Source organism: Hyla sarda, chromosome 2 (genome assembly GCF_029499605.1).
Source record: "Hyla sarda isolate aHylSar1 chromosome 2, aHylSar1.hap1, whole genome shotgun sequence".
Classification (NCBI taxonomy): Eukaryota; Metazoa; Chordata; class Amphibia; order Anura; family Hylidae; genus Hyla; species Hyla sarda.
In genome coordinates, this window is record NC_079190.1 from 480,265,656 (window position 1) to 480,554,013 (window position 288,358).

At 45.2% G+C, this 288,358-nt stretch overlaps 1 protein-coding gene across 1 annotated transcript; it reads right to left on the bottom strand.

Annotated features, from left to right (window-relative positions):
• Positions 1-13,066: 13,066 nt before the first annotated feature.
• LTN1 (listerin E3 ubiquitin protein ligase 1) lies at positions 13,067-175,040 on the bottom strand. Its single transcript, XM_056559464.1, has 30 exons — positions 174,857-175,040; positions 171,563-171,766; positions 168,350-168,448; positions 162,022-162,252; positions 147,303-147,355; positions 144,662-144,842; positions 139,588-139,761; positions 132,145-132,335; positions 120,719-120,866; positions 112,616-113,365; positions 110,030-110,071; positions 107,542-107,734; positions 105,339-105,578; positions 103,513-103,666; positions 98,455-98,605; positions 96,342-96,540; positions 88,020-88,182; positions 87,795-87,899; positions 85,204-85,346; positions 82,738-82,873; positions 78,183-78,336; positions 71,977-72,190; positions 68,301-68,535; positions 62,811-62,876; positions 50,687-50,873; positions 50,234-50,405; positions 46,761-46,981; positions 43,931-44,125; positions 27,283-27,450; positions 13,067-14,063 (listed from the first exon to the last, which is right to left on the bottom strand). Exons 1-30 carry the CDS (start codon positions 174,896-174,898, stop codon positions 14,001-14,003), a joined length of 5,274 nt encoding a protein of 1,757 aa, XP_056415439.1. The 5' UTR covers positions 174,899-175,040; the 3' UTR covers positions 13,067-14,000.
• Between the last annotated feature and the right edge of the window lie 113,318 nt (positions 175,041-288,358).

The following is a 288,358-nucleotide window of genomic DNA, read 5'->3' on the forward strand; positions in this document are numbered from 1 at the left end:
GAGTCTCCAGTTGGACTGATGGACCTCTCTAAAGTGCCTGGCCACCGGTTTTCCCCTCATACCAGGTTGGTCCATCCAGCCATCCTCGGAGGCCTTTTTAATGTCACGAATGTGCTCCATCACACGCAGTCTCAACTCGTGGGTAGTCATGCCAATATAGGTTTTATTGCAAGGACACTGCGCATGATAGACCACACCCGTGGTCATGCAATTGATGGTATGAACAATCTGATATTTCCATGTGCAATTCCAGTTCTCAAATTCTTTACTTGTGTGCATGACCACACAGGCCCCACATCTTCCGCAAGCTCTACTACCCCAGGGGGGCCTTTAGATCCAAAAATGTATAGCTGTCTAGGGGATACATAATGGCTCCTTACTAATAAATCCCTCAAATTGGGAGATCTTTTAGACGTAACCAAGGGAGTTGACGGTAGAAGTTGTCTTAACTTATCATCTGTCATCAAAATCTGCCAGTGTTTGGACAGAACAGACCTCACTGCTGACCACTGTTTGTTGTATCAAGATATAAATCTTGTCTCTCCTCTGGTTTCATCCTGAGTACCTACTCTTTCTCGTTTGGTCCCCAATAAGGACCGTCTGTCCATTTCTCTAACTGCCCCATAATCTCTCAGAAGATCATTTTTATTGTATCCCCCTCGAATGAAATCTCTTAATCATGTCACCAGCCTGTCTGTCATATAGATCATCACTTGAGCAGATCCGTTGCACCCATATAAACTGGCCCCTTGGGATCCCTTTGATGGTATGGGGCGGATGGGACAAATCTGCTCTAAGATAACTATTGACAGAGGTGGTTTTTCTGTAAATGTCAGTGGTAACCCATCCATCATTGCTAACTGTTAGCTTGACATCCAGGAAGTCAATTTCTTGTCGTCCATACCTGCTCGTCAATTTAACATTCATGTCATTAATTTGCAAATGGTCCAGAAATCTTTGCAGTTGTTCTAGGGGACCCTGCCATACACATATGACGTCGTCAATAAAATGACGCCATAAAATGACTGACTCGTCCCATTTGTGACCACCCTCTTGAATCATCACTCGCTCCCAGAATCCCATAAAGAGATGAGCATATGGGGGTGCACAAGGCGCCCCCATAGCTGTGCCGCTTATCTGCAGATAGAACCTGTCCTGAAACACAAAATAATTGTGCCTCAGGACAAAGTCCAAAAGCTACAAAATTAGCTCTATCAAATCAGATGTTAAATTACTGGTCTCTAAAAAATAATTTACAAGCTCTTAATCCATCTTCATGGGCAATACACGTATAGAGTGACTCGACATCACTAGTTAAAATGATCATGTCATTCTCCAGCCGCATACCATCAAAGCATTTTAACACGTCCGTCGAGTCACGTAAAGTATCACCTGAATGAGTCATGCTGGATAGGCCGGGTACACTGCTCCTCACACCACCGCGGTGTGAGGAGCAGTGTACCCGGCCTATCCAGCATGACTCATTAAGGTTATAATACTTTGTGATCTATTATTTCTTAATTTACATGTTAGAATTGTGTAATTGTTATTTTCTGCTAGGATTGTTGCTGGCACTACTTCCACTTTGTTTGGGGTGCATGTATTTTAAGGGTGGGTGATTTTAATGGGTGGGAGTTTTTGTCATGATACATGGATTCAATAAAGATTGTTTTTTGATATTTGGATACAGGCATTGGTCCAGTGATTTTTTACCACATAAGTGTTGGTTGTAGGTTTAATATTCTGGAAATTGGAGCTCTCACCAGACCTCCAGATTCCTCCCCCACTACCCAACTCCTTCGCAAGCTCTGGGGCCATACGCCTAAGTTACTTGGTCTCACGAATTTCATATCAAGTACACCGCTGTGGCGTAACCCGGGCTTGCTGGTCTTCTATTCTTTTGCGGAAGCTGGTTATTGGGAGAGGAAGGGACTGTGTGAAGTGGGACAGTTAGCTGTACAGGGGGTAGTTCGATCTTTTGAGGACTTGCAGGAAGAGTTCGCTTTACCACGCTCATGATTTTATTGATACCTGCAGCTCCGTCATGTGTACGAAACTCAGAACCGGCTACGGCTGATGGAGGTACAGACTAACAGGGTCCTAGAATCTGTTGTTATGAAAGGGGAGTCTGCGGGAGTTATTTCCTGGCTCTACAGTGGGTTATTGGGTTTTTACCATGAACGTTTCCCCTTAACAGTCCGAACTAAATGGGAGAGGGACCTTGGTGGGTTGAGTGATGAGGAATGGTCTATAGTCCTGTCGCTTACCCAGTCACTGTCCTTGTCAGAGTCTAGTAGACTATCACAATTTTTCTTTTTGCACAGGGTATATAAGACCCCATTGCTCTTACATAACATTGGTGTTCAGTCCGACTCTGCCTGTCCTAGGTGCGGTGAGTTGGAGGCTCACTTGATACATATGATGTGGGCGTGCCCTGTCTTAACTGCTTATTGGACTGATGTGTTACACCTTATTACGACTGTCTATGGGATTACACTGAATAGAGAACCTAAGGTATGCTTACTTGGCCTTATTGGATGTGATCAGGAACCTTCCCTGAGAGAAGTGGGGATGTTACGTGTACTGTATCAAGCCAGAAAAAAAACTAATCGTGCCGTTCTGGATCAGACCGTCTCCTCCGGGAGTGGCTGATCTTATTAAAAGGATTCAGCAGATAGTGCGCTTGGAGAAGGGGATCTATATTAAGCGTAAAGTTGAAAGGAAGTTTGATGGTATTTGGGGACCCTGGGTACACCATTTTGACCCCCCGACGAATGCTTCATAACTGCTTGTATGCCCTTAGTCTGTACTTGATGTGATGTGATTGGCTTGCATACTGGGGATTTGCGAATGTGGTTTCACTCTTGTCTATGCCCGCCCTTTTGTCTCTATCCTTCCTCGGTGGCTATGTTGGAGTGCCTGTGGGTATCGCTTGCTGTGGTGATGTGCACAAGGAGCGAGGGAGTGTCCTCATCGGGATAACAGTTTATTTAAACCTCTGGTTGCCTACAAGTGCGTGCTTTTGTTGTTGCAAGGGGGAGAGACGGACAATTTGGTTGTTAGGTGGGTGGGGTTTATTGTATGTGCAATGTTTCTTGTAAGAAAATGTTTAAAACTTTAATAAAAAATATCTGATAAAAAAAATAAAAATAAAATAAGATCACTTCTTTCATTAGTCTCCGGCCTCTTTAAAAATAAAAGAAGCAATCTGATTGGTTGCTATGGGCAACTGCACCACTCTTCCTCTGCACAGGTTTTGATAAATCTCCCCCTGTATATATTTATATACAATATATGGGGGTATAAAGTCTGGGGCCTATAACTATATACGTATATATCACATAACCCCATTCCATTTTTTGTCTCAAGGGAATATGTTCAGCCAAATTTATCAGGCACAGCCTACTGACAATAGTAATGCTGTTTCTGGCAAACAAAACAAAACAAAAAAAAACCTTTTTCTATTTTTTATTTCTGTATCCATACAATGCCTTTAAATATCTGACAAGAATAAGAAAATCTCTTTGTAATGCCGCCGAAGCCCATCAGTCATTAATATCCCTATGTAATATATTCAGGGTCCGCGTCTCAAAGGCAATTAAGGAAAACACATAACATAACACATAACATAACACCACGACAGGCCGAACATTAAAACGTCAATACCAACTTTCCAATCGGTCGCAAAAGTGAAAATGGAATCCGAACTGGCAAAAATAAATCCGGTCCCCACCAAGGAAAACATCTCTGTGCACTGCGCTAAAGCAATGAATAGAAAACGCTGAAAACATTCACTCGGGAGATTTACAAGTTAAAAAATGAATCATAATTAGTTAAGGCTCGAAGATGTCTGAGGCGGCCAAGACTAACAGAGTATACAGCTGAGGAAGGTGAGGTCATCTCCGTGTGAGCCCAATAAGAGCGGCCACCTGTAGAGATAAAAAAACAGGCAAGAAGAATGAGTTTTCCAGCCATGGACGGAGTGTGAGATTTCCTTGGACCTGAAACGTTCAACAATTATTTCCACCGGCCTCGAAGACAATATTAGTAATCCCGTTATTTCTTGTAAACAAGCATCTCAGGGCTGTCGGCTAATTTTGGGGTAATAGGGGTTCTTTAGGAGTCAATTATATGAAAAATTGTGTTATAACAGCAAATTATGCTAAAGACAAGGTCAAAAGAAACAATGCCGGGGACACCGTTTTCTTCATTACATTACAGCAGCGCACACTTTTTTTTCCCATTCCAGCTCCCTCTCACTCCATCCCCGCTACCCTCTACCCGCGGGATGGGAACACAACTGGGACACAAGTTTTCTCATTCCCCTCTCTGGTGGCACAGGCGGGGCGCAAGTTGCCTCAGTCCCCACCATTTAGACAGACTGTATAGCGTAGCCAGAAGTGCGCTCCACAGCCTTTCTCCCATGTTAGCGGGTGGGTGGTAGATGAGCAGCATGAGTGGTGGAAGAAAGGCTGTGGAGCACACTCTTCGGGCTGCGCTCCACAGTCTGTCGGGGAGATGTGCGGAGGTGGCGGGGAGTAAGGCAACTTGTGTCACATCTATGTCCCCATCACACCGTGACAGAGAGCTTGGATGCAGAAAAGTGTGTCCCCGCCCTGCAGTGAGAGAGTGAGCAGATAGCTGGGATGGAGAAAACTGTGTCCCCGTAGCAGAGGGTGTTTGCGGGTGAGCCAATCACTGAAGGACTCACATTCGGCTACGGGGACACAGCTTACTTCATTACACCCAGCCACTGGTCTCCAGCAAATTACTTCTATTTAAACATATTAACCCTTCAAGTACTTATTAGCTGCTGTATGCTCCACAGGAAGTGCTTTTGTTTTTTTAAATTTCTTTTCTGTCTGACCACCGTGCTCTTTTCTGACACCTCTGATAATGTGAGGAACTGTCCAGAGCAGGAGAAAATCCCCATAGAAAACCTCTCCTGCTCTGGACAGTTCCAGACATGGACAGAGGTGTCAGCAGAGATCACTGGTCAGACAGAAAAGAAATTTAACCCCTTAAAGGACCAACACAAATAAATCTGTATGCCCCTGAAAGACCAGGCCTGTTTTTTCAAATCGAGGATGTCTGTCTTTATTAGAGAATAACTCTGGTAACGTTTTGCCAATCACGATAATTCTGACATAGTTTTTTTTGCCACAAGTTGTCCTTCATGTACATAGTAAAAGTAAGCCGATATCATTTGTACATTTTTTTAAAAATTACGATTTTTTGCTATTTTAACACTAATAGGTTGCATATATTTATACATTTATACATAGTTTATGAAACTTATACTTTCAGATGTCTACTTTATTTTGACAGCACTTTTTTTGTTTTTAATTAACATTTTAAATTAATTAGAAGCCTAACAATTTAACTTGAAATTTTGAAAAGTACATTTTTTTTTGTGTCCTATGCAAGGTTTGCAGACATTTTAAGGTAGTAGAACATAGGAACACCCCCCAAATTACCCAATTTTAAAAACTAGACCCCTCAAGGTATTCGCTAGGGGGTACAGTGAGTATTTTAACACCATAGTTTTTGGGCAGGAATTATTACAATGTCAGTGTTAAAAATTCGAAATTTGCCTTTTTTCACAAATGCATAATTTGTGGGGCATATTTTTCGTACATCACTTCTGATATTGCAAGAAATGCACCCTATATTTTATTGAGCTGCTCGGCCCGTGTTTGGAAATACCCCCGCTCAGGCCATATTTGGTTCCTTGGCCGCCTGGTAGGACCCAGAAGGAGAGGAGCCCCCTTTGGCTTTCAGGGCATCATTATATGAATTGTCCCCATTCATACTGCGTTTCTGCAGTATGTTTCCGTTGTCATGTCAAAAAAGGGATGCCAATGTATACTGTACCGTCTCATTCAGAAATGAATGGAGCTGCTACAGTATACGTCAGCATCACTCTTTTTGAGCGCATCCGCAGCATATTTCACACCACGGATGCCCCCGGCAGTCACAAGGGCGCGATCACTGCTGTGGCTCTGGCACGTCCTCACAGGCAATAACCGGGGCAGACCTGGGGGTCATTGTAAAGACCCCCGGCTGCCCAGGTAAGCAGCAGCACCCCGCGATCGTAGTGGGGTGCTACAGGAGAGAGACAGAGGGAGCCCCCTCCCTCTGTCAAAACTCCTTACAGCTCGCGGTCGCTTCCGACCGCGGCTGTAAGGGTTAAACTGCCGGGACCGAAGTTGTCTTCGGTCCCGGCAGTGCGGCAGGTCCCCGCCTGCCGGGGATCACACACAGCACCCTGCGATTGTGCTGCAGGGTGCTGCAGGGGTGACAGAGGGAGCTCCCTCCCTCTGTCATAACACTTACAGGCCGCGGTCACTTCCGACCGCGGCTGTAAGGGTTAAACTGCCGGGACCGAAGTTTACTTCAGTCCCGGCAGTGCGGCATGGTCCCGGCTGTGTGTTACAGCCGAGGCCCCACCGCGATCTCGTGGGTGCACTGGGCAGCACCCACGAGAACCATGGACGAGTATACACGTCCTGGTGCGGGAACGTGCATCCGCCCTGGACGTGTATACACGTCCATGGTCTTTAAGGGGTTAAAAAGAAAATATACAGCAGCTGATAATTACTGGAAGGGTTAAGATTTTTAAATAGAAGTAATTTACAAATCTGTTTAACTTTCTGGCACCAGTTGATTTAAAAAAAAATGTTTTTCACCGGAGTACCTCTTTAATTAAGAGCCTGAAGGACTGCTCCAATGCCTAATTGGCACCTCAAACATATTTGTGGGTTGTCGATCGGTTTCTATGGCAGCCAGAGGCCACTAGGCCTCCATGCCTGCCACTCTGTGATCTACTTATAGAGTCTGCCTCAGGAACTCAGTGATCAATGCTATGCAGTACATTGCATTGATCACTATAAGGCCTAGGTTTCCACAGTTTTTATTCTGGGTTTTCTTGACCAACAGATAAACTGCCACTAAAACTCTTTTTGCACAGTTTTTGTGGTGTTTCTTCTGGCGTTTTCAAACCTGTGTGGACACCCTCATTTTTAACTGTGTGTATTATACAGGAGCCCAGACTCCTGTCACTATACTGATGAAAGTCCTTTCTCCTAGTGGGACTGAGCTGTGTCCTCAGCTAAACAGCTACAGGTACAGCTAATGCTGGGCAGAAGATATATTTTGTATATCTTCTACCCAGCAAGAATATACAGTAAAGTGTTCTGTACACATGGCTGGTTTACTGTAATGCCTTGCTGGGCCCGGCGTGAAAAGAGTTAATATGTACTAAATAACTCCTATATAGATGGTTGTATACTGTATACCCTGAGCTAAGGTCCACTTACCAACTTCATACCTGGTCCAGGCCTGGTCCTGTGTAGTCCTGCACTAGTCATGATGACCGCAGCTGGACTGCCTCCTTCCTCCTACATTCTTATTTAGGCGGCAATAACGTGGAAAATCACCACCTGCACCAGTGCAGAGGTCACGTACCCTTCCCAGTGGCCATAGCCTTAAGTTATCTTCAGTATGTGTACTACACCATCAGCTGGAGCCTGCTGCCCTGGGGATCTGGGTCATTTGTCCTGGATTCCCCTGTGAGTGAGCTGATTATAATGTGGGCAGCTTGGTTCAGGTGGATTGGGGGGGATTTGGCACTGGAGATTATAACAATCTGGATATGTATTTGACAGAGAGAAGAGAAGGAAAGTGGGGGGGGGGGGGGGGCTCAACCCGATCAAATAATCAAATGGGGTGCTACTCTGTGATGAAGAAAACACAATATCAATAGTAAGAAAAAGACATCACTGAAAGATAGCAGCACACCCGGTAATACCAATAGAAATTCATTTATTAGTACACTTCAGTACAAAAAGCAGATTGCACATACAGGGTTAAACAGTTATAAACCACACACATTAAAAATTAAAAACCATTAAAAACCTGGCTAAAGGCCAGAGCACAACTAAGGGGAGGAGCCATGAACCCCCTCACCTAAATAGACACCCGTCCTCTGTGGTCAATTAAATAGCAAGTCAGAACCTAGCATATAAATGATCAATATCACTATGGAGAAACCAAGCCAGGGCAACACCTATACTTGCATATCCTGTAAGTGGTGACACAAGCTAGCGTCTCGGACCAGATAGAAGATGGAGGACGGGGTCACAGAATCTCCACGCGTTCTGTTGCCTGAAATTGGCAACTTCCTCAGGAGTCACCCTCCCCTTAGTTGTGCTCTGGCCTTTAGCCAGGTTTTTAATGTGTGTGGTTTATAATTGTTTAACCCTGTATGTGCAATCTGCTTTTTGTACTGAAATGTACTAATAAATGAATTTCCATTGGTATTACCGGGTGTGCTGCTATCTTTCAGTGATGTCTTTTTCTTACTATTGATAATGTATTTGACAGAAGCCTCATGCCACTCCTTTGGACCTTTAGCAAATCCGTCTTTAGATCAGGGGAAGTCTCAGGCTCAGAAGTTCCCAGGGAATTTTAAAATGGTATCCTGTAACATAACCATCGTAGGATGGATGCTTTAATAGAGCTCTGTGAATCCCAGTACAAGAGAGTTCCTCAGGGGTGGAGCCTTCCTGTTCCTGTTACTGAACTGAAGTTCCCCAGCTGTTACAAACCTGTGGGTGTAGGATTCCAGGAAATATGGTTTCCCAAGAGCTGCTGGTCCACAGGTTGGAAACTACTGTTTTAAAGGGAATATCTTATGTATTTTATGATAGTTTTTTAGTTAGATGTCAGTCTTTACTCTTTTTTTTTATATTGAGAGACACCTTTTCTGTATTTCTATACACAGTTTTGCATGGTTTGTTCTTTATGCAATGAAACTGCGTACAGAGTCTTATCTGTTTATAGTGTTATACTTATTAATATGTAATATCTAGTCATTTAGTTGAATTAGAAAATAAAGCTATCATTAACTCACCCACCATTGAGATGACTCTGCTCAAACTGTTCCAGTCCATACAGAAAAGCCGACATGTAATCTGCAAAAAAACAAGAAGCCTCTGCCTATTGTCTCTGCTCTAGAATAAAAACTGAAATATTTCAGAAACATTTTATACGGATAGCCACCTTAAAAAATGTTTATAATAAAAACATGATCTGTCTTTTTCTGAAAATGATACATTCCCTTCAAAGAATACAAGTGAAAGTACGGAATGAAACAATAAATATTCAACCCGTACAGGATGAAATGAAAATAGAACTTGATAACCGCTGTACCGATACAATCGCTTGCAGTGCATTATGTAATAGAGAGCACAGGCTAAATCCATCACACCTCTCCAAGCATTGTTACCAGATACGACAAGCCTGCATTTACAATAATGAGGAAAGTACAGATGTGCGCTGGACTCACCGCGAGCAGACCACTTTGGGGGAAACTAAAAAGAAAAATGAGATGTTAAAAATATCGTTTTTATTATTGTTTCAGATATTTTATTTGGCAAAATATTTTCTATTTTCAGAGTGCGGATGAGATCATTTTATTTCTTTCTAATAAATCTTAGGTTACACTTTAGTAACTCAGCACAGGTTTAGTTTTTATGTGAAATTTAAAGCGCTGATGCTATCAATTGTCTAGAGGCAAAAGAGGATACAATAACTCAGCTAACCAGGGACATAGCTATGGAGGGTAGTCATACCAAGGCACTGGTGCATGGGGACTCATAAGGAGACACCTGTATTATAAATGGCACATTGTAGATGTACTGGGTCCAGGAACCACACTATATATACTTTAGAGATTGTAAAAATATACCTAAACCCTGTATATAATTTGCATCACTAAACAGAAGGGACCATGTCTACAGAGGGTTGTTGACTCTATGGTGTATATATACCCTATCAGTAAATTTGGGCAAGGGTTAAAGCTATGGAAATTCACCTATTTAAACAGAAACATTTAGCCAAATGTGAGACAGTGACAGGAATGGTCGTCGGGCGTCACTATAATTCTCCAAGGTACCTGTTGTATGTCTCATCTAGGGAAAGATGAGTGAGAAATAAAAAAAATTAAATCTCTGGTGAGTGCTAGGGACTTAAAGCCTGTTATCAGGCCTGGATTATTGTGAAATGAAAGGCAGATTTAGTAGTGGGGCCTTTCATTTCCTTCCAGAACCATAATCAGATTTTTAGATTAGCCCAGATCAGCCCAGGTGCTGTAGACAGATCACCACTGAGCTTTAAAATGAAATGAGGCTGCAAGGAACATGCACCACTGATGAAAGTTAGAATTCAGAATTTTGCAGCTTTAAAAGGGGACATTATAACCTGTATGAGTAACACATACAGGTTGACTGTTGTTTTGGGTGGCTGGTAGTCAGCCACCTGTATAGACTAGGAAGTTTTCTGTATAGTCAGCACTGGACAAACAGGATTTATTTTGAATTTTTATGGCTGTACTAAAGGCTGTATTTTCTTTGCTGGAAAATAGAAACAGAAGAAGCCCTGTTTATACTTTACTTCCATGTCCCTGTCTCTGGCTGCTATTTTGTGGCTATTTTCCTGGTTCTACAGATTTATTCCTCTATGCTTGTTAGAAATAAAGGCAGAGAACCATGATGTAGAATATTTGTTCTTATATGTCATTTTTTTCCCATAAAATAAGCAGGATCCAGATTTTGTGACTAAGCTCAATAAAAGCTCATACAGCATTATAACTTCTATCCAAAATACATGCACCAGCACTACAATAGTAAGTCACAGGATGAAATACTCTCAGCTATTAGCTAGTACCCTGTATTTTGACATTTATACTGTAAGCATCAAAACAAAATTGGGTGTTGGGTCCCATCTTCAGTGGGAAGTAGATGGCGGTCGTCTGGGCACAGTTTTACCATTCAGTTTACCCCTATGACTTATGTGTAGTGACATTCTAATTACACAATAAGAAAATGGTGTAGCAACAACTCATGTTATGTTTGGACACAGTTTTCTGGGAGTCATTTGATGTTTAAAACTTAAAAACTTTTACTGTAAGTGTCAAAAAAATATATATTTTTTTCCATTGAAAGGCATTGAATTCAATAGAAAACTTTGGTCAGCTAACAAGTGGTTTAAAGGAGATCTCCAGTGAAAATTAACTTATCCCCTATCCAGAAGCTGATAAGAAGCTGATCACATGGGGTTCTACTGCTGGGCTTCCCCCCCGCGATCACCAGGATGAGTGAGGAAAGCGTGGTGCATTCAATGGGAGTGCTCGGGCATCATCTGCACTCCCATAGAAATGAATGAAGCACATGCCATCTACCTGTAGATGACACAAGCTCCTCACTGAGAATGCCGGGGTTCCATCCTGGACATCGCGAGGGGCCCAGCAGTTGGACCCCCCAAAATCATCTACTTATCCCCTATCCTGTGGATAGGGTATAAGTTAATTTACGCCAGAGTAGTCCTTTAACTTGACATTCTAAATTTTTTGCAGACATAAAATGAATGGGGTTATAGTAAATAGGGATACTTTCCTTGCTTCCAACACTCCACTTCAAACACTCAGCACCCTGGTGATCTTCTGTTCAGCACAGACGTGGTGCCTGCATGTACATGGCTTTAAAAACTAAGTGAGGCTGTGAGGAACCTGCATCACCGATGTGAATTTTAATCTGGTTGTTTGCAGCCTCAAAAGGGAACATCATAACCTATGTGAGTAATGCATTTGTTGACTGTTGTGTTTGGTGGCTGGTAGTAAGCCACAGAATCAGGAACAGCTCTGTACATTGTGCTATGATTATGCATGGTCAATAAACAACGGGGGGGTCATTTACTAATGTAATCCTAACTTTTTTTTCTCAGGTTTTGCACCAAAATTGTCCATAGAACCCGACAAACTCTCCATTTTACGCTGTAAACCTGAAAGGGGGCGTGGCATTCAGGGAAAGGGGCATGTCCCCAAAAAAGGGATACGTCCACTAATGTTCCCACAAAAAAAGTGGTAGATTTCAGCTCCGGAAAACCCGACAGCTCAGAGCATGTGTAAAAAAGGAGAAAAGAAAAAAGGAAAAAAAAAAACACTCCAAAACAGAAAGCTCCACTCTAAGTAAATCAGGGCCAATGTGCGGAGCTATTTGCTGTCATAGTCAGAGTGTTGTATCAGATATCAATGGCCTGGTCCAGTGATGGGCACACAGATTGTTACAAGACAGAGCTCTCATACCTATAATACACTGTGCTACCACATGTTACTGTCAAAGGACAGCAAGCAGAGATCTTGAAATCCAAGAGGAATTAATAGGCAAAGTAGGTAGGCAGGTAGGTAGGCAGGCAGACATGACGGGGGCCCGCGGGTCAGGTCCGCATCATCCCGGGAGATGTCTGCTTCTACCAGCAGCTGATATCTGCCGGCAATGACGGACATCAAAGATCACTCCGATGTCCACCATTTAACTGGTTAAATATCATGATCTATACAGATCACGGCATTTAATGGTGTCTAGTGGTCCATAGCCCACCCGTGATGGGGGGGGGGGGGGCTATGGGTTGCTAGGGAAGCCCAAGGCCTTACCGTGTCCTCGGCGCCTTCCCTGGCTCGGTTATTGCTAAGGGCTCCCTTTGGCAGCCCTTAACAATCAAGCACAGATTTCATAGATCAATGTAAAGCAATAGCATTACATTGATCTATGCAAGCCATCTGATGATGGCTTATGATAGGCACCTAGGCGGGCCAAAAAGTGTGTATAAAAAAGTAAAACAAAAATGTTTTAAAAAAGATTTAAAAAAAATCCCTTTTCCCATTTTTTAAATAACACACTGTACAAACAAAAAAAAAAAATACACATATTTGGTATCGCCACGTGCTTAATTGTCCGAACTATTAAATTATGTTTCTGATCCTGCACAGTGTATGGCGTAAATAAAAAAAATTCCAAACTCCAAAATTGCAGATTTTTGGTTCCATTACATCCAAAAATTTTTTTTATAAAAAGTGATCAAAATGCCAGAACTACACAAAAGTGGTACCGTTAAAAACTACAGCTCATGGCCCCAAAAAAACAAACCCTAACACTGCTCCATAGTGGAAAAATAAAGAAGTTTGGGGTGAGAACATGGTGATGAATAAACTTTAAGTTTTATTTTTCAAAGTTTAATTTTTTTTTAACCATAAAATGAAACAAAAATGATTCAAGTTTGGTATCATTGGAATCATACTGACTCACAGAATAAAGATGGAGTCTCAGATTTACCATATTTTGAACTCCCAAAAAATTATTGCCATACAAAATTGTTCAATTTCATATTTTTTCCAATTTTGCCCTACATATAATATATACAACTTTTTCAGTCGAAAATTAAAAAAGTTATGGTCTTAGAAGGTAAGGAAGAAAAAAACGTGTCAGAAAAAAAAAAATTAGCTGGGTCATGAAATTGTTAAATCAGTGATTCCCAACTGGTGCGCCTCCAGCTGTTGCTAAACTACAAGTTACACTGACAGCCAACACTGCATACTCTGACAGCCAATGGCATACACTGAAAGTCAACAGCTGTCTGGGCATACTGGGAGTTGTAGTTTTGCAACAGCTGGAGGCGCACCAGTTGGCATACACATTTATATGAACCAATCTCTGTTCAACATTAAAAAAAAAAAAGTTTACAACAACAATTTACCACAGTATTTTATTTAAAATAAATCTAATTTCCGAGGGAGGACAAAGCATCATTTACAGGTATCACGGCGTTTATGCCACCAGTTCTTTAAAACGCAAATGTTCTTTATTCGTTTTTCTTTTTCCGGCTTCTGACAGCGGTCTGATTTATACTTTCTGTAATACGTTACGGCAGCTTCAGTACTAAGTGTTATAGCTCAACCAGATGGTAAGAGGAGTTGTGCACAAGGTCATTTATGGATGGAGAAGAAATAGGAAAAACACCATTTCCACAGCCACTGTACGTCTATAGGGGACATTAGAAGATCGGTCGCATATAGTTGGTTGAATGTAGTAGAGGTGAAGCTGTACAAGGACCTCGCCGGATTTATGTCGGAGATTGTGAGTGTGCGTTACATCTGGGCACTCTTAGAAGAATGTCTCTCTGCACAGGGGACACGTGGACTTGTTGCTTGAGGTAAACCATTTGTACTAAAAAAAAAAATGGAAAAAAATTAAAATTTTATTATTATCCACCTCCTAAAGCAGTGATATCCAAACTGTGGACCTCCAGCTGCTGCAAAACTACAACTCCTAGCATGCCAGGAGTTGCAGTTTTGCTTGCTAGGAGTTGCAAATTTGGAGGCTCTACAGTTTGAGACCACTGTTCTAAAGCAAAGCAAGCCAGATATATGGAGAACACGTGACATACAAAAACAGGATTTCTATTCCAAAAATGTGACTTACAGCTGATAAAATCCATGAGGTCTTCTCCAGCAATGACCATGAAGCAATTATCTATGATTTATTGACTGCTCAATATATAGTAACTTTGAGAACCGCAACAGGACCAACCTTTATCCTACAGTACTCAACGGAAAGACGTCCGAACAAGGTTGTCAAGCACTTTAGCTTCATATCGGATCAGTGGGGGTCTGACTTCTGGAACCTCCACCAATGAGTTAGTCGAAGGGGCTGTGACACTTCAGTGACACCCAGTTACCTTAAATAAGAACTCCATAATTTTTGTTTGCCTATATTATGCACACTTCCCATCTCTAGTCCTACAGTATCATCTGTTTCATCCCAGCACAGCGGCATCCATGTGTTTTATTACAGTAACTGGGTTAGGTGATCACAAGTCCCACAGAAAATCAGTGTCAGAAGAAGTGGTCAGCCCTGGGTTAGCTGAATTCCTGTGAACTACATCATAGCCTACCAGATTCTCCTGGCAACTCCCAGATCCCTTCCCTTCCAGATCTACATACTGCTGCTGCTATCTCTATAGGGTTAGGATATATAGTACTTACACACCTCCCTTCCAAGCTCTATCTGTACACTGCTGCTGCAATCTCTATAGGATCAGGATACATAGTAGTTCTGCACCTCCCCCTACAGCTCTATCTGTATACTGCTGCTGCTATCTCTATGGTATCAGAATACATAGTAGTTGTACCTCTCCTCCTTGTTCGATCTGTATACTGCTACTGCTATCTCTATGGGATCAGGATATATAGTAGATATACCCCTCCCCTCAAATTCTGTCAACTGCTGCTCTCCCTATCAGGTCCGGATATATAGCAGCAAAACTACAACTCCCAAGATGCCCAGGTGTCCGGGTATGCCGGGAGTTGTAGTTTTGCAACATCAGGAGGTCCAAAGTTTGGAGACCACTGATCCAACCCCATGGCAGAAGGGACACTGTTTTGGGCAATAGCGCCTTCAGACAACTCTTTTTGATGCTCATAAAGCTCCAGAACACCTGCTAAGCACCAGGCTATTACAGGGTAAAGTAGCGTGGAATTTAAGGATTCCCTCCCTGTTAAGAAGGTCTTTTCATCTCTTGAAATATTTAACTGAATGTAAACAAATGTAGATTAATATTCAATGGTGCAGGGTAAAAAAATATGGGAGTGAGAGAAATGTCTCCTCAGCTGAAAGGTCCATTATTGTTCTGTAGTGGGGAGTATGATATGGATACAAGGGGGGAGCTGCTAAACCTCTCACTCCTAAATAGCTGCGCCATGAGATCACTCATTCTAGTACAGACATCTATGGGGGAGACAATATGTCAGGAAGACAACGGTGTACACATTACTGTACTATAATGGTCTGTGTCATAACATGGAGCGCTGGGATAAGAAATGCACCCGGCACCAATATAGCATCGTGTGTAGTGAAAATATTCACAGTATTCCCTTAGGAATTTTCTTATGGTGCTGTTTGCCAACCTTTGACATGAACACATTTGGGCAATTGTGTAGCACCTGATTTTACTGCTAGTCAGTGGAAATGCAAGAAACATTGAGGTCCTGCACTCATTTATGGTGGGTACATGTGGATTCCAATGGCTAGAGAGGAAGACACCTGCTAGTTCCTAAAGCAAAAGTATGGACCTGCTACATCCGCATGAATTCTGACCATGGTCACCCACCACCTAAACTGGCCATCAGCTTGTGGGAAACCTTGTGCATGGCAGCTGGATATTACATATACTGTGGCAAATCCTTAAAGGGGTACTCCACAGCCAGCGTTCGGAAGTAAATGTTCCCAACGCTGTTTTCGCGCAGCGGGGGTCGACCACGCCCCTCGTGTCATCACGACCACACACCCTCAATGCAAGTCTATGGGAGGGGCGTGACTACACTCTACAGAGGATGGTGCTGGATTGCTGCATATGGGCACTGAAGACATTAGGACCTACAAGAATGTATGCATACGTCTCAAAACATTAAAGGGGTATCCAACATAAAGTGACTTTAATAATTAAGTGTCATACAGTAATGAACATGCTTACCAAGGATCTGTGCTTGTGTTGGTGGTAAATGGCTGTGCCCCCCATAATGCTGCTGACTTGTTTTTGGGAACTGGCTACTTCCTGTTTCTGTGGCTTCTCTCAGACTACAATTTCCAGGACTATTTGCTTTAAGGTGGGAGGTGACCCCCCCCCCCCCCCCCATGCCATTGGAGAACAGAACAACCTGGCACACAAGCTCTGGATCTGGGATTATCCTGCCAAATAAGGTCACTGCCATTAGGGGATCCTGCTGCCATGAAGGGGGGACGTGGTCTGTACAATGTTTAGGGAGGTGATACGTGTCACAATAGCATCCACATGGTGCCAGGATTGTCCATCAAACTACCCTACACTTGTCTTCTTCCCATGCTGCATCCTGGTGCCCTGTCTTGTCTTGTCTTCTTCCCATGCTGCATCCTGGTGCCCTGTCTTGTCTTCTTCCCATGCTGCATCCTGGTGCCCTGTCTTCCACAGATGAATGATGAACATGCACCTGCAGTCCACAACATGATATATAGCACAATCCATCAGACCAGCCCGCCTTCTTCCACTGCTCCATGGTCCAGTTCTGATGATCATGTGCCCATGTTAGACACTTTTATATATGGACAGGGTTCAGCATCAGCACTCTGACTATTCTGGGGCTATGCTGCCTCATACAGTAGAAATAAAGATAATGGATAGTGCAGATCATAATTAATTATCCGAGGTGAGATTTGAATATACACCTATACCCTAGGTGTCAGAAAATAGTATAATGGAAAACAAATATATAACCAAAAACCTCAAGGATAACACCAGGGTTACTGGTGAATGATTGAAAAACTAGAGGAGACCGCGCTTCAATTATATGTGAATTTTATTAAAAGACATGAAATTCATATAAATGTAATTAGAAACATAATTATAAGTCCTGTCACAGGGCCCTTGGGGCAGGACTAGCATAAAATAATGAATGACAAAGGTAAAATGCACACTACTACAATAAAATGCTAAATATTCACTCATTGTCATATAGTAGATAGTCCAGAATCTAGAACTGCAGTCCAGAATAGAGAAGACCTATTGATGGTCTACAATTCATAGATGGCATATAGAGATCTATAGTAGCAGAGTCTCACCCGTGTAAGGTACTGGCAGGCGTCTGTTTAAGTCGTGGACACACTTTACCTGAGAGGTCAGACGCTTTAGTACATGCGCTGGTAGAACTGAGTTGTAGAAGATCCGGTGCAGGATGTTAACGAGCGCTGGCAAGTGCTGCAGTGGCTGGTCCGTAGGCACAGGACCCCATAAATACCGCAGATACCACTGAATCCCTGGCAGATGGAACTATAGCAGGAGCGCAGGCAAGCGCTGCTGGTTCGTTGGTGCCGGGCTCAGAGGGAGCGGTGATACAGCACTTGGATGAATAGATGCAGCACTTGGTTTACAGGTACATACAGCGCTTTGCGGGCAGGTGCAGAGTCCTCGTGGCTGGGCATCTGACGTCAGTGGTGCTCTCAGGATCACCAGGTACAATTCAAAAGGTGGAATGCTGGACCACTTCAGAGCTGAATTGCTAGATATATAAAAGTAGTAGTGCGCCTATAGATATACACATTAAACTAGACGCGTTTCAGGGTACTAATGTAAACCTATACGACCCTTTTTTCAGTAGATGTGATATCATCTACTGAAGAAAGGGCCGTATGTGTTTACATTAGAACTCTGAAACGCCCAGCCACGAGGACTCTGCACCTGCCAACCAAACGCTGCATCTATTCATCCAAGTGCTGTATCACTCTGCCATCTCACCACTCCCTCTGAGCCCGGCACCGCCGGACCAGCAGCGCTTGCCTGCGCTCCAGTTATAGTTCCATCTGCCAGGGATTCTGCAGTATTTATGGGGTCCTGTGCCTACGGACCAGCCACTGCAGCACTTGCCAGCGCTCGTTAACATTAACCTGCACTATCGGATCTTCTACAGCTCAGTTCTACCAGCGCATGTACTGAAGCGTCTGACCTCTCAGGTAAAGTGTGTCCACGACTTAAACAGACGCCTGTCAGTACCTTACATGGGTGAGACTCTGCTACTATATATCTCTATATGCCATCTATGAACTGTAGACCATCAAAAAGTCTTCTCTACACTGGACTGCAATTCTAGATTCTGGACTATCTACTATATGACAATTAATGAATATTTTGCATTTTACCTTTGTCATTCATTATTTTATGCTAGTCCTGCAACAAGGGCCCTGTGACAGGACTTATAATTATGTTTCTAATCACATTTAATAAAAGGATTCAGGAGCATATCCACATCATGTGAACATCTCGGGTGCCTCACGGCACTTCCGTGATGCTCTCTTAGGAGACACATCTTCTTTAACTTTTCATTGCGTAGAACTAGTACGCAAGCCCTAACGAGGTGGGGATCATGTGATCAAATTGTTACGAAATAGAGAAGTGTACTGGATACACACACTGCACACTACACAATCTTTTGGTTTAAATTGCAGGACGGATTACATTTTTCATTACTAACAAGTATGGTTTCTTATGTTTTTGATGTCTTTTCATGCTATATATTTTCTCTTTTTTCTTATTTTTTGTTTTGTTTCCTATCCATGGTACTATAGGTACTAGTTAGGTCAGGTTGCTTTATACAATTGTATTGTGTACGGGTCGATCTGACTGTGGCATGGTGAGGGTTAAGAGGAAGTTTTACCTTCTTGTCCCTCCCCTAACACTTACGGATCCCCATTTATACCTGGCTGTACCTGAGAATTTGTGCGCATTAACGAAGGGCCCTACCCGAAACGCGTCACGCTGTGTTCTCCTGCTGCTGCTTTTACTTAGGCTGTGCCGCCCACATTGCGGGTTTTTTCCGGTTCAATAAAGCTTTCATCGCTTTACCACTGGCTCTTCTATCGTTTTGCCTAATTATATTTATATGAATTTCATGTCTTTTAATAAAATTCACAAATAATTGAAGCGCGGTCTCCTCTATAGTTTTTCCATCATGCATCCTTGAGGTTTTTGGTTATATATTTGTTTTCCATTTGGCCTCATACAGTAACCTACAATATACTGTGTGATCTGACCTTTTTATTATAACAAGTAGCAATACTGTATTTTGCGTAATTTGTTCCACAGTGGCTTCTGTGGGATCAGAGCAAACAGAAAATAGTCTTTACCCCCACGAGCATTAATGGGCCTTAGGTGCCCAGAACATTTTTGACAGTTCACTGGTTGTCCTTCTATGGAGCACTTTCGGTAGGTACTATCCACTGCATATCAGGAACACCCCACAAGACATCAGGTTCTAGAGATGCCCTGATCCTGTGGTCTAGACATCACAATGTGTCCTTTTCAGAGTCCCTCAGATCCTTACACTTGCCCATTTTTCCTGCTCCCAACACATCATACTGAACAACTAACTGGTCACTTGCTGCCTAATATATCCCAATGACAGGCGCAAATGTCACCTGATAATCCACGGTATTCATTTGACCAGTTTTTGGTTTTATTATTACGGTTGATCTGTGAAAATATATATACAGTGATCCCTCAACTTACAATGGCCTCAACATACAACACTTTCAACATACAATGGTCTTTTCTGGACCATTGTAACTTGAAACCAGACTCAACATACAATGCTACGGACAGTCCAGATCTGTGATACCTGTCACAACTGGAGGAACTGACCAATCAGAATGGGCATTTTACTGGTAAATCACCTGTATTACTGAAGTGCATGCACTGACTGGCTGTCTGGTAACGCCCCCTACAGTACAGGGAGGAACTACAAGTTCTGTACTACTCCTTACCTGTGCCAGGGTTAGCTGCTCCTTTGGACACCAAGTAAGGGCGGCTCCATTTTGAACACTGTGTGTACTGTATAGGACCCTGAAGAAGCTTCTGTCCTCTACATAAACCATTGTTTCCCAAGCAGGGTGTCTCCAGCTGTTGCAAAACTACAACTCCCAGCATGCCCGGACAGCCAACGCTGTCCGGGCATGCTGGGAGTTGTCGTTTTGCAATAGCTGGAGGCACTCTGGTTAGGAAACACTGACATAGACAGTGATTTACAGCAGCTCTTTCTTACTTTTCTTTTTATATAGCTGTTTTTATTTTTGCAAGAGAAAAAAATAAAACAACATACATTATCAACAATAGATAGGACATATAGAATTGTCAAAGAGACACAGCTCTCTTCAATCAAGGTCTGTAGAAAAATCTACAAGACAGATGGGATCAAAGATAGGGATCAAAGATAGAAAAAGTATTCAATAAGATCATCCATCCAATAATAAGGCATACCGTGTTCATTTTGATACGTAAATACCGGTAGTTAGTGGTAAAAAGCCATATTCAACTGTAGCGCGAAATGCTAGCAAACCTAAATACGGGCAACAACTTAAGATAAGAAGCTCACATAGCATTTACAACTATGACTGAAAAGCATGAAATTCAGTTAAAACAGACTAGGGTCATAATGTAGAGGAGGGTAACCTTTAAGTCAGGCCTCCTTATAGGTAAAGAGCAAGACATAAAATTAAATAAGGAGAAGAAGTGAAAAAAAAAAGAAAAGAGAAGAGTAAAAAAGATAAGTAGAAAGGCAAATGAACAGAAAGAAAGGACAAAGAGCGTTGGATATCCGCAAGGTCATGGAATATTAGGTCTGAGAGGAGGAAGAGTCCATCACCTCTCAAGGATGCCATGTTTGCTGATAATTAGGCAACGTATTTTCCATGACTGCAGATAGATACTCCATGCGTTTAGTTTCTCTGATTTTATCTAGTAAAACTGGGAAGGGGGGGGGGGACCTCCGACCGTAACCACCACTGTGCTATGAGACATTTGTCCGCCGTCAGTATATGGAGAATCTATTTTTTCTGAAATTTAGTAAGACTAACCGGTAGTAGATTAAGAAGATACACGAAGAGTCCTTCGGATTATGTGGTTAACTGCCAGCCAATAGTGTTTTAATCGATGGCAGTCCCGGAAATTATGAGGTAAAGTGCCAGTTGCAGTCTTGCATCGCCAGCATGTATCAGGAATGTGGGGGTAGAATTTATGTAGGACATCTGGGGTATGGTACCACCGCAGCAGTATCTTATATTGATTTTCTCACACACGAGGCTGATCTCGCTGCGTTGGACCATACAACGCGCCATCTCTCAAAAGGAATGCTATGTTCCAAATAGTCCTCCCATTTGTGCATATATGGGTGAAGGTTCGATGAGAGATCAGTTGGCGTAGAGAGTATCGTGTATATCCGAGAGATAAGGCCTTTGGATGAGACCGTCCCTTTACATAATCCCTCAAATGAGGTTGATGGGGGAAGCGGGGTAGTAGTCTGGGAGGAGAAAAAGTGTTTAATAATTCTTCTATACAATGTTATAGATGACTCGGAGAGATTATATTTATCACGAAGATCTGCAAAGGACAGAACATTGTGTCTCAAAGGATCAATAATGTTATAGAGATAAATCAGTCCTGCCTCTTTCTAAGGGGAGATCACCTCCAAATCACTACTGAGAGGTATATTAGAGTTGGAAAGAATCAAAGTTTGCAAGTTGTTACGTGATTTCAAACTATATTCCGGGGAGCATTTGTTCCAAACTTCAAGTAAATGTCTCATAGGGCCTAATAAATTTTTGGTGGAGTAGTGAGAGGGAGGACCAAAACGGGACCATCCGTAATTGCGCAGCCAGGTAGTATTTGTGAAGATCTGGGAAAGCCAGACCTCCAAATGATTTTAGGGATGTCAAGACTGAGAAGGGTATTCTATGTCTTCCCTCTTTCCAAACGAATCTCAGCAATGGGGTATGAATTTTACGTATAGCGGTTTTAGATATAGATATAGGGAGCGTTTCAAACAAATACAAATATTTCGGTAAAACAAACATTTTAACTGCGGCTATTCTACCCAGTAATGATGAAGGTAATTGCGACCACTTTTGGAGTAAACCATTAACCTCTCGCATCAAAGGAAGGAAATTTGATCTAAATAGAAGGGAATATTTAGGGGTAAGGTTAATCCCCAAATATTTCAGACTAGAATCCTGCCAACGGAAGTTATAATTTAATCGCATGTTATGTAAGTCCGTGTCAGTGACATGAATAGGTAGTGCCTCAGTTTTTGACGAATTAATCTTGTAGCCAGAGACTTTTGAGTAGGTCCCTATGGTTGTAAGTAGATTAGGCAATGAGATGTGAAGATTAGTTAACGAGAGGAGGACTTCATCCGCAAATAGAGTAACTTTATATTCAGCTGATGCTATCGTGACCCTCGAGATATCAGGGTGATTCCTTATGTTAGCGGCCAGGGGTTCTATGCTGAGGACAAAAAGAAACGGGGATAAGGGGCATCCCTGCCTGGTTCCATTCGATATGCTAAAAGGGGGGGGGGGACATGGCATGTGGGAGTCGTACTTGTGCTGATGGAGATACATACAGGCCGGCTACAGCAGAAGCGAATTGGCCAGTAATTCCATATGTTTCTAGCACTTTCAGCAGGAAAGACCAGCTCTTTCTTACTTTTCTATGTATGGAATTGCTCTATTAGTTATCTACTTACTTTTCTTTAATCCTCACTTTTTCCTTTTTTTCGGATGACATTTTGGGGCTTCAGAACAAATTACCAGGTTTCTATAGGATTATGGTCTCAACATACAATGGTTTCAACATACAATGGTCATCCTGAGGGACCTGTGTGTGTGATATATATATATATATATATATATATATATATATATATATATATGTGCAATCAATAAAGAACAAAAGGCAATCCTGCACTCACCGCCCAGGTACACTGTATTCGGCTCCTCTCATAGACGCATCATCCGACACGAAGGTGTGTTTGCCGTGGGGTGCTCTGAGCGCCCCACGGCAAACACACCTTCGTGTCGGATGTTACGTCTGTGAGAGGAGCCGAATACAGTGTACCTGGGCAGTGAGTGCAGGATTGCCTTTTGTTCTTTATTGATAGCACACTCTTATCCTGTATTTCATTGATCCTAGCACCACCACAGGACAAGTTTTTCTGTTACCCACCGAGTGTATCCTTTACTGTTCCTTGGATAGTGGCTGTATAAATGTCCAGACTAGTGGTGGTGCCACTCAGATTTCTCTTCGCTACACTTGCTGAATATATATATATATATATATATATATATATATATATATATGCAAATCAGCTCATCACACCACCTTCACAGGTAGTTTGTCCTGCAAACAGCTCAGGCTCTAGTTAAGAAGTCTCAGAACTGATTGGGATTTATGCCAAGCCAGAACTCTCAGATGGGTCCTCTTTCCTTCTGGAGAGAGAGTTCTGGCTTGGCATGAATCCCAATCAGTTCTGAGACTTCTTAACTGGAGCCTGAGCTGTTTGCAGGACACACTACCTGTGAAGGTGGTGTGATGAGCTGATTTGCATATTTTTGTACCCAGGAGCCCGCGGAGTGCTATATGGCCTACTTAAATCTCCGTTTTACACCAGAAGTGGTGTCCTCTCCCTGAGGAAAGTACTGACCCCGTTTATATATACATATATATATATAAATATACACACATGCACTTTGTCATGAACAGTGAATCTTGACCTCAGAGTCCCGGTGAGGATGTTCTTCTTAAAATTTTGACACCAGGGCAGGGATTCGAAGTATGGCCGGAGGGTAGACACCTGGGACTGGTTTCCCGGCCTCTCACTGCCAGCTTTTTCCCTGTATGAAAGAACTGAGAGTACTGTACTGAGCTGATCTTAGGGGATTAAGTAGGATATTGCTGGTTTACCTTGGGAGAAATTACCCCCAGTAACAAAGTGATCTTTTCAGGCGGCTTCCCCCCTTATTGCTAAGAAGCACGTGGCCCGTGGAGAGGGAAGATTATCTGTAGCTAAAACTGAGGAAAGCAAAATACCATGAGATGGCAAAAAAAAGCCCAAATTTAGAAGCAGAAATATACACTCATATGAGATTTATCAAAACCTGTGCAGAGGAAGAGTGGTGCAGTTGCCAATGGCAACCAATCAGATCTCTACTTTCATTTTTAACAAGGCCTCTGCAAAATGAAAGAAGCGATCTGATTGGTTGCTATTGGCAACTTTTCCTCTGCACAGGTATTGATAAATCTCCCCCATAGTTCATCAACCAGGACTGGACAAAGGCAGCTCTGCAGCTTTTACGTCTTACAATTCTCCCTTGTTCCCTTAAAAGGGTTAAAGGGGTACTCCGGTGGAAAACTTTTAGTTTTTTTTTTAAATCAACTGGTGCCAGAAAGTTAAACAGATTTGTAAATCACTTCTGTATAAAACTCTTAATCCTTCCAGTACATTTTAGGGGCTGTATACTAAAGAGAAATCCAAAAAAGAAATGCATTTCCTCTGATGTCACGACCACAGTGTTCTCTGCTGACCTCTGCTGTCCATTTTAGGACAGAGCAGCATATGTTTGCTATGGGGATTTTCTCCTGCTCTGGAAAGTTCCTAAAATAGACAGCAGAGGTCAGCAGAGAGCACTGTGGTCGTGACATCAGAGGAAATGCATTTCTTTTTTTGGATTTCTCTTTAGTATACAGCCCCTAAAAAGTACTGGAAGGATTAAAAATTTTTAATAGAAGTGATTTACAAATCTGTTTAACTTTCTGGCACCAGTTGATTTAAACATTTATTTTTTCGACGGGAGTACCCCTTTAACTGAGACCAAGTACCACATCAGATCCTTTTCTAATCCTTTATATACAAAAAACATTCAGAAGCAGCCTTAAAGGGGAACTCCAGTACATAAGTATGTATTCCCTACCCAAAAGAATAGGGCATAAGTGTCTGATTGTTGAGGGAGGATGGGTACGACCGCTGGGACCCCCACGTGTGTTGGCCCCCTTTGTGCTGTGGGCGACAGAAATCGGAGAACAAAGAGGTCAGTTCGTGCATTGGGGTGCCGGCCATGAGATCACATGTTGTCCCAGCAGTCGGACCCCCCTCAATCAGACACATATCCCATATAAGTAGAGAGATAAGCGAGATCAATAGCTGGGAAGGGTGATATCCCTGTATATGAGTGATGACATTTGTTGTAAATATTTTGTTGCAGAGATCAGAAACACAGCTAGGTGAGGGCAAGGGCAGCGGGCAGACAACGTACATCCTTGTTCGCACCCAGATTCTAAAGCTTGGTCGATAGTTCTTTTGGTCAACAGATATCTCTCCTGATCCCACCACATATGCGAATGGTCGGCTCGGGGGAGTAGGGGTAAGCTGTTGCCAGATTCTTCTGGTAGCTGCTTATCTGAGAACAAAAGAATAGTGCAGCTGAAATCCAACATGCCTCATCCTTGACATCGATCTGCCATCAGGGAGGAGTGAGGAGGCTGCCACACAAATTACACAGTTGGAATTTCCCACTGAAATATTCATTTCAAATGTGTATAGCAGCCTTAAAGGAGTACTCCGGCGCAAAACATCTTATCCCCTATCATAGGGATAGGGAATAAGATGTTAGAATGCAGGGATCCAACCCCTGGGGACCCCCGCGATCGTCGGCGCGACACTCCGGTCATCCGTGCACGGAGCGAAATCTGCTCCATGCCGGATGACTGGCGACTACAGCAGCCGCGCCCCCTTCATTCAGGTCTATGGGAGAAGGCGTGACAGCTACATATTAGCCGTCACGCTCTGTCCCATAGACATGAATGGAGGGGGCTTGGCGTGATATCACAAACAGGGGTGCTCTACGCTTCCATGTTCCGGACACCACTGCTGCCTGCCCAGAGATCGCAGGGGTCCCCAACAGCGGGACCCACGCGATCTAACATCTTATCCCCTATCTTTTTGATAGGGGATAAGATGTTTTGCACCGGAGAACCCCTTTAAGAAAGTAGCTTACATAGAATTTTAATGAGGTCCAGTATGTTTGTCATTATAGCCACTTCCATCAACGTAACTGCAGCGATTCACATAACAACCACTTTCTTTCCATTGTTCCGATTAGACCTTAAAGGCGTCAAACATCGGTTTGTCTCCTTAGAATCCAACTCTAAGAGTGAGAGCAAAGAGCCGTGAGAATTAGTGATTTCCCCTATTTACGTGTTACATGTTACGTGTTATAGGCAAAATAGGCAGCCGCCTAGAGCGCCCTCTTGAATGGGGGGGCGCCACTCGCTGCCGCGAGAAAGTTAAAGGGATACTCCGGTGGAAAACTTTTTTTTTTTTAATCAACTGGTGCCACAAAGTTAAACAGATTTGTAAATTACTTCTATTAAAAAAAATCTTAATCCTTACAGTACTTATTAGCTGCTGAATACTACAGAGGAAATTCTTTTCTCTTTGGAACACAGAGCTCTCTGCTGACATCATGACCACAGTGCTCTCTGCTGACATCTCTGTCCATTTTAAGAACTGTCCCGAGTAGGAGAAAATCCCCATAGCAAACATATGCTGCTTTGTGACAGTTCCTAAAATGGACAGAGATGTCAGCAGAGAGAACTGTACTTGTGATGTCAGCAGAGAGCACTGTGTTCCAAAAAGAAAAGAATTTCCTCTATAGTATTCAGTAGCTATTAAGTACTGGAAGGATTATGATTTTTTTTTTATATATATAGAAGTAATTTACAAATCTGTTTAACTTTCTGGCACCAGTTAATTTAAAAAGTAAAAATAAAAAAGTTTTCCACCGGAGAACCCCTTTAAGACAACCAGCAGCCGAACCACTCGCTAAGCCAGCAGCATGAGGAGGAGGTTTGTTACAGTGTGTCACTCCAGTAGTAAGGTGGGGCTTGTCAAAGGGCGGAGTCAAGGGGCAGCAAAATTAGCATTTGCCTAGGGTGGCAAAAATCCTTGCACCAGCCCTGGAGAACACCTTTTGTGAGCAAACCCATGAAAACTCCGACGCCGTCAACTATAAAAAGCTGAGCGGTCCTTACCAGGCACTGCGAATGGAACTTCTTTTTGCAGGTTCTGCAGGCTTTTTTAGGTAAGGAATAATTGGAACCATGAATGACCGAGAAACAGATCATACAGTCTTCAACGCCTTCAAACCGCTTGTCTACATTGTTCTTCCAGAGGGCAAGGCCTTCCATTATGCTCCCGTTCTGAGGAGATGACAGCAGAAAATTATTTACACACAATAGACCAGTGTTTTCCAACCAGGGTGCCTCCAGCTGTTGCAAAACTACAACTCCCAGCATGCCCAGACAGCCTTCGGCTGTCTGGGCATGCTGGGAGTTGTAGTTTTGCAACAGCTGGAGGCACCCTGGTTGGGGAACACTGCAATAGACAGATAAGCAACCAATACATAACCATCATAAGTTATAAAGAACTGAGAATGAGCAAACACACAGCACGAATCAGTGGATCCGAATGTCAGGCAGCGGCGGCCAATTTGTTTTGTCCAGAAAAAGTACTTTCGCTTTGCAAGCGCTCCAAGGCATACCAGATTTTTCCAGGAAATTGAAATGACTTTCTCTGGACAAAATAAATGTAAGTTTGTTTGTTTTAAAATGAAGCCTAGTCAAGTTTGGGGAAAAAAACAAAAAAACAATTTTGCTGGATAACCTTTTTCAAGACAATATGGGATATTTATCAATACCTGTGCAGAGTAAAGGTTGCCCAGTTGTCCATAGCAACCAATCAGATTGCTTCTTTCATTTTTCAAAGGCCTTGTTAAAAATGAAAGAAGAAAATTTTGATCGGTTGCTATGGGCAACTGCACCACTCTTCCTCTACACTGGTTTTGATGAATCTCCCCCAATGGGAGTAATGCAAATTGCATAAAAGAACAGTCTCAGCTGTTTTGGGCTTCCTAACTACCTCCTCCTGCCATAAACGGGCTGGAGGGGACCGGGGAATCCTCGATCTAAAGAAAGATGCAGGTCCCTGAGGTGGGACAACTATTTAGCAGATATGTAAGGCATATCCTGTATATACAGGGTGGGCCATTTATATGGATACACCTTAATAAAATGGGAATGGCTGGTGATATTAACTTCCTGTTTGTGGCACATTAGTATATGTGAGGGGGGAAACTTTTCAAGATGGGTGGTGACCATGGTGGCCATTTTGAAGTCAGCCATTTTGAATTCAACTTTTGTTTTTTCAATAGGAAGAGGGTCATGTGACACATTTAACTTATTGGGAATTTCACAAGAAAAACAATGATGTGATTGGTTTCAACGTAACTTTATTCTTTCATGAGTTATTTACAAGTTTCTGACCACTTATAAAATGTGTTCAATGTGCTGCCCATTGTGTTGGATTGTCAATGTAACCCTCTTCTCCCACTCTTCACACACTGATAGCAACACCGCAGGAGAAATGCTAGCACAGGCTTCCAGTATCCGTATACACTGCTATATACTACTATATACACCGCAGGAGAAATGCTAGCACAGGCTTCCAGTATCCGTATACACTGCTATATACTACTATATACACCGCAGGAGAACTGCTAGCACAGGCTTCCAGTATCCGTATACACTGCTATATACTACTATATACACCACAGGAGAAATGCTAGCACAGGCTTCCAGTATCCGTATACACTGCTATATACTACTATATACACCGCAGGAGAAATGCTAGCACAGGCTTCCAGTATCCGTGTACACTGCTATATACTACTATATACACCGCAGGAGAAATGCTAGCACAGGCTTCCAGTATCCGTATACACTGCTATATACTACTATATACACCGCAGGAGAAATGCTAGCACAGGCTTCCAGTATCCGTATACACTGCTATATACTACTATATACACCGCAGGAGAAATGCTAACACAGGCTTCCAGTATCCGTATACACTGATATATACTACTATATACACTGCAGGAGAAATGCTAGCACAGGCTTCCAGTATCCGTATACACTGCTATATACTACTATATACACCGCAGGAGAAATGCTAGCACAGGCTTCCAGTATCCGTATACACTGATATATACTACTATATACACCGCAGGAGAAATGCTAGCACAGGCTTCCAGTATCCGTATACACTGCTATATACTACTATATACACCGCAAGAGAAATGCTAGCACAGGCTTCCAGTATCCATATACTACTATTTACACCGCAGGAGAAATACTAGCACAGGCTTCCAGTATCCGTATACACTGCTATATACTACTATATACACCGCAGGAGAAATGCTAGCACAGGCTTCCAGTATCCGTATACACTGATATATAGAGAAACAGCAATGCTTCAGCTCACCCCAGGTGCGCACGGACAGAGCGCGGACCTCGCCCAATTGAACAGCAGAAGAAAGAGGAGTCCAGCGTCCAGAAACTCGGAGGATAATATTTATTCACCAGATGGTCATAACAGGAACACAGGGTACAGTGACGCGTTTCGGCTTTACAACAAAGCCTTAGTCATACACAACTTGTACTACAAAAAGACCGGGTTTTATACATGTGGGTGGGCGGACATGACGCAGCGGCACACCTGTACTGACAGGTGGACGTGACGTCAAAGGCCACACCTACACAAGATGGTATAACCACCCACATGTAGAAACCAATGGCAACCGCCACTGCAAGACATGCAAAACATGAATTAGAAATCCAAAAAATTGTATAAGATTTATCAAATATGGACGCTTTTACATGAAAACAGTATTAAAAAATATATTATAATATATTAATATATTAACATACATAGATATAACAATTTCTTTATTACAAAAATATCTTAAATATAAAAGAGAAGAAAGATATCAACATCATTTGTAAGTTACAAAAAACTATCTCTCATAGTAATAAAAGAAAAGAAAACCGCATATCCATGAAGCATTCACACTCATGGTTTATATATATGTGAGTGTATCGCGGAATTATGCTATCGCACTACAAAATGGAACAGCTAGAACCATGATAATCGTTGAAGAATAAACAGATAAGAAAAGGGGGGAAGGGGGGTGGGAAAAGGGGGGGGGGGGGGGAAAGAAGGGAAAGAGAGAAGGGGGGGGGGGGGGGAAAGGGGAAGGGAAACAGGGGGGGAAGGGGAAGGGAAAAGGAGGGAAAGGTTTATGTGGGAAGGGGCAGTGACCCAGAGAAGAGGAAAGAAGAAGAGGGAAAAAGAAAAACTCAAAAAATACAAAAAATTCAAAAAAAAATTATATCAGTAATGTAGGATCGTATCCATTCTTTTGTTCAAACCTTGAGGATATCTAGTCCCCAGCTTCAGGATCCAAAAGATCTCACGGTCTAGGATCTTATGTCTAAGATTACCTCCTCTAGTTGGAACCGTGACCCTTTCAATCCCCTGGAGCCGGAGGCCAGAGGTATCCCCAGCATGCGCCTCCGCGCAGTGCTTGGATACCATTGAGACGTTCCTAGAAAGGAAATGTGGTACGTCGGAAATATGTTTCCGAATCCTCATTTTCAGAGAACTTGTGGTGCAGCCCACGTATTGTACCTGACAGCTAATGCATGTAAACAAGTATACGACACCAGTGGTGTTACAGTTTATATACTGCTTAATTGGAAAACTAGTATGGTTAACTGTAGACACAAATGTAGTAGAATTAGAAATATAGCTGCAACAAATGCACCTTTTAGCCCCACACTTGAATGATCCAATATATGTCAGCCAAGTGGGTTTAGTAGAGGCCTTATCCTGGAACAGGCTAGGAGAGAGACATTGGCCAATAGTGGGTGCTTTCTTAGACACACATCTATGGCCCCCTATCAAAGCCTGTTTAAAATCTGGATCACTACTTAAGATCGGCATATACTTATTGATGACCTTCTTAATTTTATGAAACTCTATGCTATACTGGGTAGAGAACACTACTGGTGAATTATTTCTGTTATCAAACTTGATGTTTCTATTATGACTATAGCTATGAATGACATTTCTATAATCACCATTATGTGTTTCACCGTGCATGTCAGAAGTAATACCCATCAAAGACTTGCGATCTTTACCATTGGCAACCGCAAGGGCTTTATCAATGGTCCACTGTGGATAATTCCTTGCTCTAAGGCGGTTGCCTATGGAAACTGCCTCCCCACTAAAATCAACCTCTCGGGTACAATTACGCCGAGCTCTGATGAGCTCACCAGTTGGGAGGTTCTCTATAACGTGTCTGGGGTGACAGGAATCGGCATGCAGGATGGAATTCACTGCAGTATGTTTCCTATAGGTAGATGTTATAACCTGGCCGACTTCTCTGTCACCCCACAGACGCAAATCCAGAAAATTGATCACCTCTGTCTCCACAGTTACAGTGAATTTTAAATTCAACTCATTCTGATTGAGGTATTCCGAAAATTCCTGTATGGCCGCTACATCGGACCTCCAAATAAAGAGGAGATCGTCAATGTAGCGGCCATACCACACCAAAGCGTGACTGTGGGGATTAATGGGGGCGAAGAGAATCCCCCTCTCCCACCAACACATGTAGATGTTGGCAAGAGAGGGGGAGAACTTCGCCCCCATCGAAGCACCGGTGGTCTGCAGGAAAAACACGCCATTGAACATTAAAAAATTATGCTTTAACAAATAATCTACTACCAATAGCATGTATTCCCGGAGACCACCGGGGTATCGAGAATAGGTTTCCAGAAACCAGGATAAGGCTAATAAGGCAAGATGATGTGGTATGACAGAGTACAGTGAGGTGACATCAGCTGTCACCCACTGATACCCCTCATGCCATTGTATAGAGTCCAACATTTCTAACACATGTTTTGTGTCTCTTATGTAACCTGGGATAGTAGGAATGAGTGGCTGTAGAAGTGAGTCAATCCACTCGCACAACCGTTCATTGAGAGAAGAAATCCCCGCCACGATAGGCCTAAGCGGAGGGGGAAATACCCCCTTGTGCACCTTGGGCAGCGAATGGAATATAGGTATAACAGGGCTATCAATAATTAAATATTTTGCAATGCTTTCTGTAATATATCCATTCACTGCACCAAGATGCACAAGGGACTCTAGGATCTTCTTAAATTTCGGAGTCGGGTCACTGGGAAGGGGTCTGTATGTATCTAGATCATTTAACATCTCCATATTTAACTTGCTATAGAGTCCCCTATCCAATATGACCACCACTCCTCCTATGTCTGCTTGTCTTATGACTATGTTGTCCATGTTTTCCAATTCTTTGAGAGCATTTCTTTGTTTGAATGATAAATTATATTTAACAGAATGGTTTTGCATGGACAGCATAGTCAAGTCTGACTCCACAGCATCTTGAAAATTATCTAGTGCTGGGGTGCGGGACATGATGGGATAAAAGTCCCTATTGGAAGTGACAAAGTCAGGGATATCAGTTGAAAAACTGGTATCACATTGATCCTGTAAATTGGACGCCAGGGCAAGTTCGGAAAAGCTAAAACTGGCCGTGGAGCTCAATGGGGATGTATGTGAGAACCCAGAGACATGAGATGAATGCAAAGAGATGTTTATATTGGACACATCCGATACAACAGCATCACTAGAATAAGTATTGGTAACATCAGATACGGTATTCTTCTCAATATTGACAAAATGTTTACGTAAAGTGATATTACGAACAAAACGGTTTAAATCAAGTTAAGTCCGGAATAAATCAAATCTACATGTGGGGGCAAAAGAAAGTCCACGGGACAAAACTTCCAGTTGTGTATAAGAAAGAATGGTGGCAGATAAATTAAATATGGGAATAGAAGTCTTTACCTCTTCTGATTGTGCTTCATTAGCCTGGTTTGAACGATGTTTTCTGCCGGCACGGCGTTTTTTGACGCCTTATTCTGAATCTTCATCCTATGCGGTGTCGGCAGAGGCGAGGAAGAAGCATTTGGGGTCACAGTCCCAGTTTGGGATCCCAGATCACTGGTGTCATCCATTCCACTTGATTCAACAGAGGAAAAGCTAACTCTCAAGTCCTTTTTATTTTGTGATTTATTTTGTTTCTTATATGAATTTTTCTTCCCTTGTTTCTTCAGGATGGACCTGGGAGTGATGTTATTCCCAGTGTTGGGCCAGATGAAAACAGAGTTGGTTTTATAGTCCTCCAAATCTCGCAGGAATTTTCTTTGTTTTACATCTGCAATTGAAGATTCCACTTTCTTTATCTGTTCTGTAATTTTAGTGTTGTATTCCACATAAATAGGGTTCTGTTCATGCTGTTCCAAGGAGGATTTAATGGTGGAGATTTTTTATCATTCACCTCTGCAAGTGCTTTTTCTTCGTACTGTATTATCAGTTTAATAAACTTCAAAGACGAATCAGCTAGCAGAAGTTCCCACTCTTGCTTAAACTGCTGGCAAAAGACGGTAGTGGGGAACTTTTTAATTCTTAGTCCCCTGGGAATTATTGTTTGATCCATATAATTTTTTAACGTGGTCATATCCCACTTGGCTGACATATATTGGATCATTCAAGTGTGGGGCTAAAAGGTGCATTTGTTGCAGCTATATTTCTAATTCTACTACATTTGTGTCTACAGTTAACCATACTAGTTTTCCAATTAAGCAGTATGTAAACTGTAACACCACTGGTGTCGTATACTTGTTTACATGCATTAGCTGTCAGGTACAATACGTAGGCTGCACCACAAGTTCTCTGAAAATGAGGATTCGGAAACATATTTCCGACGTACCACATTTCCTATCTAGGAACGTCTCAATGGTATCCAAGCACTGCGCGGAGGCGCATGCTGGGGATACCTCTGGCCTCCGGCTCCAGGGGATTGAAAGGGTCACGGTTCCAACTAGAGGAGGTAATCTTAGACATAAGATCCTAGACCGTGAGATCTTTTGGATCCTGAAGCTGGGGACTAGATATCCTCAAGGTTTGAACAAAAGAATGGATACAATCCTACATTACTGATATAAATTTTTTTTGAATTTTTTGTATTTTTTGAGTTTTTCTTTTTCCCTCTTCTTCTTTCCTCTTCTCTGGGTCACTGCCCCTTCCCACATAAACCTTTCCCTCCTTTTCCCTTCCCCTTCCCCCCCTGTTTCCCTTCCCCTTTCCCCCCCCCCCTTCTCTCTTTCCCTTCTTTCCCCCCCCCCCCTTTTCCCACCCCCCTTCCCCCCTTTTCTTATCTGTTTATTTTTCAACGATTATCATGGTTCTAGCTGTTCCATTTTGTAGTGCGATAGCATAATTCCGCGATACACTCACATATATATAAACCATGAGTGTGAATGCTTCATGGATATGTGGTTTTCTTTTCTTTTATTACTATGAGAGATAGTTTTTTTGTAACTTACAAATGATGTTGATATCTTTCTTCTCTTTTATATTTAAGATATTTTTGTAATAAAGAAATTGTTATATCTATGTATGTTAATATATTAATATATTATAATATATTTTTTAATACTGTTTTCATGTAAAAGCGTCCATATTTGATAAATCTTATACAATTTTTTGGATTTCTAATTCATGTTTTGCATGTCTTGCAGTGGCGGTTGCCATTGGTTTCTACATGTGGGTGGTTATACCATCTTGTGTAGGTGTGGCCTTTGACGTCACGTCCACCTGTCAGTACAGGTGTGCCGCTGCGTCATGTCCGCCCACCCACATGTATAAAACCCGGTCTTTTTGTAGTACAAGTTGTGTATGACTAAGGCTTTGTTGTAAAGCCGAAACGCGTCACTGTACCCTGTGTTCCTGTTATGACCATCTGGTGAATAAATATTATCCTCCGAGTTTCTGGACGCTGGACTCCTCTTTCTTCTGCTGTTCAATTGGGCGAGGTCCGCGCTCTGTCCGTGCGCACCTGGGGTGAGCTGAAGCATTGCTGTTTCTCTATCTTACCTGTGTGGACCAGCCTCGCGCTCCCCCAGCTCCCGAAGCTTGATTTACCTATCCCCCGGTGATATACGGCACTGGACTTGCATTGTTCAATATGGCCACGGGTGGAGGTGAAGCTCTTCAAAACGGGAATTTAACTCGTGAGGAACGCATGCACTGCATTTTCAATGCCACCAGTATGGACACTCAGGAAACACTTGATCTTAATATCGCACTCCGAGAATTGGAGGAAGCTATGCTGTCTGAAACCAAAATTTGGTGGGATATGACCACGTTAAAAAATTATATGGATCAAACAATGATTCCCAGGGGACTAAGAATTAAAAAGTTCCCCACTACCGTCTTTTGCCAGCAGTTTAAGCAAGAGTGGGAACTTCTGCTAGCTGATTCGTCTTTGAAGTTTATTAAACTGATAATACAGTACGAAGAAAAAGCACTTGCAGAGGTGAATGATAAAATCTCCACCATTAAATCCTCCTTGGAACAGCATGAACAGAACCCTATTTATGTGGAATACAACACTAAAATTACAGAACAGATAAAGAAAGTGGAATCTTCAATTGCAGATGTAAAACAAAGAAAATTCCTGCGAGATTTGGAGGACTATAAAACCAACTCTGTTTTCATCTGGCCCAACACTGGGAATAACATCACTCCCAGGTCCATCCTGAAGAAACAAGGGAAGAAAAATTCATATAAGAAACAAAATAAATCACAAAATAAAAAGGACTTGAGAGTTAGCTTTTCCTCTGTTGAATCAAGTGGAATGGATGACACCAGTGATCTGGGATCCCAAACTGGGACTGTGACCCCAAATGCTTCTTCCTCGCCTCTGCCGACACCGCATAGGATGAAGATTCAGAATAAGGCGTCAAAAAACGCCGTGCCGGCAGAAAACATCGTTCAAACCAGGCTAATGAAGCACAATCAGAAGAGGTAAAGACTTCTATTCCCATATTTAATTTATCTGCCACCATTCTTTCTTATACACAACTGGAAGTTTTGTCCCGTGGACTTTCTTTTGCCCCCACATGTAGATTTGATTTATTCCGGACTTTACTTGATTTAAACCGTTTTGTTCGTAATATCACTTTACGTAAACATTTTGTCAATATTGAGAAGAATACCGTATCTGATGTTACCAATACTTATTCTAGTGATGCTGTTGTATCGGATGTGTCCAATATAAACATCTCTTTGCATTCATCTCATGTCTCTGGGTTCTCACATACATCCCCATTGAGCTCCACGGCCAGTTTTAGCTTTTCCGAACTTGCCCTGGCGTCCAATTTACAGGATCAATGTGATACCAGTTTTTCAACTGATATCCCTGACTTTGTCACTTCCAATAGGGACTTTTATCCCATCATGTCCCGCACCCCAGCACTAGATAATTTTCAAGATGCTGTGGAGTCAGACTTGACTATGCTGTCCATGCAAAACCATTCTGTTAAATATAATTTATCATTCAAACAAAGAAATGCTCTCAAAGAATTGGAAAACATGGACAACATAGTCATAAGACAAGCAGACAAAGGAGGAGCGGTGGTCATATTGGATAGGGGACTCTATAGCAAGTTAAATATGTAGATGTTAAATGATCTAGATACATACAGACCCCTTCCCAGTGACCCGACTCCGAAATTTAAGAAGATCCTAGAGTCCCTTGTGCATCTTGGTGCAGTGAATGGATATATTACAGAAAGCATTGCAAAATATTTAATTATTGATAGCCCTGTTATACCTATATTCCATTCGCTGCCCAAGGTGCACAAGGGGGTATTTCCCCCTCCGCTTAGGCCTATCGTGGCGGGGATTTCTTCTCTCAATGAACGGTTGTGCGAGTGGATTGACTCACTTCTACAGCCACTCATTCCTACTATCCCAGGTTACATAAGAGACACAAAACATGTGTTAGAAATGTTGGACTCGATACAATGGCATGAGGGGTATCAGTGGGTGACAGCTGATGTCACCTCACTGTACTCTGTCATACCACATCATCTTGCCTTATTAGCCTTATCCTGGTTTCTGGAAACCTATTCTCGATACCCCGGTGGTCTCCGGGAATACATGCTATTGGTAGTAGATTATTTGTTAAAGCATAATTTTTTTATGTTCAATGGCGTGTTTTTCCTGCAGACCACCGGTGCTTCGATGGGGGCGAAGTTCTCCTCCTCTCTCGCCAACATCTACATGTGTTGGTGGGAGAGGGGGATTCTCTTCGCCCCCATTAATCCCCACAGTCACGCTTTGGTGTGGTATGGCCGCTACATTGACGATCTCCTCTTTATTTGGAGGTCCGATGTAGCGGCCATACAGGAATTTTCGGAATACCTCAATCAGAATGAGTTGAATTTAAAATTCACTGTAACTGTGGAGACAGAGGTGATCAATTTTCTGGATTTGCGTCTGTGGGGTGACAGAGAAGTCGGCCAGGTTATAACATCTACCTATAGGAAACATACTGCAGTGAATTCCATCCTGCATGCCGATTCCTGTCACCCCAGACACGTTATAGAGAACCTCCCAACTGGTGAGCTCATCAGAGCTCGGCGTAATTGTACCCGAGAGGTTGATTTTAGTGGGGAGGCAGTTTCCATAGGCAACCGCCTTAGAGCAAGGAATTATCCACAGTGGACCATTGATAAAGCCCTTGCGGTTGCCAATGGTAAAGATCGCAAGTCTTTGATGGGTATTACTTCTGACATGCACGGTGAAACACATAATGGTGATGATAGAAATGTCATTCATAGCTATAGTCATAATAGAAACATTAAGTTTGATAACAGAAATAATTCACCAGTAGTGTTCTCTACCCAGTATAGCATAGAGTTTCATAAAATTAAGAAGGTCATCAATAAGTATATGCCGATCTTAAGTAGTGATCCAGATTTTAAACAGGCTTTGATAGGGGGCCATAGATGTGTGTCTAAGAAAGCACCCACTATTGGCCAACGTCTCTCTCCTAGCCTGTTCCAGGATAAGGCCTCTACTAAACCCACTTGGCTGACATATATTGGATCATTCAAGTGTGGGGCTAAAAGGTGCATTTGTTGCAGCTATATTTCTAATTCTACTACATTTGTGTCTACAGTTAACCATACTAGTTTTCCAATTAAGCAGTATGTAAACTGTAACACCACTGGTGTCGTATACTTGTTTACATGCATTAGCTGTCAGGTACAATACGTGGGCTGCACCACAAGTTCTCTGAAAATGAGGATTCGGAAACATATTTCCGACGTACCACATTTCCTATCTAGGAACGTCTCAATGGTATCCAAGCACTGCGCGGAGGCGCATGCTGGGGATACCTCTGGCCTCCGGCTCCAGGGGATTGAAAGGGTCACGGTTCCAACTAGAGGAGGTAATCTTAGATATAAGATCCTAGACCGTGAGATCTTTTGGATCCTGAAGCTGGGGACTAGATATCATCAAGGTTTGAACAAAAGAATGGATACGATCCTACATTACTGATATAAATTTTTTTTGAATTTTTTGTATTTTTTGAGTATTTTTTGAGTTTTTCTTTTTCCCTCTTCTTCTTTCCTCTTCTCTGGGTCACTGCCCCTTCCCACATAAACCTTTCCCTCCTTTTCCCTTCCCCTTCCCCCCCCCCCTTCTCTCTTTCCCTTCTTTCCCCCCCCCTTTTCCCACCCCCCTTCCCCCCTTTTCTTATCTGTTTATTTTTCAACGATTATCATGGTTCTAGCTGTTCCATTTTGTAGTGCGATAGCATAATTCCGCGATACACTCACATATATATAAACCATGAGTGTGAATGCTTCATGGATATGTGGTTTTCTTTTCTTTTATTACTATGAGAGATAGTTTTTTGTAACTTACAAATGATGTTGATATCTTTCTTCTCTTTTATATTTAAGATATTTTTGTAATAAAGAAATTGTTATATCTATGTATGTTAATATATTAATATATTATAATATATTTTTTAATACTGTTTTCATGTAAAAGCGTCCATATTTGATAAATCTTATACAATTTTTTGGATTTCTAATTCATGTTTTGCATGTCTTGCAGTGGCGGTTGCCATTGGTTTCTACATGTGGGTGGTTATACCATCTTGTGTAGGTGTGGCCTTTGACGTCACGTCCACCTGTCAGTACAGGTGTGCCGCTGCGTCATGTCCGCCTACCCACATGTATAAAACCCGGTCTTTTTGTAGTACAAGTTGTGTATGACTAAGGCTTTGTTGTAAAGCCGAAACGCGTCACTGTACCCTGTGTTCCTGTTATGACCATCTGGTGAATAAATATTATCCTCCGAGTTTCTGGACGCTGGACTCCTCTTTCTTACACTGATATATACTACTATATACACCGCAGGAGAAATGCTAGCACAGGCTTCCAGTATCCGTATACACTGCTATATACTACTATATACACCGCAGGAGAAATGCTAGCACAGGCTTCCAGTATCCGTATACACTGCTATATACTACTATATACACCGCAGGAGAAATGCTAGCACAGGCTTCCAGTATCCGTATACACTGATATATACTACTATATACACCGCAGGAGAAATACTAGCACAGGCTTCCAGTATCCGTATACACTGCTATATACTACTATATACACCGCAGGAGAAATGCTAGTACAGGCTTCCAGTATCCATATACACTGATATATACACCGCAGGAGAAATGCTAGCACAGGCTTCCAGTATCCGTATACACTGCTATATACTACTATATACACCGCAGGAGAAATGCTAGCACAGGCTTCCAGTATCCGTATACACTGCTATATACTACTATATACACCGCAGGAGAAATGCTAGCACAGGCTTCCAGTATCCGTATACACTGCTATATACTACTATATACACCGCAGGAGAAATGCTAGCACAGGCTTCCAGTATCCGTATACACTGCTATATACTACTATATACACCGCAGGAGAAATGCTAGCATAGGCTTACAGTATCTGTAGTTTCAGGTGCTGCACATCTCGTATCTTCACAGCATATACAATTGCCTTCAGATGACCCCAAAGATAAAAGTCTAAGGGGGTCAGATCGGGAGACCTTGGGGGCCATTCAACTGGCCCACGATGACCAATCCACTTTCCAGGAAACTGTTCATCTAGGTATGTTCGGACCTGACACACATAATGTGGTGGTCACCATCTTGCTGGAAAAACTCAGGGAACGTGCCAGCTTCAGTGCATAAAGAGGGAAACACATCATCATGTAGGCCACTGGATATGCGAAATTGCTACATATTGATGTGTTTCCCTCTTTATGCACTGAAGCTGGCATGTTCCCTGAGTTTTTCCAGCAAGATGGTGACCACCACATTATGGGTGTCAGGTCCAAGCATTCCTAGATGAACAGCTTCCTGGGAAGTGGATTGGTCGTCGTGGGCCAGTTGAATGGCCCCCAAGGTCTCCTGGTCTGACCCCCTTAGACTTTTATCTTTGGGGTCATCTGAAGGCAATTGTATATGCTGTGAAGATACGAGATGTGCAGCACCTGAAATTACGGATACTGGAAGCCTGTGCTAGCATTTCTCCTGCGGTGTTGCTATCAGTGTGTGAAAAGTGGGAGAAGAGGGTTGCATTGACAATCCAACACAATGGGCAGCACATTGAACACATTTTATAAGTGGTCAGAAACTTGTAAATAACTCATGAAAGAAAAAAGTTACGTTAAAACCAAGCACACCATTGTGAAATTCCCAATAAGTTTGATGTGTCACATGACCCTCTTCCTATTGAAAAAACTAAAGTTGGATTCAAAATGGCCGCCATCCATCTTGAAAAGTTTCCCCCCTGACATATACTAATGTGCCACAAACAGGAAGTTAATATCACCAACCATTCCCATTTTATTAAGGTGTATCCATATAAATGGCCCACCCTGTACATTCAAGAAACGTACCATATACGTAAGGGCCTGTTGAGAGTACATCACGGTATACGTTGTTACACCTTTTTGGCAGCTTATGTATACAGGCATTCCTCAACTTACAATGGCCTCAGGTTAAAATATTTTTGGTCTTTTCTAGACCATTGTAACTTGAAACCAGACTCAACATACAATGCTATGGAATCTGTGAAACTTGTCAATGACTGGAAGAACCGACCAATCAGAATGGGCATTCACTGGTAAAACCCCTGTATTACTGAAGTGCATGCACTGACTGGTGTCTGATAGCACCCCCTACAGTACAGGAAGATACTACATGTTCTGTACTTCTCTTTACCTGTGCACGGGTCAGGCCCCTTTCCCACTACAGGTATCATCCTGGCTTTTTACTGCCGTTATTTTACAATAACGGATGAAAAAAAAAAAGCTAAAAAAAATTAAACAGATGCAATAACTGGTAATAACGGATGATAACTGATGACCGTTATTTTTAATGGGTTTTTTCTTTGTTCATCCGTTATCATCCGTTATTACCAGTTACATCCGTTTTTTCTTTAAATCAGTTATTTAACCTTTTTTTTGTAAAGCTGTACTTAGAATGCTCAGAACAAAAAGCGGATGTTAAAAAACCTGACAATAACTGATGATAACAGATGTTTTTTTTTTTTTTTTTTTTAACATCCGGTTCCCATAGACTTCAATGTTAAATTTTAACGTCTGGTTTTTCACCATTTTTTTTTTTTTTTTGCCGGACCAAAAATTAGTGCATGCACCGTCTTTTGTGCCGGAAAAAATAACTGACATTAGATAAACGGACATGCAAAAGGATGCCCGTTTTCAGGGCTTTCTGCCAGGAGTAATAATGGAGGTTTTTTACAGGATGATACCTGTAGTGTGAAAGGGGCCTTAGCTGCTCCTTTGGACACCAGGTGAGGGCAGCTCCATTTTACTTTTTTAGGACATTGTGTGTTCTGTACAGGACCCTGAAGATGCTCCTGTCCTCTACATAGACAGTGATTACAGATCCCAGCTGATGTTTATTACTTTTATATGTAAGGATTTGCTTTATCTGTACTAGTTCTCTATTTTTTTTATTTTTATTCTCACGTTTTCCTGTTTTCGAATGAGATTTTAGTGGCTTCAGAACCAATTACCAGGTTTCCATAGCATTATGGTCTCAACATACAGTGGTCATCCTGGAACCAATACATATTGTAACTTGATGGACCACTACGAAAAGACAGGGGTTCCAGCTCCACCCAAAAATAGTTAAAAACAGGGCTGTGGAGTCGGTAGATAAATGTTCTGACTCCGACTCCGGAGTTTTCTGTACTTCCAACTCCGACTCCTCTGTATTAATATGCAAATGTATTTTATACATTCCTTGAAGGAAAGAAAGGTAACATACCTGTCATTACCACAGGACTACTGGCTGGGAAGCCAACAGTCTACTGTATTGAACAGTTTGTGTGCTGATCTGTTGCTGAAGATAGGGCAGTGGGAGGATCAAGGAAGGGGCATTTATTATAAAACATGATTTCCCTAGTAGAATCCCATAGTCATGTTTAAAGTTTAAAGGGGTACTCCGCCCCTAGACATCTTATCCCCGGGGTCCCGCTGCTGGCGACCCCCGGGATCGCCGCTGCCGCATTGCACTTTCATTACTACACAGAGCGAGTTCGGGGGACGGATACAGAGCGATACAGTGGACGGAGCAGCGTAATGTCATAGCTCCGCCCCTCATGACATCACGGCCCGCCCCATTAATGCAAGTCTATGGCAGGGGGTGTGAAGACCGCCACGCCCCCTCCCATAGACTTGTATTGAGGGGGCTGGCCGTGACATCCCGAGGGGCAGAGCCATGACGTAACGGTGCTCCAACCCCTGTATCGCCCGTCATTACGCACAGACCGAACTCGCTCTGTGCAGTAATGATAGCACTGTGCCGCAGCGGCAATCCCGGGGGTCCCAGGCAGCGGGACCCCGGCGATCTGACATCTTATCCCCTATCCTTTGGATAGGGGATAAGTTGTCTAGGTGCGGAGTACCCCTTTAAGCTAACAATCAAGTTTACAAGTTTTTATAGCCTTAGCTGAATGGCAGCAGTTTTTCCAATGGTTTACAGCTTCAGTCTTGAACTATTGACCCTCCATTCCCTTCACTTATACAAGTGTCTCTAGTCCTGCAAAAAAACATATTTCCTTAACCCCTTATAAGTGAGAGGCTAGGTTACCCATGGGTTGCCTGTAATAGCAGAACACAACACTATGGAAAGTATAAGTATTGCCGCTCCTAATTGTGCGTTGTGTGCCATATAGTAAAGCACATGAAAAGCATGCTTCTTCACGGTCACTTAACGTGTTCGTTTTGCGGTTACGTGAGGCACTGCATGGATTGATCTTTATTCTTAAAGTAGAGAAGTCATTAATTATAACTTTTTGTGAATTGGGACATTTAAACTTGCTTTTTTAAAATTTTTTATACCAATCTAAATTTAGTAGGCGTCGGAGTGGGTGCATTGTTTGCCGACTCCGACTCCAGGTACCCAAAATTTCGTCCGACTCCTCGACTCCGACTCCACAGCCCTGGTTAAAAATAGGTAACTTTAATTCATATCATATTAAAAAAATGATGAAAGGAAAACCCACATAACAAAAAAGTGCTCTAGTGAGTTAAAAACCCACGTCCAACGACGCGTTTCGAACAAATATGTTCTTAATCATGGCATGACATGGCATTTCTTTTTCTTTATGGACCACAGTACTTCCAATAGACCCTTGAAATGCAGTGTTACCCCACCTATGGCTGCTCCTCTGCCTTCTGATTTACACACACATGACAAATGTTACTTTCAAAGTGAAAATCTTTTAAAAGACAACTAATCGAACAAAACAAGTGTTAAAACCTGCTTTATGGACTGACCTGGTGCGTAAGGTAAGTGTTGAGCTGTAACATCCAGTTGCGCCACTGCTGAACCGCTACGCCTACCCGTCGGCCGCTTTCTACGGTGATGGAGCCAAGGGGGTAGTTTTGCGGTAGCTGGATGATGAGCTCTATACAGATGTCATCTACGGAATAGGTGGCTATGACTTCCCGGGTAGTCGGACGAGCTTTGACCTAAGGACAAAGCCATTTGGGGTTAGATTCTATAAACCTAATTACACAAAAAGCAGCAATTAAAAAAAGACAAAAAGTTTTTTCGGGAACTTCGCTTCTCGGTACAGACGCCTCTACCATGATATCCGTCTTCCAGAGCTTCCAAGGAGACTTCCAATAACAATACTCCAGATCACAAAAACTCTGGAGATGGCATAGATGAGGAAGGCTTCAGCAGCAGCGGAGGAGGAAAATGAGACGCGCGACTCGTGTTGCTTTTGGCTCCAAAGAAATGGAATCTGCATTAAGTGCAAGTTCCCACTTCAAAGGTTAGAACCATTCCCATATAATCTTACACTAAGAGCTATTCTCATACCGGCCCCCCTGCATCTGTATAGCACATTGTTTCCCAACCAGGGTGTCTCCAGCTGTTTCAAAACTACAACTCCCAGCATGCCCGGCCAGCCGAAGGCTGTCCGGGCATGCTGGGAGTTGTAGTTTTGCAACAGCTAGAGGCACCCTGGTTGGGAAACACTGGCATAGCAGCATGGTAAATAGACCTTATAGGGGGAATTTATCATTTGTGCCTTGCGGTTTCTCCCAGCTGGGAGTTGTAGCTTTGCGAAACCTTGTTTGGAAAACAATGGGTTAAGACCATGGCAATTCCTTACTACAGAGAAAACAGACAAGGTTCAGCACTAAGGTTGCAGTAAAAGCAGTATCATCTTTATTGGGTATTTATTAATGCCAACGGGTTTTGGAACCCACTGGGTCCTTAGTCATGGCATAAAACTTTATGAAAAAGGACCCAGCGGGAAGCATAACACGTCAAAGTTAATGTTCCACATGTGAATTTGACCCAATAAAGATACTCCTGTTTTTACTACAACCTTCCTGCAAAACTACAACCCACAGGATGCCCGTACAGCCATAGGCTGTCTGGGCATGCTGGGAGTTGTAGCATAGCAACAGCTGGAGACACATTGTTTAGAAAACGCTGGGTTAAGACAATTGCAGCTAATTTCTACAGAGGAAGCCATAAAAGGAGGAGTATCTATATTGGATCTTTATTAATGCCGACAGGTTTCGGACCCCACTGGTCCTTAGTCAAGGCATAAAACCTTTATGTTCTGACTAAGGACCCAGTGGGGTCTGAAATGCATCTGCGTTAATGTTCCATATGTGAATTTGACCTGATAAAGATTTTCCTGCTTTTACTGCAACCTTAGTGTCTGTTTCTGGATTCTGTTATGATTAAAGATTCTGCTGGTCAAGCCTGGTTAGTGGAGGCAGGAGTGATGGACTTTGTTTGATGACTTCTACAGAGGACGTCTGCTTGCAGTTCTACTTGTCCCATAGTTAAGGTTCCCCGCCCCCCCCCCCCCCTCCATAAGAAAAGAATACAATAAACTTAATACAATACTTCCACTGGGTAATTTCGCAACTTGGAAGCTTGATGAAGCTTTTTGCACAATTTTGTCTGGTCTTTTTTATTGACTGAAATTGTGGCACTACTACAAAGTCCTGTATTACGCAACCTCCGCTGTAAGAGTGAGATGGATGAGTAGTAGTGATAGAACTGGGAATCCCGTGAGTAAACAGGATAGAATATGGGACCCATTTATGGTGAGAAAGAACCAAACACCTCTGCGAGTGTTGCAAACAAAAAATAAAATTAAAAATTCGAAAATCTGTACTATATTGGTAGGGCTGGTGAAAACAGGATACAAATAATTGCAAGGGGTCAGAGCAGGAACTGTCAGCTTAGACAGGACACTGACGGGCAGGTTCTGCTCCAAATATTTGTCTTAAAACCAAGCAGAAGAGAGGAGAAACAGATGGACTGGAGCTACAGGGGAAGCGGACTGGGATTGGAGGTAGGTAAATATTTTTTATTCTTTTTTACACCAGCCACAGCAAAATAGCTATTTTAGAACAGCAAAATATCCCTTTAAGGGATCAGTGGGTGTCCAAACCCCAGGAATGAAGAAAACTTCTTTAAATATGAAGGTTCCTTACTATTCCCTTGCAATAGTTTTGATCAATCTCTACAATGATGATAAAGCCTAGAGAAGATTTTTATTCCTGATTTTTCTCGTTTACCGCCTGAGTTTAAATGTTCTGTAGAATAAGAGTTACACACAATAATAAGAATACTATAGAAGTGAGATAAACAGATAGACAGACATAAGATAGATATGACATTTTAGATCCCCATAGATGAGACATAAATAAGTATAGATTTTAGCATTTACAACTACATCTATATACTGTATATCTTTTGTATTTTTTCTGCATGTTTTTATTGTGTATGGTTGGTACTCATACTGCTGCACAGGTGTTTCCTGTTGCTGGGCCCGTCCCCCCATACAAAAGAGACCTGTTCACGCACATTCAGTATATGACTAAGGCCTACCTGTGAGGCCGAAACGCGTCACCCGTATCTGAGCCTTCATCAGGTCCTTCTTGGCTTGTGAATAAACTTACCGTTCCTGAGTCTTCTGCGCTGGACATTCTTTCTTGTACATAAATTATATACACACACACATATATATATATATATATATATATATATGTGTAAAATAGAAAGACAGTAAGACAGTAAGAGATAAATACAAAATAGCTATGAGATAGATACTATGGGAAATGAACTTACCGCCATGCCATCAAACATCTGAGTGCTGGATTGTACGGAGGAGATTTCCTGAGAAGACAACACTCCGCTCACATACTTCATAGTAAATTTGTCAACCACACTGAAGACCCTCTTCTCGCAGCCATTCCACCACAGACGGACCATGGCCGGCAAATCCTTCAACGTGATGTGATAAACACAACATGCCAAATGGGGAATCTCATACTGCAGCGTGGTACAACCTAAAGAAAGAAACGGTTCACACTTATCTTGCCTGTATGGCTCAGTCTCCAGCCCTTATCTCTCCTCTTCTAAACTTTCATCTCAAATGATTTTCAGACAAGTCAAATCATTTAACAAAATGGGTGTAGCAATTTTTGTTTCTCATATAGGGGTTCATCAACGTCAGGTAAAAACTTGTAAATACTGTAGGAGCATATAACATTGCTAAGGCTCCTTTCACACTGCCTATTGTCACACGGCAGTGCAGCACACGTTAGAAAATCAGGGGAGAATAGCAGGAGAAAAATTACTGCAAGCTGGACCCCATTGACTATATTAGGACCCGTTGTTGCCCGTTGTGCCCTATCCAGATAACAGCCGGTAAAGGCAAAAAATAAAAAGAGCTTAACGGCCATTCTCGATGGGCGCAACGGCAGTGTGAAAGGGGCCTTGTCTGATCCAGTTCTAAAACCATCAAAATCTTTTTGTTTGGGGGGGGTCTTTAGTCCTGTACGTCCTGGTTAAAGCGCAACAGTCACGAATTTGTACCCCCATAAACTAATCACAGGGTAACAAAGTGCTTTCTAGCAGCTTTTATCAGTCTACAAAAATGCTTTATAAGACAGCCCACAACAATCGGACAGGCCGCCACGCCTATCTCCTGTATGTCATCGCTAGGACCGCTGTGTAATTGGTCCCAGCACATAGGCCCCTTCATTATCCTTATCTGTGGCGGCGAACATACAAATGTATAAGTAAAACAAGTGCCCATTTTTCTATCAGTTTACAGTGCCCATTCTACTATTAGGTTACAGTGCCGTCACAGCGGGTTAGTTTGCATAGCAAGCGGCAAAGCATTACGCTGCGCACTGGGGCCGGGAGGGAGCGCTTGCTATGAAAACTAGCCGCCCGCAGCGCCGGCGATGTGAAGAAGACTGCCTCCTGGTGCTGTGGGCCGCAAGCGCTCTCTCCTGATGGCCACAGTATGCTGTGATTATATCACCGACGCTGCGGGTGGCTAGTTTTCATAGCAAGCGCCCCCTCCCAGCTCCAGTGCGCAGCGTAATGCTCTGCCACTTGCTATGCAAACTAACCTGCTGTGAAGGCACTGTAACCTAATAGGAGAATGGGCACTTGTTCTACTTATACATTTCTTTTTTTTTTTTTTTTTTAAGTAAATGTTTTATTGAAGTTTAAACAGTATCAAGTACAGGCATAATATAGGAACAACAGAAATATAAAGTCTCCATAATCAGAGGAACAACAATGAGCAAGTAACATATCACAATGAGGTCAAGCCTCCGTATGCTTCAGGGTGGAGCAAACAGAACTGTAGAGGAGGCTTGCATAGAAGTGTTAAATCAGGGTCGAGGAGGTCTGAGAAGCCTAAAAGATTAGAGCAAAAGGGGAGAGGAAAGGAAGGTGGAGGGAGAAGCAAGAGCGGAGGGAATCATGAGGGGAAGGAAAGAGAGGAGGGAGGGAGGGATAAGAAAAGGTGCAGATTAACTACAGAGATAACTCACCGTGTGGGTCAGTCGCGTCTCTCGTGCCCCAGAGCTATAGGGAAGGCTATGTGGAGAGGGCTCGGATCGGGTCATGTAGGTTCAGAGGGAGGGGGGGAGAGGCGGAGGGTAATATTACTTATACATTTCTATGTTTGCCGCCACAGATAAGGAAAATAAAGGGGCCTATGTGCTGGGACCAATCACACACCGGTCCTAGCGATGACATACAGGAGATAGGCGTGGCAGCTGTGGGCCATAGCCATGCCTATCTGACTGACTGTCTTATAAAGCATTTTTGTAGCCTGATAAAAGCTGCTAGAAAGCAGTAAAAGGTATACCTGGAGAGTATTTCTAAAGAACTTTGTTAGGCTGCATTCACACCATGTTTTGTACATACGGGTGCTGGATCCGGCGGGGGGAGGGGCAAACCGGGCGCTCCCGTACCCCAGCCGGATCAGCCCGTGACTCTATTTACCTTAATGAGCCGACCGGAGTCAAACGGTTACTCCGGTCGGCTCAGTTTTGACCCGTATTCGGTTTTGGACCGGACCTAAAACCGTAGTATACTACGGTTTTAGGTCCGGTCAGGAAACAGCACACGGGTCAAAACTGAGCCGACCGGAGTCACCGTTTGACTCAATAAAGTAAATGGAGTCACGGCTGATCCGGCTGGGGTACGGGAGCGCCCGGTTTGCCCCTCCCCCCACCGGATCTGGCACCCGTATGTACAAAACGTGGTGTGAATGCAGCCTTACCCTGTGATTAGTTTATGGGGGTACAAATTCGTGACAGTTGCACTTTGTAGTAGTAAGCAACTACTTAATTCCCAGAATGCAATGCTTTCCCTTAGCTCATCATCACAGCCCTCCAACTTTGTCTGCTCCTCTCCCACAGCACTCCTACCAATTTCCCACCTGGAGCTGTTGCAGAACATCTAATTTCATAGCAGATTATTGCACAGTGAGGAAGCAGTACCTGCTGTTTACATTTCCTGTCTGCTCCTCTGTCACTGCTCATCACAAGGCAGCATGCTGTAACCCCACCTCATTCTTTTCTAAATGTCCCAATAAAGATATATAAAGATATATATATCTATAGTGATGTAACTGTAGGGGCTGGTCAGAGGTGATGACATCACTCAAGGTGCAGGGTTTAGCTTAAGATCCAGCCACGCCTCCTGAGACAGCAGAGAATGATACGTTGTCTTGGAAGAGAGGGAGGAGCCGGGAATCAGAAAATAACACCATACTGACAACGAGAGGACAACACAACTTCCTGTCAGGGGTGAATCATGCTAAAGCCAGTACAATTTGTGAGAACACTATTAGTAAGCAATATATCTTGCAGTGATAGTCTTCTATAAATACAATTTTATTAATATAAATCCCTTCCCTGTTCATTCTATGCTTAGGAGTGTGGTGCGTGGTCCTCATCAGTGATTGACAGACTGCCAAGTATGAGCATGCATACAAAACTAATCAGGACCACTAATCAGGACCGCCCACTGGACTCCTAAGTATAAAATGAGCAGGGATTGATATAAATAAATTATAAGTTACTATACTAATACTATATATCAATCTGCTCGGCTCCTCCTGCTCTATAACATGATGTTGGTATATCACATTGTTAGTTCAATGTAACAGATTCCCTTTTCACGTCATGCTGCTATAAAACTGTGAACAGCAGGCATTCTATTTCGAGTATGAAAGTATTTTACACAAGCGTGTATCGTGGATATGACATGGGAAGGTTTTATCAGCTCACCCTTTACAGTTAAGTTCAGCTCTTCAGTAAAGAAGGTCTTGGGTTCTTTGCAGGTCGCATCGGTAGCTTGGCCAGGGAGGATCGGTGTATGAGGCATAAGCTTAAACAAGTTGTAAAGAAGTTTATTCAAGCTCTTTGTTTTTCTTAGGTACTGAGAGTAGAGCGCCCGCAGCTGGAGTGGAGAGACAACGAATTGTTAGAAATCCGATTTTAATTGGGTAGCTGCCATTGCGTGCTTCATGCATTCTAAGTTCCAACAACTATAGAGATATCCTAACAAACACACAACTTTGGCCCTCAAAGACGACCATAAAAGATGGACGTTCATTTTAAGACAGAAACGTCAGGTCATGGTGACAACCATCAGAATATTCACATACCACGCTGTAATTTAATACGTCTAAAAGACTTTGGCCTCAGGATGGAAAGACAACAGAGATAATAAGAACATACTTGAGATGACGCAGCCTTGAAGAACGTCAGTATGAGCTTCCAAGTCAGAAGATAACCAAGAACAAAGCAGAACTCTTCTTTCAATGGCTGGATTATGGCAAATTCTCCCACTTGGACTCCTTCTAGAATAGTTTCTACTAAATCTTCTTGAAGAGCCAAGACAGACATAAGAGCGGCAGGAGGGGATCTATAGAGAATCAAAACTTGTGTATAAGATACAGGGTCCTAAAAATGAGATATCAGATTGACAGATAGTGACACACATAGGGGCCCCACAACACAGAGACATCCATTTGGTGTTTGCCATTCAGGACAGAAGTTTTTGGTGTTTGTTTCCGCTCTTACTCACCTGCCATGACCATTCAGAAATTTTGCTAAAAAGGTCATCCCTCTGTAGAAAGGAATCCTGCCTAGTAAAAGGGTTACTTCTCTCACATAACAAAAAGGACCAGGTCCCCTCTCTTAAAAGGCCTTAGGGTAGTCACATGGTCTACCTTTTTGTACATACGCTCATGTAGTCAGCTACAATATAAAGCTTGTAAATGGTGCTCCCAAAAGACAAAGTTGTTCCAGTTAAAGGGGTACACAGCCCATAGACATCTTATCCCCTATCCAAAGGATAAGATGTCTGATCGCAGGGGTCCCACCACTGGGGACCCCCGCCCTCTTGGCTGTGGCACCCCAGACATCTGGTGCACAGAGTGAACTTCGCTCCGAGCCGGATGACTGGTGATGTGGGGCGGAGGCTTGTGACGTCACGGTCACGCCCCGCTCGTTACATCACGGCCATGCCCCCTCATAGACTTGCATTGAGGGGGCGTGGCCGTGATGTCACGAGCGGGGCATGGCCGTGAGGTCACGAGCCTCTGGCGCTGTACCCAATGCTTTAAACGAACACCAAGTGCAGCAGGGAGATTGCTGGGGTTCCAGACATCTTATTCTTATCCTGGTTACAGGACGACCATTGTATGTTGAGATCATAACTCTATGGAAACCTGGTAACTGATTCTGAAGCCACCAAAATTTCATCCAAAAATAAGAAAAAGTGAGGATTAAAAATAAAATAAATAGATAACTAATACAGATAAATCAATTCCTTACATACAGTCATGGCCGTAAATGTTGCCACCCCTGAAATGTTTAAAGAAAATTAAGTATTTCTCACAGAAAAGGATTGCAGTAACACATGTTTTGCTATACACATGTTTATTCCCTTCGTGTGTATTGGAACTAAACCAAAAAAGGGAGGAAAAAAAGCAAATTGGACATAATGTCACCAAACTCCAAAATGGTCTGGACAAAATTATTGGCACCCTTAACTTAATATTTGGTTGCACACCCTTTGGGAAAAAAATAACTGAAATCAGTCGCTTCCTATAACCATCAATAAGCTTCTTACACCTCTCAGCCGGAATGTTGGACCACTCTTCCTTTGCAAACTGCTCCAGGTCTCTCTTATTGGAAGGCGCCTTTTCCCAACAGCAATTTTAAGATCTCTCCACAGGAGTTCAATGGGATTTAGATATGGACTCATTGCTGGCCACTTCAGAACTCTCAAGCACTTTGTTGTAGTGCTGGGCGGTATGGCCTAAAATTAATATCACAGTATTTTCTTTTTATTATCGCGGTATCATGGTATTACCGCCTGTCCCCACCCCCACCCCTGTGCCTACTAGCGGTGTCAAATGTGCCCACGCGAGCACGATCGCTACCATCATCGCTAGCGGGGTCCCTGTGCCCACTAGCGGTGTCACAAGAATGCCGAGCGCGGCTCTTTTCCCTGTCCCTGTCAGCTCTCAGGGTACGGGAACAGATTTAAAAGCCTCGCGCGCAGCTAACATAGCTAACGTAGTACTGCGCAAGCGCAGTACTATGCAAATAGCGTAGGGCTAACGCTAGGCTCCTAGCCTGCGCAGTACTACGTTAGCCGCGCACGAGGCTTTTAAATCTGTTTCCGTACCCTGAGAGCTGACAGGGACGGGGAACAGAGCCGCGCTCGACATTCTTGTGACACCGCTAGTGGGCACAGGGACCCCGCTAGCGGTGATGGTAGCGATCGCACTCGCGGGAGGCATTCTTGTGACACCACTAATAGGCACAAGGATCCCGCTAGCGGTGGGGATTGATCGTGCACCTGGTAGAAATTGGTGAACCTGTGCACGGACGACCAAGTGGCCACCTTACACATCTGCAAGGCCGAAGCCCTGTTGAATACCACCCAAGAGGCCCCAACAGAGTGGGTGGAGTGAGCCGTAACCCGGAAAGGAGGAGCCTTGCTCTTAGAACGATAGACCTCTGATATGGCAGACCGTATCCACCGGGATACGCGAATCAAAGCGCCTAAAGGAAGAGGTGGCCGAGAGATAAACACACAGAGCTCTGCCCATGTCCAAATTGTGGAGAGAGCACTCCTTAGGGTGAGACGGAGCTGGGCAGGAGGGAAGGACGATATCCTTGTTCAGATGAAAAGAGGAGACCCCCTTCGGCAGAAAAGAAGGTACCAGCATAAGCATAGCCTTGTCCTGGTGAAGGCCCAGAAAGGGGGGTTGGCAGGAGAGAGACGACAATTCCGACACCCGCCGGAAGTCACGGCAATGAGAAAGGACACCTTCCAAGAAAGGAAGCGGAGAGAGATCTCCCAAAGGGGTTCAAATGGGGCAACTTGCAAGGCGCTGAGAACCAAATTCAGATCCCAGGGAGGCGTAAGAACCTGTAAGGAGGAGTCTCGTGTGTCACACCCTGAAGGCAGGTGCACACATGAGGATCAGAAGCAAGGGGGGCGCTGAGAAAGAATTGAAAGCGCTGACACCTGCCCCTTGAGGGAACTAAGTTTCCAGCCCAGACTGCAGAAAGGAAAGCAGGTTCGGCAAGCAAAAACAACCGGGAGACATGGAGCGGGCCTCGCACCACCAAAAATAGGCACTCCAGGTTCTATGATAAATCCTGGCAGAGGATGGTTTACGCGCCCGAAGAATGGTGCAAATGACCCGGAGAGAGAAACCGTGAGCCTTCAGCATCGCGGTTTCAACTGCCACACCGTCAAATGCAGCGACAGTGAATTGTGGTGGCAAAGAGGACCTTGAAAGAGGAGGTCGGGCTGATCTGGGAGACACATTGGGAACTTCCGCCACGAGCCGAACCACGATTTAGGCAGGACGCAAAAAGGTCCACGTCTGTGGTCCCCCAATGTTCGCAAATTGTTGGGAATACCTCCGGGTGGAGAGACCACTCTCCGGGTCGGGCGAGGAGCGACTTAGAAAGTCCGCCTCCCAATTGTCCACTCCTGGAATGTGGATCGCCGATATGGAGGGAACCTGGTGTTCCACCCAGACAAGAATCTTTGTCACCTCCGCCATTGCAGGGAGGCAGTGAGTGCCCCCCTGGCGATTGATATAAGCCACAGCCGTTGTTCGTTTAGACCCGAACCGGACATCCCCGGAGAAATTACTCCCAGTGAAGTAGACAGAGAAAGATGTCCCGAAGATCCAGGATGTTGATGGGGAGACTAGCTTCTTGAGGAGACCAGCGGCCTTGAACCGACCAGTCCTGACAAACATCCCCCCAGCCGAGGAGACTCGCATTGGTTGTTAAGACCTGCCAACGCAGTGGGAGAAACGAGCGTTCCTCCCGAAGGAGTGGAGAGTGGAGCAACCAAAGGAGCGACCGGCGAGCCGTGGGGGCAGACGGACCCGGGACCGAGGAGACTTGTCCCACAGAGACAGGATGGCCCACTGAAGAGGGCGGCACTGGAACTGAGCAAAATTAACGGCTTCCATGGCCGCCACCATCCTGCCCAACACTTCCATGCACGAACGGATGGACTCCAGATTTGGGCAGCGCAATAAGCGGATCACGAACAGAAGAGCACTCTGCTTGTCCGGTGGAAGAAACACCCGAGCCTTCTCTGTGTCCAATCGAAGCTCCAGGAAAACCAGGGAGTGGGAGGGAGAAAGGTTGGATTTCACCCAAAACTGGTCAAGGTTTGAAGAGTGATGTGGAGACTCTCCTGATTTTGGGCCAAGGATGGCGCTTTGATCAACAGGTCATCCAGATAAAGAAGCACTGACAACCCCCGAGAGCAGAGGATGGCAACCACCGCCGCCAGGACCTTGGTAAAGACCCTGGGCAGGGCCACAAACTGAAAAAGACCTGCCGGAATGCCAAACCTATCCTGGGCGGAAGGCAAAGGGGGATTGGGACATGAAGTGGAGCAGGCAGAACAATTGGACTCAGCCGAACCACCTGGCGGTTTAGTTTTACAGCCTGTACCAGCATAGTAAGTGACTAAGACGGTGACCACCCGTCTGGTAGGGGGTTCGGAGCTGGGGTCGGACATGGAAAGGACAGATAAGTGAGCCAACCCAGAGAAAAAAGGAACAAGCTCACCCAGGTTCCTGTGTCCTGAATCAGTGGAGCGACAGTGCAGGTGGGGGTCCCTTGCAGAGGTGGAGGTTCCTAGAGAGGAAAACCCTTGTTCCAGAAACTGCGGAAAGCAGCATGCAGGAACAGCAGTAGCGTGCAGCAACAGCAGTAGCATGTAGGAACAGCAGCAGAGTTTAAACAACAGCAGCTGGTAGAGACAACTGTGTGCAGGAACAGAATCCCTGAGGAGAGCAGCTGGACAGCATCTGCAGCGCTCGGGACTGAGGAATCATGTGACCGAGAGGGAGCAGCCCCCCCCCCCCCAAAGGAGTTCACAGCCTCCCATAGGTAGAGGGACCCCGAGGGAGGAGACCTGTGACCCCTGCAGTGCGCGCTAGATCACGAGAGGCCAACACTGACCTCCCGTGTGCGTGCTAGCAGAGGATTGGAAGGCGCATGACGCGCGAAAATAGAGGACGGAGCTACCTGACGAGCCACGCGCAAGATTTACATATGCCCGCCGGCTGCTCCCAGACATACGGGCAGCCGGTAATAATACAGAGACCGGCTGTGGTCTCTGAAGTAAAATGAGCAGCGGCAGGGGCCGGAACAGGGCCGTGTGCGTATAGAATGCTGCGGCTGAATAGAGAACCGGCCCGTGCGACAGTCAGAAGACTGTCGCACCAGAAAATGACCGCTGCTGGTCAGACTCCAGAGAGGAATGCCGTCAAGTCTGAAAAAGAAGTACAAGAGAGGGGAGAATGGGATCCCAATCAGGCTCCCTTCGCCAACCAGGGTGCCTCCAGCTGTTGCAAAACTACAACTCCCAGCATGCCCGGACAGCCTTTGGATGTCCGGGCATGCTGGGAGTTGTAGTTTTGCAACGGCTTGAGGCACACTGGTTGGGAAACACTGCCTTAAGGAGTTGTTCCCATGCCTCACCAGTCCACTCAAACTCCGCCAGAGCGGGTCACTCGGAAGATTGTCATAAGTGTGGCCTGCATGCTACCACCGGTAATGCATTTAAAAAAATAAATAAAAATAAGCTGATTCGTGGAAAACAAATAGTTAATCATCACCACAAAAATTTTTTTTTTTTTTTTTAAAACACAACATGGAAATCCCAAGCATAATTTTCCCCTTTTGTTGGTGGTGAACGATCATCATAGGAACAAAAAAACGCCTGGCACCTTCCTACTATGAAGAAGAAATTCCATACAGTTCATTGGAACACAGTGGGGGTGTTACGGCGGGGAATAAACGCCTTCCACATTTACCGAATCGAACTGGATTTATTGTACTTTGGATAATGGTTTATTCTAATTTGTCGCTTTTGCGCCAGTTTTTTTTTTTTTTGTTTCCCTTCATCTGCATAGGAGTGCTACAAGGGTAACACGTTGTGCTCGCTCCGTGGCCAATAATCCCCTATGAGTCACTATTCGGTAGGGATGTTCCTCTATATATAAAATTTGCTGTTACAGAGAGGAACAAAATCATCATTTTTGGAGTAGCCAAGTTTTATTTTTAAGCATATGAGGAGCTGCGTAAGTGACCTCTTCTCACTCAGTGATCCTCCTCGTGTGACCAGGACCTCCACTTTCTCTTCTGTAAGAGGGAACCTTCACAGGGGATAGGGAGAAAGTCTATCTGACTATACATTTTACAAGGCAATTGACCTTTCATTTCAGGGGTTTATAATAAATAATAACTGTGTAATGCATGGATAGGCCTCAAGGGGGAACCTATATCTATGATATCCATATGTTCCTAACAGCGTAGAGAGAGGAGATAACAAAATGGGACAACCCCCTTCAAAAGGTATTTATCACTTTACATGTGCACACGCACAGATCCAACCCGGGAAAGCAGAGGACGCGACTGTGCAGGTAAATCACATGACCACCAAAGTACATTCCAGTATAACCAGCACTTACATGGGCAGCAAATCTGGTATCAGCTATAGGTTCAATAGTCAGTGCCAAAACACATATTATGGTCTTTAAGCACAGTGTTTCCCAACCAGGGTGCCTCTAGCTGTTGCAAAACTGCAATTCCCAGCATGCCCGGACAGCCTTCGACTGTCCAGGCATCCTAAGAGTTGTAGTTTTGCAACAGCTGGAGGCACCCTGGTTGAAAAACACTGCAATAAAGTATACTATGTAGACATTGCGGTTACATAATTGTTGATTCTTACTCAGATCATCCACCTAATGTCTCCAGGTCATGTTAGCACAGTGTATTTTCAGTCGTATTTGCAAAAATAAATAAATACAGTGACTTTTTTTATTTCAACTTTATTTCAGCTTTTTCATAGACTTTGAACAAGCACTTTTTTTGCCTCATATCATGCACACTCACCATCACTGGCCATACAGCGCTATCAGTTTCATTCCAGCATGGCTGCATCAATGATGTAACTGGGCCATGTGATCACCAGTTTGACAAAATCACAGTGCTTAAAGGGGTACTCCGCCCCTAGACATTTTATCGCCTTAGTCAAAAACGTTGGCTGCTGCACCGGAGGCTTGTAATGTCACGACCATGCCCCCTCAATGCAAGTCTATGGAGAGGGCGTGGTGGGTGTGACATCACAAGGGGGCGTGGCCATGACATCAGCGCCGCATCGCTAGTCATCATGCATGGAGCGAAGTTTGCTCTGTGCACCGGATGTCTAGGGGTGGAGTACTCCTTTAGTGTATCAAAAGGAAGTCAGTCCTGAGTCAGCTGACTTCCTGTAAACTACAGGATGACATCATTACCTACTAGATCCCTCCGAGCAGCTCACAAACCTCTTCCCTCCCATATCTGTATATTTCGGCTGCTTTCTCTATTGGATTAGGATATACAGTGACCCCCTGACCTACGATGGCCCCGACATGCGATAATTTCAACATGCAATGGCCTCTCAGAGGCCATCGCATGTTGAAGGCAGCATCAACATACAATGCTTTTTTATGTCGGGGCCATCGCATAAACGGCTATCCGGCAGCGAAGACTGCTTCAGCTGCTGCAGGATAGCCGTTTAAGTTGCCCCGTGTGGTCCGGTGGGTGTCATTCACCTGTACTGGAGCTCCAGACCATCCTCTTCGGGATCCCCTGCATCACTGGCGCTCTCCATCATCGTCATCACGTCATCGCGCATGCCGTCCCGTCATTCAATAGGAGTGGCGTGCGCAGCGACGTGATGACGGCGATGAAGAGACGCAGCAGAGATGGTCCAGGGACGTGGCGACAGCGATGAAGGGAGACATCCAAGGCAGCGGTGAGCGGCGGGGACAGGTGAGTACTGTAAAACCTCCTATACCAGTGGTCTTCAACCTGCAGACCTCCAGATGTTGCAAAACTACAACTCCCAGCATGCCCGGACAGCCGTGGTTGTCCGGGCATGCTGGGAGTTGTAGTTTTGCAACATTTGGAGGTCCGCAGGTTGGAGACCACTGTCCTATACTTTACATTGCACGGATCCCTCAACATACAATGGTTTCAACTAACGATCGTTCATTTGGAAGGAATTACCATCGTATGTTGAGGGACCACTGTATAGTCATTATACACCTCCCCTCCAGCTCTATCTATATACTGGTGCTATCTCTATGGGCGCAGGATATAAGTCGATTTTTGGACTTACCGTAAAATCTCTTTCTCGGAGCTTCTATTGAGGGACACAGGACCATGGGTATATGCTGCCTGCCACTAGGAGGCTGACACTAGGCAAAAACAAAAGAAGGTCGGCCCCTCCCGGCAGGATATACCCGCCTCCTGGCTCTGAGCAACTCAGTTTAGTCCCAACGCAGAGGAGAAGCGACCAAGACAGAACTGTCCGAACAAACCCCAGAAAAGGAAGGAAACCGACCACAAACAAAAACACCCCCGAACCATGTGGCGGAAACTGGCTGGTCACCAACAAACCAATGGGCAGGTGCTGTGTCCCCAATAGAAGCTCTGAGAAAGAGATTTTACGGTAAGTCCAAAAATCTACTTTTCTCGAGTGCTTCATTGGGGGGGACACAGGACCATGGGACGCCCCAAAGCAGTTCCTGGGGAGGGAGAGCGAAAATCCCAGCTAGAACAGAACTCAGGCGGACGACGGAACTGCCGCCTGGAGAACGCTAAATTATGTACACGGTAAAACTTGGAAAAGGTGTGCAGAGACGACCAGGTCACCGCCTTGCAAACCTGTAAGGCCGAAGGCCTGTAAGACCGCCCAAGACGCGCCCACCGCGCGGGTGGAATGAGCCTGACCCCTGCAACGGTACGTCTCCGAGATGGCAGAGCCGTCCCTCAGGAAGCACAAACAGGGAATCACACTGCCGAAAGTAGGAAGTGAACGACAAATAGGTCCGAACTGCTCAAACCAAGTATAGCTTGTGAAGCTGGCGCTCCGGAGGATGAGAAGGGGACAGGCAGAAGGAAGGCAACACAATCTCCTCGTTCAAGTGAAAGGAAGACACAACCTTGGGCTGAAAGGCGGGTACAGGCCGCAGGACTACCTTGTCTTGATGAAGCACCAGGAAAGCGGAACGGCAAGAGAGGGCGGCCAATTCTGACACCCTGCGAATGGACGTAACCGCGATAAGGAATGCTACCTTCCAGGAAAGAAAGCGAAGGGAAATCTGACCAAGAGGCTCAAACAGAGAACCCTGTATGGCATCCAGAACAAGGTTGAGGTCCCAAGGGGCAGTAAGGGACCGAAACGGGGGAACTTTGTGAGCCACGCCCTGCAAAAAGGTCCACACATGAAGATCAGACGCAAGCGAGCATTGGAAGAGGACAGACAACTACCGAAACTTGCCCTTTAATGGAACTGAGAGCAAGACGCGTCTCCAGCCCCGATTGGAGAAAGGACAAGAGGTTAGGCAAAGAGAAGGAGGGGGGAGAAAGCAAATGAGCCTCATACGAGCAGAAATAGGCCCGCCAGGTAAGGTGATAAATCCAGGCGAATGAGGGCTTCCGAGCATGGAGCATGGTCCGAATCACACGGGAAGAAAATCCTCGAGCCCTCAAAACCGCGGTCTCAACAACCACGTCGTCTAAAGTAGTGGAAGTAAATTGGGGTGGCAGAGGGGTCCTTGGGAGAGGAGGTCGGGACAATCTGAAAGGCGGAAGGGAACGTCCGCCACGGGACCGACCACGTCTGCATACCACACGCCACAGGTACCTGCATACCACACGCCACAGGTACCTGCATACCACACGCCAGTCCGGGGCAACCAGAATCGCTGAGACGCCCTCCGCCTTGAGCTTCCTGATGACCTTGGGAAGAAGTGGAAGGAAAAGGTAGGGCAGAGCTAAGGGGTCCAAGGGATCACGAGAGCAGCTACCGTTAGAGCCAGAGGGTCCCCGCTACCTGGAGACAAAGCAAGGAACCTTCCTGTTCCGGCGGGAAGGCACAGGAAGATCGCACAGTTTTCCAGGATGTTTATGGGGAGATCCGACAGGGTCCAACTGCCTTGAACCGTCTCGCCCCGGAAGACACCTCCCCAGCCGAGGAGACTCGCGTCCGTTGTCCGAACATGCCAAGTGAGAGGCAGGAAGGAGCCACCCTCCCAAAGGAGGGGGGACAGGAGCCACCAACTGAGGGAGCGGTGAACGTGGAGCGGAAGCCGGATCCCCCGGTGGAGAGACAAGGGGGATTTATCCACTGGGAAAGGATTGCCCACTGGAGGGGACGGTACCGAAATTGGGCAAATGGGACTGCTTCCATGGAGGCCACCATCTTGCCCAGGACCGACATGCAGGTATGGACCGGAATCGGACCCGGCCGTCAAAGTAAGCGAATCCCCGACAATAACTACCGAAGATTGTCCTCCAGGAGGGTATGCCACTGTGTCAGAGCGGAGTCAGAGAAAAATCAGAGATTGGGACGGGGATCGGTTGGATTTCAGTTGATGATCCAACCGAAACTGGAGAGAGTCTGCAGAGTGACGTCGAGGTCTATCCCGGCAAACGGAAGAAAACTCTATTCGGTAGCCCTGGAATACGACCTCCCGAACCCAAGCATCTTGGAATTGAGCCAGCCAGGCGCCCCGAAAGAGGAACAGGCGACCACCCACCCGAGGGGAAGGCTCGGATGGGGGCGCACCCTTAGGCGGAGGGAGGCTTGCGAGTCCCAGCCTTAGAGGAGGGGCAGGTGGAACGGAGCCTCTTATCCTGAGGGGCCGCCAGCTTGTCCTGGTGGCCCGAGAAACGAAACGGGGTGAAAGGAAGGGGGTGAAAGGAAGGGGCCTTCCGCCGCGAGACCGAACGGCGTGGACGGTTTTGGGGTAAGAGGGAACTCTTGCCTATGGTAGCCTCAGATATGATCTCATCGAGACGTTTACCAAAGAGGCGGGACCCCATGAAAGGCAGCTCAGTAAAGGAGCGCTTAGAAGGATGGAGGCTGTGGCGGAACAGGCCCAAGCCGCGGGCTAAATTTAATGCATGCCCGCGGTCCGGGTTCCCCAGGAGACCTCGGGAACGCGGCCTCCAAAGTGCTGACGCCTGCAAACAGGGAACCACAGGCAAGTTACCCCATAGCTTGCCGGAGGAGGGGTGTGTGTTAGGGGGGCAGATTAACCCTAACCTCCCCAGAAAACACACATTCCCCAGCCATAAGGAAAAGAGGGCCAGGGAAGGGAGAGAGTGGCCCAGGAAAGGGAGAGGGGGGCCTAGGAAGGGGAAAAGGGGGCCCAGGGAACAGAGGGAATTCTCACCTACAGAGCTCCAGTATACTCACCAATGAAGGCAAACAGGGGGACCCAGACCCAGGGCACTCCACCAAGCGCTGGCTGCTGGCGAGGAGGGGTTACCTCCTCACCAGCAATGCACCGTGCCCATAGCTTGCAGGTGGGGGGGGGGGGGGGATCAGGCAGCGCCATGCTCCTGTCACCCCACGCTAGATAAAACAAAAGAGAATATCTAACTAGAACCTGGAACTAGAAAAAAAAAACAAGAAGAAATAAGACCAGGTCTGGAGAGCTCCAGACCTGCGTCTGCCTCCTCTGACACGAAGCTAAAACTGAGTTGCTCAGAGCCAGGAGGCGGGTATATCCTGCCGGGAGGGGCCGACCTTCTTTTGTTTTTTTGCCTAGTGTCAGTCTTCTAGTGGCAAACAGCATATACCCATGGTCCTGTGTCCTCCAATGAAGCGCTCGAGAAATAGTAGTTATACACCTCCACTCTAGCTCTATCTACATACTGGTGCTATCTCTATGGGATCAGGATATATAGTAATTATACACCTCCCTTTTAGCTTCATCTGTATACTGCTTCTGCTATGTCTATAGGATTAGTACATATAATGGTTATACACCTCCCCTCCAAACTTTATCTGTATACTGCGGCTGCTATTACTAAGATAAGGATATATAATAGTTATTCATGTCTCCCGAGGCTCTGATCAACACCAGCAGCCAAATAGATGACCAGGTGCAATGATAAAACACCACACCTAAAGCCAATGAATTCATGGGAAATGTAGGAAACATTACAGAATTATCTTCTGAGTTTTCTGCTGACACAACAGGATTTTTAAAGCTGTTCATGGGGGATATGGGGGGCTGATTTTGAAACAAATCAGCCGGGATGCCTTGTGGAGTCATGGTGAGCATATATCTATATCGATACACATATATATATATATATATATATATATATATATATATATATATATATAACATCTTATTTAAGTTGTGCCAGATATCTCCTTTAAATACAAATAGATGGCGTAGGGGGAAGATGGTCTTTCATTGTATATATCAATGCATTTTAAAAGCAGACTTACAAAGCTGGTTCCTCTTCATCCTCAGATCCATGGTCTTCATCAAACGCTGGCAGATCCACCATGATTCTGGAAATAAAAAATAAATAAATAAAAAAACAGGTTACTATCTGCTGATTCAGTATTTCTCCAGTTGCTCCAGCTGTTGAAAAACTACTACAACTCCCAGCATGCCTAGACAGCTAGTCATTCAGGTCCTGCCTAAGTAGACAGGGGGGGGGACAAGAGCTATTCATTAGGTCATTTAGAGCCTGTGATGTGACGTCACAGCTTACAAGGAACACAGCACAAATAATATGCTGTATGAAGGTTTACGGAAAAGTGTCCGTCAGTGCGCACATAGCATGTAAACATTGCCGAAAATAGTGAAATAACCTGCATCAATACTGACAACTTTAATAAACGGCTGCATTATTTGGCAGCTACAAATACGTCCTGAGGTACACTGTGTGAATATGGGCTCAATCATAGATACAGAAAAGCTGAAGCCCTAGTAATATCTGTGAACAGCAGCTAGCACGCTTGTGACGATTTCCAGATCTATCTTTTAACTATTAAATCATAAAGCGGTACTCCGCCCCTAGACATCTTATACCCCATCCAAAGAATAGGGGACAAGAAGTCTGATCGTGGGGGTCCCACCACTGGGGACCCCCGCATTCTTAGCTGTGGCACCCCCGACATCCGGTGCACGGAGCGAACTTCGCTCCGTGCCGGATGACTGGCGATGTGGGGCTGAGGCGTGTGACATCACAGCCATGCCCCCTCAATGCAAGTTTATGGGAGGGGACGTGCATTAAGGGGGCTCTAAACGAACACCGGGTGCAGCAGGGAGATTGCAGGGGTCCCCGCGATCAGACATCTTATAGCCTATCCTTTGTATAGGAGATAAGATGTCTAGAGGCAGAGTACCCCTTTAAGTTAGGTCACAAATGCTAATAAATAAAAATGCAATAAAGATATATATATATATATATATATATATATATATATATATATATATATATATAGATATAGATATAGATATAGATATATATATATATATATACACAGTACAGACCAAAAGTGTGGACACACCTTCTCATTCAGCGTTTTCTTTATTTTCATGAATATGAAAATTGTAGATTCACACTGAAGGCATCAAAACTATGAATTAACACATGTGGAATTATATACATAACAAAAAAGGGTGAAATAACTGAAAATACGTCATATTCTAGGTTCTTCAAAGTAGCCACCTCTTGCTTTGATTACTGATTTGCACACTCTTGGCATTCTCTTGTTGAGCTTCAAGAGGTAGTCACCTGAAATGGTTTTCACTTCACAGGTGTGCTGGTGTGGAGGAGGAGGTGTGATGGTGTGGGGGTGCTTTGCTGGTGACACTGTTGGGGATTTATTCAAAATAGAAGGTATACTGAACCAGCATGGCTACCACAGCATCTTGCAGCGGCATGCTATTCCATCCGGTTTGCGTTTAGTTGAACCATCATTTATTTTTCAACAGGACAATGACCCCAAACACCTCCAGGCTGTGTAAGGGCTATTTGACCAAGGAGAGTGATGGGGTGTTGCTCCAGGTGACCTGGCCTCCATAGTCACCGGACCTGAACCCAATCGAGATGGTTTGGGGTGAGCTGGACCGCAGAGTGAAGGCAAAAGGGCCAACAAGTGCTAAGCATCTCTGGGAACTCCTTCAAGACTGTTGGAAGACCATTTCAGGTGACTACCTCTTGATGAGCTTCAAGAGTTAGAGTGCAAAGTAGTAATCAAAGCAAAAGGTGGCTACTTTGAAGAACCTAGAATATGACATATTTTCAGTTGTTTCACACTTTTTTGTTATGTATATAATTCCACATGTGTTAATTCATAGTTTTGATGCCTTCAGTGTGAATCTACAATTTTCATAGTCATGAAAATAAAGAAAACTCTGAATGAGAAGGTGTTTCCAAACTTTTGGTCTGTACTGAATATATATGCAAAAAAAAAAAAAAATAATGTAGATCTAGGATAAGGGTGCTAAAAACACGCTGTGTTTGATCACTTAGTTTTACTTCTAAAGAGTTCAGCAGGGATTTTTATGGTGACTATAGGAAATTGTAAACCCAACTCTAAATGTAAAGCTGGAGCTTTTAATTGAAACAAGGGTATCCCCCGTCTTCTCCAGTTAATGACGGCATCGTGACCGCACTACATATTAAGTGTTCCCAGATAAAACAGAAAATAATGTAAGGTAAATGTGGGCCTTTGATGTGGAGAATTCCCCGCTGGGATACCGAGTCACATCTGTTGCTGGTTTCCTGCAGCTGTTCACCATCTCCGGTATTCCTATGTTCTCTGGTCGCTGTGTATGTGATCTGAGTCTGGGAACGCTGTTACGTAATGGCAGCAACCATGTGACTATGTTTACAAAATGTATATATATATATCTATCCCATATCTATATCTATCTCATATTTATCTCATATCTATCGATCTCATATCTATCTATCGATCTCATATCTATCTATCGATCTCATATCTATCTATATCTATCTATCTATCTCATATCTGTCTATCTATCTATCTCTCATATCTATCTATCTATCTATCTATCTATCTCTCATATCTATCTATCTATCTATCTCATATCCATCTATCTATCTCATATCTATCTCATATCTCATATCTATCCATCTCATATCTCATATCTATCTATCTCATATCTCATATCTATCCATCTATCTCATATCTATCCATCTATCTCATATCTATCCATCTATCTCATATCTATCCATCTATCTCATATCTATCCATCTATCTCATATCTATCCATCTATCTCATATCTATCCATCTATCTCATATCTATCCATCTATCTATCTATCTAATATCTCTCTATATCTATGTTTCTCATATCATTCTATCTATCCATCTCATATCTATCTATCTCATATCTATCTATCTAATATCTCTCTATATCTATCTATCTATCTAGCTTGAAAATGGCCGCAACTGGCAACCGAAACATTGCACTTGTCTGATGGAATAACCCACTTACCTTTTACCGCATGCTACGGAGTGCTGCAGAATCTTTTTGTCTTTATCTACAGTGCCTGGGACCGGGCCTTTGTCTACTTGCACCCCCCTGTGTTTTCTACACTCCAGGAGTGCTGCTCCGCCACAATTTTGTATCTATCTATCTATTATCTATCCTATCTATCTATCTCATATCTATATATCTATCTATCTAACTCTCTATGGGGGAAATTTATAAATGTTGGTGTAGGTAGAAGTTTTTTGTAGATCATTTTGGTCTAAATTTACCATACTTGTGCAAGGCACTTGATAAATTTTGTGCAAAGTTCTAAATCTCCACACAGTTCTATTTGTACACCTGAGCTGCACCTCACAGGAAGAGTGGACACAGGGATTTTGTTCTATTGCTTTTAGGCTCCGGATTCCATTGAAGTTTTTTGTTCACCAGCAAAAACGCCAGAAAAACTGTCCCAGCTTTTTCCTGCGTTTTGTCAGTTTTTCTTGCGTTTTTTCTTGTGTTTTTGCCGGTGTGTGGAAACAGTCAATTTTGTACCTTGTGGCAATTCAGGTACCGCTCTGTGGGTCGGATGCAGAGCGCCTGGTCCACAGATTGTAAGGAGGTGAGGAGTGATGTATAGCATATCCAGGGTACAGAGCATCACTACTTACCTCAGCCGGCTGTATAGTATACAGGGGTGCATAGTGTACCCAAGTATACTATGCAGGAGCCCAGCAAGGAAAGTGTTAACCCCCATTGCTGCTGAGCAGTTCTGGGTTAAGTCTTTGTGCGCTATCCTGTATATACAGCTGTCTATAGATGGATCCGTGGGGATCCCTATCCTGCTCATCTACGAAGGTGTATACGACATCTCCAAAGTTAAAGGGTAAGAGTCGGGCACTGTGCAGGGGATCGCTGGGGGTCGCAGCAGTTGGACCCTTGCCCACCCCACCCACCCCTGCACAAGATCAGACACTTACTCCCTATCCTGTGATAAAGGATAAGTTATGCTCATCAAAGTACCCCTTTACCGTTTACAGACTACAACGTTAAAAGTGGTTTCCAAAATTAGAAAAACATGTCAGCTCTCTTCCATAACAGCGCCATACTAGCCCAATGGTCGCATGTCTAGTATTGCAGATCAGCTCTATTGATGTTAAAGGGGTACTTCGGTGGGAAAAAAATAAATAAAATTAAAATCAACAGGTGCCTGAAAGTTAAACAGATTTGTAAATTAGTTCTATTCAAAAATCTTACTCTTTCCAGTACTTAACAGCTGCTGTATGCTCCACAGGAAGTTATGTAATTCTTCTCTGTCTGACACCTCTATCCATGTCAGGAACGGTCCAGAGTAGGAGCAAATCCCCATAGCAAGCCTCTCTTGCTCTGGACAGTTCCTGACATGGACCGAGGTGTCAGCAGAGAGCATTGTGGTCAGACAGAGAAGAACAACTCAACGTACTCTGTAGTACACAGCAGCTGATAAGTATTGGAAGGATTAAAATTTTTGAAATAAAAGTAATTAAAAAATCTGTTTAACTTTCTAGCACTAGTCGATTTGAAAAAATAGTTTTGCACCAGAGTACCCCTTTAAGGAGGCTGAGGTGCAATACCGACTAAAACCTGAGGACAGATGTGGCGCTGTTTCTATAACAATGCAGCTTTGTTTTTCTTCATTTTATAAATTGTATGAAAACCTAAGACACTTGTTCAGCATATCTGGGACTGGAAATGGGTTGTGGAGAGTATGAAGAATGGCAGAATTACACTAAACTGTAGACAAAAGTCACATTTTTTATGTTTGTCTGTAACTAAAGAATGACTTAAAGGGGTAGTCCAGTGGAAAACAAAATTTTTTTTCTTCAATTTAACTGGTGCCTGAAAGTTAAACAGATTTGTAAATTACTTCTATTAAAAAATTGTAATCCTTTCAGTACTGATCAGCTGCTGTATACTACAGAGGAAGCTGAGTTGTTCTTTTCTGTCTGACCACAGTGCTCTCTGCCGACATCTCTGTCCATGTCAGGAACTGTCCAGAATAGGAGCAAATCCCCATAGCAAACCTCTCCTGCTCTGGACAGTTCCTGACATGGACAGAGGTGTCAGCAGAGAGCACAGTGGTCAGACTGAAAAGAACGACTCAACTTCCTCTGTTGTATACAGCAGCTGATAAGTACTGGAAGAATTAAGATTTTTAATAGAAGTAATTTAGAATTTAGAAGTGTTTAACTTTCTGGCATCAGTTGATTTGAGAAAAATAAATAAATAAATTTCTACCAGAGTACCCCTTTAAATTTCCCCAAGGATGCTAAATCTGCATGTCATTGGGTTGTCTGAGCTGTAGTAAAATAACAGCATAAAAATAGCAGATAACAATGTGGGTGAAGTAGAGGGTAAAGACTAGAAGATGGCATAGTGACTGCGCAGGGAGAGGCTGGCAGTGCCACGTGACAACAGGAGAGGGACACACGCGGCTCATACTTATTTAGCATATGGTAGACTGTGATCTGCACGGCTCTGTCCCTATACAGCAGGAGCGGGGCCAGCGTATTCAGCAAGCTCTGTAAACCGTCCGAGAGGCTGCTTTTCTGTCCAGCAACAAACTTGGCCGGGAGCTTGTGGTTCAGCAGCTGCTCCTTGGAGATGAAGCACAAAGCTTCGCCCAGTGACTGCAGCACCGAGGTGTGATGGGAAACCTCCGGAGCCTTGTGCTCCCCTGTACACAGAAAACACAAGAGTCAGTAGGACACATATACTGTGATAAGGTTCTATAGAAGAGAAAGGGTTAACCCCCCTGCACCCAGTATTCTAATATATAGGTCTCGAAAAAAAAAAAAACTTTTAAAATGTCACAGAGAAATGTCAAAAGTTTTCATCGGTCAGGGTAACAGTGCTGAGACCCACACTGCTTAGAAGAGCGGGGCTAAGTGTGCAGTAACACTTTACTCACCGCCTCTCCTTGATCTTTGTCTCGCTGTCCAATAGACCGTGAGAAAAAGATCGCCGAGAGCCTTGAAGAAAAGTGCACTACCGCACACTAATCCCCGCTCGTTCTCCTGATTGGTTAGGAAGTTGGCATGAAGTTGGCACCCCGACCAATAAAAATTTTTGACCTGGCCCTGTGATCTGTCAAAAGTATTCTTTTTGTGACAGGTACACTTTAAAAGGGTACTCCACTGCCCCAGTGTTCGGAAAAAAAATTTCTGGATGTCACGCCCCCTCCCATAGACTTGCATTGAGGGGCATGGCCGTGATATCACGACCCCCACCACTCGCTCCAATCAATCTACATGAACGCTGGGTGCTACACAGAGATCACGGGGGTCCCAGCTGCTGTAGATAGTTGTTCCTAATCTTGCATGTCTGATGGGCCCTGTCCACTTGATTACTGTTACAGATGAGCGAACTTACAGTAAAATCGATTTGTCACAAACTTCTCAGCTCGGCAGTTGATGACTTTTCCTGCATAAATTAGTTCAGCCTTCAGGTGCTCCCGTGGGCTGGAAAAGGTGGATACAGTCCTAGGAGACTCTTTCCTAGGACTGTATCCACCTTTTCCAGCCCACCGGAGCACCTGAAAGCTGAACTCATTTATGCAGGAAAAGTCAGCAACCGCCGAGCCGAGAAGTTCGTGAAGAATCTACTGTAAGTTCGCTCATCTCTAATTACTGTATTATTTTTAATACAATTACACTGTATTTTGTTATGTTTACTCACTTTACAATTGTTTTACCAGTTTCCTGTCAAATTCAGACGAGCCAAAGGCTTTGTGGGCATGATGGGAATTGTAGTTACCCAACACCCGGAGAGTCACTGGTTGAGATATACTGGGTTAGAGTGCATTTACAGCATGTTATTGCAATAATGTTTTGTATAAGGTTTTGTGTTTGAAAACTATATACAAAAACTTACACAAAAAGATGTATCCATTTGTGAAAGTTTTTGTACTTCTGCGTTTTTATTCCCAAGCACAAAACTTTGGTCAACCGTGGTTTGGTTGATGGTTCTTTACTGTTTTTTGGGTCTACAATAGCTTAAAAAACCCTCATATCACCCTTATACAAAAAAACTGACAAAACCGTATAACGTTTTGGAAAAAAAAAAATGAAACAAAACTGTACCGGAAAAATCGTGATGTGAATGTAACTAGAAATGAGCGAACTTACAGTAAATTCGATTCGTCACGAACTTCTCGGCTCGGCAGTTGATGACTTTTCCTGCATAAATTGTTCAGCTTTCAGGTGCTCCGGTGGGCTGGAAAAGGTGGATACAGTCCTAGGAAAGAGTCTCCTAGGACTGTATCCACCTTTTCCAGCCCACGGGAGCACCTGAAAGCTGAACTAATTTATGAAGGTTTAAGTCATCAACTGCCGAGCCGAGAAGTTCGTTGCGAATCAAATTTACTGTAAGTTTGCTCATCTCTAAATGTAACCTTTGCCTTACCTTTCACAAACAATCCACATCTTAGCTGTAAAATAGTTTATTTGTTAGGAAAAACTGCCACCTAGTGGTGTTTTCAGAAACAACACCCAATATATTCTATATAGCCCATAATGGAGAAAGTTCTAGAATGGGGAGGAGTCAGGTAAGACAGGCCCCTATATATATTTGTCCTGAAAGGTTCAAACCCGGTCCACAACTAAGAGAAAGGGCCAGAAAAAGAGATTTATTCACTGTGGTCTCCAATTCAGAAAACAAAGATATAAAATAAAAGATACAATCGCTCCATAGACTTTATCCTGCGAACTTAGGGGGCTTCTGGCCAGGCCTAGGAACAAGAGTTCCCTCCCCCACATTTCATACAGCATGAAGGTAACCCTCAAGTATTAAAGGGGTACTGCGCCCCTAGACATCTTATCCCATATCCAAAGGATAGAGCATAAGATGTCTGATCGTGGGGGTCCCCCCCCGTTGGGGACCCCCGCGATCTCCCTGCTGCACTCGGCGTTCGTTTAGAGCATCTGATTCAGTGCCGGAGACTCCTGATGTCACAGCTACGCCCCCTCGTAGTTTGCTCCCTCTGTGTAGGACTCCCCAGAAGGTAGTTTACCCCCCTCTGTGTAGGACTCCCCAGAAGGTAGTTTACCCCCCTCTGTGTAGGACTTCCCTGTAAGTAGTTTACCCACCTCTGTGTAGGACTCCCCTTTAGGTAGTTTACTCCCCTCTGTGTAGGACTCCTCTGTAGGTAGTTTACCCCCCTCTGTGTAGGACCCCCTGTAGGTAGTTTACCCCCCTCTGTGTAGGACTCCCCTGTAGGTAGTTTACCCCCCTCTGTGTAGGACCCCCTGTAGGTAGTTTACCCCCCTCTGTGTAGGACTCCCCTGTAGGTAGTTTACCCCCTCTGTATAGGACTCCCCTGTAGGTAAGTTTACCCCCTCTGTGTAGGACCCCCTGTAGGTAGTTTACCCCCTTTGTGTAGGACCCCCTGTAGGTAGTTTACCCCCTCTGTGTAGGACTCCCCAGAAGGTAGTTTGCTCCCTCTGTGTAGGATCCCCCTGTAGGTAGTTTACCCCCCTCTGTGTAGGACTCCCCTGTAGGTAGTTTACCCCCCTCTGTGTAGGACCCCCTGTAGGTAGTTTAGCCCCCTCTGTGTAGGACCCCCTGTAGGTAGTTTACCCCCTCTGTATAGGACTCCCCTGTAGGTAAGTTTACCCCCTCTGTGTAGGACCCCCTGTAGGTAGTTTACCCCCTTTGTGTAGGACCCCCTGTAGGTAGTTTACCCCCTCTGTGTAGGACTCCCCAGAAGGTAGTTTGCTCCCTCTGTGTAGGATCCCCCTGTAGGTAAACTACCTACAGGGAGAGAGGTCCTACACAGAGGGGGGAAAACTACATACGGGGCAGAGGGGGGGGGGGGGGGGGGCGGGAGACCTACACGGAGATACTACCTACAGGCTACTCCTACACAAAGGGGGCAAAATACCTAAAAAGGTCCTACATACAGAGGCAAACTATCTTTAGGGGAGTCCTACACAGAGGGGGAAAAATACCTACAGAAGGGTCTTAAACTTTACTACAGTGTTTTCCAACCAGGGAGCCTCCAGCTATTGCAAAACTACAACTCCCAGGCTGTCCGGGCATGCTGGGAGTTGTAGTTTTGCAACAGTCTCTAGACTTGGTAGCATTATTATTTCGTTCCTTGCATTATGCAATACTTTACCTGCTATTTTTACCAACAAAGGTAACAGCAAGGCATCGATTCCTTCCGAAAAGAACTCCTTCCACTCGGAGATAAGATTTGCGGGAAGCTTTTCGGCAGTGTTGGTGATGACAGATTGAAAGTAAGCAGATAAATCCGAAGCCAGGTCGCAACTTACGCAAGCAAATAGCCGGACGAGCGGTACATGGTAGAGTGCGGAGCTCTCACACGCAGTCTAAGAATGCACAACACACAAGAGAAGGAATATGTGATTGGGCCATAGTTAGAGACTTTATTACTTAGAAATTCTTTTTCCAGCTTATCTATAATTGCAATGATCTGCAAGGCATTACACTTCAAGGAGGAAATCAGAAATAATCTTCATAATGCCTTCCAGAGAAATGAAAAATTCTGACGATTCCTCATCAACACAAATCTTATACACATGTACTATAAAAAAAAAAAAAAAATAATATATATATATATATATATATATATATATATATATAAAAAAAAATTATATATATATATATATATATATATATATATATATATATATACACACACACATACATATACATACATATATATACATACATACATATACACATACATATACATACACATATATATATATATTTTTTTTTTTCAGAAGATCAGCCATAATATTTAAACCACCAGAAGAGCTCAGACCCATAGAGGGATGGGCGCCACAAGATTTCTGAAGGTGTCTTATGGTATCCGCACCAAGACGCTAGCCAAAATTGCAGTTTTTTTTTGGACTATGCTACAGGGGCTGTAAAGTTAGTGAAGTTCATAATATAGTGTCTGTACCTGTGTTTCATGGTAGTGTCGCAATTCTACTGTAATCTTTGCCCCGATGTTTATTCATAACAACATACGTCGGTATTCCCAGGTTGCAGGGCAACCCGAGACATTACATCACTAGTCAGGTGTTGAAAGGAGCCTGTCTGCTTTAATGGGTAGAGTGACTGCTGTGTGGAGGGAACATTCTCTACAGGGCTGCAAGGTGTGCTTCAAAGAGGGGGGTGGCCGATGTGTAGGAGGGAAAAAAGTGAACTCACACTTCCAAACAAGGGATCCTGGGACTTGTAGTCAGAGGGAGGGAACTCTAACAGGAAATAGCCATTTCACAAAAAGAAATCAGCAGTGTCTGGCAGGTAAGTTCTAAAGTCCCCTTATGGTGGATAACCCCTTTAAGTCATATGAGCTGAGAGGTCCGGCCTTCATGGATCAGACTAGTTTCCCCAGCACGTCCCACAGATGATTGACCAATTTGATCCCTGTGTCATGTTCCTCATTCCTGAACAATTTTTGCAGTGTGTCCAAGGATTGAAATAGTGCACTGCTATTAGGGGATCCCGCTACCATGGGGCGATTTGGCCTGTATAATGTTTAGGTAGGTGGTACATGTCACACTAAAGGTTTGGCACTGAATCATATTAGTCCAGGGAAAGACATTTTTGCCATACTGCGGGCAATGTTAGTGAATAGTGACCAGTGGCCCACCTGTGAGGAATAGGGCACACTAGGGAAGGTAAGGTTTGGGTATGGGGTCCGCTCTTTATAGGGCGATACACTATCTAGGCCTAAGGTGTACTGTCCCCCCGATGAGGCCACCAGCTGAAACACGTTGGGACGTTAAGTATTTTTTTCGTTCACTTTTGTATTTTACATTTAAAAGGTGCATTTTGGATGATTATTTTGGCCATGGTCTCCTAAAAACATGCTCCTATCGCCCTTGTCCATGTAAATAAATTTTTGCCATACAGTGGCCAATTTTAAGGCCCTTATGGGATAAATAGTGTATGGTAGCACACCCGTGAGAAATAGAGCACACTAGGGAAGGTAAGATACAGTGGCTTTTTAGGGCAATAAGGTGTATTTTCTGTTATCTACCAGAAAGAGTGGGGAAACGGGCAAGCAATTGGCCCTTATGCTCTCCCTGTCTATAAACTTGATCCTTATTGGCCAGCATTGTGTTTGCATACCCACTCTCTTCCTGCACCTGTATGATTTGTTCTGATTTTCACAGATTTCTTTGGGGTCATGACCCTGTTACCTAATATATCCCAACCCCTGACAGGCGCCATTGTCTCCAGATAATCAATGTTATTCACTTGGCCTGTTTTAACGGTATGGCTGATCAGTATATATTTTTAAGTTATTCATCAGCGTTTAAAAGTAGAAAAAAGATATCCAAGTAAACACTACCCTCTAGTGGTGTACTGCATTGAATGCAGGCGACTGCAGAAAAATAAAAAACTAAACCCTCCCCACTAGGCATCACGCAAAATCATTTCCTGGTATTGGTCAAAATATGGTATAAATCCCAAGAAATCTTGGCTATCTAGGAATGCTCGTGTCTGATGCAATTCAACTTCTCATATGATTATTTAGAAGTCTAACAGAGCAGCTTGGACGGCAGACACTTATATTAAACATCTGCCCGGCTCTGACACTCTATCAGTTTTGTATAGTTCTCCTATAATCTCCCTCTTGACATGAGACGATCCTGTACCTTCCACATGCACATAACGGTATTGGGGTTATTTGTGCAGTAACACAAGTCAGATAGTGTGAAGTTTAACAAAAATAAATAAAAAATTGCGCTGCAGGTTTGCGACCTGTAAAATGGATGTCAACAAGGTGCGATGCCCATTTTGCAGATCGCTGACCTGCAGCGCAATTTTTAGATTCTACAAGATAAATTTGTATCTGCAGGAATTGAAAGGACCCAGAGGCTGCTTACTCTACAGATTGTATCTTACATGTCTACGGAGGTTTTGCGCTCTTAGTGCAGCTATATTTATTGGTAAATGCAATTACCTTCTTTTTTATTTCAAACAACCTATCCTGCGGGCTTCCGTACAAGCGCATTTTTTTTATTATAAGGACAGGTACACTTCAAAGGCCTGTTCTTACACAAATATATATATATATATATATATATATATACACATGTTTTGCTATACACATGTTTGTTCCCTTTGTGTGTATTGGAACTAAACCAAAAAAGGGAGGAAAAAAAAGCAAATTGTACATAATGTCACCAAACTCCAAAAATAGGCTGTTCAAAACTATTGGCACCCATAACTTAATATTTGGTTGCACACCCTTTGGAAAAAAAATAACCTAAATCAGTTGCTTCCTATAACAATCAATAAGCTTCTTACACCTCTCAGCCGGAATGTTGGACCACTCTTCCTTTGCAAACTGCTCCAGATCTCTCTTATTGGAAGGCGCCTTTTCCCAACAGCAATTTTAAGATCTCTCCACAGGTGTTCAATGGGATTTAGATCTGGACTCATTGCTGGCCACTTCAGAACTTTCCAGCGTTTTGTTGCCATCCATTTCTGGGTTCTTTTTGACATATGTTTGGGGTCATTGTCCTGCTGGAAGACCCAAGATCTCGGATGCAAACCCAGCTTTCTGACACTGGGCTGTACAGTGCAATCCAAAATGCGTTGGTAATCCTCAGATTTCATGATGCCTTGTACACATTCAAGACACCCAGTGCCAGAGGCAGCAAAACAACCCCAAAACATCATTGACCCTCCACCATATTTCACTGTAGGTACTGTGTTCTTTTCTTTGTAGGCCTCATTCCGTTTTCGGTAAACAGTAGAATGATGTGCTTTACCAAAAAGCTCTATCTTGGTCTCATCTGTCCACGAGACGTTTTCCCAGAAGGATTTTGGCTTACTTAAGTTCATTTTGGCTAAATGTAGTCTTGCTATTTTATGTCTCTGTCAGCAGTGGGGTCCTCCTGGGTCTCCTGCCATAGCGTTTATTTCATTTAAATGTTGACGGATAGTTCGCACTGACACTGATGCTCCCTGAGCAGGACAGCTTGAATATCTTTGGAACTTGTTTGGGGCTGCTTATCCACCATCTGGACTATCCTGCATTGACACCTTTCATCAATTTTTATCTTCCGTCCACGCCCAAGGAGATTAGCTACAGTGCCATGGGTTCCAAACTTCTTGATAATGTTGCTCACTGTGGACAAAGGCAAATCTACATCTCTGGAGATGGACTTGTTACCTTGAGATTGTTGATATTTTTCCACAATTTTGGTTCTCAAGTCCTCAGACAGTTCTCTTCTCCTCTTTCTGTTGTCCATGTTTAGTGTGACCTGTTACTTGCCCTAGGTGAGGTTAAAGGAGCATCACATGCTTGAAACAATCATTTTTTTCCACGGTTTTGAAAGGGTGCCAATAATTTTGTCCAGACCATTTTTGGAGTTTGGTGACATTATGTCCAATTTGCTTTTTTCCCTCCCTTTTATTCATTTAGTTACAATACACACAAAGGGAATAAACATGTGTATAGCAAAACGTGTGTTACTGCAATCCGTTTCTGTGAGAAATATTTCATTTTCTAGAAAAATTTAAGGGGTGCCAACATTTACGGCCCTAACTATATATATATCTATATATATCTATATATCTATATATATATATGGAGAGAGAGACATCTATATGAATTTATGCATATATATATATATATATATATATTTATATATAGATCGATATGTATAGATACACATATAGATATGTATACTTTTTTTTTTTTATGGGTTATCCGGGGATACATGTCTGATCGCGGTGGGTCCAACCACGATCTCCAGAACACAGTCCACCTCCTACCTTGGAGCGAACCGGATTCCTGCTCCAAGACAAACTTGTTTTGGAAGTGATGGCGGCAACAATGCCCTGCTTCAGCCAATGATTGGTGAGGTGGAAGCGGTCCCTTGAGAAAGTGGCAAAGGAAATGTACGTAGGTGTACAGTGGAGGAACAATACTAGCCACGATAGGAAAAAACAATATCTTTTTTTTCTTTTTTTCTAGATACAGAAGGTGATTTTACTATAATATTGCTATACCCTTTCCCTAAAATAGAGCTGATATTGTACTGGTTATGTGTGTGAGTGATATGTGTTGTTCCTTTTTAAGGAGACAATCTTATTTTTTTTTTTTTTTAAATCAACTAGTGCCAGAAAGTTAAACAGATTTGTAAATTATTTCTATTTAAAAATCTTAATCCTTCCAGTACTTATCAGCTGCTGTATGCTCCAGAAGAAATTATTTTCTTTTTTAATTTCTATTCTGTGCTCTCTGCTGACACCTCTGTCCATGTAAGGAACTTTCCAGAGTAGGACATAGCAAATCCCCATAGCAAACCTATCCTGCTCCGGACAGCAGCCATTGAACACCCATTGAAGTAGACAGGCTCCCTGTCATCAGCTGACCACATTGCAACCTGGGAAAAATCTGAGACAACAGTAATTTTGTATGCTGTTAAAAATAAATATTGGGATGAAACTCACAGAAGAATTGTGAGAAAACAGTCACACACAGGTACAGACACTATATTATGAACTGCACTAACTTTACAGCCCCTGTAGCATAGTCAAATAAATAAAAATTCCCGGAATACCCCTTTAATGTTAATGTTACATTGCCCTCTGTGATGATCTCATGGAGAATACAGGCTGTGACTTACAGGAGAAATGCAACAGAATAATCTGACAGCAACAAGGAAGCAAATCCAATAATAAACCCTTCATGTAGTCACTTAAAGGGGTAAAAACTTTTTTTTTTTTTTTTTTAAATCAACTGGTGCCAGAAAGTTAAACATATTTGTAAATTACTTCTATTAAAAAATCTTAATCCTTCCAGTACTTATTAGCTGCTGAATACTACAGAGGAAATTCTTTTCTTTTTGGAATGCTCTCTGATGACATCACGAGCACAGTTCTCTCTGCTGACGTTATTATAATAATAATAAGTCTTTATTTATTGTTGTCCTTAGTGGGATTTGACCCCAAGGCCCCAGCACTGCAGGGCAGCAGTGCTAACCACTAAGCCACCATGCTGCCCTTAGCATACATCTGCTATGCATGGTTGCTAAAATGGACAGAGATGTCAGCAGAGAGCACTGTGCTCGTGATGTCATCAGTGTTCCAAAAAGAAAGGAATTTCCTCTGTAGCATTCAGCAGCTAATAAGTACTGGAAGGATTAAGATTTTTTTTAATAGAAGTAATTTACAAATATGTTTAACTTTCTGCCACCAGTTGATTTAAAAGAAAAAAGGTTTTCACCGGAGTACCCCTTTAAGGCAGAGTGATCAACTTTACAACCATTCTTTATAATGACAACACTATATCTGCTCAAAAATAGCTATTGTCTGCCAACTTACCTCTAACCATGCTAACATGGAGCACATTACAAAATCCCACTCTGTATCCTCCAGGTTGGGTAAAGCAGACGCAGAGTATTTCAGGAGAAGTGAAAAGAATCTGATGATTTCAATGTTCAGGCCAATAAGGTCCAGGCCGGCATCCTTCAGATTACTGCAAAACACACAAACATTACATATCTGACAGTATTATAGGAGATTGGCCTTTGTATAGGGACATGATTGACATCTCGATTCCTATTTCTCTGTTTATATGGCTCCGCTAATGCGGCCTAGATTTCCCACGATGCCACTGGCTTTGCAGAGACAGAGGGTGTGGAGACTATTCAGTCCTATCTAAATGCAGCAAGTCATAGATCTGTGACAACGAGCGCCTTGTCCCCGAACTCACATTATAAAGCAGTGTTTCCCAACCAAGGTGCCTCCAGATTAGGGATCAACCGATATCATTTTTTTAGGGCCGATATCGATAATCGGTGCAGGTTAGGGCTGTTAACAGCCGATAACTTATACCGATCTTCCGGTATAAGTTATCGGCTATTTAACCCCCTGCGACACCGCTGCAGATCATTTATTTAAAGCGGGCGCTGCATAGGCCGCCGCCGCCGCCACCCGCTTCTCTCCCCCTACCTGTCCGGGTGGTCCGGGCCATCCATCCATCGTTCCTGTAGTGTCCGGGGGCGTTCCGGGTGGAGGGTGAACCGGTTCGGGCTGTCATCTTCTCCACTCCGGGCAGGCTCCGGCCTAGTACGCTGCATAGACGCGGCTGCGCAGTGACGCCCGTGAGCAGCGACGCACCTGACGTCACGGCGTAGCGACGTCTATGCAGTGTACTAGGCCGGAGCCTGCCCGGAGTGGAGAAGATGACCACCGGAGAAGAAGGACAGCCCGGACCGGTTCACCCTCCACCCGGAACGCCCCCGGACACTACAGGAAGGAAGGAAGGATGGATGGCCCGGACCACCCCCATTACGGGTAAGTTTAATTTTTTTATTGACTCGGAGGGTGGGGGAGGGGCCCGACCGGTATAGCGGTATGGGCAAAAATCCATACCGGTATACCGCCCAGCATCACGGTGGGGGGTACGACGCGGTGCGGTGGGTCGGGGGTGCGGTGCGGCGGGTCGGGGGGTGGCATTATCGGCAAGATAATTGCCGATACCGATAATGCACAAAATCGGGATTATCGGCCGATAATATCGGCCATACCGATAATATCGGCCATACCGATAATATCGGCCATACCGATAATTGGTCGATCCCTACTCCAGATGTTGCAAAACTACAACTCCCAGCATGCCCGGACAGCCGAAGGCTGTCCGGGCATGCTGGGAGTTGTAGTTTTGCAACAAGTGGAGGCAGCCTGGATGGGAAACGGCTATAGAATGTCAGTGTACTCCTATAAGATGCAGCTTCAGCCTGTTTTCTAGTGAGGGTTTTTTCTAGTGTCAGCGCTGAAAAGCAGAAGCGGGGAGAGTAGTATCAAGCTTGCATTACATAGGACACAATGAAGACACAGAGGAGGCAGACCATGTGAGTCAGGAGAGTTTTATAACTCTGCAAATGATCATTGTATGGGCTCACCTACTACATCGCTGCTCTACTGGTCCCTAAAATAGGACACAAATGATTGCTACAGAAATTTAGGTGGTGAGGGTCAGGGCTGCCAGGAGCGATCTGCTAGTAGATGATGTCATTACAGGAAGTCAGCGTCTCGGGAGAATCTCCTGTCTACACAGTAGAGCATTTATTTACTGGGGATCAAATGACACAGCTAAGAGTCCAACATGTATGCATCCAAGTAAGCTGGAATGAAACAAATAACACTGCTAGAATATGGCTGATAAGTAAGCATTATGAGGGACATTTATCAATGTTTGCTTATGTATTCTTTTTTTTAGTAATTTTTTCCTTACTTTTATTTTGCTTATGTGTGACATATTTATCAACTGGTTTCAGCCTGTTGATAATTTTCTTTCACGTAAGCAATTTTTCCTTTTTTACTTTGGTAGTAGCTTTTTCTGCTCCATGTTTGAGCTGGAGTAAATTTAGTCAATTTTTAACCTTGTTGCAACTTATTTTTGTGCAGTTGCGACTAAAGCAAATCCATTTTGAAAAATTTACTACGTAAGCAAGTTTGAATTTTCTTGCTTTTCTTATTCTTGATGCAAATTGTCGCACGAAAACACACGTAGTCGCAGTTGCGACAATTTTGCGACAATTATAGTAAAGAAAACCTGACTAAACCCGTTGATAAATGTCCATCTATATGTGCAAGAGAAAATTCGGAGTACTGTTTTGATCCCTTTATGGGGGTAGTGGAATCGCTGCAGCAGCCCGTGCTATGAACAGGCTACAGGTTGACAGACTATTTAATACTGACAGGCTGCAGGGAAACACTTAGGCCGGGTTCACATTACAGAATTTTGGACCGGAATTCCATTCAGGAAGTTCGGTCGGAGATTCCGCTGCATACATGGGTTTTCTGTGGATCCATTCGCACTGAGGAATTTTCTGACACCCAGCACACTAAATATATGCATAAACTTTCTCTCTGTACTCCTAAGGAACGGCGCATAGCCCCGATGCAATAACCTCTATAGAAGACAGGAATTTACTGTCCTCTTACTCCGCAGCATTTCTGGAGTTTGCATACAATACCATATGACTTTCCTTATTTACAGGCTTAGTGTACCTTAGTGTGCACACACGTTATTAAGCAACTTCAAAGCCATCTTCCATTTTTTGCAGACACCAGGACTTCTATCATGTCAGCAAATTGTTTACCCAGAAGGAGCTATAGGTTATAAGTTATAATTGTCATCCTGAATGTTGGCACAACAAAAGAGTTTTATATATTACATCATTTACCTGTATATTTACGGTAAATATGCTAACCACCAGTAGCCACATATAATGGCAAAACTAACACCGTACACATGGTATACTAACAAACTCCACAATACATACTCATTGCGGCAAACACGTACAGCTGCACAGTATACAGGCTCATAGCCAGCGGTGTACATATTTTGAACTACCGTATTTTTTGCCGTATAAGACGCACATTTTCTTCCCCAAAACTGGGGGGAAAAGTTGGTGCGTCTTATACGGCGAATACACACCTATCGCGGCGGTGCCTGCAGCCATCAACGGCCGGGAACCTCGGCTAGTACAGGACATCACCGATCGCGGTGATGCCCTGTACTAACCCTTGAGACTCGGCGATCAAAGCTGACCGCCATGTCTGAAGTGAAAGTGACACTAACCCGGCAGCTCAGTCGGGCTGTTCGGGACTGCCGCTGTGAAATCACGGCGTCCCGAACAGCTTACAGGACACCGGGAGGGACCTTACCTGCCTCCTCGGTGTCTGCTCCGTGCCGGGATCCCCTGCACGGCGGCGCTCTCCTTCGACGTCATCACGTCCTCGCGCACGCCGTCCCATCATCCAATAGGAGCGGCGTGCGTAGCGACGTGATGACGGCGACGGAGAGCATGGATCCAGGAGAAGACGTCCGGAGCGTCGGAGACACCACGGGGACGCGGCGACATCCAGGACAGCGGTGATGGGTCCAGAGCGGCGGGGACACGTGAGTATTACCTCCCATACCAGTGGCGGACCTCTAGTAGTTGCAAAACTACAATTCCCAGCATGCCCGGACAGCCAACGGCTGGAGGCCCGCAGATTGAAGATCACTGTTGGGTTCAGAATCTTTTTTTTCTAGATTTTGCCCCCTTTAAAATTGGGTGCATCTTATATGCCGGTGCGTCCTATAGGGCGAAAAATACGGTATATCTTTTAGATTTTATTTAAAAACTTTTATTGTACAGTGCTTTGTGGGTAATCTGCATGGGCCCTGCAGACACCACACATAAAAGCACTGATGAATGTGCATTTTTTATGAAATAATAAATATAAATAATTTTAAACTAATTTCTTTAGCACTCATTGACCTAACCATTCTCCCTAACACACTCTCTTAACTAGATTTGGGACGTAGAGGGGGAAGGATTAGACACTGTGAGTAATGCTATGCACACAAAGCGGGATTGTAGGTCAGACCTAAAAGCTATGAGGAGCCGTCCTTATCACGTGACATCTCTCTTTTTCTATAGAAATGGGACAAATAGTGTTTACCGGTCCAGTAGTTAATAGAAAGTTAAAGGAGTAGTGCAGTAAAAAAAACAACGTATCCCTTATCTAAAGGATAGGGGATAAGTTATAGATTGCAGGGGGGTTGAGTGCCGGGACCCCCAGCGATCTCCATAACGGCGCCCGGCAGTCTGCTGGAAGTGGCTGTTCCGTCCCCTGCAGGAAACTGCGACCGACAGGTCTCCTCCATATATCTCTATGGGATACATGGAGGGGTCATGTCGGCCACCGCTCCGTGCAGGGGGTCGGTACGCCCCCTTCCAGAAGACTGCAGGGCCCCATTCTGGAGATCGCAGGGAGTCCTAGTGGTCGGACCCTCTACAGATATAACTTATCCTCTATCCGTTGGGTATGGGATATGCTATCTTTCACTACACTACTCCTTTAACAGGCGTCCACTCACCTGCTGAACAGAAAGAGATCCTCCTGAGTGTTCTTCCACGTGAGAAGAATTTTTAGAATTCCGGGAAGAACTTCAGGAGAAGGAATAGACTCCGCATCCAGACAGGAATTAATAATGGCCAGAAAACCGAACCCTCCTGCATTAAAATATAGAAATAAAGCACCTTCATGAGTAATGGCGTATGCTACTTTATAAACTGAACTGATGTAGAGCATCATTCAACAATCACCAATAGTGACTAGTTATGAGCGACATTGGCCATATTCAAATTTGCAATATTTCACGAATATAGACAAATATTCGTCCTATATTCGCAAATTCGTTATATTCGCATATTCGAGGAAGAAAAACATTGAGGGGGTGGGCAACTTTACTATTGGTTGCTAGGGATGTTGTTGATAACCTCTGACAAGTGTATTTGCATCATTCTAATTGGCCCACAAGTGAAAAGAAGGAATATGCAAATATTCATATACGCGAATATGCGGAAAAACAAATATTTGCAATTTCGAATATATAGCGAATATATTCACAATATTCGCAAATTTGCGATAAAAATTTGAAATGCGAATATTCGCGCCCAACACTAATAGCGACTGCAGACATGACGGATCCGTGGCGTTCAAAATGATTGAAAATAGCAAAAACCAGGCATAGTTATATAAAACAAACCACAAAAGAAAAAAAAAAAAAAAAACTGTGAAGCGTACAGGCATGAAACACGAGTTTCTGGGCAGATCCTGCCAAAAGAATGAAAAACTCAGCGTCGGAAATTCAGCTGTGGAACTTTAGAAGCCTGAAGTGAGCAGCGCACTCCTATTGAGATAAGTGGGAGGCCGAAAAAGCAGAATCTGCTCTGAATTTCCACAATGCGAACGGAGCCTTACTGACCTGTCTATTGTTTGATGAGGATTTCATGTGCAACTATTTCCAGGAAAGGAGCTGATGGGGATTTTTGGCGGGTCATTGAAGAGGAATTAAAGGGGTATTCCAGCCATAGACCAGGACACCCCTTCCATTCATGTCTATGGGAGGGGGCGTGACGGCAGTCACGCCCCCTCCCATAGAAATGAATGGAGGGGGCGTGGCGTAACGTCACATCTCCAATCTCTGAAACACAGAGGTTTCCGAGACTGGAGCAGCAGCCCGGCATAGAATGTGGATGCTGCAGAGAGACTGCGGGGGGTCCCAGCTGCGGGCCCCTCGAAGTCAGGGATAAGAGGCCTATAGCCGGAGCACCCCTTTATGGTCTATTCACACGTACAGTTTACTGCGATTTGATGCGCAGGATTTCAAGCTGTGTTCAGTCATTCTGTTTACATTGAAATCTGCAGCAGAAAATGCTGCGCATCAAATCTGCACAGAATACTGTACGTGTGGATAGACCATTAAAGGAGAACTCCAGAATATAAATATTGTCCCCCATACTGCCAGTAGTAAAAAAAAAAAAAAAAAAGATTTACATACCTTCCTCCACTCCCCCGGGGCCTCCGGTAACCGGCTCCGGCCTCCGCCGTGATCCTCTTCTTGGTTGCCGGTGGTCGGCGAGTCATACTGCACTCAGCCAATCACCGGCCGCAGCGAAGTCCCGACTTGGCCGGCGATAGGCTGAGCGGCAATGTGAGAACGCTTCAAGACATACAATTCTTCACTACACCAGCACCTACTGCCGGGGCCGAAAACGTCAAACTGCCGCTCAGCCTATCACCGGCCGAGTCAGGACTTCACTGCGGCCGGTGATTGGCTGAGTGCAGTATGACTCGCCGACCACTGGCAACCTGGAAGAGGATCGCGGCGGAGACCGAAGCTGGTTACCGGAGGCCCCGGGGGAGCGAAGGAAGGTATGTACAATTTTTTTTTTACTGCCGACAGTATGGGGGACAATTTTTATATTCTGGAGTTCTCCTTTAAAGAGTATTTGATTAGGAAAAAACAAGCATTTGACAAGGGAAAGGACAATTTTTGGTGAGTATTTTATTTGTAATTTGCACTCATCCATTTACTCGTCACCATATGGCAATGAATGTACAGTGCAGATAGCAAACACCGTGCCCTTAGCACTTAAATTTTATCTTAATTTGTAGCAAACGCATTGAACTACATATTATAAGAACCCATTCACAAGGCTGAATATTTGCCAGGAGAAAATCTGTGTGGACATTCTGTGTGGGACAGGCGCTGACTGAATCAGTCGTTGCTAGGACCGATCGGACATGCGCCGTCTCCTACAAACATGTTCATTATTTCTGCGGAGTCCAAAAGTTGAATTTCCAAAGCAGAATTTTCCCCTACGAAGAGTCTGCTGTGAGCATGATGTAGCAAAACCTCACTTAAAACAATGGGAGGCTGCTGCACCGGAATTTCCGAGCAGAATTTTAAAGCTGGATTCCAATTCTGTCGCATGAATGGGCCCGGAAATATTTTTTGTGGGCGCTACTCTTACGTAAGGTTATAGAGGATACTCACCATCTATACAAGACAAATCAGTCCCAGCACAGGACATGAGGCGGGAGACAAACTGGATTATCAGAGACTCCTTTTCTTCTTTATGTAAGAATGACGAGAGACACTGAACGGTGTGCAGGCCGCCTTGGGTCATAGGGAAATAGCTATAAAGAGAGAGAAAAGCATGATTGCATTGTCTATATAATGAAGAGAAAGAACAAATCATTATTACTGGTTATAACTACCGGATTTATCGGGGTATACCACGCATCAGCCTATAACATGCACCCTCATTTTTCCAATGAAATTTGAGTAAAAAAAGGTTTTTACCCAAATATCCTTGTTAAATGAGGGTGCGTGTAGGTGCGTGTATACCCCGATAAACTCTTTCTGGTCATGCAGAAGCCACTGCGTTTCAATGATTTAAAGCGGCCGCTTTAAATCATTGAACCGCAGCGGGTTCTGCGAGGCCAGAAAGAGTTTATCGGCATATAACACACAGATAGACTTTAAAGGGTTATCAATATATCAACTGGCTCCAGAAAGTTAAACAGATTTGTAAATTACTTCTATTAAAAAAAAATCTTAATCCTTTCAGTACTCAGGAGCTGCTAAAGTTGAGTTGTTCTTTTCTGTCTAAGTGCTCTCTGATGACACGTGTCTCGGGAACTGTCCAGAGTAGAAGCAAATCCCCATAGCAAACCTCTTCTACCCTGTGCAGTTCCCGAGACAGGCAGAGATGTCAGCAGAAAGCACTGCTGCCAGACAGAAAACAACAACTCAACTTCAGCAGCTGATAATTATTGGAAAGGATTAAAAAAAAATTTTAACAGAAGAAATTTACAAATCTGTTTAACTTTCTAGAGCCAGTTGATATAAAAAATAAGAAATAAAAAAAAGTGTTTTTCCTGGAATACCTCTTTAAGCTAAAAACGTTAGTTTAAAAAAATGTGTTATACGCCGATAAATACGGTACTGACTTTGTGGTATTGCAGCGCAGTTCCTTTGTATTGAATGGAGCAGCAATGTAATACCACACAGAACCTGAGGACACGTGTGGCACTGTTTTTGAAAGAAAGCAGCTATGTTTTCCTAACCCTTCATAACCTTTTAAATAATTCCGTGTTAGCTGTACCATTCTTTAATGTTATGTAGTATAGGTAGGATATGCTACAATTTAAAAGAGTCTGACCTATGGGACCCCACAAAAAATTCAGAGAACAACAACAAGAGGTGCTGCTAACACGTGGATGGGAAGTGCATCGTTGGGCTTTTGCAGGGCAAGCGGCTTTTAAGGCTAATTTGCATATCAATTAAAAAGGTGATATCTCTTCACTTCATGAGAAAAGTATACACAGATTCAGGGCCAGAAGCCTTATACAGCCATGGCCTTAGTATATACACCCTGACAGGTCCTCTCTGGACAACAGGAGTACATGTATGCCTGACACCCGCTACAGGACTTTAAAGCTCCCTTTACAGTCAGTGAGTAAAGACAGCTGTCAGCAGCCAGGACGTTCTGCTAATGCCAGACATCGATGATCACGCAGATGTCCAGTATTAACACTTTAGATCCTGCGATCAAAGGCATTTGTAGGATCTAAAACTGGTAAAATACTGGTGCTTAAAGGGGTACTCCGCTGCTCAGCGTTTGGAACAAACTGTTCAGAACGCTGGAGCTGGGAGCTCGTGACGTCATAGCCCCGCCCCCTCATGTTGTCATGCCCCGCCCCCTCGATGCAAGTCTGTGGGGGGGGGGGGGGGGGGGGGGCATGACAGCCGTCACACTCCCTCCCATAGACTTGCATTGAGGAGGTGGGGCATGATGTCATGAGGGGGCGGGGCTATGACGTCACGAGCTCCCGGATCCAGCGTTCGGAACAGTTTGTTCCAAACACTGAGCAGCGGAGTACCCCTTTAAGAGGGCTGATCAAGACCTCCACAGTGCAATCGTGGGGTCCCGGTCAGCGGACATGACGTGCCGTTCCAGCTGGGTCTCCCGGCTGCTTCGGCAGAGCATTGATATCACTGATTATTACTATGCTATAGCAAAGCATTGTTCCCTATGAGAACAAAAAATATAGACAAAAATAATAAAAAAAAATTTAATAATAAATGTGAATACGCGCCTCTCCTAATAAAAGTCTGAATCACTCCCTCCCGCTTTCCCATTTAAAAAAAAAAAAAAATAATGCAAAAAAGAAAAACAAAACTTGTTTGGAATCATCATGTGCGGGAATTCTAGTAAAATATTACGTAAAGTGCTGTGGAATCTGTTGGCTATATATATATATATATACGGTATATATATATATATATATATATATATATATATATTTTTTTTTTTTTTTTTTTTTTTTTTAAGTCATGAAAAATACCATAATTCAACTGATTTTTGGTCACTTCACATATCAGAAAAAATGACAAAAAAGTGCCATCAAAACGAAAGTGGAACCGATGGCACAAAAAAATTGCACTCAAGGCATAAAAAGGGACCGACTACATAATCTTACGCTGATCAGTGCATGCTGGATAGCCATTTCACTATTTTTTTTAATATAGAGTAAAAATGATAAAAAAAAACAATTTTTCAATAAGAACAGATTACCAACCTCTGTGTGCTCGCTGTCAGCTGCTTCAGATCATCATGTCCCGGAGCGATCAATTGTATAAGCTTGTGAAGGGTCAGGGACCAGATTGTTCCACTTTCTAATGACCTGTAGGTTAGGGAAATCCAACAAAGGTAATTTATGTGAATGAAATAAGGAATTCGGATCAGCAGATCTGGCACATAGACCAGACGGAGATGATTTATGAGCCCACGTGCTATGAATCACCTGGTATGGAGCAGCTCCAGCAGGGCAGACTGATGGGCACCGAGCGTCTTCACTCTCTCCTGGGTGACGGCCATTGTTCTCAGCATATGGCAGCACTCTGTAATAGCAGCCGGAGGTCTCTCCAGCTCCTCACACCACTGTAAGCTATAAAGCATCTCTGCAACTGAGCAAATCACAGAATAAATGGAGATATATATATATATATATATATATATATATATATATATATATATATCTCAATGTACATTTGTACAGTATGTATGTATGTTCCAGCATAACTTCCAAATGGCCGGAGATTTAAAAATAATAATAATAATAATTTGGTACATGTTACTTATATGTCAACTAAAAATATAGTAACGTTAAAACAACCTTAACTTGCCCCTTATGTAAGGGTGCGGTTTTTTCTCAGAAGTTCCATGCAAGTCTATAGGACTTCCAGTATATTTGCTGAACAGGTTACTCTAAGGCTGCAGAGATTGCCCGGGACTTTTATACACCCTGCCGACTGTCCGTCAGTTAGGTGAAGTGAATAGTGGGACGGGATATGGGGACGGGAGTGTCATTTGTTGCTTTTTTTCTCCCACAAGGTTTAGGTAGGAAGACCGGGCAATGACGGGTACAAAGCAAGTGGATCATAAATCTGAATTCCTTTATTCCGTTGTTAATAGGATCTTATAGTCCACCCTAAAAGGTATTATTATTAACTCAGGAAAAACACGACTGCATTCTTGCGTAAAGAGCGCCACTACTGTTCATGGGTTGTGTCTGGTATTGCACCTCAGCTCCATTCACTACAAAAATGGCGTTCTCTCTGTGGAAGAAAGCAGTCGTGTTTTATTTTCGATCTCATACAACCCCTGTAACCCCTTCCTGCGTGTGGACATAAGTGTACGCCCAAGTTGAGGTGTTTTTGCCGCAATCTAGCAAACAGAGAAAATTTAGATCCTGGCAGTTTAGATGCCGTGGTCATGATCAGCGGTGCCAATGGATTTGCCAGGTTTGCCATGACTCTTTGGCTGTGTTATACTAAAGCATTATACCACATTCTAAAGACCAAAAAAAATGTTTTCATCTATAAAGGCATATGTTGGCTGATGTGGTCCTTAGGCCCCAAATAGGTTTTGTTCTTAAAGAACAACACCAGCAACAAAAAAAAAAAAAAAAAAAAAAAGTTATCCCACCAGTAATTTGCTTTCTCCCAGCTCGTGCAAATCCACACATATTAAATACTGTCATTTGGGCTCTATTATGTAGACAGTTTGTCAGTCTCTCCTGTGTGGTTACTTCCTGTGAACTACAGGATTACATCATTGCCTATAAGATCCTAATGTCAGCTCTTAAAGGGGTACTCAACCCCTAGACATCTTATGCCCTATCCAAAGGATAGGGGATAAGATGTCTGATCGTGGAGGTCCCGCCGCTGGGGACCCCCGCAATCTCCCTGCTGCACCCGAGCGTAGGGTTCAGCACCGGAGGTTTGTGGCGTCATGGCCGTGCCCTGTTCGTGATGTCACGGCCACGCCCCCTCAATGCAAGTCTATGGGAGGGGGCTCAATGGCCGTCACGCCCCCTCCCATAGACTTGCATTGAGGGGGAATGGCCATGACATCACGAGCCTCCACCCCGCATAGCCAGTCATCCGGCACGGAGCGAAGTTCGCTCCATGCACCAGATGTCTGGGGTGCCGCAGCAGAGATGGCGGGGGTGGGGGGGGGGGGTCCCCCAGCGGTGGGACCCCCGTGATCAGACATCTTATCCCCTATCCCCCTATCCTTTGGATAGGGGATAAGTTGTCTAGGGTCGGAGAACCCCTTAAAGGCCTCTACCCTTCCCACCCTACTTGTTTCCCTGTTTCTCTTCTCATGTAAAGAATGCTATTGAACATATAATTTCTAAGAGACCAGGAGAGTAGTGAGATAGTAGATGAGCCCATACAACCACACGTTTGTTTGTTTTTCTCATTAATGTATACTTTTTCCTTAAAAAGCGTATATTGTACATTAAAATGAAACAAACACACAGTGTGAACATACCCTTAGTATTCCTTTTTTTTATTTTTTATTATTAAAAATCTCATAAGTATTTCCTGATCTGTTACTCCTGGACTTAAAGGGGTTACCCAGGAAAAACTTTTTTATATATATCAACTGGCTCCAGAAAGTTAAACAGATTTGTAAATTACTTCTATTAAAAAAAATCTTAATCCTTTCAGTACTTATGAGCTGCTGATGTTGAGCTGTTCTTTTCTGTCTAAGTGCTCTCTGATGACACGTGTCTCGGGAACCGCCCAGTTTAGAAGCAAATCCCCATAGCAAACCTCTTCTACTCTGTGCAGTTCCCGAGACCAGCAGAGAGCACTGTTGCCAGACAGAAAACAACTCAACTTCAGCAGCTGATAGTTATTGGAAGGATTAAGATTTTTTAATAGAAGTAATTTACAAATCTGTTTAACTTTCTGGAGCCAGTTGATATAAAAAAAAAAAAAAGTTTTTTCCTGGAATACCCCTTTAAAGCGTTACGTCTCAGTTCTATGATGAAGTTCCAGACCACCAGAATTCTAGAATGCTGGATTCCAGGAATATAACTGGACCTTGTTTATTATAAACAATGCCAAAGTCTGCAATCCAGTGTTTGAGCAATCCTAGTGACGTCTCTTTTGTTACTGGCTTATCGTGTTTGCCAATTTTTTTTAATACAATAAATGAACAGACAAATTTTTAGCAAAAGGGGTAAATAGAGGATAAAAACAGATATGTAAACCATATGCAATTATGTTTATGGCTGCGTTCACACTTTTTTGTGGTCATTTTTTTGAGTGTCTTTTTGTTGTTGTTTTTGAAACTCCAGTGCTACCGCGAACACCGCATCATTGTGATACATGCAAAGCAGCTCTTCTCTAGAAGGAAGAGAGTCAGTCTAGCACCACCTAGTGGAAGAAAGTTACTTGTAAGCCAGGGGTGGGGAACCTTTTTTTCTGGGACCATTTGGATATTAATGCAACCATTCATGTGCCATAAAAAACAAACTTAAAAATGTGCTTACTATATTTGGTTATTTAATTACCTCCCCCAAAATGTAATGGTTGGAACTGCTTTTCTATGATCAGGCATGATGTTAGCTGGGATTGTTGATGTTGCCACTCAACCCCCCCCCCCCCCCTTATGTAGCTTGCCTCCTATAGGTAGGACCCCTCTGAACGTAGTTTGTGCCCTGTAGGTAGGACCCCTGCCTAAATATTTTATCCCTGTAGGTAGCACCCACCCTGAAAATAGCTTTCCACTGTAGGTAGTTTCCAAACCTGCCGCCCCCCCCCCCCCCAGCAATGTAGTTTGCCCCTGGAAACTAGAACCTCCATGAGGGTCGCTTGCCCCCTGTGGATTAGTTTGCCCCCTGTGGATTAGTTTACCCCCTCTGCAGGTAGTTCGTCCCTGTATGAAGAAACTAGTTTGCCCCGCTCCTGAAGGTAGCTTACCACTCTACGTTGTATACTCTTCATCCAGTATGTAGCTTGCCTCTTTTAGGTAGGACCCCGCTGAAAGCAGCTTTTCCATGTCGGTAGTCCCCCCCACCCCTTGTGTGTAGCTTGCCTCAAAAAAAGTGGGACCCCCACAGATTGCCCCCTGAAGACTTCAAAGCCAAAGACGCTCTAAGCCACAGGCGTACTAGTGCCATCTTCCCTACCAGAACGCTACAGCACCCCATTTGGGAACCATTGATGGGCCAGAGCGAATGACGTTGCAGGCTTTATACGACCCCCCCCCCCCCCCCCGGATTTTGCACAGCCCTGCTATGAGCTAATTCTTGACACATTGAGATACAGCCACGTACAGAGTAAGTTGTGCAGGTTTTCCACAATGGAAAATCCATAGCATTTCCACTATGAAAGCAGCAAAAAGTCTGCACCAGATTGAATGGATTTAAACAGCAGGTTTGGTGTCACTTATCTAAATTAAAGTAACACACACTGGGCTCCGATAATTTAACCTGTCTAGAAGAACAACTGTCTTTACAACCCATAGCGACCAATCAGAGCTCAGCCTTAAAGGGGTACTCCGGCCCCAAGACATCTTATCCCCTATCCAAAGGATAGAGGATAAGATGTCTGATCGCGGGGGCCCCGTCGCTGGGGACCCCCGCAATCTAGCATGCAGCACCCACCTGTTGGCACTGTAGGAAGCGCTGGAGGTTTTCAGTCTTTTGCCTCGCGACCACGGGGACGGATTATCGTGACGTCATGACTCCGTCCCAGTGTGACATCACACCCCGCCTACTCAATGCAAGTCTATGGGTGGGGGCGTGACGTCATGATAATCAGTCCCCGTGGTCGGGAGGCCAAAGACTGAGAGCCTCCAGCGCTTCCGGACGTACTTACAGGTGGGTGCTGCATGCTAGATTGCGGGGGTCCCCAGCGGCAGGGCCCCCGTGATTAGACATCTTATCCCCTATCCTATGGATAGGAGATAAGGTGTCTTGGGGCTGGAGTACCCCTTTAATCTTGTAAACTACTCCAGATTTTCTGCAGATCCGCAACGTTTCCAAAAGAAAATCCGTAACACAGCAAATTCATCTTAATTTGACTTTCCAGCTCTGTGTCCTAGTATCCAGTGAGACAAGAGAAGGCGGCGAGCCGCAGAGTAAAGCGCCAAGCAGAGCACTTCGCCCAGCTGTATCTAATGCTTGGAGGGGGTCTAAACACCCAGACCCCAACTAATCAAAAAACTTTTCACATGTCTTAAGGACGTATGAATTAATTATTATTATTTTTTTCACAGTTCCCTTGTAAAGGAATTTTACCACCTTACAAAATGAAGTCATGTCCCTGATATACTCTATAGGACCCCCACCTATTCTGAGAATAAAGGGGGACGCCATGCTGATACAGCGCTTTGTCTCCTTCACTGTCTTATTCCCCTGCAGAGTAGAGCTCTGTGCCACATGACCAAGACAAACTTACAGGGGGAGATTTATCAAAACCTGTGCAGAGGAAAAGCTGCTCAGTTGCCCATAGCAACCAATCAGAACGCTTCTTTCATTTTGCAGAGGCCTTGTGAAAAATGAAAGAAGCGATCTGATTGGTTGCTATGGGCTACTGAGCAGCTTTTCCTCTGCACAGGTTTTGATAAATCTCCCCCACAATGTAAGTCTATAAGAAGGTCTTGGTCGTCTTTCGCTGTGTGGACATGCTGGGAGTTGTAGTTTTGCAAGCAGACATGCAGAAGGTAAAATTTTGCCAGCTGAATAACAGGCAGTGTGAACGAGCCCTCATAGACAGCAATGCAGAAAGAATTGAGAAGTCTATTCTTTCTGTGGACTCTGGAATTGGGAATTCTGCCATGTGCACAGTGCAGCAGAATCCTATTGAAATCAATGAGAAATTCCAATGTGTGACCATGGCCTAACTGTATACAGGTTTTGGCAGAAGACATAACATTTACTTATTTCCGCTACACAGTAGATCAGTATTTTCAAACCATTGTGCCTCCAGCTGTTGCAAAACTACAACTCCCAGCATGACCGGACAGTTAACGGCTGTTCAGGCATGCTAGGAGTTGTAGTTTTGCAACAGCTGGAGGCACCCTGGTTGGGAAACAAATAATATAAAAAGTGACCCTGTCATTAAAAATAATTTTTTTTACTTGTTACAGAGACATGCCAAAAGTTTGAATTGGTCGGGTTCTCTGTGCAGAAGGGTGCACTTAAGCTCCTCGCTCCCTGGCTCGTAAAGACCTCAATCAAGCTTCTCTGGATGGCCCTATAGACTTTTTAACGGGGCCGCAGGATGGAGATCACTACGAGCCAGGGAGTAAAGGAGCACGCTTGTAATGCTAATTGGTGGGGTTCTCAGCACTGAGACCCCGAACGATCTAAGCTTTTGACATGTCACTTTTATGGTCTATTCACACGTACAGTATTCTGCGCAGATTCGATGTGCAGGATTTTCTGCTGCAGATTCCAATGTAAATTGAATGACTGAACACAGCTTCATATCCTGCGCATCAAATCTGCACAGAATACTGTACGTGCGAATAGACCCTAAAGGGGGTTTCCAGGAGTTGAACATTAATGTGTGACAAATTGAAGTCGGACCACCATCAATATCATATGGACGGCCTTTCCTACAGATACACCATCAGTATCTGATCTGTGAGGGTCCGACTCCCAATTGCCACACCTATCAGCTGTTTGAGGGGTCTGTTGTGTTTGCGTGATGTCGCCATGGCCTCTATAATATTGACATCTGCTCATACATGCTATGCTGGGAGTTGTTTTGCAACAGCTGGAGGCACACCACTTGGAAAACACTGTCCTAAAGACATGTCAACTGGAAATGTCATCTGAAAAAATGTTGGATGGTGTTCTACAGACGCTCAGAGATCATGGAGGGTATTAGGGTGAAGCCCCTCAAGCTTAGGTTGGGTTCACACCACGTTTTTGCAATACAGTTCCGGTACACTTTTTCAATTCAAAAACCGTACGTAACCGTATTGAAAACCGTATGCATTTACTCTCCATTGAAAACCGTATGCCAAAAGATGCATCCGGTTGTGTCCGTTTTGTGTCTTGTGCAGTTTTGTCAGTTTTTTTCCCGTACCCAAAACCGTAGCCTACCGCGGTTTTTGGTCCGGTAGAAAAACCATATTGAAATGTATACGTTCTTTTTTTTTTTTTTTAACATGGGAGCAAATGGGAACCATACAGAACCGTATGTTAGTACTGTTCCATCCAGTTTTCACCATACGGTTTTTTACTTTGCACAGTTTTTTCTTGGAATTTCAATCAACCAAGTGAAACTTTATTCATAATGGAGTGAAAAGTTAAAAACTTATGTTTTTTTCTTAAAAAAACGATGCAACCGGACATCCTTTTGCAAACCGTGTACGGATCAAAATTTGTACACACATTTTGATACAGTTTAGTCAGGTTTTGAGGAATCCATTTATCAAAAACCTGACACGGGAACTGTATTGCAAAAACGTGGTGTGAACCCAGCCTTATAGGGGGAGATTTATGAAAACCTGTCCAGAGGAAAAGTTGCTGAGTTGCCCATAGCAACCAATCAGATCGCTGTTTTAATTTTTTAAAAGGCCTCTGAAAAATGAAAGAAGCGATCTGATTGGTTGCTATGGGCAACTGGGCAACTTTTCCTCTGGATGGGTTTCGATAAATCTCCCCCATACTGTACATATCATCTATGTATATGGGGAAAAATACAGACTAAAGATCACACAAAGTACACCGCATGCTCTGCGCGCACCCAACGTGTAAGCCATTTATACATATGTTCAGAATTCTTCAGAAATGTTTTCGTCAGATCCCACCCCATATTTCACCTCCTTGTGAGATAAGTCATCGTCTACATGGAGGGAATGGCAGAGTAGAAGGATTTAGCGCCTCGCCGTATCTCTTCGGTCTATCACCTGACGCGCAAGATTAATGAAGTGTTCAGGGACTGGGAGTGGGAAAAAATGCTGACTGACCGGGATGACCTCCGCACAGCCACAGAACCGCCGCTCGCCCCTTACATTAACACTGCGCCGACTGACTGGAAAAAAGTTGAATGCGTGGGCGAAACAATCCACAATGTTCCCGCAGCGTTCCAGCTGGACAATGAACGGACGCTAATAGGCTCTAATCTAAACATAAGTTGTTCTTGTCCCGGAGACGGGAGGGGGGGGGGGATCTTTTTTTTTTTGGCAGCGACCAGAATCAATGAAAGGGAACTCCAAAAATAAGAAAAAAAGAAAGAAAAAAAAAGAAAACATAAAAATAAAAAAAGGAAAAGAAGAAAAGAAAAGAAAAAAAAAGATGAAAATAAAAAAAAGAAAGAAAAAAAGAATAGAAAAGAAAAAAATATATATAAGGAATTAAAAAGGGTCTAGAGCAGTGTTACCCAACCAGGGTGACTCCAGCTGTTGCAAAGCTAACACTCCCAGCATACCCGGACAGACGTTGGCCTTTTTTTTTTTTTTGGCAGCGACCAGAATCAATGAAAGGGAACTCCAAAAAAAGAAAAGAATAAAAAGAAAAGAAAAAAAAAGATGAAAAGAAAAAAAAAAAAAAAAAAAAAGAAAGAAGAATAGAAAAAAAAAGATAAGGATTTAAAAAGTGTCTAGAGCAGTATTTCCCAACCAGGGTGCCTCCAGCTGTTGCAAAACTACAACTCCCAGCCTGCCTAGACAGCCGTTGGCTGTCCGGGCATGCTGGGAGTTGTAGTTTTGCAACAGCTGAAGGCACCCTGGTTGGGAAACACTGGTGTGGAGAAATGAATGTGGAATAAGAATAGGTTCTGCCCCTTGCATTCCAGCACGGGGTTCTTACCGGCAATGTTTGTTTTCATTTCAATTTCCTTGTCTTTCGAAAACGCGTCGTTCTCCAGTATTCGGAAAGCCATTTTGCTGAGCAGGGAGGCTGAGCAGAGGTGGTGGGGAAGCCAAGTCTTAGGGAAGGATTTAAGATCTGCCCCAGATGTTTCCGAGTTCAGGCTTATCCGGCCTTCCAAGAGGGGTTTGCTTGACCACTGTAACAGAGGAGAGTCATCACAATGCTATCACAACCAAACCATATCAATGGAGTTACTATAAGGGGTGCAGAGACCCTGGTGATGGGGTGATCTTGGAGCCCCTCATAGACAACAAAATATTAATAGTATAAATTGCATATGGTACGTGGGGGAACTACACCATTCTAACTTCTATTCTTCTTGACTGCACCCACTATACACATGCACACTCAGCCCCACTCAGCATGCATATGTTATGACGTAGAAGAGAGAATAGGCTTATAAAAAGACACCTTATAAAGTTCAACAGGCCAATCTTTCTCCTGATATCTACTGTTGAAAGTTTTAACACCCCAATATACACTAGATGATCAACCGATCCCATCAATATTGGCAGGATGGGCCATTGCTAATCTAATGCATCTATGTGCCTCCAGCTGTTGAACAACTATAACACCCAGCAAAGGCTGGATACATACTGGTTGGGAAACCCTGATCTAATGTGTATGGCCTTGACCACTGTACCAGAGCCTTCACAATGCTTTACCAACCAAACCATATCAATGAAGTAACTATATGGAGTTCAGGGGGCCTGGTGATGGGGGGGGGGGGGGGGGGGGCCCTGATAGACACCAAAATATAAATAGTATAAATTGGTTATAGTACATGGGGGAGCTACATCATTGATATGAGTACCATTCCTTTTGACTACACCCACTATAGACATGTACGCTCAGCTAGGCTGAGAATGCATGTGTTCTGAAGCACAAGAGAGAATAATATGCTGAAAGACACCTTTGGCGGCAGCTTCTCTCTATTAAAACAAAAGAAAAGAGAAAAATTGAACAGCCTAATATTTCTTTCCCCTGACATCTACTGTTGAAAGTCATGACACCCCAATACACATTAGATGGTTAACTGATACCACCAAAAGTGGAAGTTTGGTCACTGGTAATCTCATGCAGCATTTCCCAACCAGGGTGCCTCCAGCTTTTGCAAAACTACAACCCCCAGCATGCCCGGACAGCCGTTGGCTGTCCGAGCATGCTGGGAGTTGTAGTTTTGCAACGGCTGGAGTCACCCTGGCCACTGATAAACTATTTTTTTTTTTTATCAACTGGTGCCAGAAAGTTATACAGATTTGTAAATTACTTCTATTAAAAAATCGTAATCCTTCCAGTACTATCAGCTGCTGTATGCTTCAGAGGAAGTTCTTTTCTTCTTTAAATTTCCTTTCTGTCTGACCACAGTGCTCTCTGCCGACACCTCTGTCCCTGTCAGGAACTGTCCAGAGCAGGAGAGGTTTTCTATGAGGATTTGCTCCTACTCTGGACAGTTCCTGACATGGACAGAGGTGTCAGCAGAGAGCACTGGGGTCAGACAGGAAAGAAATTCAAAAAGAATAGTACTTCCTGGGGAGCATACAGCAGCTGTTAAGTACTGGAAAGATTAAGATTTTTAAATAGAAGTAATTTACAATTCTGTATAACTTTCGATCACCAGTTGACTTTAAAAAAAATAGCTTTCCACCGTAGTACCCCTTTAAAGGACAACTGTAGTGCAATATAACTTATCCCCTATCCGAAGTTATAGATCACGGGGGGTCCGAGCGCTGGTGCCTGGGATCTCCTGGATGGGGCCGCAGCAGTATGCTGGAAAGGGGGCGTTCCGTCCCCAGATGATGAATCGGCTGACACGCCTCCTCCGTCTACCCCATAGAGACACATGGAGGGGGTGTGTCTGCCTCGGCTTTCTACTGGGGACGAAACTGCACTTCCTGTATACTGCCACGGCCGCGTCCAGGAGATCTCGGGGGCCCTAGCGCTCGACGACCCCCCCCCCCCCCCCCCCGCGATCTATAACTTATCCCCTATCCTTTGGATAAGGGATAAGTTATGTTGCACTGGAGTACTCCTTTAAGGAAAGACTGACCTGCCCTGGGAGACAGTGACGCATCTTCTGCCACTTCTGGTCACTTGGCATCATTTGGGATAAGAGCTCGGCCAGAATATGAGCAGCAGACGGACCAGACTGAAGAATCTTGCCGTGTAGATCATCGACAGCGACTATAAGTGACTGTAAACTGAATGAAGAAACATTGGAAAACATGACTAATTCTAAATATACATGTCAGTCACAAGCATATGAATCCGCTCTATAGTCACCTATACACCCCTATCCCTACACAGCATAATGTTGCCAGCACTATGTCACAGTGTACAGGGACATGACACTATAAACAAGACAATTGGCATAATTTCAACATTACTTTATTCATACATTCAGATTAAGAAGTCTATGTCATTTCAAGAAACTATAGGAGCTTACAAGGAGTATCTGATCTCTTCACAGTGATGGACTCACAGATTACACTACTCAGTACTGCCCTATACAGTCCACCACGCTGCTACTTCTGAGAATTGTGTGTGTAGTGTATGGGAGACATCATAGTATGTAATCTACACCACTAGCTCAGTGACAACTGAAAATTGCAATTCGGATGAAAATTACTATATACAAGTCATATAATGGCTACACATTACAGCTTATCCTGAGAAGTTAAAAGGGTTAACCACGAAAAAAAAAAATGAAAAAAAATTTATATATCAACTGGCTCCAGAGAATTAAACAGATGTGTAAATTACTTCTATTAAAAAAATCTTAATCCTTTCAGTACTTATGAGCTGCTTAAGTTGAGTTGTTCTTTTCTGTCTAAGTGCTCTCTGATGACACCTGTTTCGGGAACTGTCCAGAGTAGACGCAAATCCTCATAGCAAACCTCTTCTACTCTGTACAGTTCCCAAGACAGACAGAGATGTCAGCACAGAGCACTGTTGCCAGACAGAAAAGAACAACTCAACTTCAGCAGCTGATAATTATTAGAAGGATTAAGATTTTTTAATAGAAGTAATTTACAAATCTGTTTAACTTTCGGGAGCCAGTTGACATATAAAAAGATTTTTTTTTCCTGGATAACCCCTTTAACTAAAACTACTGGTAAACTAAATGCAGGATTCTAAGAAAACATGCTCCAAAGTTGTTACTTTATAGCCGTTGGCTGTCCGGGCATGCTGGGAGTTGTAGTTATCCAACAGCTGGAGGCAGGCTAGTTGGGAAACACTGTTTTATAAGGAATGCAAGTTTAAACTAAAACCTAGCTGTGTCTGGCATTCTTATAGAGAATGCATACAGGGGCTGTGTCGACTCTGCTCCGTGCACAGTTCGGGAGATCATGGTGGTCCTAGAGGTCACCCCCCATGATCAGACACTTATCCTCTATCCACAGCTTAGGGGATAAGTTATAAAATGCTGGAGTACCCCTTTAATAGGGATTATCTGCTGACTATGAAATCTTCCCTGTTCCAAGGTCAGCACCCTCATCATAGCATTACCAGGGTCAACGTAATACATGACACTCTACATTTCCTGCTATTCCGTATCGTCATTTACAAGGTAATGCAATCCCGTATTAAGACAGAATACTATAGTCATGCCGCTTCCCGCAAAGTCTACATTGTGACTCATGAAATGGACTTCTTTATGAGGACTATCATCGGCATCTCCATCATGATAAACTCAGGCACCGGTCTGGAAGACAGGGAGAGGGGCAGATTACGGTAAACCGCCGCTGATCTTTATCACTCTTAGGCTTTATCTGACAGCAGAACATAAAACCAGCATTTCACACTCCTTACGTTAAGCCAGTGTTTCCCAACCAGGGTGCCTCCAGCTGTTGCAAAACTACAACTCCCAGCATGCCCGGACAGCCTATGGCTGTCGGGGCATGCTGGGAGTTGTAGCTTTGCAACAGCTGGAGGCACCCTGGTTGGGAAACACTGGGTTAACCTCCTTGGCGGTATGATTCTGTCTGGAAATTTGTACCAAAAGCGGTACAATTTTTTGCATTGAATTTCACATCTTCCCCCACCCATTTCACATCTCCCCCGTCCCATTCCACATCTCCCCCGTCCCATTCCCCCTCCCTTGTCAGATTCCCCCCCCCCCCTTATAACATTCTCCCCCCTCCTTGTCACATTCTACCCCCCTTGTCACATTCCCCCTCCCCTTATCACATTGCATTGAGGGGGCGGAGCGTGATGTCACACGGGGCGGAGCCTTGACGTCACAACGATCACGGGGTTCACCAGCGGCGGGACCCCCGCGATCAGGCATCTTATCCACTATCCTTTTGATAGGGGATAAGATGTCTAAGCGACAGAGTACCCCTTTAATGTGACAATCTGCTGTATGGTGGTATTCCCTGCTGTCTCTTTGACATCGAACAGTGATCTTTAAACTGCGAACCTCCAGCTGCTGCAAAAATACAACTCCCAGCATGCTGAGAGTTGTAGTTTTGCAAGAGCTGGTGATAACATTATCATTTGACCCCTTTAATTCTTAATTTTCCGTATATTGGGCTGAATGATGGCTCATTTATTGCGCTGTGATCTTTCGTTTTTATTGGTATCATTTTTCTTTTGATGGGACTTTCTAATAGCTTTTTATGGTCTATAAAGTGTTAAAAAATTGGCGATTCTGGACAGGCAACTTTTTCTGTTTACGCAATTCACTATGCGGTTTCACGAACGTTATACTATACTAGTTCAGATAATTCTGCATGCAGCGATACCAAATATGTTTATTTAAATGTATTACTTTTATTATTTTTTCATAATTTGAAGTCTAATATAACCTATAATCTTCTGACTGCATAGGCATAGCACTGATCAGTGTTAGCAGCCCTGTTCTTTTGCAAGCTGCTGATACTTGTAGCAACAATCCAACAGCACGAAAAGGGTAAGTGACCTCCTGCTGTCATCCCAGCTGATCGGGACCCTGCGATTTCCCCGCGGTGGTCCCGATCCTTCTTGCTTGCCGTGCAGAACGAGACAACGCGTCATAAGTCACCTGATTATAAGCCCCCTGATTGTGTGTGTGGTGTATTTGAACGTGTTGTCGTGCCAGCACTAAACAGGTCCCCCACTGTCACGTTAATTCTACACAGTTTGACAAACCGCACTGAGATCATGTGACAGCAGGGGATGCGTTCAACACAGTCACAGCGACATGTACAGATACACACTTGTGATCAGGTGACTTATCATGTGTTTTCTCAAGCAGCACAATGAAATCACATTGGTTGCTATGTGCAACTCTCCCACTTTTCCTTATGATGCTTCCAGCAGAGGACCCCTTGTTGTCCGCTCCTCCTACCTAAACCTTGTGGGGAGGAACAGTAGCCACCCAGCTTTCCCTGTCTCCTGATGCCTCAGCAGTGATAGGCTGCTCATCCTCCTTGTACTGCTCACTGCACCAGCGCTGCCGTGCTCTCTCCCTGTCCTGCACGGATGTCTTCTCTCCCCCTCACTCTCCATCAGCCCACAATAAATCTTCTCTCCCTTGTCTACCCCGTCCCCTCTTTCTGCCACCTCACTAACTATTCTCTGCACCTGCCTGACTGACATTTAAAATCATACTTTACCATGTATTCGGGCCAAAGAAATCTTATCCCCTGGGACCCCCACCCCCCCCGCGATCTCCATGCAGCACCCATATTCCCATAGATATGAATGGAGGGAGTGTGGCGTGACATCACAAGGGGGAGTGGCTTTACGTCACAGAGGTTTCCAGAACTGGAGACATGACATCACGCTACGCCCCCTTGTGATGTCTCACCACGCCCCCTCCATTCATGTCTATGTCACGCCCCATCCCATAGACATGAATGGAGGAGGTGTGTTGTGACGTCACGAAAGTCCCGGAAACACAGATTTCCACGACTGGAGCAGCTCCACATAGAATGCGGGTGCTGCACGAAGATTGCTGCTGTGCGGCCCCGCTCCCTGCTCACCCGATACCTGCTGCTGTGCAGCCCCGCTCCCTGCTCACCCGATACCTGCTGCTGTGCGCCCTCGACACCATGTCCTGTGCGGCCCCGCTCACACGATACCTGCTGCTGTGCGGCCCCGCTCCCTGCTCACCCGCTCCCTGCTGCTGTGTGGCCCCGCTCCCTGCTCACCCGCTCCCTGCTGCTGTGTGGCCCCGCTCCCTGCTCACCCGCTCCCTGCTGCTGTGCGGCCCCGCTCCCTGCTCACCCGATACCTGCTGCTGTGCAACCCCGCTCCCTGCTCACCCGATACCTGCTGCTGTGCAGCCCCGATACCATGTCCTGTGCGGCCCCGCTCACACGATACCTGCTGCTGTGCGGCCCCGCTCCCTGCTCACCCGATACCTGCTGCTGTGCGGCCCCGCTCCCTGCTCACCCGATACCTGCTGCTGTGCGGCTCCGCTCCCTGCTCACCCGATACCTGCTGCTGTGCGCCCCCGATACCATGTCCTGTGCGGTCCCGCTCTCAAGATACCTGCTGCTGTGCGTCCCCGCTCCCTGCTCACCCGATACCTGCTGCTGTGCGGCCCCGCTCCCTGCTGCTCTGCGGCCCTGCTCCGCTGTCCCGTTCTCCCGATCGCATCATGGTGTCCTATGGAGGAGCATGTGACACACAAGTCACTCCCCCTCCACTGCGCCCAGCGTAACGCTATGGAGGAAGCAGAGTGACGTGTATGTCACATGCTCCTCCATAGGACGCCATGATGCGATCGGTAAAACGGGACAGCGGAGCGGCAACACCCGAGGACAGCCGTAGGTGAGCACTGTCTACAAGAGGGGGGGGGGGGGGGGTCTGCTGTCTACAAGAGGATGGGGCCTGCTGTCTACAAGGGGGGAATATCAGTATAAGTTATCGGCTATCGGCCTTAAAGTTCACAGGTTATCGGTATCAGCTCTAAAAAATCTATATCGGTCGATCCTTAATGTGTCCCAAGTTTAATGGAAATATTTTCAGCCGTTCGAAAATTACGTGGGAATATATATATATATATATATATATATATATATATATATATATATATATATACACACACATTCGTTCAGTTTTATATATATGATTTATATATCGTCCCCATTAGTAGTAACAAAGACACATAACTTACCTCTGGACAGTGAAATGTGAGGTCTCCATCTGATCTTTGACCCACAGGGCAGAGCGTTTCAAGAAAGCGCCTCCATGTGGTATATTGTGGAACTGGTGGACCAGGGAATTCAGTCCGGACATCCACGTGTTCTTCAGCTTTAACAATAACGTTTCTAAAGAGAATACGGCATACAATGTGTTAATTTACACACCATGGGTTATTTTATCAGAACAGAATTAATTTAACACTTTCATATCTTATTTACAACCGCCATTTTTTAGATACTTTAGCATGACGGCTCAGAGACTGGGATAGCAGGATTGTGTCTAAGAACATGGGAAGATTTATCAAAACCTGTCCAGAGGAAAAGTTGCTGAGTTGCCCATAGCAACCAATCAGGTTGCTTCTTTCATTTTTCACAGGCCTTATCAAAAATGAAAGCAGCGATCTGATTGGTTGCTATGGGCAACTCAGAAACTTTTCCCCTGGACAGGTTTTAATTAATCTCCCCCAAGGAGTTTGTATGTTCTCCCCCTATTTGTGTAAGTTTCCTTTAAGTACTCTGGTTTTCTTTTTCCTTTTTGCTTATACAGTTCAGAAAAGGTTAGAGAGAATAATCTAGAGGTTTTTGTGTATGCCTTCTGCTTACCCGTTTTAGCTGATGTGGCAGGCATGTGTTTTTAGCTGATGTGCCAAGTATTTGAGTTTCTAGCCCTCTTGAATCTATTTTGGAACAGAAATAATTTTCTCATGCTGTCTGCTTTGCAGAGGGAAGGTGTGGAGTGTAATCCCTGCAATTACCCCTAATGAAACCAACCTAAATCCCCTGGCTAAACTCCAGCAACCAGAAGCCTAAACTGCTGACACTCATAAGGTGTTGTGGTCAGTTCACATTATGTGCAGTTTTGATACATTTTCTTATTAAGAGAGTGTATATATATATATAAATATATATATAGATAGATAGATAGATAGATAGATAGATAGATGAGAGAGAGAGAGGGAGAGAGAGATGGATGGAGTGGAGGTGTATAACTACTATATATCCTGATCCTATAGAGATAGCAGCAGCAATATATGGATAGAGCTGGAGGGGAGGTATATAACTACTATATATCCTGATCCAATACAGATAGCAGCAGCGGTATACAGATATAGCTGGAGGGGAGGTGTACAACTACTATAAATCCTGATCCTATAGATATAACAGCAGCAGTATACAGATAGAGCTGAGAGGGAGGTGTATAACTACTATATATCCTGATCATATAGAGATAGCAGCAGCAGTATACAGATGGAGCTGGAGGGGAGGTGAATATCTACTATAAATCCTGATCCCATAGAGATAGCAGCAGCAGGATATGGATAAAGCTGGAGGGGAGGTGTATATCTACTATATAATCTGATCCCATAGAAATAGCAGCAGTATACAGATAGAGCTGTGAGAAGAAGGTAAGAGGAGGGATTTAGGACCTGCCAGGAGAATCTGGTGATTATGTCATCCTGTAGCTCATAAAAAGCCAGACTGGTGATCACATGACCCAGTTACAGTAATGAAATGCATGGATGCAGCTGTGCTGAAATGAAACAGATGCTACTGCAGGACTAGTTATGGTGAGTGTGCATGGTATGGGCACAAATTAAACCTGGAGAGCTTCTTTAAAAAGTTTTCTATGATATTGGTCCTAGTGTATGTGTTTGAGATAAGACTCCCTCCAGTGATACAAGTGATGACAACCACTACACAGCGCTTCGCTCTATGTTGAAGCATTATAAGCTACAAGAAAACATAAATGATACCCCATGACAAATAAACTAATGCAGCCATTGTGCACTGGTGCTACCTGATAAGTGAGTGGTGTCAGAGGACTGTGCACAGAGCTGGAAGATGGTGAGGAGCAGGTCCTCGGCGGACGGCATCTGAAGGCAGTCCTTTACAGAACTGAAGAAGTTGGAGGCCAGGTCACAGATAAAGGACACCGGCTGCTCAATGTCCCCGGCTTCAGAGAGGTCTCTGGCCTGAACCAAAGCGCTGTGGAGTTTATCAATGATCTTCTCTACGTAGACATCAGCAATCAAAGCCTCTGTGAAGAAGAAGAACAGGTTTAAAACGATATAAATTGGAAACTCTGATCTTCTCTGTATCTAATTAAAGGGGCTGTCTAGTTCAGAAATATACTCTATTAAAGGGGTACTCCGCCCCTAGACATCTTATTCCCTATGCAAAGGATAGGGGATAAGATGTCTGATCGCGGGAGTCCCGTTGCTGGGGCCCCTGCGATCTCGGTTGCGGCACCCCAGTCATCCGGAGCATGGAGCAAACATCACTCCGTGCCGGATGACTGGAGAAGCGGGGCGGAGGCTTGTGACATCACAGTCACGCCCCGCCCCACTCGTGATAGACTTGCATTGAGGGGGCGTGGCACAAGCGGGCCTGACTGACGTCATAAACCTCTGGCGCTGCACCCGACACTCTAAACCAGTGGTCTCCAACCTGTGGACCACCAGATGTTGCAAAACTACAACTCCCAGCATGCCCGGACAGCCAACGGCTGTCCGGGCATGCTGGGAGTTGTAGTTTTGCAACATCTGGAGGTCCGCAGGTTGGAGACCACTGGTCTAAACGAATGCTGGGTGCAGCTGTGAGATCGCGGGGGTCCCGCCGCTGGGGATAGGGGATAAGATGTCTAGGGGCGGAGCACCCCTTTAAGAGATTTGCATTTAATAGATGGCGGTCCTCTGTTCTGGATTCCCACCTCTCGACCAGAGTGTCTCCTCCTCTGGCATACCCCATCCTGTCCTGTATTACACAAACAGCCCACAGATAAAAATGGACAATGTGCAATGCTGCTTTATCCCTATGGTGGCGCTGCAGGCTGGCGCTTGGACAGTGTGTCAGTTCTGTTAATGGGTTATAATTAATTAACCCTTTACTATGACTGGAACTCAGCTGAGAGACCGCTGTCCCCTAGAGATCGGAGTGGGGATGAGCCTGCTGTGGCTATAGGCAACACAGGCAGCTCTATAGTGATTTCCTAGTGGAGGAACAGGGAAGTGCAGCCTGAAATGCTTTCTCTATAGCAGTGATCTGCAACCTGTGGCTGGTGCAGAACTACAACTCCCAGCATGCCCAGTCAACCTCCGTTGTAGCACCAGCTTCAGAGCCACAGGTGGGATGCAGATCATTGCTTTTTGGCTGCACTTGCACTTAACACTATTGTGTTACTGCCCCTTAAAAACTCTAATATAATACAATAATACAGAAGAAACAGTTTTTTCCTTTAAAAAGTAATTTCCAGTTCCCCACCAAGCACATCCAGAATGTTGGTATTCAGTGCACCTCTTAACAGCTACCATGCAGATCTATATGTCACCATGGTTACAGATGACTTACCATGCAGATCTATATGTCACCATGGTTACAGATGGCTTAAAAAAAAAAAAAAGACAATCTGGGAACACACTTGGCTGGATCCATACTTATCCTTCAGAATTATTCTTAAAGGGGTACTCCGGTGGAAAACATGTTTTTTAAATCAACTGATGCCAGAAAGTTGAACAGATTTGTAAATTACTTCTATTTAAAAATCGTAATCCTTCCAGTACTTATCAGCTGCTGTATACTACAGAGGAAGTTCTTTTCTTTTTACATTTCTTTCCAGTCTGACCACAGTGCTCTCTGCTGACACCTCGGTCCATGTCATAGTAAACCTATCCTGCTCTGGACAGTTCCTGACATGGACAGAGGTGTCAGCAGAGAGCACTGTGGTCAGCCAGAAAGGAAATTCAAAAAGAAAAGAACTTCCTCTGTAGTATACAGCAACTGATAAGTACTGGAAGGATTAAGATTTTTAAATAGAAGTAATTTACAAATCTGTATAACTTTCTGGCACCAGTTTATTTGAAAAAATAAAAAAATATATTTTTCGCCACCGGAGTCCCCCTCTAACCCTATATACTAGGTCTAATGCGAGAGAGGAACATGTTCCAGTATGGTTGGAGAAGCTGGAGCTCAGCAATGTCAGTGTGGCCGTACCCCCCACTTACCGTTCTTCACGTGTTCGGACAGAACCAGACTCAGCAGAGCCCACTTATCGCTGCAGTACGGCTCTTGTTGTCTTGTCCTGTCTACCAATCCTGCGCTGCACAGATCACCGGCTAGAGCGATCAGCTTGTCACCCAGAACCTCGCCTTTCAGCCAATCACAGATCAAGGAGTGTTTTACAGGATCTGAACAAGCCTGAAGAAGACAGAAAAAAATAAAAAACAGGGTATTGGATAGCTTTCTATTAAAGGGGTAGTCCAGTGGTGAAAAACTTATCCCCTATCCTAAGGATAGGGGATAAGTTTGAGATCGCGGGGGGTCCGACCGCTGGGGCCCCCTGCGATCTCTCTGTACGAGGCCCCGGCTATCCGCCGAGATAGCGGGTGTCGACCCCCGCACGAGGCGGCGGCCGACACGCCCCCTCAATACATCTCTATGGCAGAGCCGGAGATTGCCGAAGGCAGCGCTTCGGCTCTGCCATAGAGTTGTATTGAGGGGGCGTGTCGGCCGCCGCCTCGTGCGGAGGTCGACACGCCCCCTTCCCGCGGGCTGTCGGGGCTCCATACAGGAGATCGCAGGGGGCCCCAGCAGTCGGACCCCCCGCGATCTGCAACTTATCCCCTATCCTTAGGATAGGGGATAAGTTGCTCACCACTGAATCACCACTGGACTACTCCTTTAACCCCTTAAGGATTGACCCATTTTTTACCTTAATGACCAGGCTCTTTTTTTTTCCTGCTTTTTCTGAGCAGACCGATTCTGATATTGTTTTTTCGTGACATATTGTACTTTATATAAGGGGTGCATTTTGGTTAACAAATGCCGCATTTTTGGTGGAAAATATTTTTGTCCATAATATTGTGAAAAACTGGAAAATGTCTGTTTATTTTTTATAATTTTTTTTAATGGTGTACACTGTGCGGTAAAAGTGATGTTATATTTATTCTGTGGGTCAGTACGATTATGGCGATACCCATTTTATATCGCTTTCTATGTTCTTTTTCCTTTTCTGAGCAAAATTATTTTTCTGCCATTCATTTTCCAACAGCCGTAACTTTTTTACTTTTCGTCTGACGCCATTGAGTAAGGGCTTATTTTTTGCGGGATGAGCTGCACTTTTTATTGGTATCATTTTTGCGCTACGTGCTACATTTTGATCTTTTTTATTCCGCTATTTGTATCAAAATTGGCGAATTTTGCTCTTTTTTTGTTGCTTGTTTTTTACGGCGCTCACCGTACGGGAACATTTACATTTTAGTTTTATAGTACACATCATTACCGACGTGGCAATACCTATTATGTATATGATTTGTGATTTTGATCTTTTTTGGTCATAATACAGGGCTTTTATTGGGAAAGGGGCATTTTTTTTTTTTATATACTTCATACTTTTATTTAAGTATTTATTACATTTTTTACACTTTTTACTGGTTATACTATGCTGCAATACATTTGTAATGCAGCACAGTATGACCCGATCAGCTGCACACAGTACAGCCTGTGGCTGGATCTCACAGGTTTCCATAGCAGGCATACAGGAGGTCATGATCTGACCTCTTGCTGCCATAGCAACCAACAACGACCAGCGATCATATCGCGGCGCCGGCATTGGTGAATAGGTGGAGCGGGCTCCCCCTGTCAACACCATAGATGCTGTGATCAGAATTGATCACGGCATCTATGAGGTTAATGCTGCCGGGATCTGCGGGACTCCAGCAGCTGCGGCAGGACTCCGGCTGTGATGTACTTATCAGCTGCAGTATACTACAAAGGAAGATATTTTCTTTTTTAACTTCTTTTTTGTCTGACCACAGTGCTCTCTTCTGACACCTCTGTCCATCTCAGGAACTGTCCAGAGCCGGAGAGGTTTGCTATGGGGATTTGCTCCTGTTCTGGACAATTCCTGAGATGAACAGAGGTGTCAGCAGAGAGCACTGTGGTCAGACAGAAAATAAATTAAAAAAGAAAAAAAACTTCCTTTGTAGCATACAGCAGCTGATAAGTACTGGAAGGATTAAGATTTTTAAATAGAAGTAATTTACAAATCTGTTTAACTTTCTGGCACCAGTTGATTTAAAAAAAAAAAATAAAATGTTTTCCACTGGAGTACCCCTTTAAAAACATTTCCCTCTAAAATAATTGCAGGAACAAGTAGATTTCCTTTTACGCTGACATTTTTAATTATAGGAAAGTTGGTTGACAACCAATGTGGTGACCCTTATAGCATCCTATGAGAGCAACTACCCCAGTGTTTCCAACCAGTGTGCCTCCAGCTGTTGCAAAACTACAACTCCCAGCATGCTGGGAGTTGTAGTTTTGCAACAGCTGGAGGCACACTGGTTGGGAAACACTGGACTATCCAATGTGCTACATATATATATATATATATATATATATATATATATATATATATATATATATATATACTACCAGTATAGAAAAGTAATGATAAAATAAAAAAATAAAATAAAAAAAGCACAAATTACTAACCTTCTGAATGATGTAAAGGAGAATGTGCCACTGAAACTCCATCTAGAATAAAGAAAAGAATGAGGAACAGGATTAACAGGCCTCAATGAAGATGTTACAGGGGGTAGAAGTTCTCCTTCTGATGCTAAGACTTTGTCTTAAACGGTTTTTACAGGAATAAAAAATGACAGAGCTAATTTTTTCCAAAAACAGCACCACTCCTGTCCTCAGGTTGTGTGTGGTATTACAACTTGTCTCCATTAATTTCAATAAAGAGCAATCGACTCAACCTCCTCCAAATCGGGAATAGTGGGTGTTGCCATGAACCAATACATAATAAATCATTGGTGCTGTCCAATTTGTCATAAAAAAATTAAAGGGGTACTTCGGCACTTAACTTACGCCCACTGCATGCATCTCTATGGGAGAGCAGGAGATACACGAGCGCAGTATTTCCGGCTTTCTCATAGAGATGCATGGAGGGGGCATGTCTGCCACCACTCTGTATGGTGGTCGAACCAGCTCCGTGCATGCGAAGGGCTGTGCAGGAGATCGCGGAGTTACCAGTAATCCAGAAGACTGTAAACTTTTCACGTTTAAGGGGTCTATTCACACGTAAAAGTATCCTGCGCATATTTGATGCGCAGGATTTAAAGAGTACCTGTCATGATCTGATATGATATGATCATGATATGACCTGTCATATACATTTTATAATCCTCCCTGTTCAATGCCCCCATCATGATAACCCCCCCCCCGCCCTGACTATATTTTTTAGTTTTTTTTTAGTTTTTTACCTTGATATTGCTCTGTATTTTCTGCTCAGTCAGATTCACAGACTGGGAAGGGGCGTTCCCCAGCAGGTGTGACATCATCTGAAGCCATACAGGGGAGAACTTCCTCCCTCACTCTGCTACACACAGCCCAGAGCAGTTCAGTGTGAGATGAGCTATGATTGCCTAAGGCTGCACACACTCCTCAGCACTCCAGACTGCATTTCCTGATTTTGGACTTTTGCCAGACCAGCAAGAGTTCAAAGTCTGCGCAAGAGATAGGGGGGAAATGTGCTCTGGACAAGTAGGGAGACACCTAGTTGCAGCTTTTTTTTTAAACACAAATAAAACATAGAAAACTTCATTTTTCAAGAAGAACTCAACTAAGCGCTTTGCTCATTGGCTTGCTACCTTTTCCGCCTCACTGCAGTCTACGACAGTGTTTTCAAAACAGTATGCCTCCAGCTGTTGCAAAACTACAACTTCCAGCATGCCCGGACAGCCGGAGGCTGTCCGGGCATGCTGGGAGTTGTAGTTCTGCAACAGCTGGAGGTACACTTTTTAAAAAACACTGGTCTATGGAGACACTCTCTTACAGAGAGACAGGAGGCACAGCGAGCCGCAAAGTGAAGTGCTCAGCCGCACACTTCTGGCTGTATCTAATGATCCGTGGAGGTCTGAACATCCAGACCCCCAACAGATCCAAACTTTTGACATGTCTCTAGAACATGTCAAAATATTTTTAAAGTGACAGAGACACCTAAAGCTTTACTTGTATATTAAAAAAAAAAAAAAAAAAAAAAAAAAAAAAAAGCTTTGTAAGTAGTGATGCACCGGATTTTCGGCAGCAAAAAATTATCGCCTCTATAGTGCATAGAGATCAGGGTCAGCTGCAGAGCCACAGGCTGTCAGGGCATGCTGGGAGTTGTAGTTAGTAACTAACTGCAAATCTCAGCATGCCCTAACACAGCCTGTGGCTCTGCAGCTGACCCAAACTAGAACTTCAACTCCCAGCATGTTGCACTTTATATAAAAATATAGTATTTGTTATAGTGCAACATGCTGGGAGTTGTAGTTAGTAACTAACTTCAACTCCCAGCATGCCCTGGCACAGCCTATGGCTCTGAAGCTTACCCAAAGCGAGTACAACTACCAGCATGCCCTGAAATAGCCCCATGCTCTGCAGCTGACTGAAAACTAGTAGTTTTGGGTCAGTTGCAGAGCATTTTTAAGTAATCTGACGGTAAGTGTAATAAAATTATTTTATTTAAACTTTTTTTTAAAGGAGTAGTCCAGTATTGAAAAACGTATTCCCTATTCTAAGGATAGGGGATAAGTTTCAGATTGCGGGTGGTCCGACCGCTGGAACCCCGGCTCTCTCCGGCCAGATAGCGTGTCGATGACCGCACAAAGCAGCATCTGACATAGCGGCCGCGTCCCCTCAACATAGCGCTATGGCAGAGCCAGAGATTTCCAAAGGCAGCGCTCTGGCTCGGCCATAGAGTTGTATTAAAGGGGCGTGTCAGCCGTGCGGTGGTCGACCCCTTTGTGCGGACTGCCGGGGCCCCGTATGGGAGGTTTCGGGGGTCCCAGCGGTCGGACTCCTAGCGATCTGAAACTTATCCCCTATCCTTAGGATAGAGGATACGTTTTTCAATACTGGAATACTCCTTTAATTGGGTATGGCAATGCATTTTAGGTTTCTGTTTTCGTGCAAGTACCGCTTAAATTTTCGGTTTTGGCTCACAATTAGTAGGGTGCACCAAAATGAAAATTTTAAGTTTATGCATACTTTTTTTTTATTGTAAACTCGAAAAAGCCCAATATCCATTACCTTGACTAAGCTGTCCAAAAGAAGTTTTCTCTCCAAAGCCACGGGACAACAATTCAGGACACTATACAGGATGTCTACTAAGAAGTCGGCATCTTCTCGGGTGCCTTCTTTAAGCCAAATTGTTAATTTTTGATGCAAGAACTGCACGGCTGGGTTTCCGGAATTCAGACATGTGTCGTCTTCACTGCTTTGTTCTAGAAGCACATGGAACACCCTGAGAGAGGAGAAGGTGCTAAGAAGAGCTGCCAGAAACCTCAGGTGCCGGTTGGACCCTTGTTCGGTGATGTACACCATGCTTAGCTCTGCCAGCTTACAGACCAGGTCCTGGAGACGCTCCTTTCTTAGGTCGTTCAGACCTCGGTCCCCGTCCTTTGTCCGGGAGACGGAAGCCATCAGAGAATCCACGCTGTCCTTCACGTCGTCGTCTTCATCTGTAAATCTGATTTTGGCTTTCTTCTTTTTCGTTGCCTTCTGAGAACAATTTGGGTTCTGCATGACTTGTAGAAGCCCCGAAACTCCGGCCAGTTCCCTCTCTCCGGCTTCTATGACGTCCACTTGGGCGACACACACCTGCTCCAAACTTTCCCAGAAGGAAGACAACACGGCAGAGTAAGTCTCGGTAAGGTCTTCTCCCGCCTCCTGGCCTCCTGCTTTTGTCTCCCACGAATGGATGGTCTCCTCTACGAGGCCAAACAGCGGACTGCTCTGTAGTCGTGAGTCTTTTACTGAGGAGTCGATAAGAGGGATCAACTGAGGAAGAAAAATAATCTGCATGTAAAATCTCAAACACAAAGAGAAACCAACCAGACACCTTTTACTATAGATCATCATCATTGCATATTGGTGTCTAACATGATCCCAAAATTAGTGGGAACTCCACAACTAATGATTGCATACCCAAGAGAAAACGGAGTTCACAAAACCACTTGCAATAAAATATATAAATCTTTATTATAAAAATATAATTTAAAAAAAGTTCCCCACTTCGTGTTGCCACTTTTTAAAAGGGGCTACTGTCAGACGCCGGCCCCTTTAAAAAGTGACAACACGAAACAGAGTTGGGGTGCAAAGGCATTTGATTATAATGGGTAAGCACTTGGGCACTCCATGGCAGATGATAATGCACAGAAGCCATTAAAGGGGTAGTAAAGGGGTCGTTCCATATCAACTGGCTCCAGAAAGCGAAACTGATTTGTAAATTACTTCTATTAAAATGTTTTAATCCTTCGGCTAAGTTTCTACTTGTTTTTTGCCCTGCATTTTTTGGTTTAAAAAAAAATGCCAGAAAAAACGCCAGTGCAATTTCCTGCGTCTGGCGTTTTTTCATTTGTGTGGAAATTGCATTTTTGGCCCCATTGGCGTTTTTTTTTTTTTTATGGTACCCAAAATTTGTTGGGTACTAAGGACGCAGTAGTGATATAAAAAATATAAATTTTGTTAAATACATTTTTTTTCAACAAAATTTTAATTAATTTTTTATAAAGTGTGTGTGTTTCACTTTTTTTCCCTCTCTTTTTCAAAATTTTTTAAGTAGTACTACTACTCCCAGCATGGAACAGATTGTTTCATGATGGGAGTATTCGTACCTGTACTAATAGACATATCGTCCTGGGTGTCAGTCCTGACACCCGCTGTCATCATCCTGTATAATGTATAGATGCGGCCGCTCTCCTATGGTCCCCTGCACGGCCGTATATATACACATATTCCTATTTCCCACAGAGAGCTGTGATTGGCTGGAACCATCTGGCCAATCCCAGCTTTCTGCGGGAGATATGAATATGTGTATATATACGTGTGCAAGGGACCAGAGAAGAGCGGCCGCATCTATACATTATACAGGAGGATCGCAACGGAACCCGGGCGGTCTGTCAATTACTCCCATTATGGAACAGTGTGTGTTCCATGCTGGGAGTAGTAGTACGACCTAAAATATAAAGACTAAAAAGTGAAAAACACACACACAATACATTTTTAGGTCCCTGCCCGCCCACATAAATTGATCCCTGTTTAAAAATTAATAAAAATTTTGTTGTAAAAAAAGAAACATTTTGTTAAATACAATTTTTTCCATCACTACTGTATTTTTTTTTAACGGTACCCAAGAAATTTTATTAAAAAAGGTATCTCCATCACTTTTTTTTCAGGGAAAAAAAACGCCAGTGGCTCAACATGCTGCGATTCTGCAAAACAGCCAAGGAGCTGAAAAACACCAAAAAAAAAAATGAAAAAAAGTCAAAAGGATTAAAAAAAACCATCAAACTGAAAAACGCCAAGTGGAAAAAGAATTTTGCGATTTCTCATTGATTTACAGCTAACATCTGGCCGCAGAGTTTTTTGGCCGAAAAAATGGCATGCGGCAGAATTGGCGTTTTTCTTTGCGTTTTTCCAAAAAAGAAAAAACAAGTAGAAACTTAGCCTTCCAGTAGTTTTCAGCTGAAGTTGTTCTTTTCTGTCTGACCACAGTGCTCTATGCTGACACCTCTGTCTGTTTCAGGAACTGTCCAGAGTAGGAGCAACTCCCCATAGCAAACCTCTAATGCTTCGGACCGTTCCTGAGACAAGCAGAGGTGTCAGCAGAGAGCACTGTGGTCAGTCAGAAAATAATAACTCAACTTCAGCAGCTGATAACTGCTGGAAGGATTAAGATTATTTAACAGAAGTAATTTACAAATGTGTTTAACTTTCTGGTACCAGTTGATTTAAAAAAAATAAATAAATAAAAAATAAAATTATGTATATGTATATGTATATATATATATATATATATATATATATATATATATATATATATATATATATATATATGTTTTCCACCGGAGTACCCCTTTAAGGGAGTCTAGGCAGACAATACAATATAAATGTGCTAGTTGGGGCAACAGCTTATTCATTGTGCAAAACTCTGTCCTAGACATCGTTACTAATTTATTGCTATCAGCATGAATTAGGGAGGGATATGCCTATTCGGTGTATATATGATACATCATTTATCAATTATTGATTAAAGGGGTACTCCGACGGAAAAAGTTTTTTTTTTTTTTTTTAAATCAACTGGTGCCAGAAAGTTAAACAGATTTGTAAATCACTTCTATTTTAATCCTTCCAGTACTTATTAGGTGCTGAATACTACAGAGGAAATTCTTTTCTTTTTGGAACACAGAGCTCTCTGCTGACATCATGACCACAGTGCTCTCTGCTGACATCTCTGTCCATTTTAATAACTGTCCAGAGTAGGAGAAAATCCCCATAGCAAACATATGCTGCTATGGACAGAGATGTCAGCAGAGAGCACTGTGCTCATGATGTCAGCAGAGAGCTGTGTGTTCCAAAAAGAAAAGAATTGTAGTATTCAGCAGCTAATAAGTACTGGAAGGATTAAGATTTTTTAATAGAAGTAATTTACAAATCTGTCTGGTGCAGACTTTTCCTATTCCATCCTGCCTGGGCTGCAAAACAGCTGATCGGTCGGCCGGGCTGTCTACTACCTACTTCCCTTAGCCTGGTACGTCACGCGGCGCTTCAGCCTATCACCGGCCGCAGCGATGTCCCACCTCGGCAGACAGCCCGGCCGACTGACCAGCTGTTGCGGAGCTCCAGGGGAAGGTAGGAAGGTAAGTGAAAGTTTTTTTTTTTCTCTTTTTTTTGCAGCCCGGGCAGGATGGAATAGGAAAAGTCAGCACCGGAGTACCCCTTTAACTTTATTGCACCAGTTGATAAAAAAAAATAAAAATGGTTTTCCAGTAGGGTACCCCTTTAAAGAGGACCTGTGACCAACCCAACAAAGTGAGACGTTACGATCACTAAATAGTTACAAGTACACTCCGTAAAAATGCCAGCAACACCAAACATGACCTCACAACTTGGCACCATAAGTACATACAGAATAAAGTTTCAGTCGTCCAATGAAGTAGCGATGCGCTGCACCCCCCCCCCGCCCCCTCCGCTCACATGCCCACACACGCTGTAACACGCAGATCATTTTGAAAGATTTCATTTAATTAGATTTTAATCAAAATATTTACAACATGTTACGCAACTATTCCTGTCACCATTCTACAACATTCTACCCCAGACGCAACACGCTCAGACCAAATATTCAATCTCTGCAAAGCACAATATTTGGCCGCCGTTCCATCAGTAGGTATCTGTAGTCAGAGCTATGTATAGCCTCAAAACACTAGTTTTACAATCTCCAAAATACCAGCGGGATATCTGGATGGGGTCCCTTTAAATATGGCTCATTAAAGTGCATGGAATGGAAAAACGCTACAGGCCGCACTGTGTGTACAAGAAATTAACTGATTGTATGGATCAGAGTTTCCCAACCTGTTTCACCTCAGGGTACACCACAATAAATTAGTTTTTATGGCGGAGAACACAGCCCCCTCCCTGTATGCAGTTTGCCCCCTGTAGGTAGCTTGTCCTGTTTAGGTAGGACCCATCAGTAAGTGGTTTGCCCTACTGTAGGTAGCTTGCGCCACCAGTAGGCAGGTAGTTTGCCGCCTTGTAATTAGACCCTAGGACCGCCTGTATTTGGTTTGCCAAACACGCCCGGAGGGAGGACAACCTGTAGGAAGTTTGTGTCAAGAGCGCCCCCCCCCCCCTTGTGGCACTTATATGGTTAATTATGTCTGCTACTCCATTCTGTAAAACTACAGCCCAGTTCTGATGCCCCGTTCTCTGATGTACTAGTTGGTTTCCATGTCAATATCATAGACTCCTATGTAGGAGCATGTGATGATACATTTCACTCTCCTTCCTCTGTATGGTCACATGCTTCTCCATAGGTTGCCATGATATGTATGGGGAAACCAACCAGCAGTGGAGCGGGGCAGCAGAGTGTGTGAAGTGCCGCCTGGTGATCACATGACGCAGTTATAGTAATGAAACATATGGATGCAGCTGTGCTGGAATGAAACAGATGGCACTGTTGGACTAGTGATGATTAGTGTCCATGATATGGGCAACAGCTCTAACATCCAGTCAGAAGACTGCTACAGCTGTCAACCATAGTTTAACCCCTTAAGGGCGCAGGACGTAAATGTACGTCCTGGTGCGGTGGTACTTAATGCACCAGGACGTACATTTACGTCCTAAGCATAACCGCGGGCATCGGAGCGATGCCCGTGTCATGCGCGGCTGATCCCGGCTGCTGATCGCAGCCAGGGACCCGCCGGCAATGGCCGACGCCCGCGATCTCGCGGGCGTCCGCCATTAACCCCTCAGGTGCCGGGATCAATACAGATCCCGGCATCTGCGGCAGTGCGCGATTTGAATGAATGATCGGATCGCCCGCAGCGCTGCTGCGGGGATCCGATCATTCATAACGCCGCACGGAGGTCCCCTCTCCTTCCTCCGTGCGGCTCCCGGCGTCTCCTGCTCTGGTCTGTGATCGAGCAGACCAGAGCAGAAGATGACCGAAAACACTGATCTGTTCTATGTCCTATACATAGAACAGATCAGTATTCGCAATCATGGTATTGCTATGAATAAAAAAAAATTTAAAAAAATGTAAAAGTAAAAAAAAGTGAAAAATCCCCTCCCCCAATAAAAACGTAAAACGTCCGTTTTTTCCTATTTTACCCCCAAAAAGCGTAAACATTTTTTTTTATAGACATATTTGGTATCGCCGCGTGCGTAAATGTCCAAACTATTAAAATAACATGTTAATGATCCCGTACGGTTAACGGCGTGAACGAAAAAAAAAAAAAAAAAGTCCAAAATTCCTACTTTTTTAATACATTTTATTAAAAAAAAATTATAAAAAATGTATTCAAAGTTTTTTATATGCAAATGTGGTATAAAAAAAAAAAGTACAGATCATGGCGCAAAAAATGAGCCCCCATACCGCCGCTTATACGGAAAAATAAAAAAGTTATAGGTCATCAAAATAAAGGGATTATAAAAGTACTAATTTGGTTAAAAAGTTTGTGATTTTTTTTAAGCGCAAGAATAATATAAAAGTATGTAATAATGGGTATCATTTTAATCGTATTGACCCTCAGAATAAAGAACACATGTCATTTTTACCATAAATTGTACGGCGTGAAAACGAAACCTTCCAAAATTAGCAAAATTGCGTTTTTCGTTTTAATTTCCCCACAAAAATAGTGTTTTTTGGTTGCGCCATACATTTTATGACATAATGAGTTATGTCATTACAAAGGACAACTGGTCGCGCAAAAAACAAGCCCTCATACTAGTCTGTGGATGAAAATATAAAAGAGTTATGATTTTTAGAAGGCGAGGAGGAAAAAATGAAAACGTAAAAATTAAATTGTCTGAGTCCTTAAGGCCAAAATGGGCTGAGTCCTTAAGGGGTTAAAGGGGTACTCCAGAGGCAAAAAAAAAGTCAACTGGTGCCAGAAAGTTAAACAGATTTGTAAATTACTTCTATTTAAAAATTGTAATCATTCCAGTACTTATGAGCTGCTGTATGCTCCAGAGGAAGATCTTTTCTTTTTTAATTTCTTTTCTGCCTGAACACAGTGCTCTCTGCTGACACCTCTGTCCATGTTACGAACTGTCTAGAGCAGGGGTGTCAAACTCAAATTCATCAGGGGCCTCATCAGCAGTTTGGTCAACCTCAAAGGGCCGGTTGTATCTGTAGGACCCCTACCCCCCCCCCCCCACATACCGTATATGCCGGTGTATAAGATGACCCCCAACTTTTACAGTTAAAATGTAGAGTTTGGGATATACTCGCCATATAAGACTACCCCTCCTACCGCAATGTACAGCACCTTGTAGTTCCCCCCACATTAGGTTGGCAGTATAGTTCCCCCCACATTAGGTGGTTAGCATGTTCCCCCACATTACTAGGCAGTATAGTTCCCCCACATTAGGTAGGCAGTATAGTTCCCCCCACATTAGTTGGCAGCATGTTCCCCCACATTAGGTTGGCAGTATAGTTCCCCCCACATTAGGTTGGCAGTATAGTTCCCCCACATTAGGTAGGCAGTATAGTTCCCCCCACATTAGTTGGCAGCATGTTCCCTCCACATTAGGTTGGCAGTATAGTTCCCCCCACATTAGGTAGGCAGTATAGTTCCCCCCACATTAGGTAGGCAGTATAGTTCCCCCCACATTAGTTGGCAGCATGTTCGCCCACATTAGTTGGCAGCATGTTCCCCCACATTAGTTGGCAGTATAGTTCCCCCCACATTAGGTTGGCAACACCCCCCCCCCCCCCCCCCACAGACATACAGCCTCCAGCCATATACAGTGTATGGCTGGAGGCTGTATGTCTGTGTGCTGCCCCCACTGTGATCTGGTCACCGCTCCTCCGGCCCGGGGTCACAATCTACTGCTATGGCCTATGGACCATAGCAGTAGGTGCCAGGACCGGTCGAGCGGTGACCGTAACGCTGAAGAGAAGAAGATAACGCGCCGCCGGTCACTTACCAGGTCCCGGCCGGAGATCGTCCTCCTGCGGTGATCCTGCCGTCCTCCTGGTCCTCCCGCGTCTCTATGGTTGTACGCTTGAGACGTCACTGACGACGTCCCGTGCGTACATCCATAGAGACGGAGGACCAGGAGGACAGAAGGAGGATCGCTAGAGGGCAGACGTTGGTGAAGGTTGGCGGCCGGCGGCGGCTAAGCGGGCCACATGACTAGGTCTGGCGCGGGCCTTGTGTTTGACACCCGTGGTTTAGAGCAAGAGAGGTTGTCTATGGGGATTTGCTTCTACTCTGGACAGTTCCTGACATGAATAGATGTGTCAGCGGAGAGCACTGTGGTCAGACAGAAAAGAACTACACAACTTCCTGTGGATCATACAGCATCTGATAAGTGCTGGAAGGATTAAGATTTTTAAATAGCAATCATTTACAAATCTGTATGACTTGCTGGCACCAGTTGATTTTAAGGGAAGCCTAAGAATTGTCAGGAAAGGTGAAAAATCTTGTAAAGCAGTGGTCTCTAAACCGTAGCCCTCCAGATGTTGCAAAACTGCAACTCCCAGCATGCCCAGACATCCATTGGCTGTCTGGGCATGCTGGAAGTTGTAGTTTTGCAACAGTGTTTCCCAGCGGGTGGGCCTCCAGCTGTTGCAAAACTATATCTCCCAGTTTTCAATGGTAAGCAGAAACAAGTGTACCCCACCTGGTCAATAATAAGCGACTGACGAATCTTGGCGCTCTCCTCGCCATCTCTTAGGTTTTCCTGCATGGTGAAGCGAAGACATTCTGTGTAGGCGCTCAGGATGGCGGAACATTCTGTGGGGCTGGAAACAGCTCGGTCACTGGACAGGCTGGGGAATAGGAAATTGTAAAATTATTTCAAAGGCTTTACCATTACAATGAATATAACTTTACATAATTAAGACATTAAAATGTATGTAGGTTGAATCTCAGGGGCTCTTTAAAACGGAAAAAAAACTGTAAAAAATAAAAATAAAAAAAACTTGAATAAGAACTAATGAATTTTATATATTGATGGAGAATGTTATTTGTAAAATTAATTAAAAAAAAAAAAAGCACAATAGTATTTTTATATATATATATATACATATACATATATACACACACACACACACACACACACACACACACACACACCGTATATACTCGAGTATAAGCCGAGTTTTTCAGCACGATTTTCCGTGCTGAAAACACCCCCCTCGGCTTATACTCGAGTGAACTCTCCGCCCTCAGTGGTCTTCAACCTGCGGACCTCCAGAGGTTTCAAAACTACAACTCCCAGCAAGCCCGGGCAGCCAGTGCGGAGAAGAGGCCCTCCGGTGAAGATGGCAGCCCGGAAACACTATCCCACCGGACGACCTCCTCACCGGACAGTCCTGCAGCACCGGACCAGCGCCGAGCGGAGGTGAGTACAGAACTAAAGGGGGTGAGAGGGGGCTGGATGATGTCGAAGGCCGCAGTGGTCTTCAACCTGCAGACCTCCAGAGGTTTCAAAACTACAACTCCCAGCAAGCCCGGACAGCCGATGGCCGACAAGCGGTGATGATGATGACATGTGGTGATGATGACAGGGGGATGATGAAGGGGGGGGGATTATGACAAGGGGATGATGAAGGGGGGGTGTGGGATGATGACAAGAGGATGATGACAAGAGGATGATGACAAGGGGATGATGAAGGGGGTGGGGATGATGACAAGGGGATGATGAAGGGGGGGTGGGATGATGACAAGGGGGTGGGGATGATGACAAGGGGATGATGAAGGGGGTTGTGGGATGATGACAAGGGGATGATGACAAGGGGATGATGACAGGCGGTGATGATGAAGGTGGGAAGATGAAGGGGGGATGATGAAGGGGGGAGGATGACAGGGTGATGATGATGACGGTGTTAATGACAGGGGTCTGGATGATGACAGAGGGGGATGATGTATTTCCCACCCGAGGCTTATACTCGAGTCAATAAACTTTCCTGGGATTTTGGGGTGAAATTAGGGGCCTCGGCTTATATTCGGGTCGGCTTATACTCGAGTATATACGGTATATTTTTTTTTAGTATTAGAGAATAATGAAGGATTTCTTGGAGATATATCATTCTTTTCAAACGTACAGCTTTTATATGACAATTGAGCTAATGAATTTTATATATTGATGAAGAGAAGGTTATTTGTAAAATGAGTTTAAAAAAAGGCACAATAGTATTTTATTTCTCCAACTATCCCGCAACAACCCAGCCACCCTCATCAGAAATAAAAAAAATATAAAAAAAAACATACTATGCCGCACTATGAATATCCGTACTCTGGAGGCTTTTTAGTTTAATTTTGAGCCCACATTTTGTGACGTTGGTGGGTGGAGTCTTGCGTCGCTGCGCTGAGGCCGGAGTTTATGTCAGGAAAGAAGACAGCACAGCACCAACAGGCACATACACAAAAGTGAAGCCACAAAAACAAAAAAAAAAAACGGCTCGGTACGTTACCCACCCCAAAATGTGCATGAAGCTGCATTACTATGGATATTTTTTTTTTTTTTTTACGGAAAAATTTTAGTGCCGCATATGGGCTATTTATGTAGTTTGTAAAAATTCTTACACAATTATTTTGTGCCTTATTCTATTTTAACAGAATGTTAATTTTAAAATTTAGTGGGAGCAGTGCTGAGCTTGTCTGTGTCCCGGCTGCAGTTTGAGATTTAGGACTCCATCATGAGTCTGAAATCTATAAAAAAAAAAAAAAAAAAAAAAAAAGGCTTGCGACCAGGACTGGTAGGGAGACCTCTAGTGGTCATTTTTTCTAAATGGAAAATTAAATAGAAAGAAGCATATTTTTTTTTTTTATAACATGCTATTGGAAAGTTATTCTGTATACATTAATCTATAATTTATCAAAAGTTTTTTTTGATGAAAGTGGAAATGCTAATTCTTTCTTCATAAATAGCGACTATCGCACTTGATAAATATATGACCACTGCAAAGTATAAAAAAAAAAAAGTTTTTTCCACGTGAGCAGATTTCAGAAGTGTGCTTTGAAATAAGCAAAAATCAAAAAGTTGCAGCATGTATAGAAAAGTCGCACGTGCACAAGTACATGCAACTTTTTTACACAAAAAAAAAAAAAATCTACTACAGAGCTTGATAAATCTCCTTACATGTGTTTACCTTGTGCTTCCCTGTTTTTTTTTTATGTGGCTGGCATGGGATAGGATCTCTTTTGGTTTATGAATGCACAGTGATGTGGGTTGTGTAATGCAACCTACATTTCCCATGAATCCTCTGGCTTTGGTAAAATCAGACTTACATGTGGGTTGAGGTCAGTTCACATTGGGTGAGATATTTAAAAATTACTGTAATTTCTGCTCCAACTATATGAATCACACCATTTTTTTTCTCCTCACATTTTTAAAGGAAAACTGTCAGCTTGCTTCCCCACACTATCCAGCGGTAGTGCAGGGGACGCTGATCAGTTTGATGCTTACCGTGCCCGGATCTGCCCCGCCGTTCGGCCATAATCTTCTATTTTTGGTATATGCTAATTAGGTGCTAACTTGCACCAGGCTAACTGGCACTTTGACGTCAGCGTTTCTGGCCGCAGCGCCACCCAACTCATCAATATTCCTCCCCCCTCTTCATTACAGAGCGGGGAGAAGAGGGAGAGGCAGAGGGAGGGGAGGAATATTGATGAGCTGGGCAGCACTGCGGCCAAAAACGCTGACGTCAGAGTGTCAGTTAGCCCGACTGGTGCAAGTTAGCACCTAATTAGCATATACCGAAAATAGAAGATTACGGCCGAACGGGTGCGGGCAGGGTAAGCATCAAACTGACCAGCGTCCCCCGCACTACCGGCCAGTACCGCTGGTTAGTGCGGGGGGGGAGAAAGCTGACAGTTTTCCTTTAAAGGTTTCTTGTGCTTCTTTGAAAATATGTGAGTTTATTTTCATAACACTTTTCTTTTTTTGCGACAAAACTGCTAATTTTGGCGCACAATTTTTTTTCTTGCCGCCATCATAATTTTTTTGCATCAAAACTTCAGAATTTGGCACCAAATTTTGTATCATGGAAAATTCTGGCGGAAGCATCTCACACAATATTCCATGATTACCAGTGCCCATAGAATCAATAACTATATGAATACAACATGTCCAGGGGTTAAATTTGAGTGCAAGTGCAGTGACCATGAAAAATAAATTATTTATTTACTTTTAACCCCCGAAGGGCTTTTTTGTTTTGCACTTTCATTTTTTTCCTCCTCACTATAGCTTCTGACCCAGGGGACTACTTAAAGGGGAACTCCGCCCCTAGATATCTTATGCCCTATCCAACCGCTGGGGATCCCTGCGATCTCTCCTGCAGCACCCCCTGTCATCTGGTGCACAGAGCGAGCTTTGCTCCATGCCTGATGACTGGCGATGCAGGGGCCGGAGGATCGTGACGTCAGGAGGGGGCAGGGCAGTGATGTCACGATCCTCCTCTCTTCACCTGCATCCTGACCGGCTCCAGAGATCTTCTCCTCTGCTCTGCCATCTGGCAGACCAGAGAATTAGATTGTCCTTATTACTGATCAGTATTAACCCCTTAAGGACTCAGGGTTTTTCCGTTTTTGCACTTTCGTTTTTTCCTCCTTACCTTTTAAAAATCATAACCCTTTCAATTTTCCACCTAAAAATCCATATTATGGCTTATTTTTTGCGTCGCCAATTCTACTTTGCAGTGACAGTCATTTTACCCAAAAATGCATGGTGAAACGGAAAAAAAAATCATTGTACGACAAAATCGAAAAAAAAAACGCCATTTCGTAACTTTTGGGGGCTTCCGTTTCTACGCAGTGCATATTTCGGTAAAAATTACACCTTATCATTATTCTGTAGGTCCATACGGTTAAAATGATACCCTACTTATATAGGTTTGATTTTGTCGCACTTCTGGAAAAAATCATAACTACATGCAGGAAAATTTATACGTTTAAAAATGTCATCTTCTGACCCCTATAACTTTTTTATTTTTCCACGTATGGGGCGGTATGAGGGCAAATTTTTTGTGCCGTAATCTGAAGTTTTTATCGGTATGATTTTTGTTTTGATCGGACTTTTTGATCACTTTTTATTCATTTTTTAATGTTATAAAAAGTTACCAAAATACGCTTTTTTGGACTTTGAATTTTTTTTGCGCGTACGCCATTGACCGTACAGCTTAATTAATTATATATTTTTATAGTTTGGACATTTACGCAAGCGGCAATACCACATATGTTTATTTATTTATTTTTTTACACTGTTATTTTTTTTATGGGAAAAGGGGGGTGATTCAAACTTTTATTAGGGAAGGGGTTAAATGACCTTTATTAACACTTTTTTTTTACTTTTTTTTTTTGCAGTGTTATAGGTCCCATAGGGACCTATAACACTGCACACACTGATCTCTCATCCTGATCACAGGCGTGTATTAACACGCCTATGATCAGCATTATCGGCGCTTGACTGCTCCTGCCTGGATCTCAGGCACGGAGCAGTCATTCGTCGATCGGACACAAAGGAGGCAGATAAGAGCCCTCCCGGTGTCCGATCAGCTGTTCGGGACGCCGCGATTTCACCTCAGTTTCACTTTAGAAGCGGCGGTCAGCTTTGACCGCCGCTTCTAAAGGGTTAATACCGCACATCGCCGCGATCGGCGATGTGTGGTATTAGCCGCGGGTCCCGGCCGTTGATTAGCGCCGGGACCGACGCGATATGATGCGGGATCGCGGCGCGATCCCGCTTCATATCGCGGGAGCCGGCGCAATACGTAAATATACGTCCTGCGTCGTTAAGGGGTTAAAAATCAAAAAGATAGATATTAACTGTTACAGTTTAATAATGGGAATAAGAACCTCCTCTAATAAAAAAAAGTATTCCCCCCCATTTTACAAATAGAAAATTGTAAAAAAATTAAATAAATCAACATATTTGGTATAGCCATGTGTAGAATAGTCCGAATTATAAAGATATTATTAAGATATAATGTTAATGATTCCATATGGTGAACGGCATAAATCACATATACACAAATGTGGTACCGATAAAAACAACAAATCACAGATTAAGTGCCCATACAAGCATAACCATATGAATAAAACGTGATTATTTTTTGTTAACCCCTTCAGAACGACAAGTTTTTTCATTTTTGCACTTTCGTTTTTTCCTCCTCACCTTATTAGAATTATAACACTTTCAATTTTCTACCAACAGACTCCTATAAGGGCTGTTTTTTTTTTGTGCCACATACTGTACTTTGTAATGACATCAACCATTTCACCACAAAATCTACAGCAAAACTAGAAAAAACATTTTTTTTGAGGGACAAGATTGAAAAAAACAAACGCCATTTTGAATTTTTTTTAGTGGCTTCCGATTCTACACAGTGCACTTTTCAGTAAAAATGACACCTTATATTTATTCTGTAGATCCATACGATTAAATTGATACCAGATTATTAAGGTTTAATTTTGTTTTACTTCTGTTAAAAAAATTATAACTTTTTGCACTAAAATTAGTACGTTTAAAATTGTCCTCTTCTGACCTCTATAACTGTTTTATTTTTCTGTATACAGGGATGTATACGAAAAAGAAATAGCCCTCATACAGTGTAAAACATACTAAGGCTGGGTTCACATAACATGCAATACAGGACCGCATACGGCTGGACCACGGTTTAGGTCCGGTGGGAAAACCAAATCCGGGACAAAAATGAGCCGAACGGAGTCAGCGCTTCACTCCAGTCGGCTCACTGAGATACATTACATACGGGCCGCATACGGTAAGGATACGGGAGCGCCAGGTTTTAGCTCCCCCCAGCCATATGCGGTTCCGTATTGCACAAAAGTGATGTGAACCAGCCTTATATTGTTCAAAAAGTTTGAGGTATTTTTTAGAAGCAGCACTGACTTTTTTAAATCGTATTGACCCGAAATATAAAAAGAACATGTCAATGTTATCGTACAGTTCACTGTGTAAAAACGAAAACTATCAAAAGTTGTAAAATTGGTTTTCTTTTCAATTTCCTGCCGCAAATATATATATATATATTTTTTTTTTTTATTTTTTTTTTTTTATAGTACCGTACATTTTATGTTAAAATGAAAGGCTTCATTACAAAGTACAGTTGGTTGCAAAAGAAACAAGCTTATGGCTCTCAGAAGGGGAGGAGGAAAAAATGTAAACGTAAAAATGAAAATTTCCTTTGTCCTGTGATCCTGATGGGGTTAAAACTAATCTTCAAATCCTTTGTAAACCCCCAGTATATAACTGTGCATAGTGTAAGTAAAGTACAGTACAGCCATTACAATGGATACACATACACGTGATGTCATCTGCTGTGACATCACACATCAAAGAGACTTTCTCCAGGGTAGAATCCAATCCCTAACACTTATTTCCTCGGTTCGGCGGGTGAACACGTTCTCCTACTAGACCTGCGCTTATTTTGCAAATTGAAGAGAATTTTGTCTATTTAGGCAAAAGGATCCTGTAGGGACGGCGACCATGAAGCTAAGAGGTAGGAATAATGAAAACTTCCAAAATTTCAGTTTATAAATGGATTTAACATGAATGTATTAGTGTAAAGTTAATATAGTACAGTTCTGAACGCTTGGGGCGGGCGGTGGGGGGCGTGATGTCACGGCCACGCCCCTTCAATATAAGTCTATGGGAGGGGGCGTGCTCTCCCATAGACTTGCATTGAGGGGGGGTGGCGTGACCTCACGAGGGGCGTGGCTGTGACGTTACGACCCCGTCACCCAGCGTTCTGAACGAAGGCTGGGTGCTGCACAGAGATCGCTGGGGTCCTAGCCGCGGGACCCCTGCGATCAGACATCTTATCCCCTATCCTTTACATAGGGGATAAGATGTCTAGGGGCAGAGTACCCCTTTAAGTCTCTTACAGCAATTGGGTAGAGGTTTACTCCTGTGAGATAAATGATTTGTGAATCAATGTTTTACACATAATAGTCACACATAAATTTACAAAAAGCTTCCTACAGTGTTCAATGACCATACTTTGTGTGAATATATATATATACATAAATACATGAATGAATATAGATTTAATATATTGTATCCTGTCACTATTTTGCAGATATCCCAGTTCTCTCGGTGCCTGTAGTGTGTCTCATACATTACGTGACGAGTTTCCTTTGGCGGTATACTAACCTATATCATTATAAGGTCACTCCACCATATTATGAGATCCATAAAATACCTGGGAAGAAGATTAAGCACCGTGGTCAGCGAGCAGATGTGGCTATTGACATGGCTTTAGGTGACAATTCAGACCCACATGAATCCAGGCACAGCGATCATGTGACAGTCACCATGGCGGATAACCAGATGGATTTACCAACAACCTCTGAAGATGCCTCGGAGCCCAAAGTGTCTTGGCTGCAGCGGACTTGGCAATATGCTAAAAGCAAACTGAAGTGGTCCAATAATGTATCCAATGTTTGGGTTGGAGCATGGGCCATGGCCAAATGGACAGTAACCGGCATGATGACCACATTTAAGATGCCATTTTACTTCCTACATACACAGCTAAGAAGTATTACAGCAAAGGCCATTGACGATCAATGTGAACCAATTTAACAAGATGCTGATTGGGTCACACAAGATCTACATATGGTTGGGGGTGGGGGTGGGGAGGAGCCCGAAATGCAGCCACCTCCACGTGGTGGGCTCTGGGTCACTTGATACATTAACAAGTGAGCGAGGAGCTGCATAATTCAAGGCACATTTCCCATATTGGACATACAGCTTGTAATGGAGACAGAAGATATTGTCCACCTAGAGATACATTTTGCACATAAGTGGGAAACCAGTCCCCCCCCTCCCCCTATTGGATGATTAAGGAATCAGAGATCTGTAGAAGGGGAGAGGTGGATTCCCAGGAATGGAGGATGACAATATATCTCTAGCATAATATCTCTGGATAAGTGGATATGGTAGAAACAGTATCATTATTATTACTTTCATTATTAACCCTTAAGGACCTACGACGTACATGTACATTTACGGCGCCGTCCTCCGGGATCACCACGGCGATCACTGTGATTAGTCATTCAAATCTGATCGGCGAATCACAGCTTTTGCAGGCCAATCGGATCACTGGTGACCGAGGAAATATGGATGACTGGTGCTGTTCGAGACTGCTCCAATCACCATTGCCCAGCAGGAGTGAGGTGACACTGGTGCCGCCTCACAATCGTGGTGATTGGTCGGCTGAGACCGGCCAACGAATCACAGCGTCTGCTGGGGAGTCCTGACGGCCCCTAGTCTGGAGGGCGAGAGTGGGTACCGACTGTGTAGTGTGCAGCGGCGGGGATCGCTTACTGGCCGCAGCAGGAAATGACTGGCATCCGCAGCAGGAGGTGAGGCCTGTGTGCCACCTACTGTTTCATAACTACAACTCCCAGCATGCACAGCCAAAGGAAATACTGGGAGTTGTAATTATGTAACAGGTGGATGCACATAACTAAAACTCCCAGCATGACCTACGGTTTTCCGTGCGTGCTGGGAGTTGTAGTTTATGCAACAGCTAGTGGCACTTTCCCCCTCTAGCTGCTGTATAACTATAACTCCCAGCATGGATGGAAAGCCAAAAGGCATGCTGTAAGTTGTAGTTATGTGCCTCCAGATGTTGCATATCTACAACTACCAGAATGCACCGACAGTCAAAAAGCAAGCTGGGTGTTGTAGTTATGCAAAAGCTAGTTGCACTTTTTATTAAAATGTGTGCCACTAGCTATTGCATAATTACAACTCCCAGCATGCACGGACATTTGTAGTTATATGCCTCCAGCTTTTGCATAGCTACTATTCCCAGCATGCCCTTTGGCTGTCAGGGCATGCTGGGAGTTGTAGTTATGCAACAGCTAGCACACAAGGGCGGGTTGACAGTAAGTTTCCTGCTCAGAGTTTGAGTTGCGGAAAATCCTCTGCTGCTCAAAATTGCAGCGGGAAACTCGTAAACCTAACCGTGTGTACGTACAGTAAAACCACTGCACTACTCCTACACAAAATTAAGAGTAAAGCACTACATACACACACGCCCTTACATAGTTTCCCCCCCCCCCATAAAAATTAAAGACGGATCGTATGGCACCGTTTCCAAAACAGAGCCTCCAGCTGTTGCATAACAACAACTCCCAGCATTGCCGGACACCCATTGACTGTCCAGGCATGCTAGGAGTGTTTGGGAGGAGGGTTTTCTCCTCCACTTGCTGCTATTCCTGTGAAACACCTAAAGGGTTAACAAACTTTCTGAATGTAATTTTGAATACTTTGAGGGGTGTAGTTTTTATAATGGGGTCATTTATGGGGGATTTCTTACAGAAAGGTCCATCAAATCCCCTTCTTACTGAATGTGCCCTGAAAAATTCAGATTTTGAATTATTCGTGAAAATTTAGAAAAATTGATGCTATACTTTGAAGCCCTCTAATGTCCTCAAAAAGTAAAAACATGTCAACTTTATGATGCCAACATAAAGTAGACATATTGTACATGTGAATCAATATATAATTTATTTGGCATGTCCATATTCCTTACAAGCAGAGAGTTTCAAAGTTAGAAAAATTACAAATTTTCCAAATTTTCATGGCATTTTTGAATTGTTGACAAAGAAATAATCCAAGTATCGACTAAAATTTACCACTATCTTAAAATGGAATAGATCACGAATAAAAAAAAAATCTCGGAATCAGAATAATAAGTAAAAGCATTCCAGAGTTATTAATGCATAAAGTGACACAGGTCAGATCTGCAAAAAATTTCTGTGTCCAAAGGATAAGATGTCTGATCGTGGGGGTCCTGCTGCTGGGAACCCCACGATCTCTCCTGCAGCACCCGCCATCATGTGCACGGAGCAAAGTTCACTGATGACGGGCGATACAGGGGCTGGAGGATCGTGACGTCACTCCCCACCCCCTCAATGCAAGTCTATGGGTCTTGCTGAGGCATCCTGGAGCATCCCAGCAACGATCGGATGGCGAAGAGGCAGGTGGTAAGGGCCCTCCCGCTGTCCTCTAAGCTGAAGGGGACACCGCAGTGATACCGATCAGCTCTGCTTAGCTACCGGGATGGTTTATTTTTTATTTTAGACGCAGCAATCAACTTTGATCGTGGCATCTTAGGAGTTAATTTCGGGCATCACCGCGATCGGCGAGGTTCGGTATTAGCCACAGGTCCTGGCGGCCATTGGGACCACCCCGCTATGATGCGGGGTCAGCTCCTGACCACACATCATAGAAGGGGAGCAGGATGAGGGCATACAGGTACGCCCTCAGTTCTTAAGAAGATAAATTTACATTTTCCAATAATAATTATTTTCCCAAATTTTTTTGGGGGGTAAAATGGACTCTTACCCCTTTGAAAATATAATGTAAAATATGAAATTTACATAACCACGCACACTTTTTCAAAACCGGAGTGACTAGTGTAAACCTTGAAACATTCTCATGTAAAACACTTTGAATATCTAATGAAAACTTTTTTGCGCCAAAACTTTGGCGCAAGACATGACATTTTTGACGGGAAGAGTTTTGAATATGTCCCGCATTATGTACAGTTTTGATGCATTTTTTAAGTGCCTTTTTTAGAGAAATATAAAGTGTTTTATGAAGATATGACATCTTAAGGCTGTGTTCACAATTTGATTATTGACTGCATTTTCCACACCTTTTTTTTTTGTGCTGAAAATTAAAGTGCTGAAAATTAAACATTTTTACCATATCTTGCAGCACAATATCAAAATTTTTGCCATGATTTTGGGAAAATCACAGCAAAAACAGAAAAAAGTAGCAGGAAATGCAATGTGTGGACACTCTTTGGGAGAGGTGTAGAACTATTATATATCCAGATCCCATAGAGATAGAAGCAGTAGTATACAGATAGAGCTGGAGGAAAAGTGTATAACTACTATCTATCCTGACCCATAGAGATAGAAGCAGCAGTATACAGAGAGAGCTGGGGGAGATGTTTTTAACTACTATCTACTGGTGATAGCAGCAGTATACAGATATCTTTAATAACATTAGAAGGAATGAAGTTAATTTGTCATTGGTCACAATGTGCATATGAAAACTAAACATACCCTTGGATTAAAGAGTCGAACAAAGTGCTGTAGAAGTCCGCCCGCGGCTGAGTTATTTTATTGGGGATTTTGCTAATAAACGGCAGCAGATTGGGGAAGATTATAGTAGCCAGTCCTCTTCCTCCCTCTCTCAGCACCGTCCACAGCTTGGGTAGAACTCCCTTCTTGGCATTTACGTGATCCCAGCAGTTCTAGATTTAATAAAGAGAGGTAGTTATTGAAATTAAGAAAAGGAAATTTTTGTACTCACTGCAAAATCTCTTTCTTGTAGCTCTCATAGGGGGAAACCGAACTGCCTGGTATATGCTCTTGCCACTAGGAGGCACTGACACAAGGAAAAAAAGTTGGCTCCTCCCTGGTAGGATATACCCGCCCACCTGCAGTGAGGTACTCCGTTTTGTCACAAAGCAGTAGGAGAAGCCAACAAGAAATACATCCGAAGGACCTTAGTAAGGAATCCCGAAGAGACAACTCAATAACCGGAAGGAAGAATCCGGAGAGAGGAAGAAGAAATGGATGGGAGCGGTGTCCCCCAATGAGAGCTACGAGAAAAAGAGATTTTACGGTGAGTACAAAAATCTCCTTTTCTCTTGCGCTCTTCATTTGGGGACACCGAACTGATGGGACCTACCAAAGCAGTCCCCTAGGGTGGGAAAAATACAACCACCAGAGAGAAAGAATCAGTCCCAAGACCAATCTCACGTGTCCACGGTGCCCGTGGACGAGCCCCCAGGCTGGAGACAAACCCAAGCCAGAAATTGAGCTCCCGGAAGAACGCCTGTCCAGAAGCTGGACTAGGACCCCAAGGAAAAGGCCGAACCAGGGGGAACCAGATATTAATTGAATATGTCCGGGTCACCTCGAAAACGAAAACCAAACCCTTGAAGAGCAAGGAAACAGACGTCCACAGAAAGTCCCCAGACGACCACTTCTACAGAAAAACATGAAAAGAGAAGGAATGCAGTGGAGAAAAGACCGCCCTGCCTGATGGGCTAGCAGTAAAATCTGGCCCGAAACAGAACACCTGCCCAAGATCGGAACCAGCACCAAGGTGCAACTGAAAGAGCTGCCTGAAAGAAGGCACACCACAGCATCCAAGGACAGAGATGAAGCTAAAGGCCAACAATTCGAAGACCCAGTGGTCCAAGAAGATCAGAAAGGAGAACCCAACTGTGACCCCCAGGGTCTGGGCGCAGGAAAGAGTGCGCCAGAATACTTAGGTGTCAGTGCGGTGCAACTGACCGACAAAGAAGGGAATGATGAACTAACCCTTCCATGGAGATCGCACAAATTCCTCCAACCGAGTAGAGAGTCCAGGCTGCGTAAGCAGCAGTAAACAACCAAAAAGTTGGAAGAGAGCCAGGCCGTGAAGGCGGCCGGCAAGCCCACAAGGCCAGACAGTAAGAAACGCTGTTGAATGCCCCCGGTAAAAGACAAGGGCCCCGCCGACATCCCACCTAAAAAGGGGGAACAACGAGACAGCAACGGCTCGGCAGCAGAAAAAACTCAACAGCACAGTCCCTCGAGAGGATGGAAAAACAAGTGTGGTCAAATTTTGTGAAGAAACCACCGGAATACCCATGCCAAGCACCCAGATAACCACACCCCCTGTGGAAGGGGAATGGCAAGTGCGCCAGGCACAGCAGCAAAAGGGGAATGCTACCCCATGGCCATGGGACAAGGGCTGGGTGGGCAGAGCTCCCAAACTTTGGAGGCAGCTCAACGCCTTCTAGGGGGGCCACCAGGAGACCCCAGAGGGGTCTGAAGCCTGCACACTGGAGCTGGGCAAAAGAACACAAACGAGTTTGAGAGCCAAACCAGATGGAGAAAAAAGGCAAAAGAGCAGGTGCCTAAGACACCTGTAGGCAAAGGAAGAGACTGAACTGACTGTCGCCCCGCCGGCCTCATGTCAGAACAGAAATGGTGGGCTCCACACCTACTGAGCGGCCCCAGTATGCGTAGGGACACAGGCATGGGGATCTCAGGACAGTAGTAGGGTACCAAGACCGCCGACTTCCAAAAGAAGAAGGCATGTGGAGCCGGAGACCTGCAGGTACAGAGGACTTACAGGTAAAAAGTGCGGCAAAGACTTGCAGATACACACACTGCGGATCTGCCCCTGGAGAAGGACATTGAACCACATCCGCAGCCTCAAAGGAATAAGGAAGGCAACCAGGTGGTAAAGAAAAAACATGAAGACACATTCCAGCCATGTGGCAGAGAGACCATGGGCAAGCCCGGTCCCGCAGACAGAAAACACCCAGAGAAGTGAGATACCAGCCTTCGGACAGGGTAACCCCGCAACTCAGTATGTGATGCGTGGAACAAAATCAATAGAGCAACACAGGGTGATGCACCGAAAACACTTTGGCAGCAGGGTACCTGAAACAGCCATGCAAGAAACCAACAGGCCGACAGAAATAGGATTCCCGAGCACCCAAGATGACTCCAGTCAGCCTCCCACAGAAAATGGGGCACGAGAGTGCGGTCCGATCAAACAGTTGACCAGGTGGAATGGAAAACCCAGTGGCCGAAGGAATGTCCGACTGACATCAAACCCGCGTATCTGTAGGGACCTCACCCCAGTACACTCACCCTGCAGTGAGTTCCGGAAAAAACAGGGTATGCTCACGGCTGCCCTTAGGTCAGGGACCGATGGCAGCGGAACCGAGTAGACAACTGACTGGCTGCACGAGATTATCGCCTGAAGTGTGGGGAGAAAGGGAACAGTCAGACAGTCAGCAACTGTGCCCCAGAAGCCATGGAATGCATGGCTGTCATCCCTATAGGGTCCGTGGAACACTATGGGTAAGTTCCGAGCATACCACTAACAGTAGTGGGGAGCCGGAACTCCAGCTGCAAAGCAGTCAGCTACGACAGGCGGCAGAGGAAAATGCAGACCACTGAGTGGCATAGTGGTATGGAACCATAGAGGAGAAGTAATACAGTCAGGCATTGCGCACCGTAGTGCGAACCAGTAGGAACCAGAAATCCAGCCACAGATACAGCCACGTAATGTGTGACAGGTGGAGAGGAAACCATGCAGACCGCTGCCTGGCTAACAGAGACGGGTCCAAAGTAGACAACGAGCCGGTCCATCGGCACCCCGCAAAACAGAGGGGTACCGAGGCTCCCACCGCAGATACATCAGCCGGTGGATGTATGCCGGGCGGGGTCAGTCATTATCGAAATGGGTCCACAGGAGACAAAGACACTCCGACGGACACCACACAGATTAGTGAGGTACCGGAACCGCAACCACAGGAACGTCAGCCAAGTGTTGGGTGACGGGCGGTAGTAGGAAACCACGCAGACAACTGTCTGGCTAACAGGTACAGTTCAATGTCGATGACGAGTCATTCTGTCGTCACCACGCACTAAAGTGGGGTAGCGAGATACCCACTGTAGATACCTCAGCTGTTTGATGAATGACATGCGGTGTAGACCCCCATCCAGGCCCTTGTCTGGCTCACTGGTATGGATCCATAGGAGATAATGGGACACCCTGTCGGACACCTCACAGGAGTGAGGTACCTGAATTCCAACAGCAGACTCATCAGCCTGGTATGGATCCGTAATAGACAAGGAGCTGTTCCGTCTGTACCTTGCACGGAAGAGAGGTACCAGAAATCCGACCGCAGGTATGCCAGTCGTGTGAGGGGTGACAGGTGGATGTAGGAAACCATGCAGACAACTATCTGGCTAACTGGTATGGGTCCATAGTAGGCAAGGAGTTGGTCCGTCTGCACCTTGCACAGTGGAGAGGTACCAGAACTCCAACCGCAGTATATCACCTGTGTGACGGGTAAGATGCGGTTGCAGGAAAACATGCAGACAACTGTCCGGCTTACTAGTATGGGTCCATAATAGACAGCGAATCATTCCGGAAGCACCTCACACCCGGCCCCCAGGAGACAAAGGGAAACTCCATCGGATGCCTCACACAGTCTTGAGGTACCGGGCTCTAGCCGCAAAAGTCCACGGTGTGGGGGTCCATAGTATGCTATGGCGAACTCCCTGGGCACCTCGCACCAGTAGTGGGGTACCGAGTGCAAGTCGCGGTAGGGGCAGTCATTAACTGAGAAACAGTTAAAACTAACGTCTGGCAGAATAAGATCAGGACAAAACCCTGCCCAAGCAGGAATATTCCCCTGCGTACCGTGCTCTGGATGAAAGGATCCGTAGCACTAGCCGCGAATGCAATAGGCTGTGGAGAAGGAGATCCCACAGCATAACCGCCAAGAAAACACCCCTAAGATGGATGGATAGCAGACCTGACGGATGAGGAATCTTAAAAGAAACCTGAGTGACTGCAGGAACACGAGAGAACTTGCGCATTGTATGGCACCCAGTGGAAGAAAGGAGTATATTGTGGAATATGACCCCCGGGTTCCAAGAAAACGTGAATCCCTGGAAACAACCCGCCCCACGGTGTTCGCATGTTTCATGACAAGGATTAACAGCATCGGCCACAAGAGGGTGTCAAAGACCAGCAAATGGGTGCATTACAAGAATTGGCCACAAGAGGGCCCTAACTACACACCAAATGGTCAGAGTGACCAGGAAAGGTGTATTTTTTTTTAAAACACCCTGCTGGATTATTGAAATACTGCTCCCTGGCAATATTGCTTCAGTGTGGCTGCTGGGGCTGAACTCCTCATGAGTTCCCCCAAGCCACACAGACACAGCGGGCAGCGGGCAGCCTCAGGAGCTTATTTGAAGCGCCTGCTAAGCCGCCGCCTAGCTCCGAGGCTAGGCAAAAATGACGGGCCGGGAAGAGGAGCTCCCGCCGGGCCACAGATCAGGGAGCCGACGGCACCGCTAAGAGAACAAGCGGCGCTGCTCCCGAGAAGTGAGGGGCGGAGCTAAACTCCGCCGGTGTGAGAGAGATTTCCGAACCCATGCAACGGCCCGGAGAGGAGGGAGCCGACAGCGCCGCTGAAAGAACGAGCGGCCCGCTCCCGAGAAGGAGAGGGGTGGAGCTAAACTCCGCCAGAGAAGACATGTTAAGGCCGCAGGTAAGCACCCGTGGGCCTTAATAAGAGCCGTGCAGTGCGCGAACCTGGAGGATGGCAGCGTGCACCGGCTCAGGGGGGGGGGGGGGGGGGGGATAGGAACGCGTGCTGGTACACGGGAGAAGAAGGACGGAGCATGTGCCGCCATGTGCCCCTTACCCAGCGGCAGATCAGTGAAGAATGCAGTGAGTCCCAGTACAAAAAGCACAGCCCCCACACATAAGGATCCCAATAAAGGACATAGTCCCTGTTAGGTGGTTGTCCGTGACCCCTGAGAGGGAGGAGGGGGGGGGGGGTACATACTCACCTGCAGACGCAATTTCTTATACTCACCTAATCACCTCAGGCATCTTCACTCTTCAACCAGCTTATGGCCACGCTGCATCGTACAAGGCTACAGATAGGGGTGCGAACAGAGGCAGTGGGGGAGCCGGACCCAGGGTGCAACCTCCAGGCGCTGGTCGTTGGCAGGAAGGGGTGGACGGTGCATTCATCAATGTCCCGTGCCCCTTAGCCGCATATGGGGAAACAGGCAGCGCCATGCTCCTGTCGCCCCACCAGAAAAAGTTAAATAAAAGGGAGTAAAGAAATATAACTAAACAGCCCTAACTAGAAAATAATAAAAAAAGACCAGGTCTGGAGAGAACCAGACCATGTCCACTTCCTAGGTGACACTAGATAAAACTGAGTACCTCTCTGCAGGTGGGCGGGTATATCCTGCCAGGGAGGAGCAGACTTTTTTTCCTAGTGTCAGCGCCTCCTAGTGGCAAGAGCATATACCCATCAGTTCGGTGTCCCCCAATGAAGAGCACAAGAGAAAGGGGTTATACAGGATAAAAACGAACATAGACGCACCACATCTGTCCTTAGGTTGGGTTTGGTGTTACAACTCAGCCCGTTCACTTCATTGAAACTGAGCTGTAAGGCCACACACAACCTGAGGACAAAAGTGGCGCTGTGTTGATATAGGTAAGATTATATATTTTGGGGGCAAAAAAATATATATGTTATTCTGAGTTAAAGGGCTACTCCACCCCTAGACATCTTCATCTCCAAAGGATAGGGGATGTCTGATCGCGGGGGTCCCGCCACTAGTGACCTCCACGATCTCGGCTCTGGCACCCCAGACATTTGGTGCACAAAGCAAACTTCGCTCTGTGCTGGATGACTGGTGATGCGGAGGCTCGAGACGTCACGGACACGCCCCGCTCGTGATGTCACGCCCCAGTTAATGGGAGGGGGCGTAGCGGCCGTCACGCCCCCTTTCATAGGCTTGCATTGAGGGGGCGTGCCGAGATGTCATGAGTCTCTGGAGCTGCTCTGAAGGAACGCCGGGTGCAGCAGGGAAATTGCGGGGCGTCCTCAGCGGTGGGACCCCCATGATCAGACATCTTATCCCCTATCTTTGGAGATGACGATGTCTAGGGGCGGAGTAGCCCTTTAAATTAACTTATCCACTGACTCCATTCATTGACTATAGAAATGATCTAACCCTTATCCTGTGGATAGGGGTTAAAGGGGTACTCCGGTGGGAAACTTTTTTTTTTTTTTTTAAATCAACTGGTGCCAGAAAGTTAAACAGATTTCTAAATGACTTCGATTAAAAAAAATCTTTACCCTTCCAGTACTTTTTAGCAGCTGTATGCTACAGAGGAAATTCTTCTCTTTTTGAATTGATTTTTTGTCTTGTCCACAGTGCTCTCTGCTGATACCTCTGTCCGTGTCAGGAACTGTCCAGAGCACCATTGGTTTGCAATGGGGATTTTCTCCTGCTCAGTTACTGATACGGGCATCAGGTGTCAGCAGAGAGCACTGTGAACACGACAAAAAAGAAATTCAAAAAGAAAATAATTTCCTTTGTAGCATACAGTACTGGAAGGCTTAAGATTTATATATTTTTTTTAAATAGAAGTCATTTACAAATTTGTTTAACTTTCTGGCACCAGTTGATTAAAAAAAAAATTCCACCAGGGTAACCCCTTTAGTAGTACACTATTGGGTAAGTGTACAGTAAAAAAGGACTGGGCTGTAATTGTTAAATAAATGTCTGATCACGGGGTGGCCAGACTGCAGAAATCCCCCGCAATCTTCTGCCCCAGCTCTTCCCACGCACAGAGCTGTGTCGACCACCGCACAAAGTGGTGGTCAGCATGCCCCCTCCATACATCTCTATGGAAGAGCCAGAGATACACAAGCGCTGTAACTCCGTCTCTCTCATAAAGATGCATGGAGGGGAGGTCGACCTCCGCTCTGGCACCGCTCAGTGCATGGAGTGGTGTTTACTCCGTGCATGAGGAGAGGCGGGGTGCTGGACAGGAGATCATGGGGTCTGAATATTGGGACCCCCGCAATATCCTGCCCGGCACCCCTCAAGCACGGAGCAACCACCGCCAGACACTTCTGAGACAATGAATAAATTACAGCTCACCTCTATAGTGGTCATTGTGTACAGGATGGACTCCCATAGAGCCGGGCACACCACAGCATCGCTGTCATCAATACTCAGCAGCACAGCCGGGCACACTCGAGCCGCTTCAGTGTTTATGAGGGACGGCAGATACTGGCAGAAGGCTGAAACCAGCTCAAAGAAAGCCGAGCGAATCTACAGAACAAAACAGAATTGGGGAAAAAAAAAATTTAATTTCATTTGTTTTATTATTTGTTGATAGAACACAACAACCAATTTTCAATGTTTTTTTTTTTTTTTTATAAAGTTCCAAGAGGAATAACAGAGGAACATAGCACAATTCAGAGTTCTAACAACCAATGCTTCAAAATTGTTATTTTATATTGACTGCAAGTATTTACTGAAAAAGACAAAATGAGAATGGAAGTGAGCTGCAGAGTGCTGCAATACCAGGAACAGCCACTAAAAAATGTACGGCGCTGTGACTGGTAACAGTTTAGAGGCCAGCTGAAGCAATGCAGTTGCAGTAGAGCCCTGAACTGGACTGTTTTCTTAAAGGGGTACTCCAGTGGAAAACATTATTTTTTTTTTTAAATCAACTGGTGCCAGAAAGTTAAACAGATTTGTAAATTACTTCTATTAAAAAATCTTAATCCTTCCAGTACTTCTCAGCTACTGTATGCTCCACAGAAAGTTCTCTTCTTTTTGAATTTCTTTTCTGTCATTCAAGACTTAAAAAACACCAGCTCAGGGATGTGGAAATTTTATAAAAAACTACTTGTCCACGGGACTAAAATGGAGCACAATCTACTTGTCCCTCATGACGATCCACTTGTCCGGCCAATTTTCGCTTTTACGCTCTCGTTTTTTCCTCCTCGCCCTATAATAGCCATAACTACCTACTATAATGACACCTTTTAATTTTTCAATAACATATTCTCTGAACCAAAAAAATGTATAAATATATTAAGGGAAGTGAAATTGAAATAGTAAAAGATAATTTTGTAGATTTGGTGTTTTTCTTTTCTGCGCCATTTACCTTGTGGTTGAGGTAACATGTTAGTTTTATACTTTAGGCGCCTGATTACAGCGATACCAGATTTGTATCGTTTACGTCATGTTTTACTAATTCTGGACTTTTTTGAATTTTTTTGAATTGCCATTTTTTAACCCCTGTAGCTTTATTTTTTTTCCGCATACCAGGCTGTATGAGGGCTCATTTTTTGCGCCATAATCTGTTTTTTGTATCGGTACCATTTTGGTATTGATCTGACTTTTTAATCACTTTTTAACTTTTTTTTTTTCTGGGATATTATAAAAAGTTCAAATCTGTGGTTTGATATTTTTTTTACGTTTACCATACGGGATATATAATGTCATATTTTAATAGGTTGTACAATTACGCACGAAGCGATACCAAATATGTTTATTTTTATTATGTTTACATGTTTTTATATAGGAAAAGGGGGTGATTTGAACTTTTAACATGGAAGGGGTTAATGCAGCGGTCTTCAAACTGTGGCCCTCCAGATGTTGCAAAACTACAACTCCCAGCATGCCCGGACAGCCAACGGCTGTTCTGGCATGCTGGGAATTGTAGTTTTGTAACATCTGGAGGGGCACAGTTTGAAGACCACTGCGTTAATATGTGTCTTTCAAACTTTTATTTTTTTTTTTTTTTTTTTTGACACTTTATTAGACTTATGAGGAATCATTAGATTCCTCAGACAGATGAATAGAGATCTATTGAACTCTATTAATCTGTGTGCTCTGTGATCCATTGATAGAGCCTGGTCCAGCCAGGATCTATCAATGACAGAGCTGGGACAGCTGGAAGCAGAGTTAAGTCCTCCGGCTACCTCCATAGTGGATCGCCCCCCTGCGATCACGCTGCAGGGGGGCGATCCACCCCACTAGCCCACCAGGGAGCGTTCACATCTCCCTTTAGACGCCGCTGTCAGCTTTGACAGCGGCAATCTAAAGGGTTAATAGCCAGCCGCGGCGATCGCCGCATGCTGGCTATTAGCGGCGGCCCCCGGCTACTGAGAACAGCCGGGGGCTGCAGAGTATGGAGCGGGCAGGAATCCCGAGCCCGCTCCATACTCCCCTGTGAGCGCCGCATACAGTCTCCCCGTGCAGACGTGCGGGGAGTGAAGGCAGAGGATGCAGGTCTGCACGGGGAGAAATAAGCCACGCCCCCTCATCTCCCCCCGCATGTCTGCAGAGCAGGGGAGAGAAGGCAAATACAGTACTGTACACAGCTTCTCATCTCCCCCCGCACGTCTGCAGAGCAGGGGAGAGAAGACAAATACTGTCCACAGCTTCTCATCTCCCCTGCTCTGCTTCGGAGGACACAGGCTGCAGAGTATGGAGCGGGCAGGAGTCGGGAGCCCGCTCCATACAGACTGCAGATCCGCCGCACTTGTCAGGTCCGGCCCTGCTTGCCCGAAGCCGGGCTAAGGGCCGGACAAATTCACCTGCCCGGCGCCCAAAACTGCTAGTCCCGGGCGTCGGGCGATAGAAATTCCACATCCCTGGTGGGGCTCTTGGACGGCGGGCGAGTATGAAGGGGAGGATTCTGGGGTGCAATTTACTGCGGGTGACCAGAAGCCACTAAAAATAAAATTAGATGGCACAACTGGCGGCTGCGGCAGTGCCCCCCCCCCACATCATACATTACATACATACACACATTACACATACACTCACACCATACATACACCCGCCGCTGCCCCCCCACATCATAAACATATTCACATCACACTTAGACAGACATCACACACACATTATACATTACATACACATCACACACACTCACACCATACATATACATCATACATACACCCACCGCTGCCCCCCCCACATCATACATCACATGCATACACACAAACTTAGACAGACATCATACATTACATACACACATCACACATAGACATCATACACACATCATACATTACATACACACATCACACATAGACATCATACACACATCATACATTACATACACACATCACACATAGACATCATACACACATCATACATTACATACACACACACATCATACATTACATACACACATCACACATAGACATCATACACACATCATACATTACATACACATCACACAGACATCATACACACATCATACATTACATACACACATCACACAGACATCATACACACATCATACATTACATACACACATCACACATAGACATCATACACACATCATACATTACATACACACATCACACATAGACATCATACACACATCATACATTACATACACACACCACACATAGACATCATACACACATCATACATTACATACACACATCACACATAGACATCATACACACATCACATACACACATCACACATAGACATCATACACACATTATACATTACATACACACATCACAAATAGACATCATACACACATCATACATTACATACACATCATACATACACTCACACTATACATATACAACCACCCTTCCTGTCGCCTGCATTCTCGGCCTCCTCACCTGAGCCGCCATGAGTGGACATCAGAGCTGTAGTCCCGGCCGGTGTGAGGTTACATGGGTTTGAAAATCTCCCCTCACAACGGAAGTCCTCTCCTCTCTCCCCTCCCCCGCTCTGTGTTTTCCCCGTGCAAACATGCAGCCTCCCCGTGGTGGATTAGGTCCTGTGGAGACAGGGGAGGGGGAGGGATAGAGCTGTGTGCGGGGGATGGAGCTGTGTACAGAGCTGTCTACGTCCTTTCTCTCACCCTGCTGTGTCTTCTTGTGTAGAGCTGCATCCTCCGGGAGGGGAGATAAGGGGGCTCTGCAGTCAGCTGGGGGCCCCCGCTGCCCCCTCCATACACTCTGAGCGCCGGTGTGAGGTGTAGACTTGCATCCGCTCCTGCGCCTCACACCGACATTAAAGAAAAATAAGGGGGACGTCGGTCTGTCCCTGCTAGCCCGATACAGGGCTAAATCTATAAACAATTCACCTGCCCGGCGCCCAAAACTACTTGTCCCGGGCATCGGGCGATAGAATTTCCACATCCCTGCCAGCTCCTGCAAGTTTTATATCGGGTTCTGCGGGACCCCAATTCCATTGTAGTCCTCTAAACTGCAATTCTTCTCCTATCTTTAAAGGGGTACTCCGGTGAATTATTATTATTTTTTTTTTTTTTTAAATCATCTTGTTCACAGTGCTTTCTGCTGACACCTGATGCCCGTATCAGGAACTATCCAGAGCAGGAGAAAATCCCAATAGCAAAGCTATGCTGCTCTAGACAGTTCCTGACACAGACAGAGGTGTCAGCAGAGAGCACTGTGGACAAGACAAAAAAGAAATTCAAAAAGAAAAGAATGTCCTCTGTAGCAGACGGTATATGGAGGCAGACTTCAGACAGAGGTGCCGGCTTTCAATGGCGCAGGTCACAGAAGAAGCATGGATAGGTAAAAGCAAGGGTAGTTTATTCCTGATTAAGGCCTGATGAAGCTGCTGTTGCAGTGAAACGCGTTGCATGCTGGGAGAATAAACTACCCTTGCTTTTACCTATCCATGCTTCTTCTGTGACCTGCGCCATTGAAAGCCGGCACCTCTGTCTGAAGTCTGCCTTCATACACCTCCTGCTCAGCCGGCTGGCTGCGGACACTACATGCACTCACCATTGTTGTGTATGTGGTTACACAACACTTCCAGGTGAGCCTCCTCTTTCAGCGCATACATTGCCTGACAAGTTACTCTTAATACACCATGGAGCACTTTGTTTTTTGTCGTTTTTAGCTCTGTAGCATACAGCTGCTGAAAAGTACTGGAAGGGTAAAGATTTTTTAATAGAAGTAATTTACAAATTTGTTTAACTTTCTGGAGGACCCCTTTAATAACAGGGACACTTTATATATTATGTAAGTGATTATCTTCCAACCAGTGTGCCTCCAGCTGTTGCAAAACTACAACTCCCAGCATGTTCGGACAGCCTTCGGCTGTCCGGACATGCTGGGAGTTGTAGTTTTGCAACAGCTAGAGGAACACTGGTTTGGAAACTCTGCATAATGTTCTCATGAAGCTGAAATCTTAAGTCCAGCTAACGTCTTACAGTCGGCGACTGGTGTTTGCTGTATTTCCAGAACTTGCTCTGTGCCAGCAGGTGCGCCAATCTGTCTTGTAGGGCATCATTTTCACTGCTTGGCAACATGGAGAAGAGACGTTTCAACGCCAGCAATGAACACGTGACAACCCTGAAGTACTTCGATTCTCTTTCTTCAGGCGGAACAGTCCTGTAAAATAATCAGGATAAGGCGATCAGATAAGATCCACTCTGCTATACATGCAGCTGAACGGGAGCTACTGGAATATGAAATTCGCTATTCTTAAAAAAAATATATAAAAATTATTCCCAAGTATTATTTCAAGTCAACTGGTGCCAAAAAGGTCTACATATTTGTAAATTACTTCTATTAAAAAATCATAAAAAGGGTACTCCACTGGAAAACTTTTTTTTTTTTTTTTTCTGGTGGCAGAAAGTTAAACAGATTTGTCAATTACTTATATTAAAAAAACCTTAATCCTTCCAGTACTTATCAGCTGCTATATGCTCCACAGGAAGTTATTTTCTTTTTGAATTTGCTTTCTGCCTGACTGCAGTGCTCTCTGCTGACACCTCTGTTCGTTTAACCCCTTCCCGACCCATGACATACATGTATGTCATGGGTTGGCTCCCATTCTATAACGTGGGGCCACGGCGTGGCCCCTCGTCATAGCGGGTCGGGCCCGGCACCTAGCAACGGCCGGGACCCGTGGCTAATAGCGCGCGGCACCGCGATCATTGCCGCGCGCTATTAACCCTTTAGACGTGGCGTTCAAAGTTGAATGCCGCGTCTAAAGTGAAAGTAAACTAATGCCGGTTAGCTCAGGGAGCTGCTCAGGATCGCGGTGGCAAAATCGGGGCTTCCTGAACAGCTTACAGGACAGCTGGAGGATCCCTACCTGCCTCCTCGCTGTCCGATCACCGAATGACTGCTCAGTGCCTGAGATCCAGGCATGAGCAGTCAAGCGGCAGAATCATCGATCACTGATTTCTTATGAGAAACCAGTGATCAACGTAAGAGATCAGTGTGTGCAGTGCTATAGGTCCCTATGGGAGCTATAACACTGCAAAAAAAAAAGTGGAAAAAAAAAGTGAATAAAGATCATTTAACCCCTTCCCTAAAAAACTGTGTAAATAAAAATAAACATATGTGGTATCTTCGTGTGCGGAAATGTCCGAATTATAAAAATATATCATTAATTAAACCATACGGTCAATGGCGTACGCACAAAAAAATTCCGGGGTCCCGGCAGCTGCAGGAAGGGGGAATGTTGACCACCGCACGGCGGCTGACACACTCCCTCAATACAACTCTATGGTAGAGCCGGAGCGCTGCTTTCGGTAATCTCCGGCTCTGCCATAGCGATGTATTGAGGGGGGTGTCGGGCAACGACACCCGCTATTTGGCCAGCGAGTCGGGGCCCCAGCGCTCGGACCCCCTGCGATCTAAAACTTATCCCCTATCCTTAGGATAGGGGATAAGTTTTTCAGCACTGGACTACCCCTTTAACTTTTTGGTACCAGTTGATTTAAAAAGATTTTTTCTTACAAATTCCCCTTTAATATTTATATAATTAGATTCAAATAATTCTCCGTATATGATACAGTGACAACCGAAACAAATAAATGTCAATGGAGAGAGAGTGGTGCAGATGCAAGGCTACCTATCTACAGATTCTCTTCTTATTTGATGTGGGTATTAGCTACCTTATATTGCTAAACAAGGGGCTCCCCCATTTATACCTTCCATCACACCACTATGATACATCCTGTCCCTCCGACACATGGAGTACGTATTCTGCATTCATGAGGTGACGCAAAAGAGAAAAAAAAAATGTTCCTGGTCGCACCAAATTCTTTAAAGGAAAACTGTCAGCAAGTTCACCCGCACTAAACCCAATACACTGGGGTATAGTGTGAGTGAACAGGAGTTCATACAGGGGTCACTTACTTTTTTTGGTCCATCGGCCACTGAGTTATGCCCCTGTAAAGTTCCCTTCTTCATTGTATGATTAGCGATTTCAAGGCGGGGCCCCCGCCAGCCGTCTGCTTCGGCCTCCTGCACTGAAATTTCCCGCCCCCGTTGTTTGAATATTCATTATCTTCAACTCCACATCCTAGTGACGTGTAGTCACACATGTTTGCAGAGCGCATGCGCAGAAATATTTTACCCAGCTCTCCCGTCCTGATGACGTGAGAGCTCTGCGTCCTGCTCTCGCTCTGCGCATGCGCCGGTCCCTCACTACACCAGGAAATCAGGAGTAGCGAGGCTTCAGTATCGACGTACACAAAGCATCATGCACTCGGCAAACAGAGCGCTGCGCTCAGGGGATATGTGACTACATGTCACTAGGAAGTGGAGTTGAAGATAATGAATATTTAAACAACGGGGGCAGGCACAGAAACTTCAGTGCAGGAGGCCGAAGCAGACGGCCGGCGGGGGCCCCGCCCTTGAAAACGCTAATCATACACTGAAGAAGGGAACTTTACAGGGGCATAACTCAGTGGCTGATGGCCCAAAAAAAAGTAAGTGACCCCTATATGAACTCCCGTTCACCCACACTATACCCCAGTGTATTGGGTTTAGTGTGGGTGAACTTGCTGACAGTTTTCCTTTAAGAGTCAAAATAATAGATCATTCACAACTTACTGTGGATCACTTAGAGAGTCCGGGGTTTCTTTCAGCAGATGATCGAGCAAAACCTGATAAAGAAAAAATTTAAATAAGTAAATAAGATAGATAGATAGATAGACATCAGATAGATAGACACAGACAAACAGACACAAGATAGATAGATAAATAGATAGACAGACAGACATCAGATAGATAGACACAGACAGACATGTGATAGATAGACAGACAGACACAAGATAGATAAATAGACAGACAGACAGACACTAGATAAATAGATAGATCGATTAGTGGTCTTCAACCTGCGGACCTCCAGATGTTGCAAAACTACAACTCCCAGCATGGTGACTATAGATAGACAGTAATAGGCCTCTGGGACATAAGACCTTGTTTATATCTTCTCTCCTGGGATATCCAGATGCGAGACAAGAGAAGTATATGGCAGAGTAGTAGCAAAGTGAGTACTATGGAATATATATATATATCTCGCTCTGCTATTACATATTATAGCGTGGGCACTCGGATGCCGGCTGATATGTATGTCGATTGAATATGTACCCCTGTTGCTTTCTTTTAGTTTTTTTAGCCTCTTAATATTTACTACAATTGTAAGCTAAGTTTTAAATCTCATTGAGCTATCAGTGCTACATACATTCATGTGCATCAAATAATTATATACAGAAAACCATGCTCTCCTGCTCTTTGTGTTCTCATGGCGCCGCTAGCGTGGGTGTCTGTTCACTGCGGCTGCGCAAGAAACAAAGATGCGGGTGTACAGACGCACCCAATACGCAATCACCTGACAGCGGTCACGTGACCTAAAAGGTCACATGACCCCGTCCTCATGGTGATCATACACGCTGTTGGCTGAATTAATACATTATGCATAAATACTATCACAAAGCCATACATATGAGGGACAAACTAACCTACTAACCACCTGTGTGATTATAACTATACAACTACATTATATTATTATAATAATAATTAATAATTATTATTATTTTTATAATATGTCTATATAATTATAATGTAGTTGTATAGTTATAATCACACGGGTTAGTTTGTCCCTCATATGTATGGCTTTGTGATAGTATTTATGCATAATGTATTAATTCAGCCAACGGCGTGTATGATCGCCATGAGGACGGGGTCATGTGACCTTTTAGGTCGGCGATTTCCGAAACTTCAGAGGCAGCTACGCACAGAATACGGGCTGCTGCAGGGAGATCGCGGGGGGTCCCAGCGGCGGGCCCCCCGCGATCAGACATCTTATCCCCTATCCTTTCGATAGGGGATAAGATGTTTTTGCCTGGAATACCACTTTAGGTTTTGCAACAGCTAGTTGGGAAACACTGCTATGGCAAAATATTAAAAACAGTCACAACACTGTTCTTTAGGTAAAGTTTCTGGGGGCTGTGTTTTTTTTATGTACATATTTTTTAATCGCATCATGCTTTATGTATGGTATTTTTTCTATTTGCTTCTCTATAAAAAGCCAAAAATAAACTATGCAAAAAAATAAAAATAAAAATTTAAAAATAAAAAAGTGGCATCAAAATTTTTTTGATGTTCTGGATGGAGGGAGTGGGTAAGCTACTGCCAGACTCCTCTGGTGGTGACTTATCACTCTGAAAACATAAGGATCAGGCAATTGAAATCTAACATGCCCCATCCTTCTCACCCCTCCAAGGAGATATCTAATGGAAATAAATGTATTACCTATCTGCAGGATAGGGGATAAGTTTTAGATCGCAGAGGGTCCGAGCGCTGGGGCCCCCCACAATCTCCAGTACAGATCGTCTGCTCTCCACTGGAGCAGCACGTCACAACCCCTGCCCGAAAGGGAGGGCCGCCATGCGACTCTCCCATAGAGATATATGGAGGAGGCGTGGCGACTCCCCCCCCCCCCCCCAATTCAGGCGAGGTTGTGACGTGCTGCTTCAAGAGAGAGCGGAGGGGCTGTACAGAAGATTGCGGGGGGGGGGGGGGGGGGCAGCACAGGGGATAAATTTTTTTCCACAAGACTACTCCATAGACATTACATCAGTTGGCATGATGAGGGGGTGGGGCGTAACATCAGGAGGGGTGGGGCGTGACATCAGGAGGGGTGGGGCGTGACATCAAGAGCTCCCGGTGCCAGCTCCTGCATTCGGAACAGTTTGTGCCAAACGCTGAGCAGCGGAGTACCCCTTTAAGGGGAACCGAGCATAAGATTTGAACATATATAACAACGTTTTTGCCCCAGGGATGGTGAGCATATGAATTTTGAAAGTAACCCCTGCCACCATGTAAGTATTCCCCTTGGCGGGGAGCTGTACTTACCTGGTATTATCGCTCTGGCCCTAGTAGCACCCACTCTGCGTGATTGACGGCCCCCGTCACCGCTCTGCTCCATCTGCTTAGAGTGCAGAGTGGTGAAAGGGGCCATCGATCATGCAGAAGGGGCGTCATTATGGCCGAAGCGAGCAGACTAGGTAAGTAACAAGATGGGATTATTTTACAAACTTCATATGCTCCCCATCCCTGCCGGGATGGTGAGGACACAGACTTTACCATATATAACACATTGCCATGAACTTTATATGGTAAAATCTAATGCTTGGTTCCCTTTAATGGCCTAAACTCACATATGAATTACAGAGCTGGGAACAATAAAACGTATCATCTCATCCAAGTGAGAGAAATCCACTAAAGCGAAAAGTTCACCAGATCAATCCCAGGATCAGATCAGATACAGAGAACGTCTCTGCTCTAAACAAGATGTTCTAGAACACGAAATCCTCGGCCATAACCCAAACAAGGAGAAGAGTTAATGTTACGCCGTCTAAGGAACCCACACACTGTAAGCAGCCGGGACTGGAGCCACACGCAGGGGAATCACTCTCCGCCTGCCATGTAACGCAGATATTGGGGGGGGGGGGGAAAGATTTATCAAAACCTGTCCAGAGGAAAAGTTGCCCAGTTGCCCATAGCAACCAATCAGATCACTTCTTTCATTTCTCACAGGGCTTTTCAAAAATGAAAGAAGCGATCTGATTGGTTGCTATGGGCAACTCAGCATCTTTTCCTCTAGACAGGTTTTGATAAATCTTCCCCATTGTGTTTCCAATCTGATCTATAGGTGGCCAAACCGCAGCAGATGTCAGGGCTGGGACCTTGTGTAAGAATTAGAGAGGTTTTACACTTAATTCCTTGAAGCTGAACACGTCCCTGTGAAGGGGGGAGCGGAACATTTCATTAAACGAATATCAAGGTTCCAGGAAACTCCCGGAGTGATGAACGATTATAGTGAACGCATTTGTTACAAAGTATCGGAATGTTCACATCTGCATTGTGGTTTATGTGTATAAGGCTGGGTTCACACCACGTTTTTGCAGTACAGTTCCCGTATCAGTTTTTTTTTTTTTATAAAAAACGGATTTCTCAAAACCGGACTAAACTGGATCAATACGTGTGTACACATTTTAATCTGTATACGGTTTGAAAAATGATGTCCGGTTGCATCCGTCTTTTAAGAAAAAAAATGTATACGTTTTTAACTTTTCACTCCATTATGAATAAAGTTTCACTTGTTTGATTGAAATTCCAAGAAAAAAAACTGTGCAAAGTAAAAAAAAAAAAAAAAAAAAAAAAAAAAAAAAAAAAAAAAACATAGTGCAAACCGGATGGAACCGTATGCACATACAGTTCTGTATGGTTGAAAAAAAGAAAAAGTATACTTTTCGATACGGTTTTTCACCCAGACCAAAAACCGTGGTAGGCTACAGATTTGGGTACGGGGAAAAAAACCTGACAAAACCGTACAGGATGCAAAATGAACACAACCGGATGCATCTTTTGGCATACAGTTTTCAATGGAGAGTCAATGCATACGGTTTTCAATACGGTTTCGTGCAGTTTTCACATTGAAAACGTATAGGGGAACTGTAGTGCAAAAACGTGGTGTGAACCCAGCCTTGTGCCGGGTTCACATTACGTTTTGAAGTGCAGGAACCGGATCCAGCTGGTGGGAGTGAAAATCGTGCGCTCCCGTATCCCAGCCAGACCCGGCCCGTATCTCATTCATTTCAATGAGCCGACCGGAGTCATATAGTGACCCTGGTTAGCTTATTTTTGCACCGTATCCGGTTTTCTGACCAGCCCTAAAACCGCGGCATACCATGGTTTTAGGTTCAGTCAGAAAGCCGGATACGAGGCAATAATGAGCCGTCGGAGTCACTATCTGACACCGGTCTACTCATTGAAATGAATGGGATACGGGCCGGGTTCCGGTTCCCGTATCTTCAAAACGTGGTGTGAATGCACCCTAACACAAAATACAACGCAGTGTCGGATTCATCACATGAAGGTCACCCGCCACACCCAATGGACTGGTCTGTCAGGGTCAAACATGGGGTCAATAGTTCTGCCGGAAACAACTGTGCTGCGCATTCCATAGAGCAGTGTTTCCCAAGCAGGGTGCCTCCAGGTGTTGCAAAACTACAACTCCCAGCATGCCCAGACAGCCGAAGGCTGTCTGGGTATGCTGGGAGTTGTATTTTTGGAACACCTGGAGGCACCCTGCTTGGGAAACATTGCCATAAAGTCTGCAAGGCTAAATGCACAGGTGTGAACAGAGCCCGACACAGTTATTGGTAAAGGTCTGTCATCTAGAGATATAGCATTATATATATATATATATATATATATATATATATATATATATATATATATATTAGATAATTAGAGATTAGAGATAGCATCCTGTGCCCCCCAATGCTAAATCAGAAACAGGGCCCTCATCTACCATGTGACTTTTATATCAATGGAATCGGGTCCTCTAAGCCTCCTCAGATAAAAAGGCCCTGGCATGTCGTCTACCGCTTCACCATTACCATAAGTCCAATGCAATTAACCCCTTAAAGGGGTACTCCCATGGAAAACTTTCTTTTAAATCAACTGGTGCCAGAAAGTGAAACAGATTTGTAAATTACTTCTATTAAAAAATCTTAATCCTTCCAGTACTTATTAGCTGCTGAATACTACAGAGGAAATGGTTTTCTTTTGGGAACACAGAGCACTCTGCTGACATCACGAGCACAGTGCTCTCTGCTGACATCTCTGATCATTTTAAGAACTGTCCAGAGTAGGAGAAAATCCCCATAGCAAACATATGCTGCTCTGGACAGTTCCTAAAATGGACAGAGATGTCAGCAGAGAGCCCAGTGGTCATGATGTCAGCAGAGAGCTCTGTGTTCCAAAAAGAAAACCATTTCCTCTGTAGTATACAGACCCTAAAAAGTAGTGGAAACTAGATTAAGATTTTTTTATGGAAGTAATTTACAAATATGTTTAACTTTCTGCCACTAGTTGATTTAAAAGAATAAGGTTTCCACGGGAGTACTCCTTTAAGGACCAAGCCCATTTTAACGTTAAGGACCAGGACAATTTTATTTTTGTTTTTTCCTCCTCACCTTCTAAAATCCATAACTCCTTTATATTTCCATCTACAGACCCATATAAGGACTTGTTTTTTTGCGTGACCAATTGTACTATGCATTGAAACCTCTCATTTTAAAATTATTTTTTTTAGGGAGGAAATTTAAATGAAAACCACAATTCTGCACATTTTGGAGGGTTTCGTTTTCACACTGTACAATTTACGGTAAAAATGACATGTGTTCTTTATTCTGTGGCTCAATACAATTAAAATTATACCCATGGCTGGATACTTTTATATTTTTGTACCACTTAAACAAAATCTAAAACTTTTTATACAAAATCAGTAATCTAAAATCGCCCTATCTTGACCACCTATAACTTTTTCATTTTTCAGTATATAGGGCAAATTTTTTACGCCGTCATCTGTACTTTTTATCGCTACCACATCTTCATATATAAAAGTTTTAGATCATTTTTTATTAAAAAAAATTGGGGAATAAAATGTGACCAAAAAGCAGCATCTTTGGACTTTTTTTATGTTTACGCCGTGCACCGTACGGGATCATTAACATTATATTTTGATAGCTCGGACATTTACGCACGCGGCGATACCAAATAGGTTTATAAAAAAAAAAAAATAATAATAATTATTATATTTTTTTTTTATTTTTGTTATTTATTTATTTATTTATTTTTTATTTTTATTTTTTTTTTTTTTACACTTTTTGGGGATAAAATGGGAAAAACTGACAATTTTCATTTTTATTGGGGGAGGGGATTTTTCAAATTTTTTTACTTTTAATTTTTTATTGTATATATATATATATATATATATATATATATTATTATTTTTTTTTTTTTTTTTTTTTTTTTTTTTTTTTACACTTTTTATGTCCCCATAGGGGACTATCTATAGCAATCGATTGATTGCTAATATTGTTCAGTGCTATGAATAGGGCATAGAACTGATCATTATTATCGGTCATTTTCTGCTCTTGTCTGCTCAGTCTCAGGAGACGCAGGGAGACGGTTGGAGGCAGGTGAGGGGACTTCCGTCCGCCATTACAGATGATCGGATCCCCGCGGCAGCGCTGCGGGCGATCCGATCATCTATTTTAACATGCGCATTGCTGCAGATGCCGTGATCTGTACTGATCACAGCATCTGAGGGGTTAATGGCAGACATCCGCGCGATCGCAGCCGGAACCTGGCGTGTATGACGCGAGCACAGCTCCGATGTTCATGGTTATACACAGGACGTAAATGTACGTGTGCTAAGTACCGCCCCACCAGAACGTACATTTAGGAGTTAAAAGGTTGGTGGGTGTTGATCTTTTTGTACCCCAGTGATTGCTAGAAGGAGGGAACCCTACTGTCTACTACACCCCACCAGCAGGTCTGTGTTAAATGGAACCAAGGTCGAACATGTGTTCTTGCTGCTCCATAAAACTCTAAGGGATATACAGAAACAATTGTGCCAACTGATGTAACAGGCCTAGTGATGGGGTCCCTCACGCCCCCTCCCATAGACTTGCATTGAGGGGGCAGGGCGTGTCGTCATGAGGGGGCGGGGCCATGACGTCCTCCGGCCCCTGCATTGCCAGTCATCAGGCACGGAGCGAAGCTTTCTCTGTGCATGAGATGGCAGGGGTGCTGCAGGAGAGATCGTGGGGGTTCCCAGCGGCGGGATGCCCACGATCAGACATCTTAACCCCAATCCTTTGGATAGAGGATAAGATGTCTAGGAGCCGAGTACCCCTTTAATGTTTTTTTTTTATTATTTTTTATATATATATATATATATATATATATATATAAAAATTTTGTCCAATAATCCCTGTAGCTGCATCCAAACATAGGGCCTGTAAAAAGAAAGAGGTTTTCAGATTCTATCTAAAAACTTGTTATCCTCCTCCCCTCTCTAACCTCCTTTACTGCTGCTATCTCTTAGGCTGAGTTCACACCACATTTTTGCAATACAGTTCCCAAATCAGGTTTTTGATTAAAAAAAAACGGATTCCTCAAAACCGGACTAAACTGTGTCAAAATGTGTGTACAAATTTTAATCCGTATATGGTTGACAACCATATACGGTTTGAAAAATGATGTAAGGTTGCATCCGTTTTTTAAGAAAAACTTTTCACTTGATTATGAATAAAGTTTCACTTGTTTGATGGAAATTCCAAGAAAAAAACTGTGCAAAGTCAAAAACCGTATGGTAAAAATCAGATGGAACAGAACACAAATACGGTTGAGTACACTTCCCACTGACTCCCATGTAAAAAAAAAATAAAAAAAAAAACGTAAACGTTTCAATACGTTTTTTCACCCGGAACAAAAACCGTTGTACGGGAATGACAAAACCGTACAGGATGCAAAAGGGACACAACCGGATGCATCGTTTGGCGTATGGTTTTCAATGGAGAGTCAATGCATACGGTTTTCAATACAGTTCCATAAGGTTGTCAAATCGAAAACGTATAGGCGAACTGTATTGCAAAAACATGGTGTGAACCCGGCCTAACACTGACAGAATGACGGGGGAGAAGAGAGAGCCAACACAACAAGGAGCACTGTGCTATTAGATCTATGTAAGAAGCAGCAGGACAGCCATCTATGTGAAGGAGTCACTCAGACTCTACAGCAACAAAATGGTAGGATAGTTTTCACTGAAGCCTATTTAGAAAGTTGCTTCAGGAAACATGCAGAAATTAAAAGGTTATGGTCACCTTTTTGTTTCCTTTCACAATGCTGATAAATTTACACCCATTGTGTGGCAACACCTCATTTGATAGAATATCCAGTCATAAACCAATAGTAAATGCTGAAAGCAGGCCAACATCTATACTACAGAACCCACCTGCTCCAGAGATGTTGTCGAACCAAGTCATGTTCTTGTATCTAATTTCCTAAAACATCACAGCAACGCTGGAGAATGTCTGGTCAGAGAGATCAGATACCAGAGAAAGAAGCCAAAAACAGAGAACGCCAAAGGCTCCATCCAACATTTGCTCTCTGTTTATAATGGTAGCCATAATATTGTGCTGGATCATAGTACAATGTATCCAAAGCTCCCTGAGGGACCCTAATGACCTATAATGGCGTTCGTACAGATTTTTTTTTTAAAAAGGTTTCTATTGTGGGTAGCAAGAATAGTGCCACATGCTGGACTGATCCTGCCATCAAAAGTGATGCTAACCCTGATGGGCATAAATAGCATAGAAGTGAACAGAGCCTTAAAGGAGACCTCCAGAATATAAAACTTGTCCCCCATACTGCCTGAAGTAAAAAAAATTAAGATGTACATACCTTCCTTCGCCTCCGGTCTCCACTGCGATCCTCTTCCAGGTTGCCGGTGGTCGGCGAGCCATACTGTGCTCAGCCAATTACCGGCCGCAGCGAAGTCCCGACTGGGCCAGCGATAGGCTGAGCGGCAGTGTGACGTTTTTGGTCCCGGCAGCAGGTGCCGGTATAGTGAAGAATTGTTTGTCTTGAAGCGTTCTCACACTGCCGCTCAGCCTATCGCCGCACTGTCGCTGCACTGGTGATTGGCTGAGTGCAGTATGACTCGCCCACCACCGGCAACCAGTAAGAGGATCGCGGCAGAAACCGGAGCCCCCAGTGGAGCGAAGGAAGGTATAAGCATCTTTATTTTTTTTTACTGCTGGCAGTATGGACAATTTTTATATTCTGGAGTTCTCCTTTAAAGGGGTACTCCGCTGGAAAACATTATGATTATTAATTTTTAATCAACTGGTGCCAGAACGTTAAACAGATTTGTAAATTACTTCTACTTAAAAATCTTAATCCTTCCAGTACTTAGCTATTGTATACTACAGAGGAAGTTATTTTCTTTTTGAATTTCTTTTTTGTCTGATCACAGTACTCTCTGTTGACACCTCTGTCCATGTCAGGAACTGTGCAGAGCAGAAGAAGAGGTTTGCTATGGGAATTTGCTCCTACTACAGAGAGCACTGTGGTCAGATGAACGAATTACACAACTTCCTGTGGAGCATACAGCAGCTGATAAGTACTTGAAGGATTAAGATTTTTTAATAAAAGTAATATACAAAGCTATTTAACTTTCTGGCATCAGTTGACTTAAAAAAAAAAAAATTATAATTCCCAGCGGAGTACCCCTTTAAAGGGATTGGTCACATCAGAGACAACTGCCTTTAAAATAAGCAAGGGATACAGTAGCTTATATCCATCAGAACAGGAGCTAATGACCACCCACTATGGAAGGACATAAAAATACATTTTTTATTTAAAATATGAAAAAGTCTATACTTGTATAAATAAACAAAAACGTATTTGGTATAGCTGTGTGCAGAATTGTCTGAACTTTTAAAATATAAAATTATTTAAATTATTTAAAATAAAAAGTCCAAAATTGCTGATATTTGGTCACATCCCATCCAAGAATAAATGGAATCAAAAGTGATTAAAAAGTTATGTATGCGCAAAAGTGGTGCCGTCAAACAGTCCCACATACAGGAAAATAAAAAAGTTATATAGGTCAGAATAGGACGCTTTTAAGCCAACTTATTTTGTTACAACCACTCTGTGCTCACTCATGTCCTATCAAACTGCAGCAAGAAAACAGGGCGCCTGCAGGGACTGGATGAAGAGACCCAGCACAGCACAGCAGACTCAGGGAGGAAGTGAGTGCATGGTGAGTGAGGGCAGACTATTACTTCTCTGTACTCCCTCTTGTCCTATCAGACAGCAGCATGAAAACAGAGGGAGGGGGTTACAGAGCAGCCTCACTGGATGGAAAAACCCAGCACAGTACAGCAGACTCAGGGAGGAAGCACAGTCATGCAAAGTGAGGACACGCCCTCCCTCCCCCAAAAAAAGCACACAATGACAAACTGAGTGAGCAACAAATAGAAGATAATTTGTGCGAGAAATAAAAGGTGTACATGATCAGGATTAGGTACCGAGGAAAATAACTTTTTTGTGGGATATGACAGGTACCCTTTAACCCCTTAAGGACCACAGGTTTTTCAGTTTTTCCACTTTGATTTTTTCCTCATCACCTACTAAAAATCATAATGCTTTCAATTTTGCAGCTACAGACTCCTATGGGGCTTATTTTTTTTCGCCACCAATTGTACTTTGTAATGACATCAATTAATTCCCCACAAAATTTACGGCGAACCCAGCAAAAAAATATTTGTGGGTCAAAATTGGAAAAGAAAAACGCCATTTTGTAACTTTTGAGTTCTTCCCATTCTACGCAGTGCAGTTTTCGGTAACAGTGACACCATATATTTATCCTGTAGGTCCATACAGTTGCAATGATACCCAATATATATAGGATTTTTTATTTTACTACTTAAGAAAAAAAGTTATAACTACCGTATATACTCGAGTATAAGCCGACCCGAGTATAAGCCAAGACCCCTAATTTCAACCCAAAATCGCAGGAAAAGTTATTGACTCGAGTATAAGCCTAGGGTGGGAAATACATCATCCCCCCCCTGTCATCATCCAGACCCCCGTCATCATCCAGACCCGTCATTAACATCCTCATCATCATCACCGCCTGTCATCATCCAGACCCCCATCATCCCCTTGTCATCATCCCACACATCCCCCCTTCATCATCCCCTTGTCATCATCCCACACATCCCCCCTTCATCATCCCCTTGTCATCATCCCACACATCCCCCCTTCATCATCCCCTTGTCATCATCCCACACATCCCCCCTTCATCATCCCCTTGTCATCATCCCACACATCCCCCCTTCATCATCCCCTTGTCATCATCCCCTTGTCATCATCCCCTTGTCATCATCCCACACATCCCCCACATCCCCCCCTTCATCATCCCCTTGTCATCATCCCACACATCCCCCCTTCATCATCCCCTTGTCATCATCCCACACATCCCCCCTTCATCATCCCCTTGTCATCATCCCACACATCCCCCCTTCATCATCCCCACCCCCCTCCCCCTTCATCATCCTCTTGTCATCATCCCCCCCCCCCCCTCCATCATCCTCTTATCATCCACCCTCAGTGGTCTTCAACCTGCGGACCTCCAGAGGTTTCAAAACTACAACTCCCAGCAAGCCCGGGCAGCCATCGGCTGTCCGGGCTTGCTGGGAGTTGTAGTTTTGAAACCTCCGGAGGTCCGCAGGTTGAAGACCACTGCGGCCTTCGACATCATCCAGCCCCCTCTCACCCCCTTTAGTTCTGAGTACTCACCTCCGCTCGGCGCTGGTCTGGTGCTGCAGGACTGTCCGGTGAGGAGGTCGTCCGGTGGGATAGTGGTTCCGGGCTGCTATCTTCACCGGGGGCTCCTCTTCTCCACGCTTCCGGCCCGGAATAGAGGCGTTGCCTTGACAATGACGCAGAAGTACGTTGGCAATGAACGCACCTCTGCGTCGTTGTCAAGGCAACGTGACTATTCTGAGGCCGGGCCCGAAGCGCTTAGAAGAGGCCTCCCCGGTGAAGATAGCAGCCCGGAACCACTGTCCCACCGGACCACCTCCTCTCCGGACAGCCCTGCAGGACCGGACCAGTGCCGAGCGGAGGTGAGTACTGTACAGAACTAAAGGGGGGTGAGAGGGGGCTGGATGATGTTGAAGGCCGCAGTGGTCTTCAACCTGCGGACCTCCGGAGGTTTCAAAACTACAACTCCCAGCAAGCCCGGACAGCCGATGGCTGCCCGGGCTTGCTGGGAGTTGTAGTTTTGAAACCTCTGGAGGTCCGCAGGTTGAAGACCACTGCAGGTGGGGGAGTTCACTCGAGTATAAGCCGAGGGGGGTGTTTTCAGCACGAAAAATCGTGCTGAAAAACTCGGCTTATACTCGAGTATATACGGTACATGCATCAAAATAAGTATGTTTAAAATTGTCCTATTCTGACCCCTATAACTTTTTAATTTTTCCCTATACGGGGTGGTATGAGGGCTCATTTTTTGCGCCGTGATCTGAAGTTTTTATTGGTATCATGATTTTTTTTATGGGACTTTTTGATCGTTTTTTATACTTTTTTTAGGGCGTACAAAGTGATCAAAAATACGCAATTTTGTAATTTGGAATTTTTTTACGTGTTTGCCATTGACTGTGCGGTTTAATTAACCTTATATTTTTATAGTTCAGACATTTATGCATGCGGCAATACCACATGTTTATTTTTATCATGTTTATATATTTTTTATATGCAATTTGGGAAATGGCGGGGGGGGGAGATTTAAACTTTTAATAAGGAAGGGGTTAAAGGGGTATACCAGAAAGTTAAACCTATGTGTAAATTACTTCGATAAAAAAAAAAAATCTTAATCCTTCCAATAATTATCAGCTGCTGAAGTAGAGTTCTTTTCTGTTTGGCAACAGTGCTCTCTGCTGACATCTCTGCTTGTCTCGGGAACTGCATAGAGTAGAAGAGGTTTGCTATGGGGATTTTCTTCTACTCTGGACAGTTCCAGAGACAGGTGTCATTAGAGAGCACTTAGACAGAAAAGAACAACTCAACTTCAGCAGCTCCTAAGTACTGAAAGGATTAATATTTTTTTAATAGAAGTAATTTACAAATCTGTTTATTTTATATATCAACTTGCTCCAGAAAGTTAAAGTGTTTTCCTAGATAACCCCTAGTGTGTGTGTTTTTAAACTTTTCTTTTTTTTTGTCCCCTCAGGGGACTTTTAGGAGGAATCATTTGATTCCTCATAGAGATCAATGTGGTTCCATAGAACCACATTGATCTGTGTGCTCTGCGCTCGATTGATAAAGCCTGGTCCTGCCAGGCTTTTTCATTCACAGCGGAGCAGCAGACACAGAAGGAGAGGTAAGGCCCCCGGCTACGGCTGGGTTCACATCACGTTTTTGCCATACTGTTTTCAATCCGTTTTTCTAAAGAAAACCGTATGGCAAAAAAACGGATGGAACAGTATGGGAAAAAGTAAACTGTATGCTTTTTTTAACAGTATACTGTTTTTAAAAGTGCATACAGTTCCTTCAGTTTTTATAGAAAAAAAACACCCATATGTTTTTGAAAATTTTGTCCATTTTTAATGGGAGGGGTCTTGGGTGGGGACTTTAGGATGCAAATGCACATGTGCAAAGTAAAAACTGTATACGGTTTCCCGTATGGAACCGTATACATATGCGTTTCCCATTGACATCCATGTTAAAAAAAATAAAAAAAACATGTGTGCGGTTCCAGTATGATTTTTAAACCGGAGACAAAATCGTGGTCAATGGATGTCAATGGGAAACGCACATGTATACGGTTCCATACGGGAAAACGTATACGGTTTTTACTTTGCACATGTGCATTTGCATCCTAAAGTACCCACCCATGACCCCTCCCATTAAAAATGGACAAAATTTTCAAAAACTTTTTTCTATAAAAACGTACAGAACTGTATGCACTTTTAAAAACAGTATACTGTTTAAAAACGCATACGGTTTACTTTTTTCCCCATACTGTTCCATCCGTTTTTTTGCCATACGGTTTTCCTTAGAAAAACGGATTGAAAACAGAATGGCAAAAACGTGATGTGAACCCAGCCTACCTCAGAAGTGGATCGTCCCTCGCGATCATGCTGCGGGGGGCCATCCACCCCGCTGGACCACCAGCGAGTGTTTACAGGGTTCTTTAGACGCCGCTGTCAGCTTTGACAGGGGTGATCTAAATGGTTAATAGCTGGCCTTGGCGATCGCCGCATGTCGGCTGTTAAAACCGTCCCTTAGCTACAAGAATCAGCTGAGGGCCACCCAGTAGGATGCGGGCTCGAGTCGGGAGCCCACGCCATACCCTGTTAACAGCACAAGGACGTGTATACACGTCCTTGGTCGATAACCAGTTAAGTAGTACAGAAAAACTATGTATACATATATATGTCGTATTGTTCTAATCTTTTTGAGTTACAGAATAAACAGAACATGTCAGTTTTACCGTGAAGTGTACTGTGTAAAAAAGAGACAGCCGCCCGACCCCCAAAAAGTTGTAAAGTTCCGTTTTTTCCCAATTTCCCGACACAATTTGTTGTTTTGCACCTACAAGCTCTCACATGGGTCTGTGAATGGAAAAGGTGAGGAGGAAAAAAATGAAACCACAAAAATGGATATTGGCTGTGTCTTCAAGGTCAAATCTGCTGTGTCCTTATGGGGTAATGTGAAACACATGTAAACATACTACGTAATCTCCTAAATTTTTGGCTACTTTACAGTTTTCTCTCCTTCCCCATACCCGCCGGACCCGTTTTTTGACATATTGTAACACAAGATTACGACAGAGGAATTTTGTTATTGCCACTTGTTTACACGTAAGACCTCAGACGTGACCCAAACTCACATTCAGGACTTCATCTTTGCAGAACGCCAGAGCTTCCGGCTGTTTATGTGGAGGGAACGCTGCTTCAAAGGCGGCTCTGGCTGCGCTGGCTGCGGGGGAGTGGGGGTCACACTGGGCCATGAGCCAGAACCCCATGAGGTTTTTCAAATAAGGAGCCAAATGTTTCTTCACTTTCAGGATCAGCTGCTCAAAGGCTTGTTGAGTCGCTTCTCTTACTCTACGATCGTGATCCTGGGAAGGAAGAGGAGGACAAATAATGTCACAAATTATTCTAAAAGACAAAACCAGATCTACTGCATCAGGCAAACTCAGCTCTGCTGCTTCTCGAATGTCTCTAGCACAAAACATGGTCTTGAACCTCAGTCCATGGACCCGTCGGAACACAAGCAGCTCCTGGCTTGGAGGTATAGGCCCCAACAGTTTACGTGACAATGTTAGACATGGGAGCAACCATGTCTGATGGAAGCAATAGTCTGAAGCTGCCCATGTGCGTTATTAAAATATAGGTGCAACCGGCAAAACATTTTTTTTTTTTTTAAATCAACTGGTGCCAAAAAGTTAAACAGATTTGCAAGTTACTTCAATAAAAGAAATCTTAATCCTTCCAGTACTTATCAGCTGCTGTTATGATCCACAGGAAGTTTCTTTTCTTTTTGAATTTCCTTTCTGTCTGACCACAGTGCTCTCTGCTGGAAAAAACGCCAATAAAAATGCCCATTCTGCCGCATGGCTTTTTTTTGTGAAAAAACGCTGCGGCCAGATGTTAGCTGCAAGTCAATAGTTAAGTGCAAAATGCCATATCCACTTGGCGTTTTTTCAGTTTGGCTTTTTTTTTTTATCCTTTTAGCGTTTTTGGGCTCCTTGGCAGTTAAAAAAAAAAATGCCCTCTTGTTGAGACTTTTCTGTTTTTTCGGGAAAATATTGGCGTTTTCCTCCCATAGAAGTTTATGGGAGTGAAAAACGCAAAGAAAAACGCCATGTGGGTTTTAACTTGGCGTTTTTGCAGGCGGCTTTTATTCTTTTTTGGATTTAGCGATCCAAAAAAGTGATGGAGATACCTTTTTTTTTATAAAAATTTCGTAGGGTACCATTAAAAAAATAAGTAGTGCTGGAAAAAAATTGTATTTAACAAAATTTATCTTATTATAACAAAATTTTAATTCATATTTAAAAAAGGGATCAATTTATGTGTGCGGGCAGGGCACTAAAAATTTAGCCAACAAATGTAGAGTGTGTGTTTCTCACTTTTTTATTATTATTTTTTTTTTAGGTAGTACTACTACTCCCAGCATGGAACAGACTATTTTATGATGGAAGTAGTAGTACCTGTACTAATGGAAAGATCGCCGGGGTCTGTTGCGATCCTCCTGTATAACGTATAGATGCGGGCGGCCGCTCTTCTATGGTCCCCTGCACTGCCGTATATATACACATACAGTGGGGATCAAGAGTTTGGGCACCCCAGGTAAAAAATTTTATTAATGTGCATAAAGAAGCCAAGGAATGATGGAAAAATCTCCAAAAGGCATCAAATTACAGATTAGACATTCTTATAATATGTCAACAAAAGTTAGATTTAATTTCCATCATTTACACTTTCAAAATAAAAGAAAACAAAAAATGGCATCTGCAAAAGTTTGGGCACCCTGCAGAGTTAAAGGGGTTCTCAGGTGCTTAGAAATCTTATCCCCTATCCAAAGGATAGGGGATAAGATGCCTGATCGCGGGAGTCCCGCCGCTGGGGACCCCCGAGATCTTGCACGCGGCACCCCGTTTATAATCAGTCCCCGCAGCGTGTTCGCTCCGGGTCTGATTACCGACGACCACAGGGCCGGCGTCGTGTGACGTCACGCCTCCGCCCCCCGTGTGACGTCACGCTCCGCATCTCAATGCAAGCCTATGGGAGGAGGCGTGATAGCTGTCACGCCCCCTCCCATAGGCTTGCATTGAGGGGCGGAGCGTGATGCCACACGGGGGCGGAGGCGTGACGCCACACGCCGTCGGCCCTGTGGTCGTCAGTAATCAGACCCAGAGAGAACACTCTCCGTGGACTGATTACAAACGGGGTGCCGCATGCAAGATTCCGGGGGACCCCAGCGGCGGTACTCCCGCGATCAGGCATCTTATCCCCTATCCTTTGGATAGGGGATAAGATCTGTAAGCACCAGATAACCCCTTTAATATGTTGTACTGCCCCCTTTGGCAAGTATCACAGCTTGTAAACGCTTTTTGTAGCCAGCCAAGAGTCTTTCAATTCTTGTTTGAGGTATCTTTGCCCATTCTTCCTCACAAAAGTCTTCCAGTTCTTTGAGATTTCTGGGCTGTCAGTCACACACTGCTCTTTTAAGGTCTATCCATAGATTTTCAATTATGTTGCGGTCAGGAGGCCATGGCAAAACCTTCAGTTTACGCCTCTTGATGTAATCCCCGTGGATTTCGAGGTGTGTTTAGGATCATTATCCATTTGTAGAAGCCATCCTCTCTATAACTTCAGCTTTTTCACAGATGGCATCAAGTTAGCATCCAAAATTTGCTGAAATTTTTTTAAATCCATTTTTCCTTCTACTCGTGAGATGTTCCCTGTGCCACTGGCTGCAATACAACCCCAAAGCATGATTGATCCACCCCCATGCTTAACAGTTGGACAGAGGTTCTTTTCATTAAATTCTTTTCCCGTTCTTCTCCAAGCGTACCCTTGCTCATTCCGGCCAAAAAGTTCAATTTTAACCTCATCGGTCCACAGAACTTGTTTCCAAAATGCATCAGGCTTGTCTATATGTTCATTTGCAATGTTCAAACACTGATTTTTGTGGTGAGGACGTAGAAGAGGTTTTCTTCTGATGACTCTTCCATGAAGACCATATTTGTACAAGTATCTCTTTATAGTGGAATAGTGTTCCACAACTCCCGTGTCTGCCAGATCTTTCTGGAGGGATTGTGCAGTCAAACGTGGGTTTTGAATTGTTTTTCTCCCAATCCAATCCTGCGAGCTGTTCTGTCTGATATTTTTCTTGGTCTTCCAGATCTTGCTTTAACTTCCACTGTTCCTGATGACCCATGGTGCTGATTGTTGGGGCAAGGTCAGATGAGTCTGGGCATTTAAAACCTTTGAGATTGACATCCATCACCTGGTCTTCCCAGATGATGATTGAGAACAATCCATGACACTGGCAGGTCTCAGCTTTGCAAAGGGGGGCAGTGCATGCTATAAATACTGCATGGTGCCCAAACTTTTGCAGACGCCATTTTTCAGTTTTCTGTTATTTTGAAAGTGTAAATGATGGAAATAAAATATTACTTTTGTTGACATATTATAAGAATGTCTAAGCTGTAATTTGATGCCTTTTGGAGATTTTTCCATCTTTCCTTGGCTTCTTTATGCACATTAATACAAATTTTTACCTTGGGTGCCCAAACTTTTGATCCCCACTGTAGTCATATTTAATGCAGAGAGCTGTGATTGGCCAGATAGTTTCAGCCAATCACAGCCCTGTGGGAAATATGAATAGGTGTATATATACACACATGTCAGTGCAGGGGACCATAGAAGAGCGGCCACCCGAATCTATACCTTACACAGGAGGATCATAGCAGGTGCCAGGAGTTACACTCGCTGAGATCTGTCTATTTATGCAGGTACTACAGCTCCCAGCATGGAACAGAATGTGCTCCATGTTGGCAGCAGTAGTACCTGCAGTAAGGGACAGATCACAGCGGATGTCACTTCTCCTGACACCCGCTGTGATCTTCCTGATGTGAATGTCGGGACTCAGCTGTGCTCAGGGCTACACAGAGTCGGGAGAACAGCTGACGCTGAGCAGTAGATATGCATCGTATATCTACTGCCCAGCAAGAACTTACAGTGAGCCTGCAATATATATACAGTATACACATTGCTGGCTCACTTAACCCTTTGTTGAGCTGTGTGCTATGCGCCATCCCAGCAAGGAAAGAGTTAACTTACACTGCTGGACAGTGTAGGTTAACCCTTTGTGCGGTATACACTATATACAGCTATCTATAGATAGCTGTATATAGTGTATACAGAAGACGAAGGCCACTTACTTCCCTCCAGTCACGGCTGGGTCCGTGTAGCTCTGCCCCCTACTGATGAAGGCTGTCTGGGCATGCTGGGAGTTGTAGTTTTGCAACAATTGGAGGCTCCCTGTTTGGGAAGACATTGCATTATGGGCGCTCTCCCCAGCGGACAGCGCCAAAAATGAACTTACCAATATTTTGTGTTTTTTTTTCTTCTCGCTTCAGATCTTTGTATGTAGAGGATTATGGCGGATTCGATGAATTACGGCGGATGAACTGGATTTTTTTTTCCTTTAAATAAAATGGTTAACGAGGGCTGTGTTTATTAAAATAAAATAAAAATTTCAATGTGTCGTTTTTTTTTATTTTTTTTTATTAATTTGCAGGCTTAGTAGTGGAAGCCAGCCTTATTGACGGAATCCATTACTAAGCCAGGGCTTAGCGGTGGCCCCAAAAACATCTAGCGCTAACCCCCAATTATTACCCTGGTACCCACCGCCACAGGGGTGCCGGGAAGAGCCGGTACCAACAGGCACGGAGCTCCTGGGCCTAGATGGTAACAGGCTGGCATTATTTAGGCTGGGGAGGGCCAGTAATAATGGTCCGCGCCCACGCTGGTACCGTCAGGCTGTTGCTGGTTGGTTGGTTGGTATCTGGCTGGTATAAAAAGACAGGGAACCCTATGTGTTTTTTTAAAATAAAAAAATAAAAATAACACATAGGGTTCCCCATATTTTTATTCTCAGCCAGATACCAACCAAGCAGCATCTGCCTGATGTTATCAGGGTGGGCAAGGACAATTGTTACTGGCCTCCCCAGACTAAATAACGCCAGCCTGTTACCGCCTAGGCCCAGGAATGGCATTTTTGACGCTCCGGGCCTGTTGGTACCGGCTCTTCCCGGCACCCCTGTGGCAGTGGGTACCGGGGTAATAATTGGGGGTTAGCGCTAGCTGTTTTTGGGGCTAATGCTAGTAATGGATTCCATCAATAAGACGGCTTCCACTACTAAGCCTGAAAATTCAATAAAAAAAAATAAAAAAAAAAGATGACACATTGGAAAAAATTTCAAAAACATTCCCCCTTAAGCATTTTATTAAAATAAAAAAAATCCAGTTCATCTGCCGTAATCCATCGAATTCGCCGTCATCCTCTGCATATACTGATCTGAAACGAGAATAAAAAATAAAAACACCAAAAATTATTTAGGACATTTTTGGCGCTGTCCGCTGGGGAGAGCACCCATAATGCAATGTCTTCCCAAACAGAGAGCCTACAATTGTTGCAAAACTAAAACTCCCAGCAGGCCCAGACATTCTTTGGTTGTCTGGGCATGTTGGGAGTTGTAGTTTAGAAACAGCTGGAGTCTCCCTGTCTGGGAGGACACTGCCAGAAAGGTCTGTTCACATTATACAAAATGGACAATGTGAACAGGGCTTCAGACCCTTACTAGCCTGGCTCCCGTCTGCAGCTCTGCCCCCTAATGATGTCATCTCTAGGGGCGGAGCTACACGGACCCGGCCAGGACATGAGCAAGGGGGGTAAGTGGACTTCGGCTTCTATATACAGCTATCTATAGATAGCTGTATATACAAACTGTATACCGCCCAAAGGGGCTATAGGAGCAGGGAGTCCTGTCAGTCTGGTGACAGGATTCCCGGCTCCTGTATAGTATACACGGGTATACTATGCCCCCTGTATACTATACGGCCAGGGGAGGTGAGTAGTGATGCTATACATCACCCCTCATCTCCTTACACTCTGTGGACCGGGCGCTCAGCATCCGACCCACAGAGTGGTACCTGAAGACAGTGAGAAGACTGCCACAGGAGACAAAATTGGCTGTTTCCACACACCAGGAAAAACTGCCCGAAAAACTGCCAAAACGCAGGAAAACGCTGTGGCAGTTTTTCTGGCGTTTTTTTTTTTTTTTGGTGTTAAATAAATTTAAAAAAGTGGAAATCTAGCCTAATACACTGCATAGAGGGTCCAGATAACAGTGCCTAGAATATATGACTTCCTGACTGGACAGTGTCAGGCTGTGTAGGGACAAGGGGAATGGTAACACCGACTTCACAACAAAGAGATCCAGAAAAAGCCTCTCCAAAATGTATATACCGGCGTGGTCCTGGTGTGAAATGCGCAGTCAGATATTGCCAGACAGTCCAGACTTGCTCTACCATATAAATCACATGATCCTTGCTTCTACAGTCAGAAGCAATGGTGGTGGCACAATATAAACACCTAGAATAAGAATATTTTTGTTTCTTCAGATCAAACACAATACTTACCAAGGAGATCTTACAGTAGTTGCGAGGCCAATAGGGAAGGACGCCTCTAACAACCTCCATCTCTCTCTCCTTGCACATTGTACCAAATTCCTGCATTGCCTGCAACAACAAAAGTAAAAATGTTTTAGCCTATGTTTTTCATGGGGAAAAAAAAAACCCTAAAGGATAATACATGCACAGATCCCAGTGTCTGTATGTGTATGGATACCTATTCACAGGGACACAGGACAATGAAAATGATCAAAGGTTTTCCTCTTTGCTAACGAACCAATTAATGCCATCCAATAGTCTGCATAAAAAGAGTTTGGGAAATCACCGACCCATCATGGGACACAAGAATTCTATGTCTAATGCAAACAGTCAGCTACACTGTGTGGTGGAGGGATGATGGGCATGGGGTGGAGAGAGAAGGAATGATGGAGTGAAGGAAGGCAAGTATTGGGCCCGGGCTGGAAGAAGAAAAGCTATCGGCATGTAATGGAGTGGAGGAAGGCAAACATTGGGCATAGGCTGTATGGGAATGAAACCAATGGGCACGTGATGGCGTGAAGGAAGGCAAACATTGGGCCTGCGCTGGATGGGAATGAAACCAATGGGCACATGATAGAGTAAAGAAAAGAAAGCAATGGGCATGGGTTAGGGGGATGGAAAGAGATAGAAATGTGATGGCGTGAAGGAAGGAAAGTAATGAACACGTGATGGAGTGGATAAAGGCAAGCATTGGGCATGGCCTGGTGGAAAGAAAGTAATGGGCACATGATAGATCACTGTTTCCCAACCAGGGTGCCTCCAGTTGTTGCAAAACTGCAACTCCCAGCATGCCCGGACAGCCTTCGGCTGTCCGATCATGCTGGGAGTTGTAGTTTTGCAACAGTTGGAGGCACCCTGGTTGGGAAACACTGTGATAGACTGAAGGAAGACAAGTATCAGGCATGGGCTGTGGGAAAGGAATGTGATAAATGTGATGAGGAGGAAGGCAAGCATTGGGCATGGGCTGGGGGAGCAATTGGCATATGATGGAATGAAGGAAGGAAAAGAAGGGGCATGGGCTGAGTGGAAGAAAAACAATGGGCATGTTTGTGTGTGGAGGAAGGCATGCATTGGGCATGGGCTGGGGGACGGAAAGCGATGTGCATGTCATGGAGTGGATGAAAGCGATGAAGGCGGTGGGCATGTGATGAAGAGGAGGAAGGCAAGCATTGGGCATGGGCTGTACGGTAATGAAACCAATGGGTATGTGGTGGAGTAAAGAAAGGTAAGCAATGGGCATGACAAGGGGGAAGGAAGGCGGTGGGCACGTGAAGAAGAGGAAGGCAAGCATTGGCCATAGGCTGTATGGGAATGAAACCAATGGGTATGTGGTGGAGTAAAGAAAGGTAAGCAATGGGCATGACAAGGGGGAAGGAAGGCGGTGGGCACGTGAAGAAGAAGAAGGTAAGCATTGGCCATAGGCTGTATGGGAATGAAACCAATGGGTATGTGGTGGAGTAAAGAAAGGTAAGCAACGGGCATGACAAGGGGGAAGGAAGGCGGTGGGCACGTGAAGAAGAGGAAGGCAAGCATTGGGCATAGGCTGTATGGGAATGAAACCAATGGGTATGTGGTGGAGTAAAGAAAGGTAAGCAATAGGCATGACCAGGGGGAAGGAAGGCGGTGGGCACGTGAAGAAGAGGAAGGCAAGCATTGGGCATAGGCTGTATGGGAATGAAACCAATGGGTATGTGGTGGAGTAAAGAAAGGCAAGCAATGGGCATGGGTTGGGATGGCAAGAGATGGGAATGTGATGGCGTGAAGGAAGGCAAGCAATGGACACGTGATGGAGTGGATAAAGGCAAGCATTGGGCATGGCCTGGCGGAAGGAAAGTAATGGGCACATGATAGGCCACTGTTTCCCAAGCAGGGTGCCTCCAGCTGTTGCAAAACTACAACTCCCAGGACGCCCGAACAGCCTTCGGCTGTCCAGGCATGCTGAGAGTTATAGTTTTGCAACAGCTGCAGGCAACCTGCTTGGGAAACACTGTGAAACTGAAGAAAGGCAAGTATCGGGCATGGGCTGTGGGAAAGGAATGTGATAAACATGTGATGAGGAGGAAGGCAAGCATTGGGCATGGGCTGGGGGAGCAATGGGCACATGATGGAATGAAGGAAAAGAATGGGCATGGGCTGGGTGGAAGAAAAGCAATGGGCATGTTTGTGTGTGGAGGAAGGCATGCATTGGGCATGGGCTGGGGGACGGAAAGCGACGTGAATGTGATGGAGTGGATGAAAGCGATGAAGGCAGTGGGCAAGTGATGAAGAAGAGGAAGGCAAGCATTGGGCATGGGCTAGGGGAAGGAAATAAATCATTATAGGGTAGGGAACAGAAGTGATAATATGGGGTGGGGAAGGAAAGTAATGGGCACATGATGGAGTAAAGGCAACCCGGGCATAGGCTGGGTGGAAGGAAAGCAACGGGCATGTGTGCGTGTGTGGAGGAAGACATGCATTGGGCATGGGCTGGGGAACAAAAACCAATGTGCATGTGATAGAGTGGATAAAAGCAAGCACTGGGCATGACCAGGGGGAAGGAAGGCGATGGGCATGTGATGGAGAGGAGGAAGGCAAGCATTGAGCATGGGCTGGGTGTAAGGAAAGTAATGGGCATGTGATGGAGAGGAGGAAGGCAAGCATTGGGCATAGGCTGGGTGTAAGGAAAGTAATGGGCATGTGTGAGGAGGAAGGCAAGCATTGGGCATGGGCTAGGGGAAGGAAATAAATCATTATAGGGTAGGGATGGAGTAAAGAAAGGCAAGCATTGGGCATAGGCTGGGGGATAGAAAGCAATGTGCATGTGATGGAGTGGATGAAAACAAGCACTGGGCATGACCTGGAGGAAGGAAGGCGATGGGCACGTGATGGAGAGGAGGAAGGCAAGCATTGGGCATAGGCTGGGGGAAGGAAAGCAATGGGCATGTGTGAGGATGAAGGCAAGCAACGGGCATAGGCTGGGGGAAAGAAAGTAATGGGCATGTGTGAGGAGGAAGGCATGCATTGGGCTTGGGGAAGGAAAGAAATTATTATAGGGTTGGGAACAGAAGTGATAATATGGGGTGAGGAAGGGAATAAGTAAAGGGCGACAGAGGAAAGAGTAAGAAAAGACCAGATTAAGAAACAGAAGAGATTTCCCTCATTGTCACAATTCCCATAATAGTTATACATCACATATGTACTTACTTTTAGTTTTGTGGTGACATCACGTTTGGAAAGCTTGCGCAGGACCATTCGGAAATCTGCATCAACGAGATTATCAATCTCCTCTGCTCCCTGCACGGCAGGGACATAACCCAGGTCGCTCTGCGTTGCGCCAAACCCAATAAATCCGGGGACTGTGCCGCTTTCCTTAGCCAATAGCTCTGCAGCCCGTCCGCTGCTCGATGGCTGCAAAACAAGAGGGCAAAAAATGCAAGGTAATGGAATGTGGACACCCCAGACTGGGTATATACCTGGTAACAACACCTCGGGGGGGGGGGGGGGGGGGGCGGGGGGGGTCTTAATCTAAGCAAAGCTCTGAACTGCAACAGTGCGAGCCCCTGTATACGCCAAGTGTTGGGTCTGTACAAAGCGGGATCAGGCCTGGGGTCTTATACACTAATTTAGCCTGATCTGTATTTATTTAAGGGTCTACTGGAAATAGGGGATCATATGTATTAATAGGAATTAAAGGAAAACTGTCGGTGGGTTCACATATTAAAACCCATACACAGGTTTATAGTGCGGGTGAAACAGATTAAAATGTGCAATGGAGACGGGACCTGGCATACAGAGCTCTCATATGCCAGCCTACAGTGCACTCACATGGGTGAAGGGTCCTCCATAAATATATTTATTAGGTAAGCGAGCCTATGAAAGCAGAGGGGATGGAATATATATATATATATATATATATATATATATATATATATATATATCACACACACACGTGGCAAGATACAAGCCCTACTAAATAAAATAATAAAAACCCTAGGGATCTCAGAACAGTGCTCAACAAATCCCAGATGCCAGGTCACCATGGCCACTGAGTATTTTATCCTGGCGCCTGGGTTTTTATCAGCCCTTCCCGACCCATGCAATACAATAAAGTTGCCTGAGGCCTAGCTGTGGGTCTCCAATTAGCACAGCCTGACAGGCTGTAGCAATAGAGCGCCAATCTCATCGATCAATGCTACATAAGCAAACAATTAAAAGGTGTAAAAAAAAATAAACAAACACATTTTTAAAAATCTAATCCCCACCTAACAAAATTCAAATCACTCCCTTTCCAACATTTTGCAAAAAAAAAAAAATGTAAAAGTAAAAAATATATATATATTAGGGATCAAACTATATCGATTTTTTAGGGCCGATACCGATAATCAGTGGCCTTTAAGGCCGATAGCCGATTACTTATACCGGCTATTTCAACCCCCACCCCGGCGGGGCAGAAGCCATTGCAGATCATTGATTTAAAGCAGGCGCTTTAAATCAATGAACTACAGCGGCTTTTGCGGTGCCAGAGACCACCGCCACTGCCCGCTTCTCTCCCCCTGCCTGTCCTGAGTCTAACCACCACAGTTGCCCCATCGCCTCCCCCCCCCCATCCTCTGCCTACATACCGCCGCCGCTGCCCCCTTGCCTCCCCCCCATCCTCTGCCCACATACTGCCGCTGCCCCATCGCCTCCCCCCATCCCCAGGATCGCGGACCCCCGGGAACAGGTAATTATAACACCAGGGATGGGGGGAGGCGATGGGGCAGCGGCAGTATGTGGGCAGAGGATGGGGGGAGGAACCAATAGGGAAGCGGCGGCGATGGTCGTCCTGGCCAGGTGGCGGGGCATTATCGGCAAGGTAATTGCCGATACCGATAATGTCCAAAATCGCGATTATCGGCCAAACCGATAATCGGTCGATCCCTAATATATATTTGGTGTCACATTCCTTATTCCAAATCGAAATCCCCCCCCAGAAAGAAAGAAAATTAAATAAATAAAAATGATCAAAAAGTCAGTATGACGCAAAAGTAGTAAGGGTAAAAACTACAGCTCACAGTGCAAAAACAACAAAAAAAAAAAAAATATTAAAAATCCTGGCTTTTTTTTTTTGCCGTCTTCTAGGTTCAAAATAATTTTTTTCAAGGGGTTTTGCGCTGCCCTGCCTTTCGGAGCTCCGCTCGCAGCGTCCGGAAGTTCATTACTCCAAACGCTGTGTGCGGGCTTCCGTGTTCGAGGCCGCCCCCTGGTGACATCACGCCCACCCCCTCAATGAAAGTCTATGGGGGCGGGGGCGTTACATCAGGAGGGGGCGGCCTCGAACACGGAAGCCCGCACCAAGCGTTCGGAGTAATGAACTTCCGGACGCTGCGAGCGGAGCTCCGAAAGGCAGGGCAGCGGACAACCCCTTTAAGCCTGGTCTTAGGCTGGGTTCACACCACCTTTTTGCAGTACAGTTCCCGTATACCTTTTCAATTTGAAAACCGTACGGAACCGGATTGAAAACCGTATGCATTGACTCTCCATTGAAAACCGTATTCCAAAAGATGCATCCGATTGTGTCCGTTTTGCATCCTGTAAGGTTGTGTGGTTTTTTTCCCGTACCCAAAACTGCGGCCTACCACGGTTTTTGGTCCGAATGAAAAACTGTATTGAAACATATAGCTTTTTTTTTTTTTCAAACATGGGAGTCAATGGGAACCGTACAGAACTGTATGTGCGTACGGTTCCATCCGGTTTTCACCATACAGTTTTTTACTTTGCAGTTTCTTTCTTGGAATTTCAATCAAACAAGTGAAACTTTATTCATAATGGAGTGAAGTTAAAACAATAGTTAATACTTTTTATCTGAAAAATCAGATGCAACCGGACATCATTATTCAAACCGTATACGGATTAAAATTTGTACACACGTTTTGATACAGTTTAGTCCGGTTTTGAGGAATCAGTTTTTCATAAACCTGATACGGGGACTGTACTGCAAAAACGTGGTGTGAACCCAGCCTGAGAAGGTGCAGGGGCAGCTTGGACCCCCATGATGTCTAGACTGATAGCTCCATACCATCTATAACAGTGTTCCCTAACCTGCAGGCCACCAACGGGTGCAAAACTACAACTCCCATCATGCCCATGCATGATGGGAGTTGTATTTTTTTTTTTTCCCCTACAGATTGAGATCATTCTATAAGCTACGGCAGTGTTTCCCAACCAAGGTGCCTCCAGCTGTTGCAAAACTACAACTCCCAGCATGCCCGGACAGCCAATGGCTGTCCGGGCATGCTGGGTGTTGTAGTTTTGCAACAGCTGGAGGCACCCTAGTTGGGAAACACTGTGCTACAGTCATCATGAGTGACATGGAAAAGTCCAATAGTCACCTACAGAGGGCGCTGTGCTGTACCCCAATATACCCAACAGCTGGACTCTGCCAGGCCCAGAGCTGACACCTCTCCAGCATGGTGCAGAGTTCACAGTCACTGCCCTCCATACTGTCCCCGAACTCACCCGGACATTTCCCTTCGTCCTCTGCTTATTCTTTCCCCCCATTCTCCGCTCAAACTGGGGGCCCGGTGCAACTCACGCTGAACCCTCCGCCGCAACGTAACCGGATCGGCGATTGATTACTTCTTGAGAGGGATCAGTTGTACCGGATCGGCGATCGATTACGTCTTCTGCTCTTTCACCGTCATCTACGTCATCTCCCGGCGAGCGCGCGCCGCCCGGCTTCCGCCCTCAGTGTATCGATGAGATCGGCGCTCGGCTTGTGCAGTGATGTCTGGGGGAGACTTTCTCTGTGGATTTCCTCCTGTAGTTTCTTATCAAGTTATAATTATTTTATGGGAAAACAAAAAAAAATAGAAGGGAGAAACCAAGTGTGAAAGTATGGAGGGGGAGCTGGAAGAAATTAGTTTTGTGTTGCTTTAATATAGTATTTAACCCCTTGAAGACAGCGATTTAGCATTTTTTTGCGTTTTTGTTATTTTCCCCTTGCAGTTTAACCCCTTAAGGACGCAGGGTTTTTCAAATTTTGCACTTTCGTTTTTTCCTCCTCACCTTTTAAAAATCATAACCCTCTCAATTTTCCACCTAAAAATTCATATTATGGCAAATTTTTTGCGTCACCAATTCTACTTTGCAGTGACATTAGTCATTTTACCCAAAAATTCACGGCGGAACGGGAAAAAAAAATCTTTGTGCAACAAAATCGAAGAAAAAACGCCATTTTGTAACTTTTGGGGGCTTCCGTTTCTACGCAGTGCATATTTCGGTAAAAATTACACCTTATCATTATTCTGTAGGTCCATACGGTTAAAATGATACCCTACTTATATAGGTTTGATTTTGTCGCACTTCGGAAAAAAATCATAACTACATGCAGGAAAATGTATACGTTTAAAAATGTCATCTTCTGACCCCTATAACTTTTTTATTTTTCCACGTTAAGGGCAGTATGAGGGCTTATTTTTGCGCTGTGATCTGAAGTTTTTATTGGTACAATTTTTGTTTTGATCGGACTTTTTGATCACTTTTTATTCATTTTTTATGGTATAAAAAGTGACCAAAAATACGCTTTTTTGGACACTGGAATTTTTTTGCGCGTACGCCATTGACCGTGCGGCTTAATTAACGATATATTTTTATAGTTCGGACATTTACGCACGTGGCGATACCACATACCGTATATACTCGAGTATAAGCCGAGTTTTTCAGCACGATTTTTCGTGCTGAAAACACCCCCCTCGGCTTATACTCGAGTGAACTCCCCCACCCGCAGTGGTCTTCAACCTGCGGACTTCCAGAGGTTTCAAAACTACAACTCCCAGCAAGCCAGGGCAGCCATCGGCTGTCCGGGCTTGCTGGGAGTTGTAGTTTTGAAACCTCCGGAGGTCCGCAGGTTGAAGACCACTGCGGCCTTCAACATCATCCAGCCCCCTCTCACCCCCTTTAGTTCTGAGTACTCACCTCCGCTCGGCGCTGGTCCGGTCCTGCAGGGCTGTCCGGTAAGGAGGTGGTCCGGTGGCATAGTGGTTCCGGGCTGCTATCTTCACCGGGGGCGCCTCTTCTAAGCGCTTCGGGCCCGGCCTCAGAATAGTCACGTTGCCTTGACAACGACGCAGATGCGTCGTTGTCTAGGCAACGGCTCTATTCCGGGCCGGAAGCGCGGAGAAGAGGCGCCCCCGGTGAAGATAGCAGCCCGGACCACCTCCTCACCGGACCACCTCCTTACCGGACAGCCCTGCAGGACCGGACCAGCGCCGAGCGGAGGTGAGTACTCAGAACTAAAGGGGGTGAGAGGGGGCTGGATGATGTTGAAGGCCGCAGTGGTCTTCAACCTGCGGACCTCCGGAGGTTTCAAAACTACAACTCCCAGCAAGCCCGGACAGCCGATGGCTGCCCGGGCTTGCTGGGAGTTGTAGTTTTGAAACCTCTGGAGGTCCGCATGTTGAAGGCCGCAGTGGTCTTCAACCTGCGGACCTCCGGAGGTTTCAAAACTACAACTCCCAGCAAGCCCGGACAGCCGATGGCTGCCCGGGCTTGCTGGGAGTTGTAGTTTTGAAACCTCTGGAGGTCCGCAGGTTGAAGACCACTGAGGGCGAATGATGAGAAGAGGATGATGAAGGGGGGGGGGGGTGTGGGGATGATGAAGGGGGGTGGGGATGATGAAGGGGGGGGGTGTGGGATGATTACAAGGGGATGATGAAGGGGGGATGTGTGGGATGATAAGGGGATGTGTGGGATGATGACAAGGGGATGATGAAGGGGGGATGTGTGGGATGATAAGGGGATGTGTGGGATGATGACAAGGGGATGATGAAGGGGGGATGTGTGGGATGATGACAAGGGGATGATGAAGGGGGGATGTGTGGGATGATGACAAGGGATGATGAAGGGGGGATGTGTGGGATAAGGGGATGTGTGGGATGATGACAAGGGGATGATGAAGGGGGGATGTGTGGGATAAGGGGATGTGTGGGATGATGACAAGGGGATGATGAAGGGGGGATGTGTGGGATGATGAAGGGGGGATGTGTGGGATGATAAGGGGATGTGTGGGATGATGACAAGGGGATGATGAAGGGGGGATGTGTGGGATGATAAGGGGATGTGTGGGATGATGACAAGGGGATGATGAAGGGGGGATGTGTGGGATGATGACAAGGGGATGATGATGAGGATGTTAATGACGGGTCTGGATGATGACAGGGGGGGATGAGGTATTTCCCACCCTAGGCTTATACTCGAGTCAATAACTTTTCCTGGGATTTTGGGTTGAAATTAGGGGTCTCGGCTTATACTCGGGTCGGCTTATACTCGAGTATATACGGTATGTTTATTTTTATTTACACTGTTTTATTTTTTTTCATGGGAAAAGGGGGGTGATTCAAACTTTTATTAGGGAAGGGGTTAAATGACCTTTATTAACACTTTTTTTGTACTTTTTTTTTGCAGTGTTATAGGTCCCATAGGGACCTATAACACTGCACACACTGATCTCTCATGCTGATCACTGGCGTGTATTAACATGCCTGTGATCAGTGTTATAGGCGCTTGACTGCTCCTGCCTGGATCTCAGGCACGGAGCAGTCATTCGTTGATCGGACACCGAGGAGGCAGGTAAGAGCCCTCCCGATGTCCGATCAGCTGTTCGGGACGCCGCGATTTCCCCCGGCGGTCCCGAACAGCCTGACTGAGCAGCCGGGTTACTTTCACTTCAGACGCGGTGGTCAGCTTTGATCGCCGCGTCTGAAGGGTTAACCCCTTAAAGGAGTACTCTAGTGCAGAGTACTCCTGCTCCGTCCTGCCCGGGCTGCAAAATAAATGAAATTGAACCATCACTCACCACCCTAGGTTCCCGCGGAGCGTCACTACAAATGCTCGGTCCTCCGGTGCATCTCCTTCATACTTCCGGGTGTAACGAAGCGTCACATGGCGCTCAGCCTATCGCCGGCCGAGGCTGAACATCGCGGCGGACGTCGATAGGTTGAGCGCCATGTGACGCTTCGTTACACCCGGAAGTATGAAGAGGATGGACCGGAGGACCGAACAGCTGTAGTGACGCTCCGCGGGAACCCAGGGAGGTGAGTGATGGTTCAATTTCATTTATTTTGCAGCCCGGGCAGGACGGAGCAGGAGTACTCTGCACTAGAGTACTCCTTTAAGGACCAAGGACGTACCGGTATGTCCTTGGTCCTGCTCTCCTGATATAACGTGGGGTTACACGGTAACCTCGCATCATATCACGGCGGACCCGGCGTCATAGTGAAGCCGGGACCCGCCTCTAATAGCGCGCAGCGACGATCGCGGCGCCGCACGCTATTAACCCTTTAGCCGCGTGCTCAGAGCTGAGCCGCGCGGCTAAAACAGAAAGCAAAAGTTGCCGGTTAGCTCAGAGGGCTGTTCGGGATAGCCGCGGCTAATCGCGGCATCCCGAACAGCTGACAGGACAGCGGGAGGGCCCCTACCTGCCTCCATGCTGTACGATCGCCGAATGACTGCTCAGTGCCTGAGATCCAGGCATGAGCAGTCATGCGGCAGAATCGTCGATCACTGGTTTCCTATGAGAAACCAGTGATCAATGATGAAGATCAGTGTGTGCAGTGTTATAGGTCCCTATGGGACCTATAACACTGCAAAAAAAAAGTAAAAAAAAAAGTGAATAAAGATCATTTAACTCCTCCCCTATTAAAAGTTTCAATCACCCCCCTTTTCCAATAAAAAAAAAAAAAACACGGGGGGCGTGTCCTGCCATGGTGCGAGCAAGACGCTGAGGCACAGAGCTCCGTCACCCAGGCCGTCAAATCGGGGGATATCACCACTATAAATGGTCGGCAGGAGATCTGGAAAGAGGGGACATTCCACTAAGACACCCCAGAACGCAGGGACCCCGATCCGGAACTTCTTCGGCCCGCTGAGTGCCCTGCAGGAGCCACCGCAGAAGATGCCGGCCCAGTCCAAGATGGCGCGAGACCAGCAGGGCTCCACAACTCCCGCCCACTCCCCTCCAGCCACGAGGCAACGCACAGCGGGGACCGGAGCGGCGCCACATGGGACCCCGCTCCCGGCACTTCTGGACTTACCGACCAGGGCCCCTCGCAGCTCCATACAGCCTCCGCTGCCAACAGGGACTGTGAAGGCCGGGCTCCAGGTACCTCGGCAGCCACCGGAAGAGACGGGTGGAGGTATAGGTGCTCCGCAAACGCACCTCATGGACTGCCCCTCAGAGGATGCCCGCGAGCAGCCGGGGACCCACGCTGAGGCAGCGCCCCGAACGTCTTGGACGGAGGTGAGTGCTGGAGGGGTCCTGAACACGCCACCACCCCGGGCCCTATCTCTTCTGCCCTCCACTGCCATGGTGGGATGCAGGGCTCCCTCTCCATCCCCTAGCATCCCCTCCATATTTGGAAGCCAAGAGGGACCCCCCTCTCCATCCCCCCCTCTCCACCCTCCAGAAGAAGAAGGGGCGCACGATCTGCCTACCCAGGACGACCCCCACTTTCGCCAGAGGTCTCCCACTACATCCCCAGCCTGGCTGTCGCCCTCCCTGGCCCATGATCCGACTGCCATGTCTGAGAGCCTAGCCTCTGGGGGACCTCCACTGAGGGGACAGGGTGTGCTGGACCAGGGGTCTCGTCGGGTGCCTGCTGGCTCCCCAGAATACATGAATATTGCTTCCACCCTCCCACCACCTGCCCAAGCCGTGGCTCTCCTTAAGGGGCACCCCGAATTACAAGCACTGCTGGCACTGCTACCCACGAAAGCTGATATGTCTGCGTTGGCCTCAGATCTCAAATTTGCCTGGCGCCAGGACTTGCAACCTGTTAAACGCGATGTAGCCGACATGCAGGGTAGGATTGGAGCTCTGGAGGACTTTAAGGACTCTGTTACTGTCTCACTAAAGGACATGCAAACTGCTCTGAATGCTCAAACTTCCACACACCACGCCTTTGCGGATCACTTAGACGACATTGAGAACAGAAACCGGAGAAATAATGTTCGTATACGGGGCCTTCCTGAGGCCACCAGAACACCTGACCTGCTTGCCACGGTTACCGGGATTTTCAACCTGATACTGGGACACCCACCAACTACTCATATTGAAATTGACAGAGTCCATCGGGCTCTTAGAGCTCCCAGCACGGACCCTTCTCGACCGCGAGATGTTATCTGCCGTATCCACAAATACACAATTAAGGAGCAGCTCATGCAGAAAGTGCGCCTACAAGGGGACATAGACTTTGATGGTGCTATTCTACAAATATATCCTGACCTGTCCCGCCGCACACTGAGACAGAGGGCTCTGCTACGCCCATTGCTGAGACACCTGCAGGAACGTAACATCCCGTATAGATGGGGATTCCCGTTTGCCTTATACGCCACCTCTGGAAACCAGACGGCCTCCTTACGTCACCCGGGTGACCTTTCATCCTTCCTGACTACATTGGGACTCCCACCTTTGACACTACCTGAATGGATCAACTACCTGAGGGACCCTTATGCACCCCCCCCGACCCTGAGACCTTCGCAACGCTCCCAGAACCGACGCCTGGCTGATGGGGAGCCGCTCCCTCAGAGACGCCGGCCTACCAGATCGGAGTCGAGGGGATTGGAATTGTGATTGAATGGATCTGTGATTGAGTTTCGCATTAACGACCATTACTGTCTCCGAACCCCCCCTTTTTGACCACTTATGTACCCTCCAATGGGCCACCTGATTTCCTGCCGACCCTATCAACGTCTATACCCATGTCATAATCTAACTCCCACCCACTCTCCCTTCCCCCCCCCCCCCACTCCCTTCCTCTCAACCACCCCTTCCCCCCCCCCCCCCTCCCTCTCCACCACCCACTCTTTCCCCCCGCCCTCCCATTTACTCCCCCCCCCCCACCCCCTCCCCTCCCTCTTCTTGTCCCCTCCCCTACCCCCCTTCCCCCTCCCCCCCCTTCTCCATCTCCCTCCCTCCCCCCCCCCCCTACCCCCCATCGGTAGCATTTCTCCCACGAGCTGCCACTGCTCCCCCCTTATCTTGAGTTTAGACGGTGGTGGCACGAACTGCCGCCGCCTTTATTTAGCAGTTGTAGAGGCCTGGGATTGACGGACCCAGCCGATAGTTCTAGTTGTTCTCTGATTTTGTTACGCGGTTTTAGAACTAGATCTGATACCTTCACATCGTACCCTTCCCCCCACTAGGGTAGGTGTAGTTCACATACACCAGATACGCAGACGTCTAGTGCTGCAGGTAGATTTGTTTGCAAGTACACTTGCTTTTTCTTTTACAGACCTTGTATTTTTGTTTATCTTTCCTTCTCCTAATTTTCTCTTCTTCCCTCGTGTGTCCTTCTTTTTTGTCCCCCGATCTAGGACTTGGGACTTGCTGCTGACCCCTGCGCTCCGGACCCCCTCCTCTGGACCCAGTAACTACTAGCATCATGTCGGACGTTAAGGTAACCACTTTGAATGTCCAGGGTTTTAATACCCCGGAAAAGAGGTCCCAAATCTTATACCACTTACACAAAAACCGCACAAAAATTTTGTGTCTCCAGGAGACTCACTTTAAGACAGGCCACATGCCAGATCGCCTGAGTCGATACTTCACCACCTGGTTCCATAGTACAAATTCTGAGTCTCGTTCGAAGGGGGTTTCGATTGGTTTCCATCGTTCCCTACCCTTCTCGGTCCTAGACGTCAGAACCGACCCTGAAGCCAGATTTCTGTTTGTTAAGGGGACGGTTTTGGAGCAGGTGGTGACTGTAGCGACGATTTATGCCCCTAACTCACTACAAATCCCATTCCTCACACGTACGCTAGAGGAATTGTCCTCATTCACACAGGGCATGTTGATATTGGGGGGCGACTTGAATTTAGCTATGCAACCCCTGCTGGACGCTTCCGCACAGCGCTCTGCTGTCTCTTATAGACAACTTAGTACACTCAGAAAACTTTTGCACTCCATGCAGCTGTGCGATGTGTGGAGGCTCCAGCACGCCACCGACCGAGACTATACGTACTACTCTAGCCCCCACAATGTTTACAGCCGCCTAGACTACATATTCCTCCCTCACTTTTACTTACCCAGAGTGACATCGTCTCAAATTGGGAACTTGTTCCTATCTGACCACGCACCGGTCCACTGCACATTATTCTTCCCCACCCTCACCAGACCGCAATATAATTGGAGATTAAACGAATCTCTACTTCTTGATACGCTCTGTCTGTCCGATCTCAAAACCACCATCGCACATTTCAGAACTGACCACGTTTCTGATGATACACCACTCCCCACCCAATGGGAAGCGCTTAAATGTGTGTTACGGGGTGTGCTGATCAGACATGGCTCCCGCCTCAAAAAAGAGAGATCGGAGAGACTACGGCGTCTTCTAGAAACATTGTCTTCCCTGGAGGCACAACACAAACGATCTTTACAGGAATCCTCTTTACGTGCCCTCATCAAAACCCGCCACGACATCTGTACCCTCCTTAACGACGGTTACAAATACTATCGACAACACTGCTCGAAGACTTTCTATGAGTGGGGAAACAAACCCGGGAGATTCCTGGCCAGGGCACTGAGAGACAGAAGAGCTGCGCTCTATATCCCGTCAATCACCACGTCCCAGACTGGGAGGTCCTTCCTTACGAAGGACATCCTTGCCGCATTTGAGTCTTACTATACCAATCTCTATAATCTCCCATCACCCACTGACACCCTAACATCGACCTCACCTCACCTCTCCTTGACTGACTATATTACCGATACAGCCCTCCCCAGGCTATCTGGAGAGGACATTGAGCTCTTGGAGGCCCCGTTTGGAGAGGAGGAGCTGGCCACGGTAATTAAGAACCAGTCATCGGGGAAAAGCCCCGGTCCGGATGGATTCACAGCCAAGTTTTACAAGTCCCTGAGGGATGACCTGCTCCCCCTCCTACACGGGGCGTTCAATGCTATCTCCCTCGGCTCTAATTTCCCTCGAGACGCCCTAAATGCCCATATTACAGTAATACCTAAGGAAGGCAAGGACCCCAATTTATGTGCCAGCTACCGCCCCATCTCCTTGTTGAACGTTGACACCAAACTGTTTGCCAAGCTGCTGGCAAATCGCCTGGCCACTGTTCTTGGTCCCCTAGTCCACCCTGACCAATCTGGCTTTGTTAAATCGAGGGAAACCAGAGACAATACTGTCAGAGCATACTCTATCATACACCAGGCCAAGACGTCCGGCCAATCATTAATGTTGCTGTCACTTGATGCCGAAAAGGCATTTGACAGGGTGGACTGGGGGTTCATGAAAGCTGTCCTCGGGCAGATAGGACTGGGCCCTTCAATGCTGGGGCGAATCTTGGCCCTATATGATAGCCCCCAGGCGAGGGTGCGAATTAACGGCTCCCTTTCATCCCCCATTCCAATCCGGAACGGTACGAGACAGGGGTGCCCTCTCTCCCCCTTACTTTATGTTCTGTGCATGGAACACCTACTGATTGCCCTAAGATCGAACCCTGCGATTACTGGGTTTCGACAGGGGGTGGAGAGTCACACCTGCTCTGCGTTCGCGGATGATCTGCTCCTTTACGTCGCGGACCCTCTGGTCTCCCTGCCAGCTATATTGCAGACCATAGAGACGTACTCTCACTTTAGTAACCATAAAATCAACCTGACCAAAAGTGTTGCCCTCAATGTGACCCTCCCTGGGGAGTTAGTGACTCGACTTAAGGAAGCCCACCCTTTCAGATGGTCCTCCACATCCATCACTTATCTGGGTGTCCAGGTGCCCGCGAATCTATCGGACTGTTATGCCCTTAACTTTCAGCCCTTACTGTCTACGATTGAGGGGGACTTACGGAGATGGACGAGGGATACCTTTTCGTGGTTGGGTAGAGTGAACATCCTTAAAATGAATGTTCTCCCAAGACTCCTCTACCTATTCCAAACTGTGCCTGTCACCCTACCCCCCGCATTCTTTAAAAAGATAAACAAGCTGTTTAGGGACTTTATCTGGGCAAACAGGCCTTCAAGGATAGCCAGGCAAGTTTTATTGAGAAGTAAGCGGGCGGGAGGCCTGGCGGTCCCGGACAGTCAGGCCTACTATGTAGCAGCCACTCTGGTGAGATTCCTAGACCTCTTTCACGGTCACGCGTCCAAGAGATGGGTGGGATCCGAGCTGGGGACTGGCAAACAACTGGCCGCCTTCCCCTGGTTACCCCCAGATGCCCTGTCCTGGGAATCCATCCGCACTCTACCCTGGGTGTTGAGGGAAATGGTCACGACATATAGGCGCTATATAACGAAGACTGAACTGATCATACCGGGTGGCCCCCTGACCCCAGTCGCTGGCAACCCCCTCTTCACTCCTGGTTTACACCGTACTGACTTTTTGGGGATGACAGGACGAGGGTTCCTCCCGATTAACACTTTCTTGGACGGCACGAGACTGAAACCCTATGAGACACTAGTCCCTGAACGCTCCCGTACACCGCTAGTCCAGTGGCAATACCTACAATTAGATCATTTTATCCGGACCATGGGACAGACACTGTTCCTGGCAAGGCCTCTTTCGCCTTTGGAACAGATGTGCGTCTCTGACTCTGCGCCCCTCAGGCCTGTATCACAGATTTATCGCTTAATTATGGATAAGGCTGAGCAATCGCCTCCAAGGTTTGTGGGGGCGTGGGAGTCGGAGCTACGCACGACCTTTGCTCCCTCGGACTGGACGACTGCCTTTACCATGTGTCACCGACTGTCGATATCGTGTAGGGCGCAGGAGACTAACTTCAAATTACTATCCCGGTGGTACAGGGTTCCTTCTACTCTGAATCGCATGTACCCCGCTGTACCGGACTTATGTTGGCGTTGCGGCGCACCTGGTGGAACAATGACCCATATTTGGTGGTCGTGCCCCTCACTGACCCGTTTCTGGGAGGTGGTGGTTGCCCGCATCGCCTCCATTACTGGTGTGACATACATGAACCACCCAAAAGCCCTCCTACTTTCCATACTACCCGCCACTAGGAGAACCCCCTCTAGGGCACTAGCACACTTCCTCCTCATGGCTGCGAGAACTGTCATACCCAGACATTGGAAAGACCCTTGCCCCCCGACCATTTCTGAATGGTACAGGGAGATACTCTTCTTATGCCGTATGGAGGAACTGATGGCAGACTCCTCGGGTAGACAAGAAAAATACACTACGATTTGGCTTCCCTGGCTCACTTTTGTTAACTCACCCCTCTACGCGGCGGATGATGGTATTTGAGGGAGACGTGGTAACCCTCTCGTGGACCGGGGCCGGAGTGTTGGGGTGGTGGCTGCACCCTTACGTAGCGATTCAAGTGAGTACCCGAGTTCTGATGTTTCTCCTCTCTTCTCTTCCAACTCCCCTTACTTTTCCCCTTGTCGTCCTCCCCAGCTCTTTCCCTTTACCCCTTTACTTTATTTTATTTCAATTTTATTTTATTATATCACTGATTTTTTATCTCTTCCTAAACACATAAGGATATAGAGACATGTCTATCGACAGTTTAACTACTTGTTTGTCCTGGTACAACTTGTTAGTATCCATGGCATTGTATATTGTCTCCAGATGACATTCCTTTCCTGTTGATACTTTGTACCAAATGTTCATTGCCTTATCTTTTTCATGCTGTTTTCCCTATTGACTCCACTGATGGAGATTCTTATTGAGTACTCTAACAATGCTCTTTGCTACTGTTTGTATACTGCTCAATTAATAAAACTCTTCTGAATATAAAAAAAAAAAAAAAAAAACACAGTGTAAATAAAAATAAACATATATGGTATCACCGCGTGCGGAAATGTCCGAATTATAAAAATATATCATTAATTAAACCGCTCGGTCAATGGCGTGTGCGCAAAAAAATTCCAAAGTCCAAAATAGTGCATTTTTGGTCACTTTATATCATTTAATCAATATGATCAATAAGTCCTATCAATGCAAAAATGGTACCGTTAAAAACTTCAGATCACGGCACAAAAAATGAGCCCTCATACCGCCCCATACGCGGAAAAATAAAAAAGTTATAAGGGTCAGAAGATGACAATTTTAAACGTATTAATTTTCCTGCATGTAGTTAGGATTTTTTCCAGAAGTCCGACAAAATCAAACCTATATAAGTAGGGTATCATTTTAATCGTATGGACCTACAGAATAAAGATAAGGTGTCATTTTTACCAAAAAATATACTACGTAGAAACGGAAGCCCCCAAAAGTTACAAAACTGCGTTTTTTTTTTTCAATTTTGTCGCACAATGATTTTTTTTTCCATTTCACCATAGATTTTTGGGCAAAATGACTGACAACATTACAAAGTAGAATTGGTGGCGCAAAAAATAAGCCATCATATGGATTTTTAGGTGCAAAATTGAAAGAGTTATGATTTTTTAAAGGCAAGGAGCAAAAAACGAAAATGCAAAAACGGAAAAAACCCCGGTCCTTAAGGGGTTAATACAGGGCATCACCGCGATCGGTGATGTCCTGTATTAGCCGCGGGTCCTGCCCGTTGATAGCTGCCGGGACCGACCCGATATGACGCGGGGACACCGCGTGACCCCAAGGTATATCGCGGGAGCCGTCAGAGGACATAAATATACGTCCTTCGTCGTTAAGGGGTTAATAACCATAACGCTTTCAATTTATCACCTAGGAGGCCATATGAGGGCTTGTGTATGTGGGGCGTATTGCAAAATCATGGTGTGAATGCATCCTTACAGGGGATATGCCAGCATTGACCCTTATCCCCAATCCACAGGACAAGTAATAGTTTAATACAGTGTTTCCCAACCAGGGTGCCTCCAGGTGTTGCAAAACTACAACTCCCAGCATGCCTGGACAGCCAAAGGCTGTCCAGGCATGCTGGGAGTTGTAGTTTTGCAACATCTGGAGGCACCCTGGTTGGGAAACACTGGTGTAATAAGACTGCACAGGCCGGTGCTGACTGCATCAGGACCGCATAGACATTGCTGTCCCCATAAAGGTTAATGTATTCTGTGCGGATTCCGCCTCACCATTTTCAATATCTCTGCTAGCTGTCAGTGAGCAGAAACCTTAAAATCTTTCTTGATCACATCTTACTGGCCTAAGTACACAGCTCCTTACAACAGAGAGATCTGATGCCATTGTGAATATATGCCAAATTACAGTACACGACAAAGCATTATGTTGAATTCTATTCTGTTAAAGTGTACCTGTCGTTAGCAAATATTTTTTTTATATAATGTAGATAATACCATTATATGTATATTTGTAATACACATTGGTTAAAAAAAATGGGTATATTTTTTAGTTAAAAAGTGGTGTCCCTGCAGCTATTGCCTGTTTGTCTATGTGAGAAGACAATATACAGGAAGTGAAGGCAGGATAAGCAGGGCTCTGCAGGCTCCTGGCTTTTCAATCATCCTGATGTGTGAGCCAGGAGTGTGTCACAAAGCCCTGCTCGTCCTCGGTGCGCAGAGCCCTGCTTGTCCTCAGTGTACAGAGTCCTGCTTGTCCTCGGTGTACAGAGCCCTGCTTGTCCTCGGTGTACAGAGCACTGTTTGTCCTCAGTGTACAGAGTCCCGCTTGTCCTCAGTGTACAGAGTCCCGCTTGTCCTCAGTGTACAGAGTCCCCCTTGTCCTCAGTGTACAGAGCCCCGCTTGTCCTCAGTGCACAGAGCCCCGCTTGTCCTAAGTGTACAGAGCCCCGCTTGTCCTCAGTGTACAGAGCCCGCTTGTCCTCAGTGTACAGAGCCCCGCTTGTCCTCAGTGTACAGAGCCCGGCTTGTCCTCAGTGTACAGAGCCCCGCTTGTCCTCAGTGTACAGAGCCCTGCTTGTCCTCAGTGTACAGAGCCCCACTTGTCCTCAGTGTACAAAGTCCCGCTTGTCCTCAGTGTACAGAGTCCCGCTTGTCCTCAGTGTACAAGCCTGGCTTGTCCTCAGTGTACAGAGCCCGGCTTGTCCTCAGTGTACAGAGCCCCGCTTGTCCTCAGTGTACAGAGCCCCGCTTGTCCTCAGTGTACAGAGCCCTGCTTGTCCTCAGTGTACAGAGCCCCACTTGTCCTCAGTGTACAAAGTCCCGCTTGTCCTCAGTGTACAGAGTCCCGCTTGTCCTCAGTGTACAAGCCTGGCTTGTCCTCAGTGTACAGAGCCCGGCTTGTCCTCAGTGTACAGAGCCCCGCTTGTCCTCAGTGTACAGAGCCCCGCTTGTCCTCAGTGTACAGAGCCCCGCTTGTCCTCAGTGTACAGAGCCCCGCTTGTCCTCAGTGTACAAAGCCCCGCTTGTCCTCAGTGTACAGAGCCCCGCTTGTCCTCAGTGTACAGAGCCCCTCTTGTCCTCAGTGTACAGAGCCCCGCTTGTCCTCAGTGTACAGAGCCCCGCTTGTCCTCAGTGTACAGAGTCCCGCTTGTCCTCAGTCTACAGAGCCCCGCTTGTCCTCAGTCTACAGAGCCCCGCTTGTCCTCAGTCCTTCTACTGAATAAGTGATATCACATATATGGATGCCACTGAGGGACATTTTTAATTATGCATAATCTTTAGTCTAATATAAGTTTTATATAATAACTAGCTGAGTACCCGGCGTTGCCCGGTTTTTCCTTCCAAATCCTTGTTGGGGAGGAAAATAAACAAAGGAGGAAGCTTTTGACTTCATATCCAGTCCTCATATATTATTGTCATATCCCAACCCCACATCCCGATCTCCTATCCCGTCCTCATATCTTGACCTCCTGTCCCGACCTCCTATACCGTCCTCCTATCCCGACCTCCTATCCCGACCTCCTATCCCGACCTCCTATCCCGTCCTCCTATCCCGTCCTCCTATCCCGTCCTCCTATCCCGACCTCCTATCCCGACCTCCTATCCCGTCCTCCTATCCCGTCCTCCTATCCCGTCCTCCTGTCCCGTCCTCCTGTCCCAACCTCCTATTCCGACCTCCTATGTCGACCTCCTATCCCGTCCTCCTATCCCATCCTCATATCCCGACCTCATATCCCGACCTCCTATCCCGACCCGTAATATGTGTACCAGGTATTGAAATATCTCCAGCCGTACGGAAGTTATGTGGGAACATACATTTCCCAGTGATTTGCATGGGACTTTAATCAAAAACCCGACCCTCACAAATGGGGGTAGTTAAGGGTTAAATTAACTATCCTATATTTTAAGTGGACATATAAGTAACGTGTTACCAAGTATTATAGAAATATCTCCAGCCGTTTGGAAGTTATGCAGTAACATATATTTCCCATTGACTTGTATGGGACTTTAAACATAAACCCCGCCCCTGGCAAATGGGGGTAAGTAAGGGTTAAATCACCTATCCTATGTTTGTTGTTGACATATAAGTAACATGTGTTCCAAGTTTCATGTTAATATCTTTAGCCGTTTAGACGTGATGCTGGAACATACACACATACATACATACATACATACATACATACACACATACATACATACACACATACATACACACATACATACACACACACATACATACATATATACATACATACATATATACATACATACATACATATATACATACATACACACACACACACACACGTTGAGTTTTATATATATAGATGAAAGGGAAAGATGGGTAACTAGTGACTTCCTGTGGTAGCTTTTGGTATTGCAGTCTGAATTGGCACTCCTATGTTTTTGTTTTTTTGTTTTTTTTGTGGGTAATGCTTTGTTGACTAATACAGTAATGAGGGGGCTGCACTGTAAATGTTGGTGGAGATGATTCCCCCAGGGCTCACACAGTCTATTGTATGGCCTGGTGGGGTTTTAGGGTGCCCGTTAGGGTGAAGTGCAGAACAGAAAGCCAAACATCAATGAGGCATAGTCTTTAATGAATAACCGATTTCTTCCATAATAGGTGGCACAGTACGACTAAGGCTACGTACTGTGGCCGAAACGCGTCACCTGTCTTCCATGCTGGCTGATTGCTGAATAAAGTACCAAATATTGCTTGAATTGCCACGCTGGATTTTCTCTTCATTTCTGCTGCAGGTGGCACAGCGTCTTAAACAGCACAGGTAGTCTACAGAGATGGGGTGTTGGGATACCTGAAACTTGCAGTTTTTGCTCTAGCCTGGACAGTGTTACTGGACCCTTTACTAACTGTTCCTGAAGTAGTGAATCCTAGATCAGTGCAACACTATGTGATGGCCCAGTACGGGATGTTTTTTCCCCGTACCTTTCCTTCCCTGTCAGGCAGTGTTCCTCAGTGTCCCCACGGCCCCCTGCAGTTGTTTCCCCCATGTAAATATGTTGTGTATTATATTGTGTGTTGTATCTTTAATAAATGTACCATGTGATTGTTACGCAGGAGGTACTAGTGACCAGCTGACCCCAAAGGTGACTTATGGGCTCCCTGTTAGTCTCCCCCCATATAAGCCCTGGGTGGAGCTAGCTTCTCCCTCTTGCTTCCTGCTGAGGTCCAGTGCAGTCACCTAGTGTGTGTGTCCAGAGTGTTGAGGGCCTCAAAGTCAAGTCCTGCAGCCACCAACAATTCAAGTAAGATAAAGTCACAGCTTTATGAGTCAAGTCAGTCCCTGTCAAGTCAGCGTGGTCTGCATTCAATTGTCCAATCCTACTACAAGTCCCAGCAAGCCCTTAAGGTCTCTGAGTCACTGGTCACCTCCTTGGGCCCTGGCTGAACTGTATAGACGTTACCATCTGTCTACCCTCAGTAAAACTACCATTGTCCGTAACTTGGCGTCGGATTCTTTATTGCCCCTGTGCCTAGCCAAGGATCAAGCGGTATAACTGCGGTGCTTTTAGGCTAAACCACGCCCTGGCGTCACGAATACCAGGGGTTAATGTCATCTGCCCCTAGGGTAACAACATCTGCCCTCATCACACCTCGCTACCACAACTTTTGGTGTCACAAACAGGATGCGGGTGTGCGCCTTATGCCACAAGTCCTCCCCTAGTCTGAACTGTGTCCAATATGGTCTACAAGAAAATCGCATGCACCGTCTGCACCGGTATTCATGGGGAACCCTGTCCTCCCTACCTACAGTGGAGACCCTTTCACCCTGAGGGATTTCAGGGAAAGGATCCAGAGTTTGTCTTTTTAATCTCTCCCTCCTAATCAACAGGTGTAATTGCTCAAAGGACAACTACAGGGACCAGCGTTAGAGGAACTGGCCAGCCTCCGAGAAGGCAACTGTAGAGCAGATCTTTGAAGGACTGTACCAGGTATTTGAGTCACATTCTCCCTCAGAGGTACGTCGCCGGCTGTACGAAAGGCGACAGAAGTCAGGTGAGACCTTGAGAGCATATGCTGTAGCTCTACAGAATGCTCTAGAGACTTTCCAAAAACTGGACGGTATAACTCCCGAGCAGGGCAATACAGTGTTACTAGACAGATTTGTTGATGGGGCTTATAATAAGTGGGACAAAGCCCAGCTGAGAATGTTAGCAGTCCAAAACCCCAACATGTCATTCCTCGCTTTCAAGAGACTGGCTGTCCAAATGATTGAGTCTGGGACTTGTCCCCCTGTCCAAGAACCACTAGGGGCGGTAGCTAGACCTATACCACCACCATCACAAGCCCCCACCTCAGTGTCACCTGCTTTGCCACTCACTGCCGTCTCAGATTTACAGTGTTAGGCGAGACATTGAACTGTTGACTAAGGCTGTGAAGGAGCTTGCCACCCGAACCGCCCAGGCATAGAAAACCTACCCTTGCTCCTGCTCCCTGCAATTTCAGGAGCAAATTTCTACAAATTCAATGGAATCAAAGACCCTTTTGTACCCATTGTAATAAACCCGGACATTGGAAAACGCAGTGTTGGGATTTAAACGTATTTCCCCTCAGGTCGCGGAAAACAGCCTTCAGGTCCAATCCCAGAACAACCTAAGTCAGAACTCTCACTTTATGTCGCCTCCTGCCTCTATGTAAAAATTATTGTAGAAGGTGTACAATTTGAGGCGTTGATAGATACAGGGTCACAAGTGTCTATCTACTATACCTAAAATAGTTTTCTATCAACATTGGGATGCTAGTTTATTGTGTGAACCGGAGGATGTTAACTTCAGAGTAGTTGTGGGTAATGGGCAACCATTCCCCAGACTATACTGGGAGCCAACCATTCAGTTGGGAGAGCATGTACTTAGCAGGCAGGGAGTGATTGTAACTAATGTGACAGATAAGGGGTCTGCTGAGTTTATATTGCGGATGAACATTGTGAAAATTGCTTTGTTGAAATAGTAGATGAAATAGACCAAGACATGAGGTCGGTGACCTTACAACCCCACACAGAGACTATCATCTGGTGTCGTGCACGTACCGGAGACAAGAATAAAGACTATCAAGCCCTATTGGAGCCTCTGCAACTAGAAGACCACTCTCTTGTCTGAGCTGCAAGAAGCCTTGTCACTGTTACCAACAGGAGAGTTCCAGCTCAAACTTGTCTGTTGCTACTGTGTTACCCAAATACACCCCAGTAGCCCAGTTGTATCTCATGGAGTTGAAGGACATCTTAACGGAACATATGGTGGCCCGACAGCGTGCAGTTCAAGTGACTGAAGGATCCAGTATGAGTCCTCCTGAGCCCTGGTGAGCACAACTTCAAGTTGGAGACGACACTACCCCAAGGGATCAAGTCAAGGGAGTCCTTAATTTCGCCAAAAGGTACCATGAAGCTTTTAGCAAACATCCCACAGATTTCGGGCGTACGTCCATGATCCAACACCGAATCCTCACAGGCGACAGCCCACCTATCGAAGACACCGCCCGGTCACGCCAGGCATATATCAGACTTTCAAGAAGATGCTGGCCGACATGAAAGATGCAGACGTCATCCAAGAAAGTCAGAGTCCCTGGGCGGCGCCACTTGTCTTGTCCATCCGCTTTTGTGTCGACTACAGGAAACTGAACAATGTCACACATAAGGACGCTTATCCTTGCCAAGTATCAAGGAGTCACTCACAGCCCTTGGGTCTGCTGCTTATTTCTCCACCCTGGACTTAACCAGCGGATATTGTCAAGTTCCCATGGCCATGGAAGACCAGGAGAAGACTGCCTTCGTGACACCCATTGGACTGTTTGAGTTTAAAAGTATGCCGTTTGGGCGGTATAATGCCCCTGCTACGTTCCAGCGTTTGATGGAAAGATGCCTGGGCCATCTGAATTTTCAAAGTGTCCAATTGTATCTGGAGAATGTTATTGCGTATTGCAAGTCCTACCAGGAGCACCTCAGTCATCTGTCAGATGTCTTCCAAGTCCTGATCAAGCATGGGCTGAAGATCAAGCCGTCAAAGTGTCACTTGCTTAAACCTCAGGCACACTACCTACACTACCTGGGTCATATTGTCAGCGCCAAGGGAGTCCAGCCCAATCCTGAAAAGGTGGATGTTGTCAGGAACTGGCCTACTCTGTGCACGGTGAAAGATGTCAGGAGCTCCCTGGGATTTGCCGGCTACTACCGCCACTTCATTCCCCTCTTCGCCCAGATTGCAGAACCCCTCACAGCTCTCTTACGGGGTACGGCGAAGGAGAGCTACAACAGAAGACTACCTGTTGAATGGGCCAAAGAGCATGAGACAGCGTTCCGAGCTCTGAAACGTCTGCTGACAGAACCACCCATCCTGGCGTATCCAGACTACAGTCTGCCATTCTGGTTATATACCGATGCCAGTTTTGAAGGTCTGGGAGCCGTCCTGTCCCAAGTCCAGGAAGGACAGGAGCAGGTAGTTGGCTATGCCAGTCATAACCTGCGAGGAGCCAAAAAGAACGACGCAAACTACAGCTCATTCAAATTGGATTTTCTCGCTTTGGTATGGGCCGTTACTGAAAAGTTCAAAGACTACTTGGCTGCCACGCCATTTACTGTATACACAGATAATAACCCGTTGACCCACCTGAACACCGCCAAGTTGGGTGCCATCGAACAACATTGTGCTTCAAGATTAGCCAATTATAGTTTCACCATCAAGTACAGAAGTGGCAAGTCGAATGTCAATGCCGATGTACTGTCCTGGATGACCCCCAGCGAAGAACCCCCTGTCAAAGACGTGTGGGAAGACATGGAGATGCCCCCCATTTTATCAACAGTTTGTGAATCAAAATGTTGTGACTGCCCTCAGGGATGGCAAGCCCAGGTCCAAAAAGGTTCAAGAAGACCTATACACCTGGAAGACTCTTCAAGACGAAAGTCAAGGCATGGGTGATCCGTTGGACTACCTGATGGCGAAAAGGTACCAACCCGTTTATGCTGGACCCAGAGTGATTATGAGCTGAAACGTCTGTTGAGACAGAGGAAGCGACTGTTTGTGCACAAGGGACTGTTGTGCTGAAATTCTTTGGATCAGGTCTCTGGTGATTGACTTCATCAGATTCTGGTTTCCCGAAGAGACATGGCAATGGTCCTCAACGCATACCATGATCAGTCGGGACACTTTGGAGTCCACAAGTCCAAAGCTACTGTCAGGCGAAGATTCTAATGGATCGGAATGCGGAGCGACATTAAGAAATGGTGCTGTGATTGTGCAGTCTGTCATGTCACCAAGAATGTGCGCAAGGATGCCAAAGCACCCCTTCATTCCATCCAGAGTGAAAGGCATAACCAGTTGGTCGTGCTAGACCATGTCAAGTTATCTCCTACCCAGTCCAGTTACACTCATGCTCTCACCATGGCTCTCTCCAAATGGATTGTCATTGTACCCATAAAAGACCTCACAGCCAAGACAGCGGCCCAGATGTTCTACTCCAATTGGGTGCAAACCCTTGGGTGTCCGGAGTCTGTCCTAACTGACCATGAAATGGCCTTTGAGGCCCAACTCTTCCAAGAACGGTGCCAATTCCATGCCTGCAAGAAACTCCGGACTACTGCTTACCACCCCCAGGGGAACGAGCTCTGTGAATGCATCAATCAAGTCTTTATCCACATGTTGCGAGCAGCTTCTGTGTCAAGACAAGAAGAGTGGCTCCGACTGCTGCTTGAACTTTTGGAGATCTATAATAACACAGTCTACTGCTCTACTAGGTACACCCCTTTCTGTCTGATGATGGGGCGCCATGGACAGCTACCTGAAGACTGAACATTTGGGCTCCAAGCCCCGTTCAACTCTCCGCAAGCTTTCCTGGAGTGGGTCTCTGACCACCAGAGATGAATCCAAGAGGCCAAAGAAATTGTCAGAAAGAAGATGGGCGAGGCTCAGCAGAGACAACAGGAGGACTATAACCGTCATGCTTCTGCCAAACCACTTCAATTGGGCACTAAAGTGTGGCTACGGAAGTTTCCAAGAACCCATAAATTGGACTCTATCTGGGAGACTGACCCGTACGCAGTGACGGCCATACCCTATCCAGACTCCGACGTGTACGAAGTACAAAAGCCTGGGTATGAGCCACAAGTTTTTCATCGCAATCGAATTACACTGTGTCTAAAAGAATATCTGCCAATGCTCCCCGCACCTTCTCCTCCAGCTGTTAGACCTGCAAGGGAGTACGTCCCAGGCGAGGGGATTCATCCATGTATGGACTTCCCTATGTTTTCCCCAAGTCAGCCTGCGGTCTTCTGTGTCTCACCAGCCTTGGGGTCTGTTCCACCAACATTAATTTCTATTCCCGCTCCAGTCCTGTCACCGTTGGCTTCAGTTTTTACACCAGTTTCCAGAGTGCCAACTCAGTCACCAGTCTCTCCAACACCACAATCAGCGACTCCAAGTCCTGCCAGTCCGGACCCTGTACCAACTGTATCGAGAGCTCCAGAAGACCCAACTGTTCCAGACTCTCCTGAAGTGGTGTTGCATAGGTCCCAAAGGTCCACCCAAGGACAACTCCCAGCAAGGTACAAAGATTAACTCGTAAATAAAAGTTAAGTACCACACATAGTCCAGTGTAGTCAGTACTCTATTATTACTTTAGTCTAGTCCAATGTCAATTATTAAATAGGACTGTAGCCTTGTATATTTGTATATTTTCCATTCCACCCATGTCTATAATGAGTATGTCTGATGTGTTCTCCTGTCCCAGTGTGCAGGATCCTTTACTGGGCAGAAGGTATTCCTGATAGCTTCAAAACACACCTGTAGAGACAGAGTTAACCAAATGTAAATGTAACATGATGTTTGGAGTCTATGTATAGAGTTCTGGGGGGGAAGTGTGTCAAACCAAGGGACCCCAGTAGCTAAGGCATTGGGTAGATGTCCTCAGGCAGCCCAATCCGAAATGTCTCAAAGTTGTTATGTATATAGTTGTTGGAGAGTGTCGAGAAGGAGATTACAAGGTCCAAAATCTCCACCCACATTTAGAACATGTATGGACTCATTGCTGTTTCCCAGACCTGGAAAGGACAGTGTTCAAAAATGCCCCAGGAACTGTCATTGGCACCAGTGGGCACTTCGGTCCTCCACCCTCCAGGACTGGGCGTCGAGGACAACTGTAATTAAGAGGGGGAAATTTGTGGTGGCCCAGTACAGGATGGTGTTTCCCCGTACCTTTCCTGCCCTGTTAGACAGTGTCTCTCAGTGTCCCCAGGGCCCCCTGTAGTTGTTTCCCCCATGTAAATATGTTGTGTATTATATTCTGTGTTGTATCTTTAATAAATGTACCATGTGATTGTTACCCAGGAGGTACTAGTGACCAGCTGACCCAAAAGGTGACCTATGGGCTCCCTGCTAGGCTCCCCCATATAAACCCTGGTTGGAGCTAGCTTCTCGCTCTTGCTTCCTGCTGAGGTCCAGTGCAGTCGCCTAGTGTGTGTGTCCAGAGTGTTGGAGGCCTCAAAGTCCAGTCCTGCAGCCACCATCAAGTCAAGTAATCTAAAGTCACAGCTTTATGAGTCAAGCTAAGTCAGTCCCTGTCATCTGTCAAGTCAGCATGGTGCATTCAATTGTCCAGTCCTACTACAAGTCCCAGCAAGCCCTTAATGTCTCTGCATCACTGGTCACCTCCTTGGGCCCTGGCTAAACTGTATAGACTTTATCAACTGTCTACCCTCAGTAAAGCTACCGTTGTTCGTAACTTGGCGTTGGAGTCTTTAATGCGCCCCGTGCCTAGCCCAGGATCCAACGGCATACCATCGGGTGGTTTTAGGCTAAACCACGCCGTGGTATTACAAATACTAGGGGTTAATGCCATCTGCTCCTAGGGTAACAACATCTGCCCTCATCACACCCCACTACCACAACTACAACTCCCAGCAAAGCTTGTCCGGACATGCTGGAAGATGTGAAAGTTGTAGTTTTGTTGAAGCTGGAGGTCCACACTTTAAAGACCCCTGTCCTAGATGAAGTCAACAGTGAGAAAAGACATCAACTGGCATCTCTGGTAATATGCAGATCTCCCAACTGTCCCAGACTCGGCAGGACATTCACCCTTTTGGGATGATGTCCCCGAACGGCCCCCACATGTCCCATATTTAACCGTAAATGCGTCCTAATAAGGCTCCTACTGTTAAATGTGATGCTCGTGGGAAGTTTGACAGAGTAAAGAGCCATTGCGTCCTCACCCTGTCAATCACTCTTGTGCCTGTGGCTTCATTAAGCGAGCAAACACAAGATGCCGACCTCTTCTCAGCGCTCTGGTGCTCGAGTGATGTCATCAGAAGCCAAAGCAAAGAGGAAAGAAGAGGCCATGCCGAGGGAGATGCAGGAGCATTATTTGACAGTTTCCCTTTAAAGGGGAACTCCAGTTGAAACAATTGGAAAACCAATGTTTTCAAATCAACTGGTGCCAGAAAGTTAAAGGGGTACTCCGGCGCTAAGACATCTTATCCGCTATCCAAAGGATAGGGGATAAGATGCCTGATCATGGGAGTCCCGACGCTGGGGACCCCCATGATCTTTCACGCAGCACCCCAATACCATCAGTCCCCGGAGCATGTTCGCTCCGGGTCTGATGACTGCCGATCATGGGGCCGGAGTATTGTGATGTCACGGCTGCACACCCGTGTGACATCACACTCCCCTTCGTCAATGCAAGCCTATCGGAGGGTGCGTGACCGCTCTCATGCCCCGTCCTCTAGGCTTGCATTGAGGGGGCGGAGCGTGATGCCACACAGGGGCGGAGCAGTGACGTCACAATACTCCCGTTAAACAGATTTGTAAATTACTTCTATTTAAAAATCTTAATCCTTCCAGTACTTACCAGCTGTTGTATGTTCCACATGAAGTTGTATAGTTCTTTTCTGTCTGACCACAGTGCTCTCTGCTGACACCTCTGTCCGTGTCAGGAATTCTCCAGAGCAGGATAGGTTTGCTATAGGGATTTGCTCCTACTCTGGACAGTTCCTGACATGGACAGATGTGGCAGCAGAGAGCACTGTGGTCCTACAGAAAATAACAACTGAACTTCCTCTGGAGCATACAGCAGCTGATAAATACTGAAAGGATTAAAGGGGTTATCCAGGAAAAAACTTTTTTTTTTATGTATCAACTGGCTCCAGAAAGTTACACAGATTTGTAAATCACTTCATCCTTTCAGTACTTATGAGCTTCTGAAGTTAAGTTGTTATTTTCTGCCTAAGTGCTCTCTCATGACACGTGTCTCGGGAACCGCCCAGTTTAGAAGCAAATACCCATAGCAAACCTATTCTACTCTATGTAGTTCCCGAGACAAGCAGAGATGTCAGCAGAGAGCACTGTTGCCAGACAGAAAACAACAACTCAACTTCAGCAGCTGATAATTATTGAAATGATTAAGATTTTTTAATAGAAGTAATTTACAAATCTGTTTAACTTTCTGGAGCCAGTTGATATAAAATATTTTTTATTTTTCCTGAAATACCCCTTTAAGATTTTAATTTAGAAGTAATTTACAAATCTGTTTAACTTTCTAGCACCAGTTGATTTGAATTTTTTTTTTCCGACCGGAGTACCCATTTAATAAAATGTTCCCTGTCCAAGTGTGTAGATGTGCAAACATATTTTAACCTCTTTCTTCCCTTACAAACCTGAAACAATCACAGTTATAGTACAAAATGCGTGAATACAACATAAAAGAATAAAACACGTACAAAATAAGGCATTTACTAGATGATTCCCACAAGGTTCCAAGTGGGAAAATGCAATACAGTTCTCCCATGTTCAGGGGCAGACTGACCGTCCGGTCCGTTCGGACATGGTCCGAGTCCCGGCCGGGTAAAGGGCCCGCTGCTGCTACCGTGGATCCAGTACACTCGTCCCGGAGCCCCAGACAGCGCTGCTTTCTGCTGTATGCGTGGCTCATGTACATACAGCAGAAAGCCTCCTCTCAATGTGAGCTGCACCTGCGGTCTACATAGAGAGGACATGTGACCTCAGGCACCGATGACATCACACCCGAATGTGGGGGAATTCTACTGCCTATTGCTAATGTGGGGGAACTCAGCTGCCTATTCCCAATGTGGGCAAATCTGGGGCATATTCCCAATGTGGGGGAACTCTGCTGTCCATACCCAATGTGGGGGGACTCTGCTGCCTATACCCAATGTGGGGCAACTCTGCTGCCTATACCCAATGTGGGGGAACTCCGCTGTCCATACCCAATGTGGGGGGGACTCTGCTGCCTATACCCAATGTGGGGGGGGGGACTCTGCTGCCTATACCCAATGTTGGGGGACTTTACTGCTTACACCAAATATGGGGTGACTCTACTGCCTACACATAATGTGGGGGGATGCTGCTGCCTACACCTAATGTGGGGAGACTCTGCTACCTACACCTACTGTAGGGGGGGACTCTGCCACCTACACCTACTCTGGGGGGACTCTGCAACCTACACCTACTGTGGGGGGACTCTGCAGCCTACACCTACTGTTGGGGGACTCTGCTTCCTACACCTACTGTGGTTGGACTGTGTTGTCTACACCTACTGTGAACTCTGTTGTCTACACCTACTGTGTGGGGGAACACGGCATCCTACACCTAATGTGGGGGCACTCTACTGCTTACACCTAATGTGGGGGACTTCTGCTGCCTAGCTATTGTGGGGGAGTATCTACTATGTTCCTGCCTAGCTAACATGGGGACAAACTATCAACTAATAGGAGGGTTACCTACGACCTACATAGGGTGTTTTTATACAGGTGGAAGCTATCTGGGGGATTTAACTACAGGATTTCCTACCTGGGGGACAGTACCTTCCTGGGGTCATTTCCTACCTGTAACTTCTGTAAGCAAAACCTTATTTTCTGTTCGCTAACACAAAATACTCTGATAGTGCCCCTCCCGAAACTAGACTCTGGATCTACCACTGGCTACCTGGCTACCTAACATTATACCTGCATGCCTAACTAATTATCTACATACCTGGCTATCTAATGTAACTACCTACATACCTGGCTGCCTAACAACCTACCTACATACCTAGCTACCTAACTATGTACATACCTGGCCTTCATATATGGATGCTTAACTACTTAACTAGTCACCTACCTATATATCTGGCTTCCTGATTTACCTATTTAACTGTCTACATACCTACTTGCTATTTTACTGTGGAGGACACCAAAGAGGGCCTTATAACAGTTTGGAGCCTATAGATGGGAAGATTGTGTAGAGGAGGGGAGGGCACTGGAAAAATGCAAAGTTTAACATGTTTGTCCTGCAAATGTTAAGAGATCAACATGGTGGTCTGATCCGGACGGAGAAGAAAAAGAAAGAGGCCGCCTCTGATCATAAAAGACATAATTGTGAGTCCCTAGATGTAACTGTAATCACTTATCTACCGCTATATGGTCCTGTATATAATCACATATTATATACAGATCTCTGTACAGCTGATATCTACCTTTATATGGGCACTGTATATTATCACTTTTATTTTGTGTGTAGGGGTGGTGGAGGGATTTGGGTGGAATAAGGGCATGGCAGAAGTGTGACCAGCGGCGGAGCCTCTCAGAGGGCCCTTGCTTTTTTGATCTGGCGGCCCTGAGTGTTGTCAGTCGTCCCCTGCCCATGATGGAGACCTATATATTGATAATGATTTTCTCTCCTGGTATTTGGTAATAAATCTTTCTTGACAATTGTTCTTTGACCTAGTCTTGTTTATGAGAGAGCATCCAGTTTATGATGGGGAGCATGTATGATATGGGCAAAAATAAACCTGGAGTGCTTCTTTATCAGGCCCAGCAATACCCTCATCTTACTAGCAGTGGAGCCCAGATAATTCCTACAGTATATTTATCCTAAAAACTGGCATCACCTCTTGATATAATCCGAGGGACATTGTTCATCATCCTCACATGGCAGGTCCTCAACCTTCATCACATCCTCCGGACTGGACATTTGGAGTTCATCCAGAACCAATACATTGGAGAAAAGTTGAAACTGAAGTGTGCCCACAGGGTCTTCACACGTGGACGAAAGTTCTGGTATGATATGACGAAAGTCATATCATCGCAACCAATGGTTATACTGGACATAGCACCCCCTACTGGAGGTCCCTCAGTAACATTCACTATTGATAAGAAGACCTCTGCTTGATCTCTTGCTTCTTCAGAAATATTGAATCCTTAGAGCTGCAGACTAGCAATAGACAGTGATGAATTATCCTTGGAAAGTTCCTCGTCTATGAAGGAGTCTTTATTCCTCATGTGTTGCTCCATAAATCTGAATGCTGGAATATTTGCGATATATGAAGCTTGGACTCCTGCTCTCAGTATGGGACCTTCCTCCACTTCAATGTCCCTTGCTGTCTCTGTGAGGATTAGAGTCTCTAGGGGTATGAATTCCTTATTTCCACTTAGTAAATTATTTGCATTTGGAAGGGATTTCTAAGAAGGGAGAGAACATGTATTGTTAGAATAATAAAGAACAATATTAATAATATTGCTGTGCGGGTAACATAGTTCATAGTAACATAGTTCATAAGATTGAAAAAAGACCAGAGTATATGAAGTTCAACCTATAACCCTAATAAGTCACTACTGAGTTGATCCAGAGGAAGGCAAAAAACCCTCATACTAGAGGTAAAAATTCCTCCCCTACTCCAAATATCAGAATAGATCCCTGGATCAACGTTCTGTCCCTATAGATCTAGAATCCATAACCTGTAATGTTATTATTCTCCAAAAATGCATCCAGACCTCTTTTTAACTTCATTTACAGTTCCCCATGACCACCTCCTCAGGCAGAGAATTCCACAGTCTCACTGCTCTCACAGTAAAGAATCCCCATCTGTGCTGGTGTAGAAACCTTCTTTCCTCTAGACATAGAGGATGCCCCCTTGTTATAGATACAGTCCTGGGTATAAATAGATCATGGGAGAGATCTCTGTAAGGTCCCCTGATATATTTATACATAGTTATTAGGTCTCCCCTAAGCCTTCTTTTTTCTAAGCTAAATAACCCTAATACTGATAATCTTTCTGGGTACTGTAGTCCTCCCATTCCCCGTATTACTCTGGTTTCCCTTATTACTCTGGTTGCCCCCCTGGAACCCTCTCCAGCTCCACTATATCTTCCTTGTACACTGGGGCCCAGTACTGTACACAGTATTCTATGTGTGGTCTGACTAGTGATTTGTACGTGGGCATCTATTCCCCTATTGATGCGCCCCATGATTTTATTTGCCTTGGCAGCAGCAAATCACTACAACTACATTTACTAAACATTTAACTAAGACTTCTAAGTCCTTTTCCACGTCAGTCGTCCCAAGTGTTTTCCCATTTAATACATAATCCCAGCCCGGATTTTTCTTCCCCATGTGCATTACTTTACATTTATCAGTGTTAAACCTCATCTGCCACTTCCCAGCCCAAACCTCCAACCTATCCAGGTCCATTTGTAACAGTGCACTGTCCTCTATAGTGTTTACTGCTTTACAGAGTTTAGTATCATCTGCAAAGATTGCTACTTTACTATTCAACCCCTCTATAAGGTCATTAATGAATATATTAAATAGAACAGGACCCAAGACTGACCCCTTGGGTACCCCACTAGTAACAGTCACCCAATTAGAATAAGTACCATTAATAACCACCCTCTGTTTCCTATCACTGAGCCAGTTACTTACCCACTTACACACATTCTCCCCAGCCCAATCCTTCTCATTTTATGCACCAACCATTTGTGTGGCACCGTATCAAATGCTTTGGAAAAATCCAGATATGCGACATCCAGCGATTCCCCCTGGTCCAGTCTGGAGCTCACCTCCTCATAAAAGCTGATCAGGTTAGTTTGACAGGACCGATCCCTCATAAAGCCATGCTGATATGGGGTCATACATTTATTTTTATCAAGATACTCCAAAATACCATCTACAACTGAGGTTAAACTAAAAGGTCTATAATTCCCGGGGTCCCCTTTTGACCCCTTTTTAAATATTGGCACCACATTTGCCATGCGCCAGTCCTGGGGAACAGTCCCTATTACTATAGAGTCCCTGAATATTAAAAATAGGGGTCTGTCTATTACATTACTTAATTCCTTTAGAACACGGGGGAGAATGCCATCTGGACCTGGTGATTTGTCTATGTAGATTTTTTGTAGGCGGCATTGTACTTCTTCCTGGGTTAGACAGGTGACCTGTACTGGGGAGTTTACCTTATCTCGCTGTATTTCACCTGGCATTTCATTTTCCTCTGTGAATACAGTGGAGAAGAATTTGTTCAATATATTTGCCTTTTCCTGATCCCTGTTTATAGTTTCTTCTTTATCGTTTTTTAAAGGGCCAACACTTTGATTTTTTAACCTTTTTTTTTTGCTATTTATTTAGTTAAAGAACATTTTGGGGATAGTTTTGCTCTCTTTGGCAATGAGTCTTTCTGTCTCTATAAAAGTGAATAAAAATGAGTAGATACAGCAGTGCTTTTCAACCGGTGTGCCAGAGCTCACTAGTGTGCTCCAACACATCCATAGGTGTTCCACAAGCTGATCACACTTACTTCACACAGTCTACTGTCCTGTTCCGTAAAAGTATAGCTATGCTCCGCTCCCCCGTTCGCATGTGTGATGGCTTGTTTCCCCATACATATCATGACGTCCTATGAAGGAGCATGCGATAATACACGTCACTCTGCCTCCTCCAAGATATCATTGGAGAAACCAGCCAGCTCACAGAACATCAGGGAAGGAGAGTGGAGCTACAGTTTTACAGAATGGGGCATCAGAGAGAATCAACATATAAGTAAGTGCCTTCCTTACAGGGGGATGGAAACTACCTGTTGGGGGTCCTTACTATAGGGGGCTGGGGCAAACAACCTACAAGGAGTCCTACCTACAGGGGGAAAACTCTACCTACTGAAGGGTTTTACTTACTGGGAAAGATACCTACAAGGGAGAGGATAACGGAGCTACAGTTGAACGGAGCAGCAGAGAGAATTAATCAAATAAATAAGTGCATCACGGGGGGGGGGGGGGGCGGTTGGGGTTCATGGGGTGTCCAACCTATAGGGGGTGTGGGCAAACTACCTGCTAGGGGTTCTAACTACAGGGGGCTGGGAGGCAAACTACCTACAGCTGGGCCTACTATAGGGGTAGGTGGAAACTATCTACAGGTGGTCCTACCTAAAGGGCATCTTACCTTTGGGGGGATTGGGCAAACATCTCACAAGGGGACCCATCTACAGGTGGCAAACTACTTAACTAGTTGCAGGGAGGTCCTACCTATAGGGCAGGCAAAATACTTACAGACAGGCCCAACCTACACAGTGCAAGCTATCTACAGGGGGAAACTGGGTGGGACGGAGGGGGATGTTTAGGTGTGCCCGCAGTAAAAAAATGGAAAACACTGAACTACAGTATTTTATAACAAAGAATGAGTTTCTTGGTGACTACCAAGATGGAGCTGCTAGATTATGGCTTCATTTTTTAATTGATGCTAGAAAGTAGATGGGATTGAGAGCGGCATAGTGCCAGAACACTCCCCCTCGCCGCATAGTTTTCTCCCTGGGGAGGAAACTGTTTCTCCTTGAGGTGATCCAGCTGAGCTGTGGAGTTTTGCAGACAATTCTTCATGGGAAAGAAGAATGCAGATTTGCTCTTTTCCAGACTAAAGAAAAAAAGAATTTTCTTGCGCCATTTATTGCTGGTAGCCCATGTGAGTCAATTTCTGACCCTTTTTCAAGTCATGCAAAATGTTTACGGATATTAGCGGAGCTAGAGATACATGTGTAGACAAATGTGTTCAGGTATTTGCCACTAGTTAGCTTGGGGAGATATCTTTGATGCAGATCTGGTGGGGCCATTTCTCTAGAGGGGATATAGCTCAGATATGGGGTCTTATAAGCAGTGCTTTATGGGGAAAAAGTATGCAAATTTGTGTTCTTCTAAAAGGAAAAATACTGCATCACTACTGCCACCTATTGGAAGCAGCTGCCCTGAAAGTACCCAAAAACAGCTGCCACAAATAAGTTTCTGGCTTGGATAATATCCATATGCATGTTGCAAGGCTTGTTAAGGGGTCGGACAGTGCAGTGTTTCTCAAGTAGTGTGGCTCCAGCTGTTACATAACTGCAACTCCCAGCATGCCCGGACAGCCTTTGGCTGTCAGGCATGCTGGGAATTGTAGTTATGCAACAGTGGGAGCCACACTGCTGGGGAATGTAGCAACAACTTTAGGGGAAACCTCCTACAGGCATACCCTAAACTAAGAACCCTCTAATAACAGGAAGCTGACTGGTAAAGCTGCATTTAAAACCTCACTATAGCCAGTTCCCTGACGTTACACTGGCTCCCCAGCTTTATCAAAGGACTGATAGCTACTAAATAAAGTTGGGGAGCCAGCAAAACGTCAGGGAACTGGCTATAATGAGGTTTTAAATGCAACTTTACCAGTCAACTTCTTGTTATTAGACATCAGGATAGCTCCTTGAATGGACATACAAATCAAGTGCACATTTTCTATGAGACAATAACCCTTTTGGGAAATTAGTATGGAGCTAGACTGTAGCTGTTATTTTAACACTGGTGTGGCCCTGACACCTAATGGTGTCATTTCACAACTAATTTTGTATTTCAGACGTTTTAAAGTGAATAATAAAAGTTACATTTTATCGGGAGGGTTCTCAGTTTAGGGGGTTTCCTCTAAAGTTGTTGTTACATTCACTGTTACCCTGGTATCCTCTGGAGTTTTGTTGTGTAGCACTGCTTGGGAAATACTGACTTAGAGGGTAGTTTTCTACAATAGGTGCCACTTTTGAAGCAGTATAATTTATTTTAGAAGAACGCTATTTATGGGAGGGACTCAATGTGACCTTGTACTACATTGTTGCCCACTAATTTCAGAGGGCACCAAGTGATAACAAATTCTGGTACAGCGGACACTAAAAAAGGAGTATGACCACCAGGAGTCTTCCCAAATGATATACATCATACATTAATTGCATGGAAAGTATAAAATAAAGCCTACCAAAGCATTCAGTGTTAACATCTTTTTCTTGCTTATATATCCAGCTTTATCTAGTGCGCATAAAACCAAAAGCAACCCAATGGCAAGAACGGCAGCGGCTACACTAATGTAATAGACATCTGCATCACCTGTAATGAGAAGAAATGGTGATCTTACACAGTGATTAGGGTGATCTTACATAGTGCAATTTTGCCGCAGTTTTGTGATGCAATTTTGAAGCAATAAGACTTCACCACTTCTCTCTGCAAAGCCAGAGGATTCATGGGAAATGTAGGCAGCATTGGAAAATCATTTCAATGCAGAAGTAGAAATGTATAGCTGAAAAATCATGCCTGCCACATCAGCTAAAAAATGGATAGCACAAGGCATACACAGGAACCTCTACTATTAGTATCGGTAAATTCCCCCTCCATTGTGTGCTGTACTGGCGGTTACCTAAAGGGTTACTCCCGTGTCCCAGCCTTCTGAACATCCGGTTCAGAAGGCGTAAAAACGGCGGCTGCGGTCACGACATCATGGCCACACCCCCTCCATTGATATCTTTGGGAGGGGGCATGACAGCGACCGCTGCTCCAAGCCTTCTGAACTGGATGTTCAGAAGGCTGGGACATGGGAGTACACCTTTGAGTCCACTAACCTGTCAGGGAACATAAAATAACCCATCAGATTTGTTTCCGTACTAACCTTTCCTTTGTGCTCCTTTCGTAACAACGCACTTCATGGGGGACGCCACTTGTTTCCTGTTCATGATTTCGGTGATGTCCACTGACACACAATAGTTGGTATTGGGAAGCAAATTTGATATCTCTGTGATATAAAGATGTTTTACAATATTTCTTAATATTCTAGGTGCCTGTGTGAGTTTGAAAAGCAGTATTAATAATATTAACGAATAGCAACGCTCTACCCTGTTCAGAGGGCATTAGCCAAACATTCACATAAGGACAAATAGAGGACGCATGCATTTACAAATACATTTTCTCTTTCTGTCCATATCTTCACCAAAGCACTTGACCAAGGTATATGGAGTTTAAAATCACATTTTATGGAAATTTGTCTTATAAAGAAAACCCATTCCTATATGATCTATTAAAAGTCTGTACACACAGAAGGTTTAGTCAGCTCACCCCTTAAATATCGCGCCAGAAGTGCACAGACGCCAATGCGAAGACAAGAGAAGTCACGCTGACCCCTTCTTGATCAAGATGAATTCTAAATAAGATTAGCTTCTGCTATGATGAACCCTTAGGCTTTAATCACATGGCAGAATTTCCGCACATCTGCACCATTTCCGCATCTGCATTCATTTGGGTGATTTCTGGTTTGTGTGGAATCCATGCGGAATCCGTATGCGGAAATTCTGTAATGTTAATGGGAGTGCGGTATCTCATTGAAGTCTGTTGAACTTTAATTTGATGCGGAATCCGTGCGGAATACCACATGTGGAAATTCTGCCATTGTGAATAGACCCTAACTGTACATGTATAACATCGCCTAAGAAATGGCCATTATGTAATGCTGTAGATGCCTACTGGGCAGACAACTTGTTGAAGGGGCCACACAACACTCCTATGTACAGAATGGAGTTGCAAGCTGTGCATAACTAGCTTGCCCCCTGACTTGTGAGCAGTTAAGGGGTAAAGAAAAATACAGGCAAGGTTTTTAGCCACCTCCCCACCTGTAAAATTTGTCGGTAACTGTAGTGGTATGTCCCATGGGTGGGGGGAAGGAATGCACCAATCAGGGGTTTAATAGTTTCCCGGGTTTTCAGGGGCCCTCCCCTGGGTATATATAGCTGTAATGCCTCCCTTCCCCCTCAATCTGCCCAGGACCCGGAGTTTTGCCCTCCCTTCCTATTTTATATCTTTGTTTGTTGTAAGTCACAGCTTGACGGTAAGAAGACGGTGAAAGCGGGGTCAACCCGGGGTAGATCTCCACACAGGACAGTGTGGCAGCACCTCTCAGGTTGGCAAGAAGCCAATTGGTGTCTTTGTTACAGTTAAATTGTAATTTATATAAGTAATTTTATAATTAAAGCTGTGGCCGATTCCCACCCACGCAAAAGTGAAATTGTTGTCGTGTCAGTTATTATTTAATTATTTATTGTAGTAAGGGGGAGGGGTAGTTATAGCCTGCTAGGAGGTAATTGGATCTCAACAGTCCTTTATTGCAGCAAAGTTGTCATAGTAAAGAACAGAACAACATTTTGATACCAAGATTACACAATGACGTTCTATCAAAAAAGAGTTATCTATAGGGGGTTATCAATATTCAGGAGGGGTCCAACCCCTGACAATCCTGTCGACCAGTGGATTACAGGGGCAGCGGTGTTGTGCAAGCGCTACAGGTTCTTCTATGTTTACATTGGCTGCAAGTCATTATGCTTTTGCATGTGCTGTACTTTTTGCAGTGGTGGCGCAAAATATTGCACTGTTCAAGCACACAGTACACAGCTGCAGTACTTTGTACCAATGCTGATCAGGAGTTGGGCCCTTGTAAGTTTCAGTGTAGTTCCTGTTGATCTCTAAATAAGTACTTTCTAGTGATCATTTTATTACATAAATTTCAGGTTACCATGCATTATGTAGAGTGACCATTTTCCCTAAAGGGGTACTCAGGTCGGCACAACTGGTGCCAGAAAGTTATACAGATTTGTAAATTTAGAAAATTTAGAAAAAAGGAGGACAATGGAGGACACCTCAAGGACAATGGTATTTTATATAGTTGAAATTGATTTGTCTGACACCTTGCTTCAATTATAAAGAATAATAACATTTATTAAAATGTAAACATACACGTAAATTCCCCCACAGGGCCCTTAACAACATAAAATTCTAATGGCAATTCATAAAAAATTATTCAATAATAGCTGCCAAATACTTTGACAGTGTGACCGATACTCCGGCAATGCTGATAATCTGATAGCCCAGAAAAAGTGCTAGTTTTGAGTCCAGCAATAAATTATATTGCAGATATTGAATGGAAATGTCCAGATTCAAATGTATAAGCCACTGATGTGGGAAAATAAATTTATATTACCAGTTGGGTTTTGCCGTCTCCTCTAGCTTGGTGTACGGGTGGATTCTCTGACCGATTAAATTACAATTAAATTGATACCAGCTTATTAAGGTTTGATTTTGTTTTACTTCTATTAAAAAAATCATAACTTTTTTCTTTTTTACACTAAAATTAGTACGTTTAAAATTGTCCTCTTCTGACCTCTATAACTTTTTAATTTTCTGTATACAGGGATGTATACAAAAAAATATATATAGCCCTCAAACAGTTTAAAACATACTAAGGCTGGGTTCACATCATGTTTTATGCAATATGGGACCGCATACGGCTGGACCACAGTTTTAGGTCCGGTGGGAAAACCAAATACGGGACAAAAATGAGCCGACTCGAGTCAGCGCTTCACTCCGGTCAGCTCACTGAGATACATTACATACGGACCACATACGGTAAGGATACGGGAGCGCCCGGTTTTAGCTTCCCCCCCCCAGCCGTATGAGGTTCCGTATTGCATAAAACGTGATGTGAATCAGCCTTATAGTGTTCAAAAAGTTTGAGATATTTTTTAGAAGCAGTACTGACTTTTTTTTAATCGTATTGACCCGCAATATAAAAAGAACATGTCAATGTTATCATACAGTTCACTGTGTAAAAACGAAAACCCTCAAAAGTTGTAACATTGATTTTCTATTCAATTTCCTGCAAATTAATTTTTTTTGTTTTTTTTTATAGTACCGTACATTTTATGTTAAAAAAAAAGCTTACGGCTCTTAGAAGGGGAGGAGGAAAAAATAAAAACAAAAAATGAAAATTTCCTGTATCCTCAAGACCAGAAAGGGCTGTGACCCTGAAGGGGTTAAAACTGTAATCTCCAAATCCTTTGTAAACCCCAGTATATAACTGTACATAGTGTAAGTAAAGTACAGTACAGCCATTGCAATGGATACACATACACGTGATGTCATCTGCTGTGACATCACACATCAAAGAGACTTTCTCCAGGGTAGAATCCAATCCCTAACACTTATTTCCTCGGTTCGGCGGGTGAACACGTTCTCCTACTAGACCTGCGCTTATTTTGCAAATTGAAGAGAATTTTGTCTATTTAGGCAAAAGGATCCTGTAGGGACGGCGACCATGAAGCTAAGAGGTAGGAATAATGAAAACTTCCTACATTTCAGTTTAAAAATTGATATAACATAAATGTGTTAGTGTAAAGCAGGCGGTGGGGGTTGTGATGTCACAGCCACGCCCCCTCAATGTAAGTCTATGGGAGGGGGCGTGCCCTCCCATAGACTTGCATTGAGGGTGTGTGGCTTAACGTCACGAGGGGCGTGGCTGTGACATTACAGTCCGTCACCTAGCGTTCTGAATGAACACTAGGTGCTGCAGAGAGATCGCAGGGGTCCCAGCTGCGGGACCCACGGGATCAGACATCTTATCCCCTATCCTTTAGATAGGGGATAAGATGTCTAGGGGCAGAGTACCCCTTTAGGTCTATTACAGCAATTGGGTAAAGGTTTACTCCTGTGAGATAAATGATTTTAGTTTGTGAATCAATGTTTAACACATAATAGTCACACATAAAATTACAAAAAGCTTCCTACAGTGTACAATGACCATACTTTGTGTGAATATATATATATACATAAATACATGAATGAATATAGATTTAATATATTGTATCCTGTCGCTATTTTGCAGATATCCCAGTTCTCTCGGTGCCTGTCGTGTGTCTCATACATTACGTGACGAGTTTCCTTTGGCGGTATACTAACCTATATCATTATAAGGTCACTCCACCATATTATGAGATCCATAAAATACCTGGGAAGAAGATTAAGCACCGTGGTCAGCGAGCCGATGTGGCTATTGACATGGCTTTAGGTGACAATTCAGACCCACATGAATCCAGGCACAGCGATCATGTGACAGTCACCATGGCGGATAACCAGATGGATTTACCAACAACCTCTGAAGATGCCTCGGAGCCCAAAGTGTCTTGGCTGCAGCGGACTTGGCAATATGCTAAAAGCAAACTGAAGTGGTCCAATTATGTATCCAATGTGTGGGTTGGAGCATGGGCCATGGCCAAATGGACAGTAACCGGCATGATGACCACATTCAAGATGCCATTTTACTTCCTACATACAAAGCTAAGAAGTATTACAGCAAAGGCCATTGACGATCAATGTGAACCAATTTAACAAGACGCAGATTGGGTCACACAAGATCTACATATGGTTGGGGGTGGGGGTGGGGAGGAGCCCGAAATGCAGCCACCTCCACGTGGTGGGCTCTGGGTCACTTGATACATTAACAAGTGAGCGAGGAGCTGCATAATTCAAGGCACATTTCCCATATTGGACATACAGCTTGTAATAGAGACAGAAGATATTGTCCACCTAGAGATAAATTTGGCACGGAAGTGGGAAACAAGCCCCCCTATTGGATGATTAAGGAATCAGAGATCTGTAGAAGGGGAGAGGTGGATTCCCAGGAATGGAGGGTGACAATATATCTCTAGCACAATGAGGGAGATTTATCAAAACCTGTGTAAAGGAAAAGTTGCCCAGTTGCCCATAGCAACCAATCAGATCATTTCTTTCATTTTGCAGAGGCCTTGTTAAAAATGAAAGAAGCGAGCTGATTGGTTGCTATGGGCAACTGGGCAACTTTTCCTCTGCACAGGTTTTGATAAATCTCCCCCAATATCTCTGGATAAGTGGAAATGGTGGAAACAGTATCATTATTATTATTATTACTATTATTATTAACCCCTTAACCTGTTGGAGACCACGGGCGTATGGATACGCCCTTGTGTCCTGGTTCTTAAGGACCAAGGGTGTACCTGTACGCCCGTAGTAATTTCGATCCCCGCCGCTAGCCGGTTTTGTAATCATTCAGCAGGCATCCAGTGCAAATGCCTGGGGTGTTCTTGCAAATTTGCTGCGTTTCCGGGCTGATCAGGTCTCTGATGACCCGATAGCCCGGTAAATAGGGAGGAGACAACCCCGATCATCCTAAAGGATAGGAGCGTGGTGGCAGGGGTGCCACCTCCTCTTATCCCCTGCGATTGGCCGATCAGGACTGATGGCGAATCCCAGGGCAGGGGTGGGGGGATGTTGGGGAATGGGGAACTTTCATTTCGAATGTCGGGGCAGAGCGGGGGAGAGATGGCGGAGATGTGCAGGGGCCGTGGATGCGGCAGGGACCCCCTGGCGCCGGTTACCAGTGTTCTGGCGGACCGAGGACCAGGGACTGGCGGCTATAAGAGGAGGAGCAGGCCAGCGGCGGCGGTTTCCCAGATACTGCAGTGAAGATTGCTGTAGTGATCTTCACTGCTGTATCTAGGATTTTCAAAACTACAACTGCCAGCATGCCCAGACAGCCTTTGGTTGTCTGGGCATGCTGGGATTTGTAGTTTTGCAACATCTTGAGGGCCACAGTTTGGAGACCACTGTCCCTCCAGATGTTGCAAAACTACAACTCTCAGCATGCTCAGACTGTCCAGGCATGCTGGGAGTTGTAGTTCTGTAACACCTGGCCCTTCAGATGTTGTAGAACTACAACTCCCAGCATGCTTGGACAGTCTCGGTGCACTGGTTGGGAAACATTGTCTGTTTCCTAACCCAGTGTTTCTCAACCTGTGTGCCTCCTGCTGTTGCAAAACTATAACTCCCAGCATGCACTGACTATGCATGCTGGGAGTTGTAGTTTTGATACAGCTGGAGGCACATGGGTTGGGAAACACTGAGTTAGGAAACAGACAGTGGTGCGGAAACACTGCGGTAGTCTGTTACCTAACTCAGTGTTTCCCAATCCCAACCATTGTGCCTCCAGCTGTTGCATAACTACAACTACAACTCCCAGCATGCACTGACAGACCATGCATGCTGGGAGTTGTAGTTTCCCCCCCCCCCCCCCCCCACATGAATGTACATGGTACATTCACATGGGTGTGGGTTTACAGCAAGATTCCCGCTTCAAGTTTGAGATGTGGCAAATTTTCTGCTGCAGCGGGAAACTCACTGTAAACCTCCGCCCCTGTGAATGTACCCTAAAAACACTACACTACACTTCACTACACTAACCCTAAATAAAGAGTAAAACACTACATATACACACACCCTTACACTGTCACCCCGCCCTCCCCCCCCCCCCAATAAAAATAAAAAATGTCTTGCCTTGTATGTCAGTTTTTCCAAAACAGAGCCTCCAGCTATTGCAAAATAACAACCCTCAGTATTTCCGGACAGCCAATGACTGCCCAGGCATGTTGGGAGTTTTGCAACAGCTGGAGGCACCCTGTTTGGGGAAAACTGACGTACAGTATTTTTGGTGGAGGAGGCAAGTGTAACACTTGCATCCGGGTACACCCCTATGAAAATCCCTAATTTAGGCCTCAAATGCATATGGCACTCTCTCACTTCAGAGTCCTGTCGTTTTTCAAGACAACAGTTTAGGGCCACACATGGGGTACTCAGGAGAAATTTTGCTACAATAATTTTTTTTTGGGGGGGTGGGGGGGGGGGTGGGGGGGTTTCTCCTTTTACCTCTTATGAAAAGGTAAAGTTGGGGTCTAGGTATAGTGAGCTTTAACACCCCACAAGTGACTAACAGATTTTTGGAACAGTGGTCCGTGAAAATGAAGAATGTAATTTTTCATTTGGACAGCCCACTGTTACATAGATCTGTCAAACATCAGTGGGGTGTAAATGCTCACTGCACCCCTTGTTACATTCCTTGAGGGGTGTAGTTTCCCAAATAGTGTTCCATGTGGGGTGTTTTTCGCTGTTCTGGTACCATGGTGGCTTTCTAAATGTGACATGCCCCCCAAAAACCATTTCACCAAAATTCGTTTTAGAGTCCTCTAGTGCATCCGCAGATCTCTTTACATCCACATATAAGGTATGGTAGCCCTTGGGGGGTGTATGATAGTGGTGGTATGGTATCGGTATATGAGGGGTTAATGTTAACCCTATAGTTCGTGACGCCAGGCTGAGGGCTGGTATGCTGAGGCAATACTCTGGCCAATCGCCGCCCTTCCCAGTAACGATAGGTGCATGAAATGACTGAAGGTCCACAAGGAGATTGAACTTGAACTTGAACAACTTTACTTAAGTGCTTGCGATACATCCAAGGCACAGTAACAGTCTCGTACAAACAGTTCTTATATTGCTCAGTAACTGACAGTTGTTGCGGACCTTGAGCTATTTAGAAAGTCTCTAAATTTAGGGTAGATATTTGCAGATCCGTCCGGATTTAGGGGTTATATTAGGTCCGGTGATGCTGCAGAGTGTCTGGGAATTGATACACTCTATATTCTGAATTACTCAGCAGTTGCCGCAAGGCTCGGGCCTAACTCACTGCGATAGTTTCTGCGCAGATCCTTCTCGTTTGACAGCCCAGGAACAAGAGAGAGAATACATGGCCGCCGCTCCCTTATATGGGCAGGGGGCGGGGTGAATCCGATTGGTCCGAACATCTGTCCCTCACCATTACACAGAGTAATGGGATTGCATATGTAACAGGGCCTCCAAAGGTCCTTAAGCAGAATACCATAGAGTTTACCTAGTCACGTGACGCGCAGGTCCTGCAACGCTATGGAACCGGTAATTAACCATTTATTTACATATATTACTGTATTTACATTACCCTTACATAACTTACTAGGCTATTAGTTGGAATAGAGGCGACAAGGGGTAGGCTACACAACAGGGATCCCTACGTCCTAGGGACTCTGGCTATGCGGACCCACACATACATAGGTACCGTATAAGATGTGGTACTGGGACACCACAAACACCCTTACTTAAGATAAGTCGGCCTCGACGTCTGTCCCCTGAGACAGAGGGACTAGGACTAGAACAGGATGCTATAGAACAGGATGATCTGTACTTTTGCTATACATCCTAAGTAGATTAAATACATTTACATTCTTTTGATACCTTTCCTAGCATTTGGATTAGTCAATTAGAAATCTATCTAGACATTTAAATGCTATCTAGACATTCAATGCTATCTAGACATTTAAAGAAGCTATCTATCCTTTAGTTTCTAGCTTCCTATACAACTTTAGCAAACTTATTATACATTTGAAGCTTACTAGACAATTAGGCAGCTATCTGACATGTAGTTGCTAGCTCCTAAGACACTTTATTAGCTCTCTATACATGTTTATGAGGCTAAACTGAACATAAGCACATACTTCTATACATAAGGCTAACAAGACATTAGTACAGCTTTCTATACAGTTAGCTTCAAGCTGACTAGAAATTTGTATTATCTCACACATTCTATTTGCCAACAATAAGTTACCTGTTAGTTAGTACACGAAAGGTATACTGGCTAGCTGGAAGCTAGGTCACAGTAAGGGTGGCTACTAGGGTCTATCGGCTACAGGCTAATTATCACTAGAGCACTTTCAAAACAACCTATTAGGTTATTCTCAGAATTACGTGTTTATTTTTGTATTTGCAAGAGCACCTACTGGCCAGGCAGAGCATCTCACACACGCAATGAATAAAGAAAAGAAGAAGTGTACCTAACAGTGGCAGGAATTGGGTATCAATATGCTACAATTCCTTAAGTGTTTTTCTTTAAGTGAGATATTTATTTTGATGTATGTACTAGAGAAATTGTGAGGTAGTACATTTAAGTGAGTAATCTAGGGTACTGAAAAGTGATTGGTAGAGCATTGAAGTGGGTTATCAAAGGTACTATGTGTGCAGGTACTAAATGTGAGTCCTGATATCTTATGGGTAGTTTGCCCTATGTAATCCTTTAAGACCGCCGCAACACCACCTCCGAGTCATCAGGAGTTCCTTCACTTGAGGATTCTTCAAGAACTTCAGTCCCCGAGGGACTAGCTGGAGGGCTGGAAACGGAAGCAACATCTTCGGTTGAACTGAGGGGTTTTCTTAAGACAGGTGGAGTAGTGGCATCATAATCTGGAGCAGTCACTGGAGCAGGACTGATGTTGGGTGTAGCAACCAATGGTGATTGACAGGAAGCAACAGCTACTGGCAACTGATTGGTTGGTGCAACCAGTGGCGGCTGGCTAGATGGAGCTGGGAACGGTATGCCCCAATACATGGTAGGCTGCTGAGATGGGAACAAAGGAACGTCCATAGTGGGATGAATTCCTTCTCCCGGCACATATTCTCTCCTTGGCCTTGGTGGAGGTGGAGTAGAAGTAGCAGGAGGATCAGAAGGAGTAGGAGGAGATGGGCCAAGCATATCTTCTTTCAGGCACACTTTTATCCTATTCCTGTGAACCACCAGTGGCTCGAACCCGTCTTTTTGCATCTCGTCCACGTCTGTTTCAGGATAAGGAACCGCAGTAATGGTGTATGGCTCCGTTTCCCACAGGGAATCCAATTTATGAGTTCTAGGAAATTTTCTGAGCCACACTTTATCTCCAAGCTGCAAGGGCTGAGCCGAAGCATGTCGATAATATAATCTTTCTGCTGGCGTTCATAAACTTCACCCATTTTCTTCTCAATGATGTCCTTGGCTTCCTCAATTCTTCGTTGATGCTCTGACACCCAACCTTTGGAAGCCTGAGGAGAATTGTTGAAAGGCGTCTGTAGCCCGAAGGTTCGATCCTTTGGCAATTGGCCGTGTCGGCCCATCATCAAGAAAAAGGGCGTATACCCCGTAGAGCAGTGAACAGTGTTGTTGTAAATTTCCAGGAGTTCAGGCAACAGCTGAAGCCACTCTTCGTGCTTCGAGACAGAGGCGGCTCTGAGCATCTGGATGAACACTTGATTGATCCTTTCGCAGAGCCCATTCCCTTGGGGATGGTAGGCCGTTGTCCGAAGCTTCTTGCAATCATGCAACCGGTAAAGTTCCTGGAACAACTGGGCTTCAAAGGCAGTTCCCCAATCCGCGAGGACTGATTCGGGGCACCCCAGAGGCTGGATCCAATGTCGATAGAAGAGTTGAGCAGCAGTCTTGGCGGTAAGATCCTTGACGGGGACCACGACCACCCACTTGGAATAATGATCCACCATTGTTAGAGCATTACAATAGCCAGATCGAGTGGGGGCCAGCTTCACATGGTCCAAGGCAACAATTTGATTCAGCCTTTTTGTACAGATGGGGTGCAAAGGGGCTCTTGCGTCCCTCCGGGGGTTCTTTATCACGTTGCACACGGAGCACTCGGCACACCATTTCTCGATGTCTCCCCGCATCCCAATCCAGTAAAATCTCCTCCTGATGGTGATCTCTGTCTTATGGACCCCGAAGTGTCCGGACTGACCATGATAGGCATTCAGAACCATGGCTGCATATCTCCTGGGGACCACAATCTGGTGTATGCGGTCTCCTGAGACTGGGTCCAGGGAATTTCTGTAGACCAACCCCTTGTGCAGGAACAGGTGATTTCTCTGCCGCCACAGCCGCTTCAATTCGAATTCTCCGTGGGCCTTGCGCAGCCGAGTAGGCACTTTCTTGTGGAGGCAATAGTCGAGGAGGTCCCCGATAACTCTGCTTTCATCCTGTCTTCCAGGTGGACAGATCTTCAGAGACCTTGGGAGATTCAGGTTCGTCACCCGCTTGGGCAGTTAGAGCATTCTGGCTCACAAACCTTTGGTAAAAGGGAGGCATATCTACATCTTCCCACACATCTTCAGCAGGAGGTGCTTCTCCCGGGGCCATGCGAGAAAGTACATCCGCATTAACATTGGTTTTCCGCTGCGGTACTTAATGTTGAAATCATAGTTGTCCAACAAGGAGGCCCAACGCTGTTCAAGAGCTCCCAACTTAGCAGTGTTCAAATGGGCCAAGGGGTTGTTATCAGTGTAGACCGTGAAGGGAGTAGCAGCCAGATAGTCTTTAAACTTCTCAGTAATAGCCCAAACCAGGGCCAGGAGCTCCAACTTGAAGGAGCTATAGTTAGCATCATTCTTCTCAGCACCTCGAAGATGCCGGCTGGCATAGGCAATCACCCTCTCCTTGCCATCTTGCTCTTGAGATAAGACCGCCCCCAGACATTTAAAACTAGCGTCTGTGTATAAACGGAATGGCAGGCTGTAATCAGGATAAGCCAATATGGGGGGTTCCGTGAGGAAATACTTCAGGGCTCGAAAGGCATCTTCTTGTTCTTCGGCCCACTGGATGGGAAGCCTCCCGTTATAATTATCCCGGGCAGTCCCTCTCAGTAATTCGGTCAAGGGTCCTGCAATTTGAGCAAAATGGGGGATGAACTTCCGGACGCTGTGAGTGGAGCTCCGAACTGCAGGGCCGCGCACAACCCCTTTAACCCGTACAGGACCTAGGGTGTATGGATACGCCTTCTGTACCTGGGTCTTAAGGACCCAGGGCGTACCTGTACGCCTGTGGGAATTTCGGTCCCCGCCGCGCGCTGGGCGGGGACCGGGCCTTTGTGACTGCTGATATCGATCAGCAGGCACCCCGTGCAAATGCCCAGGGGGGGGTCATCAGACCCCCCCATGTCGGCGATCGACGAAAATCGCTAGTGAATTCACACTTGCGATTTGCGCCGATTCCGGGTCATACGGGTCTATGGTGACCCGGTGACCCGGAATATAAGGGGGATCGCAGTTGTTTAAGACACCCACGATCCCCCTCTAGCGATAGGAGTGAGGTGGCAGAGGTGCCACCACTCCTATCTCTGCTATTGGTGGTCTAGATGCGACCACCAATAGCAGATCAGGGGCGGAGGGGTTTACTTTCGTTTTCCCCTTTCTGCCCACCCATAATAGGCGGGGCAGGACGGGGAAACGACGGGGACCGAACGCCAAATATCCACTTACCCGTCGGTGGAAGCTGCGGGACGGGATCGGCGGCGGTGATCGGCGCGGGCGGCGATGTCGTGCAGCAGAAGAGGATGGCTCCCTGGACCCGGCGGAAGCCGGTAAGTTGCCTAGCAACATCTAGAGGGCTACAGTCTGAGACTGTAGCCCTCTAGCTGTTGCAAAACTACAACTCCCAGCATGCCCAGACAGCTGCTGGGCATGGTGGGAGATGCAGTTTTGCAACAGCTGGAGGTCTACAGTTTAGAGACCACTACACAGTGATCTCTATACTGTAGCACTCTAGATCTTGCAAAACTACAACTCCTAGCATGCCCACATAGCTCTTTGCTGTCTGTGCATGCTGGAATTTGTAGTTTTGCAACATCTGGAGGTCCACGAAACAGCTGTCTCGGCATGCTGGGAGTTGTAGTTGCGATCCCTCCAGCTGTTGCATAACTACATCTCCCACCATGCCCTTCGGCGATCAGTACATGCTGGAAGTTGTAGTTTTGCAACAGCTATAGGCACACTGGTTGGAAAATACTGAGTTAGGTAACAGAACCTAACTGAAGGTTTTCCAACCAGTGTGCCTCCAGCTGTTGCAAAACTACAACTCCCAGCATGCGCGGTCTGTCAGTACATGCTGGGAGTTGTAGTTTTGAAACAGCTGGAGGTTTGCCCCCCCCATGTGAACGTACAGGGTACATTCACACGAGCGGGTTTACAGTAAGTTTCCTGCTTCAAGTATGAGCTGCGGCAAATTTATCGCCGCAGCGCAAATTTCTAGCGGGAAGCTCACTGTAAACCTGCGCCCGTGTGAATGTACCCTAAAAACACTACACTACACTAACACATAATAAAGGGTAAAACACTACATATACACCCCTTACACTGTTCCCCCCCAATAAAAATGAAAAACGTATTGTATGGCAGTGTTTCCAAAACGGAGCCTCCAGCTGTTGCAAAACAACAACTCCCAGCATTTCCGGACAGCCACTGACTGTCCAGGCATGCTGGGAGTTTAGCAACAGCTGGAGACACCCTGTTTGGGAATTACTGGCGTAGAATACCCCTATGTCCACCCCTATGCAATCCCTAATTTAGTCCTCAAATGCATATGGCGCTCTCTCACTTCAGAGCCCTGTTGTATTTCAAGGAAGCAATTTAGGGCCACATATGGGGTATCTCCGTAATCGGGAGAAACTGCGTTACAAATTTTGGGGGGCTTTTTCTCCTTTACCCCTTATGAAAAGTAAAAGTTGGGGGCTACACCAGCCTGTCAGTGTAAAAAAAATTTACATTTTACACTAACATGCTGGTGTTGTCCTTTACTTTTTATTTTCACAAGTGTTAAAAGGAAAGAAAGCCCCCCAAAATTTGTAACGCAATTTCTCCTGAGTACGAAAATACCCCATATGTGGGCGTAAAATGCTCTGCGGGTGCATAACAAGGCTCAAGAGTGAGAGCGCACTATGTACATTTGAGGCCTAAATTGGTGCTTTGCACAGGGGTGGCTGATTTTACAGCGGTTCTGACATAAACGCAAAAAAATAAATACCCACATGTGACCCTATTTTGGAAACTACACCCCTTACGGAAAGTAACAAGGGGTATAGTGAGCCTTTACACCCCACATGTGTTTGACAAATTTTCATTAAAGTTGGATGGAAAAATGAAAAAAAAAAAATTTCACAAAAATGCTGGTGTTACCCAAAATTTTTCATTTTCACAAGGAAACATAGGAAAAAAGCCCCCCAAAATTTGTAACCCCATTTTTTCTGAGTAAGAACATACCCCATATGTGAATGTAAAGTGCTTGGTGGGCGAACTACAATGCTCAGAATAGAAGGAGCACCATTGGGATTTTGAAGATAAAATTTGTCTGGAATTGAAGGCTACGTGTGTTTACAAAGCCCCCATAGAGCCAGAACAATGCCCCCCCCCACATATGACCCAATTTTGGAAACTACACCCCTCACGTAATGTAATAAGGGGTACAGTGAGCATTTACGCCCCACAGGTGTCTGACAGATATTTGGAACAGTGGTCCGTAATAATGAAAAATGTAATTTTAATTTGCAAAGCCCACTGTTCCAAAGATCTGTCAAACGCCAGTGGGGTGTAAATACTCACTGCACCCCTTATTAAATTCTGTGGGTGGTGTAGTTTCCAAAATGGGGTCACGTGGGGGGTTCACTGTTCTGGCACCACGGGGGGGCTTTGTAAACGCACATGGCCCCCGACTTCAATTCCAACCAAATTCTGTCTTCAAAAGTTCAATGGTGCTCCTTCTCTTCTGAGCATTGTAGTGCGCCAGCAGATCACTTGATGTCCACACATGGGGTATTTCCATATTCAGAAGAAATGGGGTTACAAATTTTGGGGGTCATTTTCTCCTATTACCCCTTGTAAAAATATAAAATGTGGGGGAAAACCAGCAATTTAGTGAAAACATTATTTTTTTCATTTACACATCCGAATTTAGCAAAAAGTCGTCAAACACCTGTGAGGTTTTAAGGCTCATTGTACCCCTAGATGTGTTCCTTGAGGGGTGTAGTTTCTAAAATAGTATGCCCTGTGTTTTTTTTTTTTTTTTTTGCGGTTCTGGCGCCATAGGGGCTTCCTAAATGCAACATGCCCTCCAAAAACCATTTCAGCAAAATTAGCTTTTGAAAAGCCAAATGTGACTCCTTCTCTTCTGAGCATTGTAGTGCGCCAGCAGAGCACTTGACGTCCACACTTGGGGTATTTCCATATTCAGAAGAGATGGGGTTACAAATTTTGGGGGGTATTTTGTGCTATTATACCTTGTAAAAATTTAAAATTTTGGGGAAAACTAGCATTTTAGTGGAAAAAAATAAATAAATCATTTACACATCCAACTTGAACAAAAAGTCGTCAAACACATGTGGGGTGTTAAGGCTCACTGGACCCCTTGTTACGTGCCTTGAGGGGTGTAGTTTCCAAAATAGTATGCCATGTGATTTTTTTTTGCTGTTCTGGCACCATAGGGGCTTCCTAAATGCGACATGCCCCACAAAAACCATTTCAGAAAAACTCACTCTCCAAAATCCCATTGTCGCTCCTTCCCTTCTGAGCCCTCTACTGCACCCGCCGTACACTTGACATACACATATGAGGTATTTCCTTACTCGAGAGAAATTGGGCTACACATTTTAGGAAGATTTATCTCCTTTTATCCCTTGTAAAAATTCAAAAACTGGGTCTACAAGAACATGCCAGGGTAAAAAATGAAGATTTTGAATTTTCTCCTTCAATTTGCTGCTATTTCTGTGAAACACCTAAAGGGTTAACAAACCTTTTGAATGTCATTTTGAATACTTTGGGGAAGGGGGGGGGCATGTCTAATATGAAAGCCCTTCAAATCCACTTCAAAACAGAACTGGTCCCTGAAAAATTTAGATTTTGAAAATTTTGAGAAAAATTGGAAAATTGCTGCTAAACTTCGAAGCCCTCTGAAGTCTTCCAAAAGTAAAAACATGTCAACGTTATAATGCAATCGTAGAGTAGACATGTTGTATATGTGAATCAATATATAATTTATTTGGAATATTAATTTTCCTTATAAGCAGAGAGCTTCAAAGTTAAAAAAAATGCAACATTTTCTATTTTTTAATCAAATTTTGGAATTTTTCACCAAGAAACGATGCAAGTATCGACAAAATTTTAAAAGTAGAATATGTCACGAAAAAACAGTCTCGGAATCAGAATGAAAGGTAAAAGCATTCCAGAGTTATTAATGCTTAAAGTGACAGTGGTCAGATGGGCAAAAAATGGCCGGGTCCTACAGTGAAAATTGGCTGGGTCCTTAAAGGGTTAAAATGGATACTCCGCTGCTCAGCATTTGAAACAAACTGTTCCAAACGCTGGAGCTGGCGCCGAGAGCTAGTGACATCATAGCCCCACCCCCTCATGACGTCACGCCCGCCCCCTCAATGCAAGTCTATGGGAGGGAGTGTGGCGGCTGTCACGCCCCTCCCATAGACTTGCATTGAGGGGTGTGATGTCTAGAGATGAGCGAACTTTTCAAAAATTCGATTCGGCCGATTCGCCGAATTTTCCCGAAAAGTTTGTTTCGATATGAATTTGTTCGCGGTAAATCGATATTAAAAAAGGCTATTTCTAGCCTACATACAGCCTCTATAGGGGGTATAGAACACTTTGCTGTGTCCTAAAAAGCATATGGAGTGTGCCGGGATAGTGAAATAATACTGTTATTCAGAATAGCATGCAGATTACCGGCATCGCTCTTAGAATCACTGCCGCACAGCAGCACAATGACAGAGCCTGGTGGTGGCATCAGTGTCAGGAGACCATATAGTGACTGAATGACATAGCGTGGAGCTGTTGGCAGCATGAGGACACCATATAGTGGATGAATGGCACAGCATGGAGGTGTTGGCAGCATGAGGACACCATATAGTGGCTGAATGGCACAGCGTGGAGGTGTTGGCCGCATGAGGACACCATATAGTGGCTGAATGGCACAGCGTGGAGGTGTTGGCCGCATGAGGACACCATATAGTGGCTGAATGACATAGCGTGGAGCTGTTGGCAGCATGAGGACACCATATAGTAGATGAATGGCACAGCGTGGAGGTGTTGGCAGCACGAGGACACCATATAGTGGCTGAATGGCACAGCGTGGAGGTTTTGGCAGCATGAGGACACTATAGAGTGGCTGAATGACACAGCGTGGACATGTTGGCAGCAAGAGGAGACCATTTAGTGGCTGAATGGCACAGCGTGGAGTTGGCTGATGCACTAATACACTACACACCAGGGCTTCACAATCCCCCCCAAAAAAACAACACAATATATGAAATTTTGGACAAAGATTTCTCATAGGTAGCACCCGCTATCCAAAAATTAGAAATTTCCAGACCCAGGCCCCACCTCTGCGGCATCAGGAACCCATATATTGCCTGAAGGACACAGCCTGGAGTTGGCTGATGCACCAGTACACACCCGGGCTTCACAATCCCCTCCAAAAAACAACAACATTTTAGAAATTTAAAAAAAAAATACCTTTGTGTAAGAACAAGCGCATATCCAACAGTTCACAAGACTCTATAATGCAGGACGGTGGATCACCCAAAGACATTCTTCTCAAAAATAATAAAACACGCAATGTTTGAATTTTTTCTACAAAAACTAATTCAATATGTGTGTAAGCGCATCTGTCTCCAAAACATCAGATCACCAAAGGACTTTCTTCGCTCAAAATGATGAAGCAGAGTTAATCCCTGTCCATATTTTTTTTATTTTTATTTATTTTTTTTTTTTTCATTAAAAAATCACACGCAACAAGCGTTCCGTTGTGTAACGATTAGCATTCTGGAAAATTCAATTTTATTACCGATAAAATTATCAGTAAATTTAAAAAAAACACTACCCAAGAGTGTTTAATTACCCCATACATTACACCAGGAGCAGTCAGGAGTAGGCCTCAGCAGTACCCAAGAGGCTTTAATAACCCCCTACCTTTGCACCATCAATTGCGAGATCGAGCAATACCAGGTGTGTTATGCCCTCAGATTTCCGGGGGCCGCAAAAAAACGCAAAATTTTATTGAAATTGTCTGACAAAATACCTGTTTTTTAAAAACGAGCCCATATAAAGCAGTTCAGAAGACTCTATAATGCAGAATGGTGGACCACCAAAAGACATTCTTCTCAAAAATGATAAACCACACAATGTTTGAAATTTGGTTAAAAAATTTTTTACATGTGTGTAAGCGCATCTGTCTCCAAAAGATCAGATCACAAAACGATTCTAATCGCCAAAAATGATTAAGCAGAGTTAATCCCTCTCCATATATATATATATATATATTTTATTTTTTTATTTTTTATTTTTCATTAAAAAATCACATGCAACAAGCATTCCGTTGTGTAACGGTTAGCATTCTGCAAAATTCAATTTGATTACTGATAAAATTATCAGTAAATTTAACAATAACACTACCCAAGAGTGTTTAATTACCCCATATATTGCACCAGGAGCAGTCAGGAGTAGACCTCAGCTGCAGGGACATGCACACATAGGAGTGAAAGGGGGCTGGAGCCCCTGCCCTTTTCCTCACCTGCCCCTATAGTGCCCTCACAAAAGGATCTGCAGACTCAGGGTGACAGGTGAAGTAAAAAGTATCCATTGCTGGGGAGATTTGTATGGGGTTTAATGGAGGGTGCTGTGCCCTCCCTGCAGCAAGGGGGCGCCACTTACCCTGTCATTATCTGCCATTTCTCTCCTCCACACGGAGGAGACAGGAGGAGAGGAGGCAGAGAGAAGCCCCGCCCACAGCATGTCCGGACACAAACTACAGCCTGTGCAGAGAGGGATCTATATGTATGTGCCTATATATGTGAGCAAGTGAATCTATGTATGTGTATATATGTGAGCAAGGGAATCTATGTATGTGTGTATGTATATATGTGTGTATGTATTTATGTGTGTATGTATATGTATGTATGTGTGTATGTGTATATGTATGTGTGTATGTATATATGTATGTGTGTATGTATGTATATATGTATGTATGTATGTATGTGTGTATGTATATATGTGTGTATATATATATATGTATGTATATATGTGTGTATATATGTATGTATGTATGTATGTATGTATATATGTATGTGTGTATGTATATATGTATGTGTGTATGTATATATGTATGTGTGTATGTATGTGTGTATGTATATATGTGTGTATGTATGTGTGTATGTATATATTTGTGTATGTGTATGTATGTATGTATGTATATATGTATGTGTGTGTATATATGTATGTGTGTATGTATATATGTATGTATGTATGTGTGTATGTATGTATGTATATATGTATGTGTGTGTATATATGTATGTGTGTATGTATGTATGTATATATGTATGTATGTATGTGTGTGTATATATGTATGTGTGTATATATATATATATATGTGTGTGTATATATGTATGTGTGTATGTACATATGTATGTATGTGTGTATGTATATGTGTATGTATGTATATATGCATGTGTGTGTATATATGTATGTGTGTATGTACGTATGTATATATGTATGTATGTATGTGGGTGTATATATGTATGTGTGTATGTATGTTATGTATGTGTGTGTATATATATGTGAGCAAGTGAATCTATGTATGTGTGTATGTATGTGTGTATATATACATACATATATATATATATATATATATATATATATATGAGCAAGTGAATCTATGTATGTATGTGTGTGTATATATGTGAGCAAGGGAATCTATGTATGTGTGTATATATGTTAGTGAATGTATGTGTGTATGTATGTATGTATGTGTTTGTGTGTATATATATATATGAGCAAGTGAATCTATATATGTCTGTGTATATATCTGTTAGTGATTGTATGTGTGTGTATATATCTGTGAGTGATTGTATGTGTGTATGTATGTGTATGTATGTGTGTATATATATGAGCAAGTGAATCTATGTATGTGTGTATATATCTGTAAGTGATTGTATGTGTGTACCTGTATGTATGATGTGCTTATTGGCTATATCTTTTAGTATATATTCCATGTTATATGTGTGTCTGTGTATTTATTTTTCTTAATGTATATTTGTACCTGTATGTATGTGTCAGTGTCTCTTTGTATGTGTGTATATTACCTATGTACTGTATGTGTGTATATTACCTATGAACTGTATGTGTGTATATTACCTATGTACTGTATGTGTGTATATTACCTATTTACTGTATGTGTGTATATTACCTATGTACTGTATGTGTGTATATTACCTATGTACTGTATGTGTGTATATTACCTATGTAATGTATGTGTGTATATTACCTATGTGCTGTATGTGTGTATATTACCTATGTACTGTATGTGCCTTTATGTTATGTGCTTGTATGTATTGTATGAAGCACATTATTAGGGAATTATTGGAGGAATGTAAGCACAGTATATAGGGAATTTATGGAAGCACAGTATATATTTCATTATATTGGAACATTATATTTTTTATGTATGCTGGCACTGTGTATAGATCCTTAGGGTGCCTATTTTTGCTGCAGATCTGCTGCAGATTTTGCAGAAAATACGCACGTGTGAATGCACCCTTAGTGGTCGCACAGTATAGTTAAATAATAGTGGCACAGTATAGTTAAATAATAGTGGCACAGTATATAGTTCATTAATGGTGGCACAGTATATAGTTCATTAATGGTGGCACAGTATATAGTTCATTAATGGTGGCACAGTATATAGGGAATCAAGAGATGAATGGTGGCACAGTATATAGGGAATTAAGAGATGAATGGTGGCACAGTATATAGGGAATTAAGAGATGAATGGTGGCACAGTATATAGTTCATTAATGGTGACACAGTATATAGGGAATTAAGAGATGAATGGTGGCACAGTATATAGTTCATTAAGGGGGGTACGGTATGTATTTAAAGGGAAACTGACAGGCTGTTTACTCGCACTAAACACAATACACTAGGTTACAGTGCAGGAGAACAGGAGATAATGTTATACTTACTAAATGTGGAGCAGCCGCTTTCTAGGTATTGCCCCACATTGCTAGTATGCGAAGTCAGTCTTGTGCGCAATGGAGGCGGAGCTTCCCTGCCTCCATCCTGTATGCTGTGCTATGCCCGGCCGGCTTTTCATAATTATACTTCTTTTTTTTTTTTTGCCAATTCTAGTATATTGCAGCATGTAAGCATATATTAGTGTGGTGTCATCTCTTTAGTGTAAGAACCAGAGCTGTGTGGAGATTCCTGCATAAGGTGGGTGATTGGTGATGGGTGCTGGGTGATTGGGGATGGGTGATTGGTGATTGGGGATGGGTGATTGGTGCTGGGTGATTGGTGATGGGTGCTGGGTGATTGGGGATGGGTGATTGGTGATTGGTGCTGGGTGATTGGGGATGGGTGATTGGTGATTGGTGCTGGGTGATTGGTGCTGGGTGATTGGTGATTGGTGCTGGGTGATTGGTGCTGGGTGATTGGGGATGGGTGATTGGTGATGGGTGCTGGGTGATTGGTGCTAGGTGATTGGGGATGGGTGCTGGGTGATTGGAGATGGGTGATGGGTGCTGGGTGATTGGGGATGGGTGCTGGGTGATTGGTGATGGGTGATTGGTGATGGGTTCTGTCATATAGAGCTCAGGTTAGGGCATATAGGGGGAGATTTATTAAGACCTTTGCAGAGGAAAAGCCCTCTGCAAAATGATCTGATTGGTTGCTATGGGCGACTGCACCGCTCTTTCTCTGCACAGGTTTTGTATACATCTCCTCTATAATACAGTATATAGGGCAGCTGTCACATGTTTTCTGTAAATAAGACTGACAGCACAGCCAAAGTGTATATACACATGGCAGACCTCAGAGAAACTGTTCTTGACTCGATTTTACAAAAACACCAACTTTTATGGGGGCTAGGAATGTCGAGGAGGCCCGGCGGGAGTCCACTGTGTCCCTGGGCCGCAGCACATCTGCCCATTAAGTCTGGCAGACGTTTTTTAAATTATGAAAAGTGCCCTTTTTTTTTTTACTTGAGCCCCTGCCCTGCAAAATGTCTGTGCACGTCCCTGCTCAGCAGTACCCAAGAGGCTTTAATAACCCCTTACCTTGCCCGATCAATTGCGAGATCGAGCAATAACAGGTGTGTTATGGCCTCAGATGTCCTGGGCCGCACTAGCGCTCCACTGAACGGATTAGCGTGTCTCTATCTTTCAAGGACAGGTGCGTGTTGCACGCTGAAACCAGTTCGTGATAGGGATCTGGGATTGCAATTATTTAACCTTAAAACGAGGAATTACCAGTAAGTGAGGGTCATAAACTGGCGTTGATTAAGTTCCTGCCCTTTGTACACACCGCCCGTCGCTATAAGCGATTGGATTAGTTAGTGAGTTGGTTAGTGAGGTCCTCGGATCGGCCCAGGGGGGGGGGGGGGGGTTGGAGAAGACCCTGGCAGAGCGCCGAGAATTTAACGATGTTGAAATTTGCATTAAGCATGTATTTAGCTACTGCTAAACATCCAAAAATTTAAGGCCCGAGGCCAGAGGCACCAGGGAGGCAAGTAGTTCCTGAAAGACACAGAATGAGTCTGGATCATGCATTTGCAGTACCCAAGAGGCTTTCATAACCCCTTACATTTAAAGATCAATGTTTACATTTGCATTAAGCATGTATTTAGCTACTGCTAAACTTAAAAAAATTATAGGCCCAAGGCCTGAGGCACCAGGGAGGCAAGTAGTTTGTGAAAGGCACAGAATGAGTCTGGAGCAGTCATTCGCAGTAACCAAGAGGGTTTCATAACCCCTTACATTTAAAGATCAATGTTGACATTTGCATTAAGCATGTATTTAGCTACTGCAAAACTTCAAAAAATTATAAGCCCAAGGCCAGAAGCATCAGTTTTCCCCATATTAGGAGTATAGTTGTCCCCCAGATTAGGCAGCATAGATGTCACCCAGATTAGGCAGCATACATGTCCCCCAGATTGGGAGCATAGTTGTCCCCCAGATTAGGCAGCATAGATGTCCCCCAGATTAGGAGCATACTTGTCCCCCAGAGTAGGCAGCATAGATGTCCCCCGGATTAGGAGCATACTTGTCCCCCAGATTAGGCAGTATAGATGTCCCCCAGATTAGGCAGCATAGATGTCGCCCAGATTAGGCAGGATAGATGTCCCCCAGATTAGGCATCATAGATGTCCCCCAGATTAGGAGCATAGTTGTCCCCCAGATTAGGCAGCATAGATGTCACCCAGATTAGGCAGCATAGATGTCCCCCACATTAGGAGCATACTTGTCCCCCAGCGTAGGCAGCATAGATGTCCCCCAGATTAGGAGCATACTTGTCCCCCAGAGTAGACAGCATAGTTTTCCCCCGGATTAGGCAGCATAGATGTCCCCCAGATTAGGCAGCATAGATGTCCCCCAGATTAGGCAGCATAGATGTCACCCAGATTAGGCAGCATAGATGTCACCCAGATTAGGCAGGATAGATGTCCCCCAGATTAGGCAGCACAGATGTCCCCCAGATTAGGAGCATAGTTGTCCCCCAGATTAGGCAGCATAGATGTCACCCAGATTAGGCAGCATAGATGTCCCCCAGATTAGGAGCATAGATGTTCCCCAGAATAGGCAGCATAGATGTCACCCAGATTAGGCAGCATAGATGTCCCCCGGATAAGGCAGCATAGATTTCCCCCAGATTAGGCAGCATAGATGTCCCCCAGATTAGGCAGCATAGATGTCCCCCAGATTAGGAGCATACTTGTCCCCCAGATTAGGCAGCATAGATGTCCACCAGATTACGAGTTTAGTTGTCCCCCAGATTAGGAGCATAGTTGTCCCCCAGATAAGGAGCATAGTTGTCCCCCAGATTAGGCAGCATAGATGTCCCCCAGATTAGGCAGAATAGATGTCCCCAGATTAGGAGCATACTTGTCCCCCAGAGTAGGCAGGATAGATGTCCCCCAGATTAGAAGCATACTTGTCCCCCAGATTAGGCAGCATAGATGTCACCCAGATTAGGCAGCATAGATGTCCCCCAGATTAGGCAGCATAGATGTCCCCCAGATTAGGAGCATAGATGTCCCCCAGATTAGGCAGCATAGATGTCCACCAGATTAGGAGCATAGATGTCCCCCAGATTAGGCAGCATAGATGTCACCCAGATTAGGCAGCATAGATGTCCCCCAGATTAGGCAGCATAGATGTCCCCCAGATTAGGAGCATAGATGTCCCCCAGATTAGGCAGCATAGTTGTCCCCCAGATTAGGCAGCATAGATGTCACCCAGATTAGGCAGCATAGATGTCCCCCAGATTAGGCAGCATAGATGTCCCCCAGATTAGGAGCATACTTGTCCCCCAGATTAGGCAGCATAGATGTCAACCAGATTACGAGTTTAGTTGTCCCCCAGAGTAGGAGCATAGTTGTCCCCCAGATAAGGAGCATAGTTGTCCCCCAGATTAGGCAGCATAGATGTCACCCAGATTAGGCAGCATAGATGTCCCCCAGATTAGGCAGCATAGATGTCCACCAGATTAGGAGTTTAGTTGTCCCCTAGATTAGGAGCATAGTTGTCCCCCAGCGTAGGCAGCATAGATGTCCCCCAGATTAGGAGCATACTTGTCCCCCAGAGTAGACAGCATAGTTTTCCCCCGGATTAGGCAGCATAGATGTCCCCCAGATTAGGCAGCATAGATGTCCCCCAGATTAGGCAGCATAGATGTCACCCAGATTAGGCAGCATAGATGTCACCCAGATTAGGCAGCATAGATGTCACCCAGATTAGGCAGCATAGATGTCACCCAGATTAGGCAGGATAGATGTCCCCCAGATTAGGCAGCACAGATGTCCCCCAGATTAGGAGCATAGTTGTCCCCCAGATTAGGCAGCATAGATGTCACCCAGATTAGGCAGCATAGATGTCCCCCAGATTAGGAGCATAGATGTTCCCCAGAATAGGCAGCATAGATGTCACCCAGATTAGGCAGCATAGATGTCCCCCGGATAAGGCAGCATAGATTTCCCCCAGATTAGGCAGCATAGATGTCCCCCAGATTAGGCAGCATAGATGTCCCCCAGATTAGGAGCATACTTGTCCCCCAGATTAGGCAGCATAGATGTCCACCAGATTACGAGTTTAGTTGTCCCCCAGATTAGGAGCATAGTTGTCCCCCAGATAAGGAGCATAGTTGTCCCCCAGATTAGGCAGCATAGATGTCCCCCAGATTAGGCAGAATAGATGTCCCCAGATTAGGAGCATACTTGTCCCCCAGAGTAGGCAGGATAGATGTCCCCCAGATTAGAAGCATACTTGTCCCCCAGATTAGGCAGCATAGATGTCACCCAGATTAGGCAGCATAGATGTCCCCCAGATTAGGCAGCATAGATGTCCCCCAGATTAGGAGCATAGATGTCCCCCAGATTAGGCAGCATAGATGTCCACCAGATTAGGAGCATAGATGTCCCCCAGATTAGGCAGCATAGATGTCACCCAGATTAGGCAGCATAGATGTCCCCCAGATTAGGCAGCATATATGTCCCCCAGATTAGGAGCATAGATGTCCCCCAGATTAGGCAGCATAGTTGTCCCCCAGATTAGGCAGCATAGATGTCACCCAGATTAGGCAGCATAGATGTCCCCCAGATTAGGCAGCATAGATGTCCCCCAGATTAGGAGCATACTTGTCCCCCAGATTAGGCAGCATAGATGTCAACCAGATTACGAGTTTAGTTGTCCCCCAGAGTAGGAGCATAGTTGTCCCCCAGATAAGGAGCATAGTTGTCCCCCAGATTAGGCAGCATAGATGTCACCCAGATTAGGCAGCATAGATGTCCCCCAGATTAGGCAGCATAGATGTCCACCAGATTAGGAGCTTAGTTGTCCCCTAGATTAGGAGCATAGTTGTCCCCCAGCGTAGGCAGCATAGATGTCCCCTAGATTAGGAGCATACTTGTCCCCCAGAGTAGACAGCATAGTTTTCCCCCGGATTAGGCAGCATAGATGTCCCCCAGATTAGGCAGCATAGATGTCCCCCAGATTAGGCAGCATAGATGTCACCCAGATTAGGCAGCATAGATGTCACCCAGATTAGGCAGGATAGATGTCCCCCAGATTAGGCAGCACAGATGTCCCCCAGATTAGGAGCATTTTGACAATTCGGGGGTCACTACGCAAGCAACTCAGCATGCATCGTGCCATTTGTGACAGTGACTCGCTGGGACTACCTGCCTCCATCTCCACTGCATACTGCCACGGTGTGTCTGGGTCCTCTCTCTCGCCTCCCTCGTAATAACCCTCCAGCTCCTCTGGCTGCTCCTGCTCCTCCTCTCCTGTCCAATGACCAGAAACACCGGCCATCTCATCCACCGTAAACTGTGCTCCGCTCTGCCCCTCATCATCCTCCTCCAGTTCATCCCCCACAGGACTCATATAGCCTTCTGATGTAGGCGCAACGTCTCCATTGCCATGACCAGCCATGTTTTCAATAATTTTTTGGAGTAAATGTAGGAGTGGAATTACGTCGTTCATGGCGTAATTCGAGCGACTAACAAAAAATGTGGCTTCCTCAAAGGGCCTCAGCAAACGGCAGGTGTCACGTTTGAGCTGCCACTCGTTCACATTGAAGTTACACAGGGGAGAAGTCCTATCTGCTTGTATCATCAAAAAATCCGTCATGGCTTTTCTTTGTTCGTATAGTTTGTTCAACATATGGAGGGTGGAATTCCAACGTGTGGCAACGTCACAAATGAGACTATGTTGTGGGATACCATTCTGACGCTGAAGCTCAAGCAAAGTGTGCTTGGCGTTGTACGAGTGGCTGAAGTGCATGCACAGAACTTCTTGACAACCAGATTCCACACGTGTGCCATGCAGGGCGAATGGTTCACACTTCCTTGTCGCAGCGCGGCCACAATGTTCTTCCCATTGTCGGTCACCATGGTTTCCAGATTTCGTGGAGTAAGCCATACTCAGATTTCTTCCCTAATGAACTTCAGCAGTTCCTCCCCTGTGTGACTCCGTTCACCAAGGCAAACCATGTGAAGGACGGCTTGACAACGCTGTGCCTTACACACGTGGTACGATGAAGGGCCACCGAGATTTGGACGTGCAGTGGAGGCCGAGGACATGGGGGAGGAGGAGGTGCACACTGTAAAAGGACCAACTGCCTGGGAGCGAGAGCGTGGAGAAGGAAGCAGTGTGACCTGTCCAAGTTGCTGTTGTGGCTGGGCAGGAACAACATTTACCCAGTGGGCCGTAAAAGACATGTATTGTCCCTGCCCGTAGTTACAGCTCCACACGTCGGCGCTGCCGTGCACTTTTGAACACACCAACAGGCTCAAGGACTGGCCCACCTTCTCTTGTACAAACTTATGCAGGGCTGGTACTGCCTTCTTCGCAAAGAAATGACGGCTTGGGACTCTCCACCTCGGCTCGGCACAAGCCATCAATTCCCTGAAAGCTGCAGAGTCCACCAGTTGGAAAGGGAGGGACTGCAACACCAGCAACTTGGACAGGAGCACATTCAACTTCTGCGCCGTTGGATGAATGGGCGCATACTGTTGTCTCTTGGACATGGCTTCGCCGATCGAATGTTGGCGGAATGGCTGACTACGAGCGGAAGAAGCAGGAGCGCAAGAAGGAGGGTTTGACAGAATGCTCCCTTCGGCTGAGGTGATGGAGCCATGGCTGGATGACGGAGGGAGCGGATGGCCACTGGGTGATGCGGCAGGCTGGACCACTACATCGGAGCCACGGTTCTCCCAGGCCGCTTTATGGTGGCGAATTATGCGTTGACGCAGGGCCATGGTGCTGAGATTGGGACCCTGGCCTCGCTTCACTTTCTGCCGACAGATTTTGCATGTGACTACGCTAAGGTCCTCCAGATTCTTTATGAAAAACAACCACAGCGCAGAGTAGCTGATTTTCCCACCCGCAGTCCGCACTATTTCACTGCTATTGCCGCCGTCTCCAGGAACCCCTGTTCCACTACCTCCCTGAATGGTAGCTTGCCGTGAAGCAGGTGGTCTCCCCCTGGCACGTTTGGCTCCTGAATTTCCACTACTGACACCACCACGCTGATTGCCAACCGTGCTACCGCCTTGCTGCCTCATAGACAAAGAGCCGGCTCCCAATTGAGATCAGCTTCATCATTATCAAAAGATGTTTGCACGTCACTGATGTCCTCCTCGTGTTCCACAACAGTGTCTGCCTCAGGACCCTGAACAATTGAAACACCGCCTCCCACGTCACTCTCCGCATCACTACTTGGCCGCCTTGCGGAGCAAGCGACGCATGTCTCCTCACATTCTTGGCTGCCCATTAGCTGCTGACTGTCCTCTATTGGATCGTCCTCAGTAAATAGTGGAGCTGAACCCAAATCATGAGATACTTCTTTGGGAGAGGGAACATCATAGGACAAAGGCAATGGGATTACGGGGACTGCTCCCGGGCCATGCCAACTGAGGGTTGTGTCTGAGGAACCCACCGACTCTTGACTGGGGTTGTCACATGTCGCTTGTGATGATGGGGATGAGTGTGCAAACCAATTGACGAGGAGAGATGGGTCGACGACACGACCGCTGGGTGTTAACGGGAGCTCAGGCCTATTGCTGCGACTCCTGCTGCCACTCGCCCCAAGTCTGCTGCCAACTCTGCCTGACGTATGTAGGCCTCTGCCCCTTCTCTGTGCACATCCTGGCATTTCCCTGCCTGACATACTTAGTGCGTTTATGAGGGTATAGGACAGCAGCAGGCGATTACTTACGGCTGTCCTTTCAAAGTATATAGGCCCTAGACAGAATAACAGTTACTAAATAGTACACTCCTTTGTTGTATGTATGCCCTTTGCAATGATGAGCGCACTGGTATGCGTATTTCTACGCAGAAAAAAAACTTTTTTTTTTAAATACTCCAGCAGGTGTATAATATCTGTACCCCTGTTCATGATATTTAGAGATTCTCTGGTGTCTGGTATTGTGCCAAGGGACTGGCGCAAGGCGAATGTGGTGCCAATCTTCAAAACTCACTGTTAAGCGTATTTGTACGCAGGAAAAACTTTTTTTTTCTTTAAAACACTGGCCGGTGTATAACGTGTGGTATAACACTAAATTTAGCACAGACACAGAAAAAAAGGTAGTATATGGCACGCTATTTGCTTGTATGTAGGCCCTTTGCAATGATAAGGCCACTGTTAAGCGTATTTGTACGCAGGAAAAACTATTTTTTTCTTTAATACACCGGCAGGTGTATAACGTGTGGTATAACACTGAATTTAGCACAGAGACAGTAAAAAAGGTAGTATATGGCACGCTATTTGCTTGTATGTAGGCCCTTTGCAATGATGAGCACACTGTTAAGCGTATTTGTACGCAGGAAAACCTTTTTTTTTTCTTTCATACACCGGCAGGTGTATAACGTGTGGTATAACACTGAATTTAGCAGAGACAGAGTAACAGGTGAAAAATGGTAAAAAGGAACTAAAGTCCACACTAATATGACTTTTTTTCTCAACAGCAGCAGGACCCAACAGTGCAGCACCACAAAAAAAAATCCAGGGATTAAACCCTAAATTGCACTATGTCACACAATTCTGAGCAGCAGAAGATTTGTGGAGCAAATAAAAATAAACTCAATTGGGCAGAAAAATTAGGAGATAAGATGCTTCAGAAAGTTCAGGCAGCTTGGAGATCTGTATGAGGCAGCTGACAGCTATCTGCCCCTCTCTGCTGCAATGCTCAATAACGTGAATAGGAGGTTTAGCAATCAATGATCCTTCTCAGTGTTACAGCAAAGCACTCTGCACTCCTGCCTTTCCCTAATGCTGATGTGACTAGCAGTTGCAGTGTAACTCTGTGGTATGAGCTATTCACACACGCAGTCCCGTCTTCTCCATCTGAGTGCATAGATGAAATGAAGAGAGGCAAGATGGCCGCCGATTATATAGGGGCTGTGACATCACAGGGGTCAGTGAACACTGCATCTCACATGTGATTCAGGGTCAGCCCGCCTATCCTTCATTCCCGCTGCTGTTTCCCGCCCTCCCATAATCCCCTGCCCCATGTACTCATATGTGGATCCGCCATCTTAGGTCTCCAATAGCCTGGAACGCTGTAAAATGGAGTTTAATGAAGCGATAGAATTGCGGCGATATTCGTTGCGAATCAAATTTTTCATGAAATTCGTAACGAATTCGGGTTCGTCAACTTCGATTCGCTCATAGTTTCAATCATTTGTTGTAGGAAATGTAGGAGTGGAATTACGTCGTTCATGGCGTAATCCAGGCGACTCACAAATAATGTGGCTTCCTCAAAGGGCCTCAGCAAACAGCAGGTGTCACGTATGAGCTGCCACTGGTTCACATTGAAGTTACATAGGGGAGAAGTCCTATCTACTTAAATCATCAAGAAATCGGTGATGGCTTTTCTCTGTTCGTATAGTCTGTCCAACATATGGAGGGTGGAATTCCAACGTGTGGCAATGTCACAAATAAGACTATGTTGTGGGAGACCGTTCTGACGCTTCAGCTCAAGGAAGTTGTGCTTGGCGGTGTACGAGTGGCTGAAGTGCATGCACAGTTTCCTTGCCATTTTCAGGATGTTTTGCAAATGGGGTGAAGACTAGAGGAAGTGCTTGACAACCAGATTCAACACGTGTGCCATGCAGGGCGCATATTTCACACTTCCTTGTCGCAGCGCGGACACGATGTTCTTCCCGTTGTCGGGCACCATGGTTCCCATTTCCAGATTTCGTGGAGTAAGCCATACTCGGATTTCTTTACGAATTTATTTTAGCAGTTCCTCCCCTGTGTGACTCCGTTCGCCAAGGCAAACCATGTGAAGAGCAGCTTGACCCCGCCGTGCCCTACACACATGGTATGATGAAGGGCCATCGAGATTTGAACTTGCAGTGGAGGCCGAGGACACGATGGAGGATGAGGTGGCGGCGTCGCACACTGTAACAGGACCAACTGCCTGAGAGTGAGAGCGTGGAGGAGGAAGCAGTGTGACCTGTCCAAGTTGCTGTTGTGGCTGTGCAGGAACCACATTTACCTAGTGGGCCGTAAAAGACATATATTGTCCCTGCCCGTAGTTACAGCTCCACACGTCTGCGCTTCCGTGCACTTTTTGAACACACCGACAGGCTCAAGGACTGGCCCACCTTCTCTTGTACAAACTTATTCAGGGCTGGTACTGCCTTCTTCGCAAAGAAATAACGGCTTGGGACTCTCCACCTCGGCTCGGCACAAGCCAACAATTCACTGAAAGGTGCAGAGTCCACCACTTGAAAAGGGAGGGACTGATGCACCAGCAACTTGGACAGGAGCACATTCAACTTCTGCGCCATTGGATGAGTGGCCGCATACTGTTGTCTCTTGGATATGGCTTCACCGATGCATTGTTGGCGGAATGGCTGACTAAAAGCGGGAGAAGCAGGAGCATCTGGAGCGACAGAAGGAGGGTTTGACACACAGCTCCCTTGGGCTGAGGTGGTGGAGCCTTGGCTGGATGAAGGAGGGAGTGGATGGCCACTGGGTGATGCAGCAGGCTGGACCACTACATCGGAGCCATGGTTCTCCCAGGCCGCTTTATGGTGGTGAAGCATGTGTTGACGCAGGGCCGTGGTGCAGACATTGGGACCCTGGCCACGCTTCACCTTCTGTCGACAGATCTTGCATGTGGCTACGTGAACCTCATCCGGATGCCTGATGAAAGACTGCTACACCGCCAAGTAGCTGATTTTCCCACCTACAGTCCGCACTAATTGACTGCTACTTGCGCCGTCTCCAGGAACCCCTGTTCCACTACCTCCCGGAAAGGTAAGCTGTCGCGAAGCAGGTGGTCTCCCCCGGGAACGTTTGGCTCCTGAATTTCCACTTCTGCCACCACGCTGACTGCCAACCATGCTACCGCCTTGCTGCCTCAAGGGCAACCTGCAACTCTCTTCTCCTGATGATGATGAAGCCCCTTCTGCACTCGGCTCCCAATTGCGATCGGCTTCATTATCATCAACAGGTGTGTGCATGTCACTGATGTCCTCCTCAGGTTCCCCAACAGTGTCTGCTTCAGGACCCTGAACCCTTGCAACACCGCCTCCCACGTCACTATCCGCATCACTACTTGGCCACCTAGCGGAGCAAGCGGCGCATGTCTCCTCCCCTTCTTGGCTGAGCAGTAGCTGCTGGCTGTCCTCTATTAGATCGTCCTCAGTGAATAGTGGAGCTGAACCCACAGCATAAGATACTTCTCTAGGAGAGGGAACAGCATTGGACAAAGGCAATGGGAGGACAGGGACTGCTCCAGAGCCATGCCAACAGAGGGTTGTGTCTTAGGAACCCACCGACTGTTGACTGGGGGTGTCAGATGTCACTTGTGATGATGTGGATGAGCGTGTTAACCAATCGATGACGGCAGATGGGTTGCTCGTCGAGACACGACCGTTGGCTGATAACGGGAGCTCAGACCCCTCGCTGCGACTCCTGCTGCCACTCGCCCCTAGTCTGCTGCCAACTCTGCCTGAAGTATTTAGGCCTCTGCCACTCCTCTGTGCACGTCCTGGCACTTCTCTGCCTGAAATACTTAGTGCGTATATGAGGGTATTACAATACGCTACACTACTCTTTGAACAGTATCTGTCTAGAACAGCAGCATTCGATTACTTATGGCTGTCCTTTCACAGTATGTAGGCTCTTGACAGATTAACAGGTACAAAATGTTACACTACTTGGATGTACGTATGCGGTATGCACTGATGAGGGCAGAAATATGCACAACAATACGCAGAAAAAAATCTGTATTTTTGTATTCGGGTTCGTCAGCTTCGGTTCTCTCATCTCTAGATAAGATGTCTGATCACGGGGGTCCCACCACTGGGAACCCCCGCGATCTCTTATGGAAGCACCCCCTGTCATCTGGTGCACAGAGCGAGCTTTGCTCCACGCCTGATGACTGATGATGCAGTGGCCTGGAGGATTGTGATGTCAGGAGGGGGCAGGGCAGTGACGTCTCGACCCCCTCCTTCACCTGCCTCCTGATCGGCTCCAGAGATCTTCTCCTTTGCTCTGCCATCTGGCAGACCAGAGAAGTAGATTGTCAATATTACTGATCAGTAATAAAAAAAATAATTCCCCCTCTTTTCTCATTTTAGAAATAGAAAATTGTAAAAAATAAAATAAATCAACATATTTAGTATAGCCATGTGTAGAATAGTTCGAATTATTAAAATATAATGTTAATGATTCCATATGTTGAACGGCATAAATCACATATACGCAAATGTGGTACTGATAAAAACAACAAATCACAGAATAAGTGCCCATACAAGCATAATCATATGAATAAAAAATGTCCAGGGGTGAAATGTGAGTGCAGGTGCAGTGACCACGAAAAAAATTTTTTTATATATATATATATATATATATATATATATATATATATATTTTTTTTTTTTTTTTTTTTAACCCCTTCAGAACGACAAGTTTTTTCATTTTTGCACTTTCGTTTTTTCCTCCTCACCTTCTTAGAATCATAACACTTTAAATTTTCTACCAACAGACTCCTATAAGGGCTGTTTTGTAATGAGATCAATCATTTCACCACAAAATCTATGGCAAAACTAGAAAAAAATTATTTGTGGAGCAAAATTGAAAAAAAACAAACACATTTTGTTGGGGCTTCCGATTCTACACAGTGCACTTTTCAGTAAAAATGACACCTTATATTTATTCTATAGATCCATACGATTAAATTGATACACAGCTTATTAAGGTTTGATTTTGTTTTACTTCTGTTAAAAAAATTAGAACTTTTTGCACTAAAATTAGTACGTTTAAAATTGTCCTCTTCTGACCTCTATAACTGTTTTATTTTTCTGTATACAGGGATGTATACGAAAAAGAAATAGCCCTCATACAGTTTAAAACATACTAAGGCTGGGTTCACATAACATGCAATACGGGACCACATACGGCTGGACCACGGTTTAGGTCCGGTGGGAAAACCAAATCCGGGACAAAAATTAGACGACCGAAGTCAGCGCTTCACTCCAGTCGGCTCACTGAGATACATTACATACGGGCCGCATACGGTAAGGATACGGGAGCGCCCGGTTTTAGCTTCCCCCCCAGCCGTATGAGGTTCCGTATTGCATAAAACATGACGTGAACCGGCCTTAGGGTGGGTTCACACTATGTTTTGTCCCATACGTGAGCGCATACGGCAGGGGGGAGCTAAAAGCTCGCGCTCCCGTATGTCATTCATTTCAATGAGCCGACCGGAGTGAAACGTTCGGTCCGGTCGGCTTATTTTTGCGCCGTATGCGCTTTTACAACCGGACCTAAAACCGTGGTTGACCACAGTTTTAGGTCCGGTTGTAAAAGCGCATACGGCGCAAAAATGAGCCGACCGGACCAAACGTTTCACTCCGGTCGGCTCATTGAAATGAATGACATAAGGGAGCGCATACGGTGACATACGGGAGCGCGAGCTTTTAGCTCCCCCCTGCCGTATGCGCTCCCGTATGGGACAAAACGTAGTGTGAACCCAGCCTTATATTGTTCAAAAAGTTTGAGTTTTTTTTTTAGAAGCAGCACTGACTTTTTTTGTATCTTATTGACCTGGAAAATAAAAAGAACATGTCAATGTTATCATACAGTTCACTGTGTAAAAATGAAAACCCTCAAAAGTTGGAAAATTGGTTTTCTTTTCAATTTTCTGCTGCAAATAATATATATATATTTTGGTAGTACTGTACATTTTATGATAACATGAAAGGCTTCATTACAAAGTACAGTTGGTCACAAAAGAAACAAGCTTATGGCTCTCAGAAGGGGAGGAGGAAAAAATTAAAACGTAAAAATGAAAATTTCCTTTGTCCTGTGACCCTGAAGGGGTTAAAACTAATCTTCAAATCCTTTGTAAACCCCCAGTATAACTGTACATAGTGTAAGTAAAGTACAGTACAGCCATTACAATGGATACACATACACGTGATGTCATCTGCTGTGACATCACACATCAAAGAGACTTTCTCCAGGGTAGAATCCAATCCCTAACACTTATTTCCTCGGTTCGGCGGGTGAACACGTTCTCCTACTAGACCTGCGCTTATTTTGCAAATTGAAGAGAATTTTGTCTATTTAGGCAAAAGGATCCTGTAGGGAAGGCTACCATGAAGCTAAGAGGTAGGAATAATGAAAACTTCCTAAATTTCTGTTTATAAATGGATTTAACATAAATGTATTAGTGTAAAGTTAATATAGTGCAGTTCCGAACGCTTTGAGCGGGCAGTGGGGGTCGTGATGTCACAGCCACGCCCCCTCAATATAAGTCTATGGGAGACTTGCATTGAGGGCGTGTGGCGTGACATCACAAGGGGCGTGGCTGTGACGTTACGACCCCGTCACCCAGCGTTCTGAACAAACACTGGGTGCTGCACAGAGATCTCTGGGGTCCCAGCTGCGGGACCCCTGCGATCAGACATCTTATCCCCTATCCTTTACATAGGGGATAAGATGTCTAGGGGCAGAGTACCCCTTTAAGTATCTTACAGCAATTGGGTAGAGGTTTACTCCTGTGAGATAAATGATTTGTGAATCAATGTTTTACACATAATAGTCACACATAAATTTACAAAAAGCTTCCTACAGTGTTCAATGACCATACTTTGTGTGAATATATATATATATACATAAATACATGAATGAATATAGATTTAATATATTGTATCCTGTCACTGTTTTGCAGATATCCCAGTTCTCTCGGTGCCTGTCGTGTGTCTCATACATTATGTGACGAGTTTCCTTTGGCGGTATACTAACCTATATCATTATAAGGTCACTCCACCATATTATGAGATCCATAAAATACCTGGGAAGAAGATTAAGCACCGTGGTCAGCGAGCAGATGTGGCTATTGACATGGCTTTAGGTGACAATTCAGACCCACATGAATCCAGGCACAGCGATCATGTGACAGTCACCATGGCAGATAACCAGATGGATTTACCAACAACCTCTGAAGATGCCTCGGAGCCCAAAGTGTCTTGGCTGCAGCGGACTTGGCAATATGCTAAAAGCAAACTGAAGTGGTCCAATTATGTATCCAATGTGTGGGTTGGAGCATGGGCCATGGCCAAATGGACAGTAACCGGCATGATGACCACATTCAAGATGCCATTTTACTTCCTACATACACAGCTAAGAAGTATTACAGCAAAGGCCATTGACGATCAATGTGAACCAATTTAACAAGATGCTGATTGGGTCACACAAGATCTACATATGGTTGGGGGTGGGGGTGGGGAGGAGCCCAAAATGCAGCCACCTCCACGTGGTGGGCTCTGGGTCACTTGATACATTAACAAGTGAGCGAGGAGCTGCATAATTCAAGGCACATTTCCCATATTGGACATACAGCTTGTAATGGAGACAGAATATATTGTCCACCTAGAGATACATTTTGCACATAAGTGGGAAACAAGCCCCCCTATTGAATGATTAACTCCTTGGGGACGAAGGGCGTATCCATACGCCCTCCGTATTTCCGATCACTGCCACTCGCTGGGCATCTATCAGCAGGCATCCCGTGGCAATGCCTAGGGGGGTCCTGAGACCCCCCATATCGGCGATCGCAGCAAATTGCAGGTCAATTCAGACACTGGTGACCCGATCTCCCGGAAAATAAGACTGATCGCAGACAGCTCCGACCAGCCTAAAGCATAGAAGCGAGGTGGCAATATTGCCACCCCCTCCAATCCCCTGCCATTGGTCGGTCAGGCTGACCACCAATGACAGGAGGGGGGCGGGGGGTTAGAGTTCATTTCCCCCCGCTCTGCGCACCGATCGAAGTCGGTACAGAGCGGGGGAACACTGGCGGCGAGGGGGGGGGACATGGCCCGGCTTACCCGGACCGGCATCGGCGGCATCGGCGGCAGCAGGAACAAGCGGCGCGAGAAGGAGGAGCTGCGGACGGAAAGTGGGGCTGAGAAGGCTGCAGTGAAAATCGCCATAAGTGATCTTCACTGTGGCCTTCTAAAAGCTGCAAAACTACAACTCCCAGCATGCCCACACAGCCAAAGGCTGTGTTGTGGTCTCTAAACTGTGGCCCTCCAGATGTTGCAAAACTACAACTCCCAGCATGCACTGACTGTCTGGGCATGCTGGGAGTTGTAGTTTTGCAACATCTGAAGTGGCACAGTTTGGAGATCACTATATGGTGGTCTCCAAACTGTAGCCCTCCAGATTTTGCAAAACTACAACTCCCAGCATGACCAGACAGTCAGGGATGCTGGGCGTGTAGTCCTGCAATATCTGGCCCTTCAGATGTTGCAGAACTACAACTCCCAGCATGCCTGGACAGTCTGGGCATGTTTGGAGTTGTAGTTTTGTAACATCTGGAGGGCTACAGTTTGGAGGCCACTGTTCTTCCCCAGTTGTTGCATAACTACAACTCCTAGCATGCCCAGACTGTCCAGGCATGCGGGGAGTTGTAGTTCTGCAACATCTGAAGGGCCAGATATTGCAGAACTACACGCCCAGCATCCTTGATTGTCTGGCCGTGCTGGGAATTGAAGTTTTGCAACAGCTGTAGGCACACTGGTTGGGAAACACTGAGCTAGAGTCTGTTTCCTAACTCAGTGATTCCAACCCGTGTGCCTCCAGCTGTTGCAAAACTACAACTCCCAGAGTGCACTGACAGACCGTACATGCTGGGAGTTGTAGTCTTGCAATAGCTGGAGGCACATGGGTTGGATTCACTGAGCTAGAGTCCGTTTTCTAACTCAGTGGTTCCCCACCAATGTGCCTACAGCTGTTGAAAAACTACAACTCCCAGCATGTACGGTCTGTCAGTGCATTCTAGGAGTTGTCATTTTGCCACAGCTGGAGGCACACGGGTTGGAGGCTTGGGGCGCCCCCCCCCTCCATGTGAATGTACAGGGTACATTCACACGGGCGGGATTACAGTGGGTTTCCTTCAAGGAAACTTACTGTGAACCCCTACCTGTGAGAATGTACCCTAAAAACACTACACTACACTAAAAAATAATAAAAAGTAAAACACTACACATACACCCCCTTACACGTCGCACCCCCCCCCCCCCCCCCAATAAAAATGAAAAAGTCTCATACGGCAGTGTTTCCTAAACGGCGCCTCCAGCTGTGGCAAAACCACAACTCCCAGTGTTGCCGGACAGCCATAGACTGTCCTGGCAGGCTGGGAGTCTTGTAACAGCTGGAGGCACCCTGTTTGGGAGACACTGCTGTAGGGTTTTGGTGGAGACAAGCCCCATCCTTGTAACCGGGTCCACCCCTACTGCAAATTCCTTATTCAGGCCTCAAATGCGCATGGCACGCTCTCACTTCAGAGCCCTGTCGTATTTCAAGGCAACAGTTTAGGGCCACATATGGGGTATCTCCGTACTCGGGAGAAATTGCGTTACAAAGTTTGGGGGGATTTTTCTCCCATTACCCTTTGTGGGAATGGTGAATTTGGGGAAAAAACCTGCACTTTAGTGATCTTTTTTTTTTTCATTTACACATCCGAATATAACAAAAAGTCGTCTAACACCTGTGGGGTTTTAAGGCTCACCGGACCCCTTGTTACGTGCCTTGAGGGGTGTAGTTTCCAAAATAGTATGCCATGTGTTTTTTTTTTGCTGTTCTGGCACCATAGGGGCTTCCTAAATGCGACATTCCCCCCAAAAACCATTTCAGCAAAACTCACTCTCCAAAATCCCATTGTGGCTCCTTCCCTTCTGAGCCCTCTATTGCGCCTGCCGAAAACTTGACATACACATATGAGGTATTTCCTTACTCGAGAGAAATTGGGTTACAAATTTTGGGGGGCTTTTTCTCCTTTTACCCCTTGTAAAATTTCAAAAACTGGGTCTACAAGAATATGCGAGTGTAAAAAATTAAGATTTAGAATTTTCTCCTTCACTTTGTTGCTATTCCTGTGAAACACCTAAAGGGTTAACAAACTTACTAAATGTCATTTTGAATACTTTGAGGGGTGCAGTTTTTATAATGGGGTAATTTATGGGGTATTTCTAATATGAAGGCCCTTCAAATCCACTTCAAATCTGAACTGGCCCCTAAAAAATTCCGATTTTGAAAATTTTGTGAAAAATTGGAAAATTGCTTCTGAACTTTGAAGCCCTCTGGTGTCTTCCAAAAGTAAAAACATGTCAACTTTATGATGCAAACATAAAGTAGACATATTGTATATGTGAACCAAAATATTATTTATTTAGAATGTTTATTTTCCTTACAAGCAGAGAGCTTCAAAGTTAGAAAAATGCAAAATTTTCAATTTTTTCATCAAATTTTGGGATTTTTCACCAAGAAAGGATGCAAGTTACCGTAAAATTTTACCACTATGTTAAAGTAGAATATGTCACGAAAAAACAATCACGGAATCAGAATGAAAAGTAAAAGCATCCCAGAGTTATTAATGCTTAAAGTGACAGTGGTCAGAATTGCAAAAAATGCTCCCGTCCTTAGGGTTATAATGGGCTCCGTCCCCAAGGAGTTAAGGAATCAGAGATCTGTAGAAGGGGAGAGGTGGATTCCCAGGAATGGAGGATGACAATATATCTCTAGCATAATATCTCTGGATAAGTGGATATGGTAGAAACAGTATCATTATTATTATTACTATTATTATTATTAACCCCTTAAGGAACCAGGGCATATGGATACGCCCTGGTTTTTTGATCGTTAAGGACCCAGCAGGGATTTCAGCAGGGACCGGAGGGGGATGCTTGCTGGAATCATTCAGCAGGCATCCCGTGCAAAATGTCGGGGAATTCATATTGACGATTTGCACCGATTCTGAGTCATACGGGTCTATGGTGACCCGGAATATAAGGGGGATCGCGGTTGTCCAAAAAACCCACGATCCCCCTGAAGGGATAGGAGTGAGGTGGCAGGGGTGCCACCCCTCCTATCCCTGCTATTGGTCGTCAAGAAGCGACGACCAATAGCAGATTGGGGGCAGGGAGGGTTAACTTTTGGCTTACCCTCTTCTGCCCACCCACAGTAGGCTGGGCAGAACGGGGAAACCGACAGAGACCGGCGCCGAAGTTCAATTACTCATGGGTGGCGACAGCAGGCGGCGATCGACGGGGGTGATCAGCGGCAGAAGAGGACGGCGATGCAGCTCTCTGGATCCTACGGAAGCCGGTGAGTTGCCTAGCAACATCTGGAGGGCTACAGTCTGAGACCACTATACAGTGGTCTCTAAACTGCAGCCCTCCAGATATTGCAAAACTTCAACTCCTAGCATGCCCACACAGTAAACAGGTGTCTCCTCATGCTGGGAGTTGTAGTTGTGTACCTCCAGCTTTTGCATAACTACATCTCCCAACATGCCCTTCGGCAATCAGTACATGCCGGGAATTGTAGTTTTGCAACAGCTGGAGGCACACTTGTTTACCTCCCTAATCTACCGATGCCTCTCTGGTGTGGCTCGTGGTACTGGTAATATTTTAGAAAATATTACCTTGGAGGTCCTTGCCTTAGGATTGCAGCCTAAGTCCCTGAAATCATTTTTAACCACTTAAGGACCAAGGACCAAGGTGTACGTCCTAGCTCCCTGGTACTTAAGGACCAAAGACATACGCGTCCGTCCGTTGGAATTTCGGTCCCCGCCTTGTGCCGGGCAGGGACCCGACCGGGATGACTGCTGATATCGATCAGCAGGCACCCCGCGCAAATGCCCAGGGGTGTCTTCAGACCCCCCATGTCGGCGATCGCCGCAAATCGCCGGTGAATTCACACTGGTGATTTGTGACGATCCCGGGTCATACGAGTCTATGGTGACCCGGAAAATAAAGAGGATCGGAGTTGTCCAAGACACCCACGATCCCCCTGAAGTGATAGGAGTGAGGTGGCAGGGGTGCCACCCCTACTATCCCTGCTATTGGTCGTCTATAAGCGACTACCAATAGCAGATCGGTGGCGGGAGGTTAACTTTTGGTTTCCCCGTTCTGCCCACCCACAATAGATGGGACAGAACGGGGAAACCGAGGAGGACTGATGCCGAAGGTCCACTTTCCCATTGGATGACTCAACGGGCGGCGATCGGCGGCAGAAGAGGACGGCGATGCGGCTCCCTGGTGCAGCCTAGCAACATTTGGAGGGCTACAGTCTGAGACCACTATACAGTGGTCTCTAAACTGTAGCCCTACAGATGTTGCAAAACTACAACCCACAGCATGCCCAGTAAGCTGTTTGCTGTTTGGGAATACTGGGATTCGTAGGTTTGCAACAGCTGGAGGGCTACAGTTTGGAGATCACTGTGCAGTGGTCTCTAAACTGTGGCCCCCTAGATCTTGCAAAACTACAAATCCCAGGATGCCCAACAGCTGTCTCGGCATGCTGGAAGTTGTAGTTGCGTACCTCCAGCTGTTCCATAACTACATCTCCCAGCATGCCCTTCAGCGATCAGTACATGCTGGGCATTGTAGTTTTGAAATAGATGGAGGCACAATGGTTGGAAAATACTGGGTTAGGTAACAGTAACAGTTTCCTGCTTCAATTTTGAGCTGTGGCAAATTTTTCGCCGCAGCGCAAACTCCTAGCGGGAAACTCACTGTAACCCGCCAGTGCGAATGTACCTTAAAAACACTACACTATACTAACACAGAATAAAGGGTAAAACATTACATATACATCCCCTTACACGGTTCCCCCCCCTCCCCAATAAAAATGAAAAATGTATCGCATGGCATTGTTTCCAAAAGGAGCCTCCAGCTGTTGCAAAACAACAACTCCCAGCATTTCCGGACAGCCAATGACTGTCCAGGCATGCTGGGAGTTTAGCAACAACCGTTAGGCACCCTGTTTGGGAATCACTGGTGTAGAATACCCCTATGTCCACCCCTATGCAATCCCTAATTTAGTCCTCAAATGCGCATGGTGCTCTCTAACTTCGGAGCCCTATCGTATTTCAAGGAAACAGTTTAGGGCCACATATGGGGTACTTCCGTACTCGGGAGAAATTGCACTACAGATTTTGGGGGCTTTTTCTCCATTTACCCCTTATGAAAAGGAAAAGTTGGGGTCTACACCAGCCTGTTAGTTTAAAAGAATAACAAATTTTACACTAACATGCTGGCTTTTTATTTTCTCAAGCGATAAAAGGAAAAAAAGACCCCCAAAATTTGGAACGCAATTTCTCCTGAGTACAGAAATACCCCATATGTGGACGTAAAATGCTCTGCAGACGCACAACATGGCTCAGGAGTGAGAGCGCACTATGTACATTTGAGGCCTAAATTGGTGATTTGCACAGGGGTGGCTGATTTTACAGCGGTTCTGACATAAATGCAAAAAAAAGAAATACTCACATGTGACCCCATTTTGGAAACTACACCCCTCATGGAACGTAACAAGGGGCATAGTAAGCCTTAACACCCCACAGGTGTTTGACGAATTTTCGTTAAAGTTGGATGGGAAGATAAAACAAAAAAAAAGTTTTTTCACAAAAATGCTGGTGTTTCCCTAAAATTTTCATTTTCAGAAGGGAAGATGGGAAAAAAGCTGGCCAAAATTTTAAACCCCATTTCTTCTGAGTAAGAACATACCCCATATGTGGACTTAAAGTGCTCTGCGGGCGAACTACAATTAGAAGAGGAACGCCATTGGGCTTTTGAAGAGAAAATTTGTTCAGAATTTATGGCCATGTGTTTTTACAAAGCCCCCATAGAACAATGGAACCCCCCCCCCCCCACATGTGACCCCATTTTGGAAACTACACCCCTCACGTAATGTAATAATGGGTACAGTGAACATTTACGCCCCACAGGTGTCTGACAGATTTTTGGAAAAATGGTTCAGTGAAAATGAAAAATTTAATTTTTCATTTGCACAGCCCACTGTTCAAAAGACCTGTCAAATGCCAGTGGGGTGTAAATACATTAAATTATGTGAGGGGTTTAGTTTCCATAATGGGGTCACATGTGCAGGGTCCACTGTTCTGGCACCACGGGGGGCTTTGCATACGCACATGGCCCCTGACTTCCATTCCAAACAAATTCTCTTTCCAAAAGCTCAATGGCGCTCCTTTTCTGAGCATTGTAATGTGCCAGCAGAGCACTTTATATCCACATATGGGGTATTTCCATACTCAGAGGAAATGGGGTTACAGATTTTGGGGGTAATTTACTCCTATTACCCCTTGTAAAAATGTAGAATTTGGGGAAAAAACTGCATTTTAGTGAAAACATTTTTTTTTCCATTTACACGACCAACTTTAACAAAAAGTCGTCAAACAACTGTGAGTTGTTAAGGCTCCCTGAACCCCTTGTTACATTCCTTGAGGGGTGTATTTTCCAAAATAGTATACCTTTTGTTTTTTTTGCTGTTCTGGCACCATAGGGGCTTCCTAAATGCGACATACCCTCGCCAAAAACCATTTCAGCAAAATTTGCTTTCCAAAAGCCAAATGTGACTCCTTCTATTCTGAGCATTGTAGTTCGCCCACAGAGCATTTTACGTTCAAACATTGGGTATTTCCATACTCAGAAGAGATGGGGTTACAAATTTTTGGGGGCATTTTCTCCCATTACCCTTTGTAAAAATTGTATATTTGTGGAAAAAACTGCACTTTGGTGAAACATTTGTTTTTTTCATTTACACATCCGACTTTAACGAAAAGTCGCCAAACACCTGTGGGGTGTTAAGGCTCACTGGACCCCTTGTTACGTGCTTTGAGGGCAGTAGTTTCCAAAATGTTATGCCATGTGGGGGGCTTTTCTGCTGTTATGGCACCATAGGGGCTTCCTAAATGCGACATGCCCCCCAAAAACCATTTCAGAAAAACTTACTCTCCAAAATCCCATTGTCGCTTCTTCCCTTCTGAGCCCTCTACTGCGCCCACCGAACACTTGACATACACATTTGAGGTATTTCCTTACTCAAGAGAAATTGGGTTACAAATTTTGAGAGGATTTTTCTCATTTTACCCCTTGTAAAAATTCAAAAACTGGGTCTACAAGAACATGCAAATGTAAAAAATGAAGAATTTGGATTTTTTCCTTCACTTTGCTGCTATTCCAGTGAAACTCCTAAAGTGTTAACACACTTGCTGAATGTCATTTTGAATACTTTGAGGGTGAAATTTTTATAATGGGGTCATTTATGGGGTGTTTCTAGTTAGAAACCTTTCAAATCCACTTCAAACCTGAACTGGTCCATGAAATGTTCAGACTTTGAAAATATTTTTGAAAAATTGGAAAATTGCTGCTGAACTACGAAGCCCTCTGATGTCTTCCGAAAGTAAAAACATGTCAACTTTATGATGGTAACATAAAGTAGACATATTGTATTTGTGAATCAAAATATAATTTATTTGGAATGTCTATATTCCTTACAAGCAAAGTGCTTTAAAGTTAGAAAAATACTAAATTTTCAATTTTTTCATCAAATTTTGGAATTTTTCACCAAGAAATGGTGCAAGTATCGATGAAATTTTACCACTAACATAAAGTAGAATATGTCACGAAAAAACTCTCTCGGAATCAGAATGAAAGGTAAAAGCCTCCCAGAGTTATTAATGCTTAAAGTGACAGTGGTCAGATGTGCAAAAAACGCTCTGGTCCTTAAGGCCAAAATGGGCCTGGTCCTTAAGGGTAGGGATGGATGGTATGACCAAATATGTGTATCACTGTATTTTTGTAACTTATGGCTGTTCCACGGTATATAACGGTATCCCCCCCCCCCCCCCCCGCCAAATTAATTATCAGCCCAGTGCTGCGCTGTCCCCATCGGGGTAAATACTCACATGTCACCCACAAGCGCTGCCCTCCTTGTCCTACTGTTTGTTGCGGGCCGCCGGCGCTGACACTCTATACTGTACAATATATCCCTATGCCTGGGCTGCAAAAGGTAAACTAAACTTTAACACACGTTCACACAGCCGTCAGCTTATCACCGGCCGCAGCCATGTTCCGCCTTGGCCGGTGATAGGCTGAGCCCCCTGTCATGTAAGAAGCCAACTCAACCTATCACCGGCCGAGGCGGAACATCACGGCGGCTGGTGATAGGCTGACGGTTGTCCGACGTTCAAGTACCCAGGAAGCAGGTGAGGCCGGTACCGGACCAATGGGAGGTGAGTTAAAGTTTATTTTGTTTATCTTTTGCAGCCCGGGCATAGGTATACAGCGTACAGTATAGATTTCCAGCGGCCCGCAACAAACAGGAGTACGATAATTGATAATTTATTGGGGGGGGGGGGGCAGAATCACATATGATTAGTTCCCCGATGTGGGGACAGCGCAGCGCTGGGCTGATAATTCATTCATTTCCTAGGGAGAGGGGCCAAACCGATATTGCGGTAAAATTCATATCGTGCAGGACAAAAATTTTGGTATTCGGTATGAACCGTTATACCATCCAGCCCTACTTAAGGAGTTAAGGACACTCCACCTACCTCTTACTTTGTCATTGGTGCCAATATGTACCATGACCGCTGGGTCCTCTCCAGCCCAACCCAGCAACCTGTCAACCCGATCCGCAATGTGCCGAACTCGGGCGCCAGGAGGACAACACACTGTTCGGCGATCCTGTCTTTGTGACAGATCGCCCTGTCTGTCCCCCTAATAATTGAGTCCCCCACTACCAGTACCTGTCTGGCCTGCCCTGCACTCCTCCCTCCTTACTGGAGCAGACACCCCCCTGGCGGTCAGAGGCAGTATCTTGCTGCAGTACTGCTAGCTCTGAAATGGCATCCCCCTCATCTGCCAACCGGGCAAACTTGTCGGGGTGTGCCAGTTCAGGACTAACCTCCCTGACACTTTTCCCTCTACCCCACTTTCTAACTGTAACCCAGCTAACTGCCTGACTGTCCTGCACCTCCGTCCCACTATGCTCCCCCACCTCTACCCCAGAGAGTACTTGCTCAGTGAGCAGGATACTCCTCTCCATGTTGTCAATGTGTCTCAGTGTTGCTAGTTGTCCCTCTATATCCAGGATCTTGGCTTCCAAATGAACAACTCACACACATCTCGCACAACAATATGCACCCTCAAACTGCTGTTCAAGGATTGCATACATTGAACAGGATGTACATCGGACTGCATTTCCCAATATGGAGGCCATAATAATTATGGGGATTTCACAGATTAACAGCCAAAAACAGACAGTAAATATTACAATGAAATTCTCTGTAGTTAAAGTCTCTACAGTGTAAGCAAAGTAACACTCACAGCAATCTCAAACTCCTGACTGGATGGGATTTTAGATACATCCCTTCCCCTCTAAACCCACTCCCAACCGATTATAACACTGACATATATTGTGGAAAAATTGGGCCGTGTGGCCCGTTTATTTAACAAGAAAATAAATAACAGTTAAATATCTTATACATATAAACATAACCAAAGTTCACTGGAGGGCACTCCCCTCCCCCAATCAGACTTGTGTACTATGCTCTTTCCCCTGGCCGCGACCACCTGGCCCAGGGGCACCAAGACAACCTTCTGCACCATCCTTCAAACTCCTGAGGCCCAGAACTACCACCAGGAGGCCCAATTGAACAATCTCAAACATTTATTTTCAAACTACTACCTCCCCGGGACCCTTTCACACGCCACAGATGAAACATAGTGACACCTTACTAACTTTCATCCCGCCACACACTCAAAGCAATCTCAATATCCCCTTGCAAAGCCAATGCCCACAAATCCATCCCAATATCATTCAAATGTATACCATCAGCATCCAAAAATTCCCCGGGCTCCCCCTCCAGGTCAGTGTGGCCCACCACTCTTCCCCTATTGCGATGAACAAAGCAATCCACCTCTTTGTTCAGTTTCACCCGAGCCTTATTCAGCTGATCCACCGACCGGGCGTGCCGCCACACCCGCCTTGCCACCACGTCGGACCACACAAATAGCAGACCTGGAAAGGTAGACTGTAGTCTCAAAATGTCTAGTTTAATATCCCTCATCAACTCCCGAGCCGACCGAAGGCCCAAATCATTACCCCTTCATGCACCACCAATACGTCCGGGGGGTGGTCTAAAGAAGCGTGAAAGTGCACCTCAGAGAGCACCCTACCCCACAGCATGCCACCAGTCCCGATCCAACGCAACACCGCCAAGTCCCTCGAAAAACCCAGCTGTCTACCATCACGCCTTACAGCAGCCCGAACTGCACCCCGACGGACATAAGAATGTCCGAGAATCCACACCAAGCACCTTCCGCGACCTGAAAAACACAAAAATAAGAAAAGCATAGAAAATAACCACCCCCACAACACACTCACAACAAATGCGGACAGACATACAGACGAAAACGAGCAGACTCCCAGCGCCCTATACGCCAAATCACTTCCTCACCCATCCCCCACGGGCCGCCTCAGTAGCAGCACCGATCCGAAACAAATGAGAACTGTAATTACCCCGGTGAAAACCCCCGCGCCACCAAACACCTGCGGAAACTGAAAATGCGAGAGAGAAGACCCATCCCTATGCACCAGCAAAGAACCCGCACCCTGCGGCCGCACTGACAAAAATGCACACAGACAGCGCACCAGGCACACCAACGACCCCAGCAATTCCCCTAAAACGACCCAACAACCCAGACCTCTCTGGTCAGTTTTAGACCTGCGCAAAAAACAACGCACACCCTCCGCCTGCACCACCACATCCCCGAATAAAAACCCCCCAACCACTGAACGACTCAGAGCCACCAATTCGGAAATCAGAAAGGCCCCAAAAAAGGCCAGAACAAATGCGACCCGAAACAACAGTACATAATCATCAGTGCACTCAAACCCTACTCGCTCCGCCAAAAAAAACAACAAATCAAAAGAAATCGGGCAACACCTATTAGGTGGAGTCCCACCCCTCCGATATCCCTGCAGGGCGCGATGCACTAAAAAATGCTTAGTCGCATCCCCCAGGCCCCGTAACAAAATCCAAAACGCCAGCGCTGACATGCGGCGTGACCCGAAACCGACACCCCTGACTCAAACAGCATACCCACAAAGTACAGCACCACAGCCACCCAATCCTCTAAACCAACACACTCATCCACCCTCTGCAGCAACTCCTCCCATTCACACCAAACCTTCGAACATGCAGACCAAGTGCAAGCACTCAACGACCTCCTTATCAACTGTGCCGCTGCTCCCAAACCACGCTCCACAGCCGATCGAGGCAAGGGATCCCGCACCGCCCCGCATCCACACGCAAAACCTGTCCCATTGTGAACGAGAAAGAGAATCAGCGACTGAGTTGACAACACCTGAAACATGCACCGCCACAAACTGCGCATTCAATAGCAAGCCCCGCAAAACCAGATGCCGAAGCAAGTGCAACACCGGCGGGGAACTAGAGGTCTGATGATTGATCGCGTGGACCACTCCCATATTATCACAACGAAAACGGACCCTCCTATCCCTCAACCGATCCCCCAAATTTCTGTTGCCACCACAATAGGGAACAGCTCTAACACAACTAAATTAGCCACAAAACCCGCCTCCCACCAAGAGTCCGGCCACTGTGCCGCACTCCACTCCCTTTGAAAAAACGCCCCATAACCTACAGAACCGGACGCATCGGTAAACAACTCTAGCTCAGCATCATCAACCACCTCCGCCATCCACAAGGACCTACCATTGTAAACAGACAAAAAGGAATCCCACACCTCCATGTCCGCCCACACTTCCCCAGACAGGCGAACGTAGTGATGCGGAACCGACACCCCTGCAGTGGCCAAGGACAAACGCCTACAAAAAACCCTTCACATTGGTAAAATCCTAAAGGCAAAATTCAATTTCCCCAACAACGACTGAACCTCCCTCAAAGGGGCCCGCTTACAACGACGACACTGCTGTACACACCATCTCAGATCCGCCAACTTGTCCTCAGGCAAGCGACACTCCATCCGATCCGAGTCAATCCCTATCCCTAAGAACTTTACCACCATAGACGGGCCTTCCGTCTTATCTGGAGCCAGCGGGACCCCAAAACGCTGCGCAACCGCCTCCATAGTATGCAACTACACCGAACAAATCTGAGAGCCCTTCAGCCCCCAAAAAAGAAAGACATCCAGGTAATGCAGAACCGAGGACCATCCGGCCTCCTGCCGCACCACCCATTCCAAAAAACAACTGAAGGCCTCAAAATATGGGCAAGAATTCGAACAGCCCCTCGGCAAACAACAATCAACATAATACTGAACCTCCCAACGAATCCCCAACAAAAGGAAACTAGTCTGATGGACCGGCAACAAACGGAAAGCCGATTCCACATCCGTCTTGGCCAACAGCGCCCCCTGTTCAAACTAGCGAACCCACCGCACTGCTCATTTGAAGGAAGTATAGGACACCGTACAAACCCCCTCTGCAAACCCATTATTCACCGAAGCCCCAGCTTGGTAAGACAAATGATGTATTAATCTAAACTTGCCCGGGTCCTTCTTAGGCACAAGGCCAAGCGGCGAAACCACCAAATCCGCCAATGGCGGGTACAGGAACGGACCCGCCATCCGACCCAAAGCCACCTCCCCCTGCAGCTTAGCTGTGACCACGTGCGGATGACCAGAAGCCGAAACCAAATTGTGACCCCCAGCCCCCGTAGCAACTGCTGAACTTGGAATCACAAAGCCCAAACTAAAACCTTCCTCCAACAAAACCGCCGCCGCTCTATTTGGGTACCGGCTTAGAAACGGCCGCATCTCGGCCACCCTCACTGGAGTTACCCCGGGACGCTGAAGCCTCAGCTCCCTTTCCTTTACCTCACCTAAAACAACGGGAGAAACTGTGTGCACTCGTGTTTGAATTTACAATCAGCAAGGAAGCGGCAATGCCCCTCGTTGAACTGCCAACAGCAGCCACGTCGCAAACCAGCTGACTGTCCGGCTGCTCAGAAACCGCCGGCCACCCCTTGAAAGGGCTGAGACCCCCCACGAGGAGCGGCCATAAGGCGCATTCATAAACTGATGTCCTTATGATCCCACCTCAAGGAAGGCCGAACCACCTTGCGCTGATGAAAATGTTCATCATAACGCAGCCAAGCCACTCTACACCCTATATGCCTCCCCAATGGCATCAAAATAGCAGAAAAGCGCCGAACAATGTTCAGGTGCCTTCTCCCCAATAATACTCGCCTATATAGAAAAAACTTGCATCCAGTTAGTAAACGTGCGGGGTATCAGCTGATACCGCTGCTTCTCTTCCTCCTCCTTCTTACTCTCCTCCTTTTTCTATCTAGATTAAATTTCTCCAACGGAAGCAAAAAGAAGATTTCGACATACTTCTCCTTCCAGATCTTCTCCTTCACCTCCGGTTTCAAGTGAACCCCCAACGGCCTCTCAAAACAAACGTAAACTTCTTCCTTTGCGGAATCCACCATATGCACATCCTCAACTACCACCTTAGCTGCCACCGCAGTCCCCGCCACACCTCCACCAGCTGCCGGAGCCACCACCTGCCCCCCTCCGATGAAGTCGCCACCGCTTCCCCCCCCCCCCCCGATGGCGCCGCCACCTGCACACCAGCCGCTGGAGCAAACCACACTGGAACTGGGGACACCTCCCCACCAACCCCCCCAGGATGCCCAGACAACACACCTAACAGCTGCGCAAGTAAATCCTGCAACCCCCCATCCCCCCACATTAACAGAAACCGACCCCTGCCCCATAACCGACCCCTGCCCCAGTGGACTCAACAGGCTGACCTGAAGCCGATGCCCCAGCAGCCACAGGCACGGGCGTCCGCTCCCTGGAACCGCCGGGAGGTGCCGCCAAGTACGTTCGAGACTCCCGCCGCTCACTGGCCCCCTGATGGGCCGCCATCTGATCCGGCTCCGCCAGCTCCTCTTCAGCGTCTGCATCAAAATAAGCTAGGGAAAAAACATCAGGAGAAAAGTCCCCAGCAGCAGCACCAGGCCTGCAATGCTGACTCCTACCACCAGGTGGCGCACTCCTCTCACTGGAACACACAGGATCCTGCAGTCCTCTAGCAAATCTATCATCTCTGCACGGTAAGGAGATGCTGGTAGCAGGGGAAAGAAAGGGCCTCCAATGTGACCTGGCTGCTCTTGCATTCATGGAACTCTGCTGTGGGGCTGCACTCCCCCCAGGAGAAGGTGAGCCTGCTGTGTCTCTGCTGCCTCTGGGCCGCTCACTTCCCGCTGCATTGGCCCCAGAAAGCTGTCTGGAGCCCGACCCAGGACTAGCCGGGCCGGCCCCACCTCCACCACTCTAACCTGATTGGCCGCAATACAGGAAGGCCCCGTCACCTCCTCCAGCCGGGATGTGTCAAGGTATTTTGGGCCCTGTCAGATTGAGACCTCCAGTGCAGGGACTCAACCAGTTCTAATGTGTATTTGCACTGTTATAACTTAACAATCAGTTATTAGGTTTCTGTAGCTTTAAGTATGTTACCTAGCAACCTCATGCTCAGTCAGGTTATGTTAGAGTGGAGGACTGAGGGCTAGACTAAACTTTTGTGTAAGATATTATGTTATTACTTGTATGTAACTTTATTGTTAATCCTACAGGTTAGGCAGACAACTCTATGGTCCACAGCTGCCTGGCCAATGGGCTTTAGTTTAGCCTTCCCTCATAAGGGGTGGCATTTCCTGTGTAGTTCAGTTCTGGAGGTCGGGTGTTCAGGGGTCCGGAGTTCTGGAGAGTTCAGCAGTTCAGTGGTGTTCAGAGGTGGAGATCAGGAGTTCAAGAGTGCAGGAGTTCACAGTGAAGAATCATCAACTCATTTCAGTCAGAGTACAGAAATATCAAGCCTTTACTTCAGCCTTGATCAGAGAATTCCTAAAGGACAAGTCACTATCTTCCGGCGAAAAGCCACAAATCTACCGACACTTCAGTAAGTGACTTTAATCTCAAGCCTAATATAGCGCAGAGCTAAAACTCCTAGTCCGGCCGTAAGAGCAAAGCATATATGCAATATCAAGTTCAGGCACTGCAAGCTGTGTGGTCCTCTAGAGACTGTCTGTTAAACCTTTGGGAGACCTTGTTTGAGCGCTGTGAAGATTGTACCACCTATCTTCAAGTTAGTAAAGCCTCCGTTAAACTGCAACCTAGTGTGGAGTCAATTCTTTCCATTGCTAGCCTGTGGGGAGACGGAGTTCCCCGGACCTGTAGTACCCTGGGAGATACCAAGACTACAGTGGCGTCACGTGACATTAAGGGTTAATATCATCCGACCCTGGGTTCATAACCCCCCCAAGAACCAAGTAGCTAACCCCAGCGTAGCAGTGGCTGCGGACCTCACCCGTGGCCACTACAACGTTTTTGGCGTCCACGAACAGGATACGGGTGTACGCCTTAACTATTCAGCCACTAAATCAAGTCCTTTCCCCAAGTCTGAACTGTGTACGGGACTGTGTTATTGAAAGAAATTTATCTGCTGAGGCGCAAATACAAGTGGTGGGGAAGGTGAAGTTTATTGCATTCTATGAAGTCAAAGAACTGCCATGTGTAAAGGAAAGACAGAAATGATGCTTCGCGCCAAAAACTTCCCGGTACCTGAAAGAGTTAAACATCCTCTGGAAAAGAGCGCCAAGGACTCCCGCCAAAGTCTTCGCCCCGCCCATGGGTGAGGAAATAGTGGGGTTGTGTCCAGAGCCAAGTGGAACGGAAGAAGTCCAGCCCCTGATGCCAGGGGGGCGGATGAAGAGGATACGCTGTTGTGCAACTTCCGGTCCCAGGCGCAGCCGATGACGCACTTCCGGCTGGAGGCCATTTTGGTGGAAACCTTCATAAAAGAGAAGACACAGAGCAGCCTCTTCAGTCTGAAGGAATTACAGAGGAGAGCAGAGATGGCGGAGACCAAGAGCGACACGTGAGCCGAAAGTTCAAAAATGGAGTCCGAGGGGGCGGAAGATTGACACGGCTGCATCGGAGATGTTCCGGTAACTTGCGGAGAAGTTGCAGCGACTGTCCCTCGGGGCCGACGAGGCCTACTGCCAAGTGCCGTTGCCGGAGGGTGACGGCGAGTGGGCCGTAACGCCGCCCGGGAGTTCCAGAGACCGGTCACCTGTGAGGTTGTCGCTCCATCAACGCACCTGGGGCTCGTGGGCAGAAATTCCGACGGAGTCGGACGTGAGTACCCCAGCGGAAGCTGATTTCTCCAGTCCCTCTTCTAATAGCCCCGAAGCCAGCCCTGACGCAAAGGTCCCGCCACCTCCACAGGCCACGGCCTCCCAAGATCAGTCAGACCCTCAGTCGGCCGAGTGGCCGCCATCACCCCTGCTCCCTAGAGGGTTGTTCGGGGATGAGCCCACCATCATCAAATACATGTGGGACAATATCCTTCCGTTGCCTGGGAAATCCCTGCCTCCTATCCCTCCGGCACGGTAAGAAAAAGCCCAAAGAGATGCCAAAGTGGCTGCCATACTAGAGCAGATGAGGGCAGAGAAGCTAGAACGCTACAGGTCGAAGCGGTTATCGTATGAAGAGAGGGAACGCCAGCAACAGGACACCAAAAAGTTGGAGGCATAATATATGAGGAGGCTTGAGCAACCAAAAGAAGGTGAGCCCCCCCCTTGAGCGCAGGAGAGCTACAGTCATCAAGTTTGACCGCATCAGGGGCTGCAGCACTATAATGGACTGTCACCACGAGGGCACGCTCTTTGTGAACCGGAGGGCGGTGCAAAGATCCTATCTGCCTCCTGAAAAGCACTCTCTAAAACCTGGGGAAATCGTTGAGTACACCCCTGTGAAGAGCCTGAGAGGGGAATGGGCTGCAGCAATCACCAGGCCCAGCCGTCCTACTCAGATTCCCTTTGCTTATTTCCCCTCAGAAGATTGGGACTCTGATCCCTTTGGACTTTTTACTCCAAATGTCAAGGAGATCCACGTCTGAGAGGACTACCCTATCACTTCTGCAGCAGTTATCCAGTTTCATTAAACAACGCTCTCAAAGACAACGCTTTCAAAGACGGAGCACTCAAAGACGGCGCACTCAAAGACGGCGCACTCAAAGACAGCACACCCAAGTCATCCACAGTGCACCAATGTACCCGGGCCTACACCACCGGAGGGCCGGCCCCCAACATGGGTACCCACGAAAGTGCCAGGGCCCCCTCCTGCAGTGGCGGAGGTTTGGCCCGAAGAGCAGGCACCAACTGATCATCCTTCTGTGGCACAAGCTGCTGCAGTCCAGGTGGTAGTGAATGTCCAACCTACCATCTCAAATTCTACCCTGTCCTATGTATCCTGGGACACCCACGTTGACCCCTTGCAGGGGGCCCAATCCCGAAACCCTCGCTTCATCAGTCAGCCAAGGGCTCCTCCTAGTAGGCGGGATTGGAAAGAAAGAGGACGTCCCGTTCCTGCTGCTTTAAAAAGAAAGAAGAATAAGGCACCAGAGTGATGCTATCTGAAAATTTTTGTTACTTATAGTCGTAGGACTAACTGTGTTTTGTTCCAGGTTCAGCAACGGTTTAGTGCCTGACACATGGTGTCAAGAAGAGTTTACAGAGAAGAAACCGGAATTGTAAGTGTTGTGCCAGACCTAGCCGAGAGACTCCCGTATTGGAGATTTTTGTGAAAAGTGTTGTGCCCGGCCTAGCCGAGAGACTCCCATATTGGAGATTTTTGTGTGAGAACTATTGAACTCCTTCATAAAATTTCTTAATGAAGTTTTCAAGTTTGTTTCAAATCTAGTAAACTTAATTGGTTGAGTCTTTCCAGTGTCTGCTCCATATTTGTATGACCTCTACCCTTCAGCAGATCTTGTACACATTAATTGTACACCAAGTAATATTTTCGTGTATATATGTCACATGTAAACAGGAAGAAATGTATATATGGTTGTACCCGAGAAGGGTAATATGTATAAAATTTTGTGTTATACAGTCAAGGCACAAAATCCTGCGTGGTGGTTGGTTGTTTTCTCTAGGGGTCTATCCAGACAGACACAGTCAGGAGTTACTTATACTGCCCCCATCGCCAACTTCACGTGTAAATAGATATGGTGTTGCGTAGATCCACACGTTCTAATTTTGGACAACCCCCAGCAAGATATAGGGATTAGTCTAAAAACATGTACATAAACATATGTAGATAAACTACATACACATAAGTCAGTATACACCTCAAGTATACATCATTGATAATTCACTACAAGTGTATCTAATGGGTAAACCATTATCAGTTCAAAACCTTTTAACCCTGTTTGTGCACAGGAACCTACCTGGCCAGTAAGTATCCTGTTCCTAACCTAAGCACTACAGTAAAAAAAAAAATTAAAAAAAATAAAAAGGTATATAGAAATGTCTAGCTTGTGATATAATGTACAGTAAAGTTATGTAAGTCTGTATATCAAGCTACAAAACTGTCTAGTTAGACATATCAGTTGTCTATAGTGTACCATATGCATAGTCCACTTATAGAAAGTAAATAGAAAGGTATTTACGAATGTATATACATGTGTACAGGTTATCAATAGTAAAATAGCTAAATCTTATTAATAAGAAACCTTCAATACTTTGGATAATCAGTCTACTAAACCAGTCTGTTAGTATACTTAGATAAATGCTATACCATTTGCACCTACTTATTATACAGGTGACATAGCAAAGCATATAATGACAATAATATCCTAGTGATAACTATAAATATAAATAGTTTATACACATAGGTAAAGGTTATGTTATAGATCAACTGAAAAAAAATATATATGATCCTGTTCGAAACACTTTGATAGGATATAATAGGTATATATTCTGTCTGGGACCCAAACAACCACGTATCCTACACCAATAATGTTTCATATCCTACCTCTAAAAGCCTGACATGGACATTTGTGCATAAAATGCCTCAGGACTTCTTATGGCCCCAAGGCCACTTCGCTCTTCAATGCGACAGTAGCTTTATCATCGAGGACGACTTCTGTTTAGTGGTGGGGTTTGTGGTGTCCCAGTACAGGTACATTGTGTCAAGGTATTTTGGGCCCTGTCAGATTGAGACCTCCAGTGTCCTGGGGGCTCCCCTACAGGGACTCAACCAGTTCTAATGTGTATTTGCACTGTTATAACTTAACAATCAGTTATTAGGCATCTGTAGCTTTAAGTATGTTACCTAGCAACCTCATGCTCAGTCAGGGTATGTGAGAGAGGAGAACTGAGGGCTAGACTAAACTTTTGTGTAAGGTATTATGTTATTACTTGTATGTAACTTTATTGTTAATCCTACAGGTTAGGCAGACAACTCTATGGTCCACAGCTGCCTGGCCAATGGGCTTTAGTTTAGCCTTCCCTCATAAGGGGTGGCATATCCTGTGTAGTTCAGTTCTGGAGGTCGGGTGTTCAGGGGTTCGGAGTTCTGGAGAGTTCAGCAGTTCAGTGGTGTTCAGAGGTGGAGATCAGGAGTTCAAGAGTGCAGGAGTTCACAGTGAAGAATCATCAACTCATTTCAGTCAGAGTACAGAGTGGAGAAATATCAAGCCTTTACTGCAGCCTTGATCAGAGAATTCCTAAAGGACAATTCATTATCTTCAGGCGAAAAGCCACAAATCTACCGACACTTCAGTAAGTGACTTTAATCTCAAGCCTAATATAGCGCAGAGCTAAAACTCCTAGTCTGGCCATAAGAGCCAAGCATATATGCAATATCAAGTCCAGGCACTGCAAGCTGCGTGCTCCTCTAGAGATTGTCTGTTAAACCTTTGGGAGACCTTGGTTGAGCGCTGTGAAGATTGTACCACCTATCTTCAAGTTAGTAAAGCCTCCGTTAAACTGCAACCTAGTGTGGAGTCAATTCTTTCCCTTGCTAGCCTGTGGGGAGACGGAGTTCCCCGGACCTGTAGTACCCCGGGAGATACCAAGACTACAGTGGCGTCACGTGACATTAAGGGTTAATACCATCCGACCCTGGGTTCATAACCCCCCCAAGAACCAAGTAGCTAACTCCAGCGTAGCGGTGGCTGCGGACCTCACCCGTGGCCACCACACCTGCACCCAAGCATCCCCATGAGAGGCTGCAGCAGCCCGGAGGCGGGAGGCGGATGAATAGATCATCCAGGGACGACATGGCACCGTCTTCTTGCTTCGACACGCTGACTGGTGAGTACCCACCCCCATAGCAACCCCTTAAATACACCCCCCCTCCCCTCCAGATGACCTCCCTGTCACCCCTCTCTCAGGCCACCTGCTGCCATCCCTTAAAGGGGCAGCTGTAAATTAACCCCCTATACCCCCATTACCTTGCCATCCCTTCTGTAACCCAAATTACCCCCTATTCCATATGGAAGGGCCACTAAAACCCCCGTCAAGGCGCCAGTATGCCAGGGGTTCCCCCCGCTCCATTTGCTCCCATGCTTTCTAACACTCTGGTTTTCTAACTCTCTTCCAAATTCCTCTCTTTCCAAAGCACCACTCACAGACAGAGCACGCTAAGACAGAGTCCCAAACTAAGATTTATACACCTGTGTGTGACTAATCTACCCCTCTCCCTAGAGGTAGAGTGGAAAAAAAAACTATCGGCCATATCAACTGACCATTATCTTAACTCCTTAAGGACGTAGGGCGTACCTGTACGCACTACGCCCTGTCCCGGTGTTTAAAACGGGTTCACACCGTGACCCCGCATCACACCGGTTCGGTCCCGGCTGCTAATCATAGCCGGGACCCTGGGCTATGCCGCACGCTGTTAACCCTTCAGATGCGGCGATCAAAGTTGACCGCCGCATCTGAAAATAAAAGCAAACGCTTCCCGGCAGCTCAGTCGGGCTGATCGGGACATCGCGATAAAATTGCGATGTTTCGATCAGCTGGGACGCAGGCGGAGGTCTCCTTACCTGACTCCGTGGCGTGCGATCGCCGATTGATTTCTCCAAGCCTGAGCTACAGGCTTGAGCAATCAAGCCCCTATCTGACTGATCCGTGCAAAGCTATGGCTTTGCAGGGATCAGCATAGGAGATCAGTGTGTGCAGTGTTATAGGTCCCTATGGGAGCTATAACACTGCAAAAAAAAAGTGAGAAAAAAAAAAGTTAACAAAGGTCATTTAACCCCTTCCCTAATAAAAGTTTGAATCAACCCCCCCCCCTTTTCCCATGAAAAAAAAAACTGTGTAAATCAAAATAAAAATGAACATATGTGGTATCGCCGCGTGTGAAAATGTCCGAACGATAAAAATATATCGTTAATTAAATCGCACGGTCAATTGCGTGCGCGCAAACAAATTCCAAAGTCCAAAATAGTGTATTTTTGGTCAATTTTTATATCATGATAAAATGAATAAAAAGCGATCAAAAAGTCAGATCAATACAAAAATGATAGAGATAAAAACTTCAGAACATGGCGCAAAAAATGAACCCTCACACCGGCCCTTATACAGAAAAGTAAAAAAGTTATAGGGGTTAGAAGATGAGAATTTTTAACATATAAATTTTCCTGCATGTAGTTATGATTTTTTTCCCGAAGCACGACAATATCCAACCTATATAAGTAGGGTATCATTTTAACCGTATGGACCTACAGAATAAAGATAAGTAGTTATTTTTACCAAAAAATGCACTGCGTAGAAACGGAAGACCCCAAAAATTACAAAATGAAATTTTTTCTTCAATTTTGTCGCACAATTATTTTTTTTTCTGTTTCACCGTGGATGTTTGGGTAAAATGACTAATGTCACTGCAAAGTAGAATTGGTGGTACAAAAAATAAGCCATCATATGGAATTTTATGTGAAAAATTGAAAGCGTTATGATTTTTAGAAGGTGATGAGGAAAAAATGAAAATGCAAAAACGGAAAAACCCTGCGTCCTTAAGGGGTTAAAGGTGTCAACAGATATTACCATACCTGAGTGGGGAGCTATACTTGCCTAGTCTTGTCGGTTTTGGCTCTAATTCCTCCTCCTCAGTGTGATTGACAGCTCTTATCACCACTCAGCTCTCTAAGCAGACAGAGCAGAGCGATGACGCAAGCTGAGGCCGGGCTGTCACTCAAACTGAGAGGGCGTGATTACAGCCAAAGAAGATTGGACTAGGTGAATATAGCTTCTGACCCAGGGGACTACTTAAAGGGGTACTCCGCCTCTAGACATATTATCCCCTATCCAAAGGAGAGGGGATAAGATGTCTGATCGCGGGGGTCGCACCACTGGGAACCCCCGCGATCTCTCCTGCAGCACCCCCTGTCATCTATTGCACAGAGCGAGCTTTGCTCCATGCCTGATGACTGGCGATGAAGGGGGCGGAGGATCATGATGTCAGGAGGGGGAGGGGCAGTGACGTCACAATCCTCCTCTCTTCACTTGCCTCCTGACCAGCTCCAGAGATCTTCCCCTTTGCTCTGCAATCCGGCAGACCAGAGAAGTAGATTGTCGATATTACTGATCAGTATTAAAAATCAAAAAGATAGATATTAACTGTTACAGTTTAATAATGGGAATAAGTAACTCCTCCAATAAAAAATTAATTCTCCTTTTTCCATTTTACAAATATTTAATATACGCAAATTTTACATACACGCAAATGTGGTACCGATAAAAACAGCAAATCACAGATTTAGTGCCCATACAAGCATAACCATATGAATAAAACATGTCCAGGGGTGAGATGTGAGTGCAGGTTTAGTGACCATGAAAAAAAATAGATATTTTTTTTATAACCTCTTCAGGATGACAGGTTTTTCATTTTTGCACTTTTGTTTTTTCCTCCTCACTTTCTTAGAATCATGTCACTTTCAATTTTCTACCAACAGACTCCTATAAGGGCTGTTTTTTTTGCGCCACATACTGTACTTTGTAATGACATCAATCATTTCACCACAAAATCTACGGCAAAACTAGAAAAAAACATTTTGAGGGGCAAAACTGAAAAAAACTAACGCCATTTTGAATTTTTTTAGGGGCTTCCGATTCTACACAGTGCACTTTTCGGTAAAAATGACACCTTGTGTTTATTTTGTAGATCCATACGATTAAATTGATATCCAGCTTATTAAAGTTTAATTTTGTTTTACTTCTGTTAAAAAAAATTATAACTTTTTTCACTAAAATTAGTACGTTTAATGTTGTCCTCTTCTGACCTGACAGGGATGAATACGGGAAAAAGAAATAGCCCTCATACAGTTTAAAACATACTAAGGCTGGGCTCACATCACGTTTTATGCAATACGGGACCGCATACGGCTGGACCACGTTCTAGGTCCGGTGGGAAAACCAAATACGGGACAAAAATGAGTCGACCAGAGTCATCACTTCACTCCTGTCGGCTCACTGAGATACATTACATGCGGTAAGGATACGGGAGCCCTCGGTTTTAGCTCCCCCCCACCAGCCGTATGCGGATCCGTATTGTATAAAACGTGATGTGAACCAGCCTTATATTGTTCAAAAAGTTTGAGGTATTTTTTAGAAGCAGTACTGACTTTTTTTGGGTTTTCTTTTCAATTTCCTGCCTCAAATTATATATATATATATATATATATATATATATATATATATATATATTTCGGTAGAAGAGCAGCACTCCCAGGCCGTCAGTAGGTGGGTGCAGGCAGTCTCAGGGACCACGGTCCTAGGTCCAAAGGGCTATAGAGATATCCAATTCAAAAAAGAATATATATATATAGAGAGAGAGAGAGAGAGAGAGAGAGAGACAAGAAGGTGACCACAGCACTCCAATTCAATGTGCAAAAGTATTTATTCCAGGGTTAATACAGGCGACGTTTCTGTGGCCTCACACCACTATTTTCAAGCTCTGGTGTGGTGTGAGGCCACAGAAACGTCGCCTGTATTAACCCTGGAATAAATACTTTTGCACATTGAATTGGAGTGCTGTGGTCGCCTTCTTGTCTCTCTCTCTCTCTCTCTCTCTCTCTCTCTCTCTCTCTCTCTCTCTCTCTCTCTATATATATATATATATATTTTTTTTTTACAGTACCAACTGTACTTCATTACAAAGTACAGTTGGTCGCAAAAGAAACAAGCTTATGGCTCTTAGAAGGGGAGGAGGAAAAAATTAAAACGTAAAAATTAAAATTTCCTTTGTCCTCAAGACCAAAAAGGGCTGTGAACCTGAAGGGGTTAAAACTGCAATCTCCAATTTCATGTAAACCCCCAGTATATAACTGTACATAGTGTAAGTAAAGTACAGTACACAGCCATTACAATGGATACACATACACGTGATGTCATCTGCTGTGACATCACACATCAAAGAGACTTTCTCCAGGGTAGAATCCAATCCCTAACACTTATTTCCTCGGTTCGGCGGGTGAACACGTTCTCCTACTAGACCTGCGCTTATTTTGCAAATTGAAGAGAATTTTGTCTATTTAGGCAAAAGGATCCTGTAGGGACAGCGACCATGAAGCTAAGAGGTAGGAATAATGAAAACTTCCAAAATTTCAGTTTAAAAATGCATTTAACATGAATGTATTAGTGTAAAGTTAATATAGTACAGTTCCGAACGCTTGGAGCGGGCGGTGAGGGTCGTGACGTCATGGCCATGCCCCCTCAATTTAAGTCTATGTGAACGAACACTGGGTGCTGCACAGAGATCGCTGGGGTCCTAGCCGCGGGAACCCCGCAATCAGACATCTTATCCCCTATCCTTTAGATAGGGGATAAGATGTCTAGGGGCAGAGTACCCCTTTAAGTCTCTTACAGCAATTGGGTAAAGGTTTACTCCTGTGAGATGAATGATTTTGTATGAACTCACATATATATATATATATATATATATATATATATATATATATATATATATATACGCATAAATACATGAATGAATATAGGTCTAATATATTGTATCCTGTCACTATTTTGCAGATATCCCAGTTCTCTCGGTGCCTGTCGTGTGTCTCATACATTACGTGACGAGTTTCCTTTGGCGGTATACTAACCTATATCATTATAAGGTCACTCCACCATATTATGAGATCCATAAAATACCTGGGAAGAAGATTAAGCACCGTGGTCAGCGAGCAGATGTGGCTATTGACATGGCTTTAGGTGACAATTCAGACCCACATGAATCCAGGCACAGCGATCATGTGACAGTCACCATGGCGGATAACCAGATGGATTTACCAACAACCTCTGAAGATGCCTCGGAGCCCAAAGTGTCTTGGCTGCAGCGGACTTGGCAATATGCTAAAAGCAAACTGAAGTGGTCCAATTATGTATCCAATGTGTGGGTTGGAGCATGGGCCATGGCCAAATGGACAGTAACTGGCATGATGACCACATTCAAGATGCCATTTTACTTCCTACATACAAAGCTAAGAAGTATTACAGCAAAGGCCATTGACGATCAATGTGAACCAATTTAACAAGATGCTGATTGGGTCACACAAGATCTACATATGGTTGGGGGTGGGGGTGGGGAGGAGCCCGAAATGCAGCCACCTCCACGTGGTGGGCTCTGGGTCACTTGATACATTAACAAGTGAGCGAGGAGCTGCATAATTCAAGGCACATTTCCCATATTGGACATACAGCTTGTAATAGAGACAGAAGATATTGTCCACCTAGAGATAAATTTTGCACGTAAGTGTGAAACAAGCCCCCCCTATTGGATGATTAAGGAATCAGAGATCTGTAGAAGGGGAGAGGTGGATTCCCAGGAATGGAGGGTGACAATATATCTCTAGCACAATGAGGGAGATTTATCAAAACCTGTGTAAAGGAAAAGTTGCCCAGTTGCCCATAGCAACCAATCAGATCATTTCTTTCATTTTGCAGAGGCCTTGTTAAAAATGAAAGAAGTGAGCTGATTGGTTGCTATGGGCAACTGGGCAACTTTTCCTCTGCACAGGTTTTGATAAATCTCCCCCAATATCTCTGGATAAGTGGATATGGTAGAAACAGTATAATTATTATGATTACTATTATTATTATTATTAACGCCTTAACCTGTTGGAGACCACGGGCGTATGGATACACCCTTGTGTCCTGGTTCTTAAGGACCAAGGATGTACCTGTACGCCCGTGGGAATTTTGATCCCCGCCGCTAGCCGGTTTTGTAATCATTCAGCAGGTATCCGTGCAAATGCCTGGGGGGTTCCTGCAAATTTGCTGCGTTTCCGGGCTGATCGGGTCTCTGATGACCCGATAGCCCGGTAAATAGGGATGAGACAACCCCGATCATCCTAAAGGATAGGAGCGTGGTGGCAGGGGTGCCACCTCCTCCTATCCCCTGCGATTGGCTGATCAGGACTTATGGCGAATCCCAGGGCAGGGTTGGGGGGGTGTTGGGGAACTTTCATTTCGGATGTCGGGGCAGAGCGGGGGAGAGATGGCGGAGATGTGCAGGGGCCGTGGATGCGGCAGGGACCCCCCGGTTACCAGTGTTCTGGCGGACCGAGGACCAGGGACTGGCGGCTATAAGAGGAGGAGCAGGCCAGCGGCGGCGGTTTCCCAGATACTGCAGTGAAGATTGCTGTAGTGATCTTCACTGCTGTATCTAGGATTTTCAAAACTACAACTGCCAGCATGCCCAGACAGCCTTTGGTTGTCTGGGCATGCTGGGATTTGTAGTTTTGCAACATCTTGAGGGCCACAGTTTGGAGACCACTGTCCCTCCAGATGTTGCAAAACTACAACTCTCAGCATGCTCAGACTGTCCAGGCATGCTGGCAGTTGTAGTTCTGTAACACCTGGCCCTTCAGATGTTGCAGAACTACAACTCCCAGCATGCTTGGACAGTCTCGGTGCACTGGTTGGGAAACATTGTCTGTTTCCTAACCCAGTGTTTCCCAACCTGTGTGCCTCTTGCTGTTGCAAAACTATAACTCCCAGCATGCACTGACTATGCATGCTGGGAGTTGTAGTTTTGATACAGCTGGAGGCACATGGGTTGGGAAACACTGAGTTAGGAAACAGACATTGGTGCGGAAACACTGCGGTAGTCTGTTACCTAACTCAATGTTTCCCAATCCCAACCATTGTGCCTCCAGCTGTTGCATAACTACAACTACAACTCCCAGCATGCACTGACAGACCATGCATGCTGGGAGTTGTAGCTTTGTCCCCCACCCCCCCCCCACATGAATGAACATGGTACATTCACATGGGCGTGGGTTTACAGCAAGATTCCCGCTTCAAGTTTGAGATGTGGCAAATTTTCTGCTACAGCGGGAAACTCACTGTAAACCTCCGCCCCTGTGAATGTACCCTAAAAACACTACACTGCACTTCACTACACTAACCCTAAATAAAGAGTAAAACACTACATATACACACTGTCACCCCGCCATCCCCCCCCCAATAAAAAAAAAAAAAATGTCTTGCCTTGTACGTCAGTTTTTCCAAAACGGAGCCTCCAGCTGTTGCAAAATAACAACCCCCAGTATTTCCGGACAGCCAATGACTGCCCAGGCATGTTGGGAGTTTTGCAACAGCTGGAGGCACCCTGTTTGGGGAAAACTGACGTACAGTATTTTTGGTGGAGGAGGCAAGTGTAACACTTGCATCCGGGTACACCCCTATGAAAATCCCTAATTTAGGCCTCAAATGCGTATTGCACTCTCTCACTTCAGAGTCCTGTCGTATTTCAAGACAACAGTTTAGGGCCACACATGGGGTACTCAGGAGAAATTTTGCTACAATAATTTTTTTTTGGGGGGGGGTAGGGGGGGCTTTTTCTCCTTTTACCCCTTATGAAAAGGTAAAGTTGGGGTCTAGGTATAGTGAGCTTTAACACCCCACAAGTGACTGACAGATTTTTGGAACAGTGGTCCGTGAAAATGAAGAATGTAATTTTTCATTTGTGCAGCCCACTGTTACATAGATCTGTCAAATGCCAGTGGGGTGTATATGCTCACTGCACCCCTTTTTACGTTCCTTGAGGGGTGTAGTTTCCCAAATAGTGTTCCATGTGGGGTGTTTTTCGCTGTTCTGGTACCATGGTGGCTTCCTACATTTGACATGCCCCCCAAAAACCATTTCACCAAAATTTGTTTTAGAGTCCTCTAGTGCATCCACAGATCACTTTACATCCACATATAAGGTATGGTAGCCCTTGGGGGGGTGTATGATAGTGGTGGTATGGTATCGGTATATGAGGGGTTAATGTTAACCCTATAGTTCGTGACGCCAGGCTGAGGGCTGGTATGCTGAGGCAATGGTCCGGCCTATCACCGCCCTTCCCAGTAATGATAGGTGCATGAAATTACTTTAAGGTCCACAAGGAGATTGAACTTGAACTTGAGGAACTTTACTTAAGTGCTTGCGATACATCCAAGGCACAGTAACAGTCTCGTACAAACAGTTCTTATATTTCTCAGTGACTGACAGTTGTTGCGGACCTTGAGCTATTTAGAAAGTCTCTGAATTTAGGGTAGATATTTGCAGATCCGTCCGGATTTAGGGGTTATATTAGGTCCGGTGATGCTGCAGAGTGTCTGGGAATTGATACACTCTATATTCTGAATTACTCAGCAGTTGCCGCAAGGCTCGGGCCTAATTCACTGCGATAGTTGCTGCACAGATCCTTCTCGTTTGACAGCCCAGGAACAAGAGAGAGAATACATGGCCGCCGTTCCCTTATATGGGCAGGGGGCAGGGTGAATCCGATTGGTCCGAACATCTGTCACTCACCATTACACTGAGTAATGGAATTGCATACGTCACAGGGCCTCCAAAGGTCCTTAAGCAGAATACCATAGAGTTCACCTAGTCACGTGACCCGCAGGTCCTGCAACGCTATGGAACCGGTAATTAACCATTTATTTACATATATTACTGTATTTACATTACCCTTGCATAACTTACTAGGCTATTAGTTGGAATAGAGGCGACAAGGGGTAGGCTACACAACAGGGATCCCTACGTCCTAGGGACTCTGGCTATGCGGACCCACACATACATAGGTACCGTATAAGATACGGTACTGGGACACCACAAACCCCCTTACTTAAGATAAGTCGGCCTCGACGTCTGTCCCCTGAGACAGAGGGACTAGGACTAGAACAGGATGCTATAGAACAGGATGATCTGTACTTTTGCTATACATTCTAAGTAGATTAAACACATTTACATTCTTTTGATACCTTTCCTAGTATCTGGATTAGGCAATTAGAAATCAATCTAGACATTTAAATGCTATCTAGACATTCAATGCTATCTAGACATTTAAAGAAGCTATCTATCCTTTAGTTTCTAGCTTCCTATACAACTTTAGCAAACGTATTATACATTTGAAGCTTACTAGACAATTAGGCAGCTATCTGACATGTAGTTGCTAGCTCCTAAGACACTTTATTAGCTCTCTATACAATTTTATGAGGCTTAACTGAACATAAGCACATACTTATATACATAAGGCTAACTAGACTTTAGTACAGCTTTCTATACAGTTAGCTTCAAGCAGACTAGAAATTTATATTATCTCACACATTCTATTTGCCAACAATAAGTTACCTGTTAGTTAGTACATGAAAGGTATACTGGCTAGCCGGAAGTTAGGTCACAGTAAGGGTGGCTGCTAGGGTCTATCGGCTACAGGCTAATTATCCCTAGAGCTCTTTCAAAACAACCTATTAGGTTATTCTCAGAATTACGTGTTTATTTTTGTATTTGCAAGAGCACCTACTGGCCAGGCAGAGCATCTCACACACACAATGAATAAAGAAAAGAAGAAGTGTACCTAACAGTGGCAGGAATTGGGTATCAATATGCTACAATTCCTTAAGTGTTTTTCTTTAAGTGAGATATTTATTTTGATGTATGTACTAGAGAAATTTTGAGGTAGTACATTTAAGTGAGTAATCTAGGGTACTGAAAAGTGATTGGTAGAGCATTGAAGTGGGTTATCAAAGGTACTATGTGTGCAGGTACTAAATGTGAGTCCTGGTACCTTATGGGTAGTTTGCCCTGTGTAGTCCTTTGAGACCGCCGCAACACCACCTCCGAGTCATCAGGAGTTCCTTCACTTGAGGATTCTTCAAGAACTTCAGTCCCCGAGGGACTAGCTGGAGGGCTGGAAACGGAAGCAACATCTTCGGTTGAACTGAGGGGTTTTCTTAAGACAGGTGGAGTAGTGGCATCAATAGCTGGAGCAGTCACTGGAGCAGGACTGATGTTGGGTGTAGCAACCAATGGTGGTTGACAGGGAGCAACAGCTACTGGCAACTGACTGGGTGGTGCAACCAGTGGCGGCTGGCTGGATGGAGCTGGGAACGATATGCCCCAATACATGGTAGGCTGCTTAGATGGAAACAAAGGAACGTCCATAGTGGGATGAATTCCTTCTCCCGGCACATATTCTCTCCTTGGCCTTGATGGAGGTCGAGTAGAAGTAGCAGGAGGATCAGAAGGAGTAGGAGGAGATGGGCCAAGCATATCTTCTTTCAGGCACACTTTTATCCTATTCCTGTGAACCACCAGTGGCTCGAACCCGTCTTTTTGTATCTCGTACACGTCTGTTTCAGGATAAGGAACCGCAGTAATGATGTATGGCTCCGTTTCCCACAGGGAGTCCAATTTATGGGTTCTAGGAAATTTTCTGAGCCACACTTTATCTCCAAGCTGCAAGGGCTGAGCCGAAGCATGTCGATTATAAACTTTCTGCTGACGTTCATAAACTTCACCCATTTTCTTCTCAACGATGTCCTTGGCTTCCTCAATTCTTCGTCGATGCTCTGACACCCAACCTTGGGAAGCCTGAGGAGAATTGTTGAAAGACGCCTGTAGCCCGAAGGTTCGATCCTTTGGCAATTGGCCGTGTCGGCCCATCATCAAGAAAAAGGGCGTATACCCTGTAGAGCAGTGAACAGTGTTGTTGTAAATTTCCAGGAGTTCAGGCAACAGCTGAGGCCACTCTTCATGCTTCGAGACAGAGGCGGCTCTGAGCATCTGGATGAACACTTGATTGATCCTTTCGCAGAGCCCATTCCCTTGGGGATGGTAGGCCTTGCAATCATGGTAGGTAGCTTCTTGCAATCATGCAACCGGTAAAGTTCCTGGAACAACTGGGCTTCAAAGGCAGTTCCCCAATCCGCGAGGACCGATTTTGGGCACCCCAGAGGTTGGATCCAATGTCGATAGAAGAGTTGAGCAGCAGTCTTGGCAGAAAGATCCCTGACGGGGACCACGACCACCCACATGGAATCATGATCCACCATTGTTAGAGCATGACAATAGCCAGATCGAGTGGGGGCCAGCTTCACATGGTCCAAGGCAACAATTTGATTCGGCCTTTTTATACAGATGGGATGCAAAGGGGCTCTTGCGTCCCTCCGGGGGTTCTTTATCACGTTGCACACGGAGCACTCGGCACACCATTTCTCGATGTCTCCCCGCATCCCAATCCAGTAAAATCTCCTCCTGACGGTGATCTCTGTCTTATGGACCCCGAAGTGTCTGGACTGACCATGAATTTAGATGCATTTAGAACCATGGCTGCATCTCTCCTGGGGACCACAATCTGGTATATGCGGTCTCCTGAGACTGGGTCCAGGGAATTTCTGTAGACCAACCCCTTGTGCAGGAACAGGCGATTTCTCTGCCGCCACAGCCGCTTCAATTCGAATTCTCCATGGGCCTTGCGCACCCGAATAGGCACTTTCTTGTGGAGGCAATAGTCGAGGAGGTCCCGATAACTCTGCTTTCATCCTGAAGTGTCTTCCAGGTGGACAGATCTTCAGAGACCTTGGGAGATTCAGGTCCGTCACCCGCCTGGGCAGTTAGAGCATTCTGGCTCACGAACCTTTGGTAAAAGGGAGGCATATCTACATCTTCCCACACAACTTCAGCAGGAGGTGTTTCTCCCGGAGCCATGCGAGAAAGTACATCCGCATTAACATTGGTTTTTCCGCTGCGGTACTTAATGTTGAAATCATAGTTGTCCAACAGGGAGGCCCAACGCTGTTCAAGAGCTCCCAACTTAGCAGTGTTCAAATGGGCCAAGGGGTTGTTATCAGTGTAGACCGTGAAGGGAGTAGCAGCCAGATAGTCTTTAAACTTCTCAGTAAAAGCCCAAACCAGGGCCAGGAGCTCCAACTTGAAGGAGCTATAGTTAGCATCATTCTTCTCAGCACCTCGAAGATGCCGGCTGGCATAGGCAATCACCCTTTCCTTGCCATCTTGCACTTGAGATAAGACCGCCCCAGACCTTCAAAACTAGCGTCTGTGTATAAACGGAATGGCAGGCTGTAATCAGGATACGCCAATAAGGGGGGTTCCGTGAGGAGATACTTCAGGGCTCGAAAGGCATCTTCTTGTTCTTCGGCCCACTGGATGGGAAGCCTCCCATTATAATTATCCCGGGCAGTCCCTCTCAGTAATTTGGTCAAGGGTCCTGCAATTTGAGCAAAATGGGGGATGAACTTCCGGACTCTGTGAGCGGAGCTCCGAACTGCAGGGCCGTGCACAACCCCTTTAACCCCTACAGGACCTAGGGTGTATGGATACGCCTTCTGTACCTGTGTCTTAAGGACCCAGGGCGTACCTGTACGCCCGTGGGAATTTCGGTCCCCGCCGCGCGATATCGATCAGCAGGCACCCCGTGCAAATGCCCAGGGGGGTCATCACACCCCCCCCATGTCGGTGATCGGCGCAAATCGCAAGTGAATTCACACTTGCGATTTGCGCCGATTCCGGGTCATACGGGTCTATGGTGACCCGGAATATAAGGGGGATAGCGGTTGTCTAAGACACCCACGATCCCCCTCTAGCGATAGGAGTGAGGTGGCAGAGGTGCCACCCCTCCTATCTCTGCTATTGGTGGTCTAGACGCGACCACCAATAGCAGATCAGGGGCGGAGGGGTTTACTTTCGTTTTCCCCTTTCTGCCCACCCACAATAGGCGGGTAAACGACGGGGAAACGACGGGGACTGAATGCCGAATATCCACTTACCTGTCGGTGGAAGATGCGGGACGGGATCGGCGGCGGTGATCGGCGCGGGCAGCGATGTCGTGCAGCAGAAGAGGATGGCTCCGACGGAAGCCGGTAAGTTGCCTAGCAACATCTAGAGGGCTACAGTCTGAGACTGTAGCCCTCCAGATGTTGCAAAACTACAACTCCCAGGCTGCCCAGACAGCTGCTGGGCATGGTGGGAGATACAGTTTTGCAACAGCTGGAGGTCTACAGTTTAGAGACCACTGCACAGTGATCTCTATACTGTAGCACTCTAGATCTTGCAAAACTACAACTCCTAGCATGCCCACATAGCTCTTTGCTGTCTGTGCATGCTGGAATTTGTAGTTTTGCAACATCTGGAGCTCCACAGTTTGGTCTCTATCTGTAGCCCTCCAGATGTTGCAAAACTGCAAATCCCAGCATGCCGAAACAGCTGTCTCGGCATGCTGGGAGTTGTAGTTGCGATCCCTCCAGCTGTTGCATAACTACATCTCCCAGCATGCCCTTTGGCGATCAGTACATGCTGGGAGCTGCAGTTTTGCAACAGCTATAGGCACACTGGTTGGAAAATACTGAGTTAGGTAACAGAACCTAACTGAAGGTTTTCCAACCAGTGTGCCTCCAGCTGTTGCAAAACTACAACTCCCAGTATGCACGGTCTGTCAGTACATGCTGGGAGTTGTAGATTTGAAACAGCTGGAGGTTTGCCCCCCCATGTGAACGTACAGGGTACATTCACACGGGCGGGTTTACAGTAAGTTTCCTGTTTCAAGTAGGAGCTGCGGCAAATTTTTCGCCGCAGCGCAAATTTCTAGCGGGAAGCTCACTGTAAACCTGCGCCCGTGTGAATGTACCCTAAAAACACTACACTAACACATAATAAAGGGTAAAACACTACATATACACCCCCTTACACTGTCCCCCCCAATAAAAATGAAAAACGTATTGTATGGCAGTGTTTCCAAAACGGAGCCTCCAGCTGTTGCAAATCAACAACTCCCAGCATTTCCGGACAGCCACTAACTGTCCAGGCATGCTGGCAGTTTAGCAACAGCTGGAGACACCCTGTTTGGGAATTACTGGCGTAGAATACCCCTATGTCCACCCCTATGCAATCCCTAATTTAGTCCTCAAATGCGTATGGCGCTCTCTCACTTCAGAGCCCTGTTGTATTTCAAGGAAACAGTTTAGGGCCACTTATGGGGTATCTCCGTAATCGGGAGAAATTGCGTTACAAATTTTGGGGTGCTTTTTCTCCTTTACCCCTTATGAAAAGGAAAAGTTGGGGGCTACACCAGACTGTCAGTGTAAAACAAATTTGACATTTTACACTAACATGCTGGTGTTGTCCTTTACTTTTTATTTTCACAAGTGTTAAAAGGAAAAAAAGGCCCCCAAAATTTGTAACGCAATTTCTCTTGAGTACGGAAATACCCCATATGTGGGCGTAAAATGCTCTGCGGGCGCATAACAAAGCTCAAGAGTGATAGCGCACTATGTACATTTGAGGCCTAAATTGGTGCTTTGCACAGGGGTGGCTGATTTTACAGCGGTTCTGACATAAACGCAAAAAAATAAATACCCACATGTGACCCCATTTTGGAAACTACACCCCTCACGGAAAGTAACAAGGGGTATAGTGAGCCTTTACACCCCTCAGGTATTTGACGAATTTTCATTAAAGTTGGATGGAAAAATGAAAAAAAAAAAAACATTCACAAAAATGCTGGTGTTACCCAAAATGTTTCATTTTCACAAGGAAACATAGGAAAAAAGCCCCCCAAAATTGTTAACCCCATTTTTCTGAGTAAGAAAATACCCCATATGTGGATGTAAAGTGCTCGGCGGGCGAACTACAATGCTCAGAATAGAAGGAGCACCATTGGGATTTTTAAGATAAAATTTGTCCGGAATTGAAGGCTACGTGTGTTTACAAAGCCCCCATAGAGCCAGAACAATGGACCCCCCCCCCCACATATGACCCAATTTTGGAAACTACACCCCTCACGTAATGTAATAAGGGGTACAGTGAGCATTTACGCCCCACAGGTGTCTGATAGATTTTTGGAACAGTGGTCCGTGAAAATGAAAAATGTAATTTTTCATTTGCACAGCCCACTGTTCCAAAGATCTGTCAAACGCCAGTGGGGTGTAAATACTCACTACACCCCTTATTAAATTCTGTGGGTGGTGTAGTTTCCAAAATGGGGTCACGTGGGGGGGGTCCACTGTTCTGGCACCACGGGGGGGGCTTTGTAAACGCACTATTACCCCTTGTAAAAATATAAAATGTGGGGGAAAACCAGCAATTTAGTGAAAAATTTTTTTTTTCATTTACACATCCGAATTTAGCAAAAAGTCGTCAAACACCTGTGAGATTTTAAGGCTCATTGTACCCCTAGATGTGTTCCTTGAGGGGTGTAGTTTCTAAAATAGTATGCCATGTGTTTTTTTTTTGCGGTTCTGGCGCCATAGGGGCTTCCTAAATGCAACATGCCCTCCAAAAACGATTTCAGCAAAATTAGCTTTTGAATAGCCAAATGTGACTCCTTCTCTTCTGAGCATTGTAGTGCGCCAGCAGAGCACTTGACGTCCACACTTGGGGTATTTCCATATTCAGAAGAGATGGGGTTACAAATTTTGGGGGGTATTTTGTCCTATTATCCCTTGTAAAAATTTAAAATTTTGGGGAAAACTAGCCTTTTAGTGGAAAAAAATAAATAAATCATTTACACATCCAACTTTAACAAAAAGTCGTCAAACACCTGTGGGGTGCTAAGGCTCCCTGGACCCCTTGTTAGGTGCCTTGAGGGGTGTAGTTTCCAAAATAGTATGCCATGTGATTTTTTTTTTGCTGTTCTGGCACCATAGGGGCTTCCTAAATGCGACATGCCCCACAAAAACCATTTCAGAAAAACTTACTCTCCAAAGTCCCATTATCGCTCCTTCCCTTCTGAGCCCTCTACTGCGCCCGCCGTACACTTGACATACACATATGAGGTATTTCCTTACTCGAGAGAAATTGGGCTACACATTTTAGGAAGATTTATCTCCTTTTACCCCTTGTAAAAATTCAAAAACTGGATCTACAAGAACATGCCAGTGTTCAAAAATGAAGATTTTGAATTTTCTCCTTCAATTTGCTGCTATTCCTGTGAAACACCTAAAGGGTTAACAAACTTTTGAATGTCATTTTGAATATTTTGGGGGGGCAGTTTTTATAATCGGGTCATTTGTGGGGCATTTCTAATATGAAAGCCCTTCAAATCAGAAACAGAAACAAAACAGAACTGGTCCCTGAAAAATTTAGATTTTGAAAATTTTGTGAAAAATTGGAAAATTGCTGCTAAACTTTGAAGCCCTCTGATGTCTTTCAAAAGTAAAAACATGTCAACGTTATAATGCAATCATAGAGAAGACATGTTGTATATGTGAATCAATACATAATTTATTTGGAATATTAATTTTCATTATAAGCAGAGAGCTTCAAAGTTAAAAAAAAATGCAAAATTTTCTATTTTTTCATCAAATTTTGGAATTTTTCACCAAGAAACGATGCAAGTATCGACAAAATTTTACCACTAACGTAAAGTAGAATATGTCACGAAAAAACAATCTCGGAATCAGAATGAAAGGTAAAAGCATTCCAGAGTTATTAATGCTTAAAGTGACAGTGGTCAGATGTGCAAAAAATGGCCGGGTCCTACAGTGAAAATTGGTGGGTCCTTAAAGGGTTAAAATGGATACTCCGCTGCTCAGCATTTGAAACAAACTGTTCCAAACGCTGGAGCTGGTGCCTAGAGCTAGTGACATCATAGCCCCACCCCCTCATGACGTCACGCCCGCCCCCTCAATGCAAGTCTGTGGGAGGGAGTGTGGCGGCTGTCACGCCTAGAGATGAGCGAACTTTTCAAAAATTTGATTCGGCCGATTCGCCAAATTTTCACGAAAAGTTTGTTTCGATATGAATTTGTTCGCGGTGAAACGATATTAAAAAAGGCTATTTCTAGCCTACATACAGCCTCTATAGGGGTATAGAACACTTTGCTGTTTCCTAAAAAGCATATGGAGTGTGCTGGGGTAGTGAAATAATACTGTTATTCAGAATAACATGCAGATTACCGGCATCGCTGTTATGATTCGGCTAGCTGGATGTGGATCCTCTGTGTCAGCGAGGAATTGGCATGGACCGTGTCGGTGGACAGGTTCTAGGTTGCTACTGGTTTTCACCAGAGCCCGCCGCAAAGCGGGATGGTCTTGCTGCGGCGTTAGCAACCAGGTCGTATCCACCGGCAACGGCTCAACCTTGCTGACTGCTGAGAAGGCGTGGGACAGAAGGACTAAGCAGAGGCAAGGTCAGACGTAGCAGAAGGTCGGGGCAGGCGGCAAGGTTCGTAGTCAATGGCAATAGCAGAAGATCTGGAACACAGGCTTTGGACAACACTAAACGCTTTCCCTGGCACAAGGCAACAAGATCCGGCAAGGAAGTGCAGGGGAAGTGAGGATAAATAGACAGGGAGCAGGTGGAGGCTAATTAGACTGATTGGGCCAGGCACCAATCATTGGTGCACTGGCCCTTTAAATCTTAGAGAGCTGGCACGCACGCGCCCTAGAGAGCGGAGCCGCGTGCGCCAGAACGTGACAGCCGGGGACCGGGACGGGTAAGTGGCTTGGGATGCGATTCGCGAGCGGGCGCGTCCCACTATGCGAATCGCATCCCCATCGTGAATGTCAGTGCAGCGCTCCCGGTTAGCGGGTCTGACCGGGGCGCTGCAGAGAGGAGAACGCCGCGAGTGCTCCGCGGAGGAGCAGGGACCCGGAGTGCTCGGTGTAACAATCGCTTAGAATCACTGCCGCACAGCAGCACAATGACAGAGCCTGGTGGTGGCATCAGTGTCAGGAGACCATATAGTGACTGAATGACATAGCGTGGAGCTGTTGGCAGCATGAGGACACCATATAGTGGATGAATTGCACAGCGTGGAGGTGTTGGCAGCATGAGGACACCATATAGTGGATGAATGGCACAGCGTGGAGGTGTTGGCCGCATGAGGACACCATATAGTGGCTGAATGGCACAGCGTGGAGGTGTTGGCCGCATGAGGACACCATATAGTGGCTGAATGGCACAGCGTGGAGGTTTTGGCAGCATGAGGACACCATAGAGTGGCTGAATGACACAGCGTGGACATGTTGGCAGCAAGAGGAGACCATTTAGTGGCTGAATGGCACAGCGTGGAGTTGACTGATGCACTAGTACACTACACACCAGGGCTTCACAATCCCCCCCCCAAAAAACAACACAATATATGAAATTTTTGACAAAGATTTCTCATAGGTAGCACCCGCTATCCAAAAATTAGAAATTTCCAGACCCAGGCCCCACCTCTGCGGCATCAGGAACCCATATATTGCCTGAAGGACACAGCCTGGAGTTGGCTGATGCACCAGTACACACCCGGGCTTCACAATTCCCTCCAAAAAACAACAACATTTTAGAAATTTTTTTAAGAAATACCTTTGTGTAAGAACAAGCGCATATCCAACAGTTCACAAGACTCTATAATGCAGGACGGTGGACCACCCAAAGACATTCTTCTCAAAAATAATAAACCACACAATGTTTGAATTTTTTTTACAAAAACGAATTCAATATGTGTGTAAGCGCATCTGTCTCCAAAAGATCAGATCACCAAAGGACTTTTTTCGCTCAAAATGATGAAGCAGAATTAATACCTGTCCGTATTTTTTATTTTATTTTTAATTTTCATTAAAAAATCACACACAACAAGCATTCCGTTGTGTAACGATTAGCATTCTTGAAAATTCAATTTTATTACCGATAAAATTATCAGTACATAAAAAAAAAACACTACCCGAGTGTTTAATTACCCCATACATTACACCAGGAGCAGTCAGGAGTAGGCCTCAGCAGTACCCAAGAGGCTTTAATAACCCTACCTTTGCATGATCAATTGCGAGATCGAGCAATACTAGATGTGTTATGCCCTCAGATTTCCGGGGCCGCAAAAAAACGCAAAATTTTATTGAAATTGTCTGACAAAATACCTGTTTTTTAAAAACAAGCAAATATAAAGCAGTTCAGAAGACTCTATAATGCAGGATGGTGGACCACCAAAAGACATTCTTCTCAAAAATAATAAACCACACAATGTTTGAAATTTGGTTAAAAAAATTATTACATGTGTGTAAGCGCATCTGTCTCCAAAAGATCAGATCACAAAAGGATTCTATTCGCCAAAAATGATTAAGCAGAGTTAATCCCTCTCCATATATATTTTTTTTTTCATTAAAAAATCAAACGCAACAAGCATTCCGTTGTGTAACGGTTAGCATTCTGCAAAATTCAATTTTATTACAGATAAAATTATCAGTAAATTTAATAATAACACTACCCAAGAGTGTTTAATTACCCCATAAATTGCACCAGGAGCAGTCAGGAGTAGACCTAAGCAGTACCCAAGAGGCTTTAATAACCCCTTACCTTGCCCGATCAATTGCGAGATCGAGCAATAACAGGTGTGTTATGGCCTCAGATGTCCTGGGCCGCACTAGCGCTCCACTGAACGGATTAGCGTGTCTCTATCTTTAAAGGACAGGTGAGTGTTGCACGCTGAAACCAGTTTGTGATAGGGATCTGGGATTGCAATTATTTAACCTTAAAACGAGGAATTACCAGTAAGTGAGGGTCATAAACTGGCGTTGATTAAGTCCCTGCCCTTTGTACACACCGCCCGTCGCTATAAGCGATTGGATTAGTTAGTGAGTTGGTTAGTGAGGTCCTCGAATCGGCCCAGGCGGGTTGGAGAAGACCCTGGCAGAGCGCCGAGAATTTAACGATCATTGTTGAAATTTGCATTAAGCATGTATTTAGCTACTGCTAAACATCCAAAAATTTAAGGCCCGAGGCCAGAGGCACCAGGGAGGCAAGTAGTTCCTGAAAGACACAGAATAAGTCTGGATCATGCATTTGCAGTACCCAAGAGGCTTTCATAACCCCTTACATTTAAAGATCAATGTTTACATTTGCATTAAGCATGTATTTAGCTACTGCTAAACTTCAAAAAATTATAGGCCCAAGGCCTGAGGCACCAGGGAGGCAAGTAGTTTGTGAAAGGCACAGAATGAGTCTGGAGCAGTCATTCGCAGTACCCAAGAGGGTTTCATAACCCCTTACATTTAAAGATCAATGTTGACATTTGCATTAAGCATGTATTTAGCTACTGCAAAACTTCAAAAAATTATAAGCCCAAGGCCAGACGCATCAATTTTCCCCATATTAGGAGTATAGTTGTCCCGCAGATTAGGCAGCATAGATGTCACCTAGATTAGGCAGCATACGTGTCCCCCAGATTAGGAGCATAGTTGTCCCCCAGATTAGGCAGCATAGATGTCCCCCAGATTAGGAGCATACTTGTCCCCCAGAGTAGGCAACATAGATGTCCCCCGGATTAGGAGCATACTTGTCCCCCAGATTAGGCAGCATAGATGTCCCCCAGATTAGGCAGCATAGATGTCCCCCAGATTAGGAGCATAGATGTCCCCCAGATTAGGCAGCATAGATGTCCGCCAGATTAGGAGCTTAGTTGTCCCCCAGATTAGGAGCATAGTTGTCCCCAAAATAAGGAGCATAGTTGTCCCCCAGATTAGGCAGCATAGATGTCACCCAGATTAGGCAGCATAGATGTCCCCCAGATTAGGAGCATACTTGTCCCCCAGAGTAGGCAGCATAGATGTCCCCCAGATTAGGAGCATACTTGTCCCCCAGATTAGGCAGCATAGATGTCACCCAGATTAGGCAGCATAGATGTCCCCCAGATTAGGCAGCATAGATGTCCCCCAGATAAGGAGCATACTTGTTCCCCAGATTAGGCATCATAGATGTCCACTAGATTAGGAGGTTAGTTGTCCCCCAGATTAGGAGCATAGTTGTCCCCCAGATAAGGAGCATAGTTGTCCCCCAGATTAGGCAGCATAGATGTCACCAAGATTAGGCAGCATAGATGTCACCCAGATTAGGCAGCATAGATGTCCCCCAGATTAGGCAGCATAGATTTCCCCCAGATTAGGAGCATAGTTGTCCCCCAATCAGCGCGGGCCGGTCAGAGCCAATCAAAGGGCCATATGTGGCAAGCGGGCCGTACAATGCCCAGGTCTAACCAACCACAATAGAGAAAATTTTGTTGTAGGAGCATGGTCAATCTACTCAGACCCATCTGTCATTGGTGGCTGGAAATCCTGGCTGATCCATCCCTGATTTATCTTGACAAACGTCAGTCTCTCCACATTTTTAGTGGACAGACGAGTTCGCCTTGGGGTGACTATGGCCCCGACCGCACTAAACACCCGCTCTGATGGCACACTACTGGCCGGGCAGGACAGCTTTTCCAGGGCAAACTCCGCTAGTTAGGCCATAAATCGAGTTTGGCTGCCCAGAAGTCCAGCGGATCTTCAACGGTTGTTGGCAGGGTCATGTCGAGGTAAGCCACCACCTGCTGGTTCAGGTCCTGCTCCATGTCCACCTGCTGCTGATGAGTAGCTTCACTATGTGGCTGAAGGAAGCTACTCATCAGCGACTGTAGACTCAGGCTGCTGCTGATAGAGCCAACACTGCTCCTGCCCCCCCTCCCATCCCCAGCAGCCGTGGCAGTAGAAGGTGAGCGCAGTAGATGTCCCCCAGATTAGGAGCATACTTGTCCCCCAGAATAAACAGCATAGATGTCCCCCGGATTAGGCAGCATAGATGTCCCCCAGATTAGGCAGCATAGATGTCCCCCAGATTAGACAGCATAGATGTCACCCAGATTAGGCAGCATAGATGTCCCCCAGATTAGGTAGCATAGATTTCCCCCAGATTAGGAGCATAGTTGTCCCCCAGATTAGGCAGCATAGATGTCACCCAGATTAGGCAGCATAGATGTCCCCCAGATTAGGCAGCATAGATGTCCCCCAGATTAGGAGCATAGATGTCCCCCAGATTAGGCAGCATAGATGTCCGCCAGATTAGGAGCTTAGTTGTCCCCCAGATTAGGAGCATAGTTGTCCCCAAAATAAGGAGCATAGTTGTCCCCCAGATTAGGCAGCATAGATGTCACCCAGATTAGGCAGCATAGATGTCCCCCAGATTAGGAGCATACTTGTCCCCCAGAGTAGGCAGCATAGATGTCCCCCAGATTAGGAGCATACTTGTCCCCCAGATTAGGCAGCATAGATGTCACCCAGATTAGGCAGCATAGATGTCCCCCAGATTAGGCAGCATAGATGTCCCCCAGATAAGGAGCATACTTGTTCCCCAGATTAGGCATCATAGATGTCCACTAGATTAGGAGATTAGTTGTCCCCCAGATTAGGAGCATAGTTGTCCCCCAGATAAGGAGCATAGTTGTCCCCCAGATTAGGCAGCATAGATGTCACCAAGATTAGGCAGCATAGATGTCACCCAGATTAGGAGCATACTCGTCCCCCAGAGTAGGCAGCATAGATGTCCCCCAGATTAGGAGCATACTTGTCCCCCAGAGTAGGCAGCATAGATGTCCCCCGGATTAGGAGCATACTTGTCCCCCAGATTAGGCAGCATAGATGTCCCCCAGATTAGGCAGCATAGATGTCACCCAGATTAGGCAGGATAGATGTCCCCCAGATTAGGCAGCATAGATGTCCCCCAGATTAGGAGCATTGTTGTCCCCCAGATTAGGCAGCATAGATGTCCCCCACATTAGGCAGCATAGATGTCCCCCACATTAGGAGCATACTTGTCCCCCAGAGTAGGCAGCATAGATGTCCCCCAGATTAGGAGCATACTTGTCCCCCAGAGTAGGCAGCATAGATGTCCCCCGGATTAGGCAGCATAGATGTCCCCCAGATTAGGCAGCATAGATGTCCCCCAGATTAGGCAGCATAGATGTCACCCAGATTAGGCAGCATAGATGTCCCCCAGATTAGGCAGCATAGATTTCCCCCAGATTAGGAGCATAGTTGTCCCCCAATCAGCGCGGGCCGGTCAGAGCCAATCAAAGGGCCATATGTGGCAAGCGGGCCGTACAATGCCCAGGTCTAACCAACCACAATAGAGAAAATTTTGTTGTAGGAGCATGGTCAATCTACTCAGACCCATCTGTCATTGGTGGCTGGAAATCCTGGCTGATCCATCCCTGATTTATCTTGACAAACGTCAGTCTCTCCACATTTTTAGTGGACAGACGAGTTCGCCTTGGGGTGACTATGGCCCCGGCCGCACTAAACACCCGCTCTGATGGCACACTACTGGCCGGGCAGGACAGCTTTTCCAGGGCAAACTCCGCTAGTTAGGCCATAAATCGAGTTTGGCTGCCCAGAAGTCCAGCGGATCTTCAACGGTTGTTGGCAGGGTCATGTCGAGGTAAGCCACCACCTGCTGGTTCAGGTCCTGCTCCATGTCCACCTGCTGCTGATGAGTAGCTTCACTATGTGGCTGAAGGAAGCTACTCATCAGCGACTGTAGACTCAGGCTGCTGCTGATAGAGCCAACACTGCTCCTGCCCCCCCTCCCATCCCCAGCAGCCGTGGCAGTAGAAGGTGAGCGCAGAGGGCCCCCCGAGTCAGACCTGCGAGTGGATGGACCATTTGGCCGATAGGCATCTGCCAACCGACTACGTAGAAGCTCCCTGAAGTAGGTCAGTTTGTCCTCCCTCTCAGTGGGTGTAAAAATGCCCCCAATCTGAGCCGGTAGCGAGGGTCTAATAAGGTGGAGATCAAGAAGTCATTGCGCTGACGAATTTTGACAATTTGGGGGTCACTACGCAAGCAACTCAGCATGCATCGTGCCATTTGTGACAGTGACTCGCTGGGACTACCTGCCTCCATCTCCACTGCATACTGCCACAGTGTGTCTGGGTCTTCTGTCTCGCCTCCCTCGTAATAACCCTCCAGCTCCTCTGGCTGCTCCTGCTCCTCCTCTCCTGTCCAATGAACAGAAACACCGGCCATCTCATCCACCGTAAACTTTGCTCCGCTCTGCCCCTCATCATCCTCCTCCAGTTCATCCCCCACAGGACTCATGTAGCCTTCTGATGTAGGCGCAACGTCTCCATTGCCATGACCAGCCATGTTTTAATCATTTTTTAGAGTAAATGTAGGAGTGGAATTGCGTCGTTCATGGCGTAATTCGAGCGACTAACAAAAAATGTGGCTTCCTCAAAGGGCCTCAGCAAACAGCAGGTGTCACGTTTGAGCTGCCACTCGTTCACATTGAAGTTACACAGGGGAGTACTCCTATCTGCTTGTATCATCAAAAAATCCGTGATGGCTTTTCTTTGTTCGTATAGTCTGTCCAACATATGGAGGGTGGAATTCCAACGTGTGGCAACGTCACAAATGAGACTATGTTGTGGGATACCGTTCTGACGCTGCAGCTCAAGCAAAGTGTGCTTGGAGTTGTACGAGTGGCTGAAGTGCATGCACAGTTTCCTTGCCATTGTTAGGATGCCTTGCAAATGGGGTGAAGACTTGATGAACTTCTTGACAACCAGATTCAACACGTGTGCCATGCAGGCGAATGGTTCACACTTCCTTGTTGCAGCGCGGCCACAATGTTCTTCCCATTGTCGGTCACCATGGTTTCCAGAT

Excerpts from the sequence above, each read along its gene's own strand:
- LTN1 (XM_056559464.1), bottom strand. The coding sequence starts at position 174,898 with ATGGGGGGAAAGAATAAGCAGAGGACGAAGGGAAATGTCCGG. Across the intron at positions 107,735-110,029 it reads TCCTTTACATCATTCAGAAG|GCTTGTTCAGATCCTGTAAA; the intron begins GTTAGTAATTTG and ends TGTCTTCTTCAG. Across the intron at positions 87,900-88,019 it reads CTGGAGCTGCTCCATACCAG|GTCATTAGAAAGTGGAACAA; the intron begins GTGATTCATAGC and ends CCTAACCTACAG.